At 39.2% G+C, this 245,376-nt stretch overlaps 1 protein-coding gene across 1 annotated transcript; it reads left to right on the forward strand.

The window, feature by feature from the left end:
• Positions 1 to 47,850: 47,850 nt before the first annotated feature.
• KCNB2 (potassium voltage-gated channel subfamily B member 2) lies at positions 47,851 to 237,118 on the forward strand. The gene is made up of 3 exons (XM_063170305.1): positions 47,851 to 48,152; positions 64,328 to 65,012; positions 226,783 to 237,118. Exons 2-3 carry the CDS (start codon positions 64,434 to 64,436, stop codon positions 228,943 to 228,945), a joined length of 2,742 nt encoding a protein of 913 aa, XP_063026375.1. The 5' UTR covers positions 47,851 to 48,152; positions 64,328 to 64,433; the 3' UTR covers positions 228,946 to 237,118.
• The last annotated feature ends 8,258 nt before the right edge of the window (positions 237,119 to 245,376 follow it).

The following is a 245,376-nucleotide window of genomic DNA, read 5'->3' on the forward strand; positions in this document are numbered from 1 at the left end:
AAGTAAGACAACTGTGGCAGGATTGCATAGTTAGGAGCAACTAGAGGCTGTTTTGACTGCAGCTTGTTTACGCAGATTAATTAGAAAAAAAAAATGGATTAGATATTTATCTAGTTTCAGACATCAGCATCCTCAGAATGTAAGTAAAATAGGATCAGTGAGGAAATATCTCCAAAAATACCTCAGCAAAAGATAATGTAATTTAATCTCATGATGTTCATTTATATTTGGTATTAAGGCTTGTTACTGTGAGCACAGCTAAGCCAAAGTTTCTGTAGTTCTGTTCTTCTCCTGCATAGCCCTCCCTCCTGTTTCACAATTCAGTTGGTTGGTTACACTGACCAAAATATTGCAAAACAGAGGCAGAGAAGCAAAATGAGGATTGATCAGCAAATGTCAAAAACTATCTGCAATCACGTTGTCATCCTGGTTATTATATAAGCAAAAGGGAAGAGGCAAAAATCAAGTGAAATTTGCTGTAAATTTTAAAAGGAAGGAGATTCTCTTGGTGAATCGAGACTCAGTTTTGCTCTGAAGTTTTGGTCTCATTGCTTTTCATTGTTTGATACAAGTTTGTAACTGCAGAAATAATCTTTCAAATTGGAAACTGTGGGTGGTACAGTGTCACCAAAGAGCTGCAAGAGCAACTGGCACAGAGGCTGAAATACATTGCAGGGCATCCTGTTCAGAGCTTCTGACAGGTTTTGTGACTCCTATTAAAAGTTACTGTATCTGCAACTCATTTTGAGGTATATTTTTAATGTCATGTCATACAAACCAACTTTTTAATTGAACAAAGCAAATGTATTTCCAAGATTTCTGTCTTCAATCAGAGATAGAAGGTGAAAGTTACTTAATGGTGAACATGGATAACTGAATAGAGCTGGCCTGACACACCACATAAGCAACATACCAGAAGGCAAACTCGCAAAAAGTATGTTGGCACTCCAATAAACCTTTCCTACTGCAAATTCTTCACTTGGTGAAGAAAATTTTTAATCTGATAAAAATGCCTAAATCTTTGAAGGTCAAAAATTGCTATCAGAAACCTTGGGATCATGCAGAGAAAGCAGTTGCTGTGATGTGCACATGTCAGCATGTTTTAATTCTGCCTTCCCTATGTCTTTATGAACACAAAAATAACTGTGTTCCTGTGTTCCTCAGGCTCCACTTGGTGCTCATGCAGGGGGTTAATTAGGAAGGGAGGAAGAAGGCACAGTTTTAAAGTTGAATGGTATGGAAGGTCCCAGAATAAGTAAAGGAAGGGAGATGAAATCTCACAAACAGGTCAGGGTTTTAATTGTGAGGCACTGCTGAGGTCCCAGTATACCAAAAAATGTATCTGAAAAAGATATCATGCGCCAGCTACTGAAGCCTGGGAGGTATTTTCTGTTTACTTTCTCCTTCTAGTTTTCTGGCTAGAAAAACAGGTTGTAACTACTCTCAGGTTTAGAATAGTGAGCAAAGGCTATGGTCCTTTTACTGATGTAAAGCCAACAAGCACTACAATCCCACACTGCACCATAACCCAGGATCATTGATTTCCTCCTTTGTGCAGGCCAGGTTGTGTTTGCAGGCAGGACTGCAGCTACCAGAACCATGTGAATGAGAGGGGCAGCAGAGGAGCTGCAGAGCCACCACAATCTGGGGGAAGTGTTGGTGCAGAAATGTAACTCTGGGGAATTCTCAGACCTCATTCCAGGAGCTTTTCCTGCAGGAGTGGAGCTCCCCACACTGCACTGCTCCCCTGCTGGTCCCCCCTCCTCTAGGGACTGGGATGTCACATCAAGAAACAAATGCAGGCTCTTAACCACACCATCTCACACTCCTCTGAGTTTTCAACACGAATCAAAGTAATCCTATTTTTTTTTAAGCCTTGAAGGAATATGTACATGAATTCTACTAGCTCCTGCATTCTACTTCTAGCAAGGATGGCTAAAAAGTAGTAAAAAAAATCAGTAGTACTTCCTGCTGAGCAGTGTCACACATTTTCACTGAGGGGAAAGGACTCCCAGTTACCAAAATGCAATTGTAAATACATGACCCAAGTGCAGGGCAGATTTCACTGGGAGAAGGGGATACAGTAGTAGCCAAAACCTCAGTGGGAGTCTGTAAAGAGCCTAGTGGAAAGAAGGTTGGCTGTTTCTGTGGAGACAAACAGGAGGCTAAGGAAACATTTATCCTCTCCTTTAATGAAGAACTTTGTCAGGGTGCAATTAGCCTTGGTTAGAAGGTGTGACTAAGTAACTGCTCAGAGACTCAAAAAATTTTTCAGTAATAAACCAGAAACTGAATTTCACAATATCTGGAAGCTAGAACTATGCCTATATATTTTATCCAGAAGGCTTTTTGGCTCTGACAAAACTATGACTGCAAACTTTGAACCTAGAGCTTGAAAAGGCAAAAGCTACCATAAAAACTAAGAGCTCATCCCAGGTTTGCAATGGAGCAGTAAAATTGTCCTGGCACAATCCAAAGCGACCTGTTTATATCTGCTGACCAGTGATTTACTTTTGCTTCCTAACCTCATAGGGTTGCACTTCCCAAAAGCATTTTAGACATCTGAGCTGAGGCTTTTGTTTCAGCAACTGAATACTTACAACATTTCTAGTGGTAAGTAATTTCAAAGTCCTGGCAGGGATCTATCTTGGAACATATTCTGCAGTAATATGCTTTCATCCGGAAGTATTATGCATTCAGTCGTGTCTGATATCATCCAGAGATACCTGCTGGCAATTTCAGACCTCATGAGCTGTTATTTGCATGCTTGCATATGCCAGAAACTATGTCCTAATGGCCTTTGTGATGTCTCTGGCTCTCCTCCCTTTCTGGGGTAAAAGTTGCTTCACAGAGGATTTCAGCTGCAATTGTTGTTATTTTTTGGGGATGATCTGGTGATTGTTGTTGGTGCTGCATTTTTCTTTAATTGGTTTTAAATTTCCATTTGGAGTAAGAGTGGAGTATTTTACAAAAAAAAAAAAAAAAAAAAAAAAAAGAAAAAAGAAAAATTGACAATGTTGTTTGTGGGTAGTTCAGATGCACGGAGGCATTTGAAAATTAACTCTGAAGTAAGAAATTCCTCAATTCTTCTGCCTTTGTCTGCTCTGTCCATGATTCTCTGCATTGGGCGTCCTGTACTGCCACATGGAATGGATATGTCTGGGGGTTTTATGGAAGGAAATTCAGCCCTTACATAGCAGTTTCATGATTAGTCATTTCTCCTGAAATACAGCTATTGTTGGAGGAAGAGCATGGGGAAGAAAGACTACACTGAGGAAGGCTGAGTGAAGCGCAGGTGAAGCCAAGGAAAGCTCCAAAAGCCTCAGGCTGTGCTCCCCAGGCTCAGAGGCAGACCCAAGACCTGTCAGAGCCATCGTGGGTCTGCTCAGGAAGACTTGCCTGGCAGCTCTGCCCTGGAGCTGAACCCTTGCTACCTCTGCTCAGTAATTTCTCAGGCTGCCAGTGTTGCAGCACTAATGGTATATTCATCATGGGGTTGCTTCAACTCTGCTATTTGATGCAGCTCTCTCAGATTTCTCTTGGAACCTGCCAGAAAAAAAAAGAGAGGATTTTTCTATTTTGAAAGTGCTCGGTCTCTTCTCTGCTGTCAGAGCTGGTCACATTACTCACTATGACCAGTTAACTGACAGATTTAACACTTCTCTGTTCACAAATTGTTCCTGATCCTGCTTTATACTGACATATTTGTTACTTGGAAGGGTTAGACCAGGCATATTCATGATTCTCTTTGATCCCTGGATTATTCATAAATTGATCATAGTGACTATTCAAGTGCTTAATCAAAGCTGGATTTAATCAAAGCACTTCTGTTTTGTCATTAGTCACTTAAAAAGTCACTTGATGTTGCCTTATCACTGGAGCTATGACTGCAAGTATTTCATGTGGCAATGATGGAAAGCAGATTTCCTTTTCTCATACACCAGAACTGAAAGAAAAGACAATGCTTCTGATGTGGGCAGAGCTTCAACACCTGCAGCAGCAGGTGTTGTTACAGAAAACTGTTGTTAAAAATCAAATTACTTCGGCTTCAACAAAAGTTGAATGATAAAATAATTTCTTGCTGTTAGTAATCATGATTAAAAGCATGAAGTTTTCCTTCTTAAAATAGTTATCTACACCACATTTTCAGTTGTTGGATCATATATAAGCAATGAATAATAAGAAGGCAAGTATAGGCTAATTAGATTGTTGTTCAGTCAACAGTCTCCCAAACAATTTTTTCATTAATCTATCAGTTCTACTTCATGTGGTGCATGAAACTTATAATATATTGAAATTCTTGGCAGAGTGATGACTGGACAAATGGAAGCTAAAAAGCCAGTGGCTGATTATTTAAAGAAAATGGATGACAGCATAGATGAAGATGGACTATCAGTCTTGAAGACTCACCACAGCTCGCACTCCAATCCTTGAAATTTTCCCTTCATCCGCCTTTGCTGCAGTTCCTGCCTCTCACACACTGCTCTGCCACCCTTCCCTGGCACACAGGGCTGGGCAGAGCCTTGTGTGTGGAGCACAGCCACAATTCAGTGTGTATTCTGTCTGTGGCTGTGTATATGTGCACTTGTGTAATGTGTGCTTGTGCTCTACGTGTGCCTGCTGGGAATATGTGCTCAGTCCTGTTGCTGGGTGCATGGAGATAGCCATATCTATCAAAGCCTCTGCCACCTTGCCCCCCTAGCATGGGCACCATGAAAAGCACACAACAAAAAGTTCAATGTACCAAAGAAGCCATTAATACCTCCCTCTTAATGGTTCAAGAAGAGGTTTTTACACAAAACCCCACTTAATCAAATGATCTGTAGTAGAAAAGTGATGTAAATAGAAACAGATGTGGCCTGTGTCTTCTCATACAGCTATAATTGAGGGAATATATAATTCCCATTTGAGTGAAGCAGGTATCTAGTATATCTACATTTTAATGTGTTATAGTTAACACCTTATTCTTCTCTTTCTTCTGTAGAAGTACCCCAAATGATAATTTCCAATGAATTCAGAAACAGAGCAGTGTGAAAGGACTTTTTAAGAGAAGAGAACACCTACTGGAAATAAAGGGGTAGTAATTCCAATCTTTTCCTCTTACTTAGAAATAAACATCAGGCTTCAGCCACAGAAAATAGAATGAATATTTCAAAAAACTCTTACTGGTATTCCCACTCACAGCAATGCCTCAGGTTTTGTGATCAGGTTTGCCTCCAAACGCTTTAAGCAACATCTCTTGGAAGGTGGAGCTAAGTTACTGACAATGGAGAGCCTGGCAAGCAGGAGAGACAAGAATTTCTGCAGAGCATTCAGATGTGAAGACCAGAGTGACCTCCTGCAATGATTGTTCCTCTCCACTGATGCTACATGAAGCACAAAGCAATCTCTGCTGACCTTGATGTTTCAAGGATGTATCTAACTTGAGGTAGTTTGTGCTATGTTTTATTTGTGTGGATGATGCAGAGAAGAGTTTGTGTTCACCTGCTGCACAGGTTATGCATTTTCTCTGTTACCAGTGCGTGAGCTGGAATCACAGATGGACCATCCAAACAGCAGAACAAAGTGGATGTTGGTGGGTTTCAAAGAAAATAGGTAAGCATTGGTCTTTGAGAAATAGTGTCAAGTGTCATGTTGCTTTAGATCACAGTCCCAAATACTCATCTTGGCCTGATATCAATACTCAGATAAGGTCCAGGTATATTACAGCAACACCTACTGGTTTGGAGCACACCTGCTACAGGAAAATACTTGTTTTCCCCTATGGTGTTTTCCTTTCCCTTTTGAAATGTTTCCTCAGTTGCACTGTGAGCTAAACAGCATTTTATGCTCTGTAAACTTAAAAGATGAATTTGCATTGGCCAGTGTTTAGATACCTTCCCAAATACCATAGAGACATAGAGACATTTGCAAAGCATCCACCTGCACTACATCTGCGCTGAACAAAACAAAGCCAAGTGTGAAAGCAAGCAACCAAAAAAAAAAAAAAACCAAAAAACCCCCACCAAACAGATTTCTAAAACATTTTTAGAATTTGCACATCTGAAATTCTAGATTACAGCCTTGTGATTCAGATGACCTTTTAAATTTAATTAATTTCATAAAATGATCCAAAACTGAGACATAAGTGATTCAAGCTACCAGTAAATAAACATTGAAAGGAAACCCCTCACATATCAAAATCCTTACAAAAAATGGGAGCATTTACCTCTCAAAAAAATTTCTGTATTAGAAGGGAAACCCCCCTGTCCCTTTTGCTCCTGGAATGTAATATTAGCAGAACTTTGGAGGACCCAAGCAATGAGAGAAGTAAGAAAATGAGAGAGGCCTTTTATTTATTATTTGTATGAAGAGTTTTATTTCCAAACTTCTCCCCAGTTAAAACAGTTATGAGTGATGTGCAGATGGTGTAGCAGTGACACATTTACAGCTGCATCAATCTCTCACACAAAGGTGTCTGCTTGTGTTTCCCACTGTCCTAGTTTTCACTCGGATAGAGTCCATTTTCTTTTTAGTAGTTTGTACAGGGCTATGTTTTGCATTTAGTAAGAGAACAATATTGGCAATGCACTGATGTTTTGGTTGTTGCTCAGTAGTCAAGGACTTTCAAATTTCCCAGGTTCTGCCAGTTAGCAGGTGCACAAGAATCTGAGAGGGAATACAGCCAGGAAAGCTGTATTCCTGAACTAGCCAAGGGATGTTCCATCCCATAGCACGTCGTGCTCAGTGTTTAAACTGGGGGAGTGGACTGGGAGCTGCAGATTGCTGCTCAGGAACAGGCTGGATACCAGTCAGCAACTGGTGAAGCAACGGTATTGTGCATCACTGGTCTTTCACTTTTACTCCTCTCCCTCTCTCCCTTCCTCTTTTTCATTTTATTTATTATTGTTATTATTTTCACTTCATTATTATTTTTACTTTATTTCATGTATTATAGCACTTTTTTATCAACCATGAGTTTGTCCACTTTTACTTATCAAATTCTGGCTGGATATTAAGAAGAAATTTTTTGCTGCGAGGATGGTAAGATACTGAAACAGGTGTGGATGCCCCAACCTGGCAGTGTGCAAAGCCAGGTTGGTAGGATCTTTAGCAGCCTGGTCTATTTGGAGGTGTCCCTGCCCTCAGCAAGGATTTGGGTCTAGGTGATCTTTAAGGTCCATTCTGATCCCTTAAATTAACATCCTATGATTCCACAATTCCATGATTCTCTCCCCATCCCACCAGGGGAAAGTGAGTGTGGGGCAGCATGGTACTTGGTTGCAAGCTGGGGTTAAACCAGTAACACATTTCTAAGGCAGGGGTTTTACAATGCCTCGTGCATGCCAGCAGTTCATTTCTTTACCTGACAGAGGTTCAGTTTTCCATCTCCTTGGGCAGATGCTTTGAGAGGGTTCTCTGATCAACATGAAGCCTCTGCTGGCTTTTAGGCACTGTGGCTCTGACTGACAGCTCCCAAGTGGAAGTCAATAAAGCAATAAAATTAGAAACATAACTCACACCTCTTTAAGCCTGGTTCAGCTGGAAGTACAGAGCCTTTTCTAGTGGGATCTGCTGGTGTCTCTCCTGTGCTGGTTTGCCCCAGTAGCTACCTGGCTTGCACACATAGAGTCTTTTAGATGCGTGAGAACAGTAGGTAGAAGCTACTTAGACAATAGGCATAGAAAATTAAAACAGGGGGAAAGATTTTCCCAGAAGAACACACAGGTTTTTACATTACTTAAAACACTCCTGAGAAATGGCCACAAGTGTATGTCAATGCAAGAGAAAAGATATTCATTGTTTTAAATTTGTTGCATAACATCTGGATATTTCTACTAGTAGCTGTCTCTTGGTTGGTAAAATGGTTCTGTATTTCCACGCACAAATACAAAATTATTGAAATTTCACATGCTTGGGCCATCCAGGTCCACACAAAGATTCAATCATGCTGACCCGAATGGAAGAAGTAAGAAACTATTAACCAGAATAATGGAGGGCAAAATCAAACCTGTGAAGTGATTGTTGAGCTTAATTAGATGGGCTAAATTTGCTCAAAAAGTTGTTTTTTTTTGGTTTTTTTTTGGTTTTTTTTGGTTTTTTTTTTTTTTTTTTGTTTTTTGGTTTTTTTTTTGCTAAATCCATCTCTGCCATTTCTCTTTCCCTAAATATAATTTGGAGACAAGTTACCCATCACTCCTATTGATCTGATTCTCCTGAAAGGGCTCCTGTAGCATCTCAGCTTCCTCCCTAATCACCTTTCCCCAGGATAATATGAAATAGCTTCTGGGTGGTTTATTCTCCTTTTCTGGTTCTGTTCTTACTTTGCCCTTCCTCTACCTGCAGTCACATCCTGCAGAGCAGCTGGGCTTGCTCTGTCAGGGGCAGTTGCAAACATTTCTCACACAGCTCATCCAGGACAGAGAGAGCCAAGTGCCTTTCTCAAAACCTGAAAGCACATAGCAGCATGAAGACTAAAGTTTATAAACATGACTCAAAGCACCAAACTGGATGTAAATTAATTATTTAAGTCAAGAAAAATGGCAGGAATCAAGCACTAATAATGGAAAAGAAAGGATGTCTTAAAATACTTCCAAAGAGATTCTCTTCCTCCTATTCCTGTCTCATTGAACTATATTTATCTGCAATACAGGAGGTTCATTCTTTCCTTTGGTTATTTAAGAAGGACAAACAGTTTTCCACCTTGATAACATATCAGCTCAAACAGAGCAATACATCTTTTTATGAAAGGTCAAATAGAATACTTGAAAATTTACCAAATCAATACCAAAGACCAAAATGCTGCTTTCAGACATCAGGATAGAAATCCCTTTCATAACAAGGCAGGGCATTTGCCATGTTGCACCCTTATTTTTTGAGTGCATTTTTCATCAGCCCTATTGAAAACAGTCTCTGGCCTACAAGTGAACTGAGCATCTATGCAAAAAGGCTGAATGGGGTGGTCTGAGCTGTGTGAATAAACACTGCCTTGTGCACTGGACTCTTCTATGGCAAGAATGTATCTAATCTGTCTGGCTGTCATGCAATATCATGTATGTACTAAAAACTGTGATTACATCCATTTAAATTTAGTACATTTGGAAATAGATATGTAGTTAGCTAGACCATCAGCCCAGTTGTCATCTTGAATAGGATGTTATGAATCATTTTCCCATTTGGCTTTAAGAAATACAATCTCTTTTACAGAGACACTATGTGAGGGTCAAATATATTTCAGAGAACTGTTGGAAAAGTAGAGAAGAATGGAAGAACTTTCTCTCTGTTTTAGAAAGACTAGTATATTAATTTGGCTTTCATACGTGATTTTTCTTCTTTTTAAAAACCCTAAGTAAAACCCCTAATTTGTTTTAAAAAACCATAAAAAGATTTTGGTTTGGAAGCTGAAATGTGCCTCTAAGCACTGAGGAAGTACAGAGTGAGCCTTTGTAATATAAATGATCTCTTAAGAATCTGAGTTCTGTGCCAGAGCTCAAAATAGTTATTACCCAAAGAAGGAACATTTTCTTCCCCAAACAGGAGCACTGAAAGAAAGAAATGGACTCACACCCAACCTATGCATGTTATCATATACCGGTTAAGTTGATAAAGTGAAAGGCCTATTTTAGTAAATTTTACTTCTGCTTTGTTGATATACAAAGGATTTGAGAAGATAAATATAGCAAAACTGAAGATGGAAAGAAAACTCTCAACACACTGTTCCTTTGTATGCTTTAACTATGAATTCTCAAAAGGTCTGTTTCTTATTGAAAAGGAGCTGCTGTCATTAGTGTGTGATGTAGATTTCTCAGAAAATACAAGAAGTGAGAATAAACAGAACAATGAGAATAACGCAAGTCATTATTTCTGCCCTCAATGTGCAATCCCATTCAAATGAATTTTTCTAGAGAAGACAAGAAATAAAACCCTGGAACACTAAAAGCCTGAATTAGTGCTTTTAACTAACGGCATACAATTAATTTTATTCGTCACCGAATCAAGGTATATGGTGTTTGTTTTGCACGGGTGTGAGATTTGCTATTAAGCAGTACAAAATGCTTTATTACTGAGGGGGAGGAAAGAGGATCTGGTACTTATTACCCATGCCTTTTTCAGTGAAATCTGGTATTCATGCAACTGGTGTTCTTCCCCACTTTGCCTAAGACATTTATCTGCTCCCAATATTGATCTTTCAGACTGAAAACCCATTTTGACAAAAATATTTTGAAGTCATGAAAATCTAGGGCCTCAAAGATTACATTATTCTGATTGAGAACAAAATTCTCTTGTAGACACACCATTAAATTTGCTTCAGAGGATAAAATACTGATTTTTCATGAGTGTGTCATTTACCAATAAAAGATAACGCAATGTTGGGTGGGAAGAGCTGGGAGCCAGAGGCCATTAAAACAACATGACACTATTCTACACTGTGGTATCACATTCCATTAAATTTGTCCATAGAAAAACATAATCAAAAAGTGGAAAAGCTAGCACTTGGAAGAGAAAAAAAAAACCCCAGGCAAATATGATTTTTTGTAGCATAGTGAGATGAGACAAGTATATTCAATAGCAAAGCTGTAATGGCTCACTTCAGATACAATGAAAATGTTCCGATGGTCAACTCCAATTACCTTCTCCAGGCTTTTCAGTCACCAACAGAAAATGAGCCAGGTAGTATGACACGGTGATTATGCAAGCCAGCTGCCACTGAAGAATAGCCTGACCCTAATGTCAGCCAGGTTTTCTAAACAGAGAGATTAGACAGAGAAATAGTAGATTTCTGTGACCATTCTTCAGTGGAGTAAAAAGAAATAACCTTTGGAAGAAAGCACCTCCTCCTCCATAAGAAGGCAGCCTTTTGAGCTGTTTCAATATTTAGTCTGTTAAAAAATTACTGTACGTGATTCAATGTAAGTAAAAATCTGAAGTGAAAAATTATTTTCCTTGGGTGAAAACTATGACTCTCTGGGTACATTACTCTCACTAACCAACAGCTGTAACCAACTTTCCTAACCCTACAGGGCATGGGGCACCCTTTTGTGGGCTACTTCTGGACTGGAGCTACCCCAGGGGCAAAGGATGGTGATGAGGGATTGATTCCCCCCTGCAGCCAGGGCGCTGTGCTGTGGCTGCAGGCAAGGCTCAGAGCAGAGCAGCATCCTTGCACAAGCACGGCCAGGCAGCACTGCTGCGGTGCCAGAGTTGCATCAGGACTGTTTCCAAGCTGCACCATACAGGAGCTGCAGATTGACTATCTTTGCAGCAGGGCTGCACTCGCTGCCAGTTCCAGAAAATACATTTGGAATGTGTGTAAACCATAGTACAGGAGTCAGCTTCAGGGAGGGGGCTCCCCTGCACCACCAGCAGCATCCCAGCGACTCACAGAGCTGACAGCAACCACAGCACCAAGCAGCAGACCTGATTCTACACAGATGTCACAACCCAAAAAATCCTGCCATCATTGTGGTACTGTTGAATAGCACATGGGCTAGGTGATTTACGTTTTCAGCTCCATTCAAGTTTGACAAAAGTAAAAGCAACTGAAAACAGAGTTATACTGGGAAACGCCATCTGGAGCTAGGACAGAAGTCAGAGTCCAGATTTGGATCTGGCATTTCAAGAAAGACTTCTATAGACTTCTCACATATATATTTATATTTTAACTTAGATACAGTTTAAAGTCTGCAGATTTTGCCTAAGTACAGGAGGGATTTCTTGTTTTGCTAGAAATTTTTCAAGAAATTACTACTACAAAGATGGTGAAAGGTCTTGAGGAGAAGCTGTATGAGAACAGATGAGGTCACTCATCTGGCTTTTTTAGCCTGGAAATGAAGAGACTGAGGGGAGACATCATTACAGTTTGCAACTCCCTCATGAGGGGAAGAGGAGGGGCAGGCACTGATCTGTTCTCTGTGGTGAGCAGGGACAGGACCATGGGAATGCCCTGAAGTTGTGTCAGGGGAGGTTTAGGTTGGATATTAGGAAAAGAAAGGTTCTTCACCCAGAAGATGTTTGGGGATTAAAACAGGCTCCCCAGGGAAGTGGTCACAGCACCAAGCTGACAGAGTTTGGTAAGTATTTGGATAATGCTCTCAGGTACATGATGTGACTTTGGGGCTGTCCTGTGCGGGGCCAGGAGATGGATTTTGATGATACTTTAGGGTCCCTTTCAACTCTATTCTATAATTCCTCTTGGTACAGTGAGGAGAACAGATCAATAGTGAAAACCTGAAAATTGGCAAAGGATTATCTTAAAAAAGCATTGAAGACTTCTGAAGCTCAAAAATGTTGAATAAGTAGATTTCTTTCCAAAGCAAGGGTAACACACTGTTCTGTGGTTTTATCTTGTTATCTGAAGTCATTGCTTTTCCTGTGGTAAGGAAGATAACTTTAACAATCAAAATCTGTCTGCTGGCAAGATGTCCCATCAGCCAGAAATGTAGCCCTCCTGTTTTGGGCAAATGTAAGACACTCAAGCCCCAGCAGAACACCCATCGCCAGCTGCAGCCCTAATGCTGTTATGCACAATGAGCAGTCTTGCATGGAAACAGTACCGGCCACCCACGTGTATTGAGCTGGATAAATCTGAAAGAACATTAGCTGGATCAAGAAGGTAGGTATTTTTCTCTTTAGTCCCATGATTTCATATTTTCCCACATTCTGTTCTGAGAGTGGATACAAAATTGTGAGGAACTGCCATTTCCAGCCACAAGCTTTGAACATCCCTTTTCCAAACATATTTTTTCTTTTCTCACATATATCCTCCTTACTCAGACTCCCCAGTAAAGACCATAATGTACATATATGTGCTTGCATGCATGTACAGAGCTGGGGCAGCAAGAGTGGGAAGGGTGTAAGTCAGGGACTTCCAGCCTCACTTCTAAAAAATGTTCCTTTGCTTACATGGCACAAGAGTCTCTGTGGTAACCATGTCTCTCATACATAATTAAACGGATGTGCTAATGACATTTTTAAGTAACAGCAATTGACATTTTTCCCACTTTGGAACCTGACAGACAAATCTGGACTTCATTAACCTTTTGCAGTTTAATAGTGGTTTTGTGATTTAGCAGAGCAGATAAAAAGGCAAGAACCTCCTTCTTTCCATGTAAATTCTGCATGCCCAAATAAGTTATATTATATATCCCAACAGACAGCTTTGTGTGACCAGTTATAGGTGAAGAGATATTCTCATTAAGTTTCATTAAAGTGACCAAGAAGTAGCAGGTTAGGTCATTTACAACAGAGTACCAAAATATTTCTGTAAGGTCACCTTTGAAGCATATGCAGTATGTTGACTGAAAGTTTTGAGAAAAAATGGAATCCCTCTGTGAATTAATATTTCATGAAGCAAAAATTTAGTTTGATCAGAACAGATTCCTGCTATAAAAGTAATCTCCAAAAGCATTATTTCCATGAGGCTCCACGCCTTGCTCTCTGGGGGAAGATGCGGTGAGGCGCAGAGCGTTTCCTGCGCTGAGTGCCCACTGGCATCGCCGGAGATGCCACTCAAGAGCGGAGCCAGGCAGCCCCTGCAGCACCTTGGGATTTGCTCTCAGCTTTAAGCTGCAAGCAGGGCTGTCGAGCACCGCAGTGTTTGCTGGCTCACCAAGGAAGGCTGACAAGCCCTGCAACCTTCTGTCACTTCCTAGTGTATCAAAAATGGCAATTACTGTCTGCCTTTGGTTCTGTGAGCAGCTGTGTCTCTGGCCAGGGTGCTTCACAGGCTAAGGTAAAGGGGAGAGCTGCCTTTGAGATTCAGAGGAATGGCATCTCCTGTTCATGGACTATTGAACATCCAACACACATGTACCGAGCTGCTTTCCTGCTGGAGGAGACTCCTGATACCTAAATAATTCCCTTTTGGATCTCAAGGCTTGGAAAGGACTCAGAAATCTCATAAAAGTGTCCAGAAAATCTGAAAAATTCCCAGTTTGCACATAAGTCTTCTATAAAATGGAGTAGGCACCTATGCCTTTTGTTTGTGAACATTGATGCTATCTATTATTACCTGTAAAGCGACATGCATAAATGAGTTAGGAACACACAAACCCAACAGTGGGTTTGACAGCTACTCCTTTGCTTAAGATACTCCATTTGTTTCAATTGTCCTAGCTCTGAACTATAACTGTCCATTAAAAACTCAGAAACATAATGAGCTATATGAAGCATTTCTCTACTACTCATCCTTTTTTTTTTTTTTTTTTCATGTTTTGGACAGTTTTCACAGTTATCTTAGTTACTTTGTTGATCTTATTTAAGTTATTGGATTCTTCAGACTGTGAAACTCAGTACCTTCATTGTTAATATATATTAACAAAAAAAGAAAGGAAAAAAGGAAACAACTGATCAGAGCCCTTTCTCCTTTCTTAGTTTCTCATAACTCTAAATGATGCCTTGTGAATCAAACAAGAAAGTTCTGTCCAGCCCATTGCTTCTTGCAAGGTGTTTATTATGTCTGTCCAGGCCAAGCACAAAAGAATTGAAAACTGGAAAAACTACCTGCAGTTTCCATTTGTGTAATTTCAGTGCCTTTCCTTTCATGGACTAAGAAAACAAGTTTGAAAGCAGATGCTGTAATACAATCAAATCAAGATGATGCAACCAGAAACCAGGGAGATAAAAAAAAAAAGTAAAAAAGGGTTTTTTTTTAAATAAAGCCTCAGTTGTTGTTAAGGTTTGTATTGTAAAAGGGAGGCACTTTCAATGGCAGTGTGGCACCTCACTCGCTGCCTTGAAATTCCCTGAATAAACTAGTAACACAACCAGCAGTACACAAAGGGAAGGACTGTACAGGATGGATTGAAGTTCTTTTTGTTCTGCAGTAATATTTCTCATTTCCTTTTGAATTCATCAGTCTTGTGCTGGGTAAATCTGGTGACCTTGTCTGAAATCCAATACACTATAATTTATATAAGCTCCCAAACCATACAGCTGCTCATAGTACAGTAAGTGCCTATTTTGCTGTGTAATTCTTTTCTTCTCTTTGGTCCACTTCACCTATACCATTCATTACAGGGTAATAAAACATGTTTTGACATATCTGGCCATTTCAGTTGAATACTTTCCTGCCCTGAAGAGTGCCCGTCTGAGAGAAGTGTTTAATACCCAGCATTTGAAGGGTTTATATTAAAAAAAATTGCAGAAATGATCCTCAGGGACATACCCCAACCCCAGTTACTGGCAGTTCCTCAGATGTGTCTCCTACCAAAGGTTCCAGTATTTTTTTTGGCACTGGGATGTAAAGTTCTATTTCTTAGATACTTTCTGACTGGGTCCAAATTATTCCTGCTATCTCATATAAGTCACTTTTTGCAATGAGAAGTGCAAAGTGCCTTCAGTATGGAACAGGCTGAATGGAAAAAACTCTTGTTCCTCTACCCTGTCAGCAAGTTGTTGATGGATGGTCCCTGTCTCCAGGACACCTATAGCTACAGCTCCTAATAGCAAGGTCCCTCATTCTTCTTTCTCTCTCTCCATGTCTTCTGCAGATCCTTGCTTTTTAGTTATTGAATACTTTCAAATGGGTCCTATCTCAGCTTTGAGCTGTCACAGCTGTAGCTTTCCCTGCTTCAGTTCTGGTTAGCATAAAACTACTCATGACATTCTTGTTTAGCTTCTGTTCCATCCAGAAAATTCTTTCATTTTCCTTACTCTTTTTTAATCAGTTATTTTTACACACAGATATAGATGAAGAGAGGGCATAAGGGATCACAGAATGAAGTATCCAAAAGGAACTTTCAGGAGATAGAAGTAGGAAAGAAGGGAAATCATGCAACCTTTGGACAACTGTAGGTATTGGCATTGAATATTTTCTTTCCATTTTATGTATTTTACGTAGAAATATATTCATGGCTTGTGCATGACATCCATCCCTTGTGCAGCTGCCCATTTCATCCCACAAACTCTCAGCAGGACAGCTAATGTTGAATACACAAGGAAACATCTTTTCTGCCCATTAGATTGCTATCAGTCTTAAAATTAGGCTATTAAACTGTAAGGAATTTGAGATAAAAGTCTGGGATGGGTATAGATTTGTGTAGGGATCTGCACTACAAGCAATCTGAAATCAGAAGCATTAATTCACCCCTAAAAGCTGATGTGCTTCTTTTCTGATTGTGTGATTGGCAGCCTGACAAACAAGGAGTTGCTGTATGTTCTGCTGCAAGTAGAAAATTATGCCACATCCCATAAAGAAGAAAAATATATAAACTTGTATGATGTGCTGGGTGTGAAGAGGACAAAAAATATCTGCATATGCTTGGATAAACAAGGGAAGCAGAGAAAATTCAAGTCTTAATATATAGAAAATGTGATGCTTCTTCCAGAACCATATTCTTGGGTAGAGCATCCATTTTCAGGATGTGCCTCTTTAAAAGACAGGGAAAGCAGTCCAGCAACTTTATGACTATACTTGATTTGTCTAGAGAATTTCATGAAATCCTGGCTCTTCTCTATCAATATGAAATACTGAAAGTATATTATTTTCCATAAATGTCAGAAAACTGAAATTTATTTGATCAGCTGAAGTTCCCATGAATTACTTTAAATGCTGGCATGGCTGTGAAAGTGGTCTGTTAGTGACTTTCATGCAGCATAAACCTATTCAGCAACTTGTTCATGAATGGGATATGTCTCACTATTTTCAAAGCCAAAATATTTAATGTGTGAGGCAGTCAGCTAGGCAGCTCCGTGCATTTCTCTGGCTGTTTTCTGGGAATGAACTTAGACATGCTCCATGGGTTTTGAATCTAAGGATCTCTAATGCAGTGCATGCTTAATCACTCTTATCACTGGAAAACTCAAGCAGCTCTCACATTCAGAGTATCACAGCCACAAGGAGATATGAGATATGCATCTAGGCTAAAAAGGTTGTGTAGTCTCCTCTGTCGTCTTTGTCACTGCTTTGGCTACCTTTTCTTCTTCCGCACAACTTTTTTTTCTTTCTTTCACTAAGTCTGAAGAGAAATCTCAGGGATGAAAGAAAGCAGAAAAAATATCCTAAGAACTAAAGCAGACTTTTCAGTGAATTTTTAAAGAAATGGGCCCAATCCAAAACCTGTGGCCTACGATTCCTCTTCTGGAATTCCAGACATATTCTTCTCACTAATTTCCCTCATCTAGAATAGTTTTTACCTGTTCAAAATGGAGGTGAGACGCCTGGTTTTGATTGCATGCAATGTTCTTTACATTCATTCTGTTCAACTGCATATCAGTTTGCAAAATGAGACGGAGAAATGGGTATTTCTCCGTCTCCCATTTGTTAGTCCTCTTTTTCCCAGATGAAGGCCTGATCATAACAAACCATGTGCTTGCTACTTTCACATAAACAGGATATGACACCTGGCTTTCCTCATGATGGCTCCTCAAAAAGCTGGAGAGCTCTGAAGAAGGGGCTGCAGCAATGGGAGTCCAGTCTAAGCCTTGCACAGTGCCAAATTGTGTATCAGTGAGATCAGGTGCACGGAATGGCTGTGGCATGAAGAGAGTTTTTTATTTGGCCATTGCTGCTGGTTCTCCCATCTTCAGGAAAATACAAGAACAACATCAGACTTCAGAAAAAAGTAGAAAATGGTCAGAGGTACAGTATATTTTTCATGTGAGGAAGGACAAAAGAAACTAAATCCCTTCAGCCTGGAGATGGAGGATAAAATGAAGGTCTGTAAAATGTCAGGGAAGAGGATTCCATTTTCCTCTGTCAGTCCTCTTAAAGCAGTGTTCAGTTCCCATCTGGACCCACATCTGAGTCCTACGCATTAAATATCTTGCTTTTAGGTGCTTTTAATCTTGGCTGTAAAGAAAGAGGGCAAGATATTATAGCCTGAATAGATTGGTGCTGTGGACATCACCAAAAAAAGATGTCAACCACACATATGCACCTACAGAATTTGGAAGTGTCACCCTGAGTTGTGGAAGTCTCACCTTTTTGCCTTTTACTGCTGTCTGCCTTTTCACTAGGGAGAAACCAGACAATACCAACACAATGTATTCCTCTAAGAAAAAAGATAAAAATGCTTTGAAAATTCTCCCTGCTCAATCTGCAGTTTGGAAATGGTTCAAAAGCAGAATTTAATTGTAGCAATAATAGAAAAATGATCAGTGCATAGATTTGTGACTGTACTAATTATATTCTCGGCTTAGAAAATCTTTATTGTATACACTATCATTTAGTTTCTAAGAAAAGAATACTCTGATAGTTTTTAGCTAGGTTTTGGAAGGTTGCTCTAAAGATTTTGTGACAACTACACAGGAAACTTCTGAAGGCTTTTATATTTCTGTATTTTTAAGTATTTTCGTGTGCTTTTGAATTGTTGCCTGGATAACCGCATGGATGGTGGGGCGTTTTTTAAGGATCCACTGGGTGTTAACAATGTCACATCTGAAAAATACACATTGTTGCAGCTACAGCCTTTTCTTGGAATCGTGTAATTGGTATTTCCCTTGTTCAGAGTTTTTCTTTACACAGCACATGAAAAGAGAGGAATACCAAGCAAGAGTGTTTAATTAGTACTCCTATTCATTTTGTAGCATGCTGCAGAATTTATCTTGGCACATCCTTTTTAAAAATGATAGGTAATGTCATTAAAAGTCTGGTTCTACACAAACAAGTTACAACGTAGATCACCCCATAGAAATAAAATGCTGTAGCTATTGATCTAGTTGAATAGATCAGTAAAAGCTAATTTCCTTTGATTGTTTTATAATTCATTTCAGATCTTGTAACTGGTCATAATGTCATTTCAGCATGGAGACAACTGCCAATGAAGGCATCATATTATGGTGTTTCTGTTTATAAATAGAGCTGAATCCTAGCTGATTTTGTCCTTTAGACGGCTTCCTTTCTTCCTCCCCCTTTTGCTTTTAGCCAAGTAACTGGAATCACTATAAATCAGATTACAAAAAAGTCTTCTTCTGAGAACACTAAAGCTGTTTTAAAATTGAAATGCATTGAAGCAAGAACAAGAAAATTTGTTGTTATTTCTGGTATTTCAAAAATTCTGGTATTTTCAGGGAAATCTCAGCTACTGTCTGCTGTAATGAAAAGAAATGTTGTTATCTGGAATTCCTTTTCAAAATTCACCTCCCTATAAAAAGTAAATATAATTATATGTAAGAAAAAAATTACCCTTTAGCTAAGCCACTAAACTAAGTGGAATTATAATAGGAATAACTACCATCCATTAGGTCATATTCTGTTCACGTTTACACCAAAGGAAATTGGAATTATCCCAGTGAACACAAAAAAAAAAAAAAAAAAAAAGAAAAAGTTGTAAAAGGAAGGCAGAGTAAGCCCAACAGATATAACATTTTTAATTAGATTTTGTATGACATGGTGACATTATCACAACAAAATATCACAGTAGCAAAACATTCAAGTCTCAATAAAAAATTAGAAAACCTGAAATATTTAGTGGAACCATATTTTCCAAACATATAGAAGGGTTTTCACAGTTTATCAAGGTGGAATTCATGTTGGGAAAAACCTTGTAAACTCAGAGAAACAGACCTGAATTGATGCCTCAGGTTTTAGCTTTTGTATTTTTCAGATTCTGGACTGCTTTACTGTGTGGGTCTGGGCTTCATATTAGGGGATAGTAAGCTCTCTCCACAGAGAAGTTAGACAAAAGAATTCCTTTTCTAGCTGGGGACCAAGGACAACTGATCCAGATCTCAGGCCCAAGAGCATGAACAACGTGGATTGAAGAGAGAAAAACAGGAAGAATGCAACTTCATGGGCTAAAGCTGTAACTGGACAATTAACTCCAATATGCAAAAGGACCAGAACTTATAAAAGTGTGAGACTCTGTGACCAGTTGTCCATTTTGTGACTATTTTGGGTTCATCTTGGGTGTAGCCCTGGCTGGGCTCTTGTGCTGCCCAAGATGTACCCATTGACACCTTTTAATAAATATCCACTTTATTCTTTAACTCTGTCTAGCCTCTGTTCTAGGTCGGCTTTCACTGAGACATCGGAATCAGGAGAAGAAGGAAATCATCATAAGAAACATTTTTCTTTCAGGGATGATATTTTGATCATTTCTTATTAGCTTGATTGTTTCATTTTCACATAGTATTTCAGTGGAAGACAGATTATCTGTTTGAATAGCTCCATATTAACTGGTATGGGTTTGATACCAAAGAGACTGTGGAAACAGGCATGATACCTATAAATTTTTAACTATCAAAATGTATAATTTCATAGAAATTCCTACTTTTCCTGCTGCTTTTATCCCTGATAATGTTATCGTGTCAATTATACTGACGAGGTGCGCAATATACAGTGCACTGTTCTCTTCACACTACACAGCAATGAAGGGAAGTCATAACTCAGAGGTTATTGACTATGCCAATCACTGTTGCAGACCAGAGTCCTCTCCTACACCTCTGCTTTCACTCCACCACCACCAAAACCTGGAAAGCTCCTCATAAGTTAGGACAGCAGCCCCTCCACCTGGGACTGCCAGCTGTGTTTGCCACAACCAGATGTTCTGTCCTGAAGCCCTTCCTCCCTGCGCTCCATCAGAGCCAATGTCTGTGCGCTCCCATTGAGGTAATAATAGCTGTGCCCTGCCCCAGTGCATTGTCCCAGGCTCCATTACCTGCTTTTGCTTTTTATTTCTTCTTTTATTTCTGGCCCATAGCCAGAAATTCAAAATCAGCTCCAACCTCTGTGACAGCAAATTAGAGGAAAACCTTTTGTTGTGTTTTGTTTGGATTTTTTTTTACATTTAGTTTTTAGAAGTATTATCACTTCAAATGGCATTTTCAGTAAGACTGGAATGAAAAAATAAGTTCTATCCTAATTATGCTTGAAAGTAGATGCCCAGACAAAGTTCGCTGTTTTCTTTAACCTGCCCAGAATACAGGACAGTATCTTTGGGACTTCAGAATATAGAACATCCTGTTCTTTAGCTCAATGTTTTCTGCAGCCTGTTTCTTCCCCTCCCATTTATATAGAATGATGAGTAGTCTTCAGTGGGAACCACAAAAAAATCAGTGAAAAATGTGTCTTTTCTTACAGTGTTTTGCAATAACATCCTTTTGTTAGAGGACTATTCAAAAGCTATAACAAATTATGAAGAACATTGGCATGTAGAGGCACAATAACCTTTTAATTAATGTATATTTTCCTAACATTCAATTAAAATGTCATGCATTTTTCTGCATTTCCTCTTCTACTACTAGTGATGTTCACTACTGAGCTATATTAAGCTCAGCCCTTTGTTTAATCTGCTCATTCATCTTCATCAACTATTTTAGGTATTAAAGAACCTGAACGTGCTCAAGTTATGATTATAATAATATAATATATTAGAGTTCTGTAGTATTTTCTTGCCAAAATATAAAAGGTACTTTGTTGACAGCAATGATTTTCTGAACCTACCAAAATACCAATGGTCTGGGTGAATTTACTCCTATTTAGTACTTGGATTAAAAAAGTTAAAGCCTTGTCACAAAGTTCAGTGCCAGCAGCCAACACCAGCTTTTCTGATTTATAGCCATCTGGAGTGGTTTAAGGATTTTCCAATGTAACATTACAATTCATTATTGTGCATCCATTTGAGATCAATTATGAGAGAATATGTGCATGTTCAGAAGTTTGAGGCTCCATTAAAAAGATCCATTAGGGGCCTTTTTATATCTATAAAACAACTTATACCAGGCCAAGTTCTGACTCCAGTTCCATATCCAAACTTTTCCAATTCCAGATTGAGTTGGACTCAGTTATGCAGTCCTCTAAGACCAAAGCTGTTAGAAATGTCAATAAATCATCAGAAATACAGTTCTTGCAGAGCAGTAGCAGCTTTGGGCCTTTCACAGCAGAACTGTACACAGTTTATGTCAGGACAGCAGTGAACAGGAGATTGTAGCTGCCGCAGCATACCTAGGGACAAAACTAGGAAAAGAAAAAGAGACCACAATATTTGTAAAATTTCCATGAGGCAAACCTAGTTGGAAGGTAGTCTACAGGTATCCTCCAACATGGCAAACAATATTTTCTTTAGGTAACCAACACGAGTTTTTACCTAAGAGTGAGCCAGTTGATTTAAGAATGTGGTTGAGGCCACACCTAAGCCAAAGAAAGCCATGACTCTTCTTGAGGGCATAACCTCTAAATGCAGCTCAGTTACATTTCCATTTACTGCTGACAAGTATAGAGCAGACAAATTTCAGTTATCAGTAATTTGTAAGGGTAATCTGAATTGTGAACATAAAGTTATTTTTCTTACTGAAAAAGCAACAAGAAACATAAAACAAAATATGCAAGTGCAGTCAGGGACTGGGGAGCACCAAAACTATGTTGAGAATTCCAGAAATGAAGCCCCTAATTCTCATCTGGAAAATTGTATGGAATTTAACTGATCTAACAAGGAAAGTTAAAAGGTCCATGTTTAGTTTGCTAGTGCTTGATTCTATGGTTTTAGGGGGTTCTAGGCTGTTAACTTACATTCCAGCATTATACTTTCACCTAAAGGTATTCTTTATGTAGCTATAAATGTGTTTTTATTTCAATGCAGCTTGAAAATACAGTATTTTCTCCTTTCCAAATTATCCCATAGAGAGGTTCTGAACTATTAAAATGACCTTTTAAAATTGATTATTTATTCATTCAGTTCCCTGCCTTATTTGTTCACATTTAACTACAGTATTAATAATGCAGTCTACTGCACAATTTCATTTTACTGCAGATTTTTTTCATATGTCACATTTAATACTTTGTTGAAGCCTTAGGAGACTGTTCCCATTTTCCTTTGTGTCATGTGTAAAGGTCTAGTTTTGTTTAATGTTGTCTAGACTTGTCTTTAATACCATGCTTAAAATAGATATTCGTGTAAAACAGGCAGGTTTTGGATGTTAAAAGAGGCTGGCTTATTTTCTGCTCATGGAAAGGTAACCCAAGACAGCAGTTGTAGGGATCACACCCTGGCTTAAATCCCATTCTCATGAATTTCAGTGAAGCTAGATCCCACCCTAGAAAACTAAAATTTGAGTGTCTGACCTGGCTGCTGTGTTTCCAAACATTAATTTTTCTGTAGTGTTTCTTGAGTCAGGTGGAATCAAGTGGAATCTGCTCCAGATGGCTAAACCTACAAGGAGATTGTGGGATACCCATCAAAACCAAACCCCAAATCTCTGTAAACGGGATAGTTTGGATCTTGCCCAAGTCTCACCATGAAACCAAGAGCTGGTTTAAACCATGATATGTATGCTGAACATCAGCATTCCTTAAAGCCCCTCAGGGAATGGAATGGAATGGGATGGAATGGAATGGGATGGAATGGAATGGAATGGAATGGAATGGAATGGAATGGAATGGAATGGGATGGGATGGGATGGGATGGGATGGGATGGGATGGGATGGGATGGAATGGAATGGAATGGAATGGAATGGAATGGAATGGAATGGGATGGGATGGGATGGGATGGAATGGAATGGGATGGAATGGGATGGGATGGAATGGGACGGAACGGAACAGAACCGAACGGAATGGAAATGGAATGGGATGGACCATTTCTGTTGGAAGGGACCTACATCAATCATCTCATCCAACATCTAAGTCAGGCTGACACAATCTGGGCAACCATTCAGTGGCATAAAACTCACCCTCCTCCCCAGTGCCTGGAGCTGCCACCTGCCCCCTGACTCCAGCGAGGCTCATGGACACGCACAGCAGCTCTGGAGCCCCAGTGATTATTCTAAGCCCTCCACTGGTGCTGCTCACCAGCTGTCTCTGATTTGCCAGCTTTGCTTTTTGAATAGTGAAAAACATGTTGTTGAAAACAATGTTTTGATTTTACTGTAGGGGAAATTCTGGTCTAATTTTGCAGCACACAATGAATGCTCAGCCAGCCCAAAAAGCAGCTTTGCAGCAAAACCAAAATAGGCTGAAGTTTGACTGTCTAGTTCTAACTTTTCAGGGCTGCTGAAACAAAGTCATTTCTCAGTGAGCATCTGTGAGATTGCTCCCATCATTTTATAGCACTGAATTAATATTATTTATCACATCTGTCATCTATAGCATTGAACCTTGTAGTATAGAATTTGAACACAAGGCAATTGCTCTTGTACAAGGATTTATCCAGGATTCTAATGGTAGGTAACTTCTAAGTCATATTTTTCCAAACAGGCTATCCTAAGACAATAGCCTTTGAATTGTTTTGCAAGATACAATACCACTAACAATAGCAAAACAGTTGCCAGAACTGCTGAGTTAACCATGTGGCTTTTGAGCTTAGCCTGGCTTCAAAAATTCTGCATGATTCATGCCTTTACATGATGAAAATGTGTTAAAATTAAAAAGAAAATATATTCTTCTTATGTTTGTAGAGAGTTAAAAAAATTCAGACAAATACATGACATTGCTATAAAAATAAAACTACTACCAGAAGTGAAATATGTTTAGGAATTTCAGCTACTGGGTATTTTGTAACATTTCTAAAATTTCCAGTATTATTTATCCAAAAATAAAAGAAAAATAAGGAAAGATTATTTTAGGAACAATATTTGCTAAAAATTATTTCTGTCACATCACATGGAAATAAACTGATTTTTTTCATATAAAATCAGATATTCATAGTGAAATAACACTTACTATATGACAGTGCTGATTCATAAATGTTTGGGATAAAACTTTGCGAAATTTGATTACAATTAGTATTGATCTATCAATTCAGTCAGGAAAAAAAAATCCACAGAATTGATTAAAAATAAATAACTTTAAAAGGTCCTTAACAACAAATTACTAAGATACATGTGTTACTTTAAGCCTTCCCCATAATACACCTAACTATATCATGCTGTTTGATAATGTCAAGCTTAATCTCTCCCATCTCAGCAATAAACATTAACAGTAATTGCCACAGTAGGTGAAGTTGGATCTAATCTGAAAACCGTAATGTTGAGTGGAAGCATTTAATATGTCATGAGTGACAGACAGGACATAATTAACTCTCCCATAGTTTCCTCTGATCATTGTTCCCAAATGTGATCTGGGTATAGAAGTATATTTGAGCCAGAAAAATCATTAACCCTCACTCAGGAATGGCTCTCAAACATTATACTCTGAAGTCCTTTAGAAAAACTTCAGAAAAGTCCTTCTATCTGTAAAAAACCTCACATTGTTAAACTGTACTTTTCATCTTAGATGCTAATTCAAATCAGTCATGATCCTTGTATAAGAATAAGCACCAGCACAGACAGCCATGGAAATTGAAAGGAAATGGATTTTAGGAGGGTAAGAATATGAGATGGTTCATCAATGTGGGAAGCTGTGCTCCACTGTCCCACTTTGTGAAGTTCTGAGTTTCACAGGTTGGCTTAACCTAATGGATGAAGCCTGGTGACCCAAGGGGCACACTGTCACAATCTGAAAATGAGTCTGAAACAGTAGAATTAGATATGCATATGAATCAAGGTGGGCACAATTGTTTTCGGTTGTCCCAGGTGAAGGATCAAAACTCCATATTGCAAACTGCAGACCAGGAAAATGTTCATGCTATCCACAGGCTATCCCTATGCTATTGCACAGTCATTGGAGTGTCAAATGGAGAGCAACAAGGTTCTTTTACCATTGATTTGTTCTAAATTACAAGTCTCATGTCTTACCACATTACCAAAGCATTTCTGGCTAAGTTACCAAAGCAAGAGAAGAGAAGAGAAATCCAGGTTTATTTCAGAAAAATACATGTAGCAGTCTGTACCTTTGCTTGCTAGTACCAGTTTAATGTCCTTATATCTCAATTGTTTTGCTATCATGTGTTACTCTCTTATGCCATGCAAATCTACACTTGAAATCATCTCCGTTTCCAAGCCATTAAGACAAGTAAATCCATCCTAAAGAGTGAGGCAGTGGAGGATGCTGTAATCTGCTCACAGGCATACTGCAGTTAGAATTTATCCTAAGTCAATCTATCAGCTCAGTTGATAAATACTGTTAAAACTGAGCTGTACAACCTGAGGGGTTTATCCATCCAAACCACTTTATTTTTCTTATTGTTTGCTTTTATAACTGGCTATTCTTGCTGCCACTGTAACCATCTACTACATTTTTTAAGCTTGCCAAGTCTTTGCCTTCAGTACTGCTTTAGTTGTTATTTACAAATGTGGGCTGCAGAGAGGATAAAATAAACTGTATGTGCCTAAGTCTCCTGTGCCAGAAGGCATGAAAGGAAATACTCAACCAACAAATTTCCATAAACGATCGTGTGCATTCATATGCACTGATCTCACATCTCAGATGCCAAGCTTTTAAAATTGCTTTGCCTGAGAAGTTGCAATTACAGAGATAACCCAAAGACAACCCTACATTTAGTTTTCATTGCTCGTAATGGCCTTCTAGGAACTATGATTAGTGGGGGACAGAAGCACTGGTCCAGGGTAGTTTCTCCTGTACGTCTCATTTGTTCACAAGGCAACAGAAAGGCACAAGAGAGGGGTTTTATTGGCAGTCAGATGTTCATAACTTTTTTCTGTTCCATGCTGAGATCACAGGTGAGATGGAAAGAGTTGTGGCTATTCAGAAGTGAACCACATCTGAAACTGCCTGAGAAGTTGGTAAATAACTCTTGTACTAACAGCTTCTGCCTTCTCCTCAACTGCTGCAAAGTGGATGTCATAAACATCCAGCAAGCCCTTCATTAACACTCATTACTGGCTAAGCTTTCTCATAATCCCAGCTGAAATTCAGCTCACAGAGGGAGAGAGGCTTCAGCTCTCACTTCAGCCTGAAATGAACCAACTCCTTTAGGTTCTGAGTTCAGAAACTGTCAGTAAATTTTGATAATAGCAACCTGTCATTAAACAAATAATTGGCCAAGTTGCTCTTTCTTTTGTCCAGATCATTCTGATGCTCTGATTCCTACTTTTCATCCTTATGTGTAGTTCATATGCACACACCCCTACACGTGCACATCGCCATGCACCCAACTCCACTAATGCTTGACATTTGTTACATTCTTTTCCCTTTATAGTTAGACATTAAAAATTGTATCTGGTGAACTTCTCACAGAAGATATTCAGCCTTCCAGAAGGCAGGGCTGTATATATATAAAATAATGGCAAGCCCAACTTTATTTAGCTGGTAGGTGTTTAAAAAATAAAAATGCATTTGTTGATTTGTGCTGCTTTTTTTACTCCCTTGTTTTTTATTCACTTTAAGTCATTAAAATTAAGTAAATTATTTTAACTCCTTATGGTGGTTCTAACTGTCCTACTGGCAGCTCCATAATTCTTGATTGGATCTATTGAAGGAAAGTGATTTTTCTTCACAGCCACATTATTTTGTGAGAATACCTTTTGGTTTCTGTATCTAGATATATGTTATGTGTGAGATACCTACAAAATCACTATATATATATATATATATGTGTGTGTGTGTGTGTGTGTGTGTGTATGTATTTTTATGTGTATATAAACATAATATTTAACCCCACATATATATTAATTTATGTATATTTCTGTATATGTATCTATGTTTTTATTTATAAAATTCAGTGTTGATACTGTTTTCAATTGATAGTGTCCACTGGTCAAAGCAACGAGCTATTTTTCCAATGGACTAGTAAGCTTAAAAGAGTCCTTTGGCTGTAAGTGGCAGATCCATTTCAAGCTTTAGAGTATTCACTGTGTCTATAACATGAGTTGTAGTGAGAGACAGACTCAGATGAGAAAGTGAGGTAATTCACGTGCCATTTTGCAACATCATACGGCATTTTCCTTTTTTGGCTTGTTTGTAAGGACAGGCAGGCATTCCCTGTCAATCTCATGCAAATAACTCCAATGCATACATACATGAGCAATAATCTTTCTATTTTTGTCACTTGAGTAATGCCTTCGATGTAACTGAGAACTGAAGATGACACATTGCTAGAAACAAATCCCTATAGCCAAGGGCACCAGGGAAGTTCCACGTCTGGTGTCCTCATTAGCAAAATTTTCAGCAACACCACTCATTTAACATGCAATGACAAAACACTCCCCACGCTAAAATCAGTCAATCTATAGAGGAGGTTAATAAACCACGGTGGAGCTGTCACAGTTTCCTGAAATAACGTTGGAAACGTGTGCTGCATGCACATAAATCTTCCCGGTTCAGTTACCAGGTCGAGATCTCTGCCCACAGATTCCAGAAAAAAAAGGTTTCGTAAATACTCTTCCCTTATTATTGCAAGCATTTTTAGGACTGCCATCACAGTATTAGTCAAACATGTCTAGCTCAAAATACTGGTGCCAATCGTCCAAGTGTGTGTTGAAAAGCAACACCGGTTTTTTTTTTGCATTTGCTTGTTTTTATATGCTTTGCCAATAGCAGACTTTTCCTGTGGTTCAGACCTCCCTCCTAAAACCAAGAACAGACAGCATTTCCCATGGTATAGGGCCTGGCATAGACACAAACTTGATTTCAAGTGCTTAAGTGTTTTCAAATAAGTACAGAAAGACATTCGGTTCATCACTTAGGTGCCCTAGGTGCCTTAGGTGCCAACCAGGCCTAAATACAAGAAAATCTGGTTATGAAACCAGTAGCACATGTTCAAGAGAGGACCCTTGAACATCAGTGGCAGGGTGGCCTGGACAGAAGTGCTCCTAAAATATGGGGAGACTGGAAAGGAAGCATGGAGGGACAGCAGCACCACAGAAGAGGTAGGGGAAACTTTTTCTTGCAAATTGCAGCCCTGCAGCCTCTCTCCCCCTACAGAGAGCCTGTCTGGAAATTCACAGCTTAACAGCATGAAAGGCATTTCCAGGTTGGGGCTGTGGCTCAGTCACTACAGCAAGGCCAGGTGGAAAAGCCCTGAGCCGGCTGCGTTCTTGAGGAAGGATGTAAGCACGTAGTTAAGTACTTTCCAGAAATTTGTGTATAATCAGATTTCAGGTACTGAATAATTTATTCCTCATTTTTGCATGTAAACATTCTTAAAAGCTTCTTGATTAGTTATTTGGGATATATTTAATAAATGGGACAGACTGACAAATCTGAAAGATAGCTGAAGAACAGAGAGATACACATCTTAATGAAGTAAGCTGCTCTGACTGTGTTTTGAACAAGCACAAACTGTGCTCCCATGGTCTTATGAAAGAAAAGCATCCATTGTGAAAATGAATTTCCTTAGGGAAATGGCACTGTTTTTTCTTCAAGGCTCTGACCTTTTTCTACTTACCATTAATTGTGCTAGTGATCCAATTTTGTGTCTTCTCTGCTAACAGTTGGACTTCATTCTTTTTTCTGAAATTTCGTAGATGAAATCAGATGCTAAGCTGGCTATTTGCAGCACATTCCCCAGTAACACAGATTATTTGAAATCTACCAGAGAACATGGGATGGGCTGAATTCTGCAGCTTCTATAAAAGTGCAGAGTGTGCTACTTGTTACAAGCTTAAAGAATGAAGTATGTGAGCCCAGAACTGCGTGCCACATCTGTAAAGGTACGGCAGACTGTCTGGCATTTGACATTTCCACTCCCAGCATTAGTATAAAGTGGTGCAACATAAGGCATCAGCCAAGAATAGCTCCAGAAAAACAGCCATTTTTGGAAGCCATTCCAAAGTTGCTTTGCAAACCCAAACACTTCAAAGGCAATGTAAACTGTGGTTGTCCTGTATATCACTGGGAAATAAAAAAGATACACCGATACCTCCTTAAATAGAAATATTTTCATGATGCTCCAGTATTTTAGCTCCTATCTGCATAATTTTAGTTTCTACTTAAATTCTAGGCTATTTTTGCAATTCTTTTAAAAATATTAAAGAAAACTTTTATTTAGAAAAAATGTTTGGGTTTCCTCTTTTCACAGAAAACAATCTATTTGGATACTATGATCATACCTCAAACTTTTACTGTAGTTTTTTACGCTGACCTCTGGTGAAAGCCTCTGTGGCAGAGCTCTCAGATTGACTCTCCCAAGCAAAAGAAATGCCTTATGTTTTTGAGATGATGAATTTCCAGCAGAATGAATTTTTGAGGGAAGGCCAAAGCAAAGAAACAAATCTTTGAACTTACAGTAAGAAAATAAATCCTGATCTCTCTAAGAAACAGTTCTCTGTTTTGGCCAACAAAGCAAAAGGAGCCTTGTTAGTTACTCAGGAAACTTAGACTTTGACCTGGTTCTCCTGTGATGCCGCAGTTAAGTTTTCGAATCCTGTTTCACTGGACAAATGTGGGACATTTTCTTCTTTGTTTGTGGGAAATTTTGTCCCTCCAGACAAAAGTGACATTTCTAGCAACTTCTGATGCCACAGACTATGAATGTCCTCTGCCTCCATGGGTGTGTGTAAGAAGAAAGACCTGATTTCTTCTTCCATGAATTCAGCCTAGGTCATGACAATCTCTGCTTTTGATGTGGCAAAATCCATGGTGACCACCTCTATATCTGCAAGGAGCTGCTTTGGCATATGTTCCCTTGCTGATGCCACTTCCCTCTCCAACATGCCATCCATTTGGTTACCAGGTAACACGCATTGCTAGGCATTTGCATTAAGCATCGATGCTTGTCATGTTTTTTACACTGGGTTTTTAAAAATAACCAAGGTTAAAATAGGATTGTGTTATGGCTGGGAATCTTCAGATTCATTCTAGTGACTTGTCAGGATATCAGCAGTATGAAATCCATCTGTTGACAAAGATAGTACTGTTTAATAAGCACAGGGCCAAATCCCTGAGGGTGCAACTGATTTTGGTGTTGATAGCTAGAAACAATTTGATGTATTGCCATATGACAACACAAGGCATTATTCTCCTCTTCAGTTAAAAAGAATAATGGGTCAAATTCAAGTCTGGTTTCAGCAGTAAGTGAAAACCTGAAGTTATTGGAATGCATTTTTTATATTTTACAGATGCATTATCTCCATTAGCAAGAAATATTATTCACTTCCCACAGAATAAGTAGCACACATCAAGTTCTTTACCAAAATGGGATCCATGATGATGTGGATGCTAAATTCAACTGGAAATTCTCATCGGTGATTTTAGAGAAAATGTGGGTGTTTTTTTTTCTGAATGTCATCTTTCACAATTTTGTGTGGAAAATTATGACTTTCAGACAAAACCAGAAAATAAACAATGCAATGAAAACCCATACTTATGAGATCTCATATGCCTGTTTTGTTGAAAAGTGAAGCAGCCCAGGCCCCATAATGCACTGTGAAAGTTAATTCACTTGAGTAGTTCAGCAAGATGGAAAGTTGGAGACATTTGATGGGAAGAGGAGCCCATCAAGACAGGCTTTTATTCTAGGACTGAAAGTATAGGTATGACTAGCATATTTGAACTGCAACTTCTATGTACCTTTGTGTTAACATTTTCAAAATTAGGCATTTTGTGTCAAAAGACTTTGAAATGGGGGGGAAAATAAAGTTACCATCCCTTCTAATGTATATGTAGTTTTTGGTACAAAAGTCTTACTGATTTTCCATGAAAGAAACAACAAATTATTTTTTTGGCTGAGTTTTAGGAGGGCTACAGCTGAGCTGATTATAGTAATGCCAAAGGATGTTGCTAAAGAAGTCTGCTCACTAAAGAAGAGCTTGAAAATTCATATTTTTTGTATGAATTATCAGTCAATGAAGAATTCCACCTCCTAAAACACCTATTGTTTTAGCCTGAATTTTAAGATTTGGGATTAAACAAAAGACACTCAGAAAGCATAATGCTTCATAAAACACTTCTGCATTTTGGGTATGTGTCACAGTTTATATCTTCAGTTTGCTATTCAAATATGTGAGTTCTGTCTTTTTTAATTTTTTCCTGGGATTTTATTGTATATCATAAAAAATCAGACAGATTCTAGTATGTTAATCACTAGCACTTCTGTCATTTCTTTTTCCATTGCCAACTGGAGGCATTTTATATAACTAATATATAATTTTTCGTTCCAAAAGTAATATTTGCAACTCCCAGATGATATTTTAGAGTGTCAGTTTACTTCGTGTTAATGGATATATTTGCAATGACTTCACCACAAACCAGATAAAGCCCAGAAATATATGAACTGCCAAGAGTGGTTGATGATGTTTTTCTACTGTCGTGGTATCTCATGGTGATGAAATCACTTGGGTGTACAGGTCATTTTCATATTTGGCCTTCAAAATGCTTCAGGATATTAAAGCAAGTGTGTATTAAAATAAGAAAACTACTTGTGGAAGTGACAATCGTGAAAAGAAGAAGCAGGTGTAAATAAATTGTTCTTTAAACTCATGGCTTGATTGAGTAACAATAGCATGGAGCTATTTGTTATTAACCTTATTAAATGTGTACGTGTGTGTGGACACAAAGAGGAGACAGGGAGACACTACAGAAAATAGTTAAAATGCAGACAAGTATAATCTCAAGATGAATTCCTCCAAAGCTGGGAATACCCTTCCATGACTTGTATGCAATGTGCAGGGTCCAGCACTGAGGAATGACTCTGGTGGGGCAGTGTGATGCCGTTTCCATTCTGTGGTTTCATTGCTGACATCTCTTCAGCTGCACGTGGAAAACAAAAGTGGTTATTCCAGTTCACCGGCCCCTCAAGGGAATATCAGGATTTGCTGGGTGTCACTGTGGAGCTTCCCTACAGATTGCTTTGGTTATTTCTCTGCAAACATTTGCGTTTCCAGTCTGCAATGGGAAATCAAGTATTTTGAGACCTCTAAGATCTTACTCAGCAAACTGCTCTTCAGATGATGCTAATAAATAACACTATTTATTCTTAGTGAGATATTCAAATAGGATAAAGAGTGTCAAGAATGAAAATATAAATATGACATTATTTGACTACTGTCAAGGATTTGGAGTATTTCTAGAAATTAAAGGTATTCTCAAAGTGCTGCTTATGCTACCATCAGACAAGTCGGGTGCTCAGCACTTCTATAAATGTATGAGACAGTTAAATTTTCTAGACAGTTTCAGATATATATCTAAACAATGGAATCCTGTGCGTAGCTTATTTTTTCAAATAAATGTAAGCCTTATTTTGTCTATCACGTATTTCAATGAATAGAAAATTTAGACTCTTCATGAAGTATTTGAATGAAAAAATAAAACTTCCTACTTAAAAAAAGTTTGAATTCAATAAATGTAAAGGGGTATTATAGTGTCTTTCCTGCACAAAGAAGACAATATTTTCTTCCCTTTTTAATATGTTTTTCCCCAATGGATTAAAAGTTCTCTAAAGAAGCAGAGCTGTATTTAATGGTAGTACTATTCCCTGAGGGAAGTAAATTGCTTCAGGAGGCTACAAGGAAGGCCTCAAAACAGTATTAATTTACACCCAACTAAAGAAACCAGACATATAAAAACCATTGTGACTAAATCTGGTATTTCCACGTGACAATTCTACAGTCTCTGCTTCCAAACACAAGTGTGCATTAGAACCACATTAAACAAAAGAAAGGTCAAACGTGATTGCCACAGGAATCATGGCAAAATTCCATTAATATGCAAAACACTGGGGTGTGCAGAAATCTGGTTTAGAAGACTGTGAGGATATTAAGTGAGGTATGTTATGGATGGGTTGCCAGCCTGCCAAAACACTCCCAAGACATAAGCACAGCCACAGATGGATGGTGATGGTCCCATGGGGAGAAAGGCAGGGTGTCTATGCAAAGTCCTCAAACCCCAAGCTGTACTCAAATCTGACTTTTCTTGACAAGAAAAAACTACAGAGGAGGAAAGGTGGTGATCTATAGCCCATCAGCAATCTGATAAATACCTCAAGGGGGCAACAAGGCAGTTGGTACTTTGGTGGTATCCACATGAACGGAATTGCACCCTGGAATTTTGGCTTTTTATCAATCCTGTCAAGAATATATACTATAAGAAAAAGCTTCCGGCAAAGGTATTCAAATGAGGCTTTCAAGATGAAGACCATGATCACAATTTGAATTTATGAGTGTATTTTTATAAGCGTAGAAAAACACTTTTTATTTTCAGAAAAGCTCTTGCAGTTTGAGGGACAATGCATAGTAATGCATTTATTCTCTTTTCTTGATGTATTTAATTGACAAAACCCTCTGATGGCTCTCACATATTGAGACATCAGTGGTTAGGTTTGCATGCAAAACTTGGAAAGAAAATAAAAGAGCTTACAGAACAGAATTTCTCTGGCTATTTTAAAGCAGATATCTATACAATTTCAAATCTGGTGTATTTTTTCAATAAAAAAGTGGATATGGATCAACAAGAAAATTGTCTTTTTGCATCTATGTCTTCCCAGAAGGCTTTGATCACTGCATGATATCATGAACCATTAATGCCACTGTGGCATGAGTTAAGGACAATGTTTATCTTGAGCTCAGTTGCTGTTACCAGCAAGTTCTGCAATTTCAACAGTGATCCCTAGCTCAGTGCCACAAGGGTATATTTGATGTCTTGACTTAATGGGTACCTTCAATCGATGTTGTGCCATGTTTCACTAAACAACAAGTCATTCACTTGATGTACTGAATTTTATTACAGGGATAACAGCCCAATAACCTCTCACAATCTGAAAATACAGCTTCCCTGGGCATCACCCTTTTCCTTTGGAAAGGAGCAAATATTCACATCAACTAGGAATACATATAAGCTATGAAATATTTGAAGCTCATCTTGGTTTCAAAGGAAAAAGGAAAAATGTCCATATCTCTTTTTCTTATTGCCTCCTTCCTAGAAATTACACAAAATACCATGCTGTAGTTCTTTTGTTGATGGTGTGGTGTTTTTTCCTTGATTGTTTTTTTCTTTTGGTTGGTTGGGGGTTTTTTTTTATGTTTTGTTTTGTTTGGTTGGTTTTTGGGTTTTGTTGTTGTTGTTGTTGTTTTCGGCTTTTTGATCCACAGACACTGATTTGGACACATGTATCAATAATTCCAACCAATTCAGGATGTGACAAGAGTAACACAATAAGCACATTTGCATTTTGATCTACTTACATCTTAGATTGAGACAGAATTGTGAATCCTTTAAAGTGAGCCCAAAGGGATTTCTCCCGCAATCAGGAGAAATGAGCCATGAGCATAGATATAAATTACACCGGCCTCTGTAAGTTCATCTGGCTGCCATCAGTCTGATTTCAGGACTTTAAAATGAGAGAGGGAGAGAGAAAATGTGTATAACTGTTCCCATGAAACTGCAATAAAATGGTTAACACCTTAAAGCTCAGTCTAAGCTTTCTGACCGCAACAATGGCCAAGGCATTGAAACAAGTTTAATGTAACAAGAACACCACCAAGAAGGGCACATATGCAGCAGGTTCTGCCTTAGGTAAAGTAGCATGAATCATTCCCCCATGCCAAATCAATCAAAAAAGCAAGATGCTCCCCATCATACATAAATGTCCGATTCTTGTCAATATATGTGAATGGGAGAAGGAGATGCTTCTTACTGAGAATCAGTGGGAAAAATTTGAATTTTGGTGATCTTGGAGGATTATTTTTGTGACCTCTATTTTTTTTTTGCATCAAAGAGAGGTTAATTTCCTTGTAATTTTCAAGTGGGTATGAAAGATGACGGTGGAAATGATTCATTACCAGCCTTGAACTCCAGGCTGTTTGAAAGTTGACATCTTTATCAGTACCTGCCATTTCACAAAATACACCTATATTTGCATGTAAAATGCACATGTAAGGGCACAGTATTAATAGTGGAATTAATCAAATAATTCTGCTTTCAGAGCAGAAAGATTCATTCTGCAAATTAAACTCTCTGTAACTGAACCTCTTTTTTCAAATACTGTCTATCAAGTCTTCAGCTGAGTAAAATAGTAGGAAACAAATGTAGGTCTTAAAAGAAGTCTCAGCATCATAAGTGGTGCTAATATCGCTTTCGTGAACACAAAAGGAATTTTAAACTATCTGTAGCAATTTAGGGTGCATTCACTGAACACTTAGAAAAAAAATCAAAGGCCTGATGCAGTTCCTTCCTGTGACACCCAAATATTTTAGGTATTGTCAACTGTATCATATATCAGAAATTTATACTGATATATCTCAACTGCTGCCTATATCACAAAAACATTCCAGAAAGTGTGTTTCAACTGGGCAGTTTTTTCTAGTCTGACATTCACAAAAGTTTAGTGTTTGTGTGTGTAGATACCCAGTGAAATGTATTGAGCTCATTTCCCAGCTATGCCCAAGCTGTGAGGCACTGCCCAACTCTAGTACAACCATGTGGGAGACTGCCAGCATGAATTTTAGGAGCTGAAACTTCCACACTTCCAGATTCTAGAGCTGCTGAGGCATAGGAACACTGCTGTGGTTTATCAAAAGCTTGCAGACAGCTGTGACTCATCGTGGTACGCGCACGTTCTCTGTCCTTCACCGCTGTGTCTCGCGCGTGTCACAGTGCCCTCGGAGCCAGCACAACAGCCTTCTCTCCCTGGAGGCTGCCCACAGATGGTGGCACAGCATGATGAATCTCAGACAGAGCACAGACAATGGCTCAGGCCCCAGCTAACAAATTTTTGCGCTGATTCAATGTCACATTAAAATAATGCACTGGTACACATAATTAGACTGATAATATAATAAGGAAGCTCAAAAGAGTCATAATGCACATAATCTGGGAGCAATCTGCAATCTGTAATCTGCAGTTTGTGCAGAATTTCTTATCTAATTATAGAAAAACATAACACTTTTCTATATGTTGAAGTCCAGTAATGAGTCTAGGCCAACTCAAGAAGCCTAAAAAATTGAGCAAATTAAACCAATATTTACTACTGCCGCATAAGGATGGTATTTTTTTTTTTTTTTTGTAGGGAGAGAGATGTATATGTGCAACCATTAATCTTTAAAGATCTTGAGAAAATATAGACATTCTTAATAATGGGATACTTCTAATGAACACCTGCCAATATAGCATACTCAAAAAATCTTCTTGATTTAATACATCATTATTCAGGCACTCTCAAGAGCTTAGGGAAACATTAATCATGATGATGAACTTTAAGTTCATTTACTAAGGTATTAATTTTTCTCCATGTGTCCTTTGTCCTGCTCATACAGTTCTCACTTGTAGGCACCTTTCTTTCCATACCTTGGACACTGTCCTTGTAACATCCAAGTCCCAGATGACTTGTAGCTCTCCATGCCAAATTCCTGCACATGAGACAAACTGGATATGTAACTGCTCTACTAGAGACAGCTGGAGGCTTTTTTTCTGAAAGAAAAGCACGAGTGGCATTCAGCACATTTTTTACTTAGAGATAACACAGCAAACAGCAATTCTTTGAATCAGTGAAGCCTAATTTCCTAAAATCTGTGTCTGAGCGTTAGTATGAAAACTCAATTTTAATATTAATGAGAAGTCTTTTCTGGATATTTATAAGGGCTTCTCTAGGATGAATTCTCTGGTACCTAATAGCTTACACTCCAGCTTTTTCCATAGTTAAAGATATTTTTTTCCACTACCTGATGAAAACCACAAGATTTTCTTTTAAAATTGCATCCAGCTTCTGCCTTAGGGCCTTTCACTCACTAAGGGACCATTGTGCTAAAAGGAGCTAAATAGAATAATGCAGACCTGTAGTACTCAGAGTGAACCTGCTTAAAATATTCAGGTGGTGAAAACCATTAGACAATTTCAATAGTAATAAATGAAAAAGATAAAGTAATTTCTGGGAAGCATTCCCCTTATAAAGAGGTTCAAATGTTGCTCCTAGTCATATTAAATAACCAGGATATTAGAAGGAAAAAGGACTGTGTACTTATCAAGGCACACAACCAGCACTCCAATATTGTAGTCTTTAAAATTTTTCTAATCCACTCATTTTCAACAAGTGTGTACTTTAAAGTAACCTTTGGCTCTAAGAATTAGAAACAGATCCTATTGCTCTGATTGTCAGTCTGCTTGGCTTATTCCTTGTTTCACAGAAAGTCAATCTCTCACTAGAGAGAAGAAAGAGATAAAAGTGCTTTCCTATCTAGGAACTGTCAAAAAAATTCAGTTCATCGTCAGTTTATAGAATGGATGGTTATGTCTTAAATGATGGTAGTTTGTATGGAGGTTCAATTCTCTAAGTAAGAGCTTCATCAAGTGACAGAAATGTCTCACTGAAAATTAACACTGGGGCTCACTCTGAACACCTTGAGTTAATTGCACAAGTCCATGTCCTAACCATTTCTTGCTTTGGGGATCACAGGCATCCATCAGTCTGAAGATCATGTATATTCAGTTGACAGTACAGACAGAAAACCCCATCTATTGTAAGAATCTCATGTTTGCCCATCAAAACCAAAAATACAAGTCCAAGAGTTAGTTCTAACAGATTAGCCATGCTTTATGTAACAGAGCTGATATTAACACCTGACTTTAAGAATAAAGGAGAGAGCTGACACAGCCAGGAAAGAAAGATGTTGGGAAAGTAGAGAAAAAGAGCTCTATCCTCCACATGGCTTGCTCCACATCCCATTCTCTGGGTGGATAAAGCTATCCTCCTTCTCCCCAGCCACGGTCACCTCTTGCCTCAAACAAACACACAGGCTTTGAGCCTTTTCTGTTGTGAAGGACTGGATTACTGGCACAGTTTTCTTTCTCAGGTCTTCAGTCCAGACCAAATGCAAGTGTACAATTAACTTTGTCACAGTGTGTCTCCACCTCATTGTTATCTTTGGCAGCAATAGCGTGGCATGTTTGCTACTCTACTGAACCTGATCCCCACTCTCATAACCAGTGCCCACAACAGCAGAGAGGTGTTATGGTGCAGGGGTCATGTTGCCATCCTGAGTTTCTGGCGGGTTTGAGAATGACCTGGTGGGGGAGTGAAATTATATCACGGGGCCCACAGAGCCTTGCCATGATTCCAGAACACTATGCAAATAGCAAATACCAATAATGAACATTTAAAGCAAGAACTAAGTGCCAGGCAAACAATTCCTAAACAAGGATATTTGTCTATGTAATTTGCAAGTAAATTCAATTATAAACAAATTAATAATAATGACAATGCAAGCTTGTGCAAAGCATGGGGCACAATTTCCTGTTACTTGCATCTTCTGCCGTCATCCCCATCCATGCAAAATGAATGCAACATTTTTCAAATGAAATTTGGTAGGTTTTCTTACCTGCTTCAAAGTCATTGCAGTGATACAATCAAGTATTCAGATAAATTGGAAAAGAGGTTCCACTGACCACTTTTGCCTTCTCAGCTTGGCATCTGACAGCTCAGCCTGATTTCCTGGGGAAAAATCTATGTCTTGGTCTTTCAGGTCCATTTTTTTCCCCACAATCTCTTTCCCATCACTTCTACATCTGTTAGCCTCTTTCAAAATATCTTATAAACTTTCACGAAAAACAGTGACAGGAGAGGAAAGGAATCCACATTAGTCTGTCTGCTGAGGCTGCAACACACCTTTTCTATTACTCGAGTAATTTAATAGAAACACTGACCTTTAAGTGTATAGAATTCAGAACCGTCCACAGCATATGTCACTAGCAGCTAGGGAATGGGACACAGTGGATGGAGGATACTGAATGTATCTGTGCAAAAAATGCAGTATTTCAAGAGTGTGAAATAATGGAGCTTGTGGGAATAACTTCCAAGTAAATTGAAGGTAGCCAGAAATAAAGGTCATTAAAATATAAAACAAGAGTCACTTCAAAACTAATCTGCTTAATCTACAGTAAGAATAGAAAGTTTCATGACTCTGCTTCCAGTCTCAATCAGCTTCCATATTTGAATCACCATGTTAGTTTACATTTCTCAAAACCAATGTGTTTCATTTTTGTATCTATACAGTACCTTTTGCATTCTTCCATTGATTTGCAAAGGATATAATATGCAAATTAAGAATAAGATTATTTGATTTTTGTTTGGTTCTTGTTTTGTTGTTTTTGTGGATTTTTGTGGGTTTTGGGTTTTTTAATAGAAACAATGAGAAACGTGTTCTAGCCAAGTTAGGAAAATGTGAACATGTAATTTACACCTCCAAGACGGGTTTTTTAAACATAATGCCATTGCATTCATCCTACACTACAGGAGATTTTTAAAACAGCCACAGTAGGTATAAAATATGTCTAATGAAATATTTCAGAAGAGATTACGGTGTGAAACCCACCAATTGAGATTTGATGTGCTTAGGGGGAACCTGAGGACTTGACATGTAATTTTATAAAAGTCATATTTCCTTGACTTAAATAACACCCCATGGCATTAATCAAACCCCACAGAGCCAGTATCCAGTACCAGAATCAGAGCATTCCTGTGTAATAAGGAAATGTGCATGACCCAACAAATTACTTCAAAAAGTTGATCACTTACTGGTTGATATTTCTGAAGCTGGTTATGAGCATAGAGCTCTTGAAATGTTCTAGCAAAGCCAGTGTGTTAGTATCACGATGCTTATTTAAATTTCCGTTAGTTTGGTAAATTTCTATCATTTTTTGAGCTGAGCTTCAAACCAACTCCATTCCCTGGCAGATGCCTTGGAACCAGAAACCTTGATTCTCTTCAAGGACCACTTCATCAAAGATCACCAAAGCTGCTCAGGAGCCTGGCTTGCCATGCCGCAAGCAATCAGCTTTGTATCTCTCTGGAGTGCCCCATGCTGGTGCTGATCCCCACATCCTGGTCTGTGCTCAGATTTCCCTAAGGCAAGACCCTGGAAACCTGGGAACCATCCACCAAACAGGGATTTCCTCCAGTTTTTCAGCAGTAAGTGGAAGCCAGTGAAAGCAGGCACAGTTCAGAAGTGGAAGCCAGTGAAAGCACCCACTCCCCAAGCTTTTGGGCTCATACACCTTAGGTTTGAAGGTGAAAAAACTTACACAGACTCACTGTGCAAGTGTGTCCCACGCAGGGCTCACCCTCCACCTCTGAATTAATCTGCAACTTCTCCAGGAAGCTGGCACTTTTTTTTAGCTGAGATGCTGCAATTCATCATTAGAAAAAGCAAGAGTCCTCATGAGCAGAAAACTCTGTTTTCCACATGGCTGTAAGAAAAACTACAGCTCTTTCCCAAAAAGAGTTTACAAATTGAAACCACTACCTGGCAACAAATTCATTATTGTTTGTCTTCAAGGAGGTTCCACTTGGGCTCAGTGTTCCATTTACACATCACAGCACTACTCTCTTCCAGACATTACAAAGGATGAAAACACTGTAGGGAACTCTTAGGGTGAATGCTAAACAAAAAAAAAAAAAAAAAAACCAACAAAAAAAGCAATTAGGTTAATTTATTACTCTATCAGATTTGTCTACAATCCCATACAATGAAAACAGAACCAAACCAAACCAAAAAATTTCATCAAGTTTATCTAAGGCCTGAAACATAGTTTAAAGAAAATGGAAGGTTTTTTTAGCTTGCTGGTTGTTTTGAGCTGCAAGCCAGGAGCAGAGCACTGTTCTATGCCATGTGTTATTCACAGCTGGAGAAATATGGGCTTATTATTTGCTCCGGGTTTGCTGGTGATATCTAGATATTTCATTAAAAGAGGAGATTTCCACAGGTTTTCTGCATTCCAGTCCTAAGATTTAATCCCTGGGGAAAATATTGAAAATGAAAAATAATGATGTGAATGAGAGCTCCAAGGCCTAACACTTCACTTGTGAATACAGTAAGTTTTAAACAAATTATCCACATGTAATTTATCATATTTAACTGCAGTACAAGTTTATCAGATGTGCTGACGACAGTTTCAGTCCAATCTCTTGGAAGCTGACTTCCCAGCTCCCATCCCAATGGCAGCACTAGGCTGCCTGAGCACAGCTCAGTGCCTGGTACCTGCAGAACTGCCCTGCTCAGGAAAAGGCCCAAACTGCCTTTCAGGAAAATTCACCTCCCTATAGCTCCCCCAAGACCCTGTTAGAAATCAAGATATGGAGGAAGCTCTCTTCCCACATGCCTAGCCCTATAACTTTGCTGAGATTATCCATCCTCTTCTACTCAGCTGCAGGAGAGTGCCCTTATAACTATAAGCTTCAACCTCTCACAGCTTATCACAATCTCATCCTCCTCTCTCTGCAATTGGCATCTTCCCATTGCAAAATCCTCTGCTCCTACATGTTGCATTCTCCCTTACTAATAAAGAGAGTCTTTAGCTGTTTATTCTGAGCAGCTGTTGAACATCTCTTCTTCCAGTCCTTGCTGTTTTCCTTCAGCTTTGACCTGTGCAGAAAATACCTTCTGCTTATGTCTAAACTATTGTGACAGATGACTTTTAATTAATCCATCATTAAATCATTTTTGACATAGAACATAAATAATCCAAAACTTAAAGTCTGAAAATTCTGACTCCCGTTTGACCAGACTGGGGAAAAGCAGAAAAATTTCTGCCTGGTACATAAACCCCAGGCAGGTACTGCAAAACTTCAAAAGAGGCTTGCAAAGGATGTCTTCCATAACAGCCCTCCTGGGAATGAAGAACCCTCCTTGTGGGCCTCTGCCTTGAAAGGGATGGGGGAGAAGGTAGCAGGGAGGGACTGTGGAAGAGGCAGTGGCAGAGGAAGGCATGAAAGCCATCTTCTCAGAGATAGTATTTAAGGAAACATATTTTTTCATTGCAGAGTTCAAAGTTAGCAGGCAATATTGGATCACCTAAACAAGCCTCATGCTAAATATGGCTTTGGTTATAAGCATCCCCTATATAATGTCACCAGCAAGTGCCAGCTCTTCGTAGTGACAGGATTGGGTTTTATTAGACTGCTCAGTTGCATCAACTTGGACCAAACCACTGCTACTTCTAGAAAGCAATAGCAGACCAAGTTTGTATCTGGGTTGTACCATCCCTGAGATTCACAAAAAAAGCTTAATTATTTCTCAGGTTGTGATCTGGCATAGGGCCAAAATATAGGATCTCCATTTAAAGGTCTGTGAGTAACACCAGGTAACATTTTAATTGTCAGGCAGTATTAATATCCAGATTATGCTAATAAAAAAATAAAAGTATGAAAATTACATTACCAAATACGCATTTTTTTTTTAAATAAAAATGCAAGCTGCAATAGCTTACTACAGGAGGTTTAAAAAACTTTTGACTTTTTGGAAATCATCATTATCTCAGGTTACACAAAGGAGAGCCCTACATCCTAGAACCTAAGTGTTGCAGTGTTGAGTTCCAGAGCCACTCAGCAGGCATCCTGTTTGCTTGCCATAAAACCCAACCAGCAAATCATATCTATTTGACTTCTGCATATGAGAAAATGTCTAAATTTGAAATGTCAGTTTCAGGTCTAACTGTAACTCTAATAATTCATCTCTAATCATAACGATATGCCTTTGTTTAGTTCAAGTTTGGTTTCTGGTTGTGTTTTGCCACGTTATAACTGATTGTAGCCCTGCCTGACACCAATTACTATTCTCTTATGCAGATTTGTCCAGAATAAAAACAAAAACAAAACAAAAACAAAACAAAAAAAAACCCACAAGAAAACCCACAAAAAAACCAAACCAACCAAGAAACAAACCAAAAACCCCAACAAAATACCCTAAATATCCCCCCATAAAAAAAAAAAAAAATAAACAAAAACCCAAACCAACCAACCAACCAAACAAAACCCCCCAAGAATCCACCTAGAGAAGAAAGGAACAATGAACAGTTTTTATGAACAGACAAAACACTACCCTCAAACCCATCCAAGTTATGGCTTGTTTTACAATGGCATATTTCCCATGGTCTGTCCTTCCTGGCTATGCTCTTGCTCTTCTCTGTTTCTGGTTTTGGGATACCCAGCTCTGTAAATTTCCATTCAATGGCAACTAAAGAGGGGAAAGTTGCCACTATTGTCCCTGTGTGCAGCAGCATATCACCCCTGGATGTGTCACAAGGCAGCCTTCAAACATTAGTGAGACTGCTGCCTCATTGCAGCCTGTGAAAGGGCTGAAAACACTTCCAGGAGCCCCTCTGGAAGAGGGGAAAAGAATGTCAGAGCCTAATCTGTGGCAACAAGAATAGAAAACATAGTATTCTGAGTCAGACAAATATGATAAAGGAAATCAAAACTTAAACAAAAGAGTGGGGGGGAAAAGCAAAACAAACCCCAACCATTCAATAGGAAGCATGGAAAGCTATTCCAATAATCAGGAAGTCCCTAATCCAGACAAGACTTGGTGTGAACTGTGGTGGGTTATGCTACTGCCAGATGCTATTCCTAATGTGATTTATTTCAAGAGAATATTGGACTTGGCCAAGAAGCTGCCTTTGTTTGACTTGTTTTTTCTGCAAGTCTTGAGTGCTACTAAGGGCACTGGGATGGGCTTCACTCTTCTAAAACTTATTTTTGCCATTTGTTAGACACACTGCTGGGAAATTAAGATACATTTCAAAACCATATTTCAGCATTGCAACAACTGATATGATTACACTCAGGAAAATGATCAACCATTTATTTAGACAGGCCAGCTTTGATGCTGATTACAGCAGTCCTGCTGTTGTTGGTGCTTAATGTAATATCTGCTCCTACAAGAAGGAATAGCCATTAAACCAGTCTATAAGTAGATTATTCCCTTCTCCACAGGGAAGTGTGTCTGAGGCAGGGACTGAAAGCCCTGTGTTGAGCTGAAATGGTGTCCTGGACCATAGACAGGGATTGGGAAGTCTTCAGGGAAAGTGGATCAGGGCCAGCAGTCCTGGTCATGCCTTCAAGGCCCTGACAAACATAAGCCCACTCTTCTTTCTTCAAAAGCAAGTAAATGAGGGGCTCACATGAGTTCACTGGCATGGTCAAGGTGTTCAGCAGTGGAGAAGACAATTATTTCTTGCAACATTTAGTGTGAGTTTGAACAATCCTCCTGGTCATAGTAATTTTAGGTTGTACTTTTCCAAATGTCTGCCCATCTTCCTCCATCCATGCCTTCCTCTAAACAGCTTCTCCTCTCACTGCTGGGAGGCATTTAGGAAGCACTGCCTCACAGAGACCTAGCACACTCATCTATATAAATTGGGTGTTAAGTCAGAAGGAAGAGGCCCAGAATGTTTACAAGGATGGTCTTGATGGATGAAAGGTATTCTGAAGAACATTGCTGTAACGAGGGGGAAAAATCCTGCAGCAGAATCTTGGTAGAAAAGAGATTTCTCTTTCTCTCAAGCTCTTTCTTTCTTCCCATTATCTGACCAACTGAGACTAAACTCCTCTAAAGGAAATCTTTCCCACATGATCTGAAAGACACTGTTCAGCAGCATGGCCATACATTTTGCATTTATTTCTGATAACTAGAGAGCCAACAAAGGCTTCCCTTCAATATCCAAGCATGCTGGTAAGAGCAGAAGATGAGTGTTCACAAACATAAATGCTCAAAGCCTAGAAAAGGAGTGAGCCAAGAACTGCTAGCATCTCTTTATAAAGGAAAATTGAATAACAAAGATGCAGTGATGTAAACATGAATTTAGGCAGGATAATGTACCTCTATGTGCAAAAATAATTTCCCAGAATAAAATTACTTTTACTGCGGACATACTAGCAAAATAAGGAGCTTTTTATTCCAGAATAACTTCTCCTTGTTGAAAGCAGATCAGTTGCTTATTCTGGAGCAGTGTCTAACAGCATGCATACCACTGCAGCCAGTGAACTGCAGCAACTCACCTATGAACTGCACTTTCTGTCAGTTTTCCCAATAAGTAAGACTTATTAGTCTCTGGAGGTGTGTGTATGAGAGGGAGATAAGACATTCTTCCTTTATCAAAAATGAAAAATCAAGTAATAAAATCTCAAGAAAACACAGTGTGCTTCAAAACCACTCACTGCATCATGAAAAGCTGTATAGGAGAACTGGAGCTCCTCACAACCTATTATTTAATGAGAATCTGAAGGAATGAACTCCAGTTTCCTATAGCTCTGCCTCATGGGCTTTACTGAACTGCAGTGGCTAAGAAGGCAGATGCTCCAGTTAACTTTTCTCACTGATGTCACATGTACATGCAGATTTTGAGCACGTGAACTCCTAATGTCACCTTTGCCATGCTCTGAGCACAAAGAGGTACTTAACTTCATCCATCTCCCTTCTTTTTCTTAAACTTGTTGTAATTTAATTGCCTTTGAGAGTTTTGCTCAGCTGAAACTGATTGGTGCATTCAAAAATTAATGATGAGACACGTGGATACACACAAGGGGTGGAACATATGAAAGACAGAGATACCAACATTTCAGCTGGGGAGTAGCTGAGGAGAGGAATGGGTTGCTATGGAGCTTTGTTTATCACATGTAAGATGTGGAAGAGAATTTCCCTGATTGACCATAAGGGTAAGACTAGGCTGAGCAGCATGGATGCCTATGCCACAGGTGTCCAGGTTTCAGAAAAAGTACATTCTGCTGGAGCTTTCATAGGAATCTAGCCTTGAACTCAGCACTGACTAGGACTACTGCTGTGGTTGCCATTCAGAAAACTTCTGCAGTTAGGCTGGGAGAAGGTAGGCAAACTTTTTTAAAAATCATACATTTATGTGTCCCCAAGACAGTGAGATTTTATTTATTTTATTTTCACATAATATGGGTGAACATCAGAACAGTAAATGAGCATTCAAAGTTTAACCTATTTTTTTGGTGGGTTGTAATTAAAATCATGTTGGCACATACTGCCCAATCTCTTTCTTGGATAGCTTTCAAAAGAATTAGGAGGTCTTTGAATTAAAAAAAAAAAAAAGGAAGCTGATAAAAGTTTTGTTGGAAAGCCTTCATCCCAGCAGCAAAATGTGCAACAGTTAAGGCTGAATCTCAGAGCTACAGAATGATGAAGCCTGAGCAACACAATGCAGAGGGCAAAGCTACAGATGGACTGTTATGAAACCTGAGAAACAGAGAAGAGCTTGAAAAGGAAAAAAGCTTTCTAATCTGATACCTGAAATATAGTGGGGCACTAATGAATGAGGGAAAGAGACTTCCTCCCATTATCTGGAATGATCAAGGAAAAACAATAAAGAGCTATAAAACACTATGGGAGGCAGCAGGAGTAGCTGAAGTCTTGATTGCAGCCTGCAACCTTGCCAAGACTTGATGACAAAAATGCATTAGCCCTGCCCCATGAAGGGGTGAAGGGTCCTGGCTCTCCCGGCACTGGATTTCTGCTGCGGGCTTCAGCCCTCGGCAGGCTCTCAGGATGTCAGTAGCGAGGCTGGGCCGGCCGGGTCATCGGCGGGGTACAGTCCTGTGCTGTGTGCTGTGTGCCCTGCTGGGCTTTCCAGCCCCTGGCTGGGAAAGGAAAACTGGGAAGGGATGCTGTGGATGCACTACTGAGCAGGAGAAGGTGGAGTGTGTCTGTGTGTGTGGGAGGGGACAGTACATGGAAGTGTGTGTGTTTGTGTTCGTGTGCAAGCCCGCACATTCCCTGTCTGGGGAGGTCTGGGAGGTGCGTGCATCCCATACGTAGGAATGTTAACGCGGATTCAGCCGTGTGTGAGAGGGGAATCCCCTGCCTGGAGGGTGCCCTTAGCGTGGGTTGTGTGTGCGCGTGTGTGCGCACATCCCCTGCCTGGGGGTCAGTGCGGGCTGTGTGTGTACATGCATGTGCACGAGTGTGTGTGGGTGTGTGTCTGTGTGTCTGTCTGTGCGTCTGTGAGCGTGTGCACCCCTCCCGAGGCACTGGCGCGGTGTCTGTGCGTGGCTGGTGTGTCTGAGCGCGGTTCCCCGCCCGGGCAGGGTGCGGGGGCTGCGCCCCCTCGGTCCGGGCGCGGTGTGGGGAGGGGGGCGCGCCCCGCCGGGGCAGTGCCGGGAGCGCGCAGCCCCCGCCGTGCCGGGGAGCGCGGGGCGGGCGCGGGGGCGCGCGCGGCGCTCGGGAGCGCGCCGGGCGGGCGGGGGGCGGGGGGCGCCCCGCGTGCCCCGGCCGGGAGCGGCCGTGCCCCCCCGCCCCGCGCCGCCGCCGCCGCCGCGCACAGCCGCAGACACGGGCGGCCGCGCCGGCAGCCGGCGGCTCGCATGCAGCCGGGGATTACGGCGGGGCGAGGGCAGCGAGGGCTCCACTCTTATCCCCCCCCGGCCCCCCCCATCCTCCGCCCGACACCCCAGCCGCTCGCCGCGCGGCTGCTCCGGCGGGTTTTCGTCTCCGGGGGTAGGAGGGAGATGCCTTTGCCGTGGTTTTTCCACCCCCAGCCCTCTCCGTGCCGGGAGAGGCGGTGATGTGGAGCCGAGAATGTAGAGGAAAACCCTCCCCGGGAAGGAGCTACCAAAACAAATCCCTTGCCGTGGCTGTGGCGGCCGCGCGGTGCCCGGGGAAGCCCGAGCAGCCCCTGCCAGCGCCGGGGAATCCCTCCTGCAGCCCCCGGCGGCGCCCCGGGCGCCCGCGGAGCCAGGTAAGCGGGAGGGCATCCCTCTTGCGCCGAGGGCTGCCTTTTGCGTTTATTTGTGTTTACTGGAGAGCCCGAGCCACGGCCCGCTGCCGCCCTGGTGGGACTGCCCGCCGAGGCGAGGGCTGCCCGCGGGCCGGGAGCGCCCGGGCGGGCCGGGAGCGCGGAGCTCCCGCGGGAGCCCCGGGGTGCCCCGGGCCGGGAGCGCGATCGGCGGGGCGGGACGGAGCCGCGGGGCTCTCCCCGGCTGCCTGGATCCGTCTGAGGCTGGCTAACAGAACCCTCACCCTGGAGCGCTTCGGAAACCGTGGCTTGTGTTTTTGTTCCTTCAGAGCTGCTAAAGGGAGGGAGGGAATGACATTTCGTAGTATTCTGCCTCCTGCCGTGGGTGAGCTCCAGCGATAAAGGCTCGTCATTTGTTTCCGATGCTCTGATAGTGCTTGTGGAAACCTGATGATACAAAACCTCAGCCTTCTCGGTAGCTGTCGTTGGAATTATCCCATCCTCCCGGGGGCTGAAAAACCCCCTCTATAGAAGAAAATACATGTAGCATTGTGGTAGTCTAAAATATACTGTCATATATGCTTTCTGTAGGTAGGGAGCATGCTGGCCCCTGGATTTAAAAATCTAAATGTCTTTATGAATAGGCATGTTCATTGGCTACATGGCTTCTACAAACCATTCAGTGTGTTTCTTCCGTCAAAATTTCACTGCCTGGGTGAAGGTAGACCTTTGTTTATACCCTGTGTATGTACTGTCCATATTTATAGTAGGGTTTGGACTTCATTCAATTCAAGTTACATAATGATTAAGATACAATAGGCAATATATATGCATTTTCTTGGACATTTTAATTCAATGCAGAAAACACTGACTCTAGCAACACTGCCAAAATTGTCACTTTTTCAGTGTTTGTGTAAGAAAGCAAGTGTCCATAGCATCAGGTGGAGACAACGTTCCTTGGCGAATACACAGTCATCAAGACCTTGCTATTAAAAGCACACCTTAGTGAAGGATTTCAGTGACCCTGTCCTGGAGCTCTGAGTAGGTGCCAGGATTGGTTTAGGAGAGGAAGAACAGCAGGGAGACTGGGCAGGCTTGGGAGGGGGAAAAGCCTGTCTGGTAACATTTTGCATTAAAAACACCGAGAGTTCAAGTTTGCTCAGCTGGCGAGTCTGGCCAGCTTAGAGCAGAGCTAGCACCAAGCCTCAGAGGCTGGGCAAGGTCTGCAAAACTGAACATTCCACCAAGCCTGGGACATGATCCTCCAGGGAGTTTTAGTAGAAACTTGCAGGGGAGCAGGGTCAGCGAGTACATGCCACTTATGGAATTTGTTTGTTCTCTGATCACCAAGATGTGCTAGCAAAACTCTGGAGTCTTTCCCAGAGAGATAAGATGCAGTACAGAAAAAAATAGTTTGTTTCTGGTTCTTAGCACCTCTGTCTATTCTGTTCAAACAGCTGATAAATCTGATACAACTGATAAACTCTCACTTAGTTCAGCATTAGTGGAACTTGCAGCTGGCTTGTTGTTATTTTTTTTTCCAATGAGCGCTTCTGCAGGCTGCTCTAACCACAGCATTCAAATTTCTCTCCCTCTTTTCTCGGCTGGATGCTGTTGCTGGAGCTCAGCAGGTTGCCCTCCCTCAGATGTGTGCAGGCAGTGAAACATCTTCAGCTCGAGATGAGGGAGAGGTGCTGTTCAGAGCAGCATGCTTCAGCCTGAACATCTCCATTTGCTCCAGCATTTTAAAATGTCCCATTGCCTTAACAATGCCATATCACATATATTTATTCACACTCAGCCTTTTTCTTCTTCTAAGTGAAAGTTAATTGGCAAATTCTGGCTTGCCATTCAAAGCAAGGCGAGAGGTCAAGATTTGCAATAGCTTTCTTGCCAACAGCTGGGATTTTGCCAAACAGTTTGCTACTGTCACTTTTAGAAAAAAAAATTCTGATCTTATGTGACTTCCCGGAGCTTCATGTAACCACATGTGCAGGTAAAGTATATTCCATGATGTTGCTGTATTTAAAGCTACCTGCTGAAGGATATTTCAGTCAGTGTTTTACTCCGTCTGTCATGATATAAACAGCACCTTGGGGAAGGTCTGTCTGGTCTCAGCTCGGAGGAGGAATGCAAGCTGAGATATCTGGTGAAGGGGGCAGTGACTGGAAGAATGTCAGTGCAGTGGGATTCCACTGCAGACCCTCCTGGAGGTGTTTGTCTGTTTTACCAGAGTACAGACCTGCTGCTCCCCACAGCAAGAGATGGCAGCCAGAAAGGGAAGCACTTAAAGCTGCACAACACTTCAGCTTCATCACAGTAGACATACATGCAGCCTAAAAATGAATTTTTGGATGTTTTCAAGGGTCAATTCTATTAATTCATCATTTTATTGCATAATGTCTTCTGACCCAGCAATGCTCACAGCTCTTGGAATTAAGCAATGATTGCCTCTGAGAGGACTATACATGTTTGTCTAATATTGCAATAGTAAGTTTTTATCATCTTCAGGAATAAGGTTTTTTTTTAGCTAAGGGGTATCTGAACTGTATTTTATTTATCTATATTTATTATAAACATAAATATAAAACAAATATAAACTAAACATTAAACAATAATATAAAATAAACATTATAATGGATGCATGATAAAAAAACAGGCTGTAGTTTACTTTGTTGTATTTTGCTGTTTCTAGTAATACGATATGAGCACCCCAAGAGAAAATATTTTTTATTTCCCATCTGTAGTTGGCATGTTTCTGTTGTGGTTATTGCTGGAGTAGTGGAACTAGGTATTTGATTTCTTGGATTTCATAATAAATCTTTGGAATTGTGTTTTAACTCACATTTTAGTAGGGAGAAATGCGTGTTTACTTTGTAACAAGAATATTAACTTCAAACCAAAATAAATTTTCCAATATTAAATTGCAGAGATTTTTTAAGATGTGCAACAGTGTTCTATGGGATAATGTGCTAAGAAATTCCTTAGGACATTACAGAGTAAATGTAATCCTATTGCAAATGTAGATTTTTGTGCAATCCCATAGCTTCATATGTTTTTAATCTATACTTCTCTGGCTATATGGAAAAGATATGGAAAGAATTTCATTATTTTGATTTTTTTCTTCACTATTATGCAATTGGAGGTATCATATTGCATGCTATAATATATACAGTGCTCAGTCATGCTCAAATAAAGTCCAAGTAAAATGCATATATATGACTAAATTCTTTTAAAAAATTGAACAGAGAAGCTTAACAACTCAAATGTTTATTGAACAGAATTTGGAGATTTCTTATCTTGGTTACTGTAGAAAGTCAGTCCCAGTAAAAAAACCACTTCCCAAACCACTATATACCATAAAAGCCTTAGGAGAGTATGCATCAGTCAAGATATTTAAAATCTATCAGGTTTAAATCTGTCTGTATTCTTCATAAAAATCTGGAAGGACAGAAAAGGCTATTTTGCCTTTTGTCCGTCCCAGTGCTTGCTACAGAATGTGCAGAAATTTCAGCACAAGTCACACATTGGCATCTTTCTAAGTTTTCACTTGTTTGCTGTGAAATACATTCCTTCTTCCAAGTCTGGAGGGATGGAGTTTCTTAATGGATGAATTTCTTAAAGCATGAGTGTCTTAAACTACTTTTTTTTCACCAGCATCAAAGTATGATGATGTTAACGGCATAATCAGAAAACAAGGAATATTATTTTGAATGCACTTCTTCCTGGATTATGGTATGAACAGTAGGGAAACAATTAAAAAAAGTCTCAGGCCAGTAAAATCAGTGGGGTTTTAAATGTATTTGTTTCTAATGCAGGAAATCTATATTTAGCCATAATGATAGATCAGCTGTGACTTAGGTGTCTGGATTCTGTACATCCCTGTTCCTTCTCTGGATGACTATAAAGAGTAGTCAGTAGCATCACTGCTGGCACCAGCAAGAGAGTCAGAACAACAATCTATTAGCCAATAAATAATATATGTAATGCTGGCATAATGCAGCTCTGAGCATTTAGGAGCAGGCTGCGATAAAGAGCAACTGAACTCTTCACAGGGAACAAAGGGAACTGACCAATTTGCCCCTCTCAGCACCCTGACAGGGGAGCACAGTGCCCTGTAAAACTGTGTGAGGGCATTTGCAGCCTGAGCCAAGGCAGAGGGGCTGGGCAGCTCTCTCACCACAGCACTGGCACGTGATGCATAAGCCCCTAGGTTTGTGTTACTCCTAGGAAAGTGCTTCCTACTGGGAAATCAGACTTTGGTATTGCAAGGTGTTCTCGCTGCCATCGTATCCAGGTACTAGCTTGTTAGGACATAAATGTCAGCCCTTCAGGTAAAACCATGCTACGAGGAAATGAATGCAAAGCTGTGCTGATAATTAACTGAACAAAGCTCTCAAACCTAATCTTCTTTGATGACACTGGAGATGAGCTTCTCCCCCTGATTGCCTAACAAGTTAAGAAATAGAAATCAGTTATGGCAGTACAGTCCAAATACAGAATAAATTTGCCTCAGAGCATTTATAAGGCAGTTCATAAAGTAGTATTTCGCAGTGCCTCATCAATAGTTAACTTTTTGAAAATTAGCTCTATTTTCCATATATATAGAGATAAAAATTACAGTCAAATGCAAGAACTCAAAATGAAGCCACAGTGTTTCTTTTTATACAGTTTTCAGTTGTGTCATTTGCCCTCTTAAGGTATGAAGATTTGGTTACCTACAAGGTTGTTGACCTCATCTCATCTCAAATGGCAGAATAATCCTGCTATAATTTATAGCCATTCATTCAGTGTAAATTTGCATATACCAGAGACATTCTGAGACAGTTTGAGCAGAAAGTGCTGGCAAGCTGCAGAAGCTAGAAGAATCACACTAATGTATTTAAGCAGACTCAAAACAGTGAATAGGCTTAATTAGCCTTGAAATCACACAACTGTGAATGACAGTATTGAACGTGCTTTTCCAGCGGTTGCTGAGATTAACAGCACAGAATCGCTCTACCTTGACAGGAGTGCTGTCTAGAAGGTCTTGCCTTCTGGAATATTTCCTCTTATGCTTTCTTCATTCTTATTATTGCTGACACAGGGCAAACCTCTTAACTGGGTAAGTTTTGTACTTGAATTTATTCTCAGGACTAGCCTGGCTACTGATAGTCACTTTGGTCCCTATTTAGGCATGCCATTAAAGTGGCATTAGCAGTGCTTCTGCAGTATCTTCTGCTCCTTTTGAACTGAAGAAAAGATGAGAATGTTTAGCTGCTTCAACATGTTAATAGATAATCCAGGTAGAAGCAATAATATCTTGCTTTTCCTCGGTAATCTTGTGGTTTGGGTACTCATGGAGAAAAATTGAGTTTTTAGGCCTTTCATAGATTAACATGATGCGAATAAACATTTCACTTCTTGTAGGCCAAGATTACCACCCACCAAAGGACTGGTCACACCCTCCAGTTATAGACTCATTCGTGTCTGTTGTCTTTCAAGCACAGGCTGCCTCATTCTTGTTCAGTAGGAGTGGGGATGGTCTCCATCACTGCAGCTGTCCTGGGGATTACTGATAGCAGCAGGAGCCTGGAAGATGTAAACCACAGGTTTGAGTCACAGGGATGAGTGTGGTCCTTTCAGTGAATGCTTAATGACCAAGCAATGACATCAAGGTGGAGCCAAGGCCACCACCTCAAGGTGTATTTGGAAAGAGTAGACCTTGTTCAATTCTTTTGAAGGACTGTTTTACATACCTCTTGTAAGAGGAGGTTTCCAGGCTTAGAATATCATGTGGGTGGGTTGTGTCTCTTTTGATCCTGCTTATGCATTGGGCCTGGATGGAAGTTAAGAGCATCTTCTTCCTGACTGTGAAGTATCGAGTTGATCCTGCCTTAGAGGTTCCCACACCCTTCTTTGAACTTGGGACTTGGGTGTTTAATATTAGAAACCCTGAACTAATGGCTCTGATGAAGCACATTTAAGAGGATGCTGTGGCTTTTAAAAATACATTTTGGCTTGATAGAAGTAAATAAATTAATTTATAGTGGCATTTTTATAAAAGTGTTCCTTTTAGCCTGTCTTGATTTCAGAATTATAGTAACAGTAGCATAGGGTTGTGCATGATAGTGAGTCTTCACTTTTTTTCTATTGTCAGGTCAATTTGAGGGTCAAAAAATATCAATACTCTTGGTATCAGGTAGGACTAAAAGTCAGTGTAGCTTCTTCTCTACAGTGTTAAACTGGAGTTCCTAAGAACAGCTTCCCCTTACTGACCCCCAGACCAACTGTATCTTTGTGCATTTTGTGGAACCAAAACTGATAAGGTCACAGATAAGGTCAGGAAGCAAAGTTTTCTGTTTTCTGGGTGACTGCTTTCCTCAGATAGGCAAAAGAAGGTGTTGGGTTCCCCAAGGCTCTGCACAGCAGTTTGTAGTAGTCGTTTGGGATGTTTTTCCAAGGCATCCTATAGCTGAAGACATCAAGATGTTGAAGGGTTGGATTCTTCAGATCAAGATTAGATGGAATTTTGTCTTAATTTTTAATGATAAGAGCCTTCTGTAAAGACTTGCTGATGCTCGGGGACATTGTGACCTCGGGGACATTTCCAGCTATGGAAAAACAAACAGCAAAGGCACTTGTCAAAAATTGAGTCTCCCAAAAATCAAGGCCTGATTCATTCCTTTGTTCTGCTTTCAGGGCTTCTGTAAAGGACCACAATAGGAATTTGAGATGGGCTCCTAATGGGCTGAGACAAATGTCTCTTGAGTAAGTCTGCTCCTTTCAAACTGTAACCCTTGGCCAAGTCTCTTCCTGTCTGTGGCCCAGGTAGGTTTAGGCCTACCATTCACCTTGATTGAATCAGGGAACAGTCCTCTTAGAAATGGCTGAAAATGAAATTTTGACAGAAGCAGCAATTGAACACAAATGTTTTAATTTCCAAAGTCACTTAGGAATACAACTCTGCTTTTTTTAATTGTAGATTTGGGACGGTGGCATTGCATGTTTTTTCTTTATTAGAAAACTCAACAGTATACCAGGATTCTGATCAAAATGCAACTTCCAAAATTTTGGGTGCAAATTTATTCAAAGAGGGATAAAATCTGACTCTTCTGTATGATGTGCCTCTGCTTCAGACATCATTCTCTATGTAAATAGGATAATATTATATGTTGTGTAATATTTCCCTGCCTAGAAATCTAGAATCATCATTTATTACTACACTGTGCAGGCTTTTCTTCAGCAGAACAAAAAGACATCTGTGAAGTTCTTCACTGCTTTCAGCTACCTGGCAGCACTGTTACTGGCAGGGAGCAGTGGAAGATTGAAGGGTTAGAGAAGCTAACATATTCAGAATAACCCTAAAACCAATTGCTTTAGGACAACTGGTTACATTAGTGCCTCCTGAAAGAACAAATGATGTGTTGACAATCTCCTCCATCATCTTAATGCACTGCAATGCAATTAGAGGAGAAAATCAGGTAGTGGATGGATAAATTGCAACTCAAAGCTCTAATTTATTAATATTAATGTATTTGCTATTATTAGTGTATCCTGAACATGTAACATCTGTAGACACTCAAAGAATTGTATGGAAGCACCAATCAAACCTTTGGATCCAGAGTGCTAGTTGGGATATAAATATGTAGTCTGATTTAGACATGACATGAGGACCTTACATAATCACATTTCTGTAATATCAGGTTGTTTGACATTAAAGAAAATGATCTGCCATTCGGCCTTGTACTTCTCTGTGACAGCTCATCTCCTCAGAAGTTTCCAGGGAAGGCTAAATAAGCAGTGAAAGACAGTATCTTTGGCAAAAGCAGTAACAGCCCTTAGCAACCAATTGTAAACAAGCAGTAAAGTGCAGACATGACCAACAAAAACATCCTAAATGAGAGATATTTCAACCTGCAATGGAAATGGAAAGGTTTTTGTACACTGAGCAGGAATGCATCAGGATTGTTTGTAAGGATCATATAGCCACACTTGTCACAAGCACCAACAGCAGAGCTGCTGGTAAGGAAAGAGAGAGTCGGAGCTGATCTGAAATAAAGTTTGGTGGGGATCTTGATTCAGCACTGGGTGCCTACAAAGCCATGTTCAGTGCTGTCTTGAGACCCCAGTGCAGGCTGAGGGGATGCTACAATCCCAGTGCTCAGATACAGACTTGTGAAGAGCTGCTACTCAAAAAGACCACTTGGGCCCTAAATTCCATGAGACTTGAGGTAAAATTACTCAGAATGCTCTCAAGAGCATGTAGCTTTTTGTAAAGCAGTCTGCATCACCTGTAGTGTGTCTAGAGCCCACCCACGTGGCTTTACCTTGCATAAGAGCTTCAGTAAGTGATTACAAGTGCTACTGGGGTATTAGAAAACTCAGATAAGCCAAAACTGCCAGGCTTGTGTGACTGCAAGACTTTAAAAACATTTTATCATTTATACTTTCCCTCTTTTTCTGTCTTTTGTCACCTTACCTATTTCTGTCTGGGTTTTCTTATCCAAGGCTCCTAGGGAATATATAGAGTCTCAGAGTCTGCTGCTCCTTGGTGAAGTTCAGCTCATCCATCTAAAAGACACCTCTGTGCTCAAGATGGTGAGAACAGCGAGTTAGCAGACAGACTGATTTAGTCAATCTGAAAAGTTGGTCTATAAAAGGCCTCATCTTTTTTGAGTTTTTTCCTGCAGATCTCCAAGACTTTGTGCAGCCAAAGTTTCAATTTTCTCATACCAGAAATAAATAACTGGTGAGATCTGTTATGAAGTAGAGATAATCATCACTTCAGACCAGTTAGCCATAGCCCCAAGAGCTGATTTTGCAGGACTTACTCTTAAAGCAAGGATTTACTCTTAAATCTTACTTTTCATAGACCAGCCCTTCTATAGCTGTTAACAGAGCAGTCAAAGCAACAGGTGGGATTTGTCTTCGTTCATGGAAAGACTCAGCTCTCCAGTAACAGCTCTGCCCCTGACTGTAGCCTGTCAAGAGCCAGGCATTGCTCACAGAGAAGATGTGTCACAGGGGACACAGGCTAAGGTCCTTCTTTGCCCCCTCAGACCGCGTTGCTCTGAGTGGTGTCACCCACTGAAGCCCCTGAGGACTTGTGCCAAGAGCTGTCACCAGCAATTTGGATAACCAAAGCTCAGATACTTCTCTCCTGTGCACACATGCATGTGTTCCTGCATATAGATATGAATCTGAGACATACAAAGGATGCTCAGGAATTCTTCGACATGTTTCCTGACACTTCCCGCGTTCAGCTTGCCAATCCTTAACTGTATGAGATGTGACTTCTCTAGAGGTGGGAAATGGAAATAACTAACAACTCATTTGAGCAGGATGCTTTTATGCAGAGTTTTAGCTATCACCTCAGCTATCTTTTTAAAAACTGAAATTAAGGGGAAATTCTAGTAAAAGATCCCACAGCACACCATTAAGAAACTAAAGATCCTTATATTTTGAAACAAAGAGCAGACATTTGAGAGCTAAGATGTGGCAGCAGAGAGATTACAGCAAAGCAGATACTGAAAGAAGAATCATACAAACAAATAAATTAGCAAAAATGTGTTTGCTCAGTAAAAATATATTGGTTTGTCACAACCAACTTATTTCATCTTTTCTTGGCTAACTTGCTGGATCTCATTTGTAGGCTTTAAGAATCAGATGCTGAGGTGATCACAGGCTTTCTAAAGGTTTTTTTAAATCACAGAGTACCTCCAGTTCTCCAGCTAGAAGGGATCATAAGGATCTTTGAGTTCAACTCCCTGCTCCTCACAGGATTATCTAAAACTAAAAACTAAACCATATGACTAAAAACATTGACCAGATGCTCCTTGAACTCTGAAAGGCTTGGTGTCATGACCCCTTCCCTGGGGAGTCTGTTCCAGTGCCCAACCATCCTCTGGGTGAAGAAATTTTTCCTATTGTCTAGTCTGAATTTCCCCTGACATTACACCTACAGAACCTAAAGCAATTTTCCCCAGAAAGTGTTACATACCTGCATTAAATGCAGCCTGAAATTCTTAAGCCTTCAGTCAGTTTTAATAGCTAAACTAGTAAGTGCAACAGTTGTTTCCTGAGATCTTTCTTGATTTCGGTGAGCGTTTCTGCGTGTGAAGAAATCCACCACATTGATCTTAGACTCTTTGGACTTGAAAATAAATACTTTGAATGGAATTACTCATTTAATAATTTCTTTAATGTTTAATAATTTCACAATGTCTTCTTTTTAATCCAGAACTTTCTTGAACTTTTAAAAAGATAGGTAAATATCAGTACATCTAGAACCAGATTTTGTTTTAAAATGTTGAAAACACTTCCAGCAGATTGTGAAAAACTCTTCCATTTGTTTTCAAAGCAAGGAAATTAATTAATCAAATCTTTTCTTGAAAACAATTTGACAAATTCTGACAAAAAGACATCTTCTGACAAAAATGGTAGAAGTTTGTCCCTTAAAAGTCAGAAGAAAGCAAAATTGTTCACTTTTACTGGGGTTCTTATGATACAACCTCTTCTTAGGTTGCATATTCTTTCCTCTCTACTTTAAATGCAGGACATGCTCCAGCAGTGAAGCGTGCTTATGTACTGTAACTTCTCCATCTTCTTTGGCAAAATTTGTGTGACAAAGATTGGGAGAGATGTTTATGACTAAGGCATGCAAGAGTGGCTGGGATGTGAAGCCTTTTGGAGGAGAGGTCTTGCACATGGAGTCCGTGGAAGGGGCTGGCACTGCTCAGCACAGCAACCCCTCTGTGTGCAGTTACACTGCCCTGCACTCCAAGGCGGATGGCTGGGAACAAACCACTTACTAGGAGCAGGCCTCGAAGCATGTGAGCTCTCCAGCCATCCTTGCAAATGACTTGGGAGAGTCCTAACTGTGCCGTGGCAGGCGCTGCTCCGGCAACGTGACAGCACAGATAACCGGGTTCCTCAGCCTGAGGGTTTAATCTGGTCAGGCTTGCCCATCAAAAGGGCTGAAAATGCTAGGGACTCTGTAAAAAGCAGCTATCTCAATCTGAGCAGCCAAAATTGTTGGGTACCTCAGGCATCTATGACCTTCATTTCTACATTATAAAGCAATGGTAGTAATGGCCTCCTACTGAAGGGGAGACTGGGATACCCTGGAAGGGCTTGGGTAGGACAGGGAGAGCTCCCTGAGGGGAATTCAGCACTTTGTGTGTAATGCAGGCCTTGCAGCAGGAAAAGCTGAATAACATCAGAGGCCAAATACTGAATGAGAAAGATGAAAAGAAATGGTAAATAATTGCCCGTTCATGTAAAGAGGAAGGGATTGATGTGAGAGTCACACCATTAAAAGCTGCATGTCTGTGGTGCGGGGGAGGGCACTTAACCTTCCTTCTGGCTTTCCCTAGCTTCTCGAGTTGTACTCTTTGAAGTTTTCATTTTTTATTTAATGCAAAGAACTGACTTTGATTTGAAGAGTTTTATGTAATATTACAGGTATTTTGCTACAAAGTAATTTTATTATTGCACAGGAAGAATGCAGGGTTTATCTAGATTTGCTCTTATATATGGGGGTAGAATTTGTCTTTTTCTCTACCAATTTTTCCTAATGTCTGCTCAGAATTTCCCCTGGCATTACAACTACAAAGCCTAAAGCTAATTTTCCCAGAAAGTGTTACATACCTGCATTGAATACAGCCTGAAATTCTTAAGCCTTTAGTCAGTTTTAACAGCTAAACTAGTAAAAGCAACAATTGTTTCCCCAGATCTTCCTTGATTTCGATGAGCATTTTTGCACATGAAGAAATCCAGCACACTGATCTTAGACTCTTCAGACCTGCTGGCTTCTTCTATCACCAGGCTGGCTTTGCCTGCCTCCCAAGTGATAGTTACATTTATTAGTCGCCCATGGCGGACAAGGTGCATGGTGGAATTGCACACAGCCTGAAGGTTAAGGCAATGAGCCAAGCTGGAAAGTATTTTAAGTCTTCTTATGAAAAAAAAAATCTTCTGAGTTAGTTACAGTAGCTGAAATCCAGAAACATAATTTAATAAATTGTAAAGGTAACCTCACTTGTAAAATTTTGTTATAATGAAAGATCTAGTGATTTTATATTAAATTGATTATGTGACTTGTCAAGTTAGAAATGTTACACGGTAACATAAGGGCAATTTCCTTTTTCAACAAGGTGATCCACTTAGTTGATGGGGGAAGGCAGTGGGTGTAATCTTTTTTAGATTTCAGTAAGGCTTTTGGTACCATCTCTCACAGGATCTTTCTGGATAAATGTCCAGCCCACAGCTGGATAAACCCATCATGGGGTGGGTGAGCAGCTGGCTCATGAGTCAGGCACAAAGGGTTACAGTAAATGGGATGACTTCAGACTGATCTGTCACTGGTGGGGTTCTGCAGGGCTTCATCCTCAGCCCTGTGCTCTTCAACATCTTCATAAATTACCCGGATGTAGGACTGGAAGGGATATTCAGTTCGCTGAGAATACTAAACTGGGAGGAGCTGTCGACTCCCTTGAAGGCAGGGAGGCCCTGCAGAGAGAGCTGGATAAATTGGAGAGATGAGCAATCACCAACCACATGAAGTGTAACAAGGACTAATGTTCAGATTCTGCACCTGGGATGGGGCAACCCTGGATGGATGTGCAGACTGGGGAATGAGAGGCTGGAGAGCAATGCTGTGGAAAGAGAATCTGGTGGTCCTGGTTGTTGGCAAGTTGAATGTGAGCCAGCAGTGCCCTGGCAGCCAGGGGAGCCACGCGTGCCCTGGGGGGCATCAGGGACAGCATGGCCAGCTGGGCAAGGGAGGGGATTGTCCTGCTCTGCTCTGCTCTGGGGCAGCCTCACCTCCAGTGCTGGGGGCAGTTTTGGGTGCCACAATGTAATAATGTAAAGCTATTGCAGAGTGCCCAGAGGAGGGCTGTGAAGATGGTAAAGGGACCCTATGACTGTGAAAGTAGAGGCTGTTGATTGTGTTGTTGTTAAGGGCACAGTTAAAACCAGACTTTTTAGCCAAGGTTTGGGGAAAAGCTGATCAGGAAGAAATTTTTAAAAAATTATCATCAGAGAACTAAAGAAGGTATGAAGAATGAAAGAAGGTGGGAAGAAAAGCACTTATGAAGGAAACTACAATAATTCATTTATTTATTTTTAAGTTATACATTCTCCTTCTTCAATGCATATTTCAGTGATGAGCTCTGTAAAAAAGGCTTAAAATCAGCCTCATGGTTCAAGATTCTTCACTTGGGACAATGTGCTTTTTTAATCTTTTCAGAATGTTTCATTTTTTGAATGGTGGTTCATCCCTTGGTACATGCATATGTACATAGCACATTCTCAACACTAAACTTAATAATGTTTCACTGCTGACTTCAGTATGACCACCAGGATTTTGAAAGTTTTTTAGAAAAGCCACATTTCCTCAAGTAGGAAAATGCAACCAATAATTCTACTGAAAAATCAAAAAATGCTTTATGAGCTTTAGACCAGTCATGGTGACACTAGAGTATTTGCATTGTTTAAAAAATATGGCTGGTAACTACACTGCAGAAAAGTTAAAACAATGCATAGTCTTGTTAATCCTTTGTTTTTGCAATCAGAAAAAATAAATAAGGATATGGTTAACTTAAGATTAATCAGATGAGATGCTTGATCTCTGTTGTATTGTTACTTGATATTGCTAATATTAGGATACACATTTTCATTTTAAAAACAGAAAAATAAATCCCTGAGATACAATAGTGAATAAACTAGTGAACCTCTCTAGGAAATGCCTGAAGACTTGATTGATTTCGTGAAGAATAACAAAACCTCTTTATGAATTTCTTAAATTCTTATGTTTTCTTAAGTAAGATAACCGTTAAAGGAGAAATATCATTGTGCATTGAAATCTAAAAGGATTTTTTTTTTAAATAGAGTTTGCAAATATTTCCTGTGTAGAGAAATATCCTCTCATAACTGTTTACTCTTTGTGTAGCTGTTTGTATGTCAGAAGACTGATAAATGCATCACAGATCACTAGGAAATGCTTAAGTGAGGAGATCTTGCAAGGATTGAAGTCCCTCACTTCTCAGAAGCCTCACCATCATCCCCCTGCACATAAGGCAATGAGGAGGAGGGTAAAACCAGAGGGAAAAATCAGCCTAAGTTCAAGAGGGAAAAAACCAAAACACACACAAAAGAAAGGGATATATATTATGCAAACCTACTGATGCCAGGGCTTCGATTTTAATAAGATATTTGTCTTTGAAAGTGAAGTTATCAGATAACCATTTTTCTCAATGAAGGTAAATGTTACAGGCTTAAACCCTTATGTAATTAGGCACACAAGTGCTCTGGGTTTCACTGGGAGATGAGGAGGGATCTTCACAATGCAGTGCTGGAGGCTGGATGGGAAGATGCAGAATATTTGGACCCTTAGAGTTTTGAAGTTCAGCTTGACAGTGAAATTGGTAACTAAAATTGTGGTGTTCTGGGATGTTGCCATGGTTTAGCAATTTTGTGATTATGCACAAAACAAAACAAAGAAGTAAATCTTTAGATGTAAGTATTTTCCTCATAAGTAATTTTCCTCTTTTCTGATGTTTTTGGAAATGACAGTCATACCTGGGCTGTAGTTGACTGCGTCTTATTTTATCTATTGGTGGAGGAACTTTTAAAGTTTAGCTATAATGTAGTTTAGCAATTTTGATTTTATACCAGCAACATAGTCAATACCATCATGGGCATGTCAGAGGACACACTGGAATTATTCTTTGTTTTTCCTGATACTTCTAGTAAAGGGTTATTCTAAATCCTCACTGTTCTGGTGTGGATCTGGTCTGTGTGACCTTCTAATTATCTTTCAAATTTCTGCCTTTTCTCATGATGAGGTTGTACCTATTTGTTCTTGTGCCAACTGGTACTTCAGTACAAACAGTTCAAACCCCTCCCAGGTGTTCACTCCTGCTGTATTTATAAGCAGAAATCCCTCCCAGCACAACTCTCATGCTTTACTCTGCAAAGACAATCAAATTCTTTTACACTTCAAATTCTTTTATTTGCTAGACTTATTTCACTTCAAGCAAAACAAAACAAGCAAATAAAAAAAAAAAAAAAAAAAACCAAAACAAAACAAAAAAAAAAAAAACAAACAACCCACCAGACTGTTGAATTGTTGATTTGCTGAGAACAGGAGGAGGAGATGTCAATTCTGGGAATTACTGAGGACTTTCCAAGTTTGAAACAGAAGCCTTGTCTAAGCATTCTTTGGCCATGATACTATTGCTAGGTGATTATTTAAGCACTGTGTCTGACAGTTGGCAGCAGTAGAGCTGGTGGGTGGGTTTCCTTCCTGATTGATTCTGGTATTCTACATTTAGTGACAAGCAGCTGCACCTCAGAGTTCTCTGAAGCACTGGGCACAGTGAGTGAGGATGCACTTGTGGATTATTGAAACTGAGGTCACTGATTGCTGTCATGCAGTCGTGTCTGCAGCAATGTAACAGGTGAACAGTGGGGCAGGGAAGAGCCTTGCAGAGGATCCAGAGAACTGTATGCACAGCCCTTGCCTGTATAACATGTACTACTGGTCAGCTGGCCACAAAAGACTTAGGATTCTTCTCACTCATTTGTAAAGAAATAAGTGCTGTGTGGTGGTAAAAAATACAACTTCTCAGGATGGCATTTGAATTGTTTGGTAAATAACATTTACCCATGAAATAATACAGATTGATTTGAATTGTAACAAGGAGGGAAGCAGCTTGGTGTGGAGATTTTGATATACTGTGATTGTTTTATTCCGTTTCAGTCTCCCAAATTTGAATTTTTCAATAAAACGTAGACTAACCTGTGTCTTTACTTATAGATATCACTATAATCTTTCCCCTTGCACACCTCACACACTGAAAGATAAGTAGTCAGATTAAGCTAACACAGCTGCATCAGAAACTGATTCTTAAAAAAAAAAAGAGAAAAAAATCCAAGTCATTTTTACAAATTGTAGCAGTTGATTTTCACAAATACGGAATTCCAGTGAGTTTTTCCTTTGCTTAAGCATAGTGCTTTTAGCTGTTCCAGCCGTTCCAGTGCTTCTGGATATTACCACAAAGAGTATCACTATAAAGAGGGCAAATTAAAATCATTAAATTTTCATCTGCATATGAAAGTATTGAAAGAGAGGGGGAGAGATTGGGGGATGCATTGTACCTGGCAATATTTTAATTTTTTGTCTTTTTTAGCTTCAGGAATGGAGGTGTCTGTCTGAAGAGGATTCTGCCCAAATATTCCTAGTCCCCAAGCTCATTTTCCTACAGACTCTGGTGTTACAACTTCATCTTTTTCAGAATGGCTGAGAAAGCTCCACCAGGGATCACCAAAAAGTCTTCAAGGTCCACCCTTTCTCTGCCTCCAGAGCCAGTGGAGATCATCAGGAGCAAAGCCTGCTCGCGGAGAGTTAAAATAAATGTTGGTGGACTCAACCATGAAGTGCTGTGGAGGACTTTGGACAGACTTCCAAGGACACGATTGGGAAAGCTCAGAGACTGCAATACCCATGAATCTCTGCTAGAAGTATGTGATGACTATAATCTGAATGAAAATGAGTATTTTTTTGATCGACACCCAGGGGCTTTCACTTCCATTTTGAATTTCTACAGGACAGGGAAACTACATATGATGGAAGAAATGTGTGCTCTCTCTTTTGGCCAGGAGCTTGATTACTGGGGGATTGATGAAATATATTTAGAATCTTGCTGTCAGGCAAGATACCATCAAAAGAAAGAGCAAATGAATGAGGAACTGAGGAGGGAGGCAGAGACATTGAGAGAGAGAGAAGGGGAAGAGTTTGATAATACCTGCTGCCCAGAGAAAAGGAAGAAGCTTTGGGACTTGCTTGAGAAACCCAACTCATCTGTTGCAGCAAAGGTAGGATAAACAATAGGCTTAATACAAAGATAGTAGAAAATGGTTTCATGACCCATGCATTTGACTTGTAGGAATCAACAACATCTGTTAAAATGTTTAGAGAAAAGAAGAATCTAAAAATCTACACATCATTTAGTGAAAACACCCAAATCTGTCCTAAACCCACTGAAATCGGCAGAAGGAATCCTGTTTAGTTCAGTTGTTTTTAGGCAACTACTGTACTGTACTGTACTTTGCTTTTGCTGCATGTGATGAGAAACATCTGTGTGATTCTTAATAGACTCCATATGAAACTCTTCAATGAAAATGCAGACAGAGTACATTATCTACTTGTTTGTTAGAAAAGTATTTGGTTATGACAAACATCCATTTCAGTGTTGCTTGTCCCATTACAGGCCCTGCATATGTGGTGTGTCAATGTTTGGTGGGTTGTGCTGGATAAGCTATCAAAGAATCATCATCTGGTCTGGCATGGTTTTATTATGGCATGTTTTCTCTTATACTCCATTTTTGCAGTCAAGAATTAGAGTGTTTTATAAAAAAATACTAAAATAATAATATATATATATATATATGCATGCATATTTATGTGTATGCAGGTATATGTATATAAGCAAGTATGTGTTCTATACATGTATACACACACAAATATAGATGTGTAAAGTTTATATATATTTAGTCAGAAGTGAGAACAAATTCAGGTGAATCCTGGGTCCAGTTCTGCTGTCTCCAAACAGGGAAGTTGGCTGAAGTTTCACTGATACAACGGAAAAGTTTACCCTGGTTGTGGAAATGGGACAGCACACACAGATATTGGTACTGGTATTTAAAAGAAAGATTTTCTTCCATCTTGAGGAACTTAGTGGTTCTGTTTGTGGTGTGATGCACTAAATAATGTGAGGTAAATTTTGGAAGCTCATCTCCAGTTTGAATGACTCTAAAATGTTTGATGTTTAGATGTTCATGTTAAGCTTAACTGTGGCTTTATTTTCTTCTGTTGTTGTTTGTTATTGGGTGCAATACTCTGGGACCAAGGTAAGTATTAAAATAGAATGCTGCAATTGACAAAAAAATGGGAATTCTGGCAAAGATTTTTCTTGCAGTAGTAATTCTAATTATTCAGGTACAATACGCATTTTTTTTTAATTTTCATTTTTCTTGTGAGCTGCCTAACTTTTTAAGCGAGGAACTTACTTTATTAAAAAAATGTTGTGGCAGAATTTAAGGTTCATAAGTGGAATAAAAGCTTATAGGAGAAAAATGAATGTATTCAGAATATTTTAGAAAACTACATGAATAAATTTATTCAGAATATTTTAGAAAACTACATGAATACATTTTCTGCTTCCAAGATACATATTCTGGGCCATATGTTCCTCTCCAGGAGAAAGAGCAGAGGGGAAGCAGATGGGTGTAAGTTTTGCCAAACAGGGTTCGGGGAGGCCGTGTTACGCACCGTGATCCCCTGGTGCAAGCTAACATCCATCAGCCCCCGCCAGCAGCTCTGTGACACAGCTCCTGCGCTGCCTGCAGGGCTCAGGGCCAGCTTCTCAGCCCCGCACACCTTGAATGTCACCAGGGTGTTCCGTGAGGGGCCTCTCCTCCTGGATGCGGGCAGGGGGAAATCCTGTCTGAGCCACGCTGCTGAACACGCTGCGCGCGACCTGCGGGATCGCCCGGCCACGGACAGCGCCCCAGAGACATCCAGCAGGCAGATCTGTGTGTGAAAGGCTTCCTCTGTCATATAACCAAGGCAGTTCTCTCTAAGGCTTGAGACATATGCTTAATTGGTGTTTTCCTAAGACTGGGTAGGAGTCCACACAGCAAGATGAAGCAGATGAATAAAACAAAAGTAATATACTGATTTTTACATTCTTTGCCTGTGACTCGCTTTCATTCATTTGCATGTTGAATAAATGCAGAAATATAGGATGGTTAAACTTGCATGAGTGCCTGCCATTCATCAAACTGTTCTTATGACTTACACAGTGCCCCATCATGCATTTGCTAAAAGAAGTTAGGCTGACCCTCAGCTTTTAAGAAAATCCCCCTTTGGTCACTCCGAGCAGATTTGTCCTCAGATTTTGCAGATAGATGTGGCTGTTTCTTCAATTTCCCCAGATGTCTAAATAATTATTTTTTAACTTTTTATTTCCTTTTCCCTTCATGCTCTAATTTGATTTAATGTTATAGATCTTTCTTGCTAAGGGGAGTTTCACATTGCACTTGTACACATGTAATGATTTTCATTATTTCAATTGCCTCTTGTCTAAGTTAATGCCATTTGATGTGGTTTCTGTGGTTCTGGTAGTTAGAAGTCACCATAATTCATGCAGTCAGTTTCCCTATCTAGTCACCTTCAGTCTGTAAATACATATATGAGCCAAGATAATTGTCAGATATGCCCATGGCAGCTCAGACAGCTATAGAAACTTGGCTGAATGACATAAAGGAGAGCAAAGCCCATCACAACACATTTGACGTTAGTAAAATAAAACAAGATATGGTGGAATCAGTTGAATGCATTTTGAAACAGACTGCTTTAGGATCACTGGCAAGATTTTGTCTGAAGTGTTTAGATAACATCTCTTTTAGATTTTTCATTTTTGTGTTTGGTCAAATAAGTTTCTGGTTTGTCCTGAGACGAGAGGCACAACCATCTTATTTCCTCTGTAGGAATAGAAAGGATGGTGGGATTTTGACAGTAGCAAGTTGGGAAGCAAGTGAGGAAATACTACCATAAGCCTCAAATTCAAATATTAGCTGCCTTTTGAAGAAATTAAACCATATGAATGTGCATAAATATCCTATAGGTTCTTGTTCAGTCATTTAAATCCTGTGTGGCATCCAAGCAGTTGACAGGAACAGCTTGCTTTTTAATCCCTTTCACATCAAAGATTAGGAATGTGAGATAAATACTCGGATGTGGTTTTGATATGTGACTGTGTCTTGCCACTTCTTGATTCTGCTAAGAACCCTTCTAGGTCTGATCCAAAGCTTACTGAATTAAGAGGGAGTCCTGCTTTGGATTAGGCATCTCAGGACAAATCCTGCTCCTTTCGAGGTCAGTGAAGGTTTGCCACTGCCTTCACTTACAGCAAGGTGAGACAGTGCAAGGTGACAGTGAATGAGCAGCATGTATTTCACAGGGTATGCCACAATAAATAGGAGAAAGCAAGAAGAACGTGTGGCAAGAAATTAAAACTATGTTTAGCTAGTAAAAAAAGGAATATTATAGGTCAAGTACTGTTGCACAGTACAGACACAATTAACTTTTTGAGTTTTTACTATTTAGTAAATGCATATGTGCACCTCATCTCAGTCACCAATTACCATATTAGAGGCACAGCTATTCTTGCTTTGTCTTCATCCCAAGAATTCAGTAAACAGTTGTGAATTCAGTAGACATTTCAGCTGAGGAAAACAGGATTTGCCTCCATTTTCCAGTGCTCTCATTCATAAGCTTTTTAAGTAGGATTAAGATAAAGATGTGCAGAAGTCCAGCCATTTCAGACATGTACAGTGCTATGGAATGAGAAGCAGTGCTGGGATTTATGAAGGACAGGAATTTTGCATATTTTACATCCCAGAGAAGTCCCAAAGCCTGGTCCCCAAACCACAGAGTTTTGTATGTGTCTGGCATTCTTTGGTCCAGAATAACATCTGAGTTTTTAGACCAGGCATTTATTTATACTTTTTGTGTAACCAGTAGTTTGTGAAAACTGTCCTTTAAAAAAAATATTTTACTTATGCTATCAGCCATCATTTAGTCTTTTATTTGCAGCTGCTGGACCTATAACAGTCTCCTTAGTGCAGCAGCAGCTCTGACCAACCTGTCAGTAGTGTAAAAGTCCTCAACAGATTCCAGAATGAGCACTGACTTCAGCCAGATGTGAACTTAGTGCAGCTGGATTGCATCAGTGTTTATGGTCAGCACCTTGTGGAACTGGCATTTTAGGAGAGCACCTACGTGAGCCAATGTCATTCATTTATGTATATTGTTTTGTGCAGTGCTCCCAAAATCAAAGGAGCCTTACTTTGGAATGAGTGTGAATCAAATGAACCCACACATTTAGTGTGTCTTTCAAAGTGTTCATGCACAAAGATCTTCCTTTCATTCTTGCTTAGTGGGTCCAACAGCCTGATTATTTTCTCTTGTTTTTAATACTGATGAAGCTCTTTTGGGCTAAATCCTAAACATCTAGTCAAGATGTTTTACTGTAAACATAGAGTGAATGAAACAAGAAAAAAGTGGAATATCCAGGAGTAACGAAGACCCTATGTCTGCCTAAAGATATCTGATAGTGACTTATCACCTTTCATCTACAAGAATATTTTAATTACCTTACAGAAACATTATCAACAAATATCACTCAGATTTTCCAATTTTTGTTTTATATTCCATGTTTCCCCTTTGAATACAACTAGGATGTTATTGATTGTTATTGATTCTACACTTCTTCCTTATGCAAGTTATTTTTTCTCATATGAATATTTGCATCAAACTCAATGTGACTACTAACTGATCAAGTACAAAAGGTAGTACAAAGTAATTTTAAAAATTACTATTCAGTCACATTCTGTCCTTGAATTTTTGCATAACCCCTGTTGATGTACATACATAGAAGGGGAAAACACTGGGCTTTGTGTTTCTGCAGAATGGGGTTTGCTTTATTTAAACTGAAACCTGATAGGGTTGAAAGTGTTCTCTGTTAATTCTGTTTGTTTCACTGCATGGCTTATTTTTCCTTATTTTATTGATTTCTGTTTTTCTTGGGTTAGTTTTCAGAGGATTTTTTATTTTGGTTTGTGTTACAAATTGTAACATGAGTATTACTTCTTTGTAAAAAGCACACTAATTTATCAGCTAACCTAGTGGATTGTGGATTACAGAAGGTATAATTATCCCAAGCCTGACTGGAAATTGTGAAGACTTTGTGTGCAGTATTGAGTAACTAATCCCTTTTGTGAACAAAAATTCCTTTGGGGTGGGGAAAAAAAAAGCAGGAGCGCACAAGAGGAGATTTAGGCCACCAATATTTATTTAGCATTATTTACAAGTGCATTTTGGCTGGGCTTGCCACAGTGACTTGCCAAGAGAAGCAAGACACCTATTTTACATTAGAGGCCTGATTCTTACTTTCCACAGTCTTATGTACATTTACTCTCATGCCTATTCCTTATAAAGCAGATTAAGAGTGGTCTTAGAGTGAATGGAAATTAGCAGAGTCACTATGCATGACCAGAACAGAGCAGAGTGTCATACAGGACACTTCATTTTTCCTTTGCAAGTCCTCAGAAATTGGATTGTCACAGTGTTCATTCAGGGGTAAACCCTAATTAATGGTATGCTACTGGTTCCTTTTGGGTTGAAGGTAAACCATATACACTCAAAGTACTTTAGAAAAACTTAGCTTATTGGTATGTTATGATATACCTCAGGGCAGGATATTAATTGGAGAAAAGTGTTCTTTTCTGGCTGGTATGTGGCTTGAACTTCTGTCTGACCTCTGGTTTAAACTTATTTTTGGGAGCAGTCCTGTTACAAACTTTTATTCAAATGGACTACGAAGAATAATATAATTTGCATTGTCACTCCCAATACTTTATAGAAATTTGACCGCTGAAAATAAGTTACAGTAAAGCACAGAGAATGGTCACTGGTAATAAATAGGTGTCTTCATTTCACAATTGCTTCTTCCAAGGAGACTCATTACCACACTTTGCTTTTAAGGTGAAGTTATTTCTTGTGCCAAACGATAAAGTCAGTCAATGTGACTGTAAGACAAGGAGATTATATTGGATCCTAGTCATTCATATTTAATAACTCAAGTGTTTTAATGTCTTGAAAGATAAGGGAATTTATTGCTTTTTCAATATATATTATATCAAGGAACAAAGAAGACTGACAGTAGTTAATTGATTTTGTTTGAAGAACTTACATATGCTCACCGCTGAGCTGGTCATTAAAAGATTATTTGCCTTCTATTTAGTTCTTGTATGAAGTATCATGTAACCCATGATTCAGCATTTTTGGTCAGTTTAAGGTGTCATGGGAATACAGCTACCATCTGATCTGTCTTGCTTCAGAGGTGTTCAGTACCTCAGTTACATACAGGTTCCCTTCAGCCCTGAGATTTTATCAGTGGTGTGCAAACTTATTAAAAAACTTCCCAAAACTGCTATTGGAATGAGTAAAATGTCCTTTGAATCCCATTGCTTATTATTGGCACTTAATTCTCAGTAAAGCAGATGCTGAAATTGTGGAAGCAGTGCCAAGGGCAAAGATGCAGTGACTCATTTTATAGCAGTCCATCACTGGCATCAAGCACTGGCACCAGGGAATATCCCCATTCCCTGTATGAACAAAGGGATGAGAGCTGTACTTTTGTAGCTGTGATAAGGGGCTTCCCTGACTCTGGTTTTATGGATACATTAAGGAAAATCAAAGGGGATTCATGATGAGTCTTGTTAAAGGGAGGGAAAAATGGCAAGAATAATTATTTTAAAAATTGGGGAAACCCATTGTTTTTATTTGGTAATGTGTAACTGATAATGTTTTGCAAAACAAAGTTTTACAGTAATGAAGAGAATATGTCTGCACTTGTGACGCCATTCACAGAATCACACAGTAGCTCTTGCACAGAGAAACCTACTAGAATTTGGAATATATGATATTACAGTGATTTACCAGCAGGTACCATCTGCATGAGAGCAGCTATCCTTTGCCATAATGGATAGAAAGCATTTATTCCAATTTACCCCAGCACCTTGCATCCCTAATTTAGGAGAGCAAATTAACATAATTTAATTTAGGAGAGTAATTTAACTACAACAACAGCTTCTTTTACCACTGATCATATCCCTTTTTTATGCTGTTATCTATTGAGTGTAGAGTAGCATCAATGGTATATATCTTTTAAAATATGTCCTGGAGTATTTCTGGTTAGGAGGGTGATGCTTTGGGCATTACAGCATGCCCCTCACAAAATCAGAGGCATCTCATAAGCTGGATTTTCAGCTGTGACTTGTCACTTGAGCTGGGTAATGCCTGAGGGGGCAGACCAGGCTGTTTTGCCTTTCCCTTCACCCAGAAGCAGATCATATGTCCTAAAAATGTTGCATTTCCGTTCCATGTTTTTATAAGCAGCTGCCAGTGTATTGTCTTCTCTCATGTAAGATATTTGGAAGGAATCAGATGTCAGGGAGATACAGTAATGAATTAAATGATGAAACATTATCCAGGCAAAATCCATGGGACACAAAGGGCTGCGTCTTATTGTCTGGATAAACAGGCTCTGTCTGGCTTTTGCAGAGCTGAGAGGCAAAACAAATCCATATGATCCCCTGCAAACTGGCCTTTGTTTGGCTCTTTGATTTTGTTGCAAGATGCAGAACAACAAAAAGTTGCTCCCAAGTGACTGGGAAGCCAAACAGACTGTTGCATGTTATTTATTTCAGAAAAAAAACCCATGGTATTTAGCATGACATATGGCAGACTCATGAGTTTTCTATTTGATGAAGATATGTGAATATTTGACACATAGCACTGAAAACCAGGTCCTTTGAGGGAATATTGAAAACAAGCAAGTGGTGCTGGCACAGCTGTTTCAAAATGATTTGAGATTAAAACAGAATCCCAGTACAGTCCTTATGTGAAGCCTCCACAGTCTGCTCTTAATATGCCTTGGTCGTTCTCTTTTTGGGAAAGCATGAAAAAAGGCCAGGGTTTCAGGTGGGATGAGTGAATTTGATTTACACTGGGTGGGACTCAGAAAACAGTTCTACATTTTAAGTAATTTCATAAACATGCAGTATCCTTTCCACATGAGTGTTACAGCATTATAGGTGAGCCAATACCTGTACTCACATACCATACCTGAGACAGCTCTTCTGGTGTTTTTGAGCAGCCATGGGAGGGGGCAAATTATCTTTGAAAAACATGCTTACTCTGGTACTGTAACCATTAATTCTAAATATTACCAACTAGCCTTTATTTCCAAAATAAATGTTTGGATTTATTGGAGTTTATCTTACACATACACTATATGTAAGTGTATACAACACCGACAGCTGAGCCATTTAAAAAAATTGCTCACAATATTGCACATCAAGAAGATATATGAGATGGCTGAAGCTATCAGAGCAGTAGTTTTCTTTCAGTATTTAAGTACCTACAAACTGCCTGAATCATATTTGCTGAATTTTCAGATCATCATGTTGCTACTTGTAATAAATATTCATACAGGATTTCTTCTAAAATGCAGGGAAAGACAGGAGCCATGGGATGCAAACCTGCAATCTGAGGAAGCTTTTATCTGAATGAAAAGGTGAACTCCTGAGTTTAGTCTTACCTGACCTCTGATGCTCAAGCTCATTCCTCACTGAGAAACTTTTATGCCTGCTGCTTGTGGAAATCATGTTTTGCTCCCCTAAGCTTCTGCCTAAAAACTGGTGCTTCACCAAACTAATGAAAAATCTTCTGGGGTTTTCTAAGCTATTCTATTCTGTCCTCGTCTCTAAAAGATAAGAATGAAAAGTCCAAAAAGAGCTGTTCTTCACAAAAAAGCTCATAAAGGGGGAGCTTTCCTTTCCAAGGCAGCAATGAGCCTCACTTCAGGATTCTGGGGCACATTTGTTAGCCAGAGTTCACTGTCTTCAATCATCCATCATTTAGTCCCTCTTGAAGCAACCACAAGGGTCAGACATTGCTAAAAGCTCCAGTACAGGAGCACAGCTCCAGCGCAGGGCAGAGCTGTCCCAAGGACAGGCGAGTGGCAGTGACAGTTTCAGGTACCACTGGCCCCTTGCAGAATGCCCCATTGCAAGGGATTGCTGCTGGCTGGCATGCTTTGGGACAGTTAATCTTGCTGTGATTTCATATATTCCTGGGGATGGTATTTTTGGCTAACTCCTGAGATGGTTCAGTTTTTCCTACTCCTTCAGTCAGTTGGATTTCTGTGACAGACAGAAATGACATCAAGCTTTGTTGTTACAAACTCACGTTCACACAGTGTTTCCTAAGCACTATAGCCTTCTTTTGGATTGCTTACTGAAGGACACTTGGATGACCTGTCTGTTCTGTTTTACTGGAGTATCCACCAGTGTGTTTGACTTTGGGGGAGGTTTTTCTGGAGAACAATGGGTATTGCTAAAATAAAGTAGGTAAGGCTGTTCTTTTGAGGACTGATAAATGTGTTACAGGCTTATTCTGAGAAAAATTGGGAACTCATTTCCATTTCTGTTACTTTCACAAAGCTTTTGTATTTTCATCTGTCATCTTTTAAAAAAAATAATATAAATTCTTTTGTGGAGTTAAATACTATTTGAAAAAAACTCTTCCAAAAGTATCTTGGCCTGTGGTCTGTACATGTGTGCATACAGTTTCATTTTGTGAGATGATAGCACAGAAAAATTTGATTAGTGCCCCTGAATTCAGTTGTAACACTAACATTGACTTCAAAATTATTTAGGCTATGGCTACCTGCATTTAGCACAAAAGGCAAAATGTGTAATATGAAAAGAGTACATAGGATGAGGCCAGTCCTGTTTCACTGAACTCTATGGCGTTTTTTTAGAATTGAAACAGGATGGACACATTACTCAGGTCAATAATTCTGTGAACTTGATACTAATTTATTGTAATCTGCATTTTAGATTGATATATTCTCCTGCCTGATAGTGAGGTTGGTGTTCATGGATTTAATTCTAAACTACATATAACAAACTTACTCAAAATGCTGTAGGTGCTCCAGTAATAGTGAAATGGTGAATAATTCCTTTTAGCTTTTCAGTGCTTCTTCAGTCTGTTGAATTTAGGAAGAATCAACACAGTTTGCTACATACGTATATGTGTAGTTTTGGATTAAATAAGTAAGTTGAAGAGGAGGTCTTTTAATTAGAGTAGCTAGAGATGAGAGCTCTTGGACTGAAAAATAATTTGCTTGATGAGTGTATTACAGAGGGAGTAGATGAGGGCTAGATGTGCTCTTTAGGAAACATTCTTAGTACGTGTCAACACAGAATGGTGGGACAAGTCTTATTACAATATTGTGTAACTGATGTTAGCAATGTCTGTACGAAGAATAAGCTCTTCTGAAATACTCCTCTTTTCTGAAAGCAAATTAATTTCTTTTGATGATGATGAGATGCTTTGATGATGAGAGCTGCTATGTCTGATTCACAGGTGTCCCCTCTCAGTCTGATTTCTGTTGTTAATTGAAAACAAATTTTTTCGTTTAGGCTGGTATGAAATTGAAAGGAAAAACCTAATCTTAGAAATATCCATTATTGCACTGAATCTCTGATAACATGTCTGAAGCATTTCAGCAATAGTGATTCAGATTAATGTAACTTCAGCATTTCTAACTCCAGCATCAGTTTCCTCTCTAACTGGATTTAAAGCAGGATTTCCAGCCCTTACCTAAGCCCATGTTCCTGAGAAGGAGGCTGTGTGTGACAGAGGTGGTTAAGTGAGTGCAGTTATTGGAGGGTTTTTTTGCTTTCATGGAGGCATCCTCCCCCAGGGCCTTACTGGAAGGCAGGAGGCAGCTGGAAAGGGCACAGGGCAGGCACAGATGTCTCCTCCTTGTGAAGCCAAGCTGAAAGCCAGCATGGGAGCAGCAGGAGAACCTGGGTTCCTGTGAGCAGGAGGCACAACTGCAAACCTCTGTGATGCCTTTGCCCCTTCCATTTTTAAAATGGAAGATGGGAAGAAAACCTTCAAAAGCTCTGAACGTTTTCTCATATTCCAATTGTGTGAAAAGGAATATTATCCCTTGGGAACTAGGCTGAACTCAAGAGTGTTCCTGAGAGCAGGAGCAGCTTGGACATGTGCCATCATGGGTCCTTGTGGCAGATCAGTTTGCTGCAGGAGCACACATGGAAATCCTTCCTTGTTCCAGCCATGTGATGATGGTGGAGGAACAGTTCTTCAGTGCAGTGCCATAGACAAACAGTGCCTCTGGGCACAGAAATGGTGCTGAACCTGCCTAGAGTTGACATAAGTAAAATGCAAAAGAGGAACAGAGGTTTTCAATTGGATTTCCCTTTTTTCCCTTCCCATCGGTCCAAAACTAAATTTTTCTTTTCTCTATTGTAAATGCATGAAGGAGTCAATCAGAAGTCAAGCCAGTCTTTCTTTTTTTCTTTAGGTCTAAACAAAAGAAGCTTGCAACATTTTTACATTTTTTCTAGATGCTTATTTTTTAATATCCATAACTATTTATTGGTACTAAAAATATTTATTTAAAATATTTATTTATGTTTATTTTTTAATATCACCATAACTATTGCTTTAAAACATCTTTGGAATGAAACCTCCCCTCCAGAGGGATGTTCATCTAAGTCACCTGAGATCTCTGTGTTTATAGAAGAAGGGCAACCAACCATTGAATGATGTGCACCAACTTAACACTGATCTAGCGTGTAAGAAAAAAAAAGATACATTTTTCTGTGGATAAAAAATGCTGATAAATTTATTTCATGATGTCAAATACTTTGGCATTCATTTTTTGGTAAGTTTTCACAGCTAAGGTAGATTCTAGACTTAAGGGTGCTATTTTGAAACACAGTTTTTAAAGGACATTTACTCAAAAAAAAACGGGAGCAGGATAATAGATCAAAATAAACATAAAAAACACAGAGCCAGGTTGTGTCTGAACAGCAAAAGCAGTCTGTTCTTCCCCTTCCACACAAGATCTGTAGTCCCAGTTGTGCAAGTGCGCTCAGGTTCTTCTGCACAGTATTGTGTGTGTCCATATTGTTCTTTGACCGTAGGAAACCCTCAAGGGCACCAGGCTTGGTGAGGATGAGAGCTCAGGCTCTGCACTGCAGCTGGTGCTGCATGGAGCCTCAGCAGCAAACAGCCCTGGGCAAGTGCAGGGCTCTGCACAAGGGCTTGCTCTGGGGCAGCTGGGCTGCAGCCTGCTTTGGGGACAGGCTGCCTTGGGGACAGAGCAGGGTGTCAGAGCTCTGCCTGGCTTGTCATGTGCCAAGGGCAGGAAATGTGTGTCAGGAGCAAGATGCATGTTAGCTGGAATAAGTAAGCAATTTAGATCATTAAACTGCACCTTGTGTAAGTGACCTAATGTCAGCTGTACAGCTGGCATTGCTTCGTATGGTAAGGATGCAAAGAAAAGAAAATAAATAGGCAGTCCAGAATAGAAGACCAAGGATAGGGTAGGGAATAGGAGAAATATAATCAGCAAGTATCTACATGTATTGAAATCCCAATGCCTATTAGGGTTTTTATTCCTAAAATCCATCGCATTATTACTCCTTTCTTTTTAAAAATTCTTAGCACGTTATCTCAAATAACTTTTGTTTCTATTGTCAGACCTTTCAGTCATAGGCAGTGGCCATACAAAGGGTCTCCAGTTTGCCATGTCTTAATTCACAGCAAGGAACTTCAGAGTAGTGACAGCCCTCTCCTGAGAGAGGAGGTCTGATGACTAGCCTGCTTGTGAGTGAGATTATTCCTTCTGTGAAAGCAAAGCAGTGTTTTCTCCAGCTGTGTAGGTCAGAATTTTAAAGTAAGCTGGGGACAGCTGTTCCTGCCTGTTTACTGACAGCTTCTCTGTGTGTCCTGGGCATATGCATGCAAAAATCACTGTGCAAAGGGAGGTGCTGAGCTCAGTCACAGCAGCATGTCACCACACCAGCCCAAAACCAAGACACCCCAGGGAGGGTATACATTGTGCCTGAGAATATTCTCATCTTTTTTGTTGTGTAAATCAATCCTAGTAAAGATTTAGTGCCACAAGCTTACCTCTGGGGTGAAAAGACATCTATTAAAGAAAGCATGAGCATTTTATTATATGTGAGGAGCAAAGTTAATGAGCCTTGCTTACAAATTAAATGCAGACAAGTAGATGTGTGTTCTTATCTGTCCCTACTGTCATTGTTTTACTACTGAGTTCCTTGTAATATTGAAGTGATTTGAGATTTACAATCGTTTGACAGAGTAGGGAAGCCCTGTTGTACAATTGTGGACCTGAGGTTCACTGCATGTGCTTTAAGGTCCCACAAAAAATCCTGACAAAGTGGGAAGCTGGATCCAGATTTTTCACCTGGAACATCTTTTATTTCTGTGGAAATTTGGTCTAGAATATTTTAGACTTAGAACAGGCAGAGTTTATCCTCTCGTACCATTAGTAATTAAATAATGTTCTCATTTAATAATGCTGGCAGTGATTTGAAAGCTTACAAGTCTAAGAGACTCAACTGCCTTGTTTCTATTTCTTTTAATAGAAAATAAGCTATTTTAGCCAATATATTGTGGGTGTGTCTGTGTAATGGTGTACATGTCAGTTGGTCTCAGAGCCTTTTGACATGTTTAGTTCAGTGCTATAGTTTAGAAGAAAATTTATAAATTACTTTATGCTTATAGAATTTAACTAGTACCTATTATAGTAACCATTTGCCTTTGATCAGGTTTCTACAGTGTAGCTTGAAAAGTGAATTAATATTTAATTTCAGTCAATAAAAAAGACTTTGTGGGTGGAAAACCAAAAATAAATGCTAAGAGCTGAGATAAAAGTGTAAGAAAGTCTTCAAAGGCATCCAGATTTTGCTTTAGATATTTATCCATAGTCATTGATTCTTAATTCCATCCTGGTCTTTTGGCTTTGGTAAGCAAATATTAAATATCTCCTCTGAGATGCTGCAATCTGCCTACACTTCCAGTACACTTTAGACAGCAAGAGTTTATAATGGGTACAGGCAGCTTCCTCCAGATTCTGAAATGGGTTGCAGGGCAAAAGTTACTAAATTAATTCCAGCTGCTCTAGCCCGGACTGGAAGCCTGGTTGTTGGATCACCCTTTGGTGCTACTTTCATAGTAATTCTTGGTTGGGAGGCAAAAGTTATTAACTTGCATGCAGGGCCATGCTGACAGCTTCAGTGTTGCTGTGCATTGTGGAGGGACCAGCACACTGAGTGATGCTTGATTCCTCCAGGAAGTTGCATCCATGGAGTTCTGAATCTTCCAAATTTTTTGTTCATCATATTGTAAAGGAAAAAAACCAGAGTTTATTGCAAGTGGACAAGGAGGGACAAAGGCTGTTGTGTATTCACTCAAGACAGCAGTTTTGGCTTTCAGTAAATAACTTGCTGGACCTGTCCTGCAGCTGCTGTCTGGATGGAGACATTGTGGTCAGAATTAATTTCCATTACTCTCAAGCTGCACCAGCCAATAGAGAAAATCTGTGTGCAATCCCACAGACCTCACAGGCTGAGCAAGTGATGAGCAGGAGAGGGAAAACCTGGGTGCAGCAAATGGCATCCAGCAGGGACATAGTTCCAGTGGCTGGTGCCACTGGAGCACTGCAGCTGGGCTGCCAAAGGGTTCCAGAGTGCCTGGCATTTTCTTACACAACATGTGTAAAACTTCTGTGAATTAACTTTTTTTCATTTTTTTTCCTTACCTGGTTCCAATTTCTCACTCTTGTACAGCTCAGAAAATGTCTGAACTGGGCATTCTGAAGAACAGAATTGATGTCGGAGGTAAACTTCAGTAAAGTCTTCACTTAACATTGCACTTAGTTATTGCTCTGTGTCACAAAAAAGTGAACTGAAGACATCATGAAAATTTTTTACAAAAAAAAAGTAAGGAAAATATATCATGTGAAAAAGCACACAAAATCCAGGTGATCATCCACTTGAGAGAAAGTAAAAAAAAATTATCACTTAAATAAGAATAGGAAAAATGTCAGTAAAAACCCCAGTGCTAGCAAAGTCCTAATTGAGCCAAATATGTAAAAACAGACAAATCAGTATATATTAAGGTGCTATGTAAACCATGTAGCTTTAAAAAAACAAGGCAAAAGAAGTTAAATGCCTAGTTTTATTTGAGGATGTCAGCCAAGTGTTTCAGAGCCTTGATGGAGAGAAATCCTGTAATATAAAAGTACAAAGTATGTAGGAATGACAGAGGAAATTTGCCACTGGAGTAAAGTTCCTATACTTCAGGAGTGAAGAGCTCACACTATCAGGAAGAACCTGCAATCTGTGACCTAAACAGAGAGGATGAAAACTCACAGCTCTTCTATCTGCTGCTCCATCTGGGTCTGGACAGGGATTGTGAAAAGGTGAAGGGAACCAAAAGACTGCAAGTGCAAAAAACACACAATAAAGAGAAGATGTTTAGACCTTATGAGATATTCCCTTTTGTACTCTCACTGGCACTGGGTGTTTCCTGGCATTGGGTGCTTCAAGATGTGTGTTGCTGTTGCTGTGCCCTAGCATGGACAATTTCAGCTATGAGAAAGCTCATATTCCTCTTCCACATCCCCACCACTGCATTGTGCTGGGAGTTTTTTGAGTGAGAGAACACTGCATTTTGTGTATTTGAAGGTCAAATGGCCCCTTAGCTGAGGTTTGTGTTTGCTTGTTTCTGGTAAACAGTGCTATTTCAGTTGCTTGAGTTTATTTAGTGAGTCTGCGTGTCCTTGTGCCGCTCATACCCACAGAGCTGATCAAACAAGGTGCGACTGTAGGGGCTTCTTGAAACTCTGCAGCCTGAAGGGAAACTAGCTGCCCTGCCCAACTCTGAGGTGAAGCTGATTAGCAGGAATGTAGTTATGAAAAGGCACCCAAGGGAAATGACAGGAAAAATGGAACATGTGTCCCTCCCTGGCTCTGCCCAGTGACAAAGCGCAGCTGGAATCCGTGCCCAGCACTGCAGAAGGTGATGCTGCACTGCTCCTGCACAGATGGTTACCATCTCCTCTGCATTGTCGGAGCCACAAAAGATAATGTTGTTTTTCTTCAGGAAAGCCAGGTTTTGATCTTTTGAGTCTGCTCCGTTTTCAGGGCTTTGGGATTTTTTGTGTTTTGTTGTCTTGGGCTTTTATTGTGGCTTGAAAGCATTTAACTACTAGTCTTTCTCAAGGCCATAAAATGTTGGCATTGAGAAATAAAAGAGAATGTTTTTTTTCTTTTGAGTGCTAGTGTGAATCATTGACAAATAGCAAAGAAATGAGCCTTCATTAATCATAGTCCTTGTGCAAAGGAAATATTGAACAGGCGCGTGTTAGGGAGTGTCTTATGGCAGGTCTGCTTTCAGACAAGGCTGATGTGGAAACCTTCTTTGTTGCACTGTGCAGTAGTGCTCTTTCTGTCATACAGATGCTCATGTTATTAGGGGTTAGCTGAACACCAAGGCTGCTTTGGAAGGCAATTACCCCTTTGCTTCCACCCCTGCAGTTTCTCAGATAGATGGATACAGTCTGACAGCCATAGAGAACAAGTTGAAGCCTGGAGAGAACATGACAGTCCAGTAATTTCCCCCCTCACTCCCTGTAACTAGAGGTACCCCTCACCACTTTCAAAATCATTTCATCAATGAAATTTGTAATTTTTTGTACTGTTCTTAGAATAGAATAAAACCTTTGAGTAAAAATAGGGGAACAATTGAAATACTGTAAGGAAAGTTTATATTTTTCATATCTGAATTCTTGTCTTTCAGATTTTTGACACTGATTTAATAAAAGTTCTCTTTCAGAAGTCTAGAGATAATGAAATATGGTTAGAGAATTTCATATATACTGAGGGAAGCCAAGGCAGTATGTGATTAGGAAATCTGCTAAATAAAAATAATCTCAGTTGTTTGTCCTTTAGAATCAAATGTCTTTGGCACAAATCTTAGTCTCTGTATAGAGATTTTTAGAAGGGTTAGTAAGGGAATATCTACTACACAGTAGACTTAAGGATTTTAGTATAATGAGACAAAAATCAAGGTATCAATCCAAAAAAAGAAAAGAAATTGTTTTTCCTTTATTTTACAGCATTTAAGAAATGTCACTTGACACAATATGTGGTTTCTCTAACAATAGGAAATAAGAGGATCTGTGTGTGAGAAAATGATATGGGGCCTGCGTCTTTAGTCTAACAACTTGTGCAAATAAAAGAGGAATCAAAAGAGCATTTCAAGTGTCAGCAGTTCATGTGATGGGAGTGATCTCATACGCTGATATTCTGCACTCTTACAATGCCCCGAGACATTGTATAAAGCCAAAAATTAGAGTTTACATACAATTTCTCCACACAAAAGAGCTATAGGAGGCATGAGACGTTTCCTACAGCAACACCAGAAGGAGAATAGCAGCACACTCTCAGTTCTGCAGCTGTTGGGTGGGTGAGGGTGACCTCCCAGCACCCCGATCTGCTCCTCACTGGTGGCCCCCAGACCCCCAGCCCAGGAGACAAGAGACAGCCCTGCCCTGTATTCTCTTTCAGTCCAGCTTTCAAACCATAAGTGAATTCTGTCCTTTTATACATAAGTTTTTGTAAATATATATATATATATATGTCTGTGTTTGTATGTATGTATATGTATATATTTAGATACAATACTTGTCGGCACTTTCCAGCACTTATCTTATGGAGAAGACAAAAACCACAAGCAATCCTTTCAGGCATGTTTTTGACATAAATCCCAAGGTGTCCCACTTTATCATATTTCTTCCATAAGTTCTTGGTAGATGAACTCCTGTTACTCCAGTTTTTCAGTTGCTGCTGAAATGGAATTACGTATAGGGAATGTTTTTTCCAAGGTTCGTTTTTTATTCACTTGCAAAAAATTGTAAAGAATTGAAGAGGAAGAGGAGAGCCATCTAAACTCACACTGAGGTGTTTTACAGTAATTGAGTTTTGCTTAGGGGTCAAAATCATTTAGGTGTTGACTTTGAGATATTCCATGCATTTTAGAAAAATTCACTTGGTTGGATTACTCTGCAACATTGCTAAATGTGAAGTCTGCAGCACTGAGATTGAATTCAGCCCTCCTTCACATCAGTAGCTGGAGTTCATCTGGCTCTCCAGACCCAGTCGTGCTGCAAGAGAGCTAAGGGTTCATCCCTTTTGCCCCCAGCACCCAAACCACAGGGCCTGGATCAGTAGTCTGGTTGTCTAAAGCTCTGTCACCCAGTCAGGAAAAACAGGGGCTCAGTGGGATTGAGAGCAGCCTTAGGTAACATGTCTTTCTCCACTGACTGTAGGAGAAATTCAAGTCCCAGGCAGGCACCTTCACTCAGCAGGATGGACCTTGGGCAGAGCACCTGCATGGGTAAAGTTCTGCAAAGTCATCTTTCAGTGCAGCATCACCAAATACATCTCTCAAAAGCTTAAAAGCAGCATGTCTGACTTCACCAGAGGGAGGAGGAAGGGAAGGCAAAACAAGTTTTGTTGTCCTGCTGCACATTTACTGCATTAGCTCTAACACCCTCTCAGTTTTCTGATCCCATGAGGCAGCAATGTCAGCTTCTCACCTTCTATACTGTTTGGATGGAAGCTGCAGCTTTTCCAGAATGCTGACTGGAAAGAGCTGGATTTGGCACAGAGCTTCAAGGGTTCTCTGCAAACAACATCTTCAGTTTGTGCCTGAAAGAAATGGGAGTTCAGTTTGTCTCGGAAGATAGAGATCATCTAATGTGTGCTTAAGCACCCAGCAGTGAACAAATTGTGCTCCCCAGAAATGTATCCAGGTATTAGAATACAGCAAAAGCATTATTTATGCCTTGGTTTTTTGGTGTTTTTTTTTTTTAATTTTTTTTATTTTAAACTGTCCTTACCATCAGAAGAAAAGGTTTGCAGCTAGTCATACAAAGTTCCTTCTCACGAGCTGCAGCATTGCACTGTTAAAGCAGTAAATGTGGTGACATACAAACAATATGTCACTTCTTAGAAATTATCATAGCTGGCCTCCTTGAAACCACGACAATGAATATAAAAATTCATTATCACATTGTCTACAGAATTAATAAGGAATGCCTTGTTCTTTTCATCACATTATGTTACTTGTGTATTATATATAATATACATATTATTAGTATGCTAAATTTTAAGAGATGACTTACAGTTAAGCACGTACCTAACTGCAATTAATCTCTTAAAATCTAGAATTTGACTAAAGTGATTGGTTTGGTGAAACAGAGATGAGATACAGCAACTTTGTTGTGATCCAAACTTCCTTCTATTGATAATTTCATACAGATGTGATAGATTTTGTAATTCACCTGCCTTTAAGATAAAATTTCACTTTCCAAGAACTATCTAAAAACATGCTGAATTCTAATCAGGAAAATAGTACTGTTAAATGGTCCTCACAGGCAAAGAAATAGAAATAAATCAAAGAAGTTTTTACCACACCATGGAGAAAATTAAAGCAAAGTCAAAGATATTGTGGCAATGTCATTATGTATAAGTTATGCCTAAGGGACAAAATTCTAAAATTCATTTTCATATAGATATTAATGGCCTGTGGTAAGACTAGTGACCTTATGACTAGCCTGGCCATTTTTGCAGTGCTTTATTTCTGTCACGAGTGTAGTATTTTATCTTTCTGTTTTGTAGTCAACTTAGGAAATGCATCTGCCCTACCCAGAGGTAGCTAGTAGGGTATTTTTATAGATCAAAGCATGTATTGGCAATGGAAATAGTAGTTCCTTCTCCTCAGTTACCACTCCAAAATTACCTTGCAAGTACACCACATAAGCAGCACACCTACAGGCTGTTGTTGCTGATGATGGCTGTTCTCAAAGCTCCTTGTCACAGCTGATGCTGAACTTTAAATACTGAGGGTACGGAGAGGTTCTCCATCCCCTGAGGTGTCTGATTTTGTTTCAGTGACACAATCTGAAATTGAACTGGTTAATTGACTTTTGAGGGGTTCATTTTATTTTTTTCTGAGTATCTCATGAATGGTTGCTGCATTGTAGGGAAGGAAACAGAAACTTTTTTCATCGGCCACCTGAGGGTTTGCTGACACGAATAATAAGGTAGTTCAGAGCATCCTGAAATACTGGTGGGATAGTCAGCAAATCACTTTTGACTGCTTCAAGCTGGAGCCAAATGTTTCATATTTACATCATATTCATCTGTGGAGAATTAATCTGGTACTCCAGAAGGGTGGAAACTGCTTAAGAATCTGTTACACTGGGTCCCAAACTGCCAGTACTGTGGATGTCACGCTTCCAGGAATAAAAGCATATGTGCTCATTTTTAATTCAGAGTCATATGTCTTCTGCTGTGAGAATAATTTGCTAGTCTGCATAAACTTTCCTACTGCTGTTTCTGTTGAGCAACATAGGGGCAAGACAGTAATCTATATTTTTCTCAATTGTATCCCATTGCTATAATTTTATTTTATTAGCTATGAGATGGTTTGGATCAGAGGGAGTCTCAGGATCGAACACTTGTTGTGTATTGAACTGACAGTGTAAGGCACATGAAAGAGAAGATTTCACTCTAACTTGAAAACCCTCTCTTGCTGACATCTAACCTGAGGGGGGAAAAATACTGTGCTTAGGGAAACAACAGAATAGTAGATAGAGATCAAAGAACACCTGACAGAAGGAAGAAAGGCAATTGTTTTGACAGCTGAAAAATCCCAGAAATTACATCTTTTTCTAAATCTGGAAAAACCCAGAATTTACTACATGTTTCAAGTTGTCTGGCTCGTGGCTCTTCTGACTAAATCAGGACTGGCCACTGAAATGAAGTGCATTGTTTTGACCATGCACAGTAAAAGACAGGTCAGGGAACTGAATCACTGAGTCAGAAATATACTCTTAGTTGAGGACTGAAATTCCCATTGTGGCCAAAACCAGTTGAGCTGGATTTTCACTTGGGCAGAAATGGAGCCAGTTTGAATCCAAAATGCTAAATGGGAGGAAATGCTGACTTCTTGCCAAAGTTTTGTGCAAGAAAAACTAATTAGTCTTGCAGGGCTTGCCTTGTTAATTTTACTGAAAAGACATTATCAGGCTCATAGAAATGAACACACGTGTAGATGTGTACAAAAATGATGCACAGCATTTGTTTGCCTACTTAGTTAATAGTTTAATGGGAAAAAAAAAGCATCCACTGTATCTGGTCTACTCTGACTTTATATTGACTGAAAGAAATGGAGAAATTATATAGAATAAGGAGAAAGAAAGGCTTTACTAATCCAGAATTGGCTTCATAATGGAGTCCTGCTGTAATCTGGCTTTTAAATTAATGTTTTTTGTTTATATGCTCTCTGGGATAATAGTTGCTTTTGCATTTGTAAGATGTGAGCCAGCCTCTTGGGAATTTCTGAAAACTTTCTTACATCCTTTAAATATTCTTTTAAGAATTTAGCACAGATGTTTGAGTGAATGAAAAGAGCAAGCAGTTTTCATTAGGCTCATGACTTATCCTTAAGACTGTTTAAGGGTCATCAACATGGATTTGTGTCACAGTTCAAACCACTTTGCTTATGATAGGTCTCAAAAATAGGATGTGAGGTTTACAAATAGACATATCAGGTGAGTGAGAAAGTTCTTTTATTTTTCAGGTTGTTTGGAAATGGACTTCTGATAAAAATGGCAATATTTTGCATTTAATTTTAAGATTTTGCATTGGTTTTTATATAAGGAGCTTATTGTAAGAGCTCAGTTCTGGAAAGATAGAGTGCAGTTGAGTGCAGTGAAGTGGAATCCAAGCAAAATAACACTGACACTAGGCTTGGATTATGTATTTACTTCCTGCCTCTCTGAATTTACAGCCTATCATAGAGAGAAGAGATAGTAAGCAATATCCTACAGTATGTGAAGCTGCCGTATAAAGAGGGGTCTGAGAATTAGAACTAAAAATTGTCATTGCCTGGCAAATCCCCACAACTAATTTACTGAGAGCTGGTGTCACTTTCTGGGAGCTGCTGTTGCCTTCCCAGTCTCCCTCCCTGCCCCCCAATACAGTTTTGCCAATGACTACAAATGCTCTGGGCTCTTAGCTTGCTTAAAAAAAAAAAAAATAAGCCAACATATTGAAGCAAAATTTTTCAACAGAAACCCAAGAGAAAAAAAAAACCTATCAAGAGTAGTTACACCTGGCAGTGTTTTGTTATCTGTGAATCAGCTGGCCTTCAGAAAGTCTGAGCAGCAGGAGCTGCAGCATGCAGTGTAAACTGGAGTGGTGGGGCTTGTCACCACAGCGTGTCCCTCAGCCCTGCAGTGACGTCGGATAAGCACAGTCACACGTCTGTGTCAGCTAATGCTATTACAAGGCTCCAGAGTGGTAAAACAGCAGGCTGCCAGATACATTAAGTACCCATATGGTATGCTTGCTTACCTGTCCTTCCTCTCCCCTCCACTTTTGCTTTCCAGCACCTATGCTTTAAAAGAGTTCATTAAAAAAATTATTCAAATGCTAAGGCCTGAATTTCCAGGGCTGTTGCATTTATTCAGAATAGTCCTCAGCCTTTCCGTGAGTATGCAGAGATTATAGATTTAAACTCCCACACCATTCCCAGGATAACGACATAAACTCAAAGCATAAGTGTGGACTATCTAATTTTAGTCAGGTGGCAGTAAATTTCCCAGCAGAAATGCAGCATGTGATCTTTCACTGAGGAGAAAACAAAACAACTAAATATACTGCTCACTGTAACCCCTTTGCTAAAGCAGAACATCACCTGCTCCTTAAAAAAGTTCTTATTTTCTTTAGCCTTAGTTTTTCTTCATGAGTATAAAATGGTTGTTATGGATTTTGCATAGAGAGCAAAGATATGTCCAAGCAGAAAGGGCTGAAAAAATTATTTCTTGTATTTTCCCCTTGTCTCAATCAATCCCAGTCACATATTGTGAAATGATACTTGGCAATGGTAAAGCATTGAATTTGCTACCACCTTAACATATGTGTTTATTTGTGTTAGCTTTTCCTCACATGAGAATGGGCAACAACAGAGGATGGGAGTGCAAGAACAAGTATCAGGAAATCCTGCTGCAATCATCTTCTCAATTAAAAAAGAAGTGGCTGTCTAAAGCAAGACAGACACATTCATATTTATCACAGCAAAATTTATCCCAGGTATATGAATGCACGACTGTCAGGAATTATGGCTGATAAATATGTGTAACCTGTAGTGCCTGGGCTCAGTTTCTCTATGCTTTTAGCTTGTATCAGTTTCAAGGAATTTTTGAAGAACTGTATAACCAAAAGTCATAACCTGCTGTTTACATTCATACCTACACCATTGGCATCAGTGAACTGCTCGCAAAATAGATTAAGAAAATGTAAAACCTGTTCCTTTTTGAACATAGGAATGAAAAAGATGTTTTAAACAGATTGTGCAATTATCTTTCAAAAGAGATCCTTTCTTAGGCAACTGAAGGATTATGATGTATTTTAGAGAGATTTTGGGGTACAGTGAATATCTGACAGATAAGGTGATTTCCTTGCTGTATTAAGCTGAGCAGAGGACTCAGAAGACATGAACACTGTAAGTGGCTGTAATCTGCTTTGATGGGTTTAGAAAGTCAACAGACAAAAATAATACAAGAGGTCATTAAACAGCAGTGTGCAAGGTTTGGTGTCATCAAGATGTCTGATGCCATGTGCTGGATGTCCTGAAGTATTCACTGAACCGAGGTCATGAAACACAAGGCAGGATATTGACAACAGAGTAAAGCTTGTAAGATCTATGTGGAGAGGCTTAGACACACTGTGAGATTATGTTTGTTGGCTGAAAGAGCAATGTCAAAGCCCACACAAGCATAACTGAACATTTTGAAGCACAGTAATAAATTGTCAGACTCTCAAAACATAAAACTGAATGCTCTGTTGGCTTCCTTATTCTACAGAACGTTTTTAAGACAGTTCTAGAATACCTTTAACCTCTGTACTTGAAACTGAGCTGGAAATTTTCTTGGAAAATAAAGTTTCTGCCAATTTTTGTCCAATCAGTACTTTCTAATAAGTGACATAAAACCCACAAGTAGAATAGTGCAAAGAACATCAGACTTTGGTGATTATTTTTAATTGAATGGTTATGCTTGCTCCTTTGGATACTCATCTCAAGATAAGGGGAGGATGATTTGATTCTAAACTTGTCAGCTATGATCGCAGATTTCCAGGCTGATGTCTGTAGTGTACATTTTCACACAGCCTCTGTGTAGGACAGGCATAGCCTTCCCTTCTTCCCTTTTCAGTCACAGAACAAGCAGCAAGTAGTGGAGAAGGGGTGTTTATAAGATGACATCTCATGAACCAGCACCCAAGTACTGCATGGAGCAAATGACCATCCCTTTGAGGGGCCTGGGGAAATTGCCTGCTCAACAGAAGTTTCACATTTATACTCCAGGGAGGTACATTTGACAAACAGGACATGTCAGTATCACAGGAAAGGGCAGTTCTCCGTGCAAAGTGCACGCATTGCTTATTCTTGTATTGCAGTAGAGTATGTACAGAAAAAAGACAAAACAAAGTTGAAAAGTGAAGGTCCAGAACTAGAAACAGTTCTGCCAGAGTGCCTGGCCATCCATGTCAAGGTCAGATCCAAACAGATCATTACAGAATATCCTATTAACTGCACTATTTGTTTGTTTGTTTTGTTTTTTTTTTTCAGCAAATCATCATGTAGAAACTAACACATTTTTCTATTTCTGTGGAAATGTGGTTTCTGTACAGTTTACTCAGCAGCTCTCTGGAGCCAAGAGACTTGCGTGACAAAAGCCACGTGATGAGATAGTAAGGAGATAAATCACACCATGTTACAAGGAGGAGGAACAGGTGACTGAGTTTCTTTCTGTTCCTGTCATTTTGCCTGCTTGAGATAAGTCACAGATCACATTTTGTCCAGTGTAGAGACTTTTCATAAGTTGCTTTTGTGTGTTTTGAAGACTTCTACATACAAGCAGGCTTAACAAGAAGAAAAGAATATTAAAAAAAACAAAAGAAAACAAAACAAAAAACAAAACCTCAAAAAAAAAAAAAAAAAAAACCAAAAAACCCCCCAAAAAATAAAGCAAACATTTCTTCCTGACTTACCCAGAGCCACCTTGTGATGAATTTAGGATCTCTCTGTCTTGAATGTGCACACGTGGGGCACATTTTTATTGGACTGTGCAGGTATTGATTGCTCCTGGAAAATACCTGCCTGCATATTTCCATCTCTGAAAAATACACTGCAAATGAAAAATCACTCCTGTCTGAGACCCAAACTGTATGATCCAAATCCAGCACCAGGAAAGAAAGGTTTGAGTACCTAAAATTTGCTCTCGACATTTATATATTTTAGGTATAAATTGTGCCTGCCAAGATCCCTGTCTTCTCTGAATTAAGCACTATTTCAGGCTTCTAGGGCACCGTCTCACAAGCACCACAGCTTTTATGCAGGTTAGTTTTTGTTTACCCACTGTAAATGACAGATTAGCATTTAAATGCCTTTGTCACAGTTATATCTGTTTTGGATGTCAAACCAAACAAGCCATTATGTCTCCCTCAAAATAACACAGACTGTTGTTCAAAATGATTTCCTGCCATTTCCCAGCTCTACAGGAGTGGCTGAGCATGGAACATTTCACAGTACATATTGAATTCTAAAGTTCTTCTGAAATCTATCATTCATGGCACATTAAGTCTAGCGTGCACTGAGAAAGCAGTTGTATTCACTGAGGAGCCACAGAAGCATACTCTGAGTAGCAGGGATTTCTTTCCTAAAAGATATAGGTTTCCCTACTTTGCCTCTTTTTTTCTCTTTTCCTTTTTATCCTATCTCCTGATGCTTCATTTTTTCCTTCCTTTCTTCAAATTGTGTTGTCCTCCATTGGCCCAGTTTCTTGTCTTTGCTCCAGTGCAAGTCATCTTCTCTTTGTCTTTCTCCAAGAGTTTCCATGCCCTTTTGGTTTTTCCTCCCAAACGTGTGCTGAATTTATTCTTTACATAACTTGTCATTTATATCTTGTACCCTGTCTCTTGTCTAATTAATTTTCTTCCTGTCTCTACATCATGTCTATCAGATCAGTAGATAGTCAGAGTTTATCCAGTCTTTCTAGATTTTCAGTCTATCCAGTCTCTTCTAGACTTTCCCCTGTAGTGTAGAGGAAGGATTGGGTTGAATGTTTGAGGGTGACAGGAGTCCTCAGAGGGATCCTTATGTGGTCTGTCCCCATCATGGAAGTACATGAAGAGTCTGACCGTGCTAGCTATCTTTATATGCAGGAGATAATCTCAAAAATTTCTCTGTCTTGTATTCAGAACAAGTAATTCTTTATAATTTTTACTTTTGCATGAAGGAAGTTGCTGTCTCATCATGCAGCCATTTCTCTGGCAACATCATACAATTTTAAAGCAACTACATGACATTTTTAATTAGTTCAAAGTACTTTACAGCAAACCTCCAGTAGGAATTTGAGAAATTCTTGCTTTAAAAGAGCATGTACTGGAGATGTGCATCTAAAATTGGGAACAGCAGCACTGTGAGAAAGCCTGCAGCACCTCTTCACAAGATCCTATGTAAGATCTGCATGTGGTTCTGGTTCCTGTGAGTGTGTTGACCCTCTGACATTTTGTGAGTTTGAAGGAATTGTATAAATATCTAAGTGACATCAAAGTAGAAACTCCCCCAACTGTGTTCAAGGCCAGGTTGGATGAGACTTTGAGCAACCTGGTTTAGTGGAAGGAGTTCCTCCCCATGGCAGGGAGGTTGGAATTAGATGGTCTCTGAAGTCTCTTCCACCCTATACCATTCTATGATTCTATAATTGATTTGACACCAAGGAAGGTAGTACTGTGCATTTTTCATGGTGTTAAATTATCTTCAGAAAGATCTTTCAGAGTCAGACTGTGTCAGGAAAAGACTTTATAAATGTACAGTTTTAGATTTTGTTTGATACAAATACCAGGTATTATTAGGTAGATTAGAGATTCAAATTCCATCCTAAACCCATTTTCAGATGCAGTTACCTTCATTCATTGGTACCTGCTATCCACACCAAGCCCTGGTCTCTCAGGTATGGGTTTGCTGAGCTGTTTCAGGCCTTTGCCAGTCTCGCCCAAGTTTGCTTTTCCAAACAGGCTGCTGTAGCTGGGAGCACATGGTGGATGATGTCCCTGCATGGTGTCTCATTGCTGCATCCCGCAGATGGAGGCTGTGCCCTGTGCAGTGGGTTCAGCATTGGCACCCCTGATGTCCCTGCATGGTGTCTCATTGCTGCATCCCGCAGATGGAGGCTGTGCCTGTGCAGTGGGTTCAGCATCACCACTGGCCACCCCTGCCCTGAGCAGAGTGCCTGGCAGTGCCCTCTGAGCGCGGGGCTGCTGCAGCACAGCCACACAAGCAGTGCCAGTGGGTGATCCAGAGAGGATGCCGCCCATAAAAGAGTAATGATAATGACAACCCAGTTGTGGCAGAGCACATCAGGCTCTGTGCCTTGACAGCCTGGAAGTGTTTCTGATGGCTGCGGCTTCCCTCGGAGGGGTGGCGGGCACACACGTCCTCCAGACACGGGCTTCCCCCACTCCTCTCCATCCCTTCTCCAGCGAGGACAAGTGTACTCTCACTGAAATCTGTCATCCTTTTTGGAGAGAGACGTTTTAAATCCCACTGGTGATACGGAGAGTGAGCAGATCCAGCTGATCCCACTCTGCCAGCTAGTAACAGCCCACCCAGCAGCTGTGAATGCACAACAGTCCCGAAAACAAGCCCAGAAAAGAGCTCTGCCTTGCAAAAGTGTAGCAATGAGATGATAGGCTTGCAAAATGCTGGCCTTTTGCCCTGTTTTAAAATATTTTAATCTGCCTAAGTACTATATAATAATAAAATATATGTAAAAACATGCTCTGAGCCTGACAGCCTTTGAGCTGTAACCTATGTGTACATCTTGAGCAAGAAATTTATATTGCCTTCTGGCTTTGAAGAAGCAGTGATAGGTTATTCCTCTTAAGCAGATGTATTACTGTCTCCTTCGTATGTAAATAAATTCTTGATATGACAGGTCACAATCTGAAGTAATTATACTTGAAAATATTTTACATTAGAAGCTTTGGGGATAAAAAAACCCTCAATCAGCTGAGAAGAAATCTTAGCTGAAGTAAGAGAAAAATAACATCATTGCTTGCATGTTGCCAGCTCTTGCCCAAGCTCACAGTCCTCACATTTGTGTGATGCCTAAAGCCCTGCAGAGTCTTCAAAGGCTGTAATGCAGTGAGACATGCAGCCTGTCAGGTGTACACACTTTATCAGAGATTAGAAAAATCCTGGCAAAATAGTCAATACCTTTTCTCTTGTCAGGAAGGCAGTATGAAAATGATATACATCCATATCAATATCTATATATAGACATATGGATTTAATGTATAAATACATATATAATATTTTAAAATACTTATAAATTTAGAATGTATGAATATTTAATCTAGAAATAAATTTATGTTTGTATTGGGTAAACAACATATTCATAACAAACACAGGTAGAAATACTCATTTTGGCTTTGGGATCAATGTAACAAACCAAGAACATTTATTTTAGGGGTAAAAAAGGGAAATTTCCTGCCTAGGATGCCTAGAACATGGACACTTAAGCAAATATCTGGCCCTGGGAGTCTTTAAACTTATAGCAGCTCTCCAGTTTGCTCTGGGGAGCCTTTGGGTGCCTGTCTGGGGCACTCAGTGTGGGCAGAGATGCTGCACCAATATTGGCCCCTGGGAGTTTTGCTTAGTTATTTCCTTGATGACATAATTTACATTGTGTTATAACCCCAGTGATTTAATTCAATGCCCACTGTTTGCAGCAGCCCAGCACAGAGAAGCCTGGATGCTGCCATCCAGCTGTGTGTGCCTTCTCCTCTGCCTGCCATTCGGGCAGTGCCCAGCTCCCCATGGCAGCAGGGTGGCCTGGACCCTGAGTCCAGCACTGGTGCTAGCCCTGTTGGAGCAAGAAGCACATGTTTCAGGCATTGCAATACCTTCTTGAAGGCATCTCATTGCCATCCAGCTTCTTTCTGTGTGGATTTTCTTTACAGTGGACTTCACAGACCTTCTAGATGGGGTAAAGTTCCCTCTTCGCCACTATCAAACTGTGATGTTACAGCAAAGTTTGCAAGTTTTAAATATAATACACACAAAAAGAGATTTCAGAGTTTACAACTGCTTAGTAAATAATGCAGTAAAAGCGAAAGATATTTTTTCAGACAGTAATTGCATAATGCCCGTAAAACAAATGCAATTTTCAGTATTTCTAAGTGCCATGTACTCCCTTAGTCATAACTGAAGGATCTCTTCAGTGAATATCAACTCAGTTCTCTTGCTAAACTAGAGCTCTCTCAAGTCTTTTGTCTCCCTCAGCCACCTTCCAGCCTGCTTTGCAAATGTGTTCATTACTCTCTTTATGTGCCACTGATGACTGCAATCCAACTTGGAAGAATATTTTGTATTAGGAAAATAGTAGTTCAATATATGTTTATAAAAGGTCTACAACCCAAGTATATCTTCTAAGTCTAATCAAACAAAATACATACACGTGCTTAGAAATTTCTCAATTTCTGCTCACAGTATATGTGACTCTTTTAAGACACCTGTATAAATGATCTTTTGCAGATTTATGAGAACCATTTAAAAGCAGAGTTAAAACAGGCAATATAAAAATAATGGACTGTACTAGAGTATTATTGTGAAATTTATTTGTAATAAAAGTTTGAATTGCAACATGCAGCTATTCAGCATTTTGTCTTTGTTTGAGGTTCATGATAACAAGGACATTACGTCATTAGATTTATTTGAGCTTCATTTAGATGTATTTTGAGGCATGCATGGAAACAATTAGAGTTGCAAAATAAGTGGGGCTATCACTGGCCAGTATTTTACCCAGCTGCAGAGCAGGCAGCCCCATGGTGGTGATTCCAGCCAGCCAAGGCCAGGGGAGTGAAGGACATTCCCCCCTCACCTGCAGCAAGTGGGAGGCCACAGCAGCAAGGCCCAAAGGGCTGACAGCTTTGCCTGCATGTCAGGAGCTGGACTAATGCAAAAGTGGGAGTTTTCCCCCATTTTTTCACTCCAAAGGATTCTAAAGGCCCAAAAGACCTTTGTGGGATCACCTCCCAGCCACAGTGTCTTTGGACATGTCCCGGAGGCTGAATATTTTGGCCTTCCTCCATCCATCTCTAAGCATTGGTGTTTAAAAGGTTGAAAGTCCCTTTCTTGCAGGCTTGTACAGATAGAGCTAGAAAATACGGGCCTGACTCAGTCTGTGTGGAAAGCCTTTAATGAAGTGTAGCATCTTCTGATGCCACCTCAGCAGATATTTGACCAAATGCAGATTGGTATTTTTGACAAATCTCCTTCCTACCATGAGAGATATATGCAACATATGCAACAGGAGAGTTTCAGAGGGCCACAAGATTTAAATACTAGAGGAGAAAAAGCATAGGGCACAAAAATTAATTGATGAATTGTCTATGTTAGAGTTTGTATTCACCTGAATTCTTTACAGCTAGCCATATTAAAACATTCATTAATGAAACTCTACAGTGACTTAAGTGCTGTAGTAATATCAGAATTAGCTAAAGCATTTGAAAGGAAAAATGGGAAAGGTCAGAGTTCTTTTGGATGTTGTTTTTAATAGTATTAAACAGTGTTTCAGTAGAAATGTATTAGAAATGGTCACTCATCTTTTAAATACATCTTTCAGATTCAGTGAAAATGAGAAATTCTGTAAATTCTTTAAAAAGTAAAAATTACCGAAATGTGAAGAAATTCTGCAAAAACTGACAAAAAGTTTGAAAATTGCATAGCATGGCAGAAGATTGTGAAAATAGAAAAAATAGATTAACCTTCTTCCTCTAGTTTTAAGTAACATCAGTCTCTAAATTTCCTTAATAGTCTAGAGAAGTTAACAAAATCCTTTCAGTATCACATTTATGTGATAGATCCTATTTATGTTTTAGATCCCACCTGCTATCTAAAAATTAATGGCTGCTTTTGGATGACCCTTTAATGTTAAGTTCAACACTTCAGTATTTTTAACTGGAAAGACAACTCAGTATTTATGACCTTTTAAATTTTGGTTTTTTAAGATAAACTCTTCCTAGGGTCCCAGAAGATGACAGCCATCAGAGAAGAAAAGAAAATTCAACTGGTACAGAAGTGTGTAAATGGTAAAGGAAACAAAAAGGCAGTATCCTTCCCACTTTCATCTCATGCTCCTCTTTTAAAAAGGCAGGATCCTATCCTTTTCCAAAATTTGAAGGAGATGTACTCCCTTCAAGCTTGCCCAGCAAGGCAGATTATGCATCAGATTCATAATGCACATTGGCATAGGCTTGAATCTGCATTTGCTGCCAGGTTTGTCAGAAGCTCTTCTCTCTGAAGGCAAGCTCAGCCCTGCAGGAATTGTGGGGTTTACTGGAACCACATATGGGAGGTGAGACGTGAGTTCATCCTTTTGGTTACCCCAACACGTGGCACACGTGGGCCAGCTGGGCCGTGTACACCCCATGTGGCTCCAGATAGTGCAGAATACCTGACCCTGGATTCTTCCCAGACAGATCCAATGCCATGAGTTTCCCAGCATGAGGGAAACAGGACTGCTGCATGTGTTCCTGCAACCACACACTGAGCTTGGTGCAATGCTGGAGCAGAGGCTTGTGTTGGTGAGCACCATTCCCCATCTCCCACTCAGACCCTCATGTTGGGAAATTCTGCAAGCATGTTACAAAATCTGACCCCAAGCTTCCTCAAGTCCTAGGAAAACATTCCCCTTGACTCTGGTGGAATTTGAATCAAACCTGTGATCTCCAATGAGCTTATGTTGATATTATATTTTATTTTCTCTAATCACCAAGAAGTAATATGACTGAATCTGCAGCGAAGCTTTACTCTTGGTGACTATTGTGTTTCTCCAAATATATATGATTGATGGCTTTTAAGTGCACATAAAGAACTTAATTTTCTTTCTAAAAACTTTCCAGGCTATTCTTGCAATGCATCATGAGGGGCCGGAATATTTCAGGTCAGTCATTTTGCTTTGCCTTTGTGTAAACAGTAGTATCAAATGCTCTGAAAGAATGACACGGTTAGTTGTGATAGATGGAAAAAAAAAATCCTGATTTCCATGCAGGTAGCTTAAAAAATAAGAGCTGTAGACCTAGCTTTCCATCTAGATAGGGGACAATAGCCAGGCTAATTACTATGATTATGTTGTTGGAATAATTGCTGCAAATACAAATGACCACCAAGATGTATAATTGGCTTCTTGATACTCAAGCTATTATTACTGTATATGAAATTGCATCCATTACATAAAATTACACATAAGTTTCTCATATTTGAGCTTTTAATCCTGAACATGCTCTCAGATAATATTTCATAGAATCACAGAATCATAAAATCGTAGAATCACAGAATGGTTTGGGTTGGAAGGGACCTTAAAGATCATCTAGTTCTAGTACCCCATGCCATCAGCAGGAATACCTTTCACTAGACTATGTTGCTCAAAGTTCCATTGAACCTGACCCTGAACAATTGCTCTATGTGAAGTGTCCAGGCTTTTTATTTAAATCTCTTTAACTTTACCTTTAAATAATTGGCACTGTTTGCTGAGGTGATGCTTTTGAAGCAGGTGAATTGTATTGTGTAGTGCCAGGCTGGAGTGGCAGACTGTACTCTCCTGCCTACTTTGCAGTTATGGAAGCACTGAACTGCTTCTCACAACAAAACCACTTTTCGGAGTACATCTGTAATCCACACACATATCCAGGGAGCTCCTTCGTACTGCACTTTCAAGGAATGAACCAAAGAATCTGGGGACTCATAAGGGGAGCTCAGGGTAATCCAGAAGTTGTGCTCCATACAAAGGTGCCACATCTTCCCAGTTGTTTGAACCTTATGATATTCAATGTGAAAAAAAAAGCTCAGAAACAAGAAATACAAAGTTGATTCCAAGTTAGAACCTCTGCTGTAATTTTAAGTGATATTCTAGCTGTCATTTCTGAGGGAAGAAACTTAAATGCATGGCCCAAATGCACAAAGTCAGAAGGCTAATCAATTTTCTTTAAACCATGCCATTTTTTTTCTTTTTAAATCTATTTTGTGTTTTCTGGAAGGGCTTACGATTGACTTGCAAGTTGATGCAATGAGCTGGAAAAAAAAAAGTCTGTTCTATACCCAGATATGGACAGAAAATATTATACTGGTGATACCAGATGTGTTTAAGTTCTGGTATGTGTCTTGCATCCCATATTCTGAGTGAGACTTGTCTGCTCCTTTAGATAGGCATCATTTGCTACTGAAATAGGCTTGACCATGGAATTAGAACCATTAACTTCTGGGCAGTTCTTACCCCAGTGGGTTCCAGGCTTTTTCTGAGTAACCCTGAGCAAAGGAAAAGTCTTTGGGGAGAAGAAGTGGAACACTGTATAGCTTCTGAGACAGGATCTGAGGGACATCATTTCAGGGTTCATGTGAGAATAATGAGAAGTTTACACAGAAAGAACTGAAACAAATATTATCTTGTGGATATTCTCAGTTCAGTCGAAGAAAGAAGAGGGACAATTTCTCCCAGGCTGAGCCTGGGAATCTTAGAGGAGAAGAATTAAAACAATTATTATCTCTCTTTCTTTAACCATTGTTTATAATTATGGTTCTCTAGAGTGTGCTGTTCATAGTCACCAATAATGTGAGATATTTCTACTTTGAGACCAATCAAGAATCACCTTAGAGAGTCACATTATAAAAAGACCCGCTACTTTCATTAAATGCTTTTGCCCTCTGAGCCACCTGAAGGCTGGAGTCTTCTTTCTGTCCCTGACTTGACAGTGTCATTATCTGATATCCACTGAGTTTTCTTTGAGTAATTTTTCTCTGTATCATCATTTTAGAAGAATTTTGAGAGGTTTGAAACTTGATTCCAGTGTTAACTGCACATTTCCTTGTCTCCTGGGGGAATCTGAAGCAACCTTTGGTGAGCTGAGATAATTGCTCACTTCCTTGTTTGCCATGTTGATGCAATGATAGTACAGGACTAATACAGCCTAAATGTCCTGATCTTGCTTGTTTATTGTAAACCTTACAGCTCGTGTTCCAGTGTCTGCATGGTGGCTCATGTTTCACAGTGCACAAGACTGACACAAACCTGAGAAACTTGATTCTTGGAGAAAGGCAAGTCTCCTTGCTCTTGCTCCTGCTGACCTAACAGCTCTTTTAGACTGAGAAGTTACACTCTCTTAGACCTGTGGGGCCATGGAGGGACCCCATAGCCATTCCAGAAGTCATCACTTCTCATCTTTTTTGAGAAGTGATTCCCTCCTCCTGTCATTCAACCTGACATATCCTACTTCTACCAATTTTGTGTCTATTTTCTTCTTTGGAACAGAAGCATTCGGAAGTGCTACACTGGGATATCCATTTTCTTCTTTCCGTTTCACTAAATACATCTTACTAGGAATTTACAAACATGGAGAAAGAGATTTGCATTTACATCACGATAGTTTTACCTGACATCCCTCTGGCAAGGCAGCTCCACAGGGCCTGGGAACAGATAGACAGAAATCCTTAATGCTGCCGTGGTGGCAGAAAGTGATGAGAATTAGACCTGTTTTGTTCACTTTGTGATCTTGTTGAGCTGAACTTTTTCTATCTATTTTTTCTCCTTTCAGGTATTTCTAAGCTTGGAAAAACCATTTCCGATACAAAGCACTTAAAGCTTATTATTGTTCTGGAAAGCAATTGAAGTCTTTCAAGAATAAATTTGTATAATATTAGCTCAGAATGATTTGCATGACAAAAAAATACTTTTACACACTAAAGATGTTTGTAGAAAGCCCACAGTAAAAAAAAAACCTGATTAGTGCCATTGAATTAAATAGTAGTAACCTGCTTTTCCTTCCTCCCATTTTTTTCCAATAGTAAGCTTCAGTTTATTGCTATATTTTTTAATTAAAATGTAAATATTCCCTGCCTGATCCTATTTAGAATATTAGAATAACAAGATGCAGCAAGCCTAAAACTGCTAACATAATGGAAAACAAATTAATGAATTAAGTATAAATGCAAAAATTTGGCTTTTAAAGGTTATTGTCATGGTCAAAGAAGTAGTTGGAGAAGCCATTGCCTCAGAGATATGTTATATGAAAGTATTAGGAGTCTTCTTATTGGTAATGTTACTGCATCATATTTTTTGGCTATGCCTGTCTGACTGCCACACAACTGCAGCTGAAACAGAACTTCGGAGGGCACCTACCTGAAATACTGCATTGAAGTAAAATAATGACCAGAAAAGTATGTTTTGAACCTAATTTACTGCTTAAGGGAACCAAAAAAAGCATAGATTACCTTTTGGACCTTAGATTTTTGTAGGACTAAAATGGGTTGAGTGCAAACTCAGGGTACCTTTAAATTAACCAGATTAGGAACAAGTGTGTTAGTGCTCAAATTTCAGTACTCAAGATTCTTCAAGGTTCTTGAATGGATTTTGTGCACAGTTTTAGGACCAGAGGTAATGGGCGCACACTGAAATGCAGGAAACAGTTTTTCAGTGGGCAGGTGATTGAGAGCTGGCACCGTTTGCCCAGGGAGTTTGTGGAGTCTCCATCCTTGGAGGTACTCAAAATCCATCAGGACATGCTCCTGGACAACTGGCCCTGCTTGAGGAGGTGGGTTGCACCAGATTATCCCCAGAGGTTCCTTCCCACCTCAACCATTCTGTGTATTTCTCTGCTTTGCACCCTGGGGCAATTTTTGTGCCATTTTGTAAAAGCCATTTTGGGTTTGTCCCCACAGATCTTGGTCTCTGCAGTCAGGACTGAAGGGACCTCTTGTTTTTTCACTCTGTCAGAGGGCAGGAAGAAAGGATAGTGAGCTGTTAGGCTTCTTTCTTCTTTCTTTTCTGATAGGTCATGAGGCTGGAAAGGATATTCCCATGAAACAAAGCCATTCAGACCCCACTGAGCCTAGTGAAGCCCTTTGAAATCACTGGCTTCAGGAGGCTTCAGATCCAGCTCACAGGAGAGGCAAATGTATCTGTGGGATTGAGAGATCATTTGCAACATTGAGGGTAGAGAAGAAGGAAGAGGGAGAGAAGGGATGGAATTACCATCTCTGCTGATGGTTAGTTTTCTCTTTTTATGAAAGCTTTCTCTGGTTTGCATATTCCTGTATTTGTCTTGGAGGTGTCCTCTGGCACCTCCCCACTTTCTGGCCAGCCAGGTCGGGTCCCAGGGAGGAGACTTTCCCACACACAGCCCACATCTCAAATCATTCTTTCTTTTCCCATTCTCGGTGTAGGCTTCTTCCAGTTATCATCATTTGCTTCTGCTGAGTGGGTTTTTATTATATTTTTCTCCCTCCTTGATATTGTGAGTAGTCTCACAGTCAGGGACAAGCTGCCAATAGAAACTCCTCCAGAGATAATGAGACACCAGAAGTCTGAAAGGCCGGTAATGAAACTTCCAAAACACCAGCCAGATGGGAATTTTGAATTATCTCTGACCTAGGAGAGAGTGGGAGATCATGATTAATAGTACCTCTCTTCATTGAAAGGGATATACACGTGCTCTGAAGTGAAAGAAGACACTTCAACCAATCTTCCCTACTTTGATCCCCGTGTAGGAAGGAGAATTTATGTGCCAGTTGGGTTTGGCTCTGCACTCTTGCAATACTCCAGTGATTTTTATTCCCCTGTTTTTTCATTCAAATGGGCTGCTGTTCAGGACATGGAGGTTGTTCATGGCAGAAGGAGAGCTGCAGATGGGAACCTGTTGCTGTCCAGACTCTGCTGGTACTGCTTTTGTTGCTCTAGCCAGCTGTGTTGCTGAGAGTCCCTTTGCATGAAAGCATGCTGTGTTCAAAGCTGAGAGGAGCTCGCCTGTGGTCTTTCCCTGCACAGAGACTAGCTATAGTTAGGGATGAACTACTACTTCACATTTTCAATGAGTGACTGTGCTTGAATATACAGACAGTTTAAAATAAGTAACAGATCCAGCAACTCAGGGAGATACATGAATTACATGATGTTATTTCAGGAGTTTGCACTTAAAACTATTCCTTTCACTGTAAAATATATTAACTTTTCAGCTAACTTTGTCATATTTCAAGCACTGTACGTCATTGTCAGAGAGCACTTCTAAGGATCAGCCTCCCTTTCATGATGTTTTAAAATGTGTAGGAATCAATACCTGGAGCTTGGGAATAGCAAGCTCGGTTTCTGGAGTAAAATTACAATAAAATCTTGGAATCATTTGTCATTTTCCTTTCAGACGTGTTGTATAATCTCTCTTTCTTGTTGGTTCTCCAAGGGTAGATTTTGTTTTGCCTAACATTCTCTCAATGCAAACTGGCAGAATGTATGTGGTATCCCTTTCTGTCAATGTTTGAGCTAGTGCTCACTATGTAAAAAACTTCCCTTTAAAGTCAATGGTATTGTTCAAGCATGGTAAGGTCTTTATTTCCATTTTCAGTCCAGCTATTTAAACTGCTTTTTGTCTGACTGGAGATAAATATGTCTGGGTGGATTCTGTAGAAAAGCAGAGGTGTTCTGGAATGGTGCTGTTTGGGAAGCATGGAAGTCAGCCACACTGCACAGGAACCTCAGTGTAAACTATTTTAACATCCCACCCTTTCAGTTTTTTTTCTGCAACACTCACTAATTTTGCACAGATGGAGAGGTATGACAGATCATGGAATTAAGAAACCAAAAGCTTTTTTGTTAAATTTTTAATCCACTCCTCCCACACATTCATAGTTCCTTGATTTACAGTTTAATTCAAAATGAATGAACTGCCAGTCTTTACTAGCAAGCGTCTGTTCATAGCATGTGCTAGCTACTAGCCACATGTCTGACCCTCTAATATTTATTTTATTATTCCCTAAACAGACAGGCTCACAGCAAACAGTGATCTGTGATCACCAGACCACCATGGCTTTTGGGCATTACTCTAGGGGCAGGCTTTGGGCAGCAATAGTCACTTTTCTTTAAATCACTGATAGCATCATCTTTACTTGAGATAATCACTCTTTCCTAATAAACAAGAAGAAATGCTTTCTAAGATAATATCTTTGCTCATTTTCTGAAATGCTGAATAAATAGGATGAAACAGACTAAAATAGAATTAAAAGACAATATGGACAGCTGTTTATAAGTGATAGATAATTATACCTCACATCTTTTTCCCTATATCTGCCTTGCCCTACATGGAAAAGGGACTTAGAAGCATCTCTAACTACTTCTCATTAATTAAGTTAATGTCAATAATTTCTTGCAAAAAGTAACATACAGACTAAACAGAACCTTCTCATCATAGATGAAGTAGGGGAGCAAGGAGTATTCAGAGGAAAAACAAGTAAAAATATTCATGCTTTCAACAAAAAGAAACTCAAGCAAAAATCAAACAAAGAAGTATAATTTCCTGTCACCTCATTTAAGTCCTTTAGTGACTTACATAGGAGATGCTCCTGGGCTTTTAGTGCTACCTCCTGTTTCTCTCCTCTGCACCAGCTGTGGAGGTTTCCACCAGCAAGATCTGGGGCAGGGAGGGTTTGGCCAAGTGTTCCAGTGGTCTCTCAGCCTCCTTTAAGCACTTTGGATGCATCCATTCTGCAGAGCAAAGCAGAAGTGTCTGACTGTTTGGGTTTTCTTATGTTTATATTTTTCAAGGGCAGGGACATGAAAAACATATATTTGAGGTATTGAGATATGTACTCATCTCTTGGGGATGCTCCTTATTTCTCATGTACAAAATAACATAGAAACTCTCACATACATTTGATTTCTGGAATTATTTGCAACTTTTTTTCTGAACCCAGATGCAATTGAGTAAGTTCACAGTAAGGGCTTTGAAGTAGAACTATTTCTACTTCTTATTTATACAGATACACCTATTATAAAAAAAACTAGTCAAGACCTTTTATTTTAATTTTGCAATTTTTAAACTTAAAGGCAAGATCATTCTACCTTGTAGAAATCCTTGTAAGAAAATCCTGGGAGAATTTCAGAGCACATGCTGTTCTCATCTGTGATCCTGAAGGGTTCACTGCTGCCCAGAGAGTAAGAACTTCAGTCATACAAGATCATGGATCAGTTGAATATGTCATGCAAGTCATTATTTCTCTGGGTTTTTTCTGCTGGAAATGTTCCTGGTGTTCCTGGCTGCTGAACTTAAGGTGACACTTCAGCTAGTTCCTTGAAAAGGCTTGTCTAGACTTTCATTCCATCACAGTGACATGAACCCTGATCCTTTACAACATATCTCAGCCCTTTTCCTTAGGTTGGCTTAGCTAAGATAATATGTGGCGCAGGAATTTAGCAAGCGTGAGATGGATGCTGACAGGCAGGGCAGGATGTAGCAATGACATCAGGAGAATGAGGATTTAGAGGGGCCAGCCTGAAAGTACAGCACTAATGTATGTTTAATCCAAGCAGGCTGCTCTTTTATTAGTAATTCTCTGAATTTCCACAGGACACCTGATATCTCCTTGTCTAACTCATTGTGGTGAATGTGACTGCACAGCTAAGAGGTATTAGATAAATTATCAGCAAGTAAAGTAGCTTGGTTGCATTTAATCTGTACAGAAATTAGAAACCTATTTAGAGAACAGTTTCCATGCTGCAGCATGGAATATTAGCATGACAAATTGAGCGAAGTGCCACTTTATCATCCAGGTAGGTGTAATCCCCTAGTTTTGCATCTACCATAGCAGAGGGCTACCCCACCTTGTGTGTCTGCCCCCTGTAAGGCCAAGGAGTGGCAGAAGGATTTCGTGCTCCTGGTTTATCTCCTGACAGCAGAAACAGTCACAAGTGTCAGTCAGGCCTTTCAATTAAGAAATAACAGCAAGTGTCTGAATTTTATCCTTTTCAATTTGTTTGAGCATTGTAGAACTGTCTCCACACTAGGAATTCATCATTAGATAGAGCAAGGCAGAGGAATGGTGCTCCCCTGTGTATGACTTGGCTGCAGGACTGTCCTCAGGGCTCCCTGTGCTGCAGGAGAGGTCCAGGTCCAGTGTGGCCCTTCTGGAAAAGGGAATCCTCAAACTCTCAGTGTCTGCACAGCCCCATAAGACTGAAGACTGTCACTGTAGCTTTGACCTCTTCGGGGTCAGAGTCAAATACTAAGCATTTCTGCTTTCTACTAGGTGTGGTTCCTGTTGGGAATTCACCTTTCCCTCAAGCCCAGAAAATCAGATTACACAATCTCCCATATATTGGCTGAGTTTTCAAATCTTCATCTTCCCTTTGGGTCTGCCAAGGCTAATGTTGTTCCTTGTCAGGAAGTTTTATCTGGCTCCTACTCTAAATTACCTTTCTTAGCTGCATGCCATGATTTCTAGTGTCACTCTGAGGAAATTCATCTCCAGAGTCATATATTTATAAAGCACTACAGAGTTCCCCACTCAGCCTGCTTTTAGCCAGCTACATGTTTAACTCCTCTGGTCCTTGCTCGTGAGTCAGCGCTTTCCACCCTTCTCTTCCAAGGCCCCTCTGCTGCTCTGAGTGTTTCTGACAGCGAGCAAAGCTCGGTGCCACCTTGCTGGGACAGCCATGCGAAGCACTTACGTAAGGGAACACCACAGGGAGCACCAGGCCACCTCCCTTTCCCCTGCTGTGAATGCTCAGTGCCCTTAAGCACAGTGCTGCTGCAATTTTGCATTGTGAAATCACGTCTGAGCCGCCACCTATGGCACCTGTTCCTGAATGGCTCTGCATTTTCCCTGAGCGAGCCATAATTCACCACCTGTCTGTTCATATTCCTAATTGTTATAGACCCCTTTGTGTTACTTTATTATCAACACTTGGCTACTCAACTCATCTCTGTTTTGCATTATGTGGAGATTTCATTACTAAAAGTATTTCCTTCCCCTAATGGAGGTACTTAGCAATCACCATGCCTTGCTCTGATACCTGTGATCCTCAGTAGACACATTCTCACCACTACATTGTCATTCATCATCACCTCTTGTTTCAGCCAGTTTTCAATCCTCATAATATTGTTTATATCCATGGTAATTTGTATTAACTAGAAAATTAGGATTTGTTTTGAGAGACTCCAAAATGCCTCACTAAAATTCAAATAGCACATGCCATGCTCCCTTCATTCCTTTTATTAATCTACCTGATAAAATAATAAAGCCTGCACAAGACTTTCTTTTCATTATAGCATACCACATCCTTTTAAAGGCTGCTTCATCCTCTAAATACAGACTTATTTTTCCTTGTAAAATTACTTCTATTACTGTACAGTCAGTTGGTCTAATCTTAAGTAGCATAAGGAGTCATTTTTCAGGTAACGCTTGCTTCAACCAGTGTAATCCAGTTTAATCCCAGCTGACAGGCTCTGTGCCTTAAAGGAGGCTGCTGCAGTGCTCAGCCTCAGATGCAGGTGCTCTCCATGTGTAAGATGGGAGGGCCTGTCTAAAACTGGCACTCCTGACAAACCAGACTGCCCTTACCATTGCATGTTTTAAGGACTCTCAATTTCTTGTTGCCATTAGGGCAAATGAAATGCTGAGAGAATGTATGTGATCTTCTCTCAGAGACAGCCCTCTGTTCAAACATCCACTGATCCCTGATCTGTAAGGAAATCTGCAATGCTTTTTTTACATTAGAGAGCACTGAAAATATGGTAAAAGTGGGGTTTAATTGCCTTTTCCTGTAGAAAATGGTTTTCTTCATGCACAACACTGATACTGACTTGTTCGTGCTTCTTAACTGTCCTGGGAATGGAAGTTATTTTCAAAAAAAATCAAGGCAGAATGAAGCAGAAGTCTTGAAATTCTGCTATCTGTCTCCTTCTATGTGAAGCACTTTGTAAAAGAATTTGTTGCCTCATAGTTAGAGGTCCACTGTAAAGGGCATTATTTTCAAGAATAGGGAGGAAATGCCCTTTGGAAGTATCATCTCTATCTATGGAGAAGCCTAGACAGCTAGGTGCTTGCTCCTCAGAAGGATAATATTATATGAAATCAATTAACATAATTTTCCCCAGCTCTGGCTCCCTCAGCTGCTTGTGGTCTCATAGACCTGGAACCCATTTACAAGGAAAAATATGGGCACACTCAAGTCACACAGTTTCTTTCTAGATAAGACAGACTGACTTGCCTGTGCCACTATTTACAGAATGATTGAAAGTACTCTGAAATGGTGAAGTCCATAAAAATTGTTTTTGAAATTAGGTACAAAATTTAGATTATGTATATTTTCTTGTACAGGTAGTGAATACAAAGTTGTGACATTGGGTAGGAGAAAGAACACAAAACTGATCATTTTTTAAAGTCATTTGCTAGACATACCAATTTCAGTTTTACAGCCTGGCAAATAACTCTTCCTTCATTCTTTGACCATTCTTTCTGAGTGATCTACCCTCAGACCTGTCCTCAGTAGTGCAGAAATCTTGGCATGAAATGGATATTAATAGATATCAAACTATTGTAGGAATCTTTAGGAATAATAATTTCCTAAAACTCAAACTGGGAATGTTTGTGACCCTTACATTAGATACCAGAAGATAAAATAATCATTCACTGTCTTGAATACAATTTCAATTGGTGTGCAGAAAAATAGAAGTGCAAATCACTTAAGTAGTTGTTAAAGGAATCTGTGTATCAAATTACTTTTTCATGGTGTGCTATGAAAAACTGATTGGATTGTGCCAGAGATTGCCATGTTGATCAGGTGTTTGAGTGACACTGTGAGTAGCACTGGTTTTTATCATGTCACTCTGCCATTCTGATCATGTACAGAAATTTGCAAGGAGCAATAATTACCTTTTCGGGGCAGCTTACTTGGGAGGAGGTGTTTTATAGCTGCAGCCACTGTCTAACAGCGCCCAGACCTGAAAGGTCACCATTCATAATATCAGAATAGTGTGGTCAACATGTGCTTCTGGTGTCACTGTCATAAGGATTCCCTAGAACTGGGAAACATAAGTATTGATGAATTGGGTAAGGCTTAGAGACAGGTACCCGGCACAAGAAGATTTTGAATAGTGAAAATCAGCTTATCTTTGCTAGGAGAGTTCTAGTGACTTACTATACAAAGTACCTTTTTTTTTTTTTTTTTTTCCCCGAGTGAAACACTATAATGTGTTATATAATTAAAAACTTTTAAGAAATGCATTCATTTTCCTTATCTACAAAGCAAAAAATTGTGTCAGTGCTTTCAAGTGTGGTAATCTTCATTAAGGAGTTCACTTTGGGTGTATTATACTGGTTTAAATGCATCTAACAGAACCCCCACTCCAAAACCAAAATAGATAAAGACTTGGCAAAGAGAAGATGAAGCAGTGCAGGTTATTGAATAGTCTGCAGTGCAAGAGAATCACATTGCAAGAGAATAAAAGCACAGATTTTTAGTGTGGTACCAGTAAAAGTTGTCAGTAACTGAGTTTTTGACCTCTCTGTCCTAGAACATCTTTGTTGTGGAAGTATAAACATCTTAGCATTCGAAAGTTTTTTCTTTTTGTCAGTCTGGTTCCAATAAATGTATTCAAGAAAGCAGAGGAAAAGCAGAAAGTTTGAGTGTAATGCTTGAAGCTGGTTTGGTTCTCTTAAATGGACTGAGAGTTTTGCTGTGGGAAGGAAAAGATTTCAAAATAATCAAAGGATTTGAAAATTAGTTTGAAAACTCTTTGATTTTGTTTTTCTTCTTTTTCCTAATTTTTTTCCTGTTGTTTTTTTTTATTGTTTATGAAGCTCCATTTGCATCTAACACGACATTTTCAATCCCTGGATTAGAAGCCAGCGAGAGGAAATAGGTGTGCGTAGGCTTTTTTCCTAGCTGTAAGACAAAAGCCACTGGCCACCTTGCCCAGTTGGTGTGTGCATGCGTCAGCGAGGGCATCACATGCTGGGGCTGTTTCACAAATGTCTTAGACACAGAAATAGCTGGCAGGTCACTGAAGGACTCCAGCAGCGGCAGATCGCTTAATCAGACTTTGCGAGTCGGCCGCGGGACCAATCCCGTCCCTGCCGCCCCAGCAGCTCCTGCCTCCACAGGCGCAGTCTCGGGGCTGGCTTATCCAAGGATTGGGCAACGCAGCCAACACATCACAAAGATTACCAGCCTGCAGGAGAACCCTTGTGGATTACCAGGCTTTGGAGTTTGCACAGCTGTGATGTGCAAGCCTTTCCATCGTTCTTGTCTCCTTGTGATTTTATGGGTTTTTTCCTCATGCAATCCAGAATATGCTCAAGATACTCCTCAGAAATGTCTAAGCAGAGACAATGTATCTTGTTTATTAGATTAGAGAAGCTCATTACAACAGAAATGTCTTAGGAAAAACAGACTGTATGCCTGAATAATCTACAGGGTTAGCCATAGTTTGATTGTGACCAACTGCAGTTATCCTACAGGAGGCTTACAAAGTCTTGCTCTAAAATCAGATGGACTGACTGCTGCAGTTTTGCACTTATAAAAGTAATGTGGCAATGTGCAGTCATGCCATAGCTGATTGTTGGTGTGATGTTTTATTTAGTTTGGTGGACAAAGGTGTGTGACTTCAGCAGTATGACAGTGTTCACATGCACTTGAAGATGCTCTGCATACAATAATTTAAAAAAATTCTTATCTCTGTTAGGCCAAGGAGGAGGAACAATTTGATTTACACAGATTCAGAAGTTTCTTTGCAGTGAATTATTTTTGTACACAATAATGTTCTATTATCCACTTTACTTTCCACGGACATCATTCATATTTTTTGCATAGTAAATGCATTTCATCCCTGGATCAACTCCCACTTTTGTGATATCTACTATCCTAGCTAAGACTGGGAGCTTCAAACTCCAGAGCTATTAGTTTTAGTCTTTGCAGCTGCCCACTACAGCTCAATATCTTTGTATCTAGGGCTATCACAAACATGGATCCACTGTTCCACTCTGGTCCAGAGCACAGAGGGACAAGTAATGCCCAGTGATGAGTGGACCACATCCAGATCTCCTGCTGTGTGAGGAGTAATTCCATACATAGACCTTTTCAGCATGTATATTGGTTTCCTGCTTGGTAAATCAGAAATAACTCCACTGATGTACAATTTGAAGAGATAATCAGACAAATCAAGTGTCATTTCTGAAGTTCTGAACTAGAATGAAATGCATAAAGGAAACAACTTCTTTCTTAACAAAAAGTAAGAAAAAGCAAAAGATTAAAAGCAGCAATATTGCATTGTTTTTTTATCTTGAAGCAGTGTAGTATTGATGATATCTAATGATAAAATTTATTCAATTCTGCATTATTATAATTTGATATATTTTATTGTTTATGTGCTGTTTATAATTTTGAATAATTTGATTATATTTTCATACAGGAAGAAAGTCCGTAGAAAATAATTGGGCTTTGATGGATTTGAAATGAAAGACTTCTACCTAATCCACCTATTTTTATCCATTTAAGGATAAAAAATAGGAATGATGCACAATAGCCAGCATTTTATTTGCATTGATATAAGCCTGCCAACTCATCCATGAGCATGAATTTCGTAATAAAGACTATACATTTTTGGGCCCTTCCAAGAAAACATCCCTGTATTCCCTATCAATAAATAACTGAAATTTAGTATCTTTATGATGAGAACTTAGGCATATAGAAAGCTTGCTTTCAAGATTCATTCAGGAAAACCTTAAAGAAAAAAACCACTTTTGTGTTGTTCAGTAGCACTAGCAATCTCTGTGTTTACTTTTAACCAGAAATTCTACGTCAGAGGAGGCTCATGGAATGGGAAAAAAACCACACCAAAATATAATATAACAAAACAATGTACATACATTTGTGTTGGTGTTTGTTTAAAAGGTAATTTGTCCAAGTGCTTATTATCTTCTATAGTTATGTTTATTCATTCAATTAAGAAGAAGAAGAAGCAATATCTGATGACAGATGTCTAACTACAATTTAGCCCCTGCTACAAGTCCCTGTGATATTCCAAGGTGTTTGTCCTTGAACATCGTAGTTGCACTAGTGAAAAGCTGTTCATAGATGGAGTGGCACACTTCAGTCATACAAGGGAAGTAGAGATACTTCTTTTGATACAAAACAATGATTTAACAAAGTTCGATAGTACATATGACAGTGGTTTAATTAGATTCAATGGAAACGCTTGTTTATTTACTGCATAGAGGACAGGGTCAGATAAACTGTAAGGGGAACCTTCCCAATGAGGTATGAGGTTCAGAAGGACCCTCTTGAGTTCTAAACTTGTCCTCAGAGGGGAGTTTAGGTGAGGCTGGATCCAGACTAAGTCCCAGACTTGGTGATTTATATCTAAAGGATTAGATGTGCACAATCAATCATTTCTATCACTTAGCTAAGATTCCAAAGTTTCAGCACAATTATTTCAAATTGACCTACTACGTATCTGACATGGCAAGAATTCTCTCAATCTCGAGATGTAACCTTGAGAGCTGCTCCTGCCCAAGGGGAGATCATGGCATGCAGCGTTGCAGGAGAGCTTAGTGGGCCCTCCCTGGACTGTCCACCCTTTACGGAGTAAGATGATTGAGTCAGTCCTTTTTGCATGCCAATTGCAGAAGTCAATTTCCTTCAAATTTGGCTCAAGTCAGACACTGATCAGCACTGTGGTTAGGTGGGCTCATTGCTCCAGTTAGCCATGGGCTAATGTGTTGTTACCTTCTCCTCTGAAAGCACTCTGAGCCAGATGCAGCCATCACAACCACATGTCCAGCACAACTACCCCTGGAGTCACCCCATGGTGTTACCCCTGCAGCAGGGCTATGGGAAATAATGGTGAGGTTGGGCAGTGAAGTACCACACCATCACAAAACCCTTGCAGATACGCAACTGAGTCTCCAAAAGTGTGGTTTCACCTGTGTAAATGGGTGCTGTATCATACTATGCCACTACTTGTATCACATGGAAACATTTCTAAATTGGATGTGAGCAGTTAGGCTGAACAGCTTACTTCAGCTGAAAAGTATTTGAACCATATACTTTGTAAACTATCTCCTTGCACATCCCAATAATGTTAATTTGGACAGTTTGATGGCGAAACTTCAGTGTGTTCAACTCAGCAGCCAGCTTTAAATTATTTTAAATCTTAAATGCCAGCTTTTTCCAAAATAACAAAGCAAGACATATTGGAGTAGAAATAGGGTACTAAATTTCTGTTAATGAGGACATCTATCAACTGTTTGTCATCCCTCATTAAGCTGTCCTGATTTGAAGCAGACATAAAATAAATCTGAAAGATGCCAAGTCATATAAAAATTATGTTAGCTGAGAGGAAGGGCTCAGTTGTGGTTTCCCTGTGAGTCCTGTTCTTGAGGCAGGATCGTGATTCACTAACACCATAAAGGACTCACACTTAGTTTCCAACTTGCTCCCCATTCAGTGCATGTCCTGGTTTTGGGGCATCCTCAGGACTGGCTTAAACTGAGGGTGGTCAGGTGGGATGAGACTGGAGGTAGCTTTGTTCTTCCTCCCCTCCTGCGTGTGCCTGGCTGCAAGGGCTGAGGAGAGGAGGAAGATGTGCTCTCCCTGGTGTGGAGCCTAATCATTACCTCCCTCACAAGGTAGCAACATCCTCTGAGTTAATTTTAGAAACAGTTTTCTGTAAAATGCCTGTCGCTGAAGTGTAAAATACAATGCCTCCCGCCTGACAATGCAGCTTTGCTCATTTCTTACCATGAGGGTTCTTGGCTAATGGGTTTACTGATGAGCATTCACTGAACTTTAAATCCTAAGCCAATATTGGAGAGCATGATCAGATAATGAAATTCATTCATCAGCTTTTCTCATTGTAAATGCACTTCTATGTTATGCCCATCCAGCCAAAGATCAGCAACTCATCGTGTGGTCTGTTTATCCAGGTAAAGGCATTCCCATGCAGGCAAGCTAACCCCCACAAAAAACTGCTCCATTTTAGCCTCAGATAAAGTTATTTGCAAAACTGTCTCTCAGTTACTTAATTAATGCAAACAGTTAAAAAATAGCAATCTGTTCAGGAAAGAAAAAAAATATTTTTCTGAAGTACATTTTGTTTGTGTGTACCTGTTACTCTAGTGCTGACTATAAACACAAGGTGTCAGATTTTATTCATTACTGTTCATTTCAGCTTCTTCTGTTAATTATTATTCGACAATTTCTTTATTAAGGGACATGGACTTGGAATTTCACACTTAGTTAAACACCACTTAACCCCCTGACTCAATCTGCATGTATCCCATTAGGGGAAATTTTTGCTAATACTATCCCAGCTAAACAGTTGTCATGATCATTCCCTATCATTAAGCCAAAAAGGTTCTCTGGGATGTATCCTCAAAAGGTGCTGTTCTAATTATGCACATCCCAATTAAGACAAGTATGGAATATCAAATTTATTAATCTGTCCTGGAAGAAAAGGACCTTTAATTTCAGAATGCATCTGGCCTTATTTAATGTTAAATGTAAGGCATTCTTGGAATCTTTGCGCTGTGGCAGCCCTTACTTATATCGTGTCTTCATCATGGGAAGTTATTCTTGGATATCTTTCCCTAAAAACTATGTAGTTTGCTTCATTTTGAGTTTGGCTCCCAGAAGAACAACTGAAATTCTTCTTCTGGTTAGAAACCATATTCTTAATGACACTTTAAAATTTTACCCATACCCTTAGCCAATTAATTGTGATCTAAATACTGTTACTTAATGGACTAGTCAATAGGAATAATGCTGTTCAATGGAAGTTGTGTAATGTCTCTGATTATTTATGTTTAATAGTGTTTGTACTACATAGCAAAGCAGTAACTTCTTAATTGAACATTGCAAATTAAATTGTGAAACAAAAAGCAGTGCAGTTATCTTTTCAGTATCTGTTCTTATCCTCATCTGAAAATGATAAAATGGGTTCTTTTGTAATCTAAGGAAACACCTGAAATAGGCATATATATGCAGTGCACTCAGCTATTTCAGTGCTGATTTTATTTGGCAAGAATCTGATTAGGAGCACTCCACCCTGAACACCTCTAAGCCTGTGGGTGCACACAAATAAATGAAAATTATTGGCATCCTGATAAAGAGTGCCAGGGTCCTTATAAATAACTGGAGTCAGTGCCATCTGCTCCACTGCCTGCAGACAACTAGATGGCACAACTTACTCCTCTCCATGGCAGGTTCTCTGAAGGTCTGTCCTTTGAGTGCTTTTGTGGCATAAACCCTGGGCTTGCCTCATAAGTCTTCCCTGGCCCCATAAAGTCACCAAATGCTGTGCTTTGAGCTGTTTTTAAGAGGCTTTATCACTGTGCACAGCTTGGCTGTGAATTGCTTGTTTTAAGCAAGTCATGAAATGAAAAGTGGTTGTGCTGAGAGTTCAGAGTGCCAGAGCTACCTTTGCCTGCCTTGGAGCCATGTGTGCTGGAGTGCACCATATACAGCGTGTTTCCCAAACAGCACACATGCATGACCACCTGAATGAGAAGAGATTCCCCCTCTCTCCACCAGGACTGGGGAGCGGAGCTGTCTGCAGCACCTGTTTCAGATATCTGTTCTTGGTTGGTCCTCTGCTCTGGAATTGCTGACACTTGAACTTCTGCCAGCAGTTAAAGGTAGATAGCAGTTCTCTGGTCATTCAAAGTATTTGAAGCCAGTGACTGCTGAAGGAGCAGAGTTATTGGCTGCAGAGACACTGAATGTGTTCCTAGAGACCTGATGACATCTGGTCCTGCAGCTGTTTGCTGCTGAAAGTGGAAATCCCATTTTCCCCATTTTTCTGACCCTCTTCCTAACCCTACCATACAATCCTGCTTTTTCTGTTATAACCCTCATCAGACCTTATGGAGAGACAATTCAGCTACCTGGCATGGAAGAAAACTGTTAATATTCTTTTGCCTCATTCTGCTAGTTTCCTCCAAAAATAATGAATGGAACCATCTTACAGTGAGGTCAAGTGAGCACTGGGCCTTGTAAAGAGAAGCAGCAGAAGCTGGCAATTAGGAGCAGAAGAGGTGGGAAAAGAGTGCACTGGGATTCAGCTTTTTTGATAGCAAGCTGTTAGATCTGACACATCTCTGTCTTGGGAACTGCAGAAGTACAGATTGACAGTGTCTGTCTCCTTCCCTTGGGAAGCACTATCATATTCAGAAATGGAGCTGGAGAGTATTTAGCTATGCCCTGCTGCAAGGTTAGGTTGGCTTTAATATTTTGAAAAAATTACCAGTTGTTTTGGAAAAGAGTGAGTGAGAAAAATATTTCTTTTATTTTCCCCAGATGAGCCATTGATTTTGGCTTGGCTGAAACTTTTGATAATTCAGTATTACTTACAAAAATCACTGGGTTATCTTTGATTACTTTTCCCCAAAATGGCATGTTGCCTGGTCATTAGTTTGCTTGCAGTGGCTAACTTTTTTCAGCTTCTAATTAGAACAGTCATTTAATTGGTGATTTTGTCCTAATCAGCACATGCCAACTGAAAAGGCTCTGTTGCTGTATGGTAGTCAACTGGATCTTAATTAATCTTATCCTAATTAAACTACCATCATGATATGGTTTCTGAGTATTTCATGGTTACTGAGTATTTCATGTGAGACTGGTTACTTTAATTTCTAATTCATGCATTGTTAGGTGAGAAATATCTAACTCTGCAACTTACTCTCAATACTTTTGCTTCTGAAAATCTGTCTTTACCTACAGAAATCAAAAACCCCATATATGCCCAACAATTAAAAGTGAAAATGGTTCAGGTTTCCTAATTTAGGCAGGCTGGAAATTTTTTGAGTTCTTTCAAGAATCCAGCAGCGTGGCTGGATAAACCTGAGTGAGTTCCTCTTGGGGACTTGGTGGAGAGCAGACCTGGAGAACCTGAGGTAGAGATGTCCATATGTTGGCTGACAAGACTGCCTCCCAGCACCCCTGTCACTATGATATTTTCTGAAAAATCCCATCACCAGGATTTCTTCTCCTGAGAAGAGGAGAAGCCTCAGTTTGCTCCTGTGTCTGCTGCTCTCAAATGTGGAGATTGTTTATCCAAACATGTGAATTGTTTTAACTTAATGACCAATCACCATCCAGCTGTGTTAGTGTCTGAGGAGTGTCTGACTGTCTCTGAGGAGTCAGTCACAAGTTTTTATTATTCATTCTTGTTAAGCCTTCTGTCTGTATCCTTCTCTTTCTTTAGTATAATTTTACTATAGCATTCTATGATATGATATGATATGATATGATTAATATATCAACCTTCTGAGAACATGGAGTCAGAGTCTCATCTCTCACCTCATCGTGGGGACCTCACACCACACACCCCTGTTTCAGGGGATGATGCGCTGGGAAATGAGTTAGAGGAGCCCCATCAGCTCTGGAGCCCCTGTGCAGGGAGCAGGCATCCTGGCAGGAGTGTAGATCTCTTTGTCCTCAGCCTGGCCCCAGCTGCTGACTCGGCCACTCTGCTCTGCTGAGGTGCCTGTGCCCCAATGAGAAGGGAGGTGCTGATATCGTGTTGCCAGCATGGGCCTTGCAGATGTGACAAGTTTGGAGTGGTGCTAAATGAGCATTGCTAAATGGTCAGTCAACTTGACCAGTGTGTTAAAAACCCTCTGAGGGTGTTGCAGCCTTCTTTACTGTAGCTCCCATGCTTCATTCTAGCTTTTTCACCCCACCCTCAGGCTGCAGCAACATCCCCCATTTTTAAGTGCTTTGTATGTAATGCTGTGTGGCAAGGGGATACAATTCTATTGCTGAACCTAATAAAAACAGTGGTTGTCATGGTTTACTAGCAAAACTTTAATGCTAACCCAGACTCGTGGCAAAGTGCCCGAATTGCCTACGCTGTGCATCCTGTACAGTCTCAGAGAAGTTATTGGTAATTGCATCTCTGCCTCCTCCCTATAGATATATTCCATGTACCATCCAATTCTTCACATTTATTATTCAAGGCACTTTTGGTTGGAGATTACTGCAGCTAACTTGCCAAGAAAAAGGATTGTCAATGGCTTTGAAATGCAGTGTTTTCTTTGGTTTGTCTTTCTGCAGCCCCACTTTGTGATGCTGTTTCCTGAACTTCACAGCTACTTTCCCAATCTGTGAGGGCTTCCAAAAGCTTAGTTGATGACGCAGGGTCATATTTATATCCTGATCTGAATTCCAGTTATTTCTTTGACAGATAACTTTTGACTTTTTATATACCTGAAGTTCTGATTATGTGACAGGCAAAAACAACAATAAAATGTAATTCTGCCTATTAGACAAATCAGATAATTTTGCCTTGCAGACGAGCGCTATATAGGAAACTGTATGTGACTTCTGTGTAAAATGAGCATCTGCTTCCAGGAGCTTAGAATATTTATGACATGAGAGTAGCAGAAGTAGCTGGGGAGCAGGATCTTGTGATTCGCAGTGGTCATTATGAAATCCAAAGCAAAAATGGTAGACTGACATTTACCGCTGAGTCAAGACAATCCTCTCTGCTTTGAAATGTTTCTTTCATTCTAGAGTTCACATGTGCAGTAGCTAGGAGTTAGGGCTTGTGTTTAATTCTTATTCAGCCTTTGATTAAGGGGATCATAACAGTACATAAAATCACTGCTTTGGAACAACTTAGTGAAAGAAAGGGAAAATGTGTTGCTTTTGGGAAGTGCTCCAAAATTTACATTTCACTTCCAGGGAAGTCGGAATGCTAAAGCTGCAAACGCGAAAGAAAATTGTGATTGAGGTGCTCAGCATCCAGCGCTAACAGTTGTCGTTAATCCCCCGCTGCTAAAGATTCCTTAATGTTGCGATCCATGGCACCTTTGTGCCTGCTGAAGTCGGGGAAGGCAGCGCTGAGCCGCACAAGCCGCTGGTGTTAAACCAGCAGCAGCGGGGTGCTTTGGCAGCAGTGTCAAAGCTGCGCCATGCTTTGGCAGGAAACACAAATGTTGCTGACATATGAATTTGACTACATACTCTTCTTACCTCCGGTTTTTAGTGTCTGTGTTAGAGTGCATCCAGTCAATTGAGTATTTGTATCTCCACAGAACTGATCCCTGATATTAATCTGTTATGCTAAATTGACAAAATCACCCCATAGAAGGTGATAGTCACGTGCACAGCCTGGGCAAAAAAAGAATGCCTGGGGTAAAAACCTGCAAAAGGTTAGTTGGTGTTTTGATCACAGAAAATGGACCTATGAAAATTAGGTCTTTTTTTGTTAAATACTTTTGAAACCCATAAGAATAAACAGTACCTCACCTCAGACAACTGATGAACCAAGTAACCCTGTCTTAGGTTGATAAGGGGTTTGATAGGTATTTTCCGTAAAGTCAGTGGTAAGTCCCACAATTTGAATAAAAGTTGCGTAATATGGCACGAAATAGGTAAAGCAGGGAACAAGGCAGAGAAAAAATGTAACTGATGTATTTTCCTACAGGAGATTTTGAGGCACTGAGAAATTGTAGAAGTTCTAATGATGAGCCATGAGCTCTGAAGATTCTTGAGCACTCCAAGGAGGTTTTCTCTGGATTCTTTTTCCTTTCATTGCATTGGCTATTAGCTTTATAACCATGTCTTTACCTGATGGCATTTTATATTAAAGGAAGCTTTTGGGTTATAAATTAGATTGAGCTAGTGAAAGCCATGTCATGTCTTTTACTTCATTTTTCATTTGTTGTTATTATTTTATGAGAATTCAGGCTGTGTACAAGCTTCCAGCAGCTCTAGATCTCCCCCTCACACACATCCAGTGCTGTTAGGCAAGTGAGTAGGGATAGAAATGAATTGACATCTTTGCAGAAGCTACCGGAAAGTTCAGCAGGTTTCTGATCTTATAATTAATTAAAAAGCCTGGAGAAGAAGTTTATGGTTATTCCAAAACAAAACTGCAGCCGTGGGAATCAGGATTACCCTCGCTTTTTGCAAGTTATCTAATACACTTTCTATCAAAAGCAAACACTGAATAAAGCCAAAATAGTTGCAGTCTACCACAGTTTGTGGTGACTGTTTACCACTCTATCAGACATGAACCCAGACTTAAACCTTTGCTGGGAGATCTCAGCAATTTCAGAATGTAACTTTATCACCAGTTCTCTCTACAGCCCATCTTTTTCACACAGGCAAGTACTTAATAACACATAGTGGCACTCAAGGCCAAGCTTATTCATTCATACTTCAAATTTTCTTGGAGCAGGACAGCCCTTATCAAAGAAGACAACAAAATAGGTGTGAAGACCATTTCGGTAAGAGTCCCTGAAAGTGTTAGAATCCAGCAGGCAAGACTTTTTATCCTTAAGGAAGTCTAGCCACAAACAGACTTCCATACTTTTTGCCTGATGGAGACCTTCCTGCATTGACACACAGCATGTGATCACACTGAGCTCCTGGGTAAACCATAGAAGGGTTTTTAACTGCAAAGAAGCCTTGCATAACAGAGCAGATAAAGATGTGGAGAGAACTTCAGTCAAGTTACTACAGAGTAATCCAGAATGAAATGATACATTTAGCACCCAGTTATTCAGTAAAGCTGCATGGAAGTATGTATTATGTATGGATTTCTATCGTATAGATTAGCAGACTAATTTATTTTAGTCTGCTCCTAACACTCTGTAGGACAAGTGGCATGAGTTTATCATGAATTCATCAGAGATGAGTTTATCATCTTTACAGCACACAGAGAACCAGGGTAAGTGCTCCACTATGATCCTTCAGAATAAATATTGCTGCCAGTAGGCAATACAGCAGCTGGAGGAAGGTCTACACATAGCAAAAGATATGTCAGAACCGTTCTTTTGGACCCTTCTCCACCCAAGGCATCTGCACACTGAGCAGGGCAGGGATGTAAAGGCAGCGTGCTCAGGCTGTGGGTGTTAGCTGGGCTCACACCTAGTGGCCAATGTGAGTGGGGAAAACAGCAAATTATGGTTTGTCTCTGATTTGTGTGTGAGTGAGCTCATACCTGTGCTGCAGAGACCTCTGAAACTGGTGTCAATGTGGACATCAGTACAAAAGGCATATTAAAAGAGAGTTTTCCTTTTCTTCCACTTCCTATAGGCGCTTACTTTTAATGAATATGTCCAAGTATCTCTCTCTTACGTTTTTCTAGAATGGCTTGAGGCCAAATTGTCTTTGTGAGTATTTCTCATCAACAGGCATCAAATGGGTAACAAGACAATATTGCATGCATTGTCAGAGCTTGTTAGATCATGGCTATGTTGCCAATATTCTAAGGCAGTACTCATTGGAACAACATTTGGTTGGCTGAAAGACATAATTTCCTACTGAGTGTTTCCATCCTGAGAGTTTTTTGTGCCTAAAAATTTAGCAAATGGTAGCAAAAGAGCAAGCACCAAATGTCACTGTCACCTTGCCAAGGTCTATATTTGTCATTTCTAGACTTGGAACTTTCTGTATATATTAAAAGTAAATAGCTTTCAAGCTGAAAGTGTAGGATATCATGGTAGAAGATAAAACACTTGACTTTGCAGCAGTGTAGTAGGGTTTCTTTGTCTTTTTAAAGCAATTATAAATGGCAGATGTCGTCTTAGCATGAATTACAAGCCTTCCTGTCTGCCAAGGAGAACCTGTTTGTTAATGCTGCAATCATTCAACCTGTCAAGTTTTGCTTAATAATACTTAAGGTAACCCCTTGGAGAGCAAATGTAGATATCAATAAATATTTTCCAAAACACTGATTTTATTGGCAGCCTGGAGGACTCTGGTGCTCTAAGAGTTAAATAACTGTTTATTAGTTTTTCTTTTCCTTGAGAAAGCCATTTCATAAATTAATTATTGATTTTATGTCCTTTAGAGTTGAAGATTTTGAAGGCCACATCAGCTTCTTTTAGGCTGGTAGAAGCACACCAGTCTACCATTGCTTATAATAAGACAGTCCTGGTACCATTTATGTTCCTGTAAGGAAAAAGCTTTTGCTAGGCTATTTTTAGGAATTAATGAAGTCAACACTGGCATGGGAAGCCTGAATAAAGCTCTATGTATGTATGTATGTAGGTGCTATTTCCATATATATAGGCTATTTCTGTACATGCATTAGAAACCTCTCGTTTAGCCTGCTCAGTTGGCATATTCTGTCTCCTTTATGCTTGTAATTTTCTGCAGTCAAAAACAGGAGGTCAAAACAAAAGGCATTGTGTAGGCTTCAGAACTTCCACACACCTTGCTATGTCATGAACAGAATTTCACTTCTGTGTTTTCTCTAGTTTTAGCAAAAATGTTGCTGTTTATTATGAAACACATATGAGAACAAGACTGAGAGAAGCTTATTACCTGAAACCTGTGTTTTCTTTACGAAGAAATTGCCCATTGTATAATTCTGGTATTTGAGTTTCTGAACGCAGCTATTCACACAGCATCAATCAGATGCTATAGATGCTCATATTATTTTTCATCATAAACATGTTAAGTGGTTCTTTAGTCTTAAATCTCAAAGTGCATAAACTAAAATTATTTGCTAACAATTCTCATCCATTTTCATAAAGTTGTGCTGGTTTGAAATTAATGCAATTTTTAACAACACTGTCATTTTTATTCTGCCCTTAAAACTCCAGTCATACTTACTAGGTTAGTGCTGCGTTATTACATTTCCTCTAAAGTCACCAACAGCAGAAGAAAATTTGGCAACTGTTAGTGCTATTGAAATGCCATATAATTTAAAATAATGTCAGGGAAACCATTGCAAAACTCCCCACACATCAATGGATTTTCATCCCCACTAAAATATTTACTTGCTTTTTCTGCTGTGCATCAAATATTATTCATAATCTTTAGTTATGAGCTTTTGAAAATCCTCTTCCATGTTGCTATTCTCAAAGTCATCAGTATTTGTTTGCTGCTATCATTTTTTCCCTAGGAAATACATTCCTGAAGACTCATGTAGCAGGATGTAATTTTATTGTTGTATTGAGAATACTTGGAAAAAAATTGTAGGATTAGATCCCGAAATTCAATGCTGAAATCTCATGAGCACATACTTCATTCTAACCATGAGAGTAGGCTCATTAAATATTTTTCTCTAGTGGAAGTGGTTGAAAGACAAATAACTGAGTCTGTGTTTGTCCAAGCTAGCCCTATATACTCTTTTAAGTGTTCCCTTATAAAATGATCCCTACAGTTTGAATTGTTTAGTAATTGAAATCCACAATAATTATGTGAGGGCCTTCAGGGGAGACTATATGCCTTCCTTAATTTGAAATAGGTTTAGACATATAATTGTGGGTAGATTTATTCTCTAATTTAACTGTAACCTATTCTCTAATTGAACTGGAATGACAAAGTGGGGCAGAAAATATGTATTCAGAGATGGAAACCAGTGTGACAAATGGCAACCCCCTCTCTTTTGATTTGTTGAGGTCTGGTTGCCAAATCAATGGCATCCAAATAAATGATACACAAGGACTTCTGGGGCCTTCTGCTCAGATCAATATACATATTTTCATGCCAGTACAGTGACCGAATGCAATTCCTCTTTCTTTCTTTTTTTTCTTTTTTTTTCTTTTAAATCAAATGAAGCTCTTTGTGGATATTCTGTACCAAAGTGAAGTATTTCTTCCCAAATAAGAGATGAATAAAATGATCTGGCACCTAAACACTGGGCATGGTCAAGGACAACTTTTTTTAGGGGACCCTGCTTTCAGCAGGATGGCATTGGACAAGTTGATCTCAAGACATCCCTATCAATATCAATGGTCCCATTTCTTTCTGTGGAAAGAAATAAAGTACCTACTTAATCCAAATTTAGAAAATTCTTCTAAGGCAAGCATTTGAAAAGCTCTGATTTTTATACAAAACCCCTCTGCAATACAGCAGCAAATTTTAAACTCATAAGAATATAATAATTGTAAAAAAAAGTGAGGAGGCTTTACATGAGGTTCAGGTAGGGATTAATCAAGAAGACTATATTTATCTACTTCACACAGCATATTCAATCCCTTAGGGTTTAGTGTACACAAAGATATATTTGAATGTTTCTAATTTGGTGAGAAAACTAGACTATATTTCCTTTCCAGGAAGCCTCACTGAACACTCTGGTGTATGGTAGCATGCTCTGTGGGCATGTCACTCTCGTCTGGCTTCTGTGGTTTTTTAAAATTTTGTGCTGCTCTTAGGTGCTCTTAGCTGTTCAAAATCGTGTAGAGAATAGAATAGTAAAAAATCAAACTTGGAATTTAAATTCCAGTTGAACTTAACTGATTCTGTCAGTACCAAAACATTTGCTTGATAAAATATAAAAGCTCTCAGTCTCTTACACCTGTCATTAACTGACAAAAAAATAAACAATAGCTTTCCTCAGTCTTCCCTTCATGCTGAGGTTTGGTGATCAGCTATTTCAAATAATGAAGCTTTTCAAATACTCCCATTGCTCTTCTCTTGCATCCTGATTTGCTCATCAGCTCTTTATTTCCAGTGGTCAGACATCCTAAGCAGTACTATCAATGTCCTTTACTCTTTTAATTCCTATTCAGAGTTCTGGTTTTTAACCTCTGCCTTCTTGGCATTTACTCTGAAACATCTTTTGACAATTTTTCTATGGGTAACATTAATCCAATCAATTTATTTCCGAGACTGGGCAAAATCTCAGCAAACTCAAAGCCATTTATCTTCCAGTTTGTACCCCCACCTCAGACCAAAACATTTCAATGAAGTAGTCAATAGATAAGGCAAAGGAGATCCTATTTCATTGATCTCAGTCTTCTGATGTTGCTGCCACTTTTCAAGCATGTCCTCATCTGCCATGCTGACTCCTGCAGGGTGTGGATCTGGAGAAGGATAAGTCCCTTGGAGTGGATTGGTGCTGTGCATCGGTCCTGGCAGGGTTCTCATAGTGCCCGTATGTGGCCAGAGGTGTAATTGTGCCTGGATTTGCTGCAGCTCAGAACCAAAATTACTTTATGGCATCTTTTGTTCAGGTGCCCACATCCCCTTTTTAATGCCGATGTAGCCCACATTACTGACACACTGAAACACAAGATTTTAAGTGGCAAACCTCCTTTGCTTGAGCACAAACCTGCATAAAGTGCTCATAAGCCACACAAAAGAAGTAGGTAAGAACAAGGGTGGTAATCCATTGCTCATGCCCACTGGGGATGGTGCTATCTGTTTTCACTAACTTTGTTTCATGTAGTCCAACGGTATCAGGTGCATTAGTGCCAGAACAGCTCTCTTCCTATTCTCTCTGGCTTTCATAAACATGAATCTGAACTGATGATTTTTATCTATGCTGTAAAAATATCACTTTAGCATTTGTAGTTTGCACTCATTCAAAGGTGCTGCATCACACAAGAGGGACGATTGGGAAAAGAAAACAAGGAAAACTTAAGGGAATATCTGGTAAATAATATGGACTAATATTGAAAGGAGATAAACCACATGTCATCCCAGTAAGCATTGCTTGTTGGCAGACCAAGCCACCTTCCTCCAGATCATCTCATTATTGCAAAAGGATGAATGGGATAGAAGAAACACTAGTAACACCAGAAGGCTGGATATTAGCTGTAGGAAAAGATTAGGTGAGACGAGATGGATTTGGCTCAGTCCCATGAGAAGGAAGATCAGGATAAGCCCCATACAGGGTCTGTGAGCAGAGATCTCCTCTTGGAGAAAGAGTGCCTGAGGCTCCTGACCACCTCCCCACTACCAATGAGCAGCTTGGTGCCTACAGGACTCCACTGCAATGCTGAAGGTTGTATCATATCCTCTGAGAGTCAAAGCTATTGAGGAATGATTTAGTTACTGAATCTCACAAGTCAGAGCTTCACCAAACAGAAAAGCCTCAGCTATTGCAAAAATTCAAAGTAGGAGTCCTGGAGCTTTTAGTGTTGTAAGAAATGTCAGTTAAGATCACTATTTGTTTGTTTTGTCTATATCAATATGAAGGATGTCCCAAAAAAAACCTGTGTCCTGTTCTCAGTGGTAAAAAGCTTTAAGTGAGTTACAATATTTATCTTCTCAACATCATTTTTGTGCGGCATTTGGTTATGCTTGAAAAACAAACAAACAAAAAAAAAGTAGCAACAAGCAGAAGTTCCAGGGAGACATAATGTCTGGTATTGAACCAGATGATAGCAGCTGGAAAAAATGGACAAGGGTACAGGAGTCCTTCACTACTACAGCACTGGTATTGCTACTGCATTTTCAAAGAAAAAGCTAAAAATAAAAAAAATTGTAATTACTTTTCCCTAAATTGTGTTTGCCTGCAGGACAGGAAATGCTTCTGAGTACATTTGGGGAGTGGTTTGGAATGGAGTGCTTAGGAAGTGACTTGCTGCTTCTACATAATCTGTATCCTGCTTTGGGAAGAGTGTGTGTCTGGCTTCAAGGTGATCTACCATCCCACTCAGGGCTGTCTTTCTTGAATGCCATTGTATTGTCTGGAGACTTGTGTTTGTTAATGTAGTTAATACAGTCAGTGAGCTCATGAGAGAAAGGGGATCCAAATGGTCTGAGTTAATATGCCTGAAGGGTTAGAAGAAGGGAGCACAAATTATGATAGGCACTGGGCCTTTTTTCTCCTGGATTATGATGAATGAGGTTTGTATAGACATGTTTGAAGAAGCACAATGAAATTAGGCAGCAGATGTTTATCTTTGAGTCATGGAGTAATAAAGTTGAATAGACAAGAAGAGAGTGCTTAGCTGATCCTGTGGGCACAGAATCAAATACACCTGCTTTGCTTCTGATCATTCCTTAGGCACCCTCAGTCATGGCACCTTCACAACCATCCCAGGCAATCTGTTCCAATTTTCCTGCATGCTGAAATTTTAGTCGGTTACATCTTGTCATTTCCACAGTAGATGTGGAGAGCTGATTGTAAAAGTCCTGTTTCACTAATCTGATGCAAATTGCTCTCAGCCTTCTCTCAGATAGGATAGCTAATGCATATTTCCTCATGGGTAATTTTTTTAACAGCTGATCATTTGCTTTGCTCCCTTCTGGCACCCAAAACTGGACAGTAAGACTGCTGACTGAGGGTGTGGGAGATTTTAGCCTCCACAGAACTATGTAATGGAAGGATGTGAAGATTCAACAGAAATATGTGGGATAAAGGTGGTCCTTTCAAAGCCGACTGAATGTGATAGGTGTCATTGGCTCTACATGCATCAACATGTGAAGCATATGTGTGAAAGGACTAGAAGTAGATGGGGAAGACTTCAAGCAGATGATGCTTCATCTTTTGGAGAAGGGGGAGTGAGAGAATATCTGTTAAGTGCAGATTAATCATACTCGAAGTGTTAAGAAAACCATTTCTTTGCAGTAGAGCTTGTGATGTCTACCAGAAAAGAAGAGACTTGAGAGGTCAAAAAGGCAAAAGAAAAATACTTCTAACACTGAGATATGAAATGATGAAGATATAAAGTGTAGTACCAATGAATGTAGAGCTACGTAAGGAGCAGCTTATTAAAATTCAATCAAATGTTTCCTTTCTGTGTTGCCTAAAGACATTTGTACTGCTTATTTGCATTTTACTGCATCCTTTTCCCCATCATTGCCATTATCACTGTGAAGAAATTCTGAACAAATTTGCCAAGGAAATATGAGTCCCTGGAAATTTATGAGATGTAGTGGCTAGGATATTCCCAGGGAAGTGTCCCTCAGTGCTGGTTTTTGTTGGTTTGTAGCAGTGGGATAGGAGGTGGTGGAGCTAAACGTGATTGAACTCAAAGTGCTGCAGATGGCAATTGCCTTTAATTTGAGAGTTTGAGTAGATTTTTCTCTCTTAGGATGGGCTGTGCCATGCTCTGGGAATGCCTCTCTCCCCATTGCTTACAGAGGGTGTGTGGATGACTAGTTCAGATCAAACTCTTACCTTTCAACAGAGACCAGGTGAGATGAAGTCCAGCTTGGAGTCCAACAAGAGTCATGACAAGGGAAAAAGAGCAGAGGGAGCACATGGTGACAGTGGCCAAGTGGCCTTGTGGTGGGAAAAAGGGGGCAGAAAGGCTGGAACTGGAGGAAATCAGAGAATAAAAGCAGCTAAGAAAAGTGAAGAGAGAACAGATGACAGCTCTGGACCAGTTCTGGTGAAATGAAAAGGTGTTGCCAGCTGAAAAAGGCTCCATTCATAGATGAGAAACCTTCAGCAAGCCACATTATTTCTCCCCAGGTCTTCTCACTGGTGACCAATTTCCCAGAATGACTTTTCCAGACCATACTTTCCACCTGCTGATGCTTGTTTACAAACAATGTGGTACAGTATTTATAGTGCTTCTGAATTACATTTAACTGCTGTTTCTTCCATACCACTGCATGTTTGTAGCAGTGGTGCCAAGTTCTGTAAAAGACTTGCTAGCTAGCACAATTGAGCTGCCACCCACACTGGAAAGCCTACAAATATTTCAGTAAACATGGGAAGGTGTTGGCAGTCCTCTTTTAAAAGAAGCTTCAAAATGATCTCCTACTTCTGTAAGGAGACCATGTAACCAAGATGTAAACAAGTATATATGATGTATTTCAGGTGTTCAAACAAGCTCTGAGCTGGACCAAGAACTTAATTTCTGATTTTGGAAGGGGCTTTTCATTTTTTAACTAAACCATGGAAGCTCTGAACAGAAAGGCTTCTTATGAGGAGGGAGAAGATCAGTTTGGAAGAAGGAAGAGTTAGACTGGATGCAAGCCAATTCTTGAGATGTATTCTGTATCTAAAGGGGCCTGATTCCCATTTCCTGTCTGCATATTTGTGTTTTCCCTATCTTGATATCTCCCAAATGGCACTTTGTTGGGTATTTGTTGGACCTAACACAAGCCCCAGGTCATGAGAGCAGAAATGCTAAGGCAAAGGATCTAGAGTAAGGCATTTCACATACAGAGAGCTGAAGATTTCAGGAAAGTCTGAAGCCCTCTTACACACTATTGGGGCTGAAAAGGAGAAAGGTAAATCCACAAAATAGATGAAGTTTCAGTAGTTGGAGCTTTATTGCAAATAAGTTTCAAATGTGGCAAATTAATTTCTCTATCTGTTTTAATAAATTAACTGTCAGCCTCAGTAGGCCCAAACCCCCTCATAGATAGGCTGGAAAGTGAAATTTGAAGAAGCTCCAATGGAGACAAAGAGCTCAATAAACACAGCAGTCCAGGTCCTGCTCTAACCTCTGCTTTGTCTGCATTAGTTATTTTACTGTCAGTGGGCTTACTTCATTAAATAAAAAGGTTGAAATCTGTTTCTGTGTATCTTCTTCCTAAATGTTTAATCCCCCATATTTAGCAATTTTTAAATCAGTCATATCAAAATAAATGAAAGAGACATCCTGAATGGAAGCAATTTTTTCCAATGCTACAGACAAGTCCAGGAAATAGTCCAACAGGAAATAATTAAATAATGTTAAGTCATTACAGGACCCTGGTTGAATAATTCTGTCATTATGCATTGGAAGACTTAGAATATATAAGCTTGGAAAACAGCAGGAAATTTGCATTTTTAAGAGGAAAATGGCCACATTTATAAAATTCAGTTCATGTTTTAGAGAAGAAAATTGGTCTTGAAAAGTAGTCAGTGTTGATTGTTAGCATAATGTGATATTACATGTAGTAGCTATTGTTTTTCCAGGAGAGATTGACAAATCTCTCAAAGTACCAGGCTAAAAACTCATCAACATAAAGAATTGCAAAATGCAATATGCACAAATAATCAGTCTACTTCTATTACACCTAGCTATTTAGCTTCTTGCAGAAGAACCCAATCTGTTATTGTGACAGTCAATTTGCAATATACAATAGAAGTTGTTTATCATTAAAAAAGAAGAAAAAGCCCTCCTCAACCCATTTCAATTTTGGATTGTGTCCGTTTAAGGAGCTTCCTATCTGGATTCCTCTTGATTTGTAGAAGTTGAGCTTATTTCAGAATTTTCGGCTTAGTGTGGGAGGTGAGCTGAAATCCTCTGTAAAAGCCCTTTAATTTTACGTGAAGTGCATGGGGAACATTGCTCTGCCTGTCAGCATCAGTCACACATGCTGCAGAGAAAGGTACGCGGAGGAAGCTGCCCTGCTGCATTGTTCATCAGGGCAAATGGGGGCCATTCATCCAGCTTGGAGGAATCATGGCTATTTTAGCTGCCTAAAGATCATATGGTCTATCAAAACATTATAATGAAGAGGCTAAATATAAGTTTGATAGTGTTTGGAACCCTTGGCAGAAATTAATTATCAATACCTGTTCCAAATTGTATGAGTGCAGGGATTCAGATCCCAGTGTCTCTGGTGACAATACAGAACAGCGTAGGAAGGCTGAACTTTGAAGGCTGGTTGAAAGGAAACCTTGTCTTTCAGATCCCTCAGTGTTTTGGTGACAGGTTGTCATGACAGTCCCAGAGCCACAATGAACAGGGGGATTTCTCCTGACATACACCATTGGATGCCACTGCAGATTTAACACTGGTAATAGCCCCAGAAAAGAAATGTAAAATGAAGTAAACAATGTTCTTTCTCCCCTCAACTTTTTGCCTTTTTCTGCACTGTTATGTTTAGAACAGTTTTAAACTTGACCTGCCATTTCCTCCAAGAAGGCAATGCACAAACTGTCTGAAGAGAGTTGTTGTTTATCCCTGTGAAATAAACCCATCTGAGACTCAAGTGTGACATTTCCTTCTATAAACCAGACAGCAGTGCAGTTGTGATCACTTGATTTCTGTTAGAACCAGGCTATGCAGCTTCTTTTTAAAGTTTTGACAGTTCACTGAAATTTAACCTTATAAAACGCCTGATAAAGAGATTCTGTGTGGGTTTTCAATGTTTTGGGATTGATCTGCATTTGGCTTTCATACCTAGTGTCGCTGAATCATTCCCCCTAAGATAACCTGGTACTTGGCCTTGGCAGCACACACTTGAGCAGCTTCATCTGACCTTCACCCTCTAAGCCCTTTAGCAGCACCTGGCACTTTGGGTTTGTAGGCAAAACCCAGCAGCACCTCAGTGCATGAAGTACAGTGAGTTCTGCCTGTGCCGCCCCTGAAGTGTTGCTGCCAGCTGGAGTAGTCACAGAGCTGGCAGCGCTCTCCTGCCTTGATACAATAGTAGGTACGCCTCCAAACCCCATGACTGAACACGGTGGCTGTTCAGAAATAACTCTGGGTATTGTCCCTGTGTGATAACCTGGGGCTTGATTTGCAAAACAAATCCCCGATTGCTATGTCGGGTAGCAATGCGCGCTCCTTCAGCACACCCTAGGATGGAAGAAATGGATTCTTGGCTGTGAATCCTCCTCTTACCATTGTTAGAAATGGAAAGAAATCATTGTTACTCTAAATGGAGCCTTTCTAGAGCTTGGGGAAATGAGCCATCTTGCTGGAAAACATCACATTAATCTTCTTTCCAGCTCCTAGTTCGTGGTGTGGCCAGTATTTTTCTCGCTATTTACTGGCAAATAGATGGAAGTTGCCTGTCCCCTTCTTTTATTTGTAGCTGGATAACAAGACCTCTCTCTCAGATGCCCACATTATTAACTAGTGTCTGACTGTTGTTAATTTGTTCTCAGCATGAAAAAAAACCTGCTTTCAAGTCTATTTAAAAGGCTGTCTTCTCCCTGGGAAGTAAGTGAGATGGAGTGGAAGAATGGGTTTATTTCCATATAACTTGCAGTCATTACTGCCACTTTTTCTGTATGCCCACAAGAATGCACCTTCAGCACAGGTATATTCACACGGGCCTATGGCTTTCCTGCATCAAGTCACTTCTGCTGTTTCAACACTCTCCTGGGAAAAAAGGGGTTTATCAAGATGTAATGGGTACCTCTCATATTCTGGCCCACACCATCCTATTGTTACTGGTTCTCTTCCCATCAGACAATAAACTCCAGTCTTGGATTCAAATTATGGAGTTCTGACTCAGGCAAAATTTCTTGTTGTTTCTATTATTTATTAATGATAATAAAATAATAATGCATCATTATTTATGTATTGGCTGATTCATGTTTAGAGCAAGAGTATGAATCTATAAGTCTCTTAAATGCAGAATATGCAGAGGTGCAGGCCCTGCTAATCTTTATAACCTGATTTAAATGTAATAATTATAACATGTAATAATAATTTGAATTTAAATAATTTGAGTTTTTTAAACACAATTATAATTAATAATAACATTATTAACTCAATAATAATAATAATAAAATTATTAACATTTACTAAATGTAATAAGTAATGGGACATAAAATGTACCTTTCTAAAGAATATAGGGAAAGAGACGAGATAGCAAGCTGTTAGAAGATTGCTCAACTTGAGAAATTTTGAATAATTCATTTTAAATTTATCCTTGTTGAAAATACCACCAAAGCATGTTACTTCATATTAAAATGTTAAAAAATAATCTTATTCAATTTTCTATTTTTAATACATGGTAGCCTATATTAAAAAAAAAAACCCAAAAAAAAACCAGATAAAATCAAGATGAACAACTTGGTTACTTTATAACACTAATTTGAGGAGAAAGGTGCTTTGCACCATAGCTCTCTCACTAAGTTGATGCAAGATTAGAGAGTAAGAAGTCTCCTTAACAGTACCAGTTTCAGGGTCAAATGGATCATCTTACTGTCATTTGTGTAGGATTTATTTGTTTACATTTGGATGTTCCATATCTGCCATATCCTCAGATAATACAAATAGAGGCATATAATTCATCTGATCTCCTCTGTTAAATGGTTTTTCTATACTTTTCATTTAGGAAAAAGTTTTAATCTTTTACCATACCTGCCAATATTTGTTTTGTTTACTGCCACCAGGGCCAGCTAGTTCTATACTCCTGGTTTCCAGTGAGCTACAGCAATAGCCCAGTTTCTGTAACAACCTTAGTTTCTAGGTAAGAAGATGAATCAGTTTTTATTTCTTGGTTAATACTCAGTAAAAGGGCCTTGCAGTACTTCAACTGAGTCACAGTTCACATTGTTCTTCACAGTGAGTCAGATCCATCCTTCGGTGGATCAGGTATGTGTGAGTTCTCAGGAGAACATCTACTTTTAGCCACTATATTTCCAAATTTGATTATTTTCTCCTGTCATCATGCACTGTTAGTACCACACCTTTAATCATCTCTTCTTTATGAATGTACAGAGTGGTCTGTCTTGATGTTTTGATAACAAAGCTTTGACTTTCAGTAAATAGCTTTGGCACTGTAAAGCATTTGAATTATCACTTGATTGCTGCGTGGCCCAAATGTCATATGACCACTGCCTAGTCCTCACTGCCCTGAGAAACCCACTGTCCTGAAGACTCCCTCTCAGGATTGAAACAAAACCTGAGTCCCTTACCTTTTTGTCATATGCTTTGTATCCTTACAACGGCTTGGGTTTTCTGGTCACTTCTTGCTAGACCATGGTAGCCATATATCAGATGTCCTCTTTCTGCCATGACACCAAGCAACTGCTGTGCCCTTCTTTATAGCTGTGCAAGAGATTTCACCAGTGTCAAGCACACAATGAAAGAGTGAGAATAAGCTTCTTAATTGTGATTATCTTCCTGAATTATTTAAAGAAATTTATCTTTTTAAAACAAATAAAATAGTCAAATAAAGAAAATTGAGCCCATGCTCTGTATACCTCCAATAGCAATGGAAGAATTATACTAGCCAACAATTTTTGTACAAGGAGTCATGTCTGTTTTCTAAAGTCATCATTAAAATCTGATACTCTTAAGCAGAAACTTAGAAATGTAGCTTCAGTGATAGGTTTAGCATCACTGAGACTTCCCTTTTTGAGAAGCCAGGTTATGGTTTTCCAGATTTCTCCAGCTGAAGGGCAAGGCTGGAACAGAGGCCCAGTGGCAAAATCCTGGGTGTCATTGCTCGTTTGTCTTGTTTGAGGAAAAGAACCTCAAAGCACTGCAGTGCCTCCCCCATGTGTCATCCCTTTGGGAGGGAAATAATTGCGCTGAGAAATTAGACCAAAATAAGATTCCCTTAAGCATAACTTAACCTCAAGTTGTTGCCAGGAATGTGACAAGGAAATGGTAAGCATAGGCTGATATATATTTTTAATTCTTCTTGGAATGTCTTCTAATCTTGTAAAGAAAATAGTTATTCAACATTTGTTCTTGCTTTTAGATCTCTGGGGATTCTTAGGTTTTTTTTGTTCTTCCCACTCTTTCATTTGCAGCAGCAGCACTGGCTAATCAAGGCACAGTTGCCAGATTGTTCCATCTCGCTGTTAGTCCTCAAAGCTCGTGGTGTACTCCAGCTCTCAAAAGCAGCAGTGCACCTACACAAGGCCAGTCTCCACGGTCTTTGTATAGGTTTGTTAGCTTTAAGTATGGGCTTAAACTCCTCTGAAACCATCAAGACCCACTCAGACTGTTGGAATGCTTTGCTAAACCAGAGCAGCCCTCTGAACAGGGCTCTGTTTGCAGACGATGGGAACAGACTGTGCCTGGCTATTGAGCATCACAGAAGGGGATATGCACAGACATAAATCCATCTGCAGAATTTGGAGGATGATTAAACATTGTCTTCCCATAATGAGCCAGCCTTGTACTTAATGATCTTGGTGGTGAAAACAAACCTAACACACGATTTCATCTGTTAATTTTGCACAGCTCACTTGAATTGATTTTATGACCCTGTCACGTCTGACAAAAAAATTATGGCCAAAATTCAAATTTATGATTAAAAAATGTGACTATGACTGATGCAAAGAAGCAATTGGTGAAAAAAAAACCCAAAACATTTTTAGAGGTTACAGATTCTATGATAGGATCCAAAGAGGAAAGATAGCATATGGTACTGAATTATATTTAATGTTACGGGTTGCTGAAAGGCACATATGTTTCCTCTTTGTGAGAGAAAGTTGGCTGAAAGTTATCGACTGAACATCATAGTTTTCATTACTATTCCTAATTATGCTATTTTTCTGATGACCTAATCAAACAGAAAAAGTAAATCATACCTCTGACTTTTAGCGAAGACACAAAGTGCCTGACTGTCCTTGAATTCGGTCTTTTCTAATTGCCAGTTGTTCCCCAAAATAATTATATTGTAGATTTATTTTTATAGCCTGAAGTTCTGTTCTAGGACAATTTCACCTCTTGAATTTGATGTAGATGTTTTAGGAGAATTTTTAAGAAGGATGGTTACTGTTGAATTATAAAATATTTCATAAGATACAGGGGACCATTTTGTTCTCTGGTGCAATCCTGAGAAGACAAAGAAGTTAGAGAACAGGTTAACTTGATTTAGGATGTTTGAATGCTAACATACTGAAATATCCCGCATGACCTTGTTTCTTTGAATAATTGAAAGAAGAATGCTATAAATAATATTACTGGTAGATACTAGGTTACTGCATTTCTGCAGATGGTCGTATCCATGGGTCCTGAAAGTAGCCGTGAGTAAAACAGAAGTTATAGGTCTCTGTCCTTTTCACAGATCACATTTGTTAAATGGGACACCTATCTGAAGATTTAATAAATGAACTTATTGATTATTGAATGTTTTGGGATAGATTTCTAAAGCTCCTAGTAGTGCTCTGATTTATTTTGGTAAGCAATTTTACGATATCCAGGAACCATCTTATTTTTCCTTACATGAGACTCCGACCTCTCTTCAGATAGCAAATTATTTTCTCTGCTCCATTCAGAAGTAGCTGCCTCTTTTCCTGGGCTTGGGGCTTGGGTAATATTTAGTAACTTATTAAATTAGATGGCCTAAATACTTTATTCAGTTATCTAGCTTAGATTTGTGTAAACACTACTCTTAGAGAAGAATTTTACAAGCATTGCCTAGAGGGGACTAAATCCCCAATGACAAAAGTGGCTGCTTGTCTCTGGTCTCCCTGCAGCAATGCAGGACCAAGCCCTGGGAGGGAGAATGTGGCCAGGGAGGATGGTGGTGCTGGCTGTCTTTGATGGCCAGAATGTCCTGCCAGTGGCCCCAACAGCCCTTTCTGCTCCATCTGCAGCTACCCAGCACAGATCAGCTAAAGGCAGTTAGGCGAACCACATGGCCATCAGCTTCCCACAATGTGTAGCACATTTCCATACAACTTTCATGAAAAATGAACTTTTCTGATGATTTAAGTAGTATTTTCACCAGACCCAAAAAAGCTGTAAAATTACTTGTATTGCTACAGAAAAGACTCAGCTAGAGAAATCTATCCAAGAAAAGGCCTGAGCAAGCTACTGTACCCCAATTTTAATCTGTCTCCATGTAATTGACCAGATCACTATGTTTCCTTACTGCAAGGGTGGCAAGGCACTTGAACATGTTGCCCAAAGGAGTTGTGGATACCCCATCCTTGGAAGTGTTCAAGGCCAGATTGGATGGGTCTTTCAGCAACTTAGTCTGGTGTCTCTGGCCTGTGGCAGGGGGGTTTGGAGCTAGATGATCATTAAGATCCCTTCCAGAACAAATCATTCTGTGATTCTGTGCTCCTCTTGATCAAAAGACAGCAAGGTGATGATTCCTCAGGGGATGCACTTGTACAAAAGTGAGCTGCATCTAATTTTCTTGGAGGTCTTTGAAACACACTGGAACAATTTCTGAGGGACATTACTGAGACTAGTGTTGACCTCTATGTCCTTGTCCAGTACCATTATGTAATATTAAAAAAAACCCTGAACAAATAACCAAACCCCTGCAACAGAGAAAGAGATCACTTCTGAACTATTTAAAATTGTGTTTGCTAGTGAACTTCATGAGAAATGATCAACTGTAGGACATGCCTGGAGCTTTTTGGCAGATAACCTTGGAAATAGTTTTTGTCTGGTATGAAATTAATCCTAATCAGAAGCATGGAATCTAAAAAGAAAACTTATGGCCTTAATATGCATAGTTAGGGATCCACATCCATAATTATTAACACTTTAATGACATATATAGATGTTAGCACAAGAAGTGGTAACAAGAGAACTGTGTTATGTGAAGGATTGCTATGTATAATTACATAGTTCATAAAAAGCACCTGCCCCAATACAAGGAAATTAATGAAAGTAAGAATAAAAATGTTCAGAGATGACTCAGAATTTTTCAGCAGTGGAATTCAAAGTCCACTATTTCATAGTTCTAGATCATTACTACTCTTGCAAGCTCCTTGTAATTGGGAAGGGAAAACAAAAGAATTAGGCATTCAAGATGGCTCTAAAGACCTCTAGTCCATATATTTCTGCAAAGGTAGGGCAGACTTGCACAGTTACACTGAGACTGGAGGACTTGATGCAAAGTTAGCCATTATTTCTGATTTTGCTGCCACATAATTTTATTCCACTCTTTGAGAACATGATGACTGTCTTTATCTTGCACCTGATACTAGTAGTGCCCTTCAGCAGATTTTGGATTTGGCCTCTTTCTGAGTATTTTGGCATCGGAGGTAAGTTTGAGTAACTGTTAATCTGCTAGATCAGTCTGTGTGTACTGCAAGCCGTTCCCTTCATTCTTACGCAGGAGTACTCACTACTCAGCCTTGTGGACAAGTGAACCTGAACATTTCATATATTTTTAGTATATCTTTGCACATCAAGTTATGGGACAGCAGAAGGTAATAATAGTCAATATTACCATAATTTCACAATCAGGGGAGAGACAAAATAAACACGTGCACAAGATTTGGACCACTGCCCACCTCAAGTGACTTCCAGCAAACCATTTAATTTTCTAGTCCCACATACTCAGTGTGTGAAATATGAGCAGAGATGCTGAATGCTTGTAAAATAGTTTAAATAGTTTACTCTGAAGTGTAACCTAAAATGTAGAATAGCTTTTTCAGTATATGACACTGTAGTAGACATGGGGAGATGATGCTTATCTTTCTTAGGACTGAGGGTCCAACTTGAGAGTCTTCACTTACTTCTGCTAAAAGCAGGTTTTATAGTTAATTATCATGTTAGGTGTTCCATTCAGTGCATAGAAATGTTCATAAAATGTTTTCATTCCCATCCTCATTCTTTGCATTATACAGAATAAAACTATACTCCTTCAACATTATTTGTGGTTTTATTTGTTGGACTAGCAGGGTTTCTGTTCCCTCTCCTCCTTTAAAAGCTCATCCTCCATTCTGCATGAAATTAATTTTAAAGCCCTGGGTACTCAGTTCATCCCTTACACACACCCCAAAGCAACGAGAGGAATGCTGCAGCAGTTGGGACTGTTTATTTCCTCAGTGTGGTCTCATAAAGATCTCCTCTTGAGGTCTTCTGATCAGGGCTCTTAAAGGTCATGATGGCCTGAGAAAGATGAGTGCCGTGGGGCTGGGGTCTGAGCAGACAAAAGGTAGGGGATTGCATTGGGCAGGAAACTGTTCCCAATGGCTATTGAAGTTTGGGTTCCTCCCTGATGAAGAATATACAATGTAGGATTCAAAGTTCCCTTCCACACTTCATTTTAATTGAAATACATCTGGAGGCAGATGCTGAAATAAAAACATAGCTAAGACACTCTGAGGGTGGTGAAAAGGAGTTTGACCAGCTCATCCCCCTGCTCATCATGCTTCCAGTATAAGACTTGCCATCACATAATCCTTTATTAAAGGTTAACCTGAGCCCCATCATGTGCTGTGAGAGGAAAAGTGGGCATACATTACCAGAACTGCATACTTAAAATAACTAGACAGTATCAAGAATGCGTCACTGTACCGGGATCATTTGAACCCATCTGATTTTATTACACACACAGAGCATTAAGGTCGAATCTTCTGCATGGAAATAATCCAAGGGTTTGGGTAAGTATGATATTCTTTAGTCTCTGCAATCTCAAAGAACAAATAAAAAAGCAACTAAAGGGATTACAAATGAATCACCCTGGCTTCTTTATCCTAAAGCCCATTTGGCTGGATATGTAGTAGCATTCAAAATTGCAGAACAATTCATATACTTATCTAGCAAACTATTTCACTTGACTGAATCAATGAATAAAGTTGCATTAATTGCCAAAGCTGCTAAGTTTAGCACAATCCACATTTTACTTCCTCTTTTTTGAGTATATCCTATAGCTAAAAGCGGATTTTGTAAATCCTACACTGAGATTAATCATGTGTTGTGTTCAAAGACAAAACAGAGCCCTGAAATTACAGATTTGGCAAAAAATGTACCCTGTGTTCATTCATTAGTTTTGTTGCTATCTGATATTAGAAGTAGTCCACAACTATGTCTTGCTTCTGTCATAAGTAAGGGTGCTCTCTTCACCCTTATTTGAAGAATTTACATAAGGTGTTTATGTCTGAAATTAAACCAAGTTCTTTCTTGTAAAGCATGGTGACTGAACTTTCAGGAATCTGAACAGAAAAATCTAAGGATGAAATCTCTTATGAAAACTCAAATAAACTTAGACAAATAGGACACATATGATATTTATTGAAACATGGAATTGTTTTGGGGTATGATATTTTGGGGGACAGAGGGTTTTTATTTTTTTTATCAAAGCCTTCTCCATTGCGCTCTCTTTTCTCTCAGTTTTCAGGGAGATATCAGTCTCTCTCAGTGCCACAGATTCAGTGAGCCTCACACCTTACAGACAGAGATACTACATTTCCTGAGAAAGGGAGAGGTTTTTGTTTTCATTTATGTTCTGATGTGCCTTCCCTGTTATTCATATTCTAACCATTCTATTCTAACCATTGTGTTTGTGTTGGTCCTCCCCTCATAGCCTCACCTCTCCAAAGCACCATTAGATACTTTCTTAGATTAAAATAACTTTAAAGTAGGTGTCCTTTTTTTCAGCCAGTGCCATGACCATTCTTTACTGCTCATTTACCTACCTCCCCAAAAAATAATCAATAGGGAAAGACAAAATGTGGCGCAAATCCTAACTTTTTGAAATATTTGTGTCTTTCATTTGTGTTTGAACGCATAATTTACGTGTTTGTGTATACTGTGTTATATACAAACACACAAATGTGTTCTGGGGCATGGATACTCACACATGTACCCTTTTATCTCTACAAACAGGGTGCTTAGAGATCACTTTTCTGTAGAAACCTCCATACATACACATGGCTACCTGTGTGTATGTTGAAGTAACTTTGATTTCATAAAGCTGTGAATAGTAAAAGCTGAAAGAATTTCCAATACAGTCCCAGGTGTGATCCAGTAATAATTTAACCAGTGTTAATATATAGTTTTGGAATGCAATACAAGGCACCAACAAAAAGCTTAATGCAGAGAGTCATGGGCTAGATTTGATTTGTACCTCCCAGGGCTCACAGGTTTAGCACCTTCAGGAATACACAGTATTCTGCACCCCAGATGCCACTGTGACACAGCCACTCCTCCCAAGGGCCTGCTGACCACATCTGCAGCCCACAGATGCTGGCAGAAAAAAGTACAAATCCTCTGCTTCCTTTGGCACATCCTCAGACTGATGCATTCCTGGTGTTTTCCCAGAAAACCAGCTGTTTGTTTTACCACTGAGCTCCTTCTCAGTGGTAAACAACCCTAGGAAGAGGGGATTAGAGCAGGGAATTGAGGTTCTCCTTGTTATTTGCACTTATCTCCACCAGGGACATTTTATATGGAAAACTTTACCCAATAATTTCTGTCCTACCTTCCCCAGCTGACAAGAATGCTCTAATTAAACACAACTGCTGCTATAGTCACCATAGTGAATCTCTCAATGTGAAATTAGCAGGTAGATGAAAAACCATATGTCTGTTGTAAAATTCTGCAAAATCTAAGGCAATATATAAATGCTAAGATAAAAGGACTGAAAGCAATATGATTTATGACTGGAATTTTGTGTGGTTATTGCTAGTGTCTCTTTTACTGATGGAAAATATCATATATGATAAGTTAATTAAATGCATTGTCATATTTCTTTATTGACTTGGAATCACAAAGGAGAGCAAAACAAAACTAAAACAAAATATATTTCAGATGAGAAACGAGAATTATTTGTATTCTAAAGACACTAGTAAAAACGTTCCTGGTAGAAAATGCTGGTACATGTCAAAACCAGGAATATTCGTGTTTCATTCCAAGCAGTAACAATTCATTTTGTCTGTAATAGCTCTTCTTAGTGCATAACCTCCTGAAAAATGATGCGGCTTTTTTCATATCCTTTCTCTAGGTATAATAATCTTCAACTGTTTAATTTCCTATTTCCCCCTATTGCTTTAGCTTTATTTTAGACAGCTATGTTGGAATGATGGCAAGGTTCAAATATTCAACTGGACATCATTGTAAGTTTCATTTTTGTTTCATGTAAGTAGTCAAATTAAATAGGAAGGCTAAAAACAGAGATAAAAGTCAATCTGCAAGTACATTAAGAATTCTGTAGGTTATACAAATCTCATACTGAAGCCTACAAGAGATTTTTCTCATCTAACACCTTAATACTCAGTATTTATTTAGTATGTAATGTCTGGAGATGAATAAAAGAAAAACATATCCTTATTTCAAGGAAATAACACAAATAAACTATTTGCATGATGAATGGAAACAAAACCAAAAATAAAACAACAAAAGAGAAAGAAAGTCGCTAGGGAGCCAGAGAGTGCTGTTGGTTGCCATATTTGATTATATCTCAGATAAGTACATTATTCAGGACTGTGTATGAAGGTCAGAATCAAATCACAGATCATTCACCCCCAGTTAAATTAAAGAGATCAGAATGAAGAATCCGGGAGAAAGATAAGGTTTAGGAATCTCCTCGATTTGGCTCTATCAGTGACAGGTGTATGAGGGGAGTTTTGGCCTGCCCTGCATCACCTTTTCCTGAGAGCCCCAAACACCTCTGGCTTTCCCAGGCCCTGGCAGCGTGAGTGGCACATGTTCCTGGGGACCAGCACTGGGGTGATGGGAGGAGCCAATGGGGAGTATTTCTTCCTTTGCTCTTCCTTTGTTAGACTCAGAGCAACTGGAATCTCCTGTTTGGTGACACTGTGGCTCTGCTCAGGCTGGTAAATGTGTCAGGACACATTTTGCTTTTGGCAGCTCAGGTGCCATTTCCTGACTCTTCCCGTACTGTGTGTCACTTCTCAGAGTGAGAAGGTGCCCAAAGCTGAAGGGTGTGAACAACCCCACAAACAGGAACATCCCATCACACAGAGCTGCAGGCTGAACCTGTGAGAGCTGTGAGGTTGCCTGTGCAAAGCCTGCTTGGGCAATGGGCTTTTGTGCTAACTGGCAGCAGCCTTGTGGCAGCAAAATGGAAATGCTCTCTGCAGCACACATGCAATACTTGTGTGAGTTGGCCCTGGCCTTCGATTCTGAGTTTCTTTCACCCTATTCAAAGTAACAGAATAAAAAAGAAATACTAAGTACTACGCACCAAAAACCAATGGACATATAAGTAACTCCAGTGTGAAATATGCTGATAGGAATTTGGAGGTGTTGTGTGTCATGATGACATGCAGCTATAAAACCACTCGAAGGTACAGCAGAGACAATTTATATCATTAACATTCAAAGGCTTGGTAAGGAGGATTCTTATTCCTGTACCACTTTGCAGCATAGATGTTATTAAAGGGCATGTTTGCTCTCTTCATTATTATAGCAAACAAATAATTTTGCTTTCATAGCATGTTCCATAATCTTTTTATATAGATGTACACAGGTTTTTACATCGTTATGTGTATAGATGTCTTACTGATGTATAATATTATATGTAGCGTGCATAATACTTTGCAAAATAGATCCAATATTTACATTGTTGTGCTATTACGTGCATAATATTTATAGGCCTGTTATTTATGTGTTTCATAGAATTTTAAGGGGTTTTAATGAAGCTTAAAGATGGACCTTGCTCCACCCAACCTGCCTTTGAACATCGTCAGGCTTGGGGCATCTGCAATGTCCGTGGACAACCTGTCCACCACTCTCACAGTAAAGAATTTCTTCCTGATATCTAACCTAAACTTCCCCTTCTTCATTTTTTACCCCTTGCTCCTTGTCATATCACTGCAGTTCCTGATGAGGAGCCACCCTCTGCCTTCCTGGTAGGCCCCCTCAGATACTGGAAAGTTGCTGTGAGGTCTGACACAACCTTCTCTTCTCCAGGCTGTCTCTTTGGGACTCCAAGCAGTCCCAGATTCCTCAGCCTGTCCTCATAGAGAAGATGCTCCACTTTGTGGCCCTCCCCTGGACTTGCTCCAATGGTTCCATGTCCTTCCTTTCTTGGGAACACCAGAGCTCTGCACAGCACTCCAGACTGGGTCTCACAAGAGAGGGAGAATCACCTCCTTAGACCTGCTGGCCACACTTCTTTTGATGCAGCCCAGCATACAAAATGGTCCAAATTTGTAATAAGGAGAATTGTTTGTAATTCTTCCTAATTATAGGAAACCTATGCACTATCTTCTAATGTTACGTGGATTCAGTGAGTGTTACTGTAATCAAACTGCTCTGGCAGAATATCTGCTTAGAGCAAAGATGACCCCTTGCTTTAGAGCAGAGAGTCCTGGGTGCACAGTGAGACAGTCAAAGAGGGAAATTCACAAGCCTGTAATCTTACTGCAGCCACAGTTTTCCTCTTCCTTCTGCAATCCTCAAGTGCCAAAATAAATTTGAGAACAATGTGAAAACAATAAAATGCAGAAGTCACAGGTCCTAGTAAGTGGTTGCAAAAAACTGAGTTCAAAACAAATTTGGAAAAAAAATTCAAACCCTCTTGGCAAAGGTCAAAGATTGACCACATGCAGTTTGCAGCATAAAATGTGTAAAAATTATAATCACGTTAGTTGCACAAAGCAATGTCCAGATGTTATTTGTATGTAGCTGTACTTTAGAGGTTTTGGAAGGAGCAATCCAAGCAAGTGCAGTTCAGCTGTTTGGAAAGGTGGATGAGAATTTTTGCTGTAGGATTAGCTGGCAGTCAGTGATTAGAAGGAAGGATTTTGCTCGCGTGGCCTGACGTCTTCCCGCTGTCTGTAGCAGAGGGCCGTCCAAGAGCAGGGGTTGTGCTGGCCTGCAGAGAATGGGCTGCAGGCCCACAGCTGGAGCCCACAGCCAGCTGCTGTGCTGACTGAGAGCTGTGCTGCAGCCACAAGCAGAGCTCAGGGAAATCTGGGAAAACACCATCCTGCATCTCCTGTTTTTAATCTCAGTTTAGGGGTAGATCAGTGGGAAGGAACATTTGCACCCCTTGCCCTTTACACCAAAGATCATCCTTGAGCTTACAGCCTGCTGAGGTTGCTGACCACCCTCTTCCTCATCTCTTATCTGTATTGCAGCTCTTCCTGGGGTCTGTGCAGAATGTAGTCTGAAGGCTATCTGGGAACATATCCTTAAGCCCATTCTGTCTGCTGGAGGTAGCTGAAATTGTCCCCACAGTTGAGAGGCCAGGAATTACCATGGAAACACTTGCAGCAAACTCTCATGTCAAAGCAAATATTTCAGTGCTAGTTAACAGATTTAAAAAGATGCTGATTGAAAGAGCAGCATGCTTTGTTCGCTTTATGAGGTCACTTAGCTAATCTGCCCAGTAAATCTGTTTGCTGCACGTGTTGCTCTCTGCTGACCTTAAAAGTTCTTGTAAAAGATGGATTGGAGAGTTTAGAAATAACACAAAATACCCTCAGATGTTATCCCTGACTTCATGATAGCTATGAAAAACAGATGATCCTAGCAGTGCTTTTCCTTTGGAAGTTAACATATGTCTGTCTAAGAACTGTTCCTGGTCAGGAAACTTAGGAATGCCATCTGCAAGGGAGTCTGTTTGTCCTATAACAGCAATGGGATTGTCAGGAAAGGCTCTGTGTTGAGGTCCTAGCACACTGGCCAGACACTGCATGGATCTATGGTTTTGGTGCTTTCCCTGGCTTAGGGGAAGTTTGAATGTGTCCTTTTATTGCTTGGTGTCACTGTTTCTGCCCACTGACTGTTTCTTACTTGTAAATATCACAGGCTCTCCTACCTGACCCTTGTTTGATTTGACCATATAGACAACTTGTGAACATAACCCTCAGCTTTGCCATATTCCCTTTTGGCCAATCCTGGTTTTTTAACAGCACTCTTTCCAATGTGATTTTTTAATTCTTACCTAATGGACATTACCTCCTACCTTGGAGTATCAGCAATTTTCATTAGCGTACTACTACACCGTATTAATGATAATTTTCCAAGATCTCTCGTTTTTAATTTGTGGATAATTCTTGTCTCTTTTTTTTTCCCCTAGACATATTGCTTATAAACACTTTGGCAGTGTTAGTGCAGCATATGTTTTCACATGAATAATTTAGTAGTTGTACTAAACCACTATAATCCTGATATATCAGTCTGAATATGCTGAATATACTGGGTACTGATTAGTATGAAAAACAGCACTGTGAGAATGAATTTAACACAGGAAATATTTCACATGCAAAACGTATTCAGTTTTCACAGAAATATGAATAAATATACAGCTTTTTTTCTGAATGACTCCTTATAAGTCATTGTTCTTGCGCAACAGTATAGCAAAACAGGATTTAAATTTACAAGTAGTGCAAATAAAAGATTTGCCAAAAGGTGGTTTTGTGGAGCTTAAAATCTATCTGGACTTGGATCAAATTTGCCAAGTACTTTCAGTTGTAAACATGAGGCTGTTGAGGAGGCATCATACCTTGACAGAGGGACAGTCAATGTCCCTTCTGCTTTTTAAGTGTCCAGTGATTAATGTTGTCAAGCAAAATGTAGTCAAGCTGTGTTCACTGCTGCCTGTATTGATTTGAACTATAATTTTCTTGTCTCAACAGTGCTTTAAAAAAAAACCCCAATATATGTTTGCTGGATATTTACCACTCTGAAACACATTTTTTATAAGTACTAAACCATTCACTGTCAAGAGCAGGAGAATGGCATAGCACAGTGGCTGCCCCATTTCACAAGAGGTGTAGATTGGAACCCCTTCAGTGAGAACTGGGTCTGGAGCTTGGAATTCAGGTCCCAGAAGTGTCCTCATCACAGGTGATTCTGGAAGAGGGAAGCACTGGTGGAAATGCAGCCAGTCCTTCTTTCCCTGTTGTTTTTTGGATGTTTGCCACAGGATGGAACATTTTGTTTCAGACTGAAGAGACGTTTTGACCCAAAGACATGTTGATAAGGAAGTTGTTTTGTTTTGTGTTGGCAGAACAAAATTAAGGGAGGGGAGAGATGTCTTTCAGTTTGTTCCAACTTGAAGAAAGAAAAATGAATTGGGTTTTTTTTTGGCACTCTCAGTCCTGATTAGATCATTGATATAGATGGGACACTTGAACCCCTGTCTGTGCTGCTGCTGCTTAACATGGAGCAGAGAAGATCCCTTCCATATCCCAAACAATGGGTATCCTGAGGAAGAAAACAGCACAGCAACAGTTGTCACCGCCATCCAGGAGCTCTGTCCCCTTTGTGAACAGCAGAGAAGGGACAAAGCACAGGTAAAACAGGTGAGGAGGAGCCTGAGTACTGGGGTGAGTAAATCATGCGCTGCTGGAGCTGATTTGAGCTGCTTCCTCCCAGCTCAGGGCAGTGACCTGTGGCCTGGGCAGCAGAGAGGTGGCTGGACAGCTGGCCAGGGGTCATGGCTTCTGCTCTGCCTGCCCCTGTGCAGGATGTGTGCCTGAGTGCCCCACCAGCCCCAGCACAGTCCCTGGTGGCATCTCCCCTGGGGTGCTGCTGCCAGGGGGGTAACGGGGGCAAGCTGCCCTCACACTCTGCTGTGCTGCTCAGCACACAGGGAAAGGGCTTGGCCCACCTCTCCTTGGAAAATCAGTTGCCAACACTGCTGCAAGCCAGCAGCTGCTCCAGTCACACCAAGCATGTGCCTTTCACAAAGGGTTGCTTTTTGAGAAGGAAGGAAGCTGAGGAAAAGAACTGTCCCCATCCCCTGAGCCATCCCAGCGTGTGGTACAAGTTGCTGCCTCTGGTTTTGCTTTGTTCCCTGGCAGCCAGTTTCCCAGCAAGGTTGCCAGGCAGGGTTTCTTTCAGCTCTTGCAGTGTTTATTCTGAGGCCCAGGTGATGAGCGATTTATTTGCATGATCAATCTCTTCAACTTCAGTGGGACTGCTTTTCAAGGATGTGTGCTTTGGTAAGAGTAGGTCAACCATGCCCACAGAGACTTTTTGTGAAGGAAAGTATGCTAATTAAATATGTGCAGGAGGCCAGATTTTATTTAAATGATGAAGGGGTTTTATTTATTATGAGGAATACTGTTTTAATTGCTTTTTAAAAGTTGCCAGCAGTCTTAACATTGTTTGTCCTTGAAAAATTGTCTTTTTTTTCTTCCTTGCTGTCTATCTGAAATTAAAATTATGCCCACTTCCCTTTTTCTACTCTAAAATTAATGGTTCGCAGCAAAAAAAGAAAAAAATGCCATGCCTTTCATATAAGAGTAAAGCATTCACAAAACAAGAGGAAACACACAAAACAAGAGGAAAACTCCACTACTGCAAAGACTCATCTAAAAGGAATTGCCAGAGTGATGGAGGAGGGTATTTCCATTCCATTTGATGGTTTTAATTGCAATTCTTATGAATGGTCTGAATCTCTCATGCCTGAGTTGCAGCACAGAGCAAGTTATTTTTAGCAGCTGTAGCCCAAAGCTATTGTTGCTACTCTACAGTGCCATATCCATAGATACAATTTCTATCCTGCAGTTCCAAGCTCGGTAGGTTGGAAAAAGAGTCGTTACCTGATACAGCATCTTTAGTAGCAATTAACAAATATTAGACAAATATTAATTGAAAGGAGTCTGGAAGAAAATAAATGCAGCCAAAGAAATTGCTTTGTCTTATTCAAAGCCTCTGTAGGTGCACAAAACCCAGAAAAAAGAGAGTCTTTCTAAAGGTGGTATAGAGGAAAGCTCTTTGAGATTTACCTTTCTGCTAAATACACACAAAAGGAACACCATTATTATTTGGTTTTTTTTTAAGGAAAAGGTGTTTTTGCCATTTGCAAGTAAAGGTTGAATTTTGTGCGGAAAACAAATACAGTATGTTTCTGCTTTCACTGGGGAGTTTTAAATTTTTCAGTACAAAGCATTTGCTGGAAAAAAAATTAGTCTCTCCTGTAAGGAATTAGACAGTTTCTGTGTTCTGCAGTGCATTTTCATTAGGGTGAACAGTGGAGGCTGCTGGCTGGATTGCAACGAGCAGCTTTACATGGAAGGACAAGCTGCATTTATCTGAAGGCAGTTCATGGGTTTATAATGGACAGCAGGGCCTTTGTCTTTGCTAAGAGTCTTCCTGTGAATAGCTCTGTGATTCACAGCCAAATTATAGTTGCTTCCTAATATCATGGTCTTTTTAATAGCAAGGTTCACAAAAGGCTCTCTTCAAATGCTAACTGGCACTAGTGGGCTTTCACCCATTTTCATTTTGTTGGTGGGTTTTTTTTGGGTTTTTTGTTTTCAGTTATTGGAATCAGGTTAAATAAATAAGAAGTACCATTTTTGGTCCTTGCAAGAATTTTTTTTTTTTGTGAAAGTTTTGAGTTCAAAGCATAAATATAATGTTTAGAATTATTTTTCTCCTAATTAACCTGGTTAACCAATGATAGATACACTAGAAAATCCATCCAATTGAGTATAAAAATCTCATAGATGTGCTGCTGCAGATACACAGATAAAAACATGTAACGGCTTTTGATGAACACCTTTGAAGTATTTTGAAATACTTCATGACAAATGATTGTATATTCTGTGCATTATATCATCATGCTGGTGCTAATGGGTGATATTCCAGACCTCAGCTTCTTTCAGAGAGATTGCTTTGGGGTGAATCTGAATAAATAAATAGATGCAAAATGTTATTCATAGTAGTAGCAAATGTTACCTCATGGTAGCATGGAAGGACACATCAGAGCTGAGATTCTTTTGTGTTATGCATCCACAGGCATCTTTAGGCATGCACAGTGTGCCTAAACTTGTACAAGTACTGCTTAAATAAACCACTGCTTCTTCAGGTTAAATTTGTGCCATTTCTGGGGCAATCTAATGTGTGACTGTCTAATAATTGTCTCCATAAATTATTTGCCACATTGTGTTTCAATTAAAAGTGAGCTCTGATTGCCTTGTAATATACAGAGGGCTGCAGCCTGACTGCTCACTCACTAGATTGGCAGAAACTTTAATCTTCCAGTTTACTCAGAGGTAAACAGGATTATTGCTAGCATATGCCATGAAATATGTATTTTTTCCCTAGGAGTGAGTGGATGAATTTAGAAGCCAGAGATTTAAGCTTTTTTAACTCGTGCTAGGAGTAAGGGAGCAAGTTGAAATTTCTCAAACCTCCCTTTTTTTATTTTTTTTTCCACTCAAGAGCATAGACTTAATATACTTTATTCTTACCCTGTACTTGGATACAATGGGGAGGTTGTGAGGTCGGAAGAATAGATTTAATTCCAGTTTCAGTCAAATGAACTCTGTGAGAAGTGGTTTTCTCCTTTTTCTCCTTTCTAAACTGCTTGGTAGTGGTCAAGGACATTTTTGCAGCCCGAGGACAAGATGAGAAAACCCAACACCCCACTAGAGAGTTGCTGAATTGCCTCACATGGAGAATTCATTTCAGGGGAATGATTCAGCCTTGAGCACGTAGTTTTGCAGCAGCTTCAGACAGAAGTGTAATCTAATGCTCTGGTCTGAGCAGTCTCTTGCAGAGCTTGCTTGTGGTAGTTTCCACCTTGCCCTTGTCCCCTACATTGATATGGATCGTCCTTCTCAGCTGCTTCAGGGGGTGGACACAGAGAGCCAAGAAGTCCAAAGTGAAATTAAAATCTGCCTGGAAGGACAGCTGTCTTGATGCCAGTGGTAGACATGCCAGAGGGAAAAAAGCCTTGATGGCTGAGTAAATGACAGAATCACAGAATGGTTTGGGTTGGAAGGGACCTTAAAGATCATCCAGTTCCAACCCACTCGCTACAGGCAGGGACATCTCCTGCTAGACCAGGTTGCTTAAAGCCCCATCCAACCTGGCCTTGCACACTCCCAAGGGTGGGGCATCCGCAATTTCTCTTGGCAACCTGTTCCAGTCCCTCATCACTTTACAGTAAAGAATTTCTACCTAATACCTAATCTAAAGTCTAAAGCCATTACCCCTTGTCCTATCACTATATGCCCTTGTAAAAAGTCTGTCACCATCTTTCCTGTAGGCTTTCTTCCAGTACTGGAAGGCAGCAATTAGGTCACCCAAAAATCTTCTCTTCTTCAGGCCCAACAAACCCAAATCTCTTAACCTTCCCTCACAGGAGACGTGCTCCATCTCTCTAATCATCTTTCTGCTCGTCTTCCCACTGATGAACAGTGAACCTTGGGTATCAAACCCAGCTGGGATCTACCTGCATAAAGTTCCTTTTGTTCCAAGACTGCAGATATTCCCATACTCCTACATCTACAGATCCAAGGGTAGAAATGAGCTTCTACTTTCTTCTCTTAACTTTTCAAGCTCAACGTGGCAGCCAGGTACTCCCACACTACCCTGTGCTCCTGCACTACAATTTGTGTTCGCTTTCTTGGAATCTCTCTCATTCAGTCTTTCTTTTTCTTGCTTTTAAGTCCATCCAATTCACCACACCTTTGTCAGAAAAAAATGTGCTACTTTTCTTCCTGAACCTTCATCTTCTTCACCTGCTCATGCTGGGGACTGCAAAGATATTTTACTTTCCTATTAAAAGGAACATTGTGGGGAAAAAAAAACCCAGACCAACTTATGTTGTTGCTTACCATGCTATAGTGTCATATTGCATATACAGTCACTAAGCAAGAAAAATCAAGTAATGTAGAGCTTGTCTTTTCTATATCTGCAGGTTTGAAACAAATGTAGTTAATAAGCCTCCATGCCAGATAAGAGCAGATAAGTTTTATGTCCCTTTAATTCTAAATTGGGGCCAACTTAATCAGGCTATGTGCTGTTTACTCTCATTGACTTTTCTCTATCAGACACCTTGGCTGTTTACTTATGGTAGTGCTTACCCATCATTTATCATCATGTAGAACTGTAACCTTTTGGAAAGCAGTAGTCAGCATCACTTTGCCAGTTTCCAGAATGTGGACAGAATCAATAACAGACCAAGCTGTCTACATTGAAGTGTCCTGAAGAAGAGGCAAACTGGGCTGTTTGGGGAGGCAGCTACAAAATTTGTGAACTACCTGAACTTCACCTGAGAGTCTCCTGAATTTCCCCATGGCTTTCTCCAAAAGGTAAAAATGTAACTGTTTCTGAACACTGGGAGGGAGTCCTTGACGCATGCTTTGATGCATGAAGACACCTTATGTATCTCTAAGACAACAGATGGGGCAGATATGCTCACTTCCACTCATTCACTATTGAGTATCAAGATTTAAAAACAGGACACTTTATTCATTTTGGGTAGTTCAAGAAAATAATATCTGAATCCTGTTTGTTCAGAAGGACAACCAATAAGGCTTTCCTTGGGTATTCCAATTATTCCATTCTGAGGCTATTTTGCATTAAGCCCTTTTCAATTATTAAGGCTCATTCTATCATATTTGTGGACATGCAACTCGTAATCTGCAAATTATCTGCACACCATCAACTGCATGTTAGGACTAAGGCATTAGGGTATCTCACTGAATGGTGAAATTGTTCCATGAGCACACTTCATGCAGAAATATGGACTTAGCAGTGCAAACTGCAATAGCACTTCCAGGTAAATGAACCTAATTTCTTCCTTCTAGTTATACAGAAATATTGACTGACATGATTGCAGTGAGTTTTGGTGCCTGTTTATCATAAATTCTGTGATCAGGAGAGATTCTCTCTGGGATCAGAGAAAAACATGAGCAGAAACTGAAACACAGGAGATTTCCTCTGAGCACCAGGAAACACATTTTCACTGTGAGGCTGAATGAGCACTGGCACAGCTTGCCCAAGAAGGTGGTGGATTCCTTATCCTTGAGATCTTAAAAAGCCTTCTGGACGTGGTTCTGGGCAACTAGCTCTAGGTGGCCCTGCTTGAAGAGCAGGGGTTGGACCAGATGACCTCCATAGATACCCTCCAGCTCTGTGACTCTGTAGTTCAGACATCACCTACAGGAGATGAGGCATCAGCATTTGGCCCTCAGTTGTTTTTATGCAGGGTAAAATCAACCCATCTCTTAAAACATCGTGCTAAAAGACACTCATAATGTAATACACAGAAAGTGAAATAGGGTTGAAATAAGCAATTTTGGCAACAACATTTAGAATGTAACATTTTGAACTCTTAATTCAATTTCCTTGGCTCTCTGGAAATACCTGGTTTGACTGAAATGATTATTCTTCAGAGATAATGGAATCTTTGATTTTAGTCACCATTTGAATAATACATCAGGACTTTTTTTTTTTAATCTGGTAAAAGGAAAGCAATTGCATTTTTCTTTTTAGGAACAATCTGGTACTTCTATCTTCAAAGCTGTTATTTACATATCAACAGCTTTGTTCATTTCCTCTGTTCTTTGGCCAAGTGTGAGAGATTACAATGAAATCCAGAGAATGGGTGGTGACTCCATCAAGTCAGATCAAAAGAGGCAAAAAAGAGTAAACAGGGCTATTAGAAAGAATAAACAATAAGGGCAAAAAATAGCAAAATTGCATGCATTTTGTATGTTATTTAATTTAATTTTATATTTCTTTGCTAATTGTAAAATCTTGTCAGAAGTCTGAAAATAATTTTTCCCGTTTAACCAGGTTGGTACTTTTCCATTTGGCAAATTCACCATTGCATTTATTTTCCCCTCCCATACATCAAATGACAATACAATAAAGATACTTGTCAACAGTTTTTTGTGTAGGAACAACTTTTCCTGTATCCTTTTCCTAAAACTATTTTGTTATTCCATGATGGTATCATGGGTAATAACAGCATTTCTAGTAAACTCCTAATGAAGTAAAAGCTAAGTATGTCATGATTTATTAGCAGCCAGACATATATTGGAATAGAATTTGGCACTGCCTTTTTATGCTGAACCAGATTCAGATACTAAATAAGATAAGGAAAAAAGAAAACACTAAAAAGTGGAAGACAGAGATTTGAAGAAGAGAATAGAAGTATGCCTACTGTTTAAATGGCATGGCATCAGATACCAGTGGAAAGTGCTGCTACTTCCATGAAAAAAAAAATGTGCCCTTTTCCACATCTTATGACTAAACTTCTTAAGACACTTAATGCATTTACAAGCAAACCCCTCTTGGTAATGAAACCAAGAAAATAATTTATAGCATTGAGAAACCTGTAGCTGAGGAAGGAAAAAGGGAGGGAGGAAGACAAATCGAAGACTGAAAAACAGAACACTGATGAATGGTAAGGTCATACTTGTTATCATACTCTTGTCTTACCCTTTGACTTCTCTCATATCCAGTCCTTGCAAGTTCTCACACATCAGTGGCAGCACAGTTTGTCTAGTGCAGGAGTAGGCTGAGTAATAAGGATATTACATAGTACTTACTCCAGGTGGAATATTAGACATGGAAAAGGACTGAGGAAATTTTTTGTCTTCGGGAAAAAGAATGTATTTTAGATTTCTGTGCACATCTCACTGACTGATGGCTGGGGCAGATGTGAGCTATTCTCTGCTTTTCCAGGCAAGCTTAAGAAGGGATGTTGTGATGTCTCTGGACACAGGAGATGGCTGTTATGATCTTGAGCTCATTTTCCCTCCCTTTATGCTTTCTTGTTTCTTACTGTTTGGGAGGACTAGCTGTCACCCAGGTGACTCACTTGCTCTTCTGTGCTTCTCAAAGTGGTTTGCAAAACAGGGTAGGTACTTCTACATAAGACCTGCAATACAAAGTCTGTTCTGTGAATTAGATCAGAGTCTGAAGGAGCATATGAGCTGTGGATACAAGGATTTTTTCAGCTATCAATAAAGTACAGGTGTCTCTGAGGCTGGGTGCATCTTTGAAATAATAGGCACTGCCACCATACAATGTGTCAGGATGGAGAGAGAGTGCATTGCTCTTCTGAAAAGAGGAATTTGAGCTGAATGTAATTGCTCATGTGGACGTCAGCCAGTGCACCTGGGCTCAGTCACCGCAGCAAACCCTAATTCCTAAATACAAATTCAGGGAAAATGTTCTGTGGCACTATATAAATTCTCAGAACGGTTTTTGTAGTTTATATATTCATTTTCAGAAATGACATTTGTTCTTATGTCTGGCACCTAATGATCAAAAAAGAAATTTCTCTGTAACTCCGTCAGGACTGTGCAGCTAATTAGGCTGAGATATCAAGATGACAAATACTTTAATCCTTTTACTTCAGATATTTCAATATTAGAAAATACAATGGATAGCATACTTCCCATAAAGTAAGTATACCTTGACTATACCTGACCAAAAAGGTATCAGTTTGGTTTATGTTGATTTTAATCAGCTAAGTATCCAGTCAAGTAATCTGAAGCATATCAAATTGCTGACAAAATCTTTGTTCCTTCTTCTTACTGCTCAGGCAGAGGAATTTCAGTCCCACAGACACTGGGCTGACTATTTGCTTGTGTTGGAGTGGGTGAACCAAAATATTCCTGCTCATGCTCCTCCACACTGGTGGGGTACTTTTTACTGGTTACAAAGTGGTAAAGCAAGCATTAGTCCTGGAGCCAGTTTAGAGCAGTTTTGTCTGACAGTCCTTTACTGAGAAGCTAATAAAGGTCCCTGAAAAGGGTCCAGTGGGCATCTCCCCTGTTGGACATGTTCTGCCACAAAAACACCAAGTCTTCATCTTCTAGACAAACGGTGGCACACTGTGTTTTATCCACTCCTCTCTTTCAGTGCTAGAAGGACCTCCCAGCTGGACAGGAACATCCCAGCTGCCAAAAGGAGATGTCTGATGGCAATTGAGTCCAGCTGAGGAATGGCATCAGGCCCCAGCTCTAAAATAGCCTTTCTGTCACAGGAAGTTTTGGTGTTCTTGTGCTGAAGTCCATTCACGTGAGGCTTTTTTTTCAGGGTAAATCACCATTCATTACCAATAAATTTAGACAGATGGATAAGCTTCTAAGACCAAGTTTAAACCAGAGTTTAAAATCAAGCAGAAGAAATATCTTTCTCTGGACATGGCCATAACTATGATTTAGTTGAGCATGCTACAGAACACAGGAAGGATGAAAAATAAGCAAGTTTCTGAAATTTTCTTGTGAAGTTTGTCACAAACTTAGAGTTGCTGCTTATTAGACGATGTAGAAGTTCTTGTCCACTACAGTGATGTGTGAGGTAAATCACAGGATATTAACTCTAGTAAAGAATCTCAGAGTCTTGAAAGTCAAGTGAATGCCTTTTTGAGGGAGAAGAGGCTATGCTAGGCAAGGCAGCATTATCTCTAAAGCCTCATTTCCTCCATAACTGAAGTCATTAAAGTATATCTATTTGCACATGTACTGGAGCATCTGATTGGATTTTTAGCCTTTTACCAGTTTTTCCTTCATTTTCTTTCTTAGGATCAATCTCTAGCCATTAGCTTTGCCTAGAATGCCTTGCTGTGGCTTGTCCCCTGGGCTGATTCTGTAAGCAGTGTTCCAGCAGTATTGTACTTTCATTGTGTTTACTATTACAATTTTCAAGCTGAATATCAAAAAAGGAAGAAAATTCAAACAACAAACTGAGAGGAGGATCTATCCCATTTAGCAAAGCAGCCAATACTGGGCTGTGATAACTAAGTGAAAAAGAAGGACTCTGCCACTAACAAGGTTTAATCAAATTTTTAAGATTATTATATTGCATCAGCAGGTATTCAGAACTACCCTTTGTAGATGAATCATGTTAGGAATTCCTGGTACTGGTATGTGTAAAAGCAGTTATATGTCTTGTCACTTTATTAGAGATAGGTTTCCCAGCTACTGGGAACTGCAGAATATTAGCTGACATCAAGCTTTCTTTAGTTAAATGATGTTTGGATATACTTTTCTGGCATATTATAATGAATTAAGATTGCTATCTAGCCCAGAAAAAGAAGGAAAATCAATGTATTTGAATAAAACTAATTCATTAAATTAATTAAATGAATGCATTTCTTGTGGATGATGACCATCAATTCCCATATAGTAGGTTGTGTTTTCACTTCAGTAGTGTTTCTCACACATGTGGACATGCATAGGGACAGCCTGAATTCAGACCATGGTGTCTAGAAAAAGATGTCAATCACACCAGGGTCAGCCTGCCAAATTTCATTTAAAATTTATAGAGTTCTTCCCATTGTGAGCTGCATATCTGAAATACAATGGCCTTTGGTCTTGAGATTAATTCTTTATCCTTCTTTGACCCACTTTTGACCTCACAGCAGTTATTCATTCCATTTTACACTATTTATATTTGGATTAACTTGATTTACAGGAAAGGAAAATGGAAAAGATAAGAAAATAACATTTTGGGAAAATGCTTTGACTAACATGGAGGTCAATTTGTGTAATTTTACTGAAGCTGGTCAGTCACACATATAGTTTAGTAAAATACATGCATTTACTTTTCTTTTAATACACAGAGCTTTCTATTTGGGAATAGTAAAACCTGGTCACAATATATTTAGCCTAATCAGTATTATAGAACATAAACTCATGGTTTGTATATGTATTAATAAGGCATTAACAGTTAAGGATGGTGATGTAACATTATGTACTGTGCACTGCTTGGCTTCTTAATCACAGCATCTCTGAGTGCTGCTGAATCTTTGTGTTTTAGAGAAGCTTTCAACCTGTTTGCTTTCAAGAGCACAGCAAAGCTCAAGCAGGAGACTATTTAAGAGGGCCAGATGGAATGTGATTTCATCTAATATTTAAACTAAACATATTTTCATGGTCTCATTCAACCATTCTCTTCATCTTGGCTGTCTCTGAGGTACCAAACATGATCTAGGCAATCATCTGATGGCCTTCATATTATGGCTACTTCAATTTATTTGCATTCAAAAATGTGTTACAACACATCAGACAGACATAAAGCATCCAGTTTGTAACACCTTCTGCAGACAATAAGGGAAATCAGGTGTTTTCAGCTTGATAGTTTTGTTCTCATGTCAGATTTTGTGCTTACCAGCCATTGGAGCAGCAAACTGGCATATACTGTATTAGTGCCTAATGCTTTCAGCTGCCTTTAGATCAGTCAGTCATGTTAACTGGGTGGTTGATATCTCACAAGGACATTTTCTTCAGTTTAACCTGAGGATAGTACCAGTCCAAATACCTGTGACATCCTCTCTCTAATGGACTTAACAAAAAAAAAAAAAAAAAAAGGCATCACATAGCCATCATCTGGGGAAAAGATGAGTCTCCAGTTCCAAATTTTAAAACCTTGGTTCACCTCTGTCATTAGTATTCTGAGAAAGAAACACAGGATTCATCCCAACCTGCTTAAGAAGGCTGAAACCAAAGTTGAAGCCAAATGTCTCTGATCTCATGACAGCAGCAAGAGACAGGAGAGTCATGGACCCAATCCCGCAGCAGGTATCTCACAGAGGAGCCCAACTCCTCTGACCCTAAGCATTGCCTTGAGTTCCATTTGCCTAACCTCAGGAAGCTGACGTTAGGTAAGATAAATCCTGTCCTTCATGATTAAGATGTCTCTCACATGGCTTGATAAAAGACAAGTAAATTAGATCTGATAAAGAGAGCTGCCTGGTGGCAGCTGGAACAATAATTTGTGAGTGCCAGTCCCACATGCAGATGATGAGACTGCACCCTGTCATTTCATTAGAAAGCTTTCATTTTCTAATGGATTTACTTCCTGCAGAAAGTCATGGTACGCTGGAAAGACTGTTTTGCATTTCTTATCTATGAAAATTAAGTTACATGGGGCATTTCAGGGTTTCCCATATAGAGTTTATGCCTCTTAATATGCTCATCTCAATAAAATATATGACAGTTGAAGATGGCTCATGTAAGATACAGGGTAATTAGTAATTTATATGGCTCACTCTCCTACAAACCAAATCTGCTTCTATATAAATGTCTAGACAGTACATTAGTGCTTTGCTCAGCCAGCCCAAGAGTGTGTAAGTGAGAAAGGTTAAAGGATCCCTGCTTCCCAAACTACTTGATAGCATTTACCACCCTCCCTGTTACCTTTTGTATTTTGGCAGATAAACCTCAAGTATGCAGGTCCCAAATACTTCAAGCTGTCTGTTGCACAGAACTCATATGAGGTTATATTTCCATAAATCCCATTGAAATCAGCATTTTTTTGTCCAGAGTGTTGATCTCAAAGAAATTTCAGATGTCTCTGAGGATAGTGTAAAATGAAAATCTCTTCTATTCACTGCATTGATTTTTTTCCAAATGTAATATTTACTAGTTTATAATACACTTTATAAAAGACTGCTCAATGTGCAAGATAATGTTTTTTTAGATTTACTATAGCATTTCGTGATGTAAATGGATGGAGTCATGCAGTTTGGGCCAAAAGCTTTGTTCCAAACAATCAAATTCTTGCTTCAAGCAGCCCTCCCCTCCCATTAAGGGCTAGTGTTGTGCACAGGCTGGTCACACACTGTGGGAACCCTTATGAAGTTTGTCATCTGGAAAGGAAGGTACTGGCTGCAGACTGTGTGCAAGTGAGTGTCCAGATCCAGCCTGGAGGGATTCTCTGTGTGGCACTGACATCTTTACCCAGGGCCAGGATTAGTTTAGGATTAGATACCCATATTACCTGGCTCTTTACTTCTTCTTCATAATATCACTTATTAACATGATAGCATTGGCTTGACAAGGTTAGCATTGACCAGATCCTTACCTTAAATCACTGGCACCACTGTGGATACTGAGTCATTGAACAAAGTAAAAATCCCCTCAATTTGCATCTAATTCTTGTTCACTAAGGCAATGTAACAATGGATTTTTGGGGTTTGCTGTTCAGTGTCCAGATCAAAACCAAACATCAGGCAGATCAACATGACAGACATTTCATTTTGTCTCAGCCAGGCAGAATTCTAGGTTCCATTCCTTTCCAGCTGAGGAAACATATATTTCAACTGAAAATGGAGCTTGGGGTTTCTTTTTCTTTCCATAAAAGCTTAGGGAAAAACAAGCTGAAGTCACAAGAGTTCTAGAAATTTATCCTAAAGCCTATAATGAATGGACTTTACTTAGGATAAAGGAGACTATAGTTCTGTGTTATACTCTCCCTCAAGCCCAGTTTATGTTGCTTATGATTGTTCATCTAAGTAAACAGCATTTTTCTTTATTTATTCTCTTCTAGAACATGTTTGCAGGGATTAATGAACAGTTTCACTGCACAGTATTTTCTCAGTGGCAAAACAAAGAGTACAAAAGCCAAGAAAAAGCCAGTGAGCTGGGAAATGGTAAATATTGACAAAATATGATTGCAATTCAGGAAGGGTTTAGCTGCCCATCTGGAATTTCTCTTTTGTCCTGCCATTTGCAGGACAGAGATCTAGCTCAATGTGTCCTGTTGTGAATAATGTAAATTAATATTACGTAGTTTTTTAAAGGCTTCTAAGAGTCAAAGGAAATAGTGGTAGTCTTTCTCTCAGTTTCCATATCTAGTGCCTGTACCTGGCTTTTGGATGTTCAGAGGTCAGAAATAAAGTATATCAGAATATCTTCATTCTGTTGTTCATTTGAAACTTGAATTTTGTTCCTTAGTCCAATGTCTGTTCTTTCTCTGGAGATAATTGGGGGAAAAAACCATGGCTATTTATTGCACTGCTGCTCTCCACACATCCTATTCCTATTTTGGAAGGCTTCCTAAATTCATTACACAGGCAAAACTCCCACTTAAGTTATTTGTTTGACTGTGCAGGGACCAAAAAACAGATCAGAGAACAGAACTGTTCATTTCTGTAAATACGTCAGTTATTGGCTTGCTGGAACTCTGTGCTTTTGTTCATTCCTTGAGCAGGATCCAGACAGAGCTGAAAACTCAGGAAAAAATTAGAAGTCAAAGCCTTCTTGCATATTTACTGACCACATTAGAATAACCAGTACTGCCAAGGGCCATCAGTTTTCTAGATTAAATGGACCTTCTCAGGAAAAAGAAAATGTTTATAGTGAAAGGAAAATTAATCAATTAGAATTTTAGCCTTCAGCTGTCAGCAGCAGAATACAATGTCAATTGGAACAAGAGTTGCCTCTGACAAATCTCACCTGCTCTCCTGAGATTTGTTTGCAGTGCCTTGTGCACAGATCTGTACAGGAGCAGAGCAGAGCTCACCAGCACAGCCCATTAGCTGGGAAAGCTGTTGTGTTCATTTTGATTTCAGAATGCAATGCTGGAGCAGAAAAGGAGCAATGCTTTCGTATCTTTCCTGTTCACTATACAAGGCTTGGTATTGATTTCCTTCTCAAGCAATATTCATTTCATAGGGTGAAAGAAGCTAGGCTTCAGTACCAGGCTGTGATTGTGATCCTTGAGCTTGTAATTTGATTTTAAGGTGTTAAAACTAGGGAAGTATGAGGCTCAGGAAATAGTTCTGTTCATGCTTTGTGAGACAGAGGGAGACAGGCTGGCAGCAGACTTCAACTGCCCTAAGTTATTTGGAACAAAAAAAAGACCTCAAAATATTAATTCTATCTTTCTTTTACAAACCCTATACTAGGTTTGTAAAAGAAAGATAGAATTAATATTTTGCTTTTTAAATAGTGAAATTTCAGAAAGAGAGTAGACTGCAACTGCTTCACATCATCATAAATTTTGGGTTGAATATGTCAGTTCAGATGCTCTGAACTGATGAATTCACCTAAGACTTGTTCCTGCATGTATTGGAAATCATGCTTGGAAACTCAAGATACAAGTCAAAATAGATGTATGAACCACCATCCTTTGTTTAGTGCAGAGCTTTGTGAAACTTTGTTCCCCTTCTCCATTTGCTGCAGACTGAAAGATAAACAGGTCCTATATGAATTATATTTATTACAAGACTTAGAATACTTTGTTCAACTTATCTGAATTTTATGTTTTTAATGAAAACCAGTTTTGTACGTTTTGTCATACTATTCCTAGTAGGTTCACAATCTTGAGAAGGGTTATCTCTTGGTCTCTCATAAGAGAGTGTTTCTTTGTGTTGCCCTTCACTGAAATGGAGAATTAAGTATGATTAAGTATGACTGCTGTTTGCACACTGCTTCTGTCTTTGCAAGAGCTGAGGAGTGCAGTGCATGGAGCTGTTAGAGGAGGTAGGATACTCATCTAGTTAAGGTGACTCTGGTCCAAGGAAATGGGATTCTTTCCTTAGTTCTTGCTCCTTTCTGTGCTTTAGTGAGCAAGTCACACAAACCAGACTTGTCATACCCTTTAATTGTAGGTTTCTCTCTACAGTTGTGCCTTGCCTGAGAGCAGCATGGTTCTAATTTGGGGAAGTATTGGCAAATCCAGGCCAATACTTAATAATGCAGTTTACTGTATTATTAAGTACTGGCCTGGATTTGCCAATACTTAATAATACAGTTTAACTTAAAAGAATTGTTCTCAGAATATATTAACCACTGTACAATGTTACCTCTGCTGAAAAGTCAGTCCTGGGGCATCTCAAAAGGAGCTTAAAAGTGGTAGGTAATCTCAATTTCTATTTCACTTAGTAACACATCTGTAAATTTGTCCTGGCATGGAATTTCTTACCTTACAGGTCAAGAAAATATATAAATAAAATTTTCAAATCACCAGATGGTCCTCTGTGTACTGCAGAACAGCCCAGGAATGTATCTCTTACATTAGGGAAAGAGTTTCTCCACTGAAATGTACGCAATATATTGAGCAAGGAGATAACATCAAGTGCCCTTTCATGCACTCACTCAATGAGATAGGAGGCTTATGAAAAAAATTGTACGGGCTCAAGTCATTAAAAACTATTCTTATGCCTTGAAGGGGAAGGGTAAATAAGGACAAATACTGAATAAAAACCACTAATTCTAGCATTCCCTAAGTTCTCAGTGCTCAATATCTTTACATTTATGAAACACTTCCAGTGAAGCAGGGAATGAATGTGGAGGCATCTCTGCTTTCCACATTTCAGGTTGCCTGTTTTGCCCCATACTCCTGGCTGACATGTCACACTGAGATCTCTCCACCTCTCACGCTTCAGGGTAATTATATTGTAGCTTGGCAGTAATTACACCCAGACAGTACTTCTGCTCAGTCAGTAGACCATGTTCTCTCTGCCTGCACCCAATTAATCTTCCCCCATGAGTCCAGAAAGGAGAGACAAAGCTGTATTATAATTTTTTTTGTGTTATTAAAAATTCCCGTGACATTTTTTAGTAATTTTGTTAGTTCCCATGTCCTGGCCAAGTCCCAGTTTTGTTTAATTACTTGAGTCATCTGAGAACTGGGAAAATGTATTCATTGTATATTTTACTTAAAATGTCATGGAACACATTGAACAACATATTCGGAAATACATTTGTGAGTGATTCAGCTAGACCTCTAAACTGGGCATACAAGGGCAAGGAGTTTTCAAAAATATTGTAGAATTTGTCAAAAAAGCTACTTGATACTAATCAAATGGCTATTTTGCATCCCATCAATAAAATTCCCTCTGGAGTTTTATCAGAAAATGGAATATTTTTCTTTTCTTCTTCTCTAACTGGTTCGACAGTGTGGGTCAGGTTGTTCAAAATCAGTATGATTGTCTACATTACTCCTGGAAAAATTTCAATGCCAGGAAAAATGACACTCATGGAATGAGATCATCAAGCATCATTTTCTTGCCTTTATCCTTCCTTATTCTATGAGCAATCTGAATCATTACACATTAATTCTTTACTACTTGTGTAAAGAATTACACAAATATCTCAGTAGCCCAACAAGCTTTAAAGATTTCTTGACTTTCAGCAGATCATTGATTAGAAATTGAGCTGTTGACCTTTCTAAATTCCATCAAAGGAATGGAATTCTTTTTCTATGTGTGATCGCTGGGGGAGCTTGGATAAACCATTACATTCTCTACAGAGCACTACAAGAGTTCCAGATCAAGGACTGCAAAGAAGAGCCTATTTGCATTGTGCAATCAGAACTGCTATTGTTTTTACAAAACCCAGAAAATCCTCTGCTTATCCTTAGTGCTTTCCATTGGTATTTTATTGGTTAACCACTTGGAGATATATAGATATTTATAGGATTGTTTTGTAACATAACATTTGCCAACCTTGGGCAGTCAATGTACTGTGTTATTCCATTTCCATGTTTTTACAGATTCTCTAGCAGACCCATTCTGTAAGTGAGGAAAAACTAAATAAAATATTGGTCCAGGCAATCACTTCCAGTCCTCTTGTATCTTCTTTCAGCTAGCAGTCATAAAATGAGTTCTTCATCCCATTTGCTTATGGTGATGGTAGGCATAAATTACTAGAATTGACGAGTCTAAAATGAGTTTTGTGGAAGTCACTGTTCTGTGTAATTGCAGTGTTCCATGTAATGACGTATTTAAAAGCACTGCTTGACTGAGACTTAGAGTTATAGTCCTAATCTTCACCAAATGTCTGTATAGTAGCTTAGTAACAGCCAGAAGGATTTTTGCTGCTTTTTTTTTTTTTAACAAAGATAATCTTTATCCTAAACAATAGCATTTTAAACGTGTTATGTAAATGAATTACCCAATACAGCATTTTTACCTTTATGTCCTTTCCACTGGCAGTTGTTTTTCCTTGAGGGGCCTGAGGTTTAGGCAGCCAGCTAACCTTTTCAAGGTTAGTGCAAAATCATTTTCAGTTTGACAAGGATTGTTATATGGAAATTAAAATGTATCATGTCTTTTCATTGCATTTTTGTCATTGTTCTTTCTCACTGTTAGAAGAAAAATAAAAGTAACTTAATGCTGTTCTCTCTGAGTAGAAACCATACTTTGTTTCTTAGATGCTCTTTAATCAAATCAAGACTAAATCTTTTTTCCTACTCAAGAGAAAAAGCAATGACACTTCATTGTGCATGGATGTTTGCAAAATACAGTCATGAGTTTATGTAGCAAAGTCATAGTATCATCAAAATACATCAGCAAGCTGCGTTGTTGAGAAGAGTTCCCCATAATTGCCATGGAAAGAAAGTAATATCATCCCTTTAGCATTTGAGCATTAGGACTCAAGAATTTTTATTTGACCAGAAATTGGGCTTAGACATAAAGATTTCCATATGGATTCTCTGGAGAGTGATGTGTGGTGGGCAGTGGACAACATCCTCTGTGTGACTGTGAAGCAGCTATTTCACAAAAGTGTATGCAACAGGGGTAGTGGATGTACCGCCAATTGTCATATGATTTGTAAAGAGATTTATCATCTTTGTGAGCAGGATTTTTTTAAAGTTTTCCTTTCTGTTCTCATATAAATGCTTTTGGTGAGCCTACCACCTTCATTAGTTGTTGTTTTGGGTCATTGCTTAGTACAGCCTGTTTGGTGGGGAATAAATTATTCAGCCACAGAATTCAGCTGCCTTGGAGACTAAGCAAACTGATACTGAGTAAAATGCTCTGGGCCACAGTGAGGGGTCACACAGTAAAGGCTGTGCCTAAGGTGTGATTCTTTCACCTCTGCTTTTGCCTCTGTCTTTTCCTGTATGTAGACATGCCAGAACCCCAGACACAATTTCTCCAGTTGTCCTGTGGCCTGTGGCTCTGGTGACAGTTGCTCTACTATTGGCATTCAGGAAGGGCTCTTTGTACCACTTTGGGAGTGCATTCACCCAGTTAGTGGCATCAGTGGTTTAAGAAAGGAAATAGAGAATCAGGCCTGCAGTTACTGAAATTAAACCTTCCTCATCAGGCCACAAGTAAGACTCTGGAAGCTTCAGTTCACAGTGCTTCAAACTCAAATTGCATTTTACTGACAAATTGCCAAGACACATTTGACCCATGTGAGAGCCTCTTCCAAGAGCTAAATGAAAAATGCATTCTTGTAAATACCATTGAAATTGTTCCTAGGTTCTTTTCATGCTCTCAGCTATTAGCCCCTTCCAGAAAATGGTTTTCAGATTCCTTTCCATCCCTCCTACAGATATAACAGTTTTTCAGCCTCTGAAGATGTTATGAGCCATCTTTATAAATCTCTTTAAAATAACTTGGCAAGCCATAACATTAAATTGCATATAGTTGAAGAAAAATATGCCAGACCATTCTGTATTAAAAAAATATGGGACTAAATGTGAAGTACGTAGGCTAAGTTGCACCTAGGGTTGTTTTCCTTACATATGGTATGCACAGGATGAAGTGTCTAAAAATACCCTAAAATACTTTATCCTACCAACAGTAAATACATTATAATTTACAGCCTCTAAAATGGAAGGTTCTAGCAAGTCAAGCCATTAATGTTACACACAAAAGAAGGCTTCAGTGCTGACCCAAAGAGTTGCCTTCATGCTGCACAACAGACCTGAAAAAACTTTCTTTGTATAAGAGCTTTTTGCACACAGACTGGCAAATTGTTCCTTCTACTGTACTTCTAGTGTAAAAGGGGATTGAGAGCTGTTCCTCTGAAAAGAGCTTAGCCAGGTAAGAGTTTAGAAAGCTGGGTACTCCTTCCAAACAAAAATTCAAAGATACTCCATGCTGGGATGTAACTAAATATATTTTAGGCAAAGTAGAAAATGGAATGTGAGTAATGAGACAAGATGTGCATATTCCCCTTGCTAAAACTGGAATTGTGATGTGTATGCCTATTTATATATATACACATACACATACACAGACACCCAAGAGCGCATTTCTGCAGCTCACAATAATTTAACCAGAACTCTTGTACTTTCCTGAGAAGGCTTACTGGTCTTCACCAGATGATTACCTTACAGATGTTCAATTTGTAATTTACATTTTCCATGTTGCATGCATCTATCTGAAAAATTCTCTCACAGAAGGGGCAGATGCAAGTGAGGAAGTTGACATCCATTGGCTCTATTAGCAATGAAGTAAGAATATTTTCTAGAAAAATAAATCTTACTTTTCCATTACTCAAAGCTTATTTTCGTTAAGAGCTGTTCAAAAAATTAATTAGAACCTTTTAAATTCAGCTGAAAATGTGGTGGACCTTCCTTATTAGCACACGAACTACAGGCTCAACACCATTTTCTCTCTCTGTCATAATGTCAATCAATTGAACTTGATTTGCAAAAGCTCAGCCAAAATTCAGTGGCTTTGAGAAGAGAGACTAGAGGCTCCTCATTGCCTGTACATTCACTTACAGTCTGATGGCTAGAGTCCTGTCTTTGGAGAAGACATCTATGAATTCCAGTTTCTGTGATGAATCAGTCAGGCCAGATTTGCCTGGGAAATGACTTGCTAATTGCTGGAGAGATTGACTTCCAGAGTATGGTGGTACTGTGCATGTTTGCACAGCTGCATCTTCCTTGGTGTTTGAAAATCAATTGACTCTTGTTATAAAAGGAGTCCAGAATTTCTTTATTTTCTTATTTTTATCATAAATGCCCCAAAAATATTACAGCTCTCAAATGTTCATCTCAATTTACTAAAAAAGGCATATAGAAAAATTATTATCTGCAACAGCTCAAATGAAGATTTTCTGTTGTGTTTATTTTTGTTCAGCTATGTGGTTTTGACTCACACAGGCCTAGTTTCCACGGGTAACTAAGGATACTTGATGCCAAGAGTTCCTAAATATGAGATAGCAGTTTAGCCCTGAAGAAGTTGTGTAAATTGCTGCTTTTTCTTCTTCCACATCCTGACAATATTTTTCAGGCAGTAAAGCTTTCCAGCACTGGCCATAGTACTATAGCCTTTCCAAATGATTTAAAGAAAGCCTTTCATAGCTTTTGTCTTCAGGTAGGTCATCTGCAGAAGACATTTCTCATGGCACCTTCACAAGTGCTTCATTCAGCCTCCCAGCTTAGAGGATGCTATCAGGAACCAGCACTGCCAAAGGGAGACGTGATCCTCGGGAGAACCACAGGGGAGGGATACGCAGCTTGATTTCTTTTTCTCTAACTTGTTGGTCATGTTGTGAATCATCTCTTAAATACAGGGCTTAGGTAAAATCATCTCTTAAATACAGGGCTTAGGTAAAATCTGTGGAGATGAGACATGGATGGTGGCACAGCAAGAAACTGTTGCTTTAGGTGAATGCTTAGAGTTGTAGTGCTATTTGGGCTGGTTTGAAGCAAATCCCTGTATGTCCTCCATTTAATGTGTTCTGGTCTAGTTAGGATCACAGTTTTGGATTTTAAATTTCTTTTGGAGGAAGCTAAATTGGAAAATCCCCTCCAAGTGCTTATGAATACATGTCATTCCCTCCCTCTGAGGTATGTGGCCATGAGGAGCATTGAGCCCCAACAGGTGGAGACTCAATCTCAGAAACAGACAAACTACTTCAAAGTAAATTCCTCCAACTACATCTCTGACAAAGATGGAGGAACCCTTTTCAAGTCTTGATCTTCTGATCTTCTTCTGTCATGCCACATTTGCTAATGAGACATGTACAGTGCATTAATTTGGAGTCAAGGTATTGACTAGCTATAAGTCTGCATTTTAAGTAAAATCTTAGGTACCTAAGTACTAACTGAATTAAAAGTTTTGATCAAAGGCAGATGAGCTTGCTTCTACTCAAAAGCTTGACTGAGTTCCAGAAGAAATAGGATCTTCTATGTGAGTTTTTCAGGGTTACAGCCTGAAAAGTATTTATCTCCTGTACATGCTGTTTGATATCCTTCTTGAAAGTGCTAGAAAGTATTTCATCATGCTCGTAAAAACATTTTTCTTGTGAAAGCAGAAAAAAATGAGCAAAACAGCCCTATTTGTGTGTTATACACCATCTACACAGAAATGGGTCTATGCCAATCATCACTTTCTTGTACCTGCCTTTTTTATTTATCAGTTATCTTGGACTTGGTTATGAGATCTGTGGTATCCTGCTTGTTCTCTTTTTCCTTTCTACCTTGTTTATTATTTTTAAGTTTTATTCCAAATGTTACCTTATTTTGACACTTAATTTTGGTATGTTTTCAACCAAAATTTTCCTTTTTTAGACCTTACGTTTTCCTTTAGGTTGAAGTCCAGCACTCAGCATCCAGAGTGACAAAGTTCTTACCACAATTCAGCACATCAACAAAAAATTTCAGTGAAAATTCAAAGATTAATATTTTGCACATTGCATTGCAGCATTCTGCTAAACTCTGTGTTCTATGTACAGAATGAAAATTAAATTCTGATTAGTTAAAAGCAAAGAATTATTTGATTTTTTTTCATAGTGAATCCTTATTTTTATTGTTCAGCACACAGAAAAAGTTGGATATGTAATTTTTCTTTTTCTAAGTTTTTACACTAAAAAGTATTTGAACAATGCCTAAGCCTTTTTTAAAAATGTTCTTTTTTAAAAAATGGCCCCTCCCTGGTGTTCAAAAAGGTGGACAAGAAACTGAAATCTATCAGAAACTCATTCAATCTAGAAATCATTCTAATAATGAAAATCACTGCCCAGAAGTGCATATTCTTTGTATCTTGATATAATTAAAGCTGCAAAACAGGTCTTGCATCAGCAGGAGCATTGCAGGTCCTTGACCCTCCCTACAGCTTATTCATATGTCTAGAAAGCAAAAAATTTCACCAGTAAAACATGAACAAAGTTTAAAGTGGAGGGGAGCATGAATTTGGGAGGGACAACCTAGGTAGGAGTTTAAGAGGAAACTAAACTCTGCTCAATTGCAGTGATGACTGTCCCCTGGCTGCTCAGTGACCCCCTACCCTGCCAGAAGACAACCCAACTGGTTTTCCCCAGGCTGCCTCCAGCATGTAGAAAATGAGGCAGTCAATGAAATCTGCCTCAGCAGCAGCCTTCAGAGTTTTGCCATGAGCCCAGTAAATTGAAGGAGAACACATGTGCTAGGTCATTAATATCTGTTAGCCATAGCAGATGTCACACACTTCATACACACATTCTCCTGCAGTCCAGCATGTGCGACAGGACACATGAACATCCGGATTTTAAGGAGACAAGTATAAAGCTTTATTTTTTAATACCTCTATATGTGTGTCAGTGGCCTAAGGTATGAATTTAGCTAATGTTTTTAAAGCTGGTTCTATTTTGACAGAGTAGCAACTTGAACAGTAAGAAGAATTACTAGAATTCACAGCTGCATAATAGACACAAAGACAGGAAAAGACATAATATCTATTGTTATTTTATAATCCTCAGATATATTCTCAGTAATCATCTAATCACCCACATACAACTGTCTTCCTAAATCAAAGTTAAATGAATACTGATGCAATTATTGCAAAGGGTAAACAAAGATTTTTATTAATCTGGAGTCAAATTTCACACTTAATACCTAAGAATATTTGAATGTAATTTCAAAATAGCATTGACTATCCACTTCAAGGGCTATTCTTGAGCAAAACTAAAGCAGGAAGCTCCAGTTATGCTAGAGACTAACGTAGCTAAATATTCAGATTATTAAAAATGTCAAGATGATAAAACTAAGCCCAAAGAAAATATTTTAGCCTTGAAAGTAGACAACTGAAAAGCATTAAGTCTAAATAGGTGAGCATATTAAATGCATATACTTTTTTGTGTTCACCCGACATTGAGTGGTTTTTGCAATTTTTTTGCCTAGCATAAATTTATTGGAATGGTAAATAAGGTGAAATGGAGCAGGAAATTCAGGCTTTAACACAATTTCTTCTAATTTAAGTAGGTTTTCCCTGAGGGAAAAGAGCATCATTTAATCAGATTTTTCCTGACATTACTTTTTATAAGACTAGAGTTTTATGGAGATTCATGTAATGAATAACAAATGTGCTGTTTTGTACTTGTGTTTCCGCGAAATGTGAAAAATCCTACATTAGAGCTTCTACATTTCTGCCATTTTCAGCTACATTCATTTCTTACCTAAAACCTATTCTAAGGGTAGTGTTTTATGCAGGATTTCTTTAATGAAGGAATATTTTCCTTCTTGTGCCTGTCTTGTGAGAGTTTATTACTTAAAAGAGCTGGAATGAGGGTTCAAAGGGATCTGAGAGCTTTGTTAAGTATCAAAAGGCAAAAAATGCAGGCGAGCTGAGTGAGGTTCTTTTAAAAGAGTGGATCTAACATGTTTGTGTGCTACTTGTCCACACACCAGTGTGTTTTTCTGAAGGGTAATGGCCTCATGAAGATCTGGTTTTTCTATAGTGTGATGGGTTGTGCCCCCTGTGCTGCAGGGCTGTGGAGTGAGGCATGCAGGAGCTGGAGGTGGCTCACAACTCTCATCCCTTTTTTGACAAAAAAGTTGCAGGTTCCAGCTCTCCATAAGCAAGGGTATGTTTAGCAGGGAAGAGCTGTGTTGCTCAAGCTGTATTCCTCCTCCCTCATTATGTCATCCTCTCTCTGCTACTGCAGCATGGGCTCTGGCTCAGGTAACAGGCTCTGCCCAAGCTCAGAGCTCCACAGCCCAGTTCTTCCACTAGAATGATCTGCTAAATCCAGCTACTAAATATGTGCCCTGCTCATTTAGTAGAGGATTCAATAACCTTGGCTCTCCTGTCTCTTGGCAGCAGCTGTGTACTCCTCTTGCCACTGAGCCTTGTCCCTCACCCTTCCTCTAGTACAGTCATTTCTGCTCCTTGGTCCTTGCCCTGGCTCCTCCAGGGGACAGGACACACAGGCTTTGCCTCTTGCCTTTCTGAACTCTGGACCAGTGCATTCCTCAGCATCTTTGGCTGCCAGCTCTGGTTTGGGTTGCATTTGGCCCCTGGTCCTGGTTTCTGTGCCTGGTGGTGCATGGGCTGGAAGAGACCCACTGGCAAGCTGGGCAGCTCAAAGAGCAAACCTCCCTCACAGGGCCCTGAGCACTTGTGTTCTGCTGGTTTACACAGGATTTCTTTTTCTAATCTTTGGCATGTTCCTCTGATGCTCACAGCAGCATTTTGGCATTCTGGCAGAGACAGTGGTCAAACAGATTGAGCCAGCCCTCTCTTTGTAACAGGCAGGATACAGGCGTGCACATTGCAATGGAACAGGGAAAGCTGCTGCTTTATAAAATGCTGTCAAATAGCAGGCAGTAATATGCTGAGAAGGGACCACTTCATTACTGTACTGTAATATATTCCTCTTAAACGGTTTTCAAATTATGCTTACTGTTCATATTGGATTCTGTTCTATAAAGGCAAAGGAACTGAAATAAACTCCTTGAGTTCATAAAGAGCTCAATCCTTTTCCTCTAAAATACAAAATAGAGCACAGCTGGCAGAAACAAATACCAGAACACGTGCTGTAGTGCTATTTTGCCAACTCTAACACCCAGCATCAGAGATGAGACCTGAGATTCCCTTTACTGGTTTGATGGGCTTTAACAGCGACTGATCTCACAGCAGAGACTTGCTTTTTGTTTCAAGGCTTTCTCTCTCACAAGCCAAACTGGGCAGAAGCAGCAGTGGAGAGGGAGGCATCCCACACACTTGTGGGGTTTTAGCTCTTCGAGGGCACTGCTGAGCAGTGTCCACATCTACTGCCCGTTGCAGCTCAGCCGGCCTCCCAATCCTCTCCTCTCAGTTCACATGTTTTTATAGACTGGATACAATCCAAAATCTGAGGATTAAGATTGTCATTGCTTTCCACACATGACAGGTCAACCAGAGGACACCAGCTTATATGGATCTTGATTTGTTTGATTTCCATATGTCTTAGTACTAAAGTCTCACTTTGGATATTCACTTAGTGAAGAAGTAAGGGAAATCCGTGGCTGTGAAAATAATCCCGGAAAGATAAGTCACTGTGCAGGGTAAGAGATTTATTTAAAAGAGTATCGAAATCTTACAATTTCCCTCTTTTACAAATCTTCTCCCGTCTTTCTTGTTATATGTGGATATCTTGCAGTGCTGTCTCTGAATGCCATGAGGAGGGGGCTCACCGAGTGCTGTCGTCCTCTCCCGGAAACCAGTGGCAGCAGCAGCAGTGGCTGAGGAGCTGCTGCCATGTGGCTTTCTAGAGCTGGCCCTGTTCTAGCTGTGCCTGAAAGCACCCAGGTGGGGGAAGGCATCCTACCTTGTCAAATGCATGTACTCTGCCTTTGGGCATCACATTTATTTCTTCATGTGTAACGCGGCAGCAGCAGGCGCTCAGAGCCTCACAAAGCCCAGGCTTGCTCATCTGAACAGCTGCTGCAGTGTTTCCTCCTGTCTGCAAGGTCTCTCTCTTTTAAACTCCTCCAATACCTTATTACTGCAAACTCTATCTGTAGGTCTCATGGGCAAAGCTTCATCCCAATTATACTAATGGTAAAGGGAAAGAAATAGAGATAGGGAGCTATGTTTTTAAACCATGTGGATTATGTTACTGTAGACAAAGAAACAGTAACTGGATCTAATGAAGAGAGGAGGATATTCATTATAGATTAATCAGAAAGGAAAAGGCAGTGTTGGAAGGTAAATATGATTTGGGAGTGAATGAGTTTGCCTGTCTTGACTGTCACCTACACTGTTTTTGTTCACTTCTAAGAAATCAGACAGGCAGCTGGTGATGTATTTGAAAACTGTGTTATTTCTCTGTTTTGTGAAAGAAATCATTGGGCACAGACAAAATTGATATACAGTGCAAATATGTAATTAACAGTGTTTATATAAATTATTGCAGGGTATCGGTTTGAACAAAGGCATTATCTTAGCAGTAGTCAGAGAAGCATTCATATCATGAAATCACAGAGTTTCAGAAAGAAGAAATGGCATCCAATTGTTGTAAATCAGGTTTTCATATGGGATGATTCTGTGCTGTCCATCTTCCTGCTCTTCTGAGCTCATACAGGTTTCAGTGCCCTCAGGCAGTTGCAGCCCCTTGTACTGGGGTGGGCAGTGGTTGTTACTGCTGGTCCCCAGCTCATGAACGCTGGTCCACCCTCATTCAGTGCTGCTGCTGCTCCTGCACAGCCTCAGAGCCATACCAGACTTATGGCCTGCAGCTCTAACACCAGCATGATGAAAGTCCCCCAGAGTGAGGGGAGTTACACCACCAGCCCTCCTGGGAGCCTTGGAGCAGCAGTTTCACCATGAGCTGAAGGCAAATGCCTTTCCCCCAGAGATTATAGCTGAGTTTCTGGAGGTTTGGTTTCATTGCCACGGGATTGTGTGCTGGGTTTCTAATAGCTGTGAAGTCACAAAGTTCCATTGACCTGCATGGATCTTCACTGAACTTCCATAATTTCAAGAGTCCCTTCCCCAGCAGGAATATTTGGTTCAACATCTAGTTCCAAGGCAGTTTTGTCTATTGCTTGCACTGCAAAAATGCTTTTTGAGTTGCTGAGAATGTGAACCACCACCATGAACTCTGAAATTTGCTTTAATGCCTTATTATTTCAATAAAACTTCTGCACTTCCACAAAATATCTTGTTTTCATACCAAATATCAGTGTCAGTAGCACTGTTAATTAGACTTTTGCATCATTGATTAGGGAGGATGTCTCTTCCTTCTTAGGATGCCATTTTATAAGATGTAAGAGCTTATTTCTGCCAAAATTCAATGGTTAAATTACTTTCCCAATAACCAGGGGTGGAGTTAACTCCATCCTAGGAATGAATTTAGCCCTGAACTTGTGTTCCCCTGACCCAGTGGTGTTGTGTGTCTAGCACAAAAATTAATTCTTTGTATAAAGATTTTATACCTGTCTGGTACGAGGACTTGACCCTTGGTTTCCAGTGTCCCAGATGAATGACTTGGCTGTGCTGTTAGAGAACGTGTTTCCTGCAACAGCATCTGTTGGAGCTATTCCATATTTAAATAATTGAGTAGTTACTAGGGCACAGAAAGAGATACCAAGTCTGTAATCTAGTAGTCAGGAATCCCAGCTGAGCTGGTAAAATAGAAATCTCTGGCAGAAATTGGGAGTTGAAGAAGGCTCATGTGGATTGTCTTCCATTTTACACAAAGATCCTAATTTATGATATTCTGAGATTTGGGCTTTCACTAGAAAGGCCTTCGTTTCAACCCAGATGGAATGGGAAAACTCGAAAATCAAAACCTTCTAAAGGATTGGAAAATTATATTCTACCATGGTCTAGGAATAAAGAATTCCTATGTCAGTGCTGCATATGTTTTATTTGAAAGAAAGAGTTGCTTGGGCCTTTGGTGTTTAAAAAAGTCTACTGTTAATTATCCACAAAGATCATGCATCACACACTCATCTGATCTGAACTGGCTGGTGGAGTATTGTCAGTGGCATCATCAGCCCAAAATTTGAGAATTGCTGCCATTTTCCTGTTTTAGGAGCGCCTTTTGGTGTACACAATACCTACAATTTAAGCAAGAGGTGAGATCTAGTCCTTAAAACGCTGCCTTAGTGTTTTGTGCACTGTGGTAATGCTCCTGCAGTCTGTCTCCAGTACAGGCTGTCCTCAGCCTTGGCACTCTGCTCTCATTCAGGTCCCCTCCTAGAAGATGCACAGCAGGATGAGGAGGGGGATTGTCAGCTTAGTGATGGAGTTTTCTTTAATAGAGCCAGTTCAATAACTCAATCAAAATAGCATTCCTTTTCTTAACTTAGTGCTGTCTGCTAATAACTTTTCCATTATCTAGGAATGCAGAGTAATAGGCAGTGTGCTGCTCTGCATGTTAATAAGAAATCCAATTTCAGAAACTGTTTTCTAATATTGTTTCAGAGGATATCATCAATATTTCCTTGGTTCCTCTCTTTAAAGTTAGCGAGACAACCTTGAAATCACCATGGTTGGTAATTGACAGGATTTAGTCCCAGAACTAATCATGATGGACAACTTCAAAATTAGTAGCTACGTAAAATGAAGATAATAAGACTTCAGCTTGTCTGCAGAGCTGCAGTGACCACCTGCACCTGTGAAGAAGACACTTCTTCAAACTCACATTGGAAAACAATACTGGCCAGGATTGGTCATGCTACTCCCAAAAGCACAGTGATCAGAACTAAATCTCTATTGCAGTAACTACAAAGTACAAGAACGGAGAGATAAAGTGCTTGGAAATCAGGATAAAAATAGGAATTTAGATGTTTTACAAAACCTGAGAGGGCAATCTCAAACAAAGAAAACATTTGGAGTTGTGGAGTTTAGCTTCTGCTTTTACCAAAGAAAATCCTAGAAACAGAGATGGGGATAAAAAGTACCAACTTCACATGGCTTGGAACTTGTCCTCAATCTGATTTCTTTTTAAAACAGTTATTTCTATGTGAAACCTTTTAATTTAAAATAAATTAAATGGATTTTCCTGTTTTCAAATATAACCAAAATTCCACCTGTGAGGAGGTTTCCATTTTCAGTGGGGAAAAAAACTCCAAGAAAACATAAATTTAAAGAAAACAGAATTAACATATTAGTTGTTTTAGCATCAGCAATTTATTTTGCTGTTGGGAAAAAAAAAAAAAAGCCCAACACCCAGGTAGAAAGAAAGACTCTGCATTAGTGTCCTCCACATGACCTCTGGTTCATCAGGGCAGTCCATCTGCAATTGCTCCTGCGGCCAAAAGCATCAGCCGGCGTGAGGAGGGCAGCCAGAGCCTTGCCTCTGCTTGCACCACAGAGGACGTGTCAAGCGAGATGCTTGCATAGCTCTGGGCACTAGCAGGCACCAGCTGGGTGGTCAGTGCGGGGAGGGTGAACTTTCCAGCTTTTTGGAGCTACAGCTGAAGCTAAAAGTACATTGCCACCAGCACCCTGGGGGGGACGCTTCACCGAGGCATGGAGGCTTCATCCAGACAAGCTGGTGTTACTACAGGTCTCTCTTACCCAGACTTTAAAACTGTCTATTACAATTGTCAGGAGCAGGAGTAGTGGAAGTTGTATGTCTGGATCAATCATGTAAGCTAGATAGGATTTGACAACTTTGGGAAAGATTAAATTTAGATATATCCAGTTAAAACATAAGACTGAAACAAAATGAAGCAATTTCCAAATAATTTGCTTCTTCAGGTCCTCTGAAAATTTCCCATAGAGAAGGTTTATTCATCTGGTCCCAGCTATTTTGAATATTTGCTGATCTTTTTTTAAAAAATTGCATGCCGTGCTATTTAAACAGCAACCTTTAAGCTGTTTAAAGGAGGAGAGTGCAAAGCACTGGGTTAATCTGCTTACAGCCCATATGGCCAGATGTTCCAAGGACTGTGGAGGAGCACAGGTCACAGTTAACCCTCACTCAAATGGCTTTCTCAGCAAGAGGGCTTTATTCCACTTGATGAATCAAACAGGATGGCATTTTTATCTTTGGAATTGAATTCAATATTCTGCTATCAAGAAGACAAATCAAGATACAGCATGGTGTTCATGGGCACAGATTTGAGGTGGCAGAGAGCTGTCCAGTAAATTATTGCGCTAATAAAAGTCAGGAGAATCTAGGCAAAAATGCATATTTTAATCAAAACATGGGGAGGAAAATAAATTTCTGCTTCTCTGTGGGAGAACAAGTTATACAAAACTGAATTTTCTAATGTAATGAAAAGTGGCAGAAGGGTGATAAATGAGGAGGAGTGTTATTATAAATTAAAATAGGAGCCTTTACAAGCTGATAAATAGAGCATAATGAATAACAGTTTTAGGCATCAGCTAATTTATGAATGCTGTTCAGTCTTTGCCCCAGCCAATTCTTGGGACTTCCTTTTCCTCCTAATGGATTTGACCCATTGTGTATCATTTTACAAAAACACCTTCTTGTCAAGCAGGAGCTCTTTTTTTGTATAATCTTATTTGTGTTACTGTGTTATTCTTCACAGGCCCAGTCAAAATATTGACTACAGTCTTTTTCCTTGTACAGAAGAAAACAGACTTGCTATTTCTGTGGTCTTATTTTTTTTTATGTTAGTGATGGACATAGGCTATAAAAACTAGCATGTCATTAATTTGAAGATGGCATAACACTAATACTTCTGGTAGAGCCTTTTAAAAGGAGTAGAAAATCAATACAAAGCTGTAATTTCTCAACCAACTGGACTTCATAACATCCAGTATAAATTAAATGAACGTTTAAGTTTGCTGTTGCAGGAATGTGATGATTTCCAAGTCTCTCAGGGGAACAGACATGACATTTTTGCTGCAGCTCCAGCTCTCTGTCCAAGTTAGTTGATACTGGCTTTTTTGTGTGCAAAATTGCTTTTGTGGCTCAAATTGTCTGCATTTGAAAAGAAACATTTCAAGTGCAGGGTGAAAACGCTGTGGGTATTGCTCATCATTACAAAGTCCCATAAATGGCTCTGGTGTATTGTTATAAAGTTAGTGGGGTTTGTGGGGACTGCTGATAATTACTGTGGTGGCTAATTGGGTTCAAAAGGTTTATGAGTAAGCAATCATCTGTGGCCACAGGGATGGAGTGGGGTGAGAGCACAGCTAGAAAACATTTTATCAATATGTTAGCAATCAACAAAGAGTTGTTTGCTAACATAAAGATTCTCAGGTCTTTAAATGACCACTGTGGACACCCTACTGCTCATGTTAGGCTACTTTAGAAACTTTAATTCAAAATTTTTGACTCCTTGGATTTCTTTTCTTTGCTTGAATGGGCATTTTCAAATTGCTGACAAAGTGGCAATGAAGACTGGTGAAGTGTTTTGTGAGGAAAAACGTTCTTGGGATAGAAGTGATGAAAAATCCCAGCAAAGGAAACCGGTGATCACTAGATAACAAAGTTATATGAAAATAGAAAACCAGCAGCTTTTGGAAACCAGGATCAGTAAAGCCAAGACATGGTAAAGAATTTTAATCGTTTAATACAGGATGGATGTTGTGATAATGTCTCAAGATAAAGACATTTGTAAACTTTTACTGGGGAAGATGCAATTAGGGTTAAATGTTTTCTTATTTTCTTGAATATACAAGGAAATGTAAAATAATCATGCCATGGAAAATTGCCATAGAAAAAGAGTACTAGTTGACATGTAGTTTTTATATAATATATCTACCACAGAAGCTCATTAGGAAATTTTTAAACAGAAGATTTTTCCATTGAGAAATACAGATTTATGAATAAAAAGCCCACCACCATAAACTGACATTTTAGCCTTGAAAAATTCTGAAAAAATATGTATTTAAAAATAAATTTCTCTTGTTTAAAACTTTATGCCATAAGTATGAATTAGAAATTAAAGGAAAAGGCTTAATTTTGTCTAAATAAAACATTTCAAATGATACTGCTGTAATTATCAGCATGCAATTATGAAGTCACTATACATTAGTCAAAGGTATTTAGTACCTTGCTATTGCTGAAATTGATGAATTTTTACAATTGACTAAATCAGCAAACATTCTCTAAAAACACAATGCAAGCAGTACAAAGCACTGTGTGTTCACAATGCACTCAGCATTTTCATCATGAAAGCTGTAATGAATTGCCTTAATATCACAATAAAATGCTTCTGATTTCCAAGTGAAACAGATACAGATCTCATGTGATCAAACCTAGGTTGTCACAATGTGTATAAAATTGACTGAACTAGTTTAAAATTACTGTCATAGTGAGGCAACTCAAAATTTTACTTTTATTCTCTTACTTCTCTCTTATTAACCAAATTTCTGTATGTACATCCTTGTTTCTTCCAAAAAAATTTGCTAGATATTCATAATTAGTTCTATAGTAGCAAATTGAAGGTCAAGCAAAATGAACCACTTAGGTTTTTAAATCCCTGGAATTGCTGTTGTAACTGGGAATGAAATTGTAGCCTTTTATATTCACAAGCAGGATAAAATGCTTAAGAATTTCTAGGGTCTTTTGAAGCACTTTGGCTTTACATTATTACCAAAATATCCCTTCTCAGTGGATTTTGGTATGAAACTTCTCTTTCATGTGAGGTAATTACAACAGGCTTCAAATATCTTCAAGTCCCTTCTCTAATGGTTTTGGTGTAAGTGCAGGGAGGGAGTACAGAGTGGTCAACTCTACCTAATGTGCCCTTTTCATGACTTAAATGACATTTACAGAGACATTTCTGAGACTGTGCACAAAGTGAATTTAGTCATTAAAAACTCATTATCTACATAATTTGCAGTACTTTGCATTTGGTGGAACAATATTTTCTATTTGTATATTATTTCTAAGTGAGATCTACATGACATCATTCATGGCAACAGCTGTCCCAATTGAATAATTGACCACAGTTCCAAACAATATTATCTTTCCTCCTTTCTTATTTTATTTTCTTTATGATCCTTCAGTCATCAGCCACAATCTGAGATAATACAGTGAAACATTGAGCAAAACCTTTGGAACTAGTAAGAGCAGTGGAAAACTTGATGAAATCTGGGCAATAGCAGGATGAATGTCAACACTCACTTTGACTTTTAATGTTTCATTAAATGTTTGTTTTTATTTTTGTTATTGCAACACAATGCATTACTAAATGATCCGTAGAATTAACTATTGTATGATCACATGATAATTAAATATCAACAAACAGTGTCATCCTTAAGCAAATATTTTTTTAATTATTGGAGTTCTTAGAGGCTGAGAAGAAGATTATATCAAGCCATCAGAAAAAAAAAGACAAGATTTTTTCACTCACTATTTTGTCCTTTTTCTTTTTAACATGGTGCTGGTTGATCTAGCAAAAGATACCATCTCTCACTGCAAACCCTGTGCCTTGTATCTTTAGGCTGTCGCAGCTGCAGTGGCACCATTGCTCTCTTGTGTAATATACTAATGATTTCATGTCTGTGATACCCCAAAACAAACTGCTGCAAGGCAAAAAATGACTTAGTGGCATGGAATTGGGTGGTGATGCTCCTTTTTTTGCCAGGAATCTAGAGCATTTACTGGGCAGAAGACTGGCTGGGCTTAACAGCTGGAGGTGCCACTCCTTCCTGAAGTTTGCCTCCTCAGCAGCCAGAACTTCTTCTCCCCAAGGCACATTGTGTGATGCTTTGATTTTTTCTGGCTGAAGGAAAATACAAGAAAGTTACTGTTTGTAGAACCAAAGGGGAGGTTGGACTGGGAAATCTTTGGTTTTTGGGTAAGATTGTCCAAATCCAGGAGATCTTTGGAGGGAGCAGATGTTAAGTTTGTAGTTTGTAGCCTGAATCTCCGTTTAAGAGATGGAGCACTCATGCAGCACACTGCCACTCTGCCCAACCTCCCCCAGGTTTTCCAGGCTTGCTTCTTGCTTTGCAGGGCAGTGATTTGTTAGCCCTTTTGCTGGGCTAAGGGCATTGAATGCTCTCTAGATATAAGAGACATTACAGAGACGTGTTTATACACCTAAAAGTCATTCAGCCAGGGTTCTCATGCATTTCTGTGACACCAGGCTGATGCTTTGGTATCAAAGTGATTCCTTAGCAAATGAGGAATATCTGGGTTTTTAGAAGGAGTACTAACAAATGCATGAATTGCATCCACAAACTGCTTGTCATAGTATAGAATTAGCTTCTCAAGACAATTACACAAAATTTTTCCTGAGAATAATTCTAGAACAAATCCCTGTCTTTGAGATATAGCAGGTTTTGCTGAATTTTCATTTTCATTGTATAATCTGTGGAGATTTCATAGAGTTCTGATAGCAATCATGGACTGAACTTCTTGGGTCCTGCCACAGGTTTTTAAGACAAACTAAAGGAAGTTACCTGTGATTTTCTTTGCTGGGCCTAAGACCCTAAGAACCCATTCTTAATCACCCATATGACTTGAAACACATCACAGTTTCTTATTGACACTGGCTAATGGCAGCCACAGAGGAGTTCAGGTGCTGTGGTATAAAGACATAGTCAAAAATGAGTTACTATGAAAATTGTTATTTTTTTACAGTGGAAGAAGCAAAATAAAAAAATTTGCTCAAACCAAATACAGTAGAGATTGCACAGGTCCATAATTACCTTGTGGTAAGGATTGATTACTATTCTCTTGTTGAGCAGACTAATAAAAGAGGACTGTTATTATGAGTTCAAAATCCACATTGCTATCATCATTCCCATACCTCATTTTCCTGCTATTGCTAAGAATATTTAAAGCAAATTACATTAAAAATGCAATCAAATTTAAATTAAAAGTGAAAAACAGCATTAGAGCAGTGAAAAATGACAAAATCAATTGTATGTTAGATCAAAGTGCAGAAGTGCTTATTCTTAATGGAATATCAAGTTCTTTGTTCTCAGATTTGGCTCCTTTTGATTACTTTAGATCCCCACAGCTGCTAAGACTTTGACAGGGATTCATATACAAAGGCAATGAATATGGTAAAGCTCAAACCATTCACAAAGTGGTGGTTGGAGGCTGACTTCAAACTGAATGTTTGTACTTTGAGCTTTATTCCTGACTTAGGCAGTCATTGTCCCAAATCTCCTACTTTCTCCCCCTTGCCTTATTTACCTAGAACATATTCTGTCAGGCACTTCCTTCCCACACATTTTGTGCCTGTGGACAAAACCTCCCTGTTTCTGAAGGTATGCTAGCCCTCATCTGTGAACGGACAAATTTTAATGCGAAATTGGAAATCTATTACATTTATAGACCTTGCACTAGATCTTGACTTCATTCCACAGTTCTATTTGTCAAGTCCCATCACAGAAGTCCTTCTGTGAGAGTAATTTCTATTCTATTTTTCAAGCACTTTAGCCCATCAGTGACAAAAGAAGAAGAAGCAGTTTGGTTTCAAACTAAAAAGGAAACTTATGATCAGTGTAGCTTGGGCAAAATTCCACTGGCTATATTATTAGACAATTTAGATCAAACTGAGTTCCTATGTTGTAATTGAGGCTTTGACTGATGTAGCATTATTATGTCCTGCAAAGTTCATATTATATTACTCAGAAGGATACAGAGCACTGTATTTTATGGGGAAGGGTTATGACACAAAAAAGTTTTGCATGCTAATGTAGTTCTGTCTAAACTGGCCTCTGTAATTTCTGGTAAATTTGTAGGAAAAATGGAAGACAAAACTTTGTACCATTTCTTATTTTCTCTCTTTCTCAAAAAAAGAAGACTTTTGAAATGAAAGGAGAATTTTTAATTAACTTTTTTTATATTTTGGTGGTAAAAAATAGAAATAGCTATAACTTATCTAATAACACAAAACTCCGGTCTAGATCAGGTTTTTGAGTAGTTCATGTTTTTTCATATTTGATAATTTTCAAAAGCTCAGCTTTACATTTGGTTTTTGATCACCTTAGAATAACATTTCAATTTCAACCACTTCTGTTCAGAATTAAAAATATTTTTGAAGCTCATTGTTTAAAATTTCTTACTTAGAGGAAACTAACAAAACTTATACATAGCAGACTTATCCAGGAAAGCTAATAATTAAAAGGTTAAATAGGCATTAGGTAAATATGGGCAAAGAAATCATAACAGAAATAAATGTTCCTGATCTTGATTTTTAAATTATTTCTTTCTCTGATCTTTCTACTGGTAAAATGCTGTTATAGGATAAATATACTTTCTTTAACTGTTTATGCAGTATATATAAAAATCATGAAGAAAATATTAAACAAAATATGCAGGAGGATAATTTATGGGACCTGTCGTTAGGTCACACTTCTGTGTCTATTATAATTACCCACAGACCCTGGGAGTCCTGGAGAGCAGCCAGAATACCGGGATGCACTCTTGTACCCACATACAGTAATAAACATATTCTTGGCACTAATTCCCGTCCTTCTCCAGCAATTAAGGGACAGTTTTCTAGAGTATATCCATATGTTCACCAGCATAGCATTTGCTCTTGCTGTGCTCCTCTATCCTCTGTCCTAATGCTTCATGGAGGGCCACCATTTGACCAAGCTGTGCTTTTTGGGCATCTCAGCTGACTCCCCCTGGCTATGGAGTGGAAGCCTGCCGACAGGAATCCCATACATTGTTTATTATCTGGAGACCATCCAGGAAATGCTGCTAATGCCTGCTGTTAACATTGCCATAAATATCCCATGAAGCTGGGTCACATCCCTAAAAAAGAGGATATACTGGAATGGAAATTTTGCCTGCTGCATGTAAGAAAGGAGGAAGAGGCTGTGTGCTGATGCCCCTCAGTTGGCTTCTAGCAGGACCCTGGAAGTGGTCAATGTTCCTTACGTATTAAGGAATTCTGAGGTGCCTCTAAGCTGTGGTGTCTCTGTCCCTCAGTGGGACTGAAGTGCCCTGTGGTACCCTTGGTTAGGAGCACTGAACAGCAGACTGGAGGTGAGATTTGTTGGATTCATTACAGTGGTACTGAAACAAGCATCCAGGGGAGAGCATTGCTCATGTTGAAGCAATCTGAGGTCAGGTTGTGGTCACCAATTCATTACTTCAGTAGTACATACCCTGTCACAAGATTGCTGTCTCACCAGCCTGCCACCAGATTACATGGAAGGAGAGCTGAATTTACCCAAAATTGATTAAATTCTTGAGTCTGGTTAAATTTAGGTCTTCCTTCTTAGCTCTAGACTTTCTCAGTAAGATTAAGAAGTAAAGGAGATTATTGTTTTCCAGAGACATGCTGTATGTTCAGTAAACAAATTCCTGTCACCTCTTTGAGAACAGCACATTGTATCAGTAACAAAAAACCTCTTTGTTCTTTTTTTCTTTTGGCTGGGCAATAGCCTTTACATAAGGCAGAGGTTTGGGCGTCCTTTCCCAATTTTCATCATGGCAGAAAAAGCATGTACTTTCTCTTTTAATACATCTTCTTTGGAAAGTGAGATATAATTTCTGGGGAACAAAAATTTTAAGCTAATAAGTGAAGCAATCCACTTAATAATTTAATGAAATATATTTAAAACAATTTCTCATTTTGAAACCTGCTGATCTCTGCTGTTTAATCACTTAAACATGTTTAGAGTTCCCTCTGTTATGCTTTGCCTATTAAATTATGTTTATTTCTTATTGTACTAGAAAGCTAATGATTCATAAATTTAAAATAATAGTGCTTCAGAGATTGCACTTGTTTTTCATTTTCATTTATTTTGAATTACAAAGAAGAGCACACAGCTTCTGCCTTTCCCCTGTAACCACCCTTTCCCCTCGTGGTATGCCACCATAAGAAAATGCTGCAGAACTTCTTATCACAGCCATATCAAATACAGATTGTGAGTCTAAGCAGGCAGGTTGTAACCCATGAAAAGATTCGACATGAAAGAATTTACATACATTAAATCCATGATTCACATTGCTCCCAGCAGAAAGCCCCATTCAGTACACCAGTCAGGAAAGGCTAATACCTCACACTGTCAGAGCCTCAGGAAACTGCTATATTTAGATACCTAAATTATAGAATGCATCTATTAGCATGAACTTTATTATCATTATGATTAATGCTAAAAGTTAAAACTGCTGAAAATTTAACTTACTCATCAGGAACAGTTTTCCCAGCTCCAGCAATGGGATATATGAACAAACTTGACTATATAACATCCTGTGTCGTGACATGATATTTATAATATAATTATAATGCTGGAGCCTACACAGCAGTGAAATAAGTTATTCCCCTTTCATGCTTACCAAAGGCACTCCTTACACCTCACTCATCAGGATGTAGAACAGGGATTAGATTGTTCTTTGTGCTGCAAACTGCTTTTCTGACTGCAAAATCTTTGAGCAGATGTGGTTTCACTGCAACATTCCCATTGCACCTCCCACCACAGGACCTCATCCTGTCAGAGGCCTTGAGGTGTTACCACAAAACAAAATGGCTCATCAGTCGTGCCATTTATCAGGGCCTATATATCTATTTCTTACTTCGGCTCTTAGTACATTTTCCAAATGTTCCTGGTACATTTTCCAAAACCAAAAAGGAAATTTTGCAGTGTCATGTAGGAGTTATAAGGAAATGAGCTTTATCCTTGTGGTATGTGATTCCGGTTCAGAAATTAGGGATTTGACCTATTGTTATCATGACATTTGAAAAGAGACTCCTTGAAAGTTTGCAGGGTCTGCTAGTTACCCTGCCAGAGATTTGTCCACATCATTATTGAATTGCCAGGAGCCTAACAAAAGAATGTCTTTTCATTTAAGCAACATTTATCAGCTGGGGCTTGGTGACTGCCCCAGGCTCTAACAGCTATGAGAAATTCATATTTAATCATGAGCATTATGCAGTATGAAAACAGATTGTATTTTTAAAGTTGACTGTATGCTGCTCTGAGGAGTGGGGAGTGTCCTGCAAAAACCTGTCCTGATGTGTTCCTGCAGCCCTGATATTTATGTCCCACTGACAGAAAAATTTCTAGATGAGAAATGTAAAGCCTTTATCCTTTAAATGCCCATCTAAGGAAAAGAATTTCTTTAATCCAGAAATATCTCCTATAAGACCTGCAGAATATCTATAATAAGGAAAAAGTTACTCAGGCCAAGTTGTGAGCTGCACTGGAAGAGAGAAACGTTTCCTGGGGATCCCTGTCCACCAGAATTGGGATTGTTTTAGCACTGAATACCTGCAAGAAAGTATAGCCCTATTGCTCTTTCCTGTCTGGAATACAGGAAAACCAATGGAGATCCTTAGCAGAATGAAGTTGTCAGTGCTCTCAGCACAGAGCTCCTCTTGGAAGCAAAAAAATGTTCTTTCATTCTAGTCCTCAAGGTTAATTGTTTTGATCATCAGAAAGGACACATGATGGTTCTAGATTGTTACCTTGGAAAATATTCAAAGTGTGAATTCTGAAAAGCTTTCTGTTAATATTAAATGCACAGGTGTATGATGGCACAAGAAGTCTCCAGAGAAGGGCTGTAGAAGGCAGGAAGGCTGTTGGTGGATGCCAAGGGGTAGCCTGTGCGGTCCAAGACACAGCCTGTGTCTTGGTGAGTCCTGATGGGCAGGGTCTTCTCCAGGCAGATACAGCAGGTCTGCCCAGCATGGTGGACACACCTAATCTCATCCTAAACTAAATCCAAAAATTGTGAAGAGTCAATACCAGAGAAAGCCATCAAGAGATATACCATATGTACACCTGGCTGCCAGCCTGTGGAAAGTTGTGTTCAATTCATATCCAGAGAACTCCCAACTGCACTATTCTCCAATCCCCTCAATTTTAATTTCTTTATATAGGAACATTACATAGTTTTAACCAGAGCTTTTGTGTTCTTCTGAGACCATGGATGTTCGACGGGTTTTGTGGGAAAGTGACATTCATTTCCTGGCCTAGTCTGGATGAAAAGTAACATGATTGAAGTGATTCTCCACTGGGACCACTGCATGTTAAACCGTTTCCAGGACTTGGCATTCCCAAATAAATACCATGGGAAGATATGGATTCCTTCTGCCTTAGTTCCAGCCATTAATAATTGCTTAGAGGTTCCTGTCAGGGCACCTCAAGCGCAGCAGGACAGGGCCTGGCAGCTCATCACAGGCCTCCCCAGCCAGGAGCAGGGAGGCACAGGGCAGCCTCAGACCCCGGGCACCTCCCCAGGCACTGGGACAAGGCCATGCTGGGCTGTGGGGCCCGGGCTGAGGGGAGCTGGTTCAGCTGAGCCCATGGCAGCTGCTGGCCCCAGTAGGCTGAACTGGCATCCTGTGCCCTGAGCAGAGTGGGAGCTCCCCCCATGGGCAAGGGGCTCCTGGGGAAGCTGGGCAGGGATGGGCAAGGCTGACAGTGCCTCATGGCCTGGGCAGGTTTGTTCAGCCTCTCTGATAAGGAAGGACGTATGAAACCAGCAGAACTGAAGTAAGCAGGGAAGTTTTGCTGTGAAACTTAAGATGCAAGGAGCCAAAAGCAATGCACTTCTTTAGCAGTCCCAAAAATTAAGAAATCTGTTGTCCTTTGCACATATTCATGAATACTGAGCAGACACACCACTGGTTGTGTGGAAGAGAAAACAAAATGCCTGCCTTCCCTTCTAGATCTGCCCAAAGCCTACCTCAGTATTGCTGCAGCAGTAGGAGACAGTTCAGATTTTTCTGAGAAAAAATTGTCTGTCAAGAACCAATCAATGAAATTGTAAGCAGAAAAACATGGCATGTTGATGCACACGTGAAAAATTAATGAAGCAAACCTCAGCTGCCTTGGGTGCCATGATGACAGCTACCCCTAGGGACAAGGGATGTAAGGTGCTTTAACTACAGGAGCCCCAGAAGCAGATTTCACTCTTTGCTAACACAGAAAATGATTAAAGGTGCAGGACAGTTACACTTTCAGACCATCTTTTTCTTGGCTGATATGGAGGTGAAGGGCTGGCAAGGAAAAGCTCCTAGTTTCCTTTTTCCTTTCACCTTAACTTAAGGGCTGGCAAGGAAAAGCTCCTAGTTTCCTTTTTCCTTTCACCTTAAGAGCTTTTGCAGAACTAAGGAATGACAATAATTTTCAGAGATTCACAGCAGAAAGTTTCCCACATTGAAATCCATTTTTTAGTCAGGGACTGAGTTTGTAAAATATTTGACAAGAAATAATCTGAATATTTTCATTCAATTTTATTTTTATCAACTTGTTATGACTCAAATCATACCTTTCCTTTTTTACTCATCACGACTGTGGTGATACCATAGCATTGGTGTCACCAAAATGCTTTGCAGAGGAAATCGTTGACACCTTAGTTTTACACACAAGGTACTGGAAAGGAAAAAAAAATGAGGCTTCCTGAGAGTTTAAAGTTTTGAAACTAAACCCTGGATTCTTTCATTTCAAAATCAGATCAAGTACTTTGATTCAGATTCTGGGTGGTATGAAGTGCCAGCATCTCAGCTTGTCCCACAATATTCAACTCAACACTCTCATAATATATTTATTCAGGAGAAGACCAGAAAAGCATAATCCAGCCATTTTTTATGTCCTTGTAGCAGCTAACTATCACCATGTCAGGGAATGGTTTGCAGTGAAAAACATCACATGCTAAAGAAAGTCCTGAACCTCGGTCTTTTTCTCTCCAACAAATGGCAGAGCTGCCAAGCTTCCAGCCTGGGTTTATTTTATCAACACTTCCAATTTCCCTTCAGTCAAAATAAGACTGTGGGACCATCTGAGCAGATAATTATGTAACTGTGAAAGTTCAGAGCATGCTGAACAAAACAAAATATGTTTTCCCTCATTTATGCAGACTAAACATATTGTCAAGGTTTTGAAGCAGTCAGTCCAAAATTTTCACAAAACACTGCAGTTTCCCAAGCAGCCTGTTAGTAAAAGAACTGCACCAAAATGTTATCCTTTCTATAAATGCTCATCTGAGGGAACACTTAGCTGAATACTTCCAGTGCTTAATTAATTGCAGACATGTGAAAAATAACTTTGCATACTCCAGTTGAATACTTGCCAGCTGAAGCATCCTGAAATCACTGGTGAGCTTCTCATAACGATTTTAAAATAATTATGGATCTGAGATACCAGCTTTGGGTCCTTTGGCTTTCATGCTTTTCTCACAGAGAACTGCATTCAGTTGCCTCAATGCTGATAGCCAGTACCATTTGAGGTGCCCTGGTGGGATATCCAGGGCATCTGCAGGAGTCTTGCAGATGTGACATTAGAGCAATGGAAGACCTGTGCCCGTGTGGAGCAATAGCTGGAGGCCAGTCAGGGTCCAGAAGGGCATCCTGAGTGACGCTGGCTGTGTTTGGTCAGTGACCATACTCTGACTGTCACCTTTCCCAGCTACTTGTTACAGTTGTGAGGGTTATAAGCCACTGAAAGCTGACACTTGCATTTATTTGACTGGCATCAAAAACTTCATCTTTACATTGAATATCTGGAGATGTTTGATAATTCCTGCTACTCAAAGCAACTGTTTCAGGATTGACAGACCAAAAAGCTGACCTTTCTGGAAAGTTTTCTATAACCATTCACGTGGTATATTCATCACATACTGGCATCTAAATCCTTAGTTTTATATGAGAGATCAGTCTTACAGATGTGTTTCTGAATCAGGAATTAATGTAAATGGGTTTCAGATCCAATCCTACTGAGATCTTTTTCTGAACTGCATTTTAAATGTTCATGTGCCTTATGTTTCATGGCCAAGACAAAACCTTCTCTTCTGAATTTCAGGACTGACAAGATCTCTTAACTGCAAGGGCAAGATGAAAGTGCTTGTACCTCTGAAAATCTCTGTGTTTTATGGGGGATTGAGAATAAGCTTTTTCCACTTTCAGGTTCTAATATGCTACACTGTATGGATACTCCTGACTTCAAACCATCAGCTTTTCAGATGAGCCTTGGCTTTTAAAATTTCCAGTGAAAACTCTTTCAATGTAAAAGAACAAGAATATCCATGATAGGTTTAAAAACTCACTGACCTCCATCTTCTCTTTAGCCCTCTGGCATTCTGCTGAAATAAGTATGGTGGGGATGGAGATATTCACATTATAAAGAAAAATAGCTTTTACTTTGCATCTGTTGCTTACAGCTGACTTTCAGCCCAAAAACATTTTGATGCGTGGGGTGGACAGGAGAATCATGAGAGGAGTTCAGGATCCATTTCTAATTGTTTGTTCTTATAAATGCATCATGAGAACATGCAAATGTGCTCATGCTTTAACCAAAACTGAAATGAATGTTCAGCCAGTGACCAATTCTGTGCTGTACTTCTTTTCCTTGATGACTTCTGTAACATTCTGAATGTTATGCCCTGCTACGTGGCAGAATCCATCTCATGTTTACTAGACAAGAGGCCAATAAACTACCCTGAACTTCATTCACAGTTGGAGCATGCTACTCAGCTGGGTCACTTACAGAATTCTTGGCTTCAGCACATCTCATTCAATGCACATACATCACACTAAAAGTTTTTCTTTCAAATTTCAGCCATCCAAAGAGCCTCTGGCTCATAAGTTGAACAAATCAAAAAAAAGTTAATTTTTAATCAAATTTTATTATACTGATATAGGCTCAGAGAAGTGTAGACCTTGTTAATTCTATTTTTCCTTCTCAAGTAGCTAATATAAAGTGGCATAGTGTTATCCTCAATATAACTGATAATCATTATTCTTAATGCAGCAAAATTGGCCTCATTTTAAACACTCAGGGGCTTTGCCTTCAATAAAGAAGTAAGATAATAGTGATATTCCTTAAAGCATGTTTGGGAAATTCAATTAATATGGGGGTAATCTTTTTAAGGGTAAAATGTGCCACATATTCAGCTCAAGGCCTTCGGTCACAGGATTTGAATGAACTGCCATTAGCACTTCTCCAAGAAATACTCTCTTTTATCTCCTAGAAGAGGATAAAGATTTGGCACTAAGCCAAGCAAGCTAGAACTGTAAATATTATATCAATACAAACATTTGGATATTTTGAATACTTTTTTTTATTTAGTAACTGTAGACTTTTCAATTTCATGTTTGAAATTATTAAAGTAAAAAACTTCATTAATCTTTAATGAAAAGGACACTTTCTTCAGCTTGGAAATATGTACCTCTTTGTATATTTTTATTATTTTAAATTGCATCTTCCACATACCAAATCAACATTCCTTTAGAAAATGTCAGAAATCAAGTTTTTCAATAAATGAAACCCTATTTTTTGTATTTATTTAATTGATATTTCACATGTCTTGTTGCCATATTACCTGGCAAACAAGAAACCTGGGGAAGGTATTTAGGCACAGAAGTGTTTAGATAAATATTTTATGATATTTTAAAGAAAATGTGAACAAAGTATGTCCCCAACTTGGAATTCCACTTAGAACAGATATCTTTTCAACTCAGAGATTCATCTGCTATTATCTGCTTCTTTGTGCACCTACAGCCAGGGCACTTAGTCTACCCCAAATCTAAGATGGAGAAACTTTAAAAAAAAAGAAAACAAATATTTGTTTTCAAAATAGATCAGAGATAATCAGAGTGTGAATCTCAGACTCTGAAGCATTCAAGTCAACAAGGTTTTTTTGTTCCTGTTTATTAATGCATTATTCTCTTTATGCTCATTGTTGCATATATGTTCATGCATTATTCTCAACAGATAACCAGGCACAGAAAAACACCTTTACCTTTGTATTTTACAAATCACATTAAGCAGAGAAAAATATACTTAAGGTCTATCATTGAGGATTTGGGCAATACCTTCACCTTTGACTTGGCTGCTCCACAATGGGTTTGGGTTTTTTTTATTGTTGACACTTGATTAGTGCAGACCTCCTAATCTCACAGTATTTTATAAGAGAAAGAGGAGATTTAAAGCTTAAGGGTTTCAGTAGTTACAAAATGTAAGTAATGCTGGACATATAACAAAACAGCATGCAGACCTCCATCTGCCTGCCCTTTCTATGGATCTGTTTACCAAGAGGATCTTACATATTTATTATTTTAAACACTGTGAATTATACCTCAGAACTAATGCCAAGCCATGATAATTCCCTTGAAATAACAAGTGACAAAAATGCTTAGGGTGAATCACTTATTTTTGTCTAGAAATATTCTCAGTAACTGAAAAACATCAGGAAAAAATTTTTCTCTTTCCTAGTATTTCCTCTCTAGAAGAATTTCACGTTAATAACACCACTAATACTAATTGCTCTTCACCTCTGTGCTTTTAAATGTATCATAATCTCTGTTAATAGGACAGACTGCCTGAATTTATCTGGTTGCCCAGCAGCTGGTGTTAGCAGAGATGCTTGGAGAATTTCTGGGGACACTCAGCAGGAGTGATCAGAGCTGGAGCCAGCACAGCCCCCGGAGCAGGCTGCGCTGGGAGAAAACATGACCAGGCAACCTGGTGCAGCTGCTCCCAGGTGTTCCCATGGCTTTTTGGCCCTACCAGTCCTCTGCAAAAAAAAAAACCCAAAGAGCAGATGTGACCAGATGAATGCTACTCTGAAATAAGTTCAATTACCTGAGGAAAGGTTACTGGCAGCTTAGTTTGGCTGACATTCATCAAAGAACCAGCTACTACAGTGGGAAGCATGTGCATGCTAAAATTGCAAGGGGGGCAAAAAAGAGATTTTTACATCAGAATGGAATGAATTATTTTCCAGCAAATCTGTAGCTTATTCTTTTTCCTCACATAACTGCTATCCATGTTTTTCCAATACCTTAATATGTAAAAAGTGATGCCTATGAAGTATTTCTACTGCTTTTGTTTATCCCCAGTTCTGCTGCTACTTTCTGGAAACTGCTGGACTGAAAAGTTTGGCTGGACCTGGTTGAAGTTAGGCAGAATTCATTGTGTGCTTCAACTAGACTCTCATTTTGGCCATCCTGACAGGATAATGTAAACTTATTGAAGTATGAGCAAGAAAATACTTTCTGTCTTATAAACTGTTGAATTTGAATTTCAAACCTGAGAATTAAAAATCAGAAGAGATGTTGTTCATTAAAGCTATCTTGTAAGCTTTCACCAATCAGATTTTTATCACAATTTGATGGAAGCAAGCACTTGAAATACAGATTTTACAAAATCCCTGCCGCTTGACTGATTTAACCTCTGAAGAATCACAAGCTCCTCCACTGACATTGCTTCACTGATCAGCATAATTTTCTGTCTTGCCTCATCCACTCTTCAATAACTGTTGCTCTAAGATTTTAGATTCTTGTTGGGAAATATTCATCACTTCAAATTTCATCTATCCAAGCTTCAGAGACACAGTGTAATGCCACAGGTCTTCCCAAGCAATGAGATACTGATCCTGTCCTAAAAAACATTGAGTACCTTTCTACAGTGATATATAAGCAAATTAATGATCTGCAATAAATCTTACATGCATTCACTGTCATTATCAGTAATTTTAGAATCAGTTTCTAAGTCTGTACTGGGTGAAACCAAAGATCACCTTATCTGCCCTCATCACAAAGATGGCCAAAGCACTGATGAGCAGGAACCAACTCCTGGGCATGCTGTTGGATAGGATTTTGGGAGAAATTCCACCAGTAGCTCAGAGGATAGTTTCTGTCTCCTGAACTATAAACCTGTTCCCCTTGTAAGTATCATGGAAAAGAAAGGACTTGTTTCTATCAAACAATTTTATGTTTGCTTGCAGTGTTAGACTAGCAATCTGCCTCGTCCTAGTAACAAAACAAATTCAAGGTTAAGATGGAATTGCTCACTATTCAAAGCCATCCATCCCTTTATTTTAGAAAGTGGATTATGTGTTACAAAAGGAAGCCATTTTTAATAGAACTGCCCAACCAAGGATAGCAAAAAATTACTTACTTGCTCTTGGTAACTGATAATGAAATACAGAAGACAGCCATAGGTGATTTCTGCATCTAGGATGGTTCAAGGGCACTTCTCTTTATTCCTCCCATTCCCATTCCATTTTGTACAAAGTCGAATGCTTCTTATGTCTATTAAAAGAAGGGCTAATGATTGCAGAAAATCAGAGAAATACAAGGAAGATATTTTACATGCTTTTGTCAGTCCTTTTCTTCCCCCCTTTTCTTCCCTCCTTATCCTTCTCCTTCTCTATCCCAACAACTTTGTGTGTTATTTTCCTCCAAGAGTTTTCATCTTAACCTCCTCTGTTTTCTGGCTGTATTTTTCATTGTAACAAAAATCAGCTACAGAATCACAGAATGGGTCAGGTTGGAAGGGACCACAGTGGGTTCATCTGGTCCAACCTCTCTGCTCAAGCAGGGTTCTGTTACAGTACGTGGAACAGGATTGCATCCAAACAGTTCTTGAATACTTCCAGTGAGGGACAGTCTATGACTTCTCTGGATGACCTATTCCAGAGCCTGGTCACCCACACAGTAAAGAACTTCTTTCTCACATTGAGGTGGAATTTCCTTTGCATCATTTTCTGCCCATTGCCTCATGTCCTGCTGCTTGGCACCACCGAGCAGAGCCTGGCTCAAGGCTCTAGATACTCTTCCTCCAGATATTTATACACATTTATGAGGTACCCTCTTGGTTGTTTCTTCTCAAGTTTGAGCAAGCCCAACTGTCTCAGGGTGCCCTCATCAGAGAGATGTTCCAGTCCCTTAATCATCTCTGTAGCCCTCCGCTGGACCAGCTCTGGGAGCTCCATGTCTCTCTTGTACTGAGGAGCCCAGAACTGGACATGTACCGTATTTTCTTGCTTAAGCACTGTATCTAATGCCTGAGAGGCAGTTTGCTCTCCCACCCTTTCCCCAGATATAGAAGTGAGTACTTGAGTGTCTGTTTTTGAAAATTCATATACATTAACCGAGCAACATCATTAATACTTATGTAAGAAGACAAGATGAAAGAAATGAGCTTTCTATTTTAGGTTTTAGGTGTCTGATATTCTTGTTAAATGTCAGTTCTATTCTCTATAAAGATGAGCTGTGGCCATATTATTCCATTCCACCTGAGAAGTGTTGTCAGCTGTGTTCTGCACCCTTGTAAACAAAATCTTTTGTTTCAGTGAGGAGATACCTCAAAGATGAAGGCTGTGACCTTCACCTGGTTCTGCATTGCACAGGGGACAATGGAAAGCACAGCAAGCAAGCCTGACACATTTTCAGTGGCTGGCAGCAATGCTGAGGAAAACATGCCCCTGCACCCTGCTTTACCTGGCGTCCTTCAGTGCTGTAGTTTCTTTTGGAGGTATCAGGCATTTCCATAGTCAGAGCCGTCAGTAAGGGATGAAGGCTTGAAAGCTGCAGGGGGACTGATAATCATAGGCAAGGCACTTAGGTCTGTCAAAAACTTGCATGGATTTAACTAAACAGCTTTTTGGATTAAGCCTGGAGCATATCAAGTATGTTTTTCCTCACAGGTTTTCACTGTTTCGAGTAAAGTGATTTTAATCTTAAATCTAAGCAGTGAAAGTTTGTTTTTACAGGAGACTGCATGTGCTATTGATCTAGCATATTCATTTTTTAAAAAATTCCCTCTGCTTTCAGCTCAAATATTTGATTTCTACATGGCATTTTGTATTTCCTTTCCTTGCCATAATCCTCTGCTGCATCACCACCAGACTGAATCTTGAGAATTCATTAGCTCTGGGAAAGCTATTACCTAGTCAATGGCATGCACATTTCTTTATCTAATGGACTGAAAAACAATTACATTTCTGATTTCCTTTATTTTTGCTGGTTTTCAGTTAAGAAATAGGGATCAGATTTTAAAAGAGAAAACTAAGTGGAAGTCTCATTCATCTCACTTCAAGTTCTATGTTAGTCAAATTGCTGTTCTAAAAACTAGGTTCAGCATTTCAGTATCATGAAAAGGCCCTAACTTCTCAACAAACTGTTTCCTTTCTTCATTCTTATGTCAAATATCTCAGAAAGATCCATAAGGACTCTGTATCAGAGGAAAATTAAATTAAAATTAACATTAAATAATTATATAATTAAATAAATTAAATTAATATTTAAAGAACTATATAAATATATAATATTTAAATTAAATAATAAAAATAAATATTTCTTGTGCTTGTTACCCTAGGCATAAAGCTCTAATCTTGTGCATAATTTCATAATTTCTGAATCATATGTCCTCTCATTTTCATGTTGTTTCATTTTAAGTGAAGGGTTTGGATTAGTTCTATCAATCCTCATTGCAATGCTAAGTACAAAAATTAGGTACTATAAAATTGTGTGCAATGAATATAAGCCCTCTTCCCCAATCTGTCAGTTGAAACTTAAATATTTGAATCCATTTACCATTCTGATCATACTATAACTTGCACAGTCAAAATATATTTTGGCAGCTCCTTAGTGAGTAACTCTTCCAGCACAGTGTTGCTTTAGATGCCTCTGCTTTTCCATGGAAATATTTTGAGTTTTTTAACAAGCCAAAAGAGCACCTTGCTCACTCCCTCGCTCTCAGCTGCAGGGTGGGTTGGTGGGTATTTATCTCAAGAAATTTCCTAAGCCTATCTTAATTTAAACCAGCCATTTAAAGACAAGAATATAGTATCTATGAATTTCATACTTTAATCCAGAGTTGCTGGATGTCTTCCATGCACAAAGCTGAGAAATAAAAGAAACAGAAATTAGAAAGGGGAAGGGTCTCAAGGTGCTGCAAGAACTGAACATGACAATTCTCTCTGACCCTGCTAGAATATGTTGGCTTCTCCATTTGGATACATGGGTACATCCTCTTCCTAACAAGAGGGCAAGAGTTGGAAATTTGAGATACTGAGAAGCTTTGACCCTTCCCTCCCTTTCCACCTGTGTTGCAGCTAATCTTAGGAAGAGATGAGGAGGAGAAAGGATACAAAATACCCCAGGAAGAAAAGTTGCAGACAACTTCGTTTGCTTATTTTCAAATAGCAGCATTTGGAAAGTAGCAGTCTTACAGCTTTGCCTAGTGTTATGCACTGTCTCTAAACACAGGCTTTCAACTCAAGTGCCAATTTCCCCATTGTACCTTTTGATTTTAGGGAGCCTTTGAGCTCTCAATAATCATTTCTTTTACTTCTAGGCAATAGGCTGTTACATACGGGATCAATTTTATTTTAGTAATTTTTATTACAACATTAAGGTTATATGAAGATATCTTCAGTTCTGTTGCAGTTTTAGGACTTTTTTATTGTAAAATCCTTTTATTAAACCCCCATATTAAAGCATTTATTAAGGTGATTCAAAGGTAAGGAGTAACTAACTTTAGATAGAAAACCAGAAATAATGTCTTCTGGAAAATGTAGAAGGGATTAAAAAGGTCCTTGCCATGAAAAACCAAATGGAGAGATCAAGAACCTTGCAAAATCTGAACCGTTTATCAAAATTTATTTATTTTCAAGGGGGCAAATGGAGCTTTTCCAGTGTTTGAATGGTTAAAACTTCTGGAGCAAATACTTTTCCCTATGGGAGAAACATTGTCACATTTGCTTCAGCTCAGTTATTCCTGTGGGGATTAATTTATTTTTAATGCAGAGAGTGTTCTTGGTAGAATAATTAGCTTTTCAGGGAACACAGCTTAGACCTCTTTGGAGCCTATGTAATTAGAACTGAGGAAATAGGTTCATCACTGCTGCTGCTATTTCATTACTGGGTAATCATTTCTATCTAAACACGCTGCTCTTCGGAGAGTGACTGTCTGTGGTCAGATATGCTAATTTGCCTCTCATTTGCATTGCAGAGTGTTTAGCAGAATTCTTTTAAGCTGGTCAAATAAGTACAGTGGGGTTTTAATTCCATTGTGTTACTAAGACATTGGTTTGGTTTACAAATTTGGGATATATTAAGCACCCCAAACCATTTTATCAGATTCTAAAAAGAGACCCCTAAACAAAGAGATCACAAGGGACAGATATTTTCTGTTTCCTAGAGTTTGTATATCAGAGGAGAGGCATTGAAGTGGAAAGGAAAGTAGCAGAAGAGTTTAGGTCCCTCCAAGTACTTCCTTTAGTGGTGATTTTTTTAAGTAATGTAGGACTTCAGAGACAAATATCTACCTAAATCCAGTGGCAGGCAGGGTTTTTTGGCTTTGGCCATGTGCTGTAAGTGACAACTAATATCCACTCTTAGAAATAATAGAGAACACTTCCTGAGATATCTACAGACCTGAGGTTTTTGGTCTTTGCTACAGCTTTGGAGGGTGTGAATAGTTTAAAGAGACTAAAAGAGGAGTTTGCACTTTATTTAGAACCTTTTATTCATACGCTGAGGTCTTTTACCTACAGGATGTTCTCTTCTTTGCCTGTAATATTGTATGTCTGCCATGACTCTGGTATTATATAAATGGAATTTAATATTCATGATCCTTAGAACCCTTAATCTTGGCTAAAATAGCCTGCTTGACTGAATTAAAAAAATTAATATTGTACTGAAAAATGCAGCACAAACATCAGAGCGTACTAGGTGTAAGAATCTTAATTCCATTACAAGAGGCAAAATTTGGAAAGGCTTGCTTTTTTTGCCGTTTTTCAGTATAATGAAAGACTTCAGATACCATCTTCATAAAATTACTGATTCTCTTTTGAGAAAGACAGGGGCTAATAACAATTTTGAATATCTGGTTACTCAGCAGTCTGTGCTATGGCAACAGTGGGGTCAACTTTCACCAGAACTTCTGCCACACCAGACTCAGATTCATTGATCCCACTGAAAGTTCCCCATTTCCCTAGCAGTGCCTTCTCATCTTCAAGAATACCTGCCATGGAGCAAAAGGGCAGCTGATGTAGCAGGAGGAAAACAAGTGAGACAAAAGAGTCAGTGTCCAACATTTCCTTTCAAGAAACCAGCTGAGAAGATGCTTTCCTATCAGAGTCCTGGAAGGAAAACAGCAAGCAGGAAATGTGGTCTAACAATGAGGGAAAGGCAGAAAACTGCCAGGTTAGAAACCAGGTTTCCTGTATTTTTTTTTTTTTTAAAGTTAACAGGATACTATGATTTAGCTAAAGAAGCAAATCTGATTACACAAAGTAGCTGAGAATCTGTTGCACCCACTAAGTAAATGAAAGCTGTGGTTTCTTAGAATAGCACATTTCCCACCACCTTCACTAAATAATCCCCAGGAATGAAAATTTACGTGCATAACTGGCCCAGAGCTTTGAATTGCACTTTGGAAGTGAAGAGGACACTTGCTTATGAGCTGGCTCGTGCAATCTTGCATTACTTGTGGTTTTTGTCTTTCACGCAATTATCTCTGTTCTCCACTCTGCTGAACAGTGGCACTTGTTGATGGAAAACTGAGGAGGTGGATAGTAAGGCTGTTAAGGAACCTTAGTAAACAAGCAGATTAACACTCTCAATTTCATTTTAGACATGTGAACAGCAAAAAACTGCTATGTGAAAATGTTGGACACTGAGGATCTGATTCCTTGCTGAAGGAAGAGTAATTGAAGGAGGAGCAAATAATTACTATTGTCTTCTGAGTAACAAAGAGCCTATTCTATTGAAAAACACTAAAGGAGTTGCAGAGCTTCCAAAAGCCTTCCTTAACCTTCCAAACTGAGGGCTATCTATAAGGAAATAAGTAGGTGTAGTAGGTGAGTATGTTCTATGACTTTGGAGGAGTTTCAGTTTTGTAGATGAGGTCCCTTCATCCCTGTGAAAGTCCATTCAAATGAGTCACCCACTTCTCAATGACTTAAATGCTATCTGAATCAGATACTGAAGTTTGTTCTCCTCCTTCCTTCACTTCCATCTTACTAATTTCTATTTTAGACAGAGATAAATGTGTAACAGTCATTCATAAAAACACATGAATCTCCACTCCTTTTCTTATTAACATACAAGCTGGTCTTCGCAATATTCCACTCTTTACAGGAAAAGTTGTATCTAAAGAGTTTTTTCCTGAAACTTTAGGTCAAACAAGCCTGTAGAAATGCTGAGAGTGATGAGTAAGTGCACACTTTCTGCTGGTGCAAGAGGAGATTACTGTGTGGCTGGGGTGCTCTTCCTCAGCAGAGATAGTCACAAAACCATTTACTCTTGCAAGTCAAAGTTCCTCATAATTTATTTTCTCAAACAGAGCTACAGATTAAATGATTGATTTTCTCTGCATCTTGTAAAGACATAAAGGGTCTTTTCTGCTAATGACTGGGGAGTACTTCAGCACAATTAGGATGGACGACAAAAGATTAAATAGAAACTCTGCCAGAGTTTTCACCTGTAAAGCAGCAGCATTTAGCTTTATGAAATTGTTCTCGTGTGCTTCTAAGCACACCCAGGAAGAAGGCAGGAGTGCTTTTCTGTATGCTTGAAACCACTCTGGGGTCCTGATCAATGGCCAGAATCTTTCTATCAACTGCATGAGCTCTGCCTTGAGATAAGGAATGACAAAGCTCAGATGTGGGAAGAGAGAGCAACCTAAACTTTCAAGCTATATATGCATACTGAGGAATTTAATGTTAGTTTGTCCTCTTCTGTGAAAAGCAGTGATTCACCATAAATCTACAGGTTATCAATTAGTACAGAAGTTGTCCCATTTTCTGTCAGGTAAGCACTGTGACTCCTGATTTAGAGCTAATATCTTAGATTTAAGCTTGGCTGGGCCTGTATTTTACCAACATCTCTTGATTTTTTGAAAAATATATTAAACAATGCCCCAAATACCTAAATAGAATGACTGCATTTAAAAGGAAGATTAAAGAAATGCAGTTTATGGGCAAAGATCACATGGCATGTTCTTAGCCATTAGGACAGAAAAATAACAGACTGGATGCCTGCCAGTCCTAGAAGTGTGGAAAATTAGATGCCATTTTGCACACAAATCAATACGGTAAGTGGGAAACCTTAGGTCTCCCAAACTGTCTGCAAATCTAGCTGCTAATTGACTCAATTAATCTCTGATCCTGTTTCTGCAAAATGATATGCTTAGAATAAGGAGAGACAGGCAGTGTTGTAGATGATGAGACAATATTCCTTTAATGAGCCTTGCTCAGCCAGGAGCAGTTAACTGACCATTAATCTTCAGAAGGAAAGAAACAGGCTCTGCACTGACAGCAAAGGGAGTAAAAAACTTTGTCAACAAAGAAGCCTTTTAAAGATCTGCTAAAAATGTGATTAGATGCACTGGTGATTATTATAATCATTACCCATCTGTGGCAGGTCTTTCACTAAAACCCACCTTCATTCCTTATGCAGGCCATGAATTCTGCACAAATTTGCTTCCTGAAGCTATTAATGCTGCCTGACTCCTTTTCTGAATACTTTGTACTCCAAGCATAAGATGTGGCAATGGGAGATACTCTGAGAAACAGTTAAGCTCTCAAAATGTGGAAGTAGATACAGCATCAAGAACTGTTACTGCACATACAAACTGTGAAACAAAGGGGAAGATAGATGAGGATCTACCACACATTTGCTTGGAAATTAGCTGTACACTAAAAGTGGATCAGGATTGCCTCTTCTTTTTATATACACAAACAAACCCTGACATCTTATTGTATTTACTTATGGAAGTACAGAGGACACAGAAGAAACTACTACAGCAAGGCAAAGGACAGTTAAGGGTAATTGTAATAGGATTTCTATATATAGAAAGGATGTGAAGCCACTTTTAGCACTTACTCATTCTTTCCTGGTACAGGATGACAAACTGTCTGATGTTTCTTCAACGGTACCTTAAAAGAGAACCATTTTTAGGCTTTAGCAGGGTATTAGTTTATTAAATGTCATGCATTAGGTACTAGGGGACTAAAACAAACAGATCATGCATATGAGGCTGAACTTTAAAACTTCAAGAAAAAGAGCCTAAAAGAACAGAGGTAGAGAGGTAAAACAAGATTTCTGTACAGACTCTTGTTTCTATTGGACAGCTCTGGAAATTAAATTATTTATATGTTTACTCTGAACTGCTTCAGATGTGTCCTTTCACTAAACTTATCCAGGTTACAGCCTGATTATTGACTGTTCACAGTAATGAGTACCTAGGGAGATAGTGATGGTAGAAAATGTAGTATGGAGAGTTTCTGTGCACACCAGCTAGGGACTAGGTGATGCAGCTAGGGATTAGGTGATTTTTATTTGTCATTTGGATAGCTCCAGGAATATGCATGGAGTTTTCCATAACAAAAGGAAAGGTCAACTGCTGCTCTGAACAGACTAAAATTGTAATGAGGCATAGCACCCTAAAGCCATGATAAAGCACAGGAGAACAGACCAGAGAAGGACAAGAGTTTCACTGGTGTCAGTGCACATTAATATACAGTTTAGAGAGTACTTTTTCCCATAAACACATTCAGAAATGCATTGGCTAATGTGCTTGTGAATACTTCTCAGCAGTGGAGGGAGCTTTCCAAGGGAATACTCAAAAGACCTGAAGAGTGGGAATTTATCACTGTATTATAATATACAGGATGATGCTTCTGACTCTGGAAAATGTGGAAAACATAGCTTATCAGTTTGGCAAGTAACTCCTTGCTGCAGGTGTGCTTAGTGCAAGGCTGGAGGAAACAAAGTCTGAGCCAGCAAATGTACATGCTATTAAACAGCAAAGTTGCTCTGTGAAAATCACTGTCTTATGTTAGCTGTGCATGCCTGTCCTTTCCATGATACTATTTCAGGACTGTTAATATTACACTATTTATTTGAGCTTTTGAATAGCAAACCGTGAGACCCATTTGATTTGCATGGAATATCAAAATAGAACACACTTCCATCATGTGATGGATTTACACACATGTAAGTCATATGAAATATCTCTGGTGTGAATAGCAATGTGCCATTTCAGTTTCTCTGTCATGTTTGTAGCCAGTCAAGATTTAGTTCCAGACATTCACAGGACCATAAGTTGCATTAAACTCTACCTGCCACTCTGCATAGGTTTTCTAGCAGAAAAGAGAGTTGTCCTTGAAGGGATGTGAGTTGTGCATGTGCACTGAATTATACAGGCAGCCTTGATCAGCAGGCAAAAGCCTGAGGAAACATTCTCATTCATGACTGATCATTTTGGCTTGTAACCAAAATAGGCTATGAGAAAAAAATCAAATATTTATTGGTCTTCTTTTGCTCCTGATCTCATCGGTAGTCATGCAAAGGTTCACACACACACGTATGCTGTCCATTACACCCAGTTCACTCACTGCCCAATATCACTTTCCCTTCCCTTCCCTTCCCTTCCCTTCCCTTCCCTTCCCTTCCCTTCCCTTCCCTTCCCTTCCCTTCCCTTCCCTTCCCTTCCCTTCCCTTCCCTTCCCTTCCCTTCCCTTCCCTTCCCTTCCCTTCCCTTCCCTTCCCTTCCCTTCCCTTCCCTTCCCTTCCCTTCCCTTCCCTTCCCTTCCCTTCCTCTCTTGTGGAAGATATCTATGATGTGCTTCAAATAGCCATCTAAATACCTATAAAGCCCATGAGGAGGCTTCTGGTTATTTAAAGGGTTTTTCATTCCACACAGAGAAGACAACATCTCATAGGATTCATGCAATGCTTTCCTCTGCTTTCTTTCAGACAATTCCTTGGGAAAAAAAAAAAAAAAAAAAAAAAAAAACAACAACAACAACAAAAAAAAAAAAAAAGAAAAAAAAAAAAAAAGAAAACCCAAACAACCGAACCCAAGAAAAAAATCCTGTATTTTCTCTAGTTAAATTACCACTTCCTTCCCGTGGGGACTGACCTCTGCAGTGCTGCAGTGCATTGTCTCATGACATAGCTGTATTTCATATCTGTGGTGTGAAAGTATTAGATACCTCCTGTTTCTGAAAGAAGCAACCAAGAGAAGTTCACTAAGGATAAGAGTGTTTTCTCCTGGTTGTTTGAAAGAGGGTAAAAAACCAGGCAGGATAAATGACAACTGTGAAAAACCTTTCTTCAAAGGTTCTGATTGATTTGATGGGCTTTTTCTACCACACACCCTAATAAAGTCTGGAAATAGATGTGAGCATAATGACATAGATTTCAAAGTGAAACACAACATTATGTTTTGTAAAGGTAATCTTTTCATGTTTTTTCCAAATTTTGTCACTAAGAATTTGCTTTTAAACCATCAAAAGAAATATACACATACAATAATGACAAATTAAATCAACAGCTGAGGGTGGAAGTTTTTCCCCCTTTTGAAGCTGAATTTATTGCTTTGGGAAGGCATCAGATTGATGGATCTTGAAGTGCCTTATTTATTCATAGAACAAGTGACAAGCTTCCCTTCATTGCAGCTTTCTTCAGATTCTCAAAAAGAGCAGCCCCACAAATCTACTTACAGCGATAATAAATATTTAAGACACAAGGTCGGAAATATACTGTAATTTGTCTGGTGACAGTGTTCTATTCCAGTAGCTTTATATCTTTCATAGAGGTGATTAATGACCTTGGGGCTTTAGGTGTGGGCTGTAGAGTGACAGTCCTACAATGTAAATATATCCAAAGGCTCAGGAAATGGAGCGTTTGCTCCCGCCAATGGAAAGGAAGATCATTTCTAATTCCATATGCTCTGGGGAAATATCATATTGCACCAATGACAGTTCAGAAATGTCATTTATGTATTTTGCTAACATGTAGTTGCTAAATTGAGATGTTTAGTGAATGCAATGTAGTGAATGCTAAATTAAGATGTTTAGTGGTAAGCAAGTAGCTTTTAACTCTGCTTCAAAAACAGGGTACTGTAATCCAGCCCCCAGTTTTCCTAACGGGTCTTCTGTTTCTATCTCCAAGAAAAATAGCATATTGTTCTAAAAGGTCCCATCCTTCTGCCCCAGCATATTTCCTGCTATGTTTTTCTCTTTTAAGCCTCAGCTGTTCCTGGCTCATGTTGGTCTCTGCCCTTCAGCAAACACAGCCAATCCTCTGCTCATCCCAGCCGCATTAGGAGCTGTTATCTGCTGGCATTAGCCACAGGCTCTGGACAGCAGGGCTGAAAGGGAAAAGCTTTCTGTGACTGTGCAGAACCAAGCACCCCACTGCTCCCTGCTGTGCCTGTGCACTCAGTGAAGCCCCCTGTGCAGGCACTGTCAGCACAGCTCCCCAGATCCCTGCCGCTGCAAATGCCTGCTTTCTTTTTTCCTTGTGACTTTCTGAGTATCCTTTTAGATATAGCTAGCTCTGAATATTTTTGAGATTTGCCTATCAGTGATTTATTTCCATCATGTCAATAAGACATAAAAATGAGCATGCAAAAGTTTATTGTGTTATGATGGGAGTTGTCTTATTTAAACTTAGGGAAGCTCTAAACAAATAGGAGGTACTTTCTGGCTAAGGAAGTTCTCCTTGCCTGATATAATATATTCTCTTTACAATTTTCAAGTAACAACAATGTGAGAAAAGTTGTTACTTGAAAATTGTTGGGAGAATATATTATATAAAAGGGAAAATTTGTTAACAATCAGGCTAGCACAGCATGGAAAAAACTAAAAAAGATTCTCAGAAAATCCCAAACAATAAGTGTTTCCCAAGTATTCTTTTTTATTATAATGGTGTTTCATTCTTATTTTCACTGTGGCCATTCTCAGTTCCAGGAAACTCTTTCAATTCCAACTTATTTGTTGAGTTGTTTCATTCCAACATGTGTTTGATTTTATTGTCCGTATTACCACTTAACACACACACAAAAAAGCAATGGTGCTCTTCAGGTGCAATTTATAGTTATGACAATTTAGCTGTGGCTTTTTACTTTCAATTTCTGCCATATCTAACAAGTCAGAATGTGTGACTTGTGGTACTTTGTGGTAACAGGATGTTCTTCTCTATGGAACATAAAATTGGTCTTTAGAGTGGAAATTTTTCAGCAGTAAAATAAAACAAAAAATAATGGCAGCTGTTTCTGTGGGTTATATTATTTATTTATGAGCCATCCCATGCCTTTTCTCTGTTATTGGGGGAATTCTGAAAAATAGTAGGAGTTATTGTTGCATGTACAGAACTTGCTGGTTTTAATCTAGTCAGTTCAGGACTAGTAGCATTGAAGTAATGGTATGCTGTTAGATTCACCAAAGAGTTATTCCTTCAAAGCTGCTGCATATCCTGAGGTTTCTAGTCCCATATCTTCACCGCAATGAATGGAGTTCTACATGCAAATCTCTGCTGGTAGGAGAAAACAAGGCTTTTCTGGCTAAAGGCTGGTAAAAAATGAGCCTAGAACTTAAAGAAAATTATTTCCAACCCATCCATTAGTAGTGAAAGATCATACAATTCACATGAGCAGTGTTAAAGCTGCAGCCTGCGCCAGCACAGAGGGTCTTTACTGATAAGATTAACCATCAGCAATACAAAATCTGTAAGAACCCTGGGATATTCTGGAAAAAGGAGAATTTGCTCTCTGTGGAGAAGAATCAGATTAAGAAGCATTTAAACAAACTGGGCATCCACAAATGGGTAGGATCTGATGGGATAAACCCACAAGTGATGAGGGGCCAGGTGATACCACCACAAGGCCACTCTCAGTTATCTTAAAAAAGTTGTGGTGATCAGGGGAGGCTCATGTGAGCTGCAAGAAAGCAAATGTCACTCATAACTTCAAAAAGGGCAAGGAGAAAATACAGACTGGTCAGCCACACCTCAATCCCTGGAGAGGTCATGGAGCAAATCATCCTGGAAGCTGCTTCCAGCTATTTTAATGACATGAAGGTGACTGAGGGATGGATTTACAAATGGGAAAATCATGCTTAACTAACCTGATACCTCTCTGGAATAGCATGGCTCTCTTGGTGGATATGAGATTAGTGAATGTTAATAAGTCTTTTGACTCTGTCCATCATAACATTCTCTTGGACAAATAGTGAACTCCACTGTACATTCTAGCCTGAGGATGAATAGTATGGAATACTCCTCTGAATAATAGAGAGTTCTCTTGCAGTTGAAAAAGTGAACTTTAATATTCCCAAACATATTACCATACATATTAGTCTGTATTGTATTATATTATATTATATTATATTATATTATATTATATTATATTATATTATATTATATTATATTATATTATATTATATTATATTATATTATATTATATTATATTATATTATATTATATTATATTATATTATATTATATTATATTATATTATATTATATTATATTATATTATATTATATTATATTATATTATATTATATTATATTATATTATATTATATTATATTATATTATACACAGGGTAAGAGAGGTTAATATGCTGTGCCTACTATTTAATCTTAATTTCTTTACAGAATCATACACAAATTACTGATTTTATGAAGTATCAGGGAATATCATGACCATCAGAATTCTGATTCATTCCATTAGTGCTGTCATAATGTCATCCCACTAAAATCAGGCTAGAGGAAAGATGGGCACTCTGCCTGTTGTGCCTGAGCATGTGCAAGTAGCCCAGAAGGTGATGTTCTGCACATCCTGAGTCAGCCTTGTTTTCAGGGGTTTGGGTATTTTGCTGTGCACTGGAGCCCATCACCCTTGTGATGGATCTGTTAAACACTCGTGCCGAGATTCACCTGCCTGAGACAAAGCAGTCCCTAAATTGGGAAGGTGGAATGTGGCCATTCCAACAGGTGACTCAGACCACAAGGGACAGTGATGTAATGTCCCCAGAAATATTCTCATATTTTGTCCAGGTTCTTAAGGCTCAATTCCTAATTTGCAATGGAGAGAGCCAGAAATTTACTGCTTGGAATTTGTTTAGAGAAGCTTTTCCCTCCAAATAAAAATCTTCACATTTTTAATGGATATCTGACATTTTGGTTTCTAAACAAAATACTTTTACCATTAGAACAGAAGAAAAGGCAAGGAGGAAATATTTATTCATTTTCATTTCTCTCAAAATTTTCCTCAGTAAATCCTTGCCCATCAGTTCAAGTGATCAATATTTATAATGCATAATGAACATAAAATTACTGGTGAAGTATCTCCAGGATTCATTCAGTATTCTGTAGATACTCTTAATTTTGACATATTGATGTTATGTGGTTAACTTTTCCAATATACAGGTCAGTCTAGTGACGCTTTCATTTTGCTTTTTCTTTGTGAAGAAAAGGTCTAATGTAAGGTCCAACAATGCTTTAATTCTTTTTTTCTTTCTCTGGAGTCTATTAATGTTTGGCTTTGTTAAATGGATATAAATCACAGCACAATATTACATTAAAAACATTTCTGTGTAACTGAATTTTGAACTGAACTGACTCTGTAAGATGTTCTCCATTTCATCTTACTCACAAAGAGAACTGTTGAAATGAGATCAGATTGGAGAAGCAAATCAGGAAATACTGTGAATTGATTAAAAAAATTCAAAGAACTGTGGAGAAGGGTGTTCCAGGTATTTCATCATATTGAATAAACCAAAATATCACTTTTTATGCACTTGGTACACAAGTATCTACCTGCAATTCTCAGTGCCCATGGAGTTCTGCCATGGTACATAAGCACTTTATGGTTATTTTTGAGCTTTCTTTCTTGCCACTCTCCATTGGTGCAACTCTTGCAGAAATTGGTGGGAACTGAGAACTGATATAAGGAAAGTCAAAGTCTTGGACAGAGCATTATGCACTAAAAATAGAAAGGAACCCAAAATAACCCAATGCAGAAAAGATATGCAACAAATTGTATTTTTCCATAGAGCATTTCCAGCCCAGTTCAAATGTCTCCTAACTGTATGTTCTTAATTACTTTAAAAAGCCCTAGCAATCCAAATTAAGCTCCAGGAATATCGAGTTTGATTCAGGCTTCCAGAGTGACACGAATTCATTAAATCTTCCACACCAATCCGCTTTGCTACTTTTGGCATATCTACAATTTTTTGTGTAATAAAACATTGCATAAAGGGTTTAGTAAATTGAATTTAGCACTATGCCAGCAGTGTAGCCAGCAACCCTAAATGCTCCTGAATTAAGCTTTTGCCTTTCAGATTTGTAAATATTTAGCAGAGATCTCTCTAGGCATAAGTGTACATACTTATCTTATACATCTACATATATATGTAGGTGTGTGTGTATGTGAACATATGTGTGTATATATCTAATATATATGAAAGCTGACAGGTGTTTGTTGCATTTGAAATACAAGTGAGGCTTTTCTTCTTTGTCACTTCAAAAGCTATACAAAATGGAATGGAGAAAAAAACCCTAACTTTATAACCAATTTCAGCTTTTGGAAATAATGCTAGAATTGTATTGGGAGGATACTTAAGAGGGGAGCAAAAGAATTCATCCCACCACATGGAAGATAAATGAGCTAAAAATGTATTTTCACCATCTGCTGCTCTCATGAAATCTCAAGATTTGTAAATGGCAGTTTTGAGAAAGAGTAAATCTGATATTTGGTGTATTTTCTTCAGAGACTGTAATCTTGAGACAGTGTTGTTCTGTCTTAGAAATACGCTTTGTACATTTGAGATTACCCAAAGTATCTAAAAAAAATTATCTGTGAGAGGTAAGTAGTCTGAGCAGATATCTTTGTCCTCCTCATCTGTACAGTGCATGAATATATGAACAGCTGTGGAGACCTGGAAGTGTATCTTTGTAAGAGAGAGTAGAAATGGTAATTGTAGGTAGTCACAGCCAATACTCCAGTCTCTTGCTCGAGATTCAAATGTTCCCTATCTCTGCAAAATATTATCCCTTTCAATTGTAAGCAGATGTCTTTTAAAATAAGGCTCACACTGGGGGAATTATTTTACTCTGCTATGAGAGGCTACCACATAATGTGCTATGTGAAGTGGCTCATTATATGTAAAGTTTCTGCTTCTGTGCTGCACAGCCTCCTGCATGTGTCCTGGAGAGAAGCTGCTCATTGTTCTGAACTGAACAGTTTTATCTGTTGCAAAACACAAAGGGCTCTAGAAGTCCCCAACTTCATTTTTCTCATGCACTGTCTCTGTGGTAATGCTGGGAGCAACGACAGCAGTTCCCAGACACATTTCTGCTCAGAAGGAAGCTATTGGCTTCCTAGGAATTATTAATGCATCTTTCATGGCAGTTAAGTGTTGTGCAGTTTAAGAATCCTTGGTCCAAGCAAAGGGATTTTACTGCTGTTCATAAACCAGACATATTATTTGTACTGTTGTTTTATTGTTGCATTTTGTTGTTGTTTTATTGCTGTATTCCTAACCAAGCAGCATATTTGCATCCAAGAACTGTTTGTAAAGTAGGATAATCAAACCCAAAAATGTGCTAAAGGGAAACCAATACAAGTCCTGCCCCAACTGAGAAAGAACTTTGACACCTGTGGGGGATACAGAAAGAAGGTTCTTGATGAAAGTGCTCAAGATTCCACCCTTCCTACACCTTGAAGTAGCATATTTCATGGACTATAATGCAGTCCAGATAATTTTGGATTTTGTGACCACTCCAGAGAGAAACTAGCAGAGAAAATCTGCCTAAGTGGCCATTAATAAACTTTATGGCATCTGTCAACCAGACGAATTTCCCCTACATCTGCTCTCTGATTTGGCATTCAGTTTGGTTTACCTATATGAGGTATGGATCAGATACCAATACTATTGGTTCACTCTTCAGCACTATAAATAATCCTGCGTGCAAGCAGTTGCTTAAGCTTTCAGCGGTAACATATGTGACCCTGCAAAGATTTGACCTCTTGTCTATCAGCACAGCATCAGCTGTTCCCATATGTTTCAACTCAGCATTCTGAAGATCAGCTGTAAAAGCCAGTAAAAGGGCATTTATATTGAAAGGACTCAGAAGTCCCTTTCCTGATTGCATTAAGGTAATTAAGGTTTCTGCTTTTGCAGATGATGTAGTTAAGATAGATAACCACAGTTATGTGCACATACAGGTTATTTCTTCATCTAAATTGCTGAAGTGGAAGCTTATAAACTGGTAAGCAAGAATTGTAATGTACTTACAAAATACAGTGAGAGAGTGGTCCAGTGAAAAAAACTTAAAATGTCAGTCTTCCTGCTTCACAGACTAGTGGAGAACAAAAAGAAAAAAAAATTTGTTTTTCATTTCAAGTTTCTTAATAGGCATTTCATCAAATGGGATCCTTTCAACTCCTTTCTGGCGCAGAAGATGTATAAGATAAATACATTTGTCATGTTTTCATGGTTTTGGAAGAACTTCTGCAAACAAGTGTCTTCAGGATGGAAAAGAAGGGAAAGTCAATGATTTGTTGGAATATTTGTTAGAGCTGTGGGAGCAGATGAACAGAATTTGTATAAGCCACTCCAAGAAATTGAGCTATGAAAACTATGGGCTTCTAGACCACTTTACTCATCTCAAATCCTGCCCTTATCTTTGGGGATTTTATTTATTTCACTATGGGTAAATGAAAATTATTATTAATTTGATAACACGATTCTCATTCAGTCTAAGGGATTTTTTTATTTTTCTTATGTTGCAAAAAGTTCTTACATATCTAAATCATATACAGAATTTTCATAGAAAATAATAAATCATATTTTTAATCCACCTTAAGAGCACTTGTTGCTACATAATGTCCTGAGCTCATAAAGGCCCCTATTCCCTGTGCAGACACTCATATAAAAACATATAAAGTAAATAATATGTGATACCAAGCTTCAAATGGTAAAGACAGCGTCCCTGTCTTCCTATCTTTCCATTTCATTTATTGTGTTCATTCTAGTATCAAGATTAATCTAGATGCAGATAAGAGTCTGCCAGTGGTCTGTAAAGAGCCCACTTCAAAGGGAACTGGATTCTTCCAGCAATGCAATGCAAACAGTGGTAAATGATTAATTATAAGGAAAACAAGTTATCCAGTGCCCCAAAGCCATGTCATACAAATGGGCACTTGGGAGAGGCAGCACATCTGTGGTTAGTGCTGACTGTTGGTCCAGTGTGGTATCATTTCCAGAATCATTTAAGAATTGATAATATCAAAGCATGTGCTTAGACTATGGCCAGCAAACCCTGAGTGCCTGTGTGGCTGTACATGACCAACAATAACCCACCCCATCTTGCATTCCTAGCTAAGAAAGAGCTAGCAAGATGCTGTGATTTAAATGAGAACCGATCTCTGAAAGTTTAGCAAATGCCAGACATAATTAGCAATCCTTGTAAGACCAACGTAAGGTTGGCAGATACTGTACAGTAGTTTTTATATTGAAGTTTTATGCAACAGGAAATTTATAGCTAAGAAATGTGAGACCATAGGCACAATATTCCAGAGTCTTCCCCAGGAGCTCTTTGCCATTTGTCTTGAAAATTAAACAGCTTATATCTAGAAAGGCCACCTGGCTTTCAATTTCAGGACCTACCTGGAAGTTTTGATAACTCACAGGTCATCATATCTTAAGGCAATAATAATGCAGAGCAACAAATTCCTTTCATAACTTTATTCCTGTAAAATTCTGATATGCTTAATAAATACTAGAAATTCTTATAGAAGTAACTATGCCTATATGTTTGATTATTTTTCTTTTCTTTTCCTTTCGTTTTGTTTCGTTTCCTGTGATGTGATAAATATTACTGGGAGAAAATGTGATAAATATTACTGGAAGAAAAAAATGAATTATAACTGTTGAGACAGATTTCTCACTGAAAAAAAAAAATCATTGGGTCACTAAATTTCTGTTTAAAATTATACTGCTGTTCCTATAATTCTACCATGTCCATTTTTTAGTATTTTAGTGTGGGATTCTTACATCTAGGATTACTGTGGGGATAAGATTTTGAAGCATATCTTGATGTATAAATTACTGATCAAAAATGTTTGATGATAGTATGCACAGTACATTCCCTGCAAAAGCCCCCAGTAATTACTGTACAGAGTGCAGGAAAAGAAAACATAAGAAAAGCTAAAGGCTCATTCATTTGAGCTGCTTTGAGACACATTAGACTGGGGTAGGATTTTATTCCTGACTCCTGCTTTACATGGGTGTTTGGCTCCTGAAGTTATGAGGATTCGAATTGAGTTATGTGCATCTGGAGAAGGATTTGTGCACTGCAGAAAATATGCTGGGCCAGGTGTAGTGAATTTATTCCCAGCAGACACAGCATGCTGCAGTTTAATCCCTTGTCGCCAATGGGCCAATGTTTACATTGCTTAAGTGCTAATATGCTAATTCCAACTTCTGGTATCAAGAGGTTAATATGATGCTTCTGCTTTTGTAATTATTGCTTAAGACTGACTGGCACACTAATGGAAAATTGATGAAACTCTTTAGGAATTGTAACAACCCTCTGGAAAAAAAAATACAATTCATTCCTAAAGTAAATCTGATAAGCAAATAATTTAAGTCATTTGTCAAAATCAAAAGCAATTGGCAACTCCAAAATAAATATTGCTTTTCTTTCCAGCTACAAAGTTAGACACTAAATGAATTTTAATAAAAATCCAATGCTTGTAATGGAGAGGGGATTGCATCTTTTCCTTTTGACAGGGTGTGTCAGGACACATTTTTCTCTGATGTAAAGATAAAATTAATAAGCTCTTTTCATCCCAGCTTCCAGAATCGGTGTGAAACTCGTGACCCTACTAACACTGCTGATGTTTGACATTTTCAATGCAGCTTTATTTGTATGTTTTGATGTTAGAAATGGTGTCCATCGTATTGAAAGACTAACAGTAAGTGGAAGGAGCAGACAATGAAAGTACATCTGTTCCTCTCTTTCTTTACTGGCACCATTTCACTGTTTGGCTCTCTGATTTCCACAGAGAGAGATTTGGAAACTGTTCCTCCTTTACAATTTCACATGCCTTTAGGGGAATCTCTTACCCAAATCATGCTGCTCTGAAACAAGCCTCCTGCAGATAAAAATCCATAGAAAATACTGTTTATCTTGCTGAGTTACATATAGCAGGCTTCCCCCAACAGAAGCATTAGATATGTGCAGCAGCACCACACAGTTGCTATATGAGTGCTTCCTTGTGTAAATCAGATTCAGTGTCAGATTGGGGCTATAAAAGCTACATTTGAAAGTGTGGTGGTGATAGTGATGAAAATGTCTCTTCTGTCTCAGTCCAAGCACACAAACAGGTTACTCAAAAGGCCCTCCCATTCCAGAAGTGTCAGGAGGGGCACTTGTGCAGAGGTGGAGGTCATGAGCAAATCTGGTCTAAACATCCTTGTTCCTGCTTTTAGACCTCACTGTTCTGTCCATATTATTCTCCTGGAGTATATTATCAAGAACATTGATCTCATCTCACACAAAGTTGATTATGTGCCTCCAGAAAGAACCTAGAAGTGAACCAGGATATGAAAATGAAGCAGGGAGCTAATTGTTTGAGCAGAAATGTATCCATAAATGATGATGTTAGGGCTGATGGAGGATGTTGTATTTCCTTCAGTCGTTGTAATATAGTCCCATATTTCTAAATCCTATTTTATGTCAAACTAGGTTCTCATTTTCTGTCTTAATGGAAATATTTCAAAAGGATAACATTCTGTAATATAGACAGGACCTCAAAGAAGAAGACTGTTTTCTTAGATGCTGAAAATTCAGTTCAGAAGTCAAGATCCCAAATTCTGCAAAGCACTCCAGATATTCCTGTGTTTTGACTCCCTAATCTCCATGTCACATCCATTTCTCCATCTTATATGACAGTAAAAGCAGTAGTGAAGTTATTTCCTTTCAGGCTAACATTAACTGTTATAATGTCAAATGCATTGCACTGAAGGCAAAAAATCACCTCTGTCCCACTTCCTATCCTTCAAAGGAGCATGGGACAATGACAGGAGTGTGCACTGCCAGGACTGCTAAGATAAATCATTTTGAAAAAAACAAACCTCAGCCATGGTGTCATTGTGGTGTTTCTATTAATAGCAGTGAAATGCTTCACTGCCAGTGAGCTCCTAGATATAGTAAATCAGGTATTTCCCCATAAAAATGTGTTTCTAATTATACAGCTCGCAGAAAAATAATTGGACTTAAAGGACCCAGAATAAAGCAGAAGCAGTTATAATCTGTAAGACCAATAAGATTAATAATCCTTTTGAAAGTAATAACTGTATGTTTACATCTCAGAGAAAACATATATAACAGCATATAGTAATATGACATATATTCCTTATACACAGTGGTTCCAGTTTATTCCAGGTGATGCTGGAATTATAGTGTTTTCTTCCAGTATTGCCATTACTGTAATTACTAAAAGCCATATGGTTTTGTCATATGTATTTCATAGTAAGGGATTTTTCAAAAATATTTACTTTGCTTTGATTAGCACTTCTGAGTAACAACACAAACTTTTTTCTTCTTTAATTACTCATGCAGTTCTATCCCTTATCATAAAGATCATGCAAAATACAGAATCACATTGCCCTTCCAGCACATTTTTGAGGTTTTGGTGGTGGGTGTGGGGGCTTTATGTGGCTTTCAGAGGTAGAAATATGTGTAATCAGTGTGTAAATACCCCAAAGACTCTGTTCCAAGACTTTATCATAAATTGCTAGATGCTGACAGTTAAAAGAAAAAAAATATATGTATTATGAAATTGTCAGCTATAAAAGATACTTCCTGAAGCATAGCCAGCATATAATGTATTTGTTCCACGTTCAAGGGTTCTTTGAAGATGAATTTTAGTGTCCATAGGCTTGCTGCAGATAGCTGCATTATAGCTGTACGTACCTGACAAATTTATTTCCAGGTTTATTTCTTGTCTTAAGCCTGATTGAGCTGTAGAAAGTCTGCTGTAGCTGCAGTCAAGGAAACCTATGGGGTTTCTATGGCCTGGCCATCGGCCTGACAACCAGGAAGATTTGACAGTTTGGTCCTTCTTTTGACAGCAGGCAACACTCGTGTCCCTCTCTACAGTCAACTCAGACATTTGGGTAAAACCTGCATTTAATAATAAACCATTTCGGGGTAAGGCCTGATATTTCTGCTACATAGTGTCCTGCTTGGCTCCAGAAGTGGCCAGCCAGTGGAACCAGTGACATGGGACTGATGTCTCACACTGGCCGTCCATGCCTCTCACCACAGTGCTTTTGGAGCATAAATGGGGGCTAAAAAAGAGCTCACCTCTGGCTCCTCTTGACTGCAGGAGAAACAGCCACAGTGGGTGGAAGTGTGAACACACAGGGCTGGTCTGTGATATGCATTTGTCTGTAAGGAGCATGTTCCTTCCTGCTAGAGAAGTTCTGTTTCCAACATTGACATGGGGAAAAAAAAAGCCCCAGCATACTGTTTGTTCATGTAGGAACAGCTGCCACCTAAAAGAGGTGACTTTTTTCTTCTCTAAGATTATATGCTTTTTTACTTTAATAAGTATATGGCCCAACAACAGATCCTAACAGTTTCTGTAGGGATTTCTAAAAGGGAGAGATTGACCAAGATGGAGCAACTCACAAACAACAGTTTTGATGCAGTTCAGGGCTCGGTGTAGATCCAGTCTAGTATTTTTTCTCTCTGATGACCTAATCCAGGATCTCAAATATAAAGATATCCAGGAAAACAGAGACAAGAAAAAATAGCTCCTAAGTTTTTAAATGTGTTGACAACTGCCCTAGGAGAACAACAACAAGGCCAGGAAACAACTGATGGAAGCCTATCACATTCTTAGATAATTACTAAAAATCAAAATGTTATAAGTTCTGAAATAATATATCTTCATTTTTCATATATTTAAAATAATAGAATTTGAATATAATTTTTAAATTGCTGATCTCTTCTGTAGAGATTTTAGAAAAATTGTATATATCCTAGATTTTTTTTCAAATTTGGAAAATACAGAAGTCTGAATCAAATTGTATCACAATGATACTTTCAGTTAGGTTGAAACAAGAGTTTCAAATAATCTACATTGCTACTCTTGATGCCTGTAGATGCAGAAATAATATCATCTTACACATTTGTGAAGTAGAGGAGATAATTCATCTATCACAACGTGGAATTTCCTGAGGCATTGTGTAGAAATCAAACACTCCACACTGTTCTGTAAGCTGCTTCTGTGAGCCTTCCCATGGGATAAAAAAAAGATGTACTAAATTTATTACCTATTTTTAAATTAATATCCATAGAATCCCACCAATTCCCCTTTTGCCCTCTTAAAATCCTGTGGGACATTTGCATAAAGATGATTTTCAATATTGTTTGGCAACCAGAGCTCTCACCAAAGCTGCTGGGGGCTTAGGTTGGTTAGGGTTATGCTGAGAGCATTAAGTCAACATTTTTGCGTCCACGTGTATTCATTCCATTGGAAACAAATGGTTCTCTTACTAAATATGTGTTGTGACAACAGGAGCAGCGTGTCCTTGTCAACAGCTGCATGATAAAACAGAGACATCTACTGGTTAAAATAAAAAATAGGAAAAATACAAAAATCTGTGCAGAACATTAGACAAAGCCTTGTCAGACTGCTCTCCTTTGCTTCCCAGTACAGCTGACTAAAATATTCAAACTCCACTGGTGCATTCTGGTTAAAGGCAACAGCAAACCTCCCTTTGATTTCATGAGAAAAAGCCAGACCCTGTAACAATGATTGACCATAATTCTAATAGACTATAAACATAACAGACATTTATTTGTGACAGAACAAAACCAGTCTTCTGCAGAGCAGGGAATAGTCAGCCCTTCTTCTGTCCAAGTCACAGTTTGGGGAAAACAGACATTCCTTGAACACTCTGTCCAGCACCTGCCTGAGGAATTTGTGCTAAAAGTAGAGTCTGAATTACAGCTCTAAACTGGAATGTTCCTGTAATTTACAGGCATTTTCTCATATACTGTCCTCCTAGTCTGAGCTCACAGCAGCATGAGCAGTACCTTTTAATGGTATTTTAATAATGGATAATATATTTTGTGAATCAGATCTGTCTTCAGTTACAATTTGACCTTCCTAAATGTGATGCGAGGACATTTACATATTTATTGAAGAGCACTGGTACTCTGTGTATGTGTTACAGCATATATTACACCTTAATAAGGGTTTGAAACTGCAGTATTGCAGATGAAGTTTCAAAAGTAATCCTGGAGTGACAGCTAACATAAGGAAATGACACTTAAGATATGCAGACCTTCAACTACTGTATTGTAAAAAAGATAGCAGGCTGGATTCCTTTCCCTAAAAATTTCTCTTATTCTGCAAGTTTGGGAAATACTGGCCTAACCTTTACATAAAACCATGGATTAATATAGATATTTTATATAGAACCTTTGTTCTCAAATGTGTATAGAAATTGACATGAAGCCAAGATATAGAAATTATTTTTAAAGTGTGAATAAAGAATTTTGGGCCTGTCATAATTTCAAATAAGTCTGATAGATAATATCAGCCTTCAGGAAGACCATACCTACTCATTGTGTTATATGACTGAAAAACAGTCTTATTCAATGGTATAAAGATGATACAATGAGAATCGTTCAAACAAAAAAATCTTAATATGTTTTTCAGCAAATTAGACTCAAGTGTACAGTCCTGGTTAATAACCTGAGGTCCCAAGTGAAAGCAGATTCCATTAAAACTAAATGACAAATGGAAAAAGTGAGAACCAAGTAATTTGGTTTCCAGTTTCCACGTTTTAAAAATCAGTTACATCTGGCTTTCTGCTTTAAGTTGAATGTTAATATCAAAATAGGCAGCGTCAGGATAAATCTGTATATCAGGTGTGCTGATTTCCCCCATTAAATCCATTCAACAGCCTATGCAAAAACTCCTTACAGTTAAACAATCGGGGTTTGATTTTTCATTACTCCTGCTTGTTTATCTCCAGCGTGATTTGCTGGGTGCTAGTAATAACTTTCTAAATGGCAAGAGGTAAAAAGAAATATCTCACCTCTGGTGAGATTCCTGCCTCCTTCAACGGTGTTTTTTTTCCAAGAAACAAATATCATGCCAGACCTATCTTTATTTTTCCATACTTATCTTTTTAGACTGCATCATTTGCATACCTTCAGGTAAATGACAGAAAAAAAAGGGGTTTAGGGTGAATGGGGTGCAGCGCATTTGACGCGGCCCCGCGTTCAGCACCGGGCCGGGGACAGCTCCCGGTGCCGCAGCCCGCTCCAGACGCGCTCCCTGTCCCGCTCCAGCCCCGCTCCAGACGCGCTCCCTGTCCCGCTCCAGCCCCGCTCCAGCCCCGCTCCCTGTCCCGCTCCAGCCCCGCTCCCTGTCCCGCTCCAGCCCCGCTCCAGCCGCGCTCCAGCCCCGCTCCAGCCGCGCTCCAGCCCCGCTCCAGCCGCGCTCCAGCCCCGCTCCAGCCTCGCTCCAGCCCCGCTCCAGCCCCGCTCCAGCCGCGCTCCCTGTCCCGCTCCAGCCCCGCTCCAGCCCCGCTCCAGCCCCGCTCCCTGTCCCGCTCCAGCCCCGCTCCAGCCCCGCTCCAGCCGCGCTCCCTGTCCCGCTCCAGCCCCGCTCCAGCCCCGCTCCAGACGCGCTCCAGCCGCGCTCCAGCCCCGCTCCAGACACGCTCCCTGTCCCGCTCCAGCCCCGCTCCAGCCCCGCTCCAGCCCCGCTCCAGACACGCTCCCTGTCTCGCTCCAGCCCCGCTCCAGACGCGCTCCAGCCCCGCTCCAGCCGCGCTCCAGCCCCGCTCCAGCCGCGCTCCAGCCCCGCTCCCTGTCCCGCTCCAGCCCCGCTCCAGCCCCGCTCCAGACGCGCTCCAGCCCCGCTCCAGCCCCGCTCCAGACGCGCTCCCTCGGCCTCCCACGGCCCAGCTGCTGCTCGGGACCACCTCCCTGCCTGGGTATGGAGGCTGCGCTGTGTTGCTGTGGGGTTTTGTCGGTTTTTGTTTGTTTGGGTATTTTTTTTTTTTTAATGAAATTCCTGTAATGAAGCCAATGTTTTTGTGAGTGAAGTAGCGCAGAACAGATCTTGCATATGGTTTGCTATGCAGAAGGATTGGAAGCTGCAAGCTTCTTGTCATGACTTCAATGCAAATTTTGGAGAGTCTAGTACATTCATCTAAGTAATAATACTCAGCTTTCGCTACCCAAAAATTAGACAGCTACTGCAAAACACAACCTCAATGAAGAAATATGTCAAAGGCTTGGAAAACTTCTGAACAAGGGCAGGCAGGAGCTTTAATAAAGACATCTCATTCATTTTTGATAAATGTAGGTGATTTTTCTTTCACACATAAGCAAATTATTCCATTTAGAAGTAATACTTAGGAGGCCAAAAATCTATATATAAATAAAGCCTCTAAGATGACTCTTTAAGTTAATTTTTTGTGATCATCCATAAGGCAGTTAAATCTCTCACATTATTATAGAGCAAAGAAAGCATTAGCTAGATAAACTTTTTATTTTCACTGTAAACTACCTTACATTAAATTATTTAATTGATTAAACTAGCCACACTATAATTTCAAGCAGGTCCTATCTCTATTTCTGTCAATATATGACAGTCAAATTCATGGGCTTATCCAATTGCATAGTGAAAAAAAAAAATAATTCACCTACATTTACTCTGGATCTGCTATTTCTTCTACATTAATTCCTAGGGGACAGTTTGCTATTTATCATGAAATAATTGATTTCATGTCTCCTGCTGAAATAGCTTTTTGCTGTTGAACAACAGCAAAAAATATTAGAGCTGACTTGATATGGATCATAATATGTTCAAAAAAATAATTCTTATTAGCTCTGTGCTGATTCAGTATTCAAGGTTGTCTCCACTGATGCTGAATGAAATACATTTGTCTCTTCCCAAACTATGAAGACTGTCTTCATCTGTGACTACTTAAGGTTCCCCATCTTTGCCAGTCCAACAGATGCCCTCAGAATTAACCTCAGCTTTTCCCTATAAGGAATCATAGCAGGTTTCATCAGGGCTGTGTTTGTTTTCTCTTCTCTCTCTGTGCTTAAGTTCAAGCTGATAGTCCCATTTGCAATCCATTTCCTATTGCTTGTGCATATTGCAATTTCTCTGGTCTCCAACATCACTTTTTGGTTACAATATTTAGTAAATAGATCCTGCAAATGTTTGCAGTGTTGTACTTAGTTTTCTACTGTGTACCTAATGTGCCCCTAGTGTTCTAAGAGACTTGAGTGGTTCCTGTGTTCAGATTCACAGAGACTCAGTCCATTCCCAGGGTTCCCATTTGCCACATTACTCATGGAGTTGCCTTATACAAAACCACCTTGATACTCAGCCATAATCAAATTCTCAAACCCAAACTAAATTCTTATGCTGAAAATCTTGGTGGTAGAAACCCCAAGGCCACCCTTCTATAAAGCAATAATCAAGTCATTAAGTAAATGCAGTTAGCTCACCCCAGAATGCACGAGGGGTGTATTCCATTACTGTTATCCTAATAGCATAAATGCAATAAACAGTAATCTACCTGCAACAGATTGCAGGAGGGATGCATTTTATTACTGTTACTTTAAACCAGAAGGATGCTTGCTAATCTCAAAGAACAAAACATCCTTTCCTACACAAGTTTATTCCCTCTGAGATGCTAGGTCTTCTAAGGCAAATATTCATGTATGGAATGGGAAGATCAGCACAAAGTGGTGGAAAGACTTTGTGAAAAAAATGGAATTTGCACAGTGCTCTCAAGCAGGAAGTATATCAGCTACAGAGAATGGCTTTATGACTGAACTTCTGAAGTGAAGGTTTGGCCAAGGCAGAAGCAGTTTCTCCAGTCAGACCTACCTTAGCCAGTTTTAAAATACCTTGCTTGACTACAGCTGTGCTTGGAGAAGTTTGAATTAACTTGTGGAAAAATCTGAGCTTTAACTACCTCTTATCATGCCTTCCACTTGAATTACCATGATTATGATCCTGATGATGTTATCATCACTGGTCTGCCATGCACACTGGAACTGGCAGGCAGCAAACTCCTACCTGCCTTAAACCTCCTCAGACAGAGACTTGAAGGATGCCACGTTACAGAAACAAAGGTGGTCCCACATGTTGGCTCCCAGTCTGGGTGAGCTTGATAGGACTGCACATCCCTGGACATATGCCACTCCTTAGGTAAAGTCACCACTGAACTTCATAGACCCATGCATAAACATCTAGCAGCACTTGAGTTCACTGTCTTCATAGAAGCTTGTCTGTCAAGCTAAACTGGAGACAGAGCTTTTTCACCTACTGATGTACTAGAAAATAATTCTCATATCTAAAAGTATGTTGAGTGTTTATGGAGCTAGTTATGAAATCTTTAGTGAAAACCTCCTAAATGAGTATTTCTAAACCAAGCTTCTTAAGTGAGAGTCATCACAGTGCAAAGAGACCAAAAGAAAAGACCGCATCCCTTAGACACTAAATAAACATAACACTGAGAGCTTAACCTTCATATATGTAGTTAGTGTGAGGCTTAATGAATATCCTTGAAAGAGCAATGAAGTACAGTCAAATCAAGTCCTTAAAAACATAAATATTAATACTACTCTAGGAAAAGGGGAAAAATGAAAAGTTGGAATTCTAAATAATGTCATCAAGGAAGGAGATGGAAAGCAGCAGAGAGAAGCTGTTCAGTGATCACACAGGCTGTCAGAGTTATAATCAGATGTGCTCCTGAAAGTGCAACAGTGATAGAACTGTAAGCTGCACTAAATTTATGCTGTTCTGTTAAATTATTCCCCTCTCTTATGTTCCAAAAATTAAATTTTTAGTAACTGGAAAATAATTTTTCCACCACTTAAAACAAGGAACATTTGCAAACATATACTTCTTAGATAATTCTCAGTGTTGCAGGACTACTGAGATTGCTTAGATTTGGCATGCTTAAGGTTTGCCATAGCTCCATTGTGTTCTAGTTTGGAGTAAATCCAAGTAGGATTCATTTCTATTTGTCTCATTTTTTATGTCCCATGGCCAAGGACATATGTTAAAAAAGAGCATTAGCCAGTAAAGGACTGTAGTAAAATGTCTTGCCTTTTGTTGAACTTTTTCAAATTTGGAAAATACAGAAGTGGTCTGTTGAAACCTTAGATTCAGAATAATTTTAAGTCTGTCAGACTGTTCATGATGTGATCTATGGCACGCTGATACATGGGAATGCAGAATTACAGGTGTGAGCTGAGCACAGTCCCCTCTGCAAAGCAGCATGAGATAGAGCTGTGGGTCAGAAGCAAGAGGTGATGCTTGTAACTGGGGGGTGGGAAGTCCAAGGAACACAATGGAGGGAGAACATGGAGTGACCAGGGAGTGAGATGTTGTACCATGACCTTCTTCTCATCCTTTGCATCACAGAAGAATATTTTAATGGCCTCTTCTCCTAAATGTCTACAGACTGATGTCCTGACTAAACTTAAAATTCCTCATGTGATAATACTTAGTCGCACGGTGACTCAATTTGTAGCGTTGTCTTTTCGTCTCCAATGTGCCTCTCATTTGGAAAGTCCCAGATGTCAAGAACAGAATGCACACAGATTTAGACAGATGTACAAGACAGCACTCTTACTCAGCAAGACTTTCTGTCCATTCAGTTGCAAACTCAATATCACAATCTGAAGACACCTGACAGTAAAGAATGCTGCTGAAGTAAACTAATTTCTATAAACTTCTCATCAAACCTCCCAAAATGTCTTCCACTGTCATGGGCTTACTCCCTCAGAAAAATGAAAGCATCCATTATGTAACCTTCTGCTCCTGCCAGTGTGGCTGCGAGTCTGTGGTTTGTCTGGCTAGAGCTGGGAGCTCTGTGCTACAAGCTAAGGACACTTCTATTGATGCAAGGCAACCCCCAGCCAGGGAATGACTCCGTGGTTCAGAAGGCTGAACAATTGCTTTATTCAGCTATACTATATTATATTACATACTATACTAATACTATACTCTGCTATACTACTCAAGAAAAACCCAGGACACTTACCAGACAGCCAGGACCCAGCTTTGACCTAATTGGTCAATCAATCCAAACAACCATCACCAGTGGCCAATTAACAAATCCCTTTTGGTAAACAATCTCCATAACACATTCTATATGTGCCAAGCACCAAATAGAGATAAGAATTGTTTTCTCTTCTCTCTCTGAGCTTTCTCACTGCCTTACCCAGGAAAAATCCTGGGAGAGAGAATTATGTCTCTCTCTGTTCAAAGAAAATGTGAATGCCACAAACTTTATGCAAGATCCAGCATGACCTGCAGGCTATAGCACTTGGTAGCTCTCAGGTTGACCTGAAGAACCTAGAACAACTCCAGATATCTATCTGCCCAAATTTAGACACCTCTTTCCCAAGAGCAGATTCTTCTGAGAATATATAGCTAAATACCCAAGAAAGTTGATACAGTTCTCCAGAAGCCTTTCAAAAGCTGAACAACAGCAATTTTTTCTGAGATTTTCTAAAGGCAGAGTTAAAGATACTGCCAGGGTATATCTTATGTGGAGACAATATCATAAATTTCAACACAGAAAGGGAAGAATATGTGACAGCCTGATAATTTTCATTGTCTGTGGAGGTTAGAAATCTCAAAAGTATGAGACTATACTGCTGTCTATTATTAAATGGTCTAGATCCTACCCTAGATCCTACCCTGGGAAAAAAAAAAGACTAAGGAAACACTATTGCTAATACAGTCTTAGTGGATTGCAGACTGAAACCTATATTTATCAAACATACTGTACTAGCTGATCAGTAGGGCTCAGTGGAAATTCCCCTCAGCAGCTATATTTTAATGTGCACCTGATGCATACTTTTTCTCTGCTGCACACAAAAATTACACTGGCTTGTCAGTTATAGCAGAAGCCTTTTCACATAGCATATAATTTCACGTATCATATCAGTTGTTGCAGTGTAGCAAGGCAAAATTTGAAGGCTATTCTATTTCACCTTTATTTTCTGCCTCAGTTGTATGCTCATTTTATGCAGAATTCCTCACACTGCTGGCAGTAATAAGCAATGAGGGGAAAAAAAGGCATTTTTTAGTGGCAATTTAATACTGGGAAACAACTAAATTTTCAGGAGATTGCTACCAGTCCTTGCACCCAAAAAATAAAATAACAGCATCTGGCAGAGGCTGTTAAGACTGCATCATTAACTCATGGAATGTTTTTCTATTCATTGCATCAACAGATTCAAATGCCTCATATCCAGCCCATAGGAAAAAACCTCTAAATCTATCCATTCTTTTAGAAAAAATTGTCATTGAAAAGGAAATGTTTTTAAAGATTAAGAGGATCTGGATTTTTATATGCATTTGTAGTACCATAGCTAAATGACATAACCTACCAGAATATGTCATTTAACAGAGTGAAATTCAGGTTAAAAATATTATGTCAAGAACTGTGGTCATAGATTAATGACTTGGAGTGTGAAAATTTTCCAGGCATTTCAGTCCAGAACATAGTTTAAAAAATATTGCATGATAAATAGGAAGTTCTGCTGAGAAAAATTCAGTCAGTGGTGGTTTCTTTACTTTTCTGTATCAGCATAAGCAGCCTAGCATTTTGCTACAGGTCTTTCTTATAAATTCTATGCTTCTCTTAATACAATCTGCATCTGTTCTATGAGAATTTACCAGCATAGTAATATCTGCAAAGTATTCTTTATGTAGACTCAGAATAGGGAGTTCTTCTTTTCTTCTTTTTCTCATAGCTACTCTTGTTCTTCCAAGTTTTCCCCTGGCATTTTTTTGCCTAATGAGTTGTGAAATCTAATCAATTGCAATAATTAAAACATACTGTGTGTGGAATGATGCACTGCTTTAATTACACAACAAAGTCCCAAACAAATAAAAGCTTGAGATTCTTACATTAGAAGAAGCTAAACTACTTTACTTTGCTGTAAATTTTTTTCACTAAGAACAGACTCATGCTTATAGATTATATGTATAAATCACTTAAGGTCCCAGGCTTGCTATACTGCACATTTTATTAAAAGAGCTGGAGGAGTTCAGGCTTGTGTTAGCAGTACATGAAGGAATGGCTGGAACAAACAGATGGATGCTTGTTTTCAATAAAACACCCAAAATGCATGGAGTTTTAGCAATGTCACAATGGAAGAGAGGGTGCTATTCACTAACTCACCTCTTTTCTGGGATCTTTTGTATGCTGGTAGACATTTAGGCATAAAATAAATCCCTTATGACAGACTGAAATGCCAGTGGTTACTAATTGAAATCAGTTTTGTGACAGTTGGGCAGATACATTCTTACAATTTTTTTATTTTTTTTTAAGAACAATGCATGTCAAGTAATTTGGTCCTGGTATTATGCAGCTTTTCCTAATCCTGTTATTTGCATTCTGATTCTGGCCCCAGTGAGGCTCCATCAGCTTGACAGAAACTGCAAGCTCAACTGTTCAGACCTGTGCCTTGTTCATTTGTTCCGTAAATTCAAAAAGTGTAATTAATGTTATTGAGTATTTTAGAGGAATCAAGCCTGCATTAGCTGTTTCACAGTCATTCAGGTGAAGTGGATAACCCAGTACACCTTATTCAAGTTGCCAACTTTAATACAGAAATCTGATACAGGCAACTTCCACAGTTTGAAAGGTAGTTATTGCCCTCTTATAGTGTTGTCTTTAGTCTGCCTCCGTCCTAGCTACAAATTTCATAAATCAGCCCTGCCTACATATGCACTGTTATTGCTCTCATTCTTTACTAAGATCGGCTTCTTTTGCTGATGTTGGTAGCAGAAGGTTTAAAGGAATGTATAGCCTTTCTAAATAGGATGGGTTAACCTAAGGATGTGTTCTGAATTGGCTGTACAAAGGATGAAGACAGATGGTCCATAACTCATTTGGCAGAAGAAATGAAGGGATCTTATTTCTCCAATAAAAATAGTTAGGGAAAAGGAAAAAAATAATAAAAAAGAAAGGACAGAAGCAGCACTGGTAGAGAAAAATTCAAATAAATATGTTTGAATACTTTAGAATATGAAAGGTGATACCTGCATACCTGTTCTGTATTAGTAGCTGAAGAAGGCCAAAGATGGTACCTAAGTACAACATAATGCCAAATACACACCACACACCATGAGCAATTTCTGTTTGTGCTTAAAGAACTGAATATCCACTTGGTAACCCATAGATTAGACAAGTTTATTGCTGTTTTTCTCAAAGCTACAGTGAGGTGGCCTTTCTATCTCTAGAGCCTCTATCACCACTGTGACCAGTCTGTCTGCATACACTTTTCACACTTGCATTCTTCTTAGCTTCATTTCATTCTTCTTGGGTGTTCCAGCAATTTTGTCAGACCTAATGCATCCTTGGAACATCAAGAAATGGATTTAACAGTTCCATTTCTCAGAAATGAAAGTAAATGCTTTTGTGAATGAGCTTAAACTATCTTTTAAACAGAAAATGATTTATTTTAGTATTTTTAATAAAACCCTGGATTTAATTAGGACTTCCAACCAAAATAATATCTTTTTTCCAAGTGTTTTAATAATTTTTATATCATTTTAACACTTTGCTCACTGTCTCAAAGTTGCTCATATTCCTTAGAGGGTAAATAAATAAACTTTCTGGTAAAGCCATGAGGTTCTTTGATATTAATATTTTTCTGATAATATTGGTTCTGAAAAAGACAATGACCAGCTATTCCAGGCAGAGTGAAAGGCTGTGAGGTACAGAGATGTCTGAACTTCATCAAAATGTCTTTTTTCCATCATAGGGCAATTTTTACGAACCAGGCCTGCAGGAGACAGGTGGGAGGAAAAAGGGGGGAAAGTATTGTAGCAATACTGATTGAGAGGGCTTTAAACTAGGTTTGAAGGGGGAAGAGAATAGGACCAGGCTGACTAGAGATGCGCCTGGGGGGAGCATGCTGGTGCTGGGGGTGAAATGAGCAGCCCACTTGAAGTGCACATGCATGGATGAACGCAGTTTGGGGAGCAAACAGGAGGAGCTGAGAGCCATCGAGAGCAGGAGAGCTGTGGTGTAGTTGGCACCAGGGAAGCACTCACAAGAATGGAGAGTGGCAATGGATGGTTATAAGCCCTTCAGATGGAACAGATGAGGAAGGAGAGGTGGGGGGGGGGGGTCTGTACTTCAGGGAGTGTTTCAACTGTGTAGAGCTCAAGAACAAATGGTTGGAAGTTGTCCAATGTGACACACATCTACACAAATGGTCAGAAGAAAGTTCCAGGGAACTACAAACCTCTCAGCTGACCTCAATGCTCGGGAAGGTTATGGGACAGATTATCTTAAGTGCAATCACCCACCATGAACAGGACAGCCAGAGGATCAGGCTCAGCCACAATGGGTTTAGGAAAAGCAGGTCCTGTCTGACCAGCCTGATCTTTTGTTATGACCAGGAGTCCTGCCTAGTGGCTGAGGGAAAGGCTGTGGATGCTGTCTACCTCCAGTAAAGCCTTTGATACTGTCTCCCACAGCATTGTCCAAAACTGGCAGCCCACAGCTTGGACAGAGGCACTCTTCACTGGGTTCAGGACTGGCTGGATGCTGGGTCCAGGGAGAGGTGGTGAAAGGTTCTGCATCCAGCTGGCAGGGTCTGGAGCACAGAGCAGCTCGCAAGGGTTATGATGAGCAGGTGAGGGAGCTGGAGTTGTTCAGCCTGGATAAAAGGAGGCTCAGGAGAGAATTTATTACACTCTACAACTGCCTGAAAGGAGGCTGTATCCATGTGGAGGAGAGCCTGTTCTCCCAGGCAACCAGTGGCAGGATGAAAGGATATGGCCTCAAGCTGTGCCAGGGGAGGTTCAGGTTGAATATCAGGAAGAATTTCTTCACTCAAAGGCTTATCAGGCATTTGAATGGCTGCCTAAGGAGTCAGTAGGTCTTGAAGCATTCAAGAAAGTGGTGTGGCACTTAGAGCTGTGGTTTAGTTGGCATGGTGGTGCTCAGTAAAACATTGGACTTGAGAGTCTTGGAGATCTTTTTTGACACTAACGTTTCTATGGTTCTGTCATTCTGTCATTCTAAGACTCTGTGAAAGTGAGTGACAAAATATATTATAAAAACCTATCTCCTTAGACAGAAAGTAAAACTTTATTTCTTGGAAGCCTTTGTCTCCTTACACATTTTAATAATTATGAGAAACTCAGTTCACCTTCATACTACTTAGTTTTTAAAATCTTGCTGTCAACCTAATTCAGGACCATTACCTTCAATTCTTGTATCATCTGAAATTTGTCGAGACATGAGAATTCAGCAGGACTAGTCTCCTGAATAGTGCTTCCTGTTTATTCTTAATTTTTTCTTCTTGACTTTTCAGCTGGTAAATGTATGCCTGTCTAGAGAAGTGTGCATTATGTAGTACTGAATTACCATCTTACACATGGTATTCCCCAATCAATTCTCCACACTATGTAAAGTTTTACATAATTACAATTAATGCATAAAATTAAAAATGTTCTGCATATTAGCAGGGACGATATATCTTTCACTTGGTGACTTGCACTAATAAACATCACCTCCTATTGTAATTTAAAAATGGTAAGACCAGTCATGGCCTGCTTTCTGAAATGAATTGGCTTACTGCAGGCAGTAACACAATCAGGTTTTGACCATGTCTAAGATGAGTCTAATGTTTTCTCTGTGCAAAATTCAAAACAATAAAACAAAATAATGAATACATCAGCAAAAACAGTTTCCACCACTCTGTTTATTTGACACGTGTATTTGAAAGGATTTAATCAAACCCTGACAAGCACACTTGTATCAGTCTAACCAAAACATTTTTATTTTGTTTTACAGATTTTGGCCATTGTGTCCATTCTGTTCATCGTCCTGTCCACTATTGCTTTGTCTCTTAACACGCTGCCAGAACTTCAAGAAATGGATGAATTTGGGCAGCCAAATGACAACCCTCAGCTAGCACACGTTGAAGCTGTGTGTATCGCTTGGTTTACCATGGAGTATCTTTTGCGTTTTCTGTCCTCACCAAATAAGTGGAAGTTCTTCAAAGGCCCATTAAATGTCATTGACTTACTGGCTATCTTGCCATACTATGTCACCATTTTCCTCACAGAGTCCAACAAAAGTGTCCTGCAGTTCCAAAACGTCAGACGTGTGGTTCAGATATTTCGAATTATGAGGATCCTAAGGATTCTTAAGCTCGCCAGACATTCAACGGGCCTTCAGTCTTTAGGCTTTACACTCAGGCGGAGTTACAATGAATTGGGCTTGTTGATATTATTTTTAGCCATGGGAATAATGATATTTTCAAGTCTTGTATTCTTTGCTGAAAAGGATGAGGATGCTACAAAATTTACAAGTATTCCTGCGTCATTCTGGTGGGCAACAATCACTATGACTACGGTAGGATATGGTGACATTTATCCTAAGACCTTATTAGGTAAAATAGTTGGAGGACTCTGCTGTATTGCTGGAGTGCTGGTCATAGCCCTGCCTATACCAATTATTGTGAACAATTTCTCAGAGTTTTATAAGGAGCAGAAAAGACAGGAGAAGGCAATTAAGAGGAGAGAAGCACTTGAGCGAGCTAAAAGAAACGGCAGTATTGTCTCCATGAATCTGAAAGATGCCTTTGCTCGCAGTATGGAAATGATAGATGTAGCAGTAGATTCAGGAAAGCTTGGAGAACCACTCAGCCCAAAGGAGACATCTGATAATAGCCACCTGTCCCCAAGCCGGTGGAAATGGGCCAGAAGGACAATGTCTGAAACAAGCTCAAACAAATCTTATGAGAACAAGTACCAAGAAGTTAGTCAACAAGACTCCCATGAGCAATTAAATAATGCTGCAGCATCCTCCAGCCCACAGCACCTCAGTGCCCAAAAATTGGAGATGCTGTATAATGAAATTACCAAAACCCAGTCTCAGCCTAATCTTAATGCTGGTTACCAAGACCAGTCAGCAAAGCCACCCAGTTATGAAGAAGAAATAGAAATGGAGGAAGTTATAGGTCAGAGGGATCCGTTGCCAACGGGGCCTGCGGACATCGTAATGGACATGAGAAGCACATCCAGTATCGACAGTTTTGCCAGCTGTGCAACTGACTTCACGGAAACAGAGAGGTCTCCGCTCTCTCTGTTTCCTGGCTCTCACTTGCAAATGAGATTTCCAGCTGATGCTGTTAACCTTGAAGAAAACCAAAGAGCAAGAAGTTCTCAGTTTATGCCATTTGCAAAAGACAGAGGATTTTCTCCAACTGATGTCACCTTTGACTATAATCCAATCAACAGAGCTGGTATCAGTGATGGCAGTGGGTCCCAAACTGTTTCACATGGTCATTTTCATTTTGACACTGCCATGGAAAGCCCCAAAAGCTCCCTGAAAGGTAGCAACCCATTAAAATCTAGATCCCTTAAAGTTAATTTTAAAGACAATAGAGGTGGCGCTCCACAAACTCCGCCAAGCACGGCAAGGCCACTGCCGGTGACAGCAGGAGCGGATTTCACACAGGCCACCCCTCAGCACATCAGCACCATTCTCCTAGAAGAAAATTCCCCCCAAGGTGAACGGCCCGTACTTGGTGCTGATGCACCTGCACTTTGTCAGGGACCCGCTAAAAAATCGTCCCCTCTCTTTCCCAAACAAAAAATTTTCACTTTCCCTTCAAAAGAGAGGAGGAGCTTCACTGAAATAGACACTGGAGAAGAAGAAGAGTTTATGGAGTTACACGGTATGAAACATGAGAAAAAACAGGATATCAAGACAAATTGCTGTGGGGATAAACACAGTGATGGCAACAATTTACCAGGGGAGCCACAGGTCAGCTCTTCACCCAAAAGCATGAGCCACAACTGTACTCAAGACATTTACCATGCTGTGGGTGAAGTAAAGCCAGACAATAATCAAGAAGGTCACAAAATGGAAAACCATTTATTTGCTCCAGAAATTCATTCAAGTCCAGGAGAAACTGGTTATTGTCCTACACGTGAAACTAGCATGTGACTAGTTACAGAAGCAATAACAATATCTTTTCTTAAAACACAGTTAGTAATGCCTATGAACTAAAACATGGAAAGCCTCAACAAAAGTGCATAAAATGTTATTTTTGCATGGCATGAAGAGTTGTTTAGTTTAAATATTGTTTAATTTAAAAGAAAAAGACTGCTTTTGTAACAAACTGAAAAAACAGGGGAAAAAATTACTCAAGAATGGTGAATAAATAAAGAGAGCTTTATTAGGAGCCAGTGGTCTGCAACATCTGACATTTTTGATCCTTTCACTTATGATTGTAGACAGGTTTTGAACTCTTAAACTTTCTTTTTTCTCTCAGTTACAATGAATTTTAGAATTTGCACATGAAAGGATGAAATGTCAATGCATGCATTCATAAGGATGTGAAACAAGGTGCTTTGAGCTTGCAAAATGCATATACTTGTAAATAGTTTGGGGTTGGGGGGAAAGCTACTGTTAACAAGGATTTATGGAAAAAGCATTTCCTGGGACACAGGTACTTCCTTCACAGCGTGCTGCCTGGAGGTTTTGTACAGACTTATGTTGCAAAATTGCAACTTCTACTTAAAGCATCTCACGTATCTTGCTTTCTGTTAAAAAGCTCATGAGTATATCTGTTAATTAAGAACTACAGTATTTTAGTTTATCTGTGTTATAAATCATGATGGGTTTTTTTTTTTTTACTTGCAGAACTTCAGTTATTGCATTTGTCAGTTTAATTAATGATCCTGTGAGGGAAAGCAAAGATTTAATGACCAGAACTTGAAGCATTCGATATTTTTATAGAAAATTGCCAACATTTCATAACTGAGAAAAAAAAAGTTCCATTTTAAAATTTAAAAATCATAGTTATTTCTGTGGCAATAAACAGTGCCAAATGGCTATTCAGATATATCCAAAAGTTTTCAACCTCATAGAATATAACTTGGTATTAAAAAATATTTCCCACACTCTTAGTTTTCCTTTGATTTAACACTATTTGCTTCTACTTGATCTTCAATCTTTTACCTTTTGTTCTACATGCAGTGCACATACTTCAGTAATGGCAATGTTGTTGAAGCTGTTAAGCTGTAAGGACATGAGACATAGTTTGTAGGGGAAAGTGGTACCTTTTGTTATCATAAATCATATGGCTGGAGAAGAAAAGTCTTCACTACATGTGATTTGCCTCAGGTCTTCCATACCCCAAAGCTTGTTTGTGTTTTTCGGTTCAATCATTTGGAGTGACAGAAGATATCACTTGACTCACCAACTTTGCCTCAACCCATCCTTCCATAGCTGTTCTGAAATGGAGTACAGGATTTCCATTCTACTTAAATAAAGGAATATGTCATTCCACTGACAACTACCTAAGCATCTTTCATTTCTCTGATTTCTCCAGCTTTGTAAAAGAAAGATGCTGAACCAAAGCCTTCATTACAAAGTACCCATCTAACCACTGTCTTGAAAAAGCTATTTTTATTTTAACCAGAATCCATAGCTTCTTATGCTACAAAATATTTTTTAAAGCTTCTAGAGTGCTTTAATTCCCTAAATGATAGAAAGTTTATTCAGTTCATAAATTCTAATCATAAGCAAATGTAAGCAGTTACACAGACATACCCTAGAAAACGTTCCCTTTTGTTTTGTTTGGGGGGGGGGGTTGTGGGTTTTTTTTGTTTGTTTGTTTTTTGGGTGGTTTTTTGGGGTTTTTTTTGGTAAGGAAGACAGACCAATCAATGCATGGTTTGGAACAGCAGGCTTCTACTATCCTAGGTTAGTAGATTAATTTTTACTTGAGTCTTTTTATGTCACTTGAATATGTAGCAACCAGGCACCTAATGCATTTAGGGCAAAGGAGTAACCATTTTTATTACAACGTGGCCCTTTGCTTAAATGGCTGGGCCAATGCCACAGACCTCAATCAAGTCTGGCACATAGAAAAGAGTCAAGTTTGAAGAGCCCCAAAATATTGATCCTGATGGCTGGGCCAAACAATGAGCACAGCACAATCATTTAGATGGGTTTTTTTAAAAAAAGTTTTCTATATTTCCATCAGATTTCTTATTTCTGTAACAAGATAATATTGAGGTGTCTCTTCAGTCATTTCAATACCTGAGAATATGTCTTTTTTTTTCAAACAATGTCTGGTCATTAATTCTCAAAATAAAAATTTTTTTTTGTCTTTAATTGCAGTTCATGTCAACTTGTTGCTGCATTCAGTTTTATGTATTTATGTTGTATTCTGCGTAACACTTTTCAATCATGTTGTGTCTCACTGTCCCCAAACTTAGTTCTTTAATATTTTATAGTCATTACTCTTCTACATTTATTTTTTAGTTTCTAGATATTTTTGGTGACTAAAACTAAATGCCAGTCAATTTTTATATGCCTGAATTGTTGGTTTGTATTTTCTATGTGCAGTTTTATGAAATCACATGGGCCTGTTTGATCTGCCTTTTCATCCTAGTGAACTATTGAAGTCCAGATTGAGACCAAATGGGAGCTGGTCACATGCTCTGGATCCACAGAAAATTCCCATTCATGACAATAACATTGTTCTGGCAAGACTGAGGTCTGTCATGTTTCTTCTGTGTGCTTTTTCTCCCAGGTGACCCTTACACTTTGGAAAAGCCCCTTAGACCTATGACACTTGATGGAAAGGGAGGAGTCCAGCCATAGGGAACCTACTGCAGAACAGAGATTTCATTCCTAAAGCTCTCCTGAGCTAAAGCTCATGCAAACCTGATTCCGGCCCATTACAATCACTACAAATTTCAAAGGAGTAAAGTCAAGGCCTCGATTCTTGTGCAAATGATTTTCCCCTGAAGCCAATGGGAGTCTGGTGGAAAAAGGGACTGACTAAATGAGAAAAACAATAGTCTCACTCTCTTGATGAAAATCAACTGGAGCTTTAATTATATAAATCTGATGAAAGATCAGGCCCTTATTTGCTGCTGTATTTTAAATGTTTTCAGAGAAGCACATTTATTTTGAAAGAAATGCAAATCACTTTATTAACAGATGCTTTATTTTTTTGAAATACTGGAAGCAAAATGATTAAGCTTTAGAAGTGCTTTTGGTATAATTTTGTTATCTACTTTTGTCTATGCTGAAAACTATTTCCAGAAGCACAGGTTTAGAAATGTGGCTTTTCCAGTCTTGACTGCATATACAGGATCCACCTCTGAATACCGAACTTGTATAATTCCTGATTAAAACATCTTTCTGAGCAGTTGCAGACTGGACCTAGCTTTCTATCCAGCACAGCAGGTGTAAGAAGTGCAGGCCGGGATCCTTTCATTCATCATGGGTTGATATGCAGCAAATTATGCAAAACTACACAAGTATATTTTTCTGGTTTTCTACAACTTTGAAGCCATTTCAGACTTATTACCCGTTCACCACAGTAAGGGGAGAATGTGTCTGAGTTCTGGAGTCAGTCTCTAATGCCAGCTGTGCAGTTTCAAAACAGCTTAAGGATTCTTAGGAAGACGTGACTCCTTTGTGCACCTGAAAGGGGTCTGACTCCTTGCATCACTGGAAAATGAAGAATGTTCAGGGAGATAGCTTTGCAATTGATCTATTTTTTATATTTTTTACTAACTGCAGAATTGTGAATCAAAGTTTTAATTCCTTTTCAATGGTGAAACCAAATGCACCTATTTAAAAAAAGATCACAGAGTAATTAGAAGAGCTTTTGAGTAATAATCACATAAATCCAAATCTGGGTGGGGCGTAGAGGGTAGGGGGGAATAATATATCGCACAAACTGCAAAGGGAGTTCCTACAGGAAAGCTGTTTACAGGGGAAATATGTCATGTAAAGAATGTAACAAGGTGTAGGAAGTTTTTGCACTACCGAATTTATATAAAATACACTTTTTTAAAGAATACACAAAAGGCCTTTTAATGCTACATTGTATAGATTCTAGAAGCCTCTGTGCTAATGCAGCAATCTAAAGCACTGTGTCCTCACTTCACAATTGGTCTCAAAATTCAAACATTAGTGATGCTAGAGAGGTGATATCTGATCTAACACTAGAGCAATGGACATGAAGAGCCTTTTAGCACACTATTATGTAGCCCAAAATGTGTAAAGACAATTGTATTTTTGCCTATAACACTCATAAATCTAAATGACAATTGGCTTCCATGAGTAATTTCCTATCAGGTAATACTGGGCAATGTATTTGTATTCCTTGAAAAACAATGAGTTCTTTTAAAAGTAGACCTCTTCCCCTTCATGTTGACTGAGCTTCTGTTTCCTTCAAGGTTTACCTTCAATTTATTCATTAACTGCTTCAACCTTATCTCTAAACCACAGTCCAGTAAAAACAACAGTTGTTTTCTTGACTCTCTATTGCAGATAGTCAGACTGGCAAATATGTCCAGGGTTTAACTGATTGGCTTTTTGATTCAAATAATTTTTAATAACTTGGATAGAAAATATATATTTTGATCATAAAAATATATATTAGAAGCAAAATAATTCAACAAATATGCCTTTTGCCTTTTTTTTTTTTTAAGTAGCCAGCACAGATCAAGCAAGAAATACAAACACAACAAAGGGGGAAAGAAGGGCAGAAAACTGTAAGTAAACAAGGCATGTTTTAGTGTACTATATAAAAAGAGATGTAATAAAATACATGTAAAAGAATCCTTGTTCACACAAAATGAGGTAAAAATGCCAGTAGCAAAAGATTTAATTCCACTCCTCCATCGTAATTTTAACCTAGAACCAACAGGTTCAGTGATGCCATTACCCACTCGCCTGCCACATGAATATCTGATCTTTAATAATTTTTCAGAAGACTTTCCTGAAAAATAAGATATCACCTGTCAGTATCTTTATTGATCTTTGGATCTCTTCCCGTTTCCTACCCAATATCAATCTTTTCTTCTTCTTGGGAGTGGTCAGAAGGCAGCCCACCCAACAAGATGACAGGAGTGTCTTGTTGGTCAGGAAAGCGTTTTGGGAGTGTGGTGCAAATGACCAGATGCTGCATTTTAACCAAGGTACAAGAACTGAGTGTCACTTCTCCCTCTTTTCTAGTTGCAAAGTGCTCTGAATTCTCCAGTGTCCCCACAGTGTACCCATCCTTCACACAGGAGCTTTTAGTGTTCTTGCAAGAGCATTCTTAAAAGCTGTTGATTGGTAAATGCTGTTAAGAGAGCCATTGGTCTAGGTGTAAATATTTCTATTTTGTCCAGCCTGGTTTTATTAGGGGTGCTCAGCTTTAACTCCAGCTGAAATGCTTTCTAAAACAGATCAGTTGTTCTCTGTCAGTTTCCTTAACAAAGGAAGGTTAGGTAACTGGCAGGCAAAAATGAAAGAAAAAATTTTGTTTGCATTGTGTGATGGTTTCTTGTTCAGTGATCATACACCATGGGACATCTGCAGGCGGGGTAATGTACTTGTCTTTGTATTTATTTTGTTCCAGGTTTAAACAGTATTTTTTAAATGCTGAGTTATGATATTTAGGAACCATCACCCTTTAGTAATATGGAGATTTTTTGCAAAACAGCAGTGATACTTTCTAATCCTATATTAATATTGATTGATATTTAGTTTTCTTTTATAACACCTAATGCAGATCCTGATGAATACCTCTGTGGAACAAGGAAGTAGCACACAAATATTACTGCTCTTTTTACTTGAAAGTAATTAAAAAAACATGGTATTAGCTAACATTTAATCCAAAAAAGATGATTTTCCTAGTTATACCTATCAACTAAACAGAATGGTGACCTGTCATTACCTTAGACATCAACTGTAGTCCTGTGATTAACATAAACCAATAATCTAACAGCAGTCTGTGTAATTGATTTCATTAGGGTAATTCTTTAACTCAAATAACTATTTAAATACATATTTAGCATCAGCAGGAATAATGTACACTTCTAAATCTGGAAGTCTATGGTTAAGTTTACACTGGCATCTTAGAGAAAATCAGGAGAGATCTCTTGACATGGATCTCTCAGCTAGCCTCACTTCTCATGCTTTGATTCACATAACCAAGCAATCCTGCGCCATGGAAATTGGACTGCTTTTAGGTGAAGTTGAACCAGAAAACTTCTTCCATGAGGGCACCAGCTATGCTGCAGGCAGGATAAAGCATTCAGGCCCTGATACCAGATGAGAGCGAGTCCAAATTTGTACCCCAATACTGTAAACTGTCAGCACAAACTGTTGTCCTCCACAAATCTCCTCCTATTGCATGACTTGCTAATGTAGACATAGATCTCTAGCATGGCTACTCTCTTCAGCCCATGTAGCTCTTTGATAAATCACTTATTCAAGTGAATTATGCCATTTTCATCAGTGGTATTGCACAAAAAAGCAATATGTAGCCAAAGATTAAATTGTTCCCATTGCATTCCCCAAGTTAACCCGCATAAAATCATTTAAGCAATAAATTCTTGATAACCTTTGGAAAGTTGTGTTTTGTAGTTTGGACCAAACTCTATATACTGCATATTTCTACAGTGAATTTACTCTTAAGTTGGTGTTACATTTAATGAAGACAGTACAGACAGCACTAGACTTACTCCTAAGTCAGTGCAATGATTAAACTTATTGCAGGTAGCTTTATTTCACTTAACCCTTACTTAACCAGTAACCCTGACTTTATACTGGTATGAATAAAAGCAAATTGCTGTGCATTGATGGAGGATCAGAAGCCCAGCTTGAATACTTTGTGCTGATTTGCCATTATCTAGATATCTTCCTATTTGGATCACCAGCTGAAATTTATTTAAATTGAGGAACTAGTAGGGTTTTGGTTGTGTGCTTTGCTGCTCTGATGTCTGGGACATACCTTGTACAGTAAAGCAAGGAACAAAAAACCTATTCCTTATCTTACTTCTTTTAACCCTTTCAAGGTGGAGGATGTAAGTCTTGTAGTGATATTTTTGCTCTAAGTTTTGCACAGATAGCATCTCTCTGTGAAGGTTCAGAGTACAAAACATTTATGCCTGTTCTTGAAGTCCTTAAGCAGAACGCCAGTGGGAATTCTGCCTGTATAAAACTGAAGGATGGAGCAATATATTATAGTGTTAGGCAAAGGAAACAATTTCTAACACATTACTAAATACATTTAAAAAGAAATTTAAAATACTGCTATTGGGGACAATCATGGGTACTTCTGCTAGGAGGCAGAGTTCTGGATTTATATGTCTAAATTATCAGAGTTCTGCAGAGTTTTAACTGTACAACTCTTTCAAAAATCAAAGGAGCCATGCTGATAAGCTAAAACATGGAGGGATTAGTGTACAAAGAAGCTGAGCATTGAATACATAGCCTATTGCTTTAAGATCACTGTAAATATCAAATTAAATATGTACTAATTCATGTTTATATGTTATTACTGTGTTAGTTTCATAGATACAGTAGCATGACTATTATTAGTTTCATGGAGTTTAATGAACTTTACTTTGTATTCCTCTGTGAATGCTCTGAATGCTGCAAACAAAAAAAGCACAACAGTATTTTTTCAAGTTCTCTTGGGGCAATAGCAGTGTCTTCACTATTGTTCAGTTTTACAGATTTAGCAACATTTCATCATACATTGCTCTATTAATAATGTACCTTTCTTTAAAAGTACTGTCACTAGGAGATAAAAGCATATGTGATGAGTCTTGTCTAATCTCATTCATCTGCCTTTACAAAATGCCCCAGACATTTTGTGGGAGAATATGCTGCTTTTGCTTCATGCATTGTTGTATTTGGGGGTGGGGCAGGGGAATAATAGGGCATTTTGCAATGGTAATTGCATCAAACATGCTTTTTTTCATTATTATTGTATTTGTTAGAAACATTTTGATTTAGTTTCTTTCTGTAGATAAAACTTTGACAATAGCTTTATTTTTTCAACTAACCATTTGATTTCATTAGACTAATAACTTCTCACATTTAGTGGTATTCGTATCAATGTTTCCATATCAGCTGCATTTTAACTTCATAAAAAAGGAAATGTGATTATTATTTTTTGTCATACTAGATTTTGCTGATCAACTAAGTATTTCTGCACCAATCTACATATTAATATGCATGTTGTAGTCTGTACAATTGTTCAACATCAAAATATCTGTTTAATTTATGTCAAATGTCTTTAAAATAAATGCATTGTTCTCCATTTCAGTCTGATAGAATAAGCAGGATAGTAAATAAATGTGTAAATGAATCATCTGTGTCTCATTTCAGTTCTCTTCATGAAACCGCTTTACATTGAACATTGCATATAAACCAAAACAATTATCCATAGTGTCTTTAGGTGTCATTGCTCAACAAAATTATACAGGAATCTCTGACAGACAATGTGTACAGAAATAAATCACTTGGCTATGCAAATAAAGTCAAAATCCATGCTTTTTCATAAAAAAATGAAATGTAGTGATTCTAAGCCTTTTTTTTCCCTCTCTGTTCAGAATTATACTCACACTGTCTTGGATACAAAGCCTCAAATGACTTCACAAGGGTGAGTAAACAGTATTGCCTGCAGGATGGAAAGCAGAAGCATGGAAAGATTTGGCACCCTTTTTTTGGCTAGTCAAACCTAGGTGCCTCAGCCTAATATTCAGGCGTAGTGGATAAACCAATCTCTTGTCCACCTTAAAACTGTAAGAGAAAAATTAGATTATAGTGGAAATTCTTTTACTTTTTTAAGATGACTCATGAAAATAACAGATTTTTTTTTACAGGCAAAATTTTGCTGCAAATCCACCTATAATAGAGCAACTCTACCATTCAGAAAAGTCGGACTATAATGCCCTCACCTTCAAATTAGAAAGCTATTTTTAATGACAACATCTGAACAGCACTGCAATGAAGCAAAAATGGATGTCCAAATCCATCCCTTTGATGAGAGCATAGAGACACTTTATTTTCACAGCCTCACTGTGCTATACATCTCTTAATACACCATTCACTGTACTGCAGAACCTCTACCCTCTCAGCTTCTAATCTAAGGGTTCCCTCTATGAATGTGCAGCACTGTACATAAATCTAAATTTGTTCCATCTTTCTATTCTACCTTGAACACATTCCCAACTTCCTTTTTCCTTTAAAAAAAACAAACCACACCTTTCTTATTGCTTGTCCAAATCTCTTCTTCTTGGCATTCATGTGAGTAATTGCATTTTAAGGAAAGGATTTCGGGGGTTATACATTATTCAAAAACCAAGCAGCCCACACACCTAATCATGGTACCCAGGAGTTTTTGCAAAACTGCAGTTCTACATGAACATTCCAGCTTCCACGTGGTTCCATCCTGCACCAAGACCTGGGCCTCTTCAGATTTTGGTTGCGCAGAAAGGAGACTAAATCACATAGAAGAAAAAAAAGTGGGAGCATTTTCTAAAAAGCAGATTCAAAGCACCAAGATACACCAATGTAGTTCCTAGCTCAACATCTCTTCAATCATACCATGAGCTTAGAAAATATTTCTGTTCTAAACATTTCATCTTTTCCCATCTTCTCCTCTCCATCTATTTTTTCTTGTGGAGCACATTTCAAAAAAAAAAATCAAGAACCCCAGCATCTCATCCCAGACCCAAAGCAGCCCAAGAAAGGAACTGACTCGATGCTAGTAAGAAAATAAAATATAGAAAATCTCCACTATTTTATTGATGCAATTTGACCTATGGCTGGACACAAATCCAGCTAGAAAGCAGGAGAACTATTTTATGATAACCTGCAAGTGTGATATGTAGCTGGGATTAGGTCCTAAAGAAAGATGTATTCTTAGCAGACCAGGAATAGAGCAGGTCAGTATTGACAAAATACTGAGATAGCATTAGGTTAGCACAGAAAGAATCCCACCATAATCTATTCATAAGGAAAAAAATCCCTAGCATTTCTAGATATAAGAACTAGGGAAGCAAGCAACCTAAATATTCAGGTTATCATGTTAAACCTTAATTTACTGAAAAAGCTTAAACCATGTTTCTGCTGACTCTCTGAATGCAAATTTTCATTAAGTGAAAAATAGACACTATTAATCAGATGATGAGGAAAAACTATCTGCAATTTTGTTAGCTAACATCAGGAAGCCCAGAGGGAACACGAGTTTACTCAAGGCTGCTACAGAAGCATTTTTAGTCCTAAAAAGTATTTAATGATGTTGAATTACGATAACCATAAAATCTTATTTGTTTGCAGAAAGTAAAGACATACCATGCATATGGCATCAGAAGGAATGGTGCCATTCAATAGCATTTTTATGTTATTATAAATAAATTTGGTTTGTTATTTCTCACCATACATTCTCATGCATTCTACAGATTATCATCTTTCCCCCACTGGAAATCAGCACAGTGACAATTTATTGTGAATCACTGCTAAATTACAATTTAGGTATTTCTACAGCAAAACATTCAGGTTGAGTTCTGTTGTCATTCACTGGTATTGAAACTACTCATGAAACTATTGGTTTCCCTTGCAAAAGAAATCTTTTCTTCTATTATTTCTTCTCTTATGTTGCAGTTTTCAAATGGCAATTTGCCATTATTCTTCAAAATATCTTCCCACAACAGTTTGTTTCTACTAGACAGCAAGAGGCGAGCTGTCAGCTGTCAAGTATCAGTACGTTATTCATATCCATGCTATGAAAGCTAAAAAAGCTTCTTCAGATATTTTTGCAATTTAGTGGAGTCCTTATGGAAAAGAGCTTTAAGTGAACTTTAGTCCAGTTAGACTCTGGACAATCCACAGTTAAAAGAGCCACTGTGAATGCTCCAACTGCTGGAAGTATTTCTATTAAACACTGAGGCATTTAATGATCAAAACCACCGATCCATAAAGTAGAACTTATTTCCTCAGCCGCTCAAAAAACTGTCTTTATTTACCACTTTTCCCCTCTTAATCTCTTACTGGTTTTGATTTAATAATTTCATTTTAATATATACAGAGGCTGGCATAATTGTACCATTCTTAGAAAGGAATTAAGTTTTCAGTTTTTCAATCCTTTAGCAGGATGGTAACAGAAACATCTTATACCTGTGACTCATCTTCCAGTGGCAAGTCTGCTGACCACTTGAGCACTTTCACATGTACATATATAGATATATATATACACACACACACATAAAACACCCACACATGCACAGAGCACATATGGAATGTGGCACTGTCTTAGCACCATGGTCTGCAAACCAAAACCCTACAATACTTTGCATTTGTGCTACGATATAGCCACAATTTAGAGATTTCTTACCAAGTTCTCCAAGGCACAGCAGAAAGATCTCATAGTTCTCACAACTCTAATTCATACTCAAAACAACTCACATATCCAGGACATCATTTTCCATTCACACAGAAGAATGGAAGTGTTAACCTGCACATCACTGGGATTGTTACAAGGCTTATATACCTGGCAGCAAATTAAAGCATACATAGACTGGAATAATTTCATTCTAGTATGAACACTAAGCATCTCCAAAATTTCATGTTCTAGTATGAACAGTTACATCTCCAAAAGAAGTGTCTTTTAGCAGCAACAATGAAACCACAGGTTTATTATCAGCCACTCCTGCTTGCCTGACCACCCTTTTCATCAGAAGCACATAAGCAAGTCCTGCTCAATAACTTCAAGCAGGTTTCACATGTTTACCTTGCAAGATGGGAGAAAAGCTCCAACTTTTCTATTAAATATTACAAAACTAAATCAAAAGCTACTCACATTTCTTGGGGAGGACAAAATAGGATTCTCAGTAATCAAAAGAAATAAAGGCCTTAGTACACACAGAAATAAAATCAATTTTATAGTGTTAAAAATATAACAGAAAAGAGTAGCTACTGTTTTTCATGTCTGAATCTCATTCTCACCCACGTAAAATGAATAAAGAAGAAACAGATTTAAACAGGCACCACTGCATAAATATTCCACTACCTCTGCTTTCTGTGAGTACAGCTTCACTTCAGTGTTTCTCCCCAGTTAAAAATGAAAATGATTTCTGTATAATCAGCATATTTTTTCCCCTTGGAATTTCTAGTCATGTCTTCTGCAGAATTAAAACTCAGGGACTGTCAGCAATGTATCCAGAGCTCAGAATGAATATAATTGTAATTCCAGGAGTGTACTGATGTTGCAAATTAATTTGACATTCATTGTGATGAGTGATCAAGGCAAACTACTTTGCTGTTGTGCATGTGTTCAGAGGTATTGTCTGTCACAATAGCTATTTACACAGCATAAGAAATCTGATGAAATCTACCAACCTCCCATTTTTAAACAACAGTAAATTATTTCCTCTTCATGTGGAAGCGTGGGTTGAAAAGAGCTACAGATTTAGTTTCACCCATTCAAATGAATCTCAGAATTGCTGGTATTCATTACAATTGATTTCTCTGACACTTCTATAGATATACAATAAAGTGTGTCTCTCTTTAATATTTTCACATTTAGCATTTCAGTATTTAACATTGTTCCAAGTTCATCCTCTTTCTTCCAGGTTGCTAAACACATTCAATGCTGAGCTAATCAGTAGAGCCAGAGAATCATGTTTCCAAGACCTTATTTTCACAGTGGGAACAGTTGCAAAGGTGTTAGTTCCTACTGTCTGGCATATTTAGAAAAATGAACAAACACATAAATAAATTATTACTTCTAAACAAGCAAAGTTTCTGAGAGGTTCCTAATGATCATTTCATAGAAATACAGTTGCCTAAGCTGCAATTGTGTATCTCAGGTATAACTCCACAGAAAATGGTGCCAAATGTCAGTCATTATTCAGTACACCAGGGATGCCAGTATTTGGCCAGTAACTTAGGGACTCTTTCCATGTGTTTTTATGAGAAAAATCTTCATTTACATAAAAGATAATCTGTAAACACAATTTAAATTGATTAAAGCATGTAAACACTATGGATTTGTACAATTTACTTAAATGCATCAGAGGGCTGGAGCACCTCTCCTATGAAGAAAGGCTGGGATAGTGGGGGTTTTTCAGCCTGGGGAGGAGAAGGCACAAAGGACCTTATAGAAGACACCAAGTACCTAAACCTGTCTACCAGAGACCTGGAGAGGGACTTTTCCCAAGGGCATATAGTGATAGGACAACAGGGAACAGTGGTAAGCTAAAGGAGGGCAGGTTTAGATTAGACATTAGGAAGAAATTCTTTGAGTGTCGTGAGGCACTGGAACAGGTTGTCCAGAGAAGCTGTGGACTTCTCATCCCTGGAATTGTTCAAGACCAGGCTGGATGGGGTCTTGAGCAACCTGGCCTGGTTGATGGTGCAGCTGCACACAACAGGGGGTTACAACTAGATGTTCTTTAAGGTCCCTTCCAATCCAAGCATTCTATGATCTTAGCCAAGGAGAATTCCATGTAACTTCCTCAGGAGTTTTGCATAGGGGCTGTTAGAGCATGTCCCTGGTTAAAACAAGAGGCATATGAGAAAAAAAAAAATATGAGAAATATTTGCTTCTGGTAGCAAGCAAGGTGGACCACAGCCAGTGCTACACAGCATTCCAACTTACCTTTCCCCTTTCTAGGGGGAGTCCCAGACACTAGGGCAACACAATGGTTTTATATTCAGTGATGTGAATGTGCCAATGAACATGGCTGGTGATACTGTAGCAACTACATTGTCTTTAACTCAAGTCTCATGTAGTTCTTCAGCTGGGACAGAATAAAACACCTATCAGTTCCTTTTCCACGTATGAATTAACCTCAGCAAAGGGGAGGAGACCCTGCTGAGTTCATAATATTGAACACTGTAACACATTTGTCTCTAAAACTGCATTATACTAACTGAGAATAATGCAGCCTTTATTCTTTCATACATATATTAGCTTAATGAGCCATTAAAATGTCTAATATTTAAAGCTTAGAAAAAGATCTATAGTTTAAGCTTCAGAAGTCATACAAATATCCTACAAGTGCCAATAGTACTCTCAACAGGAGAAATTTAGCCTTTCATTTATTTTTAAATTGCCCTTTCATTTTATTCCATAAAATGCACTTATTTACAAGAAGGCAGTTGAAATCTTTAATATTGAATCAAGAAATCTAAGTTAGAAAGAGTAAAATGGGAACATATATGTTGGATAATACCCTGCTCCTAATCAAGTCTCAGGAAATTAGACTCCTTTTCTCTTTTACTTTCTCTATTCAATTAATCAGAAAATTCTTCCCTTCCCACTGATCAAAGTTCCATAAGGAAAGCTGTCCCCTTGGAAGAAACAATATCCTCAAAGGGGCCATAGGCTTAGGTAGAGACCTCCAGATCTCCCAAGGAAGCTATTGAAATACAGAAATGTTGTGTTTAGACCTCACCATGGGAATTCCCCAGGACTCACATGGCCTGTGAATGTGACAAGGGAGTCATTAATTCAGCCTTGCCACTTTTGTAAAGTCCTAACAGTTTGAGACCACAGCAGATGCATGCCCAGAGGACTAAGGAAAGACAGAACACGGTTTCAGAACTATAACTATTTTCTATTGCAGACCAGCCTCACCCATGTCTTTTTGCCTTCTCATAAGTTTACTGCATCTAATTGCTTCTGTATTATTGGCTCAGGAAAACACCCATAAATCTGTGAAATGTCTACATGGTATTATCCACGCATAATCTTGGCATACTTGTAAAATCTTTCACCTAATGGAAACTGCCAGTAGTTTCTAGGCAGATGTGATTTTCCAAATCTATTATTTTACTCAGTATTCTACCAGAAGTCTGGTCTGTCCTGTATTTCTATATATGATGAATAATTTCAGTAATGTTATTTTAAAAGAACCTTTGAGTTCTCTTACTTCAATTTTTCCATCATTCTATATCTTACAACTATTGCCATTGACTAATACGAAAAGGTAATTACAGCAGAGCAGCATTTTAGCTGATGCTAAAATACACACATATATCAAGAGTATTGAACAATTTCCTTCCCCTTTGTTCCAAAATAACTGCATATAATATGATATAACCTCTATTGTAACTAAATGTATGTTTCATGGTTGTGAGAATTTTAATATATCTCATTCTAAAGTCTACTGGTTCAATTTGTGTGATGGTTCAGCACTCCTAGCAAGATTTAAAAAAATAACTTGTGCTGTCATACTTAGGAGGAATTACAATTTGTGAGCCAAGAAGTAGCTCTGTCATGCAACAAAAGACTGTAATTCAACACACCTGAAAAAGCTCAGCAGCTTTGAAAGTGTGCCTTTTAGGCAGAAAAGACAGCTAAAGTGCTAAACTGGACTAACAATGCAAAAACTTTGATAAGGGACTTTGGAGTTTTCAATTGATTACTTCTTTTTTCCACCTTCCTAGCTTCTCTGATAAGTACTTTATAATGGGGTTCTTAATTCTACTTGAGGCAATATGGAAATTATAGAAGACCAATTCATGCAGATATGTAAAAGCAAAGGAAGCCTTCAGAACAAGGAAATTAAACCACTGCAATTTCTAGTGTTTGTGGGAGAAAAAAACAAACAATGGAGAATGTTTGGGGAGGACTGAAACTCCTGAAAGCTAGAATGCATTCCAAAACACATTTGCAGCAACAGGGCAAAATAGTGATGTAATGTAAACAGTAGTAAGAAATTATATTGGATCTCAGCATATTTTCCAATATATATATTAAAAAACTACTTAATTTAGCACTGTTTCAGACTAAAAACTTTATAGTCTTTATGCCTGCTGAAGAAGCTCTGCATTCTAGCACAGAGTTCTGTCAGGCCTTTTTAAAGTCAAGTTCAGACTACCCATGTGCTGTACTCATATCTCTTGTTTCTCCTTATCTATTTCCTTCTAAAGGCCAGAAGAGAATTGTAAAAAAATGAGTTTATGCTATGTTAATAGTTAATACTCACTTGATAAGCAGCCAAAAGCTTTATTCTCAGTAGGTACATGCAGAGAGAGCACATGTATATACCATATCTATACATAAATATTCACACACATACATATACACAGTTGGACACACATTCTGTGGCATGGTTTGGGTTGGAAAATAAATAAATATCATCTACTTCCAACATCCCTGTGCTGGCCACCTGCAAGGCAGCAGTGTGGTCCAACCTGCCCATGCCTGCACCACTGCTGTTGGTAAGGGCTGCTGGGGAACAAGGATGGGGCAAGTGAGTGCTCCCCTCACCCTCACCCCTGTGAGGTGACAGGGTAGCCAGAGTCACAAGCAGGAGTGGCATCCTCTGCCAACCTGTGCCACAGATGGGAGGCTGATCTCAGTACTGCCTCTCACAAATCACAGAATATTCTGACTTGGAAGGGACTTACAAGGATCATCAAGTTCAGCTCCTAGCCTTGGACAAGACAGCCCCAAGAACTCCACCACATGTGTGAGAGCATTGTCCAAATGCTTCTTGAACTTTGTCAGGCTTGGTGCAGTGACCACTTCCATGAGGAGCCCATTCCAGTGCCCAACCACTCTTTGGGTGGAGAACTTTTTTCTGATATCCAACCTAAACCTCCCCTGACCCA

This window comes from Melospiza melodia, chromosome 1 (assembly GCF_035770615.1).
Source record: "Melospiza melodia melodia isolate bMelMel2 chromosome 1, bMelMel2.pri, whole genome shotgun sequence".
NCBI lineage: Eukaryota > Metazoa > Chordata > Aves > Passeriformes > Passerellidae > Melospiza > Melospiza melodia.

Coding starts and splice junctions, on each gene's coding strand:
- KCNB2 (XM_063170305.1), top strand. CDS start 64,434: ATGGCTGAGAAAGCTCCACCAGGGATCACCAAAAAGTCTTCAAGGTCC. Junction 65,013..226,782: donor ACTCATCTGTTGCAGCAAAG/GTAGGATAAACA, acceptor TTTGTTTTACAG/ATTTTGGCCATTGTGTCCAT.